Genomic DNA, 264,647 nt, shown 5'->3' with positions numbered 1-264,647 from the left:
ATGCCTTTACATTTACCTTTCCTTCCTCAGAAAAGCATGGACATACTTCTTGTATAAAACATTCCATCTGACTGGGCATAACCTTAACTCCTCTGCTAGCAAGCATATGTGTTAAAAGATCAATACGGAGTCTTTTTTCTTTAGACTCAGTATGGCACATCTTCTTAATCTAAAGATCAATACAGAGTCTTCTTTCTTTGGACTCAGTATGGCACATCTTCTCAATCTAAGAATCAATACAGAGTCTTCTTTCTTTGGACTCAGTATGGCACATCTTCTCAATCTATGTTCTGTACTATCTACCTTCTTACCCTACTTATCCTCTATAGGGGGGGTCTGCAGCACCCTGGTGGAGTCCTATCCGTCCCGAGTGTGGCGTTCTCAGTGGTGGTGGTGGGGGGGGCCTTACCTAGGGGAATCCTGTTCCAGGGGTTCCCAAAGGTGTGGACGGAGTCGGCGAAGACTATCCACCCTCTTCCTACGGTGGAGTCCGATCCGTCCCGATTGTGGGGCAAAGACTATCCACCCTCTTCCTACGGTGGAGTCCTATCCATCCCAAGTGCGGGCCGCTTACCTAGGTGTCCTTGTTCGGGCGCCAGATGCCGGGGTTCAGCCCCAGCAGGTCCAGGGGTTCCCAAAGGCTTAGTCGGAGTCGGCGAAGAAGGAAGGACACGGAGACAGTGTTAAGTTGATCAGCAGCCTAGCCAGGATCTCCAGCCAAGTTCTGGTCTGGATCTCCAGAGAGGTTCTGCTTAGGATCTCCTGCCAGGGTCTGTGTCCATGTTCTCTTGCTAGGTTCTCCAGGTTCTCCAGCCAGGTTCTGTAGCCATGTTCCCTCGCTAGGTTCTCCAGCCAGGTTCTGTCCAGGTTCTCCAGCCAGGTTCAGTCACCAGGTTCTAGTCAGGTTCTCTTGCCAATTTCTGTAGTCAGGTTCAGTCCAGGATCTTTTGCCATGTTCTCTCCAGCGAAGTTCTTCTGTCTCTAGGTTCTGTGTAGGTTCTGTCTTCTTAGTTCTGTGTTCTAAGCTCTGTATTCTAAGTTCTGACTCTTGCTGTCTTGTTACATCTGTATTTATACCAGTTGATTCAATCCTATCAATCTCTATTACAAAGGTTAGGGCGTTTCTTATCTCCATTCCAGGGAGTAAAGATTATGTAGCTTAAGCATGATTGTTCGTAGTTAAAGTGATTAATTACCTGCCTGGCACTTAGTTGAGGGGTTTTATTCCCTCCCTAACTTCAGGGGAAAATCCCTACCTGGGGATACAACCTTTCTCAGAGACCTTGGTTAAAACACATAGTGCCAAGAAGGTGAGCAAACGTATTAAGAACAGTATGCCATATATGCCAGGTCCTTTGAAACAGCAAGGATGGACCGGCTCCCGGCAGGGTCCCATCCAAGGGAACCAAATCTAAGACTTAATGTTGTTTGGCTTTTCTAGCTCAGAAACATTAAGTACTGTCTCTCTGTTTCATTAAACACAAATTGTAGCAGCCACTGTTGATAGGATTGTGGAAGTTACCACTTCCTTTTGTCCCCTCAGCTAAGGTCAAATGACACAGCCTGCATCTGGGAAGATAGCAAAGAAAGTGTGGCTGGCTGTGGGTGAGTAGCCGCAGTGACCTCACAGGTCCTTCCTTCTAACCACAGTGATTAGTAGATTGCATATGAGGTCACTAGCAGGAATACTTATCCTGGAACATCAGAATCTGAGGGCAGAAGGCCATATAATCAAGGGGAAAATAGTCCAAGGGAAACCTATTAGTCTATCCATTTGTCACATATCTCCATTGTGTTCAGCCATCTGAAGTACAGGGTGCTGTATAAAAATTTCAGCACAGAATTCTAGACTCAAAGAGCTGGAAGGGACCTTTGAGTTTTTCTAGTCTACCACTTCACTTTATAGTTGAGAAAAATGAGGCTCACGAGGAGAAGCGATCAGCCAAGGACATAGCAAATGGTGTCCAAGCTAAGACTAGAGCTTAGTCTTGAATTCCCTTCCAGAGTTCCTTCCATTTCACCCCGTGGCCTCTCTTGGTGGATTCCAGCAAGACTACTACTGAATCTCACCCAGAACAATTTGGAATCAAGAGGCTCCATTTGTTTCAGGAATAAGGGGCTCCTTTTTGTAGGTATGTGGTAAAACAACTGTAATCGATAACAGCTACCAGAAATGCCAACGAGGAAGTAAGACCAACACCCCACCCACCAGATTTATGGCTTAAAAAAACAGCAGAGATCAGCTTGATCCCACATGGTGACTAATTTCACCGAATGGTAACCCCCTCCCTCATTATATGCTCATTGTAATACATGAGCATGCTAAATGACACTCCCCAAAGGCAATGATTGGAAACGAAAAGCCAATATAAAGACACACAATGGCTGACAGAGCTCCTCTGAGGAGTCTCCACCCCTTTCCCGGGATCCTGAATATTCCTTCCCCTTAATCAAGGAAGCAAATTCTGCTAAATGAGGGGCTGCTCTGCCTGTGGAGTAGCCCACTCTCTGTCTCAGGGTTTCACTAATAAACTCACTTTCACTTTATGCCGGTTCACGTTTGAATTCTTCGCTGCACAAAGCCAAGAACCCACAGTGGGTCAGGACCCTCTGGTTCCCAGACTCCCCTCCCTACCCCACCCCTATCCCCCGCAGGCCTGTTTCACTTCAGTGGCACTTAAGACATATAGATCTTGAAAAGGGTCTCCATCCCAGAGCACCAAGAGTAGAAGAAATAGAAAAAGCCCCAGGGCTCTGGTCCCTGCAGCAGACGTGGGCTGTGCACTGGGAATTTGGGATATTCCATAAATACACTAGGCTGTCTATGATATACTTAGCAGTATGTGCTAAATGTTGTACCTGTAAGGCTTTTTTTCCTGTGGATCGGGATGAGCGTATCTCCTCAGCATCTCAAAGGGGCTGATAACCCTCAAAAGGTTAAATGATCATTCAAAAGTGTGTTGTCAACAGAGATAGTAGAAAAGCTTTAAAGGCACTGGTAGCTGGGCGCCTCCCTCTGAGAGGTGCTTCAGCGGATCTGTGCTGGGCCAAAGAATCTGCATTTTTTTAGAAGCTCACCAGGCTTAGAAGCTACAGCTCTAGAAGAAAATACTAATGAAGATGCTTTTCTGTAAGGGAAAGGGAAAATTGCCTCAGGATTTGGCATGTTAAAGCCATTTTGATGTAAATAATCCAGGTATTTATGACAAAGAAAAATTAGAATTCCTGGAAAGGAGAGGGAGTTGAAACCCCAGAGGTCTTAGCGAAAACAGTGGAATTCAGAAGAAGGCCAAGGTTCTGTTACATTGCATTTTGACCATAGCTTACACCCCAGCAAACTAGTTCTTTAGTACATACTCTGTTTCCCTGACTGTATCCTTCAGGACTCATCAGATTCTGTGAATCCCCAATCCTCAGGGTAATAGAACATCAATGCAAACCCATCACACTTGGCATTTTTATAATTTCTGAATAAAAAACTACTCACACATTGACTTCGTTTATTTATGCATGAAGCAAATATTTAAGTGTCTACCAGTTGCTAAGTACTGCTCTAGCAGTCCTCATGACCCTTACAATCTGGCAAGGGGCTGGGTTCATTTCACAGTCTTACTGAGAATTGGGGTTATAAAGAGATCTTCCCCTTTATTTTAGTGGCTTCATCACACTAGTTTCTCTTCTATTCCTAGAACACACCAAGTCTTTTCTTTCCTCCAGACTTCACACATGCTGGCTCGAACATTCTTACCGGCACTCTGCCGATTCACCTGCAACTAAACCTGTGGTGTCAGCTGCAATGGCCTTTTCTTGAAGAGGCCTTTAACTGTCTCCTCAATTTAAAGTAGTCCCCTCCCCCTCCCGCCCCCGTTATCCTCTCCCAGAGCATCTTACACTTTTCCTTGATAGCATTTATCACAATTTTAATAGTACATTTATTTGTGTGATTATTTTTAAACTTCACTAAAAAAAGTAATTCACACAATAACCACATATTAAATGAGAACAGTATACCATATAACAGGAAAAGAAAATTAGCTCCCTGCTCTTGACCCCTGATTTTCAGTTCTTCCCATAGGCAAATGCTATTATCATTTATATTCTATAGGTATCCTGCTGGGGTCCAACCCCAGCAGGTCCAGGGGTCCCCAAAGGTGTGGACGGAGTCGGCGAAGAAGGAATGACACGGAGACAGCGTTCAGTTGATCAGCAGCCTAGCCAGGATCTCTAGCCAGGATCTCCAGCCAAATTCTGTTCAGGATCTCCAGCGAAGTTCTGGTTAGGATCTCCAGCCAAGTTCTGTGTCCATGTTCCCTTGCTAGGTTCTCCAGCCAGGTTCTCCAGGTTCTCCAGCCAGGTTCTGTAGCCATGTTCCCTCGCTACATTCTCCAGCCAGGTTCGGTTGCCAGGTTCTGTAGCTGGGTTCTTCAGCCAGGTTCTGTCTAGGTTCTCCAACCAAGTTCTGTAGCCAGGTTCTGTCTCTAGGTTCTTCAGCCAGGTTCTCTCGCTAGGTTCTGTCTCTAGGTTCTGTGTCCAGTTTCTGTCTAGGATCTTTTGCCATGTTCTCTCACTAGGTTCTGTCTCTAGGTTCTGTGGCCAGTTTCTGTCCAGGATCTTTTGCCATGTTCTCTCTAGGTTCTGCCTCTAGGTTCTGTCTCTAGGTTCTGACTCCAGTTTCTGTCCAGGATCTTTTGCCATGTTCTCTCCAGCGAAGTTCTTCTGTCTCTAGGTTCTGTGTAGGTTCTGTGTCTAGGTTCTATGTCCTGTTGTCTTGTTACATCTGTATTTATACCAGTTGATTCCAATCCTATCAATCTCTATTCCAAAGGTTAGGGCGTTTCTTATCTCCATTCCAGGGAGTAAAGATTATGTAGCTTAAGCATGATTGTTCATAGTTAAAGTGATTAATTACCTGCCTGGCACTTAGTTGAGGGGTTTTATTCCCTCCCTAACTTCAGGGGAAAATCCCTACCTGGGGAAACAACCTTTCTCAGAGAGGTGACCTTGGTTAAAACACATAGTGCCAAGAAGGTGAGCAAACATATTAAGAACAGTATGCCATATATGCCAGGTACCTTGAAACAGCAAGGATGGACCAGCTCCCGGCAGTATCCTATGTAGTTTTGTGGGCCCATGTAATTATTTATTAAGTGGCTATCTCCTCTGCGAGACTGAGGATGGGTACTGTGTCTATTTGTTTCTTGCATTATTCCTGGTACTTGTCACATAATCGGCACTTTGTAGGTGTTAGTGGGATGAGTGAATAGATGTTAAAAGAACAGAGAGATTGGGTCAATATCTACACTGCCAGCTCTTGTGCACCTTCCCTGGCCCCGCTCAGCACTGAGCACACAGTAAACTTTACTGATGCTCCTGTGCTCCCTTAACTCTCAATTTATACCTGTGAGAGCAACTTCTCAGACGGAGCTGAAATTATTGTTCACTTGTTTGTCTGTCTCTCCCAGAAACGGTGAGCTCCTTGAGGGCAAAGACCACGTTTTACTCTTCTGAAATGCTGTGCTAAGCATCCTGGAAGTCAGTGAATACTCTATGAGTGGCTGCTTATCTAATCTGACTCATCCGACTGTTGGCTCCTTTGCAACGCTCTTAAACCCTGCCAGTTTGCAGCCTGTGAGAGCAGTTCAGAGTTGTTATTTTTCCAATAAAGACTAGTATTTTCTTCGAAAGCTCGAAACTTAGAGAGATGCACTTCACTTGAACCTAACTGCAGATTCTCATTTCTTTTAAGGACTAGTTTCCTTACCTATAAAATGGGGATACTTGTGCCGACCTTCCAGGGCTGTGATGATTGCATGAGGTCGTATGTAAAAGCATCAAGCTTTCCCATGCCCTTCAGCAAAAAGAAGAGTCTCAGTGCCTGTTTTGCTAAAATGAAGAAGTCTCTGCATGGAAAGTAGGGTCAGGCAGACAGAAACTTTAATTCCGACCCAGTTCAAACATCATTGAGGCAGTGATATGAGAATCATTAATAAGGAAAACAATTAAACAAGGACTTGAAGTATAATGTTTGCATGTCAAAGAAACTGCTGAGTGATGCATCCTCAGAACACAATACAGAGACCTAGAAGGTCCCCTCAAGGTCACGTACAGTCTGGTCCATGCCTGCCCCTTCTGTCTCATCTTGCTGCACTCCTCCCTCTCCTCTAGGTCTCAGCCATTTGAACTTCCTTTGTTCTTCCTGTACCCTTTTGATGCCAGGATTTTGCATATGCTCTTTTATCTGTCTGTCACTCACTTATCCTATAATTCTAAACTTGAAAATTTCTTCCCCCAGGAACACTTCTCTTGACCTCCTGAACCAGATTTCATGACTGTGCTATAGGCTACCCCCATAGAACCATGTTCTTCCGCTTTCATAGAACTCATTACAGATATGAGTTCCCAAAGGGCCTTCATTCAACCATTTCTTTATTTCCAATATTCTTACTATGTACCAGGCATTGTTCTGGAGGCTAGGGATACAGTTATAGGCAAGCTAAGCCACAGACCCTACTTATGACACATTCTAGTGAGAGAGACAGACAATAAACAAATAAGCAATTAATACAGAGACCGCTGTCTTGTTCACTGCTACATTTATAGAACTAGACATAGTATTTAACACATAGCAGATATTCAATAAATGCCCGTTGAGGTGAAGGAAGTGAAGTGAGGGTGAATGGCAACCAGCCTCAGTGAAGGCCTGTGTCAGAGTGAATACAACAATCTAGTGTAGGATCATTGTACCCAGAAGACCTGCCCAACTTATAAGAGGGACCAAAATGGGATAGAGCCTTCTTTCTCCTGTTGGTTCGAAAGAACATGAGTCTGGGGAGGGGGGAAAGTGGCTTATCTTCACTCCTGTCAGTCCTGTCCTGGTGTTGGCATGTAAAAATGGGGACACGTGAAAGAGTGCAAGCCCCAGATTTGCCAAGTGATCTTATCTACTCCTGCCTTCCTGTGCCATGGCTGGCTTGCTGGTTGCTAAACTCATTTCCTCTTTTTCAGGGGAACCCACCTAGACTACATTTTCCCACTTTTCTTGCAGTTGGTGTGACCATGGTACAAGTTTTTGTCAGTGGAATGTGGATGCCAATGATAGGATCTCCCATGCATGATCCATCATGTACTTTCACAATCACAGTGACCTTGGAAGCCATGTATTAAAGATGGCAGAGTCACAAGATAGAAGGACATTGGTCCCTGAACTACTTGGGAAAGAGTCTCCCATTTATTAGGAGCACCCATTTTGGATTCAACCTGTGCAAGAAATCAAGTACTGTATACTCCACCAAGGCTGGGAGCTTAGCTGTTAGAGCAGCTAGCATTGTCTTAACTATCCAGCTCCTTGCTCTCTCCAGGACAATGACACCTCTCCAACCCAGAACTCTACCCTGGGCTTCAGACTTAGCTCTACAACTGTGCACTGGACACCCCTACTGACATGGTGGTCACCTCTTCAGATGTAATGTGACCAAACTGGGTTTGCTATCTTCACCCCCAACCAGCCTCTCCATCTCCAGTGTGGCCCATCTCAGTGGATGGCACTGCTTTCCACCCAGGCATACAAGCCTAAAATCCAAGTATCAATCATCCTTAACTCCTTTTCTCTTTCTCTTATCCTCCACATATATCCTACATTTCTCTTGAATTCATATACTTCTCTTTTTTTAAAAATGTATTTTTATTGATTTCAGAGAAGAAGGGAGAGGGAAAGAGAGAGATAGAAGCTTCAATGATGAGAATCATTGATCGGCTGCCTCCTGCACACCCCCTACTGGGGATCAAGACCACAACCTGGACATGTGCCCTTGACTGGAATCGAACCTGGAACCCTTCAGTCCACAGGCCAATGCTCTATCCACTGAGCCAAACCAGCAAGGGCAGAATTCATATACTTTTCTTCTCCACTGCTACTACCATCAGACTCCTTAGATACTGTAACAGCTACCAACTAACTGGTCTCCCCACTCTACTATAGCTACCCCTCTAGCCCATTCTCCACATTATAGCCTGAGTCATCAACCCAAAGTAGATCCCATCATGCCACCCCCTACCCACACTTACTTTAAAACCTTCAACTAGCTCCCCATTGCCCTGAGGATTCAGTCCAAACTCCTTGACACAATCTTAAAGGCCCTGCATGATCTGGCCTGGCCTCCCTCTGCAGCCTCTTCACCTCCGCGGACTCCAACCCAGTTATCTCTGCTATCTTACCAAACTCATTTCACTTCCTCATTCGCATCATCCTCCCTCTCGGCCCTGACTAGTCCCTCTGCCCAAGTACTCTAGACCCCACCCCTTCCCTTAGACTACATCTGCTCATCCTTTTGGCCTTAACTTGAATTTAACTTCCTCAAGAAGTAGCCTCCCTGACCCCTAGAACAGGATGTCCCTGGCACTCCCTACTGCCCATGATAACTCTCTTGACTTTTGATTGTTATGACTTGTTTAATGTCTATCTTTCCTGTTAGAGTGTAAGCTCCTAGAGGGCAGAGCCTGGATCCTGTTTACTCCTGTGTTCTTAGTGTCTAGAACAGAGTAGGAATCAGTCTACATCTGTTAAATGAGGACATGTGAGCAGTGAACTAGTTGCAACTTAAAGTTGCAATATGGCATTTCTCAGCAGCCTCTTAGGAATATCATTGTTCTTTCATGATAGCAAAGGGTTAATTCTTAGAGTTTCTCTGCCACCTGAGTCAGGATGATTTGCCCCCCACTTATTAATGAGAAAACAGCCCCAAGGCAACAGGTGATCTACCCCAGGGAGGCAGTGAGATGGAAATGAGACAGTCACTGGGCTCCATAGCACGCTACCTCCACCTCCCCCTCCTGTTTTTCTTGTTTCTGAGCGCCAGGCGGAAATGTAATGTCATGACACATTGGGGGATTTCTTTCTTCCCCTGCATTTTTCTGATGTGACTCCAGCCTTGGGGGTTGGGGGAACACAGGCCACAGGAGGAGGGAGGCGGGTGTCGGGGAGGTTAGCCTGGCATTCCTCAGAGGCCTCCGTTTGCATAGCTCTGAGAAAGAAGAAAGAAGTCAGCAAGCTTTGGCAGGCACACTGGGCATTCAGCTCCTGTTCTGGCAGCTGCAGAGGCAGGCCCTGCACACACATTCTGCCAAGGCCAGGGAAGCAGGCTCTCTCTCCCAGCCTAGGCTGCCAAGATGAGGTAGAGGAGGTCAGGGCCTGTGCCTAAGATGCAGGAATCATAGAAAGGGCCCCCTTCTTTCTGTCCGGCCTGGCAGCCAGTTGGCCATGAGCCATTAAGTGTGTGAGTGTATATTGGGTGGGGGTAGGAGCATAGTATCAGGGCCTCAGTACAAATCCTTCCAGGTTGGAGGGCTGGTGTGGGCATCAGATATCCCAGGGGGGCTATCTCAGTTTCTCCCCCACCCTGGAGATCTTGGAAGGGCAGACCCTGGGCAGATGTCCCCACCCAGCTGCTGGGGCCACTGCCATCACATTCTAGAGCAGGCTGTGAGCCACAGAGCGTGGTTTGAGAAAGAGCATGAGGCCTGCTCACCATGGAAACAGGCTTCCTAGAAAAAGGTCACATATTTGATGTGGCTGTCATCCGGACACCTTAAATGTAGCACTGTTCTTGTTTTCCTGAGGATACCCGCCAGCAGAGAAGGCCTGAGACAATGGAGTGACAGTTGAACTGTTTGCGCAGCTGTAGGCCCCGTCACAGTTTCCCTTTCTCAGGAAAGTCCAGTGCAGTACCCACTTACACAACCTGACCCTGACTTATACCCACTGGGACAGGCCTGCGAGCTAAGTCCTGAGTCCGGAAAGGACCTGGCTATGCCAAGGATCTAGAAAAGGAGGTGCCAATAAGACCCACAAGGGTAAACTAGAAGTCAGAGCTTGTTAATAGCTATCATGTATTGAGCCCTTATTCCATGCCAGGCATTGTTATAAAGGCTTTACATACACTTTTATCCTCACAAAAGTCCTAATAAGAAAACTGAGGCTCTGAGAGATTAAATAACTTATCCATGATTTAATACAACCAGAAAACAGCACGGGCAAGATTTGAACCCACGTTGTCTGATAAAGAGCCAAAACTCTTAACCTCCACTTTGTTTTCACTCATTCATTTAGTCATGCATTCATTCACGTATGTCTCAAACACTGAGTGAGAGCCTTTGATGTGGTGAGAACTGTATGGGGGCACAGGTGTACAGCGCTGCAAGGATTCACTCCATGAATTCCAAGAGCTCACAGTGTGAGAAATAGATGAGCAAACAGTGACAATAGACAATGTGATGGAAGCCATGGGAAAGGAGCACCAAAGCTGCTATGGGAAGAGGACCGACTTTCCTTGCATTGTCTAATGCACAGAGGAGGAGTGACTAACCCAACCGGGACTGGGGGTGGGTGACAGACTTTCTCCAGAAGGTGTCCAAACACACACCTGGAATAGGATGTCTGTACTTGCAGGTTTGAACTTGAGTCAGATTTCTCCGGCCTGGGTCTGGAGTTGCATTCACTGGGCAGGACAAACCATTTACTCCCAAAAGGACCTGATGGCCCTCCTTACCAAGCACAGGGCCACCCAACCCACTCAGTACCACGAACGAAATAGAAAGAAGGAAGGCCTTCCTAGAGAGCCTTGGGTGCGGCGTGGTGTACATAGCCAGTGTTATGTAAACACTTGTGGCGTGAAGGAAGAATAAGCTGGTAGCTTCTTCCTTGTTTCACATTCCCATTGAAAGCCTGACCGCTGTCAAAAGCTGGGAGACAGCAGAAATAAAACCACTCCCTCATTCTAGTGAAACCAACCCAGTGACTTCTAGGTTAGGCAAGGGAATAAGGGTTGGGGGAAAGGGTGACTTAATTCCTCCCGTCTGTCTGGTTCCTACACCCACATCATAAGTCTTTGGAGCAGCCTCCCACACAGGCTATGATCCACTAAGTACAGCGCTCCAGCCCTGAAAGGAGCCCTTTTCCTTGGATGCCCTGTTGGTTAGTAATGGCCAAGATGCTGGGAGGAAAGCAGGGAGGGAGGGAGGGATGTCCTCTGAAGAGCAAGAGGGCAGCTGGCTTCTTTCACAGCTGTGTGGGTGGCAGGGAGCTAAGAGGCCCCTGTTCTCCTCTCCATCAATCAAGGGGGCAATCAAGAAAAAATGTGCAATTTTAAAAGTTCAAAAAGAAAATCCAAACCACAACAACCTCCAAATTATATTGATTTGGTGGTGGCCTGACACTGCGGAAATCAATCACAGAAAGGGGCAATTCTAACTTCCTGCTCCTGCTCTTGGACAGGGTGAGACTGGGTGTTTTTTTTCCTCTTTTGGGGGGTTGGTCTCCATGGAGTGACAGACATTGCCTGGTGCCCTGCTCCCTGGCTTGGGCATCTCACCACAGCAAGAAGGAAAACATAGAGAATTCTCCTCTTTGGAGAATGATGGCCAAGATAGGAGCTCACGCTCAGCGAGGAGCCTGGGCCCTCCTAGAAAAGGTCAGCATCAAGCCAAAGGGCATTACTTAGTAACAAACAGCCTTGCCCAAGGTGCTTCACTCCTCAGAGTTTCAGGGCCCTCATCCATTAAACTGGGTGTAATGATACCACCCACCTCCCTGGGGCAGTGTGAGGATTAAGTATGATTCCTATTTAGAAGCCTTTTGCCTCTTTTTTTTTCTTCTCCTCCTTGCATCCCCCTTCCTCCCATTGCTTTCTCTGCACGGCCCTCCTTCACCCCATATAGGCTTAATATGTACACAAAAGAGTATTTTCATGGCTTTTCTGAACTTCCTTTCTTTCCTAATTTGGTTAACAGGACCATCATTTACACAGTTTCTTGGGCTAAAATTCAATAAATCATCCTTGATTTTTCTATTTCTCATGGTACCAACATTCAATCCATCAGCATGTCTTGTAGGTGATGCCTCTAAAACATATCCTGAATCTGGCCATTTCTCACCCCCTCCTCTGCTACCACTCTAATCCTGGCCACTAGCATGTCTTGCCTGGATGGCTGCAAAAGTCTCCTAACTGGTCGTGCTTCTTCCTCTTTCACCCCGTAGACCCGCTTCTCTGTAGAGCAGTCATATTTTTTAAATAAATATAGTTTTATTTATTTCAGAGAAGAAGGTGGAGGGAGAGAGAGATAGAAACATCAGTGATGCATGCCCCATATTGGGGATCAAGCCTACAACCCAGGCATGTGCCCTGACTGAGAATCAAACTGTGAACTCCTGATGCATAGGTCAACCCTCAACCATTGAGCCACAGCAGCCAGGCCATATATTTATTTTTAAGACATAAATCAAATCATATCACTCCCTTCCTCTCAAAACACTCCATTGGCTTCCAAATTGTGATCTATAAGGCCTCACAGGATCCAGTCTTCCTTCCCTCTTCAACCTCCAAAGGCTACGCTGCAGCTCAGGGGTCCCTTTCTGTCCCTCATGCATATTAAGCTTATTTTTATCTCAGGCCTTCACATGCCTGATCCCCTCTTATCCCAGTCCAGGTGTTACCTCCTCAGAGTGGCCTTCCTTGAGCTGCCTATATAAATTAATTCCCCACTGACTCCTCAGCACATCACTCTTTTGTGTGTGTTACTTATTTCTGAAATTATCCTATTTCTTTATTTACACATGTATTGTTGGTCCATGTGTCAGTTGTGTCCCTATTCTCCAACAAGAATAGTACATGGCACATTATAATTGCCCAGTCCATTTCTTTGAATGAATAAATGAATGCCCTGGCTCCAAAATTACTTCTTTTCTTACCCTACCCTCACTTAATCAAAATGACCCCTCCTTCTGAGCATGAATCTCATTTGGAAGGTGACAGGGAGGCCTCCACAAATATTTGCTGAATGAATGAAGCTAAAATGAATGACACCAACAAAGAATGCCAGCCCCTGAACGCTTGGCTATTCCCAGGAGCATTAGCATTCTCAAACAGGAAGCTTGAATTTCAGGCATTGTTGATGAAAAGAAGAATGTCAGGCCAGCCAGAGTTGAAGTGATATATTTGGACATAGTTGCTGTTCCATGGCTTCTTAAACCCAAAAATATTTATTTAAGACCCGTTTGGGCTTCTTTGAAATTAAAGAAGTTGAGATTAAAATGTAAAATAATGATTGAAAAGCAGTGTTTGTTTCTAAGGAAAGAATTGTGGATGGGGAATCGGAGGGCCGGGTTTTAATCCTGGCTGTTCACTAATTAGCTCCTTGGATGGGTTGCTGAAGATAGCCAACGTTTACTGAGCATCTAGCATGGGCCTGGCCTGAGCGAGGCGCTTGACTCACACATATCGTTTTTGCAACTTTTCCAGGTGGATATTCTTATCATCCGTATTTTATAGATAGGGAGACAGGTTCAGAGAGGCCAGGTGTCATGCAGGAGGGCACTCCCTAGGAAACAATGGAGCCTAGACTCAGACCCAAGTTTTTGTCAGCCTGCACCCCTGTTCCTTCCCCTGCTCCCTGATGCAGCACCTCGGGCCTTCTGTGAGTCTATTAACTGGGGGCAGGAGAAGAAACTCTTGGGCTCTAAGGAGCTGTTCCCTAAGATCCCTTTCATAAGATTTCTTTACTATACCATTTCTGGATACGGAAAGAAGAGAAAATAGTCTGGCACTGAGAACTAACTCATTTGGGAATGTAGCGTCGTGGTTAGCATGAAGGCTTGGGAGGCAGGCTTCCTGAGTGCACATCTTGCCTTTACCACTCACTTTTGGCATCTACAACATGAGTAGAATCAGAGCACCTACCTCCTCGATTGTGACGAGACGTAGCTGAGAAGATGCCTGCAAAGTGTGCGGTCCAGTGGGCCGTGCTTACTGAGCTGGCCAATTTTGAGAAGTGGCTGCAGGTTCAGAGGCTCCCAGAGTCAGTACATCAGCCAAGTAGATGCCCAGGGGAGCTCTGACAACGCCAAGGAGCGCTCCATCAACAGCAGGGCCAGGAGGAGAGAGGAGCTGAAAGGCAGGAAGCCCAGAGCCCACAGGAAACATTAGCGGGAGAAACAAAGTAGGCTCAGAAAAGCCCAGCCCTGCGTGAAGGCTGGAAGCTTGAAGTTTGGAAGCAAGCAGGAAAGGGAGCCCCCTGAAGAATTCAAAGTAACCCACTGTTATTTTTGATATCTGTACTATTTTCTCTGATTACCAAAGTAATACATTGGTACTTTACAGCGATTTATATAATGCAAATAGCACAAGAATCCCCTATCCAAATTTTTAAAACTATGTTTGCTCGTGTTTAAAACAGATACAGAAATGCACAAATATCCTCAATGAATTTTCTCAAAGAGAGCAAATTCACCCGGTTGGCCTGCACCCAGACTGCGGGACATAATGTTGTCAGAACACCAGAAGTTGCCCTAGCTGCCCCCTCCAGTCATTACCAACCCCAATAGGAATTCCTTTCCTAATTTCTTTCCCTTTACTAGATTCGTTTTGCCTGTTGTTAAATTTTAAATAAATGAAGTGGCACAGATGTACCCTTTTGTGTCTGGCTTCTTTCACTCAGCATTATGCTTGTGAGATTTGTCCATATTGTTCTTTAGTATTTCATTATATAGATCTATCACAATTTATTTATTCATTTCATCATCAAATACTGACGAGTATTTGGAAAGTTTCCAGTTATTGTAAATAACACTAAGTCACTTTTACGTATCTTTTAGTGAACATATGCAGTCATTTCTCTTATGTATATGGCTAGGAGTGAGAGCGCTGGATTATAGCATGTGTATATGTTCAGCCTTGGTAGTTACAACGGCCGAAAGTCTTACAAGAATATTCAAAGTACATGCAAGATCTCTGTGTAGGCTCCTAGGAAAACTTCAGAGTGTCACAGATTTCCAAGAGAAGAGGATGAGGAGGGGGCAGTCCAGTGGCACTTGTCCAATGGCTCCCAATAGGTCTCTTTGTGTTCAATCCACCCAGGACACCATGGCCACATGACCTGCCATTCCCATCCACACTCTCAAACAAAGGCCCTTCTTTTAACCCCACCACACTTCCAGGGAGGCATTGGATCACATACCTGTTCACTGGCTGGCCTTGGAGTGGATTTCAGTCATTTCTTATATTCATCCATTGTAACAAATATTGAGTGCCTACAACTCAATTGCATTGTTTTAGAATCTGGGATTGAAGAAATGTACACCTACCCTCATGGAACTAGCATCCTAGTAGGAAGAGAAAGACAATAAACAAATAATATGTTAGTGGTGATAAGGTCTAGAGAGAAAAATAAAACAATATAAGGATAATAAGAAGAGTGGGGTGGGGGAAGAATGTGTTAATGTATAAGTAAGTGGTCAGGGAAGGCCTGTAAGGCAGACAAGATCTGGATTACGTTTTAAATGATCACTCTGTCTATTATATTGGAAATGGGCTATATGGGACCAAAGTGAAATAAAGGAGAGAGGAAGCCATTGCAAGAGTCCAGACAAGAGATAATGGTGAATTGGACGCAGTGGTCGGCAAACTCATTAGTCAACAGAGCCAAATATCAACAGTACAACGATTGAAATTTCTTTTGAGAGCCAAATTTTTTAAACGTAAACTATATAGGTAGGTACATTGTTATTAACTTAATTAGGGTACTCCTAAGGCTTAGGAAGAGCCACACTCGAGGGGACAAAGAGCCCCATGTGGCTCGCGAGCCACAGTTTGCCGACCATGGGACTAGGGTGATGGCAGTGGCAGTGATGAGAAGTGGCTTCATTTGGCATATATTCTAAAGGTAGGGATTGTAAGACTTGCTGATGGATTGGTTGTAGAGCAGGAGAGGGGAATCAAAGGTGCCTACCTTCCACCAAGAGCAATGCCTGCTTGTATATACAGCCAAGGATCAGGCCCTGGGTCCAGGGTCTATTGATTGAATGGGCAGATGTCTTTCCTGGTCACAGCCTATGTGAAAGATCTATTCTCTTTCATGTCAAAGGTAGTGTAATATAAGTTATTTAGATAAATAATTGGATTCAGACTATCCATCCCGGCTGTCATTTAAAAATTGTGTATCATTAGGCAAGTTACATAACCTCTCTGAACCCCCTTTTGCAAAAATGGGACAATAGTAGTACCTCCATCACAGGGTTGTCGGGGATACTAAGATAGTATACATAAACAGGCCTAGTGTAGATCTAATATTGAATCAGGACTTAGAAAATACCTATGTCAAACTAATTCCCAGTTAAAACAAGCAGACAGAAGACTATGGAATAAGGGTTATCTTTATTTGAATTGCAAAGTACAAATATGAACCAGTTTTGGAAATATAGTTGTAACAGTTCAGAAATGGCACCAGAAACTTCCAGAAGGGACCATGAAAGCATACGTTTATAGTTTTGGTGAGGTGGGTGGGTTCACACAAAAGCCATCCTCACCTCCAATCTTCTCTGTAGCAATTGGTAGGTTATCAATTACCAAGAACAGTCAGCTCCAATGTTTCCTGTTCCTCCTCAGCCTTTTTTCCCACTAATACCTCTTTCGATTATCACCTGCTGCACTGACCCCTTCTTGGAGTAGCACCAGAAGAATGGCAGGAGTAAGAGAAATGTCTTGACACAAGGGAGAGTGAGATCCCACTCTGTGGGCCTGAGGCTATAGAGGGTAGGGGGTTAGGAAAGCTGCAAGCGTGGAAGCCCAACCTCTTCTGAGATTTGGCAGGGAGAGAACACGGGGAAACACCGATATCTGTTACACTTTGACATCAGCACCTTGGGCTTTCAAAACACAAACGGTAGACAAAATCGCCTAGGCAAGACTGCAGTCCAACTCATAGAGTGGATCTGACAAAGTTAACTCCTACATCCTGACCATACAGACCGCCCCCTGTGGCACTCTGATCGTGGAAGATCTGTGGAAATGTGGACAATGGATGACAGATGGGTCATAGAGCCACCTCAGATTTGTGGCAGAAGATAGTGATGCTGAGCCAAGTGGTAGGGGGATGCGGGGTAGAAGGCCAGGAAATTGCCAACGTTAACAGTCTAGGCACTTGAAATATTATTGTTAGATTGTTAAAAACTAAATAAATTAACATACATAGAATAAAATAAATATATAATTTAAGAGGCATTTTACAAACAAACAAACAAAAAATAGTTGTTATTTTTCCATTTGGGTAGAAGTCCCAAAATTCAGAGTTCTCAGGCTTGTGGTATTTCACAGTTAGCTCATCAAATCCAGCGCTGTAGGGTCCAAATGGCAGATCCCTTGGTGACTACTTGAGTCCGTGGCTTTTCAATCTTTGTTACTTTCTTCCAGTCCACAAATCTTTCCTTCTTCCCCCCTTTTTTTTTTCTTTCAGTCAAAGATCCTGGAGCATATGGAATTAACTGGCATCTTAATCCAGAAGACAAGTGTTTAAACAAACTTTATAGGGTTAAGTGGGGTTTGGTGAAGGGGAATCAGAAGAGCATGAAGGTCCCTCACTTTTGCTTCCTTCTGACCCAGATCCCATTGGACATATTCTGTTTGGCACTTGAAGGCTCTGATAAAGCAATACTGGGAGGCCCAATCTGGACGGCAACTGGGGATGAGGGAGTCTTCATGGCTGGCGGTGAAGTCCTTCCCCTCTGCAGAGTCTGTGATCAGCTTGTGTCTTCTCAGAGGTAGCAGTCCCCAGCTGGTTCCTAAAGAACAAGAGGAAGAACTTTAAAGCTGGATCCAGTCTTAAGGGGTCTTAAGAGTCTCCTAGATCCAGTCTTAATAAGTGGAAAGATCCTCTGGGAGAGGGTGGGGAGGGTGGTGAGGAGAGGGGATGAGGGCTGGAAATGCTGCCCTCTCAGGCATCTCTCTTGGGTCTCTCTCTAGCAACTTTCACCCTTAGTGGAGATGAACTACTGACAGCCTTTTGGACAACAATTCTGCAATGGGACACTAACTCTACAGTAGCCTGCCCTCCCAGGTCAAGAGAAGAATTCAGTATGCCTTGAAACAGATCCTGGGAAGGTGGTGATGGTGCCATGGGGCAAAGAATGGACCATTACCTTGAGCACAGGTCTCTCTCAGTGGGAAGTAGTCATGCCCAACTTCACTTTCTCTTCATTTTCCACATCATAACCTCCTCTCCTATGGTACCTGAGGAAGGTTAAGTTTTGTGAGCAACCTCTGCCGCTACAACAGGACGCAGGTCCCAGAAAGAGTCCTTCTGAAGGGTTCTGTCATTGGTGGTTCCACCCACTACTTGGAAAAGCCCAGAGGGATGGCAACCCTACAGGCGTCTGATCAAAGGTCCAACTATGACAAGGAACCCAAACTGACACTAACAGCAGCAGGCTACAACTTGCTAAGAAATTTACTCCTCACTTATATAATCCTCACAGCACCCTGTGAGGTAGGTGGACAGAGATTACAATCACTCAAAGACTACAACCCTCTACATTGGTCCAGGTCTCACAACAAATGAGTTATGCTGCTTGAAAATGAGCACAGAGTGCTTGGTAGGTCTCCCCCAACCGAGAACATAACCTGGATTGGAAGCATGGCCTGAGGGCCAAATGCCTCAGACTTGCAGGATATACCAATAGCACTACCCATGCCAAACCACACACTAGAACAAAGCCAGGAGAAAGAACTGTGTGGAGAGGTGGTTCCATGGGTGGGTTACCAGGTCTGCTGTGAGCAGCAGGACCTGCTATGGCCTGGTGAGTTTTGCCCTTGGCTGTAGACACTGGACTCGTGTCAAACCAGAGAAGTCAGGTCCTTGGAGAACCTGTCCTTGGAATGCAATCAGAATCCTAGCCCAGAATTTGGGGAGGTTGGAGGGCTTATGTGGTCACCAGGCAGAAGACCCGGGAGGAAGACAAGGAATGGAAGTGATTTGCAGAAACAGCCTGCAGAGGCCCCCAATACTCACCTAAACATGAGAAGCCCCACAATGACGAGCAGACAGACAGACGACAGCACCACAGCCACCACAGCCAGGATGGTTGTGTGGTCATAAGTAGACAAGCGATTTTCCACCGGGAGACTCAGCCCATGGCACCTCTCTCCGTGGTAACCCAGGTGGCAACTGGTTCAAGACAGAACAAAACAAAGATGAGGTTATTAGTTTGGCCTTTCACTTTTGTCAACGTTCCACCTACATGAGCCAAATCCCACTCCTCACACCCTCATGGTCCCTAACCATTATCCCTGCCCTCTATCCTTCTCCAGTACGGACTCTTTACAGGCCCCTCTGAGGGCTCCATCGCCTTCCTCCCCCGAATCGCACCCCCCTTCACCAATCCCTCTGATTCCCTGGCCTGAGATTCCTGCTCCAGGCAGGGAAAAAGGAGGGAGGACTTCAAGCTCTCAGCTAGATGTGTTCCACGTGTGGATGATTTATTGCACGTGTGGAAGATGGCCTGTTTAAGCCGGTCAAGAGGACTTAATCATCAGAGCTGGTGGGTTGAACCGAGGAGATTCAGTATCGCTCCCTCTAGTGAGGCCTCTCAACACTCTGACCCAGAAATAAACCCGGCCTTCCCCATCAATGCTTCCCGAGTTCAGTCCCTCTCAGCCACTGCCCAGCCTATTAATAGGTCCCATGCCTTTGCCAGGAGTCACTTTTCTCAAGTTCCCTTCAATTAACTCCCAGCTCTCCCTGGGTGCAGAGTCCAACTTGAGAGGCCTTTGGCCTCTGAACACTGGGCTATGGGGCCTCCTTCGTCCCAGGACAAAGCAAACAAACCAAGGTAATATTGTGCCCAGCTGTCCTGCCAGAGAGTGGAAGAATGTCAAAAACAAACCCCTGGCTATTCTCACTTTAGAAATAAATCAGATGGCAACTGCTTCTTCTAACACAAAGCATTTCCTGGAAGCTCTTAGGAAGACTCGGAAGCGCTTACAATTGAACAAGCACGTTTCCGTCCCTTCCTTATTCTGAGCACCGGGAGATCCTTTGATGTAGGTAGGAATGCCATGGCACGCAGCAGGGCAGAGCTGCTTTCCCCATGGGTTGCAGAGGGCAGAGGTGTGGACTAGATGGTCTGACTCTGAGCTCAGTGTGCTGCCAAAAGTTAAACAACTAGCATGCAGGAGAGCTAAGACGAGAAACCAGTCTTGGCAGATTCCAAATTCATAAACAGTGCAAGTTACCCCAGGAAAATACACATGTGATGGGTTGATGGGTTCCTAGGGCTGTTGGGCCCTGCTCTCTGACTGTTACTGTTATTATTACTGTTGCTGTTATTGTTATTATTAACTTAAATAATAAATAAGCCAGGTGCTCTGCTAATTTCTTTACAAGGATCATTTCGTTTAACCTTAAAAACATCTCTATGAAGTAGGAATTACTCTCTCCATTTTAAAGATGACGAGACTGAGGCTTAACTTCTTAGCTAAGGTTACACAGCTAGAGAGTGGTAAAGGCAGGATTCAATCCAGCAGTTTGGATGACTTCAGATACTTGCTCTCCCAGAGGGAGGAAAGCTGAAGTTGAGCCTGTTTTTCACTTGCAGCCTATCATTCAAACCCCACAGGTAGTTACTCAGATGATAGAAATAAAGCTTGGCCTCAGGGTCCTGCAATCCAGTTACATAATCCTTCCACCCCCACCCTGAGTCAAAAGGATAATAATGTAAACATCCTATTACCCACCTCCCCCTCCCTTTGCAGCAGACTCCTGGCTTCCCCAGGGAAGGAGGGAGGATGAGTGCATTCCAAACACCCCAGGGTGGGGGCAAGATTGTGTGTCTTCTCCAGAGCCAGAGAGTGGGTGCTCCATCAAACTGGGACATGACCCTCCTACCCATGTCTGTGACCCATTTCAGAGCTTGTATTACACAGAAGCAAGAACCCCCTAGGGTCCAGAGACATCTTCCAAACTGGGTTTCTCCACCTCTACTCCAGGAGGTGGAGGGGGCACCATTGGTGCAGGGGGCTCAGAATACCTGAGTTCCAGACTGGCTCTGCTGCTACTTCTACCCAGGCAATCTTGGGCAGTTACGTTTACCTTTCAGAGCATTGGTTTTCTCATGTAAAATACAGGAATAATGCCCAGCTGGCATGGCTCAGTGGTTGAGCGTCGACCTATGAACCAGGAGGTCATGGTTCGATTCCTAGTCAGGGCACAAGCCTGGGTTGTGGGCTCAATCCCCAGTGTGGGACATGCAAGAGGCAGCAGATCAATAATTCTCTCTCATCATTGATGTTTCTATCTCTCTCTCCCTCTCCCTCTCCCTTCCTCTCTGAAATCAATAAAAATATTTTTTTAATATATTTATTGATTTTTTACAGAGAGGAAGGGAGAGAGATAGAGAGTTAGAAACATCGATGAGAGAGAAGCATCGATCAGCTGCCTCCTGCACACACCCTACTGGGGATGAGCCTGCAACCAAGGTATATGTCCTTGACCGGAATCGAACCTGGGACCCTTCAGTCCCCAGGCCAACGCTCTATCCAGTGAGTCAAACCAGCTAGGGCAATAAAAATATTTTTTAAAAAAATACAAGAATAATAAATGCCTACTTCACTAGAGTATTGTGAAGATCAAATAATATAGATAAAAGCACTTAATAAGAGGCTAAGTCCCATGTATGTATGCATTATTATATAATCAGACTCCAGAGGGTACTGCCCATACCTGAGGAAGGGGGCACCAAAGTCAGAGGATCCAAAGAGAAGGGGTTTGCCATTCCTTCTCAGCACTTGGCAGTGAGGCAAGTAGAGCCCTCAAGCCTGTCCCCATGCCAGCTCTGAGTCCTCAACCCAGCTGCTCCCAGGTTTCCTCCAGCCACAGGAAACTTTGCAGCCAATATCTGGGTCAGCAGCCAGTCAGGAGCCCCAGGAAACTGCTCTTTGAGGGTAACATTTGGCTGGTGACACAAAAGAGTTTTCCTGTGGATGAAGGCCGGGGAGGGCTGGCTTAGGAAGCCAACTAGCCTCAAGCTCACCACAGCAGCCTGGACACATCCTGTGGTGGTTCCTGGTCTGGAGGCAAGGAGGAGCCACAAAGGGCCCCAGATGTAGGTGCCCAGATGTCACATTCCCCCAAACCAAGAGCTCTGCGTCTTCTTGGTGCCTTCTGCCCTGTATACCAAGGGCTGGAGGCAGGAGACAGTCAACCAGACACAGAATCCAGCCCCTTGAAAATATGCCTAGGAAGTCTTCAAATCAGATTGCCATTCTCTTCGCCTAGTAAAAGTCTTAAAGACCTCTAGGCTAACAGCTGCCCTCTTTAAAATCCGGCTCAAACTCTGTAAGGATAGGCAGGGAAGAAGGATGCCAGCCAACACCCAGGGCAGCCCGGGGACATAAAAACCATGTTGGACTGGAAGTCAGGCACCTGAGTCCCTGTCCTGTTTCCATCCACTTATTTAGCTGTTGATCTCAGGCAAATCACTTCCTACTTCCTGGCTCCAGTTTCTTCATCTTTCAAGTAGAGATAGTAAGCAATGCCTACCCAGCAGAGAGCTTTTGAGAATCCCATGACCGGACTATATCTTCCCACCCCCTAGAACAGCTGGCATCACATACATGCTCAACTGGCATCATGTAGGCGTGCAACATACACCTGTTGGGCTCAATTCAAGTTAAATATAAACTTCAGGGCAAAGGAGAGAAGCATCATCATGGTTATCATCACCATCCCTAGGGCCACCGTGGCCCTGCGCACCCTTTAGGTTCTCTGGCTTTAGGTGGCCGGCTGAGGCCAGCTGTCCAGGAGAGCAATCTTACAAGGGTTCTCAGCTGAGCAGTGGAAGTCCATCCACCAACGCCCTGGTCCCATTTGGCCCAGACAGATTCCTGGCCTCAATCCCTCTTGACTACCCTCAGAGTCACTGCCTCCACCCTGTGTTAATGATGCCATTTTAAAAATTTAAGACAAACATTTCCTGCCCTGTCCCAAGGCCTTGGGAAGTATAATGTGGAGACTGTCTATGTCATTCTTAAGCAACCCCCTCCAATACCAAGCTCCTGACAAGGATGTTATAGGAGATGACACAAGTGACTGTGGACAAGGTGGGGAGTAAGTCTGTCTGCCACTTGCCAAGTACAGGGCAGCATGGCTATGTGAGATCAGACGGGACGAGGAAGTTTTAAAAAGCCAAGGGATCTTCACCATCACAGAAAAGATGCCAGGCAGCCAGGCTTCTTGACAGGTTAGGAGGTGGTGTGCACCCAGCATTCTCCTGGCCCTGTCCAGAGTCTCCCCGGTCACAGAGCCTGCCTCCCCATAGGGCCTCATGCCCAGCAGGAGAGAGTGGATGTTTACTGCCTGACGCGGGTGTTGGCCTCAGGCACACTGGCGACATTATGCCTGCCAGAGAGCATGGCAGTGCCGTCATCCCTGAGGGGTTGCCAAGACAGCCGTTTTCTGGGCATGGCCTGACAGATCAGCTGGGGAACCCATGGCCCCTCCACCCACAACCCTGCCTAGGGAAGGGTGGTGCTGCCTGACTGGGGGCTGATGTCTACTGGATTGGGCTCCACTTCCTGTTAATCTTGCACAAAGGAAGTGTTCTCCCACCCCATGACCAAAGGCCAATACCCACCATGTGCCCTACCTCCTGGCCCTTGCTGGGGGAAGGGGGAGAAAAAGGGGAGGAGAGGTTTCTCCCCACTCCCATGAGGATCACTCTCTGTGCAGTCCTACCATGCCTTAGACTCAACCCACATTAGCTCATTCATGTGCACACATGTTCAAGGGCACACATGCCTGCACAGCATGTGTCCAAATGTACCACATACCTGCCTGCAGGGCCTAGGAAAGGAGGCTACAGGAGCACTGCTCCACCCAGAAATACTCCATCTGGAGTAGGCATGAGGCAGGGAATGAAGGACCTGTCTTCAGGTGTCGGCTCTCCTAGCCACATGCTTATTTCTGAGCAAGCAGGAAATGACCCCAAGGATGAAAGAACGTCACAGACCCACACCACAGGAAATTGCATCCTATGCGGGGGATGCCCCTTCCTCTAACTAAAAATATTTCCCTTCCTCCCAACTTCCGCCCCAAGGTTGAGAAGAAACTGGGTGGAATTATGAATTCAAGGAACAGTGACAACTAGGAACAGCCACGTGGCTGACAAGAGCGGGCTGAGCGTCAGCCTGGGGGCAGGAACTCACATGCAGGATGGAGCCCGGAGCTCCTTCACATATTTGCATTCTCCATGGATGCAGAAGTCCTTGTATTTCCTAAGACACGGGTCTCTCTTCTTTCCCAACCCCTTTTTGCCTTTCTTCTTTCTTTTCCCACGCTCGTCCTTGCCGGGGGTGGCCAGAGCTTGTGGCTTGGAGGAGAAAGGAGCTGCAGGAGAAAAGGACTCTGTTAAGTCTTTGGCCTCCCCCCACCAACCCCTGCAGAGAAAGAACCAGAACAGCACAGCATCTGGAAGGAGAATGTACTCTCTGATCCCACCTGAGGTCAGAAGCCTGGGGAGGCCCATTGGCTCAGAACCTCCCAAAGGCTGAAGAAAAGAGTGGGCAGAAAAACCAGAAAGTGGTGGAAGAAGTAGAGTCTCATGGGTTCCCAAGGAAGGCATTTCACAACTTCCGTTTAAGAACTTCATTCCAAGAAGGATGCTAGCTTCTGTTGAGTAACTGCAACTGATGGGGCAATTCTACCAACCTCGCCCCCATCCCACTGTCCATCCCCATCTCCTGTTGTCCCATGCCAACCTGGTTCTCTGTTGGCCTTAAATCAACCTCATTTCCTGATGCTGCACTCAGTGCTCACTTGCAGGAAGACCATGTCAGAGATAAAACTGCTTCTGGAGAAGGTTCTTGGAGGGTTGTTTTGGGGGGGGGGGGGGGGGCGTTCCTAAAATAAGAACAGTGCCCATGTCCAGGTGGACTCCTCTGGGGTACCTGTTAGCACCGGAGTACCATGAGCTTAGCAAGTAAGCCATCCCTGTTCAGGGCCTTGCTGTTTTTACTTCAAGCAAAATATCTGTCCTGCTCTGTGCCCTTTGCAGCTCACCACTTCTCTCATAGGTCCATTTACATTTATCTCCAAATGCCCTGGCTCTCTAGGATAGGGAGGACAGTGTGTAGAAGGGATAGAAAGACAAAAAGTAAGGGACTATCCAGAAGGAACTGAAACAACGATGATTCCCCCCATTCTTTCACACTTCAAAAGGGAAAAACCACCTCCCACAGACATCCAGCTGGGACTGACACCAGTCCCCCGTCTTCCCTGCCCCCAGCTGGAAAAAAGGTGCCCACTGTCCATGGCTGTAGCTAAGTATCTGGCAGACAGGTGAGCATCAAACGTGAGACTGGAGATCCAGGATACTCAAGCTGGAAATGACTTCAAAGAATATTATGGCTTTCCACACTGGCTGGTGTGACTCAGTTGGTTGAGCGTCATCCTATGCACTGAAGGGCAGGCAGTTCAATTCCCCACCAGAGCACGTGCCCAGGTTGCAGGTTTGATCCCAGTCAGATGGTGTACAGGGGGCAATTGATCAATGTTTTTCTCTCACATCAATTCATTCTCTTCTCTCTCTCTCTCTCTCTCTCTCTCTCTCTCTCTCTCTCTCCCCCCCCCCTTCCTATCTCTCTAAAATCAATAAAAACACTTTAAAGGGGGAAAAAAAGAATATCATGGCTTTCCATTTCAAGTGAAAAACTTGAGGTTCCCAAAGGCAGTGACTTGCCCAAGATCATACAAAGTCATATAGGGTTTGAATTAGAAGCATAATCTGTGGACTCCGTACCCAGGGCTCCTTCCCAATACACCAAGCTGCCTCACACACTCCTGTCCCCTCCCCCAGACAAGTCTAGAGCACCTGGGATGCTGAGCCAGGAATGAGACAATGAATGGGCTCTGACGTCAGCAGGCCTGTGCTCTAATTTCAGCCATGTGAACTCAGGTAAATCACTTAATCTCTCTGATTCTTGGGATTCTTGATAAAAAGTGAACAGTAAGAGTTCCCATCTCAGAGGATTGCTATAAGGATTAATTAACCCACAATGACATGTTGAGTGCCTAGAACACAGTATGCACTTAATAAAAGATGCCCAGACAACCCAGTGACCAGAGCTGTGGTGAAATTGAGGCAGATAACCCAAGCCAATCAGAGAGGCGAAGGAAAGAGTGACAGGGTGACAACCTGTCTCCTGCCAGGCAGAGGGAGCCATGAGTCAGGTCTGCAGAGGTATGAGGAGCAGGCATGTGGGTGGAGGGTGAGTCACAACCCAGCTCACCCAGCCTAGGAGGTGAGGGCCAGGAGCATTCAGGGGTGACCAGAAAGGTCCACTGTGAGAGGATGAAGAGTGGGAGTCCAGGTTCAGCTTTGCAGCAGACCCTTGATTTAGACAAAGCAGATACAGCACCTAAGGGAAGCGCTGGATAAGGAGGGAGAAGGGTGGCTCAGGGCGGGGCTAGAACAGGTGGGTATCTTTCCAACCAAATATAGTCATTCCGGTCCTCCAGGGCTCAGTCCCTGCTCCACCCTCAAGAATTGCTGCAGGTGGCTGGGTCCAGGATGTGGGCAATGTCAGAGGCTCTGGATTCTGCCCCATCTGCACCAATACTCAGCCATAGCCACATCTGCTATTTTGGAGGATCCCACTGGGCCCTTCCTCCCTCGGAGTTTCTCTCAGGGACTCAAGGTGGCCAGGAAGTCTCCAGGTTTTGGGGGAGGATTTGTAGGCACTAAGCATTTCAATACAGCTCCCTAGGGACCCAGTGCTCCTCACTCATAGCCTCCCCAGGAGGTGCTGGCTTCACCCTGGGAGACCAACAGTTTCTCATTCCCCGCTGTTTCCCCAACCTGGAGACAGGTGGATGGAGGAGCGTCACACTGCACACCTACTATGTGCCTACCATCTCCACACCTGTTATTTTCTACAGTAATAGTCATTTGATGTGGGAATTAGGGCTTATGCCCATTTTTACATAGAAACTCTAGGGAAAGCATCTCAATCATTTCTTGTGCCTACCACCCGGCATACCTCAGAGGAATGGACAGACCCCAGACACCTTGCCTGTTTCAATGTGCTCCAAGGTACCCAGAAGACCAGCAACTTGGAATATGGGAACCAAGAGCAAGAAAGAGAGGGGTCCATATTCCAGGATCCATCAGTAAGCTTTCCAGGCCGAGCAGCTTTTCCTTGAAGTCTTCCATAAATACCCCAAACCCACAGGTGCCCAAACAACAAGAATCCTGGGTCTGCTTATTCTTCACCTGCCCACCAGGGTTTGAGGATGGGCAGCTCCCACACCCACCTCTGAAAAGATCCAGGTCGGCCCCTTCTAAGTCCAGGACTTCCCGGCCTCTGACGCCTCCGGGGGGCAGCAGCTGGTCCGTAGAGTCAGTGGGAGATCCCAGGTTGCTGGTTCCACCCGCCAGCCCTCTCCGAAGCCGCTCCAGGCTCTCTCCGGTCACCAACGCCGAGAGCACTGCGAGGGAAGGGGCGAGGCCGCATCAGACCCTCCGCCCAGACCCCGGGTCGCCACACGATGCCAGCGTCCGCCTGCCAGGGTGCACGGGCCCCACCAAGTGGCCCACGCCGGGGGCGCTGCAGCGACCTTCCCCCGGTACCCCCAGCAGAGCGTCCCCATCCCCCCGCCCCCAGACCTCCGGGGGCGTCGGCAGCCCTCTTACCTGCAGCTAGAAAGAGCTTCAGCACCACCGACGGCAGCAGCTTCATGTTCCCGGACCCAGCGGAGGCTACGAGGCAACAATCACTTTGGAGGCAGCGGCCCCTGGGCGCTGGCACAGGAACTGGGGCGGGAGGAGCTCAGGAGATTCCGTGGGGCACGGTCGCCGCCGGCCTTTGGGTGCAAGCCTTGCGGGAACCTGCGCGGAGCTAGTGGCCGCTGGGCTTCGGTCTGCTCCCTCCGTCAGTCCGTGCGTGCGTCCGTCCGCCCGTGCCCCTGCGCTTCGGTCAGGGTGGCCTGCAACGTGATGCGTGCGGCTCCTTCGGTCGACTGAGCGCTGCCAGCGCGCGGCCGGGAATAAGGCTCCGGGAGGCGCCGACGCTCCGCCCCGCCCCGCCCGCGCCATCCCCCCCGCCCCCCCCTCCCGCGCTGGGACATCGCCCGGCTCCCGGCGCCTGCAGAGTAGCCCCCGACCCGGCGGGCGCGACGGGGAAGGGGGCGGGAGTAGGGGCGGCGCTCACATTTTTTGAGACCAGGCCAGGGCAGCCAGGGCCTGACTGTGGGTAAGACTGGTGACCGGCAGGTGGCGGGAACCAGTTCCTACCTTTCCCCAAACCCTTGCCGCGCTGCAGCCTTGTCACCGCTGAGCTGAGTTCTGTTCCTGGACACCCCTCATTCCTTCCCTTCTCCCAGGCCCAGTCCCTAAGGCCTCCCTGCTCCAAACCAGGGCTCTCCGCCATGTCAGCTTCTGAGTTTTGGAAACTCGCTTCTTTGCCTACTAACACTGTAAGTAGTAAGTAATAATACATTGATTTATCATTTAAAAAGTAGACACATGAATGCCAGCAGATCTCATGAGCCCCAGAGTAACCAGAGTTGCAATTGCAGGCGCTTGGTATCAATTCAACCAAAGCAAAGGAGGTTAGGACTCTTCCAGCCAGGGAGCGGCTCCCCGCATCTCCCCCCTAGAGGATAGTATCCATTAGGATTTTTGAACTATGGGTTATAATTCCCAGGCTTCTGGGATTGGACAACACAGGCTATGAAACAAGCCTCATACTTTTCCTTGCCTTTGAATATCACCTTCTTCCCCAACATAAAAATTGAGCCCACTGCTGCAGGACCAAGCTAGCTAGCCTAGGTTGCTTTGTTCAATAGGTGCCAGGAGATTGATGTGTTTCTCTTCCAACCTTTTTACTGTGACTAGGGTCTTCTGAAGTCAATGTCCTGACCCAAAGAAATGACTCTCAGTAGGTATTTCAGCTCGTAGGGACGTGCTGGGAAGGGATTTGTATGACACAGGGCTGGGTTGGCATTCAGAGCCCTCAAATTGTGCCAGAATGCGCTGCTTCCGCCCATGTGTAGGGATAAAAACAGGCCTGCTATTTATACATCGTCTATCCGACTGTCCCTCTCCATCCCCACTTTTGCAGGGGTCAATCAGGCTCTGCCCTCTTAACCTGCCCCAGGCAGCCCTCCCAGCCTAGGTTCTAAGGGGCACTGGAATTACTACAGCCCTAAATTGGAATCCTGCCTTCTCTACTTTCTGACTTTGGACAAGTTATTTAATCTCACTGAGCCTGTTTCCACACCTCTGAAAAGGGGATAACAGTAATAATATTAGCACCTACTTTGGAGAGAGGTTTTTGAAGATTGAACAAGGGAACACATATAAAGCAGTTAGTATAGTGCCAGGCATATTATAAACTCTCAATAACTGTGACCTTATCATCATCATCATCATCATCATCATCATCACTAAGCGTTCCACCTGGATCACTCCATTCCCTTGGAGGCCTCCTTTCTCCCTTTGCTTCGCTGTATGTGGTGCCATGCTGTGGTTGGGCTGGTTTCAGGTGGAAGCTTAACCTGTCACCTATTTGGCCAAGTGCCACTGTAGAATTACTCCTTTGGGTGATAGGTATTGGGCCTAGGACCTCCGTGGATGGTCACCATGAAGGCCGCACCTTTTTTTTTTTCTCCCTCAGCAGCTGTCTGATCACCTGCTTCCCCCAAACAAAGCCACCTTGGGGTCAGGGCTCTCCCCGGGGGAGGGGGGAGGGAAATACTTCCAGACACACAGCCAAGGCACCCACCCTTTCCCTGACCCAAGGCCAGGTTCACACCCTGCTGTCCTGTTCCAGCCTGCCTCTCCCTTTGCGTGCTCTTCCGCCTTCTCACCCCTACATCAGCCTTAGTCCCATTCACAGGGCAACTCCAAGCTTTCATCACACCTGGAAGCCTCACCCCCGCTAGGTTTGTGTGTCAGCCAGGTTTTACCGGAAGGGCCTGGGAAAGAAGACAAAAGGCCTGGAATGTATTGGGGACAGTCACTTCCCCTCTCAGAGCATTGAGCGTCCAATGACCAAAAAAGAAATTGCAGTTAATGCAGGGGCAATCTCATTAACTTGTTTATTCCCAATATTTGCTGAATGCTTTTCAGGCACCAGGGACACAGCAATAAACCAGACAGCCACGGGTGTGCTTTCAAGGAGCTTACATTCTATAATAGGGGAGACAGGCAGGACAAAGTCAATAAAGAAGGAAAAATAGATGCTATGATGACAAGTGCCAAGATGAACGCTAAAATACAATAATGGCCCTGGCTGGTGTGTATAAGTGGTTAGAGCATCAGCTCGAGGACCAAAGAGTCTCAGGTTTGATTCCCGGTCAAGGGCACATACCTGGGTTGCAGATTCTAGCCCCCGCCCCTATGTGGGCGCATGTGGAAGGCAGTCAATCAATGTGCCTCTCTCACATAGATGGTTTTCTCTCTCTCTCTCTCTCTCTCTCTCTCTCTCTCTCTCTCTCTTTTTCTTTCTTTCCCCGCCCACCCCCTCGCTCTCACTCTCTCCCTTCCTCCCTCCCTCCCTTCCACTCTTTCTAAAAATCAATGGAAAAAATATCCTCTGGTGAGGATTAACAACAACAGAAAAATACAATTATATATGTACTACAAAACGATGTGTCCCAATGCTTGGGATGACAATTTAGATTCGGTGACTGATTAGGCAAAAGCTTCTCTGAGCAGGTAACATGTCAGCTGAAGCATGAATAAGAAGAAGGAACCAGATTTGTTGTCATCCCTGGCAAAAGCAGTCCAAGCCATGCAAATAGTGCAAAAGCTAGGTGGGAACAAGTGTGGAGCATTCAAGGAACAGCAAGCAGGCCAGAAAGGGAGGAGGAATAGAAGATAATATTGGAGCAAAGGCTAGGGAAAGATAACAGTGGCTGTCACAGAGCAAGGTAGACATTGGATTTCATGCCCTATCATTGTGACCATCAAGTGAGATGTCAATGGGGAAGTACAGTTAGGCAGAATTCTTTCATGTCTTCCCCTACCTGCTCTCTGGCTGTCAGGTGCCAGGGATACACTTCTAAGGAAGCTGAGTCCAAATGGGCCACTCTGCTTTCCTTATCTATTGACCAGGAGAAAACTGAGACTTGGAGACTTACTGGTCATGGGGCACTGGTGAGGTGAAGGCGTTAGAAACCCTGGCATCCTGCCTCCCAGCCCTGCACTGGGTTCCCAGGCCTCTGGAGAGCCAGGTCCATGATACTCTGAGAGCCACTAACTGACTCCCTGCTAAGCCATGTAGACCTTGATTTGGGGAGAGCACTCAGAAGCCAGTGGGAGGAACTAGACAAAAGAGGTGCTGGTGACAAGAACCCTTTCAGAGGGAACTCAGAGAGGAACCAGTCTGAGTCTCTTCCCCACTGTGGCTGAGATGTCTACTCTAGTAGGTTGGTTCTCCCAAACGTGGCTATGCATCATAATCACCTGGGAATTTATTAAAGATAAGAAAGCCTAAGCCCCAGTTCAGTCCTCCTAATTCAAGACCTCGTGGGGCAGGGCCCAAGCATTTATACTTTGGGCAAGTAACTCTTACATTGGCCAGGCTCAGAAGCTAATCGGGCTGCATAGTTAACCAGCATAATGTGTCAGGCATCTGAACAAAATCTGAATCTCTACGGCAGGGGTAGGGGAGCTTTAAGTAAAGACACTTCCCACGTGCTCAGCACTTCACATGCATTATCTTGTGTGGTCCTCCCAACTGTCCTACAACTAGACAATCCTCCCCATTTTAAAGGGTCAAAACTCAAAGGGGTGAATACCAAGGTCACCCTACTAGTAAGAATCTCAGCCTCGATTTCTCTTGGGCTTGTGCTCTTAAGCTCCACATTACCCTGAATAAATGGATGAAGCGACAGCCACCCTCCCCCTGCTTCTAGCAGCAGTAACATCATCAGCTTTACTGAGGCTCAGTGCTCCATCTATCCTGGAGATGAGGGTAAGAATCTGTCTCACAGGCTGGAATGAGGATTAGGTCAGGGCAGCAGGGCAGCCAGTGAAATGGGTACACTCTCAGAAGCCAGACAGCCATGGGCTCAAATTTTGTTTCTGCTATTCTTTTAGCTTTCTAACTTTGGATATGTTATTCAGCTTCTCTGACCTACAGTTTGCTCATCTGCAAAATGGAGATAATAGTAACTATTATTATAGGACTCTTGTATGATTAAATCAGATCATGTGCATAAAGCAGAATATGATGTCTGGCCCATAGTAGTTGCTTACTCAGTGACAGCTGTTATTAAAAACAAATGCTTCTTTTCTTTCTTCTTTCTTTCTTTCTTTCTTTCTTTCTTTCTTTCTTTCTTTCTTTCTTTCTTTCTTTCTTTTTCTTTCCTCTTTTCTCCTTTCCTCCCCTCCCCTGCGCTCCCCTCCCTTCCTTCTTCCTCCTCTCCTCTCCTTTCCCTCCCTCCCTTCCTTCCTTCCTTCCTTCCTTCCTTCCTTCCTTCCTTCCTTCCTTCCTTCCTTCCTTCCTTCCTTCCAGTGGGAACTTAAATAAGGTTCTGTATTACCCTGGGCGTCAGAACTGAAGTGGTCCTCTCTGCGGATAGATGGCCATGCTGACCAGTGAGATGGGGATCTGCAAGGCAACTCAGAGTTTTGGAAACCTCCACCCAAGAAAGCAACCCTGCCCCGCGGCATGGCTCAGTGGTTGAGCATGATCTATGGACCAGGAGGCCACGGTTCGATTCCCGGTCAGGGCACATGCCCAGGCTGCAGGCTCCAACCCCAGTAGAGGGTGTGCAGGAAGCAGCTGATCAATGATTCCTCTCATTATTGATGTTTCTATCTCTCTTTCTCTCTGAAATCAATAAAAATATTTTTTTTTTTTTTTAAAAAAAGAAAGCTACCCTGGCTCAGAGCTCAGAGAGAAGCATGTGCTCCCTGAGGGAGTTGAGTCAGCTGCCTTCTTCCACTAACCAGGAGGAGTGAATCCTAGGCAGACCAGAGCTCTGCTGACTGGGGAGAGGGGTAAAGCTTCCATTAAGGATACCTCTATTACCAGGTGGCCATAAGCCAGAGTCACCCAAACTTGGAAGTTCAAGGTAAGCGGTCATTGCTCCTTGCCCCAAGTGGACTTCTCTGACCCCTGCTCTCTCAGGCAATTTTGGAGATGAGCTCAGGCTTGCCCTTTGGAGTCCCTATGAACCTCCTACGCTGCCTGGCGGTAGAACCAGGTAACACTTCATGCATACTTGGGGGCGGACAGGCTCTCATGTCTGATGGCCTAGGGTCAGGATCTATTTGAATAGAATGAAGAGTAGGAGTGGATGAGGTGGGGAGAGTTGAGAGGTTCAGGAACTCTGTCATCCCCAGAGGATGTTGAAGAAGGGCCATGTATAATAATGTACTTGGCTTAGGCCTGGAGTCTAAGCCATCCTCTTCCATTTTGGGGCCCATTCTGTAACTGTGAGGAATCAACAACTCCAGTGCCAGGACTTGGCCACTTGCCCTAGCACTGATGGCTCTCTGTCAGCAGGGAGGGAGCAAGTGATCCCCCACTCACCCATCACACAACCCATCTCCCTCTTCAAGCTTCAGGTTCCTCATATGTAAAATGAGGGGTTGAAACAATTGTTCTGTTTGGGGCACTGGCCGGTGGGTGCCATCCATCACGAATAGTTTGCAGTCATGCTCGGTCAGAAAGCTTGCTGAAGCAATCTTATGTCCGTCAGCAGTGGCTGATCTACTACAGGGCATTGATAGCCCTTTTTCTCTGCACCTCCGCTTCTTCCTCTGTAAGTGGGGAGACTAACCACCACCTAAAAGGTTCTTGTGACAATTGAAGGAGAAAATGCTTGGCAAAATGGAAAGCTCTACGTAAATAGGTCCGTACTGTTATTAACGTCTCTGGGGCTCAACCTTGGAATGAGGTCACAACACATCCTGAACCCAGAATGTGTACGTTCAGTTTCTCTTAAGAATGTGGTCACAGAGCTGCAGTTTAATAGTTTAGCATTACCCATCTGCTCTTTTTAATAACTGAGGATTCCCTAGTCGGTTTGACCCAGTGAACAGAGCATTGGCTTGCGGACCAAAGGGTCCCAGGTTGGATTCAGGTCAAGGGCAACATACCGTGGTTGCAGGCTCCTCCCCGGCCTGGGCCCTGGTCAGCTCGTGCAGAAGGCAACCAATCAATGTGTTTCTCTCACATCAGCGTTTCTCTTTGTCTTTCCCTCTCTCTAAAAAGATCAGTGGAAAAATATCCTCTGGTGAGAATTAATAAGAATAATAATTGAGGGTTGATCTAAGACAGCGGTTCACAAAGGAAGTGATACTGACCCCTAGAGGACATTTAGGAATCTCGGGGAGTTTTTGGTTGTCACTGATTGGGCAGTCCTCAGAGGCATTTGGGGGTGGAAAAGCTGTCAGGCCCACAGAATTAAGAATTGTCCCGCATTCCACACTGCTTTTAAGTGTCCCCTCAGTCATTTAAATGGATGAAAAATGTGATTATAATTACTTGCACTGAGAATTATCTCTAATGTAAAAAAAAAAAAAAAAAAAAAGCTTTTGCACTGAGTTTTCCAGGAATTAAATTGATGTGAATTGTTCATTTTGGTGTTATATGAATGGCCAAACAGCACAGCTGTAGCAGTCAGTATTTGTAGCTGTCACATTCACAATAAGTCTGTGTAGATGCAAGCAGTGGGCTACTTCATTGAGATTTCTAGAGTAGTCGTGACCAAGCCTTTGCATATTCAAACATTTTAAATCATTTTCTCTTTTATATTAACTAGGGCATTGACTTTCTTTAAAGAGTAAATGTGCAGATAGGATATTATCTGTGAACTTTATTTCAGGATAGTAAGCAAGTATTAACAACATGTCTAAAAAGAAAATATTGATTGCGAAAGGATTGAGAACCACTCACACAAGAGATATTCACATGAAAAGCCTTCCTGTATCCTTTGTAAAAATGCTGTGCTAGATGCTATTACACATAAGGTCCCTGATCAGTGCCTGAATAAAGTGTAATAAATTCTTCATGTAGGTCAGGGTTAAGAAGTTTGACTCATGATTATCTGATATAGACACTTCCTTTTACTAACGAATGACAGGCGTGGAATTCTTGTGTTCCCTTGATGAACTCACTGCCAGGAAGATCACAGTTACGTTTCAGTGCTCATTTGCAGTGATTATTCCTAGCCCAGCATTTTGAAGACCATCATTTCTTTCTTCTCCAATTTGATTTCATTATGGGTGTATTTAATCGTTCTTTAACGTTTACTTGTATCTATGCCTCTTGTTATCTTTAAATCTTTTCTGGAAGTAAGGAGAGTGTAATTAGTGTAAAACTCAAAAGCCACATACGTATGTGGTCACACTGTATGTACCTGCCGTCGCCTTCCCAACACCTCCTCAGTCTGAAAGTCTAGGTCAGAGGTGCCTATTATAATGTTCTAAAATTAGATTGCAATTATGGTTGCACACTCTGTTAATATATCTTAAAACATTGAATTGTATATACTAAATGGGTGAATTATATGAAATGTGAATTATATCTTAATAAAGTTGTTTAAAATGGGTGGGAAAAAATAAATCTCAGTTCCTCACTCATAAGCTCAGTGACTGTAGCAAATTACTTAACCTTTCTGAGCCTCAGTGTTCTTACAATAAAATGGGAATAGCAAAATCTACCTCAAATTTGTGGTAAAATTCTTAACAGTGGTTATTTTGGGGGTAAGGACATTATGAAAATTTTATTTCATGTTCTTTTTACTCTAATGGACATTTTCTATGTTTTCTATAACAACTCTGAATTATTTATGTATTTTAAATCACTTTTCAAAACACTTTTTCTAAATAAGCATTTAAATTTATCGTGTGCTCTCACTACATTTTAGGCATTACTCTGAGCACTTTACATATATTATCTCATTTAATTCTCACAACAGTCCTCTGAGGAAGACAGTATTTTCACCCCATTTTATAGATGAGAACACCAAGGCCCAGCTTCTTGTAAGTGATCGATACATGTGATAAAATTTCAAAAAACTATAGATACACACAAGTGAGTGCATGTAGAAACTCATGAAATCTGAATAAGACCTATAGTCTAGTTAACAGAATTGTACCAATGTCATTTTCCTGGGTTTGATATTGTGCTATCCTTATATATGATAGGGGAGGCTGGATGAAAAGTACCAGCTGGAGACTTCTCTGTACTTTTTTTTTTTTTTTTGCAACTTCTATATTTCTTCTTCTATAATTAGACTCACAGAAATAATTTTAAAATAAGTTAAATAAGTTTTAAAAATTAAAAGCCTTTTTAAGGCCGTTCTAAGGATTACATAAGATATGTGCCTAGTACCATGGTTGGGTACAATGGCATTTCAGTGTGTAATATTTTCTTTCTTCGTCACTCTATGTACAAGGTCTGTTTTATGTGCATTATTTCATTCAATAAAGCCTATGAAGTAAGTACTTTTATTATTCCTCTTTTGCTGATAAGAAAACTCAGGAAGGGCTCTGCTCAAGGATACCCAATAAGTCTGTGACTGAGCCAGGATGAGGCCCCAGTCTTAAAACTCCTGGGTCAGGCTATTTTCCGGTGCCCAAACCCAGGTCTGCTTGCCCACACAGCACACCTTCCCTGCCTGGGAGACTGCTGGTGCCCACAGGCAGACCTCTGGGTTCCTCCTTGTATCCTCACCAACCTCCCCATCTCAGGGCACTCAGGGCCCTCGAAGTGGAAGTGGGATCTGGGGAGAGTGGAGGCATGGTGGCCCTCTACCCACGGGCATTCTTGGGAGCCAGGGTAGTTGGGGCCGTAGAGAGGGCAAAGACAGACCATCTGAACTCTGGCAAGAGTAGGGGAGTGGGAAGGGAGGGGGTGTGTGTGAGGGGGTATTCACACCAAGCCCATGCTCCTGTCCCCCTCAGACTTCCTTGAGTTGCCCCTGAGCTTGGGGCACATTCCCGAAGCGGGTGGTCACAGGATTCCAGGCCCTCTCAGGCCCTAAACCAGTTTCTATTCCTCCTGAGACTGAAACCAACTCCCCTCTCAGACTCAGCACCCTGTCCCCAACTGGCAATAATCATAGTGACTCACGCCTCTCATTCTTGCCCTGTGAGCTCCTTGGACTTGGGGCAAATCTCTCCAAGTCCAGACTGGGGTTGGTGGGAGGGCTAACGTGAGTCCCATTTCTCAGGGAGGAGATGGGTCCCAGGTATCTAGTGGGGATTTTGCCCACATTCAGTTGAGCCTGCTCAGCTCTCTCTCCCCATCCCTGTTGCGCTCCCCCAACACCCCATTCCATCCCATCAGGTCAGTCAGCTGTGGGCCAGGATCCCTGGAGGTCCAGGACCCCTCCCTTGTCCTCTGGCCTTCTCCGCCCCTGCTCCCCCGCCCCCCCACTTCCGACCCTACAGATCCGGTCAGCGGGGGAATAGCGCCCTCGTGTGGCCTCCACGAGAAACGCATCTCATTCCCCAGCCCCACCCTTTCTATGCGCTCATTGAACAAGTATTTATTGAGGGCCAGCCACTAGGTGCTCTAGGGGTAGCGGTAGAGATTATAGATAAAATACCTGCTCTGTGGATGGTACAGTCCAGTGTGTGTGCGTTGAGGGGCAGGCAATAAACGATAAACAAATAAATAACCGGGGCAGTTATTACAGTGGTAACTGCTAGGAAGAAAATAAAACAAGAGAAATGTGAAGAGTGACTCAAGAGGGAAACTCAGGACAGGATGGAAAAGTAAAGTTTCCTTGAATAGATACCATCTGAGATGAGACTCAGATGACAGGGATCCAGTCATGTGAGGGTTTGGGGGAAAGCTTTCCTTGCAGAGAAAAGAGCTACGCAAAGGCCCTCAGGCAGGCACAGGCTTTGCAAAACAAACAAAGGCCAGTGTGGTTGGAAAGCAGAGAGCAAAGGGAGAGTGGTATGAGATATGGCCAGGAAGGTGGGCTGGGACCAGACTATAGAACTTGTAGGCCATGGCAGATTTTAATTCTTCTAGGAGTAATGGGAAGGCATTGGGTGAGTTTTGAGTACAAGACTAATGTGGCTAGATTGGCTTTTGAAAGGCCCTATGGCTGCTGTGTAGAAAATGGACTTTAGGCCCTAGCTGGTTTGGCTCAGTGGACAGAGTGTCGGCCTGCGGACTGAAGGGTCCCAGGTTCGATTCTGATCAAGGGCACATGCCCGGGTTGCAGGCTCAATCCCCAGTGCGGGGAGTTCAGGAAGCAGCCGCTCAATGATTCGTTCTCATCATTGATGTTTCTATCTCTCTCTTCCTCTCTGAAATCAATAAAAATACATTAAAAAAAGAAAAGAAAATGGACTTTGGGCAAGGAAGAAAGAATGGGAGCAGGGAGATTATTGCAAGAGCTTAGAAAGCTATTAAAAAAATTCAGGGGAGAAATGTTAGCAGCTTGGATCAGGGGAGTCGTGTTGGAGATGGGCGATGTGGTTGGATGCTGGGCCTGAAGGTAGAGCCAACAAAACTTGACAATATCCCACATTCTCCTTTGCTCATTCAGCTCCAGGAACACCTTCAAACACACACACACCCTAGCTGGCTCCTCCAGCTTCACCAGGGGGTTCAGTTATCAGGGCAGACCCCAAGGACATAGTTAAATTGTGAAGTATCCAGGTGTTGTTTGACAAAGAATGTAAGACTCAGCCGCTATGTTCTTCATGAACTGCTTCCACTTTCCACCATTAGCCCACTTAATGGGCAGGGCCTCTACCTGCTCTTTCCTTTACCCTGCCTGGCTTCTATAGACCCAGTTATTAGTTAGGTCTCTGTTTGTCCTATTGAGTGCCCTCAGGGTGTGTTGGTGACAACCAAAACAGTTCTGAGTATTTGGTGTTTTTATTTGATACAAAATAGGGGGCAGCATAATCTGGCCCTGTCAATTCTCAGACCCAGGCCAACAATTTACTCCTATTTATTTACACAAAATACTGTGAGGTCAGGCGTGATCCCACAAAAAATGCACACAGTACTTTTGGCCCCAGCTAGGACGTTTCTGGAGAGCCTGGGAGAGTTCAGGCTACCCTAACAAGCACTCTCAGGCCATTCAGGGATGGGGAAAGCAAGCAGGGGAGGAGGCAACCCGGTTGGCTCTGGAGTCAGCAGGCCTTGCTGTGTTTGTATTGTGTTGCTTGGGGGGTACATTATAAATGCAGCCAGTCCAGGGGCTCCTGGACTCAGAACCCCAGACTGTACCAGTTCCAAAAGGCTGCGCAAGCCTCGCCGAGATGAAGCTGCCGGGCCAGGAGGAGTTTGATGTCTACAGTGCTCAGGAAAATGTGCCCACAGGAGAGCTGGACAGCGGCCCAGGCTCTGGCCCCAGCCCGGATGGCTCCTCAGACACTGGGGTACCCAAGGACCCTCTGCTCTTCATTCAGCTGAATGAGCTGCTCGGCTGGCCCCAGGCGCTAGAGTGGAGAGAGACAGGCAGGTGAGTGAAACCCAGGCCAGTTTTACGGGGTCCTCCCCCTCCTCAGCTGGGGCCTCCTCCATGACCCCAGCTCTCCCTGTAGGGGGTGCTCTTACCCCCGATCAGAAGCTCCTCTCTGCCCACATGTCAGGTCCCCACCCTCTCTGATGCTCAGCTTCTCCTTGGTCTAGTTTTGAGTTTCCCAAGACCCCAGATGAGAGGTGACTGCGAAAGGAGGGCATACTCTGCACCACTGGGGTCACGTCTCCCTCGTCAACTTACCTTCCTTGACTCTCCTGTGTCCCCACCTGGACCTGGGGAGGTGCCCCCAGTAACACTGTCCACCCTTCTCCACTGCAGGTGGGTGCTGTTTGAAGAGAAGCTGGAGATGGGTGGGGGCCGGTGGAGTGCCCCCCATGTGCCCACCCTGGCGCTGCCCAGCCTGCAGAAGCTCCGCAGCCTTCTCATGGAGGGCCTTGTCCTGCTGGACTGCCCGGCTCAGAGCCTCCTGGAGCTCGTGGGTACGCTGGGGCCCTCTGTAGGGAGGACCCGGGTAGCCATGCCATCATTTCCCTCAGATTTCCCCCAAAAGTATTGGAATTTTCCAGGGCCCACCACACCCACCTTAGGGATTACCCATCCCTGTCACAAGGAAGAGATGGAAAAGCAGAGCAAAGGAGAAGTTCCCTGGCTCCTCCACTCCCTGAGACTCCCAGGAGGGAAAGTGACCTGGGCAGAGGGGACAGGGGAAGAATTGGGGGGCAGGGAGCTCTCAGGAAAGGGTTGGAGCCCCACCTCTGCTTCCCAGAGCAGGTGACCAGAGTGGAGTCGCTGAGCCCGGAGCTGAGAGGGCAGCTGCAGTCCTTGTTGCTGCAGAGACCCCAGCACCTCATCCAGACCACAAGCACCAGGCCCTGCTGGGGTAAGAGGCCCATCCCTGGGCCCAGAACCACAAATCCTAGAATGGGAGGTTCCCAGATCCCCCCTGCACCTTCCTGGACCAGGAGTGGCCTAGCCTTGGCTTAGACCTCCACCCTCCACCCAGGACTCATGGGTGAGAGGGAGTGGGAATAATGATGAGGGGAGAACGGAGGGGCTTGAATCATAACAGCCAGAGCTTTGTGAAAGTGTGTTCTTGGTAGGCACTGCACTAGGAGCTTCTCATTTAATATTTACAAGCACCCTTTCGGTAGTACCATAATAATGTCCATTTTCGTGATGAGAAAACTGAGGTTCAGAGGGGGGATGTGTTCTTTTTCAGAGCTTGTCAGTGGAGCTGGTCAGGGAGTCCTGGCGGGTCCATTCCCAAAGCCGATGCTCTTAATCACTGCAAAATCTTGTCTTAAAGGGTCTGCCCATCCAAGACAGTCTTCCCGCGATGAGGAAGCCCCCCTGAAGGAGCAGGTTTGCGGCGCTTCCTAGGGCAGGGCTGGGACAGGGGCCAGGGTTAACGGGGCCCACCCTCCACTGGATTCCTCATCAGCCAACATCCCCTCCCCAAATAAGCTCTCACCCTCTGTGTCTCCCTGAACCCCCATCAGCGTCTGAACTCCCTGAGACAGAAGCTGCCTCCAGGGGCTGAGGCCGGGGCTGTGCTGGCAGGAGAGCTGGGCTTCCTGGCACAGCCACTGGGGGCCTTTGTGCGACTGCGGGATCCAGTGGTGCTGGGGCCCATTACTGAGGTGCCCCTCCCCAGTAGGTGAGGCTGCGGAGTGGGGGTGAGGGATCCTGGAGCCCAGAGAAGGGCCGTTACTGGGGAGGGGATGGCGAGATCTCTGGTCCAGTTCTCTTGGGGTGTGTGGGGGATGGTGCCCAGGGCCTGGGGAGGGGTTAGTGGTCAGGGCAGGAAAGTGGGTGTATGGGGGCTGGTAGGGAGGTCAGAAGTCAGGACTGCCTTATGGCATATTAGCCTCTGACCCTCCCTGGGGCGCGGTTCCTTCCTCAGGTTTTTCTGCCTCCTCCTCGGTCCCCCCACACTGGGAAGGAGCTACCATGAAATGGGCCGGGCGATGGCGGTCCTCCTCAGTGACCCGGTGAGCGGGGCAGGCCTGTGTGTGTACGTGTGTACGTGTGTGTGTGGACTCTATGTGTATTAAGTACAGCATTGAGGCAGAGAGTGGCTGTGTGTGTGTGAGCACGAGGACTGGAGTTTCCTTGGCTACCACTGTCGCCCCCTTACCTAGCACAATAGGCACCCCGCAGATACTGAAAGCCTGCATTAGTGGACGAATGCTTGAATGACTGGTCTGCCTAGGTGACGCATGTGTCTAGTTTTGAGACTGTGAAAATGGATGTGGGAACTCAGATATGCATTTGCTGCCTCTCTGTGCCTGTCCCCAGCAATTCCAGTGGTCAGTTCGACGGGCCTGCAACCTTTATGACCTTCTGGCAGCCCTGGATGCCTTCCTAGAGGAGGTGACAGTGCTCCCGCCAGGCCGGTGGGACCCCACAGCCCGGATTCCCCCGCCTAAATGTCTGCCCTCCCAACACAAAAGGTATCCGGGGTAGCCATCCCATATAGATCCTTCTCTCCCCACAGTCTTGGGTCCAGTTCCGCTGTTGAGGAGGGGATGGGATTCCAGGAAAGGATCCGGGACTTACTTACCTTGGAATTTGGAGGCTGCCCGCAGGGATACGAGCAGCCACCAGGGGGCAGGGCGCCATGAACTTGGCTCCCAGTCGGCGGCTAGTTGGAGACCCTCAGTCACCTGGGGCTCCCTTCCCTTCAGGGTCCCCTCGCAAATGCAGGAGGTCAAGGGCCCCTCTGCCCGGCGTGGATCTCCAGCCGAGGACAGGCACGGCCACCCGCCGCAGGCACCCAGCCCGGAGTTGCAGCGGATGGGCAGGTGAGGCGAGCTGGGGTAGGAGTAAGGATCGGTGTCCAGGGCGGGGGAAGGGGTCCCGGGAGCACAGAGGTGTGTGCTCACTGACAGGGGCTCAGGGGCAGTAGTGGGGAGAGGAGCATGGGGGGTGGAAACCGGTATCATTGACGACCAATGGGCGGGAGGCTGTTTGGGGGCCTTGTCCAGGACGTCCGGAGGAAGGCCTTGTGGTACCCCAGTGACTTCTTGGACGCCCTGCACCCTCAGTGCTTCTCCGCTGTGCTCTACATTTACCTGGCCACCATCACTAACGCCATCACTTTTGGGGGGCTGCTGGGAGAAGCCACCGATGGTGCTCAGGTGGGTAGGGATGTGGAAGGGACACGCACAAGCTTTGGTGTTCCCGCAGCCATGCACTTCGCCCTTCCCTGGGACTATGGGTGGGTGTGGATGCCCCTGGGAGCTTGGGTTCCTGTGTTGAGGACTCCAGGGTCCTGTGCTGACAAGGCCCCATGTTGGCCCCTAGGGGGTGCTGGAAAGTTTCCTGGGCACAGCGGTGGCAGGAGCTGCCTTCTGCCTGATGGCCGGCCAGCCCCTCACCATCCTCAGCAGCACTGGGCCAGTGCTGGTCTTTGAACGCCTGCTCTTCTCCTTCAGCAGGTGGGACTCCCTCACCTCACTGGCCTGATCCTGGCTGAGTCAGAAGGGGAGGGTGGAACTGTCTGGCTCTAGGGGCACCTGACCTGGGTTAAGTGGGGAGCAGAATGGCCCTGCCAAGCCCTGCCTGTCTCTCACCCCCCAGAGATTACAGCCTGGACTACCTGCCCTTCCGCCTATGGGTGGGCATTTGGGTGGCCACCTTTTGCCTGGTGTTGGTGGCCACAGAGGCCAGTGTGCTGGTGCGCTACTTTACTCGATTCACCGAGGAAGGCTTCTGTGCCCTCATCAGCCTCATCTTCATCTATGACGCCGTGGGCAAAATGCTGAGCTTGACCCGTGCCTATCCCATCCAGAGGCCTGGCTCTCCCGCCTACGGCTGCTTCTGCCAGTACCCAGACCCTGGAGGTGGGTGAGGGAAATAGGGAGCTTGGCAAGATAAGGGAGGATAAGGAGGGAGAGGGTGTCTCCTTGCTGTCCCCCCTCCCCGGTTACATTCAGCAAAAATCTGAGTACTTACCCGACAACCGCAGCACCTCCCCCACCACGATTCTAAATCAGGTGAAAATAGTCACAGAGCAGGCCCAATACCGTCTTTATTTCTGACGATGCTGATCGAAGAACATGGCGATATCTATGGGTGAATGAGCTTCCTAACAATAAAACCCACATTAGGCAGACTCACCCGCTTGGTCATGGCCACACTGGAAAAGGGACTGTCCTGCTCCAGAGGAGCAGTTAGGTGCAAGTGCCGGCAGCTTACTCCCAAGAGCAGGGGAGGAAAGGGCGGGCCAGGCACACCCAGTTTCTAATCCCAAACTCACCAATCAAATAAATGGCTGCTCTTCCCCTTGGACCGAGGGGCTGACCTGGTGGAGAGAAGCTCAGAGGATTACACTTGCCTATATCCCTCCACATGACGGAAACAGCAGGACTGGCAAAGAGGTGTCCCCTCAAGAGTGCCAGTCTCTGCGCCAGGCGTGAACAAGGCCAGTTCCGCCCCTGGTGGATTTGTATGCTCACCCCTTGAGCAAATGTTTGCTGGGCGTCTGCTCTGGCCAGTCCTGTGCTGGGCACCAGGGATACAGATAAGTAGAGAATTTGAAGGAGCCAGGGCATGAGGCAGTGTCCTGAGGAGCAGACATGGTAGCTCTTGGAGTCAGCAGACAAATGAGCCAGAACTTTCTGGTTCCGCTGGACCCATGAGATTAGGCTCCGGAGGGGCTGGAGAAGATTCCCGGGGGCGGAGCACACACCCAAATTCTTCTCTGCTTCCCAGGAAATGAGTCTCAGTGGACAAGGACAAAGACAAAAGACAGAGAGGACCTCTTAAGCACGGTGAGACCTGTTCCTGGGAAGAATAAGTCAGTGGTTCCGGGCTCTTTTTATCCCACAGGCTAGAGCAGTGATGGTGAACCTATGACACGCGTGTCAGAGGTGACACGCAAACTCATTTTTTTGGTTGATTTTTCTTTTTGAAATGGCATTTAAATATATAAAATAAATATCAAAAATATAAATCTTTGTTTTACTATGGTTGCAAATATCAAAAAAATTTCTATATGTGACACGGCACCAGAGTTAAGTTAGGGTTTTTCAAAATGCTGACACGCCGAGCTCAAAAGGTTCGCCATCACTGGGCTAGAGAAACCCTCAGAGATCACTTGAGCCCCAGCCATTTGCTATGGCTGGGGAACCCCCTGTCCTTGGCCCTCGGTGTCTCACGGGGCATCAGTGGATGCTTGTGCTGCCTGCGCCCATAACCTCACCCCTGACCACCACTCCATATAGGACCTAGGCCTGGTCAATGCGTCCTTGCTGCCTCCACCTGAGTGCGTCCGGCAGGGAGGCCACCCTCGTGGCCCTGGCTGTCATACAGTCCCAGACATCGCCTTCTTCTCCCTCCTCCTCTTCCTTGCCTCCTTCCTCTTTGCCATGGCCTTCAAGCATGTCAAGACAAGCCGCTTCTTCCCATCTGTGGTGAGTGTAACTCTCTTTCTGTGGGAGAGGACTAGCTCTTGGCCTTGGGCCCTGCCTGTGAATGGGACGGGTGATGGCAGGCCTGAACCTGACTGAGTGTCCACTGTGTGGCCAGGTGCGCAAGGTACTCAGCGACTTCTCCTCGGTCCTGGCCATCCTGCTGGGCTGTGGCCTTGATGCCTTCCTGGGCCTAGCCACGCCAAAGCTCACGGTGCCCAGAGAGTTCAAGGTGAGAGCTGGGAGAGGGGGAAGCAGGGCCAGCAGACAGGACCTTGGAGGGGGAAGATGAATAAATTCCACATTTCACCTCCTCTAAGTTTCTGTTTGCCCTTGTAAAATAGAAATAGTAATAATAATGGCCTCACAGAGTTGTGAGGATGAATGAGTTGCTGCTCTAGACACATAATAAGCAGAGAATACTCAGTAGCTATTATTATAGTATGGAGTTAAGAGGACGGGTTCCTTCCAGTCAGCTGGCCTGGGTTTGAGTTCTGGTTCTGCCACTTCTTGGCTGTGTGACCTTAGGCAAGTTAACCCACATTTCTGATCTTCAATTTATTCATCTATAAAATGGAAATAAATAACAATAGTTCCCACTCTTGGTGTTTTGAGGTTTACAGATAATAGTGTAAAGCACTTATCACAATGCTGGGACTGACACATACCCAGACCTCACTATTGTCATGGTTTTCCCTACCCTTGGCACGGTCCTACCCATTCCACTACTCCCCACTCTCTATTTTGACCCCAGGTTGCCTGCCCTGATCCAGTGAAGTTGGGGCTCCCTCTCTAGGCATAACAGTGCAGAGATCAGGGCTTAGCACCTTGGCACCTACACTCTGTGCATTTGGAACCTTCCCTTCCAGCTTCCCCTAAGACAGGACAGCAGGGGGACTCCAACTCAGGCAGCCTCAGGGACTCAGAACCCAAGACAACATCTGGGGCTCTGTCCCCCACACAGACGCTTATAATCAGAGCAGACGCAGACACACCCAGCCCTGCCCCTGCCCCAGATCAAGGCAGGTCTGAGCCTGAGTTGCCCCACCCTGGATGCTGAGAGGGGGTGCCCAGGGAGGAGAGCTCGGTACACTAAGAAGGACGGGCAGGCCTTCGCTACGCCCTCCTCCTCCTGCAGGGAGGGAGGGCCCAAGAGAACCAAAGTCCAGAGCCCCTGGCTCCAGCCCAACCCCCTAGCTGGTTCCCCTCCTTCTGCCCTCTCTTAAGGTACTGGGATGCTTTGAACCAGCTATGCACACACACACTGCTCCCACATAGCATCCAGGGCCTTGGTGGGGAGGGGCTGTGGTAAGGGAGGCTGTGGAAGAATGCCAAGGCTGGAGTGTACAGGCGAGGTGCTCTTGGGAGACCCTCTCCAATATGTCCATGGACCGTCCTCCCCCCAGCCCACACTACCTGGGCGTGACTGGCTGGTGTCACCTTTTGGAACCAACCCCTGGTGGCTGAGTGTGGCAGCCGCTCTGCCTGCCCTGCTGCTGTCTATTCTCATCTTCATGGACCAGCAGATCACAGCGGTCATTCTCAATCGTGCCGAATATAGACTGCGGGTGAGGCCTGCCGGGAACACCCTAGACCCCTGGACCAAGGGACAGAAGCCCCAGGGTGGGTTCCAGGTTTCCCCTCTCCCACCCCAGAGGGCTAGTTTCATCCCAATTGCCCCACCACCACCTGCAGAAGGGAGCTGGCTTCCACCTGGACCTCTTCTGTGTGGCTTTGCTGATGCTGCTCACATCAGCGCTTGGGCTTCCCTGGTATGTCTCAGCCACTGTCATTTCCCTGGCCCACATGGACAGCCTTCGGAGAGAGAGCAGAGCCTGTGCTCTGGGGGAGCCCCCCCGCTTCCTGGGCATCAGGTGAGGCCGGTATTCAGGGGGCTGGAATGAGAGGTGGGCAGTACGGTGGGGGAGCAAGGGACAAGGCAGAGTTATTCGGGCAGCGTAAGTTCGCTGGTAGCTCCAGAGGGCTCTCTCACTGCCCAGGATCATCGCAGTGGGGTGAATGGGGAGGGTGAATGGGCTCGGAGATGGGTGTGTCAGGTCTTCCCTCTCCTCCTTCAGCCATGGGACTGGGAGGGCCTCAAGAGGAGCATCATTGAAGTAAGGGTGGAGGCAGCCAGGGCTGAGCAAGGGTGAGGTGCCACCTAATGAACCCACTCAATATGGAAGCACCTCATTGATGTTATAAGGTAAAACACCACAAAAACAATTTTGTAACTGCTGGAGACACAATCTGTCCAAAGTCTGTGAAATCAACTTTGTACACTGAAATGAACGTCTTTATGGCAGTGTAGAAATTGCTAATTTTTCAACAACAACAACAAAGAAAAAGAAAAGGAAGAAAAAGAAAAGAAAGAGCAACTATGAGCGTGAACTGATGGAGAGGCCTGGGGCCCCCATACTGAAGTTCCCTGCCCCTTCCTCTCCAGTTTTTCACCCCAAGCTAAGGCGACAGTTGTGGGACCCCTCCATTTCCCCCCTGCCAGGGTCTATAGTGGTGTCTGGCTTGGGTCTCCAGCCTGGGCACCCCAGGGGCTCCCCCAGACCCTGGCTAACTCTTCCCTCCCCCCACAGGGAGCAGAGGCTGACAGGCCTGGTGGTGTTCATCCTTACAGGAATCTCCATCTTCCTGGCACCTATACTCAAGGTACATTCGTTAGGCAGGCTGGCGTCAGGGGCAGGGTAGTAATCATAAATACAAGAACTGACATGGGCTGAACACTTAGTGCATGTTTCTCCATACCTGGCCTCATTCAATCCTCACATTAACCCTGAGATGCATGTGGCTTTTACAAATGAGGAGCCTGAAGTTTAGTAGCTCACGTAGGTCACTGAGAGAGCTAGTTTCTCAGATCTGAGAACCCAAACTCTTACCAAGTAGGCTTTCTACCCAGTGTACAGGGTGTAGGAAGGCCCCCCGCACACACACAAAGGCCAAGCGCTGCCCTCGCTCCAGCCTCCCAACAAGCCTTAGATTCAGAGTATGATCATCACACCCCACAAAAACCTTGCGGCAAAAGCACTTCACTTCTTCCTCACCAGAACCATATGTTTAAAGAACACCTTCTGTGTGCAAGGCTGTGCTAGGCACCTGGGAGAAGGGGGGGAGAGGAGAGTCTTGAAAAGGAATGTAGAACCAAGCACCTGCCAGCAACACCCACACACAAACAAAAGTTAACGAGTAATAGCAGAAAGGTTCAACAAGCCAAGACAGCGAAGCAGTCAGGAGGGTGTGGAGACTGGCCCACAGGAGTCACTGGCAGGACCACAAGAGGTTAGGGAAGGGAAAGGTCACCAAGGCTGGGTGAGAGTGGAGTAGTTGAAAGAACCAGAAGGACCAGATCAGCAGCTTACGAACGAGGTGACTCTCATTCAGCAGCTATTTACCGAGCATAAGCCCTATGCCAAGCACAGTCTCAGGACTGGAGATAGAGTGGTGATCGAAAGAGATCCTCCAACCCTTGCAGTCTGGTGAGAGGAGACGTGAAAAACAACAACAATAAAACAGGATAATTTCAGATAGTGATCACTTCTTTGAGAAGTAAAAGAGAATAAGGTGATTGCGTGCCAGGGCTCTACTTTAAATGATCAGGGAGGACCTTTCTGGTGGGTCATGAGTAGTGAGAAGGAAGTCAGGGCATTTTTAGGTGGAGGAAAATAGCAAAGCAAAAGGCCTTGCAAGGGGTAGAAATAAACTTGGGCGTGTTGAGGGAAGGAAAGGAGGTCAGCATAGCAGGAACAGAGAAAGCAGAGAGGAAAGTGATGGATAAGATTGGAGAGGTCAGCTAGGTAATGGGTAAGTTACCAAATCTCTCTGAAACCCAATTTTCCCATCTGTAAAATGGAGACAATTACAGAATTTACCGCATCTGATTTATGTGAAGATTCTCATTAATCAGGCACATAAAGTGGGAAAGAAAGAGATAAACCTGGGTAGGCTTAGATGCTGGGTGCTAGAGGCCGGGGTTGGAGCCCAAGGGGGACACCTGGGCTGCTGGCAGAGCTCAACTCCCTTGCTGGCTCTCCACTTCTTTCTACCAGTTCATCCCAATGCCTGTGCTCTATGGCATCTTCCTGTACATGGGGGTGGCAGCAATTAGCAGCATTCAGGTGAGCCCCCTAAAATCACCATGAAACCCCACTCCTCCTTTCCTTTCCTGCTGGTACTTCTTGCTTGCACTTGCCAATCCCCCCCGCCCCCCCCCCCCCCAGTCCTCTTCCTGTTTCTTCTGGGCAGAGGGATTCTGCTGCCATGCTCTGGGTGAGGAGGGGGCCAAGGGAGTCTCTGACTGCCCCAGTGCTGAGCTTTCATGGCTAACAGTGACACTCTCCAGGCTACCTAAACACCCTGCTCTCTTCCTCCTCTTGTTCCCCTAGTTCACCAAGAGGGTGCAGCTTTTATTGATGCCAGCAAAACACCAGCCAGACCTCCTGCTTTTGAGGCATGTGCCTCTGAGCAGGGTCCACCTCTTCACAGCCATCCAGCTTGCCTGCCTGGGTCTGCTTTGGATAATCAAGTCTACACCTGCAGCCATCATCTTTCCCATCATGGTGACTCAGGGTTGGGTGGCATCCTGGGGGGTTCCTGAGAGACTCTGAGCCTGGGAGGGTGGCCAAGGCTTCCATAAGAGGAAGACTCTTCCCTCTTTCCTTTTCCCCTGGCTGTGCCTGGTTGGGAATCCTCGGACAAATAAAGATGGCCGAGGGATGCCAACAGATGGGCCCTGGGATACCTGATTCAACTCCTTTCCCAGCCTCTTTGGGCTTAGCAACCACAGGGAGAGACAGAGAGCCCAGAAAAAAACTGAGGCCCTGGGAAAGGAGATGCTATCACTTTTGGTCCTTTGTATAGGACCAATCTGGTTACCAGTCTCTAAACTTTCAGGGCCTCAGTTTCCTTCTCCGCACAATGGCAGAGTAATTATTATATCTACTCAGAGGAGTGTCTTAGCATTCAGTTAAACAACACACAATGCCTAGCACATTGGAAATGCTGAATAAATGTTACTGTTGTTCATGTTCCTCCTGTTGTTGCTGACAGCCCTGGGTTTTGTTTCTATCCCTGCAGTTGCTGGGCCTGGTGGGGGTCCGAAAGGCACTGGAGTGGGTCTTCTCACCACAAGAACTTCTCTGGCTTGATGAGCTGATGCCAGAGAAGGAAAGGAGCACCCCTGAGAAGGGGCTGGAGCCAGAGTACTCGTTCAGTGGAAGTGACAGTGAAGATGTGAGCTCCAGGATGGGCCCTCTCAGGAGCAGGGGGCAGGGGTGGGGGATGCACTGTCGTCCAGGAGGTGTCCCTAAAGTCCAATATCCCTATTAAGCCTGAAGATCTGGTCAATACAGTCACTCCCCTTAGCTCTGTATTGACATAGGCACACTGAAAAGGCGAGGGAAATCTTCCTTCTTAAGGCAGGGCCCTGGTTTATAATCCCATGAGGGTGGAAAGGGCTGGGGATACAACCCTGATCTTTGTGTTGTCTCAATGTGGGTTTATATCCTTTCACTCTCAGGGTCCCTTTCTTTCTGTTGTCTCTGCCTTTTTTTGTCTATTCCCAACTCATCTTGAGATCTCTGTTCCACAGTCAGAGCTGATGTATCAACCAAAAGCTCCGGAAATCAATATCTCTGTGAATTAGCTGGAGTAGGAATCTGGGAGTGGAGACTCCAGGAAACTGAGCATGAGGTGAGGGTGTGAGGGAAGTCCCCTTGGTGTCAAGAATGAGAATGGGGGTGGGAATGAGAGCTCAGACCAAAGAAACCTTCAGTGTGTTGACTAGCCCTGTTTCCTCTTCATGCTTCAATCGCTCATGAACCCCAGAGTCCAGAAGTGGGTAGAGGGAAGGAAAAACAAATGAGGTTACCTGGGCTTGGCTCCCTGCGGCCACTAACGTATGGCCAGTAGAGGGAGCTCAAGCTCACACCAAACTGGATGTGGCGTTGGGAGGTGGGGAAGGGAGGGCTGCAATGTCAGAAGAATGGAAAGGAGAGGAGAGGAGAAAAGGGAGGATAAATTTCCCTGAAACTTTCCTTTGCCTTTGGGGGCTCTTTCCTAGGCTGCTGAGAACCACACTTCAGACAAGTGGAAGGATTCTATCACTTGCCCTCTCTGCCATTCCTTCATTATATTCATCCATTATCAAAATAGTTTCTGCCCTGGCCAGGTAGCTCAATTGGTTACAACAGCATCCCAACCCTATGCAAAGGTTGCAGGTTTGCTCTCTGTTCAAGGCACACACGGGAAGCAACCAATGGATGAATAAATAAGTAGAACAACAAATCTCTCTCTCAAGTCAAATTGAATAAAACACACCCCACAACATTTTCTGAGTACCTATGGAGTATCTAGGTGCTAGAGATACAGTAGTTAAGACAATCATGGTCCATGACCTCAGGAAGTTAAAATCCCAGCGAGAAAAACAAACAGGTAACTGTTAGAGTGGGATAGTGCTGGGTGAGGGAAAGCAAGGGCGGTGTGAGCAGAGGCCTCTACGTCCTTCTTGGAGGGTGGTAAAGGGGGGGTGGTGGGAGTTGGGGAAGACTTCTAAGAGGAAGTGGTCTATAATTTGAAATCTGAAAAATGAACAGAAGCTAGCCAGGACAAGCTGAGGCACAACATGTACAAAGCCTGGAATACCCCCCACTTCTCCCCATAAGCTGAACTCTCTTTTGGGCCAAAGAACACCCTCCTTTCCATGCCTCTCAGAGCTCCAAAGCCTACCACTTGCAACAGAAAATTCTGGGGTTCCAGGGAGATTCAATGACTGGCCCAGAATAAGATCTCATGGGCTTTCCTTATGCCCTATCAAGGCTTTGCTTTGTTCTTTGCCCTACTATGTCCCTGAACACTTGCTCTGACCCTACCACGTCCTCTCTCAGTTCACAGGTGTTTACTCAGGAAGTCAGGACATTGTTGGCCTTTGGCTTAACTGCCAGATGCTCAGTCAGCTGGGAACCTGGAACAATGGGTCACGACTAAAAGGCAGCTGGCCAAGACCTCAGTCACCCTCCTGAGCTGGGCTGGAGAGTGTCAGGGAACAAGCAGGTTTGCTTTGTGGTTAGGAGAGGCTTGTAAGCCGGAGGAACTGACCAGGCCCCATTCACACTCTACCCATTACAGGGACCTGAGTCCAGAAGTCTTTCCCATTTTGAACTTTCTGTCCTCACAGATTCTCTTTTATAGAATTGGTAGATTGTCAGGGAATTCTTCTCTGCTTGAAAAAAGAGAGACAAAGTCCCTCTTTCTAAAATAAGTATTCCTCCTATTTTAAACAGGTTTTTTTAAACATCCTATATAATAAAAGCCCAGCAACCAAATGGCAGAATGACTGGAACGACCAGGACAACTGCAGCCCCTCACTCCGGCCGGCCCCACCCCCAATCGGCTCTCATCGGCACCAGGCCTGTAGTATAAAAATACTGTTCTTACCCAGCCTGTGTGGCTCAGTGGTTGAGCATCAACCTATGAATTAAGAAGTCACAGTTTGATGCCCAGTTAGGGCATATGCCCAGGTTGCTGGCTCAATCCCCAATGTGGGGTGTATAGGAGGCAGCCGATCAATATTTCTCTTTCATCATTGATGTTTCTATCTTTCCCTCTCTCTTCCTCTCTGAAATCAATAAAAATATATTAAAAAAAAATAATGCTCTTGCCCAACCAGTATGACTCAGCAGTTGAGTGTCTACTCATGAACTAAGAGGTCACTGGTTTGATTCCCAGTCAGGGCATATGCCAGGGTTGCAGCTTGATTCCCAGTAGGGGGCGTGCAGGAGGCAGCCAATTCATGTTTCTCTCTTCGATGTTTCTATCTCTATCCCTATACCTTCCTCTCTCTCTAAAATCAATATAAACACAATGCTATTTTTTTAACCACAAAAGTAAATGAGATTACTAAAAAATATAGAAATACCACAGAACTGTACAATTTTGAAATGGAAACCATTCTAGAGATAACAGTATTCACACTTTAGTGTATATTTTTCAGATTTATTTCAATGGACACATAACTATTTTTATTAAAATGGGATTACACTGCTGAGTTCCTTAACATGCTTGTTACTGAATATGCATTGTATATTTTCCCCATGTCATATACATATATACTTCATTCTTTTTTTGTTATCTGCATAAAATAATAACCTTTAAATTAAAAAGGTATCATATATAGTATATATATATACACATATATATCTAGACATTTTATATATATTTATAAACAGCCAATATAATACATACATATATAAATATAATATAAATATATATAAAACATTTATCTAGATATTTTATTTTATATCCTATCTAATAAAGAGGGAATATGCAAATTGACCGTCACACCATCACAAAGATGGCAGTGCCCATAGCCACAAGACAGCGGCACCCAGTCCCCTCTGCCCTGCCAGAATCCCACAGTCCTTTCAGCCCAGCTGGGGGGGCGGCAGGAGCACAGTGCAGCTGGACCCACCCTCATTTCCCCAGCCATCCAGAGCCGGCTTGAGGCACAGGCAAGCCTCGGATGGCGGCTGCCCAGCTGCCCAGGGCTGCCAGAGACTCAGGTATCCAGGGCCAGCCAAGGCTTGCGCTACTGGCAGTGGCAGCAGCAGAGGTGTGATAGGGGCATTGCCTTCCCCTGATCACCGGGTCACCTCCTGCCCCTGAGGGCTCCCAGACTGTGAGAGGGGGCAGGCCAGGCTGAGGGACCCCCTCTCCAGCGCATGAATTTTCATGCACCGGGCCTCTAGTATATATATATATATATATATATATATATAGTATCTAGATAAATATTTTTGGCAAATCCAAGAATTTCTCCAGAGTATATACCTAGTTATGAATCTAAAGAGTAATGATAAAAGCACACCTCTGTATCCAACACCCATGTTATAAAACAGGATTATTTCTAGCCCTTCAGAAGCCCCTCTGTTCCTCCCAGATTCCATCCCCAATTCCAGGTAAACACTATCTAAATTTTATGGTAATTATTTTCTTGCTTTTCTTTATAGTTACAAACCCATTAATGTATTTTTCTTAAAATATGCTTTTATTGATTTTAGAGAGAGCGCAAGGGAGAGAGAGAGACAAACATCGATGTGAGAAACATCAATCGGGACAACAATCAACCAACCGAGAGCCACACTGGCCAGGGCTACATTTATATATTTCTATGTATTTATTTTTTTAGCCTATTTTTGAATGTTATATAAATGGAATCATAGTATATGAATTCTTTTGTGACTGCTTCTTTCACTCAACATTGTTTTGTGAACCAAACATGTGGATGTAGGCAGCTATAGTTTGTTTATTTCCATTGCTGTGTTGTATGATTCTACCACAGTTCAATTACCCATTTTTTCTATTGACTCATTGGTGAAACCATCTGAACCTGATACTTGCTTTGTAGAAGTTTAAGCTGATTCAAATTCTTTGACAGTTATAGAATTTTTTTTTATTTTTTTATTTTTTTGGTGTTAATCTTCATTCGAGAATTTTTTCCCATTGCTTTTTAGGGAAAGTGGAAGAGAGAGGGAAAGACAGAGAGAAACATCAATGTGAGAGAAACACATTGATTGGTTGCCTCCTGCACGAACCCTGACCAAGGCCCGGGCCAGGGAGGAGCCTGCAACCCAACCAAGGTATGTGCTCTTGACGGAATCGAACCTGGGACCCTCTGGTCCACAGGCCAATGCTCTCTATCCACTGAGCCAAACCAGCTAGGGTGGATTTTTTTTTTTTTAATTAAAGACATTATTTTTCTTAGAGCAGTTTTAGGTTCAAGTTATAGGATTCTCAGGCTCTTTATTTCTTTTTTAGCCAGTTTTGGTAAATTGCATTTTTCTAGAAATCTATTAATTTCATTTTTCATATTTATTGGCATAAAGTTATTATATTATTTATCTAGTTAATCTATGTAGCCCATTTAGCTATTTAGATATGGTTCCCTTATCATTCTTAATATTATTGTACATTCTCTTTTTTGTTCTTGGTTACTCTTGCTAGAAGTCAGTCTATTTCACTAGTAGTTTCAAATAGCTAACTTCTAGCTTTGTTGATCTCCTCTAATGAATATTCTTCTACTTTACTAATTTCTGCTTTTTAGTAATCCCTATAATTTTTCTTTAGGTTTATTCTGTTTTTCCAAAATCTAGCTCACTATTTTGAGCCTTAGTTATTTCCTAAATCTATAGCAGTAATTACTACTGCTATAGATTTCCTTCAAAATACTCCTTTATCGGCATCCCACAATTTTGGTACATTATTCTCATTGCCATTTCTAAGTATTTTTTAATTTTTACATGATTTTCTCTTTGACCCAAAAGTTAAGTGCATTCCTAAAAATTCCAAAGATATGTTTCCCCCCTTAATTATCTTTTTTGTAACTGATTTCTAACTTAATTGCATTTAAAGATTTGTGGGGCTAACTTTATGGTCTCACATGTGGTCATTTTTTAAATAAATGTTCCATGTATGCTTAAAAATGTTTATAATCCAATTTTTTGAATAATTTTCTACTCTTCTATTAGGCTAACCTACTAATTGTGTTGTTTAAAATATTCTATATATTTCATGACTTTTTAAAAAATATATATATTTTTATTGATTTCAGACAGGAAGGGATAGGGAGAGAGAGATAGAAACATCAATGATGAGGATCCTGCACACTCCACACTGGCGATGGAGCCCACAACCCAGGCATATGCCCCAACCGGGAATCGAACAGTGTTCTCCTGGTTTGTAGGTTGGTGCTCAACCACTGAGCCATGCAGGCCGGGCTTTCATGACTTTTCTTTTAAAAAAAAATATTTTTATTGATTTCAGAGAGGAAGGGAGAGAGAGAGAGAGAGAGATAGAAACATAAATAACGAGAGAATCATTGATTGGCTGCTTCCTGCAAGCCCTCCTCCCACCCTAGATTTTTTTTTAATCCAATTTAACAATCCAGCTTTTAATTAGAGAAATAAGTACATTTAGAACAATTACTAATATGTTTTGTTTGTTTGTTTTTTAAATATATTTTATTGATTTTTTACAGAGAAGAAGGGAGAGGAATAGAGAGTTAGAAACATCGATGAGAGAGAAACATCATTGATCAGCTGCCTCCTGCACACCTCCTACTGGGGATGTGCCCGCAACCCAGGTACATGTGCTTGACTAGAATCAAACCTGGAACCTTTCAGTCCGCAGGCCGACGCTCCATCCACTGAGCCAAACCGGCTAGGGCTAATATGTTTTGTTTTGTTTGGCTTTCTATTGTTCTGTTTTTTGGTTTCTTTTCCCTTTTATATTTTTCTGACCTTATTTTGGATTGATTGAGCTATTTTTGTCTATTTTTTCTTTTCCATTTCCTTCCCTCTACGCATTTGGGATCTGAGAAAAAGAGAAGTCAAGAATGACTCCAATGTTTTTGGCCTACACAACAGGAAAAATGGAATTGCCATTCACTAAGTTCACATTTGGGCATTTTAAGTATGATGACTTTTAATTTTTTCATTTTCAATTTTTAAATATATCTTTATTGATTTAGAGAGAGATAGAAATATAATGATGAGAATCATTGATCGGCTGCCTCCTGCATGCCCCCTACTGGGGATTGAGCCCACGACCTGGGCATGTGCCCTTGACAGGGATTGAACCTGGGACCCTTCAGTCCGAAAGCCTACTCTCTGTCCACTGAGCCAAACCAGCTACGGCAGTCTGATGACTTTTAGACAATCAAGTAGAGATGTCAAATAGGCAGCTGAACATGCAAATCTGAAGTTCATGGGAGAGATCTGAATCAGATATAAAAATTTGTAAGTTTATTAGTATCTAAATTATACTTAAAACAGACTAGATAAGATTTTGAAGGTTGTGGATTAAGTTAGAGACCCAGGGATCAAATCTTGGAACATTCCAGTATTAAGAGGTAAGAGGTTGAGAAGCAATCAGGAAAGGAGGAGCCTGAGGACAGGGTAGTGACATGGAAGCCAAAACCAGGAGAACATGGTGTCATTCTTGAAATAAAGAAATGTTTCAAGGAGAAGTGTTTCTGGTTACAGTTTATATTGGGGTCATTCTAACTCCTTACTTTTTTGCTAGTTCATTTGGGAATTTTTAAAAATATATATATTTTATTGATTTTTTTACAGAGAGGAAGGGAGAGGGATAGAGGGTTAGAAACATCGATCAGCTGCCTCCTGCATGTCCCCTACTGGGGATGTGCCCACAACCAAGGTACATGCCCTTGGCCGGAATCGAACCTGGGACCCTTGAGTCCGCAGGCCGACGCTTTATCCACTGAGCCAAACTGGTTAGGGCTCATTTGGGAATTTTAAAATTAAAAATTACATTTAACCTACCACTTTAATTGTTTTAGTTAGGAGATTGTTCAGAAATTTGAATACATACAATGACAAAAATGGAAATTCTGATGGCCCTTTTTAATGTTATAAAGAAGGATCCTAACACGATAGTCTAAGTATCTACTTACTAAAAGAAATACATCTCCAAAGTATCATTTAAATTTAGATTTGCATATTTACTTATTTCAATAGCATCTACATATTGTTGGAAAATCTTCATTTAGATTTACTTATTTAAATAGTCAACAAATACTCAACATGGACGATGTTGTATCAGATAAGGTTTCTGACTTCATGGAATTTATATTATAGTGAAGGAGAAAAGTAATAAGCAAAAAATAAGATACTGGCAAGTACTCTAAAGAAAATAAAATAGCCCTGGCCGGTTTGGCTTAGTGGAGAGTGTCGGTCTGTGGACCAAAGGGTCCTGGGTTCAATTCTGATCAAGGGCACATACCTAGGTTGCAGGCTCCTCTCTGGCTCAGACCCTGGTCAAGGCTCGTGCAGGAGGCAACCAATCAATGTATTTCTCCCACAAGGATGTTTCTCTCTGTTTTTCCCTCTCTCTTCTACTCTAAAAATCAATGGAAAATATCCTTGGGTGAGGATTAACAAAAGAAGAAAACAAAACAGGGTGATATGATAGGAAATGGGGGAAGACATTACTTAAGATGGATGTTCAGGGAAGGTCTCTCTGGGGAGGTGACCTTTAAGTTGAGACCTGAGTGACAAGAAACCAGACAAATCTGCCTGCAGTAAAAGCATGGTACACATGGACTGGGAACCCCTTCCATAAGGAAAAGTTTTTTGAGGTCAGTACTGGCTTCAAACTTAGCCCTTAGCTTGCTCTGTCCAGGCCATGTGAGCCTGAGCTATTTCTTTCCTGGCACTAACCCATAGGCTTCAGTTTTCTGTCAGCAAAACAGGACCAAAAGCCTAGATTCTAGGGTACTGCTAGAGTTAATTGATGCTTGTAACATTCTTTAAGATCTTTAATTAAAAGACTCAGGGCTGTACAGAGGGTTATTAGAGCCTTCCAAACCCATTGAAAATCTCTCCATCAGTAACCTAGGCCCTCTCCTGTCTAGTCTGTAACTGTTGGACAATGGTTCTCAAACTTTTGTGGGCATTAGAATCAGAAGTTGTTATAATATGAATTCTTAGGCTCTTTGAGATTCTGGGTTCTTAGCTTCTTAGTTCTGTGTTCTTCAGCCCCCTTATCCACTGCCTCATGTTTTCCAGCATGTAGATTTTTGTATTTGCAAATGGGCCTTGTGCATATATACTATGGTCAGAGACATCTTTGGTCATTTTTCCCAAGAGCAATCCAGAGCACAGATTGAAGGAGGCAGGAATGTGCCTGTATCTACTTCTCAAATGTTGACAGATGCTAGGAGGGTTTGGGGAAAACTTTTGAATAAAAGGATGGAGGAATTGCTGACTGGTGCAAAATAGGAGAAGGTGAGTACAAGGAAAGTAATCCTGGTTTGAGGGCCAGTTCACTGCTCCTTACCTCTCTTCTTGGTGCTGAATCCCTCCTATAGGGACTGTCTAGGGTTTGAACAAATATTTGATTGATTGACTGATTCATTCATTCATTCATTCATTCATTAAATACATATTTAATATCTATTATATGCAAGGCGGTGTTTTATGTGGAGGAATTCAGTTTCAAGTGAGACAAAATCTCTGATTTCCTGGAGTTTCCATTCTAATAGGGGGATGCAGAAAATAAATAAATATAACAATATATACACAAAATAACTTCAGACAGTGATATAATAATAATAATATCTGAAATAATAAAAGGGTAATATGCTAATTAGACCAGATGTCCTTCCGGACAAAGCTGGGGCTGGAGGGAAGCCCAGGTCCCAGGTGCCGAGGGAAGCTGGTGCCAGCAGCCGGGGGAAGGAAGGCCTACTCTTGCACGAATTTTCATGCATCGGTCCTCTAGTCATGTAATAATATCGGCTAATGTGATAAAGGGGGAGGATTTGGTGAGTAACTACTTTAGATTGGGGGTTAGTGAGGGCTTTTCTGAAAAGATAATACGTAAGCGAAGTCCTGAATGACAAAAAGAAGTCAGTCATAGGAATAGGGAAGAGGGAATGGAGTGGAAGCAGTTTTGGCAAAGGGAACATCAGTTCAAAGGCTCTCAGGCAGGAAGGATTTTACAATGTTTGAGAAACAGAGAGGAGGCCCATGCAGCTAGAGTGGAGGAGAGAAGGAGAGAATATTGCAAGATGAGGTTGGAGAGGATGCGGATTAGGGTTGTAGGCTACCATAATGAATACCTTGGAAGAGACAGTGTGGGTGAGGCCTTGTCCCCTGGGGTTAGAACAGTAGAGGCCAACCCAGAATAGTCAAAACAATTTTGAAAGTAAAGAACTAGCTTGGAGTACTCAGTTTCTTATTTACTAAACTATAGTAATCAAGACAGTGTGGTAATGTCATAAGGAAAGGCCTATAGAATTGACAGTCCAGAAACAAACCTTCATACTTTTGGTATATATATTGAGAGAGAGAGAGAGAGAGAGAGAGAGAGAGAGAGAGAGAGAGAGAGAGAGATTTCAGAATTTCAGAGAGGAAGGGAGAGGGAGAGAGAGATAGAAACATCAGTGATGAAAGGGAATCATTGATCAGCTGCCTCCTACATGCCCCCAACTGGAGATCGAGCCAGCAAGCCGGGCATGTGCCCTTGACTGGAATCGAACCCAGGACCCTTCAGCCTGCAGGCCGACGCTCTATCCACTGAGCCAAACCAGCTTCGGAGGTCAATGAAATTTTGATTAGAGTGTCAAGACAATTCAAGAATAGTCTTTTCAATAAATGGTGTTGGGAAAACTGGATATTTATATGCAAAAGAATGAAGCTGGACCCCTACCTCATATCATATGCAAAAATTAACTCAAATTGGATAAAAAACATAAATGTAAGGGCTAAACCACTTATTGGAAGAAAACATAGGTATAGGTCTTCATGACCTTGGATTTGACAATGGTTTCTTATATGATACCAAAAGCACAAGCAACAAAAATAAAAAAATAAATTGGACATTGTCAAAACTTCTGTGCTCTAAATGATACTATCTAGAAAGTGAAAAGACAACCTACAAAATGGGAGAAAATATTTGCAGTCATATATCTGATAAGGATCTTATATCTAGAATATATAAGGAACACTTACCACTCAATAAAAAGACAACCCAATTTAAAAATGGATATTAAATAAATATTGATCTGAATATATATAGACAATGAACACATGAAGAGATGCTCAACATCATTAGCCATCAGGGATTGCAAATCAAACCACAATGAGATACCATTCACACCCACTAGGATGGCTATAAATAATAAGTATTGGTGAGGATGTAGAGAATTTGGAACCACCATACATCATTGATGGGAATGTAAAATGGTGCAGCAGTGCTGGAAAACAGTTTGTGTTCCTCCAAAAGTTAAACAAAGAACTACCATATGGTTCAGTAATTCCACTTCTAGGTACATGCCCCCAAGAAATTGAAAGCAGGGACTCAAACAGATACTTGTATACCAATGTTCATAGAGGCATTGTTCACAATAGTCAAAAGGTGGAAGCAATCCAAATGACCCAATAACTCAAACTGATGAATAAAAAAATGTATTATATCCATACAGTGAAATATTTCTCAGCCACAAAATGGAATGAAACACTGATTCATGCTACCACATGTATGAACCTTGAATATATCATTCCAAGCAAAAGAAGCTAGTCACAAAGGACCACATGTTATATAATTCCACTTATATGAAATACTCAGAATAGGCAAATCTATAAAGACAGAAAGTAGACTAGTGGTTGCCTAGGTTTGGGGACCTGGGGGATTGAGAGAAAATAGCTAAGGGGTAGAGGATCTTTTTAGGAGTGATAAAAATGTTCTAAAATAGATGTGATAGTTATATAACTCTGTAAACCAACACAAACATAACAAAAGCCACTGAACTGTACTTTGAATTGTGCAGTATGTGAATTATATTTCATTAAAGCTGTTAATTTTTTTTTTTAAAGGTATGGGGCAGAGCCTGTTATCTACTTAGCAGGGCACAGCAAAGAGGTTGAAAATCTCTAGGGCCTTCAAGACCAAAGGAATTACCACTGCTGGGCAAGAACTGGGTAATTTTCTAATACCAACTCCAGGAACCAACCAGCTAAGTGAGCCCAAGGGAAGAACCATGGCCTTGGGAGATTTATCCGGGTTGTTTTCAGAACCTGTGTTTGTTCACCTCCCATGAATATATCCATGTCCAAAGGGGATACTGTATAGTGATACAGTTGTTCCCTCTCTTGGTCCTCTGTTCTTTCCAATGATAATGCATTAATTTCAGAGCTTAGCTCCAATATGGACATATTTCCTGTTTATTAATAACCATAGGCTCACAGAGCTGGAAGATCACCTCATCTCTAAGATGCAGAAAGTAGGGTCCAAAGGAGAGTTACCTGCTCAATCACACAGCCAGTAAATGTCATAGAGGAGACTGAAATCATTCCTGAAAATTCCCCATGCTAGTGACCATATCCCCAGTGAATCAGTAATAGCCTAAGAAGGCCAGGGCTCAAGTCAGGGGGAGGGGATGGATGGTAGGAGGCAAAGGAAGAGCGTAGGTGGAGATGGAGGTAGAAGGGGAGGTATGTGGGAAAGTACATACATTTTTTCTCTTTTTAAAAAAATATATTTTATTGATTTTTTACAGAGAGGAAGGGAGAGAGATAGAGAGTTAGAAACATCAATGAGAGAGAAACATCGACCAGCTGCCTCCTGCACACCCCCTACTGGGGATGTGCCCGAAACCAAGGTACATACCCTTGACCGGAATCGAACCTGGGACCCTTCAGTCCACAGGCCGATGCTCTATCCACTGAGCCAAACCGGTTAGGGCCATTTTTTCTCTTTAAGCTTGATTTCTTTCCATGTTGGCCTTTTCTAGTTAACCATGTGGTTTGTGGCCTAGAAGAATTGTTGGTTCTTAAAGGTTATTAAAGCGTTTAGGTCATTTTAAGAAATGGGCCAGAGCAGGAGGAAGGGAATATGAGTATTGCTGTTTTGGGGGATGGCCCTGGCTCCTCTGCTGGAGTGTGGAGTGGACCTGCTGTGGCCTCTGACAGCTTGTCCTTACCATATAACTTCATGTTTTCCTCCTCCTCCTCCTCCTTCTTCTAACACAAAACCACATCTTGATTTTACTTAGTAATACTGAGCAAGTTTTCACTCAAACAAGTGTGGAACCTGATAAATTATCTTACAATAGCTACCTTAAATGTACTAAAAATAAATAACTTAAAAACAACCATTTGAATGTGTGCCACTTGAGCGCCCCCATCTGCCTGACACCGAAGCCCACAGAAATGGAGGTGAAGATGGGAGTGACCTACCCTACATCAGCAAGTCTTCCTCCTGGAAATCACTGCTCTTGCTTAGGGCCCCACATTAACTGGTCTCCTGGGAGAAGGAGCAAGCAGCACCATAATCCATTTTAAGGGTCCTTATTCTGGGATGGTTCCATGGTCCTTAAACAGCAGTTGGCAAATTCCACAAACAAGGGCTCCTGCATGCAGGCTCTCATGAGCTTGCCCTTGTCATCTCCCTGATCAAGGCTGACCATCAGCTGTCTAAGGTGTGGGTTGAGCAGCAAGCTTAATGCTGCAGACTCCCCTAAATTCTTTAAATTGTGCAAAGAAACTGTCCTCTTCCTCGTCACTATTGAGACAATCAGCTACAGAATCATCATCATAATCTTTCTTTTCCTTGGGCTTTATAGTTTTTTGCAGTAAAAGCTGGTATTTTTTCCTCAGCAAGACGAGTTTCGGCATGCACTGCTCTCTGTGCTACTGGAAACAGGTCACGGAGCAGTAGAGCACTCGGCAGGCCAGGCGGTGCAGCGGTATTTGGGCTTCTCCAAGCAGTTCACACAGAGGAGGATGCTACCACTGAGCAGGCCATGGTCTCCCACTCCTGCTGCGCACTCTAACTTCACGGTTTCTAAATGAACTTCTTCACGGTTGGGAAGTTCCCTTACTCTCACCTGCCCTTTCCAAGTCTTTCTCTTAAAAATATAAATTTTAAAAAATATAATTTTTAAAAAATTTGATTGCAGAGAAGGGAGAGGGAGAGTGAGCTAGAAACATCAATGATGAAAGAGAACCATTGATGGGCTGCCTCCTGCACACCCCCCACTGGGGATCGAGCCCTCAACCTGGTGCCTGGACTGGGAATCAAACCATGACCTTCTGGTTCATAGGTTGATGCTCAACCACTGAATCACACCGGCCGGGCAGTTCTGAAACTTTTTTGGTCTCAGAACCTCTATACACTCTTAAAAATTATTAAAGACCCAAAGAGCTTTTATTTAAGAATCAAAGAGCTCTTGTTTATGTATCTGGGCTTTATCGATATTTACTGTATCATGAATTTAAAAAAAATCTGCAAGTTCATTTCATAAATGTCAGCATAAGTAACATTTTTATGAAAAAATATTTTCCAAAGCAAAAACATTAATAAGAAGAGTGGAATTTTTAATGCCTGGCTTAATAAAAGACAGACGGATTCCCATATCTGCTTCAGTATTTAGTCAACTGTAATATAGTGTTTTAGTTTAAGAATACAAAGAAATCTGAACTCATACAGATTCATAGTTGGAAAAGGGAGGAAAATTTTAATGGCTTTTTCAGATAATTTTGGTTATTCCCCTTTAATATCACACCAAAATTAAACAACTATTAGTATCTAGAATATATAAAGAACACTTTATTCTGTTATATTAAAATCTGTTGGTCTATCTTTGGATGATTCTTTTACTCATGCATGCTTTTTTAAAATCATGCATTAGTCATTTGGGAAATCTTGGTTCAATGAGTTATGCAGATCTTGCAAATATTGACATATTATCTATAATAATAAAAGCATAATATGCTAATTAGACTGGACATCCTTCCAGACGACCTTCCAGAGGAAGCCGAGGCTGTGAGGGAAGCCCAGGGTCCTGGGTGCCAGAGGGAAGCTAGTACCAGCAGCCAGGCGAAGGAAGGCCTACTCTTGCATGAATTTCATGCATCCAGCCTCTAGTATAATATAAAGAACCACATTTGTCAATAACATCACCTATCTTATCAAGAAAATCTTTACATTTTGGGAAACTGTCAACCAGTGGCAATGAATACAATTTTACAAATCCTCATTTTTGCCCCAACACTTGAATTTTATAATTGGAAACAAATACTATTTTCCTTCAAGTGGCAGGCTCCAGAAAATGTCTGCCAATACACATATGTGACTTACCAAAATTCATGTTAGTCATGCTTTCAAGTAAAAATGGTGTTTCATGAAAAAGTGGTTAGTTCAGCTTGAAACTAGAATAGTTTCACAAGTGGTTTTCTGAGACAATCACTCAATGTATTCGAGACAATCAATGTACCTGAAAACAGCCAAGGTACAGCAGAAGTGTTCTATGTACACTTCCCATTTCTTCACACTGAATCTTTTTTAGAAGGGTGCAGAGCTTTAATCCTATCTAATAAAGAGGGAATATGCTAATTGACCTTCACACCATCACAAAGATGGCGGCACCCACAGCTAATAAAGAGGGAATATGCTAATCAACTGCCACACCCTCAAAGATGGCGGCACCCACAGCCACAAGATGGCTGGCAGGGGAGGGCAGCTGTGAGTGATCAGGCCAGCAGGGGAGGGTAGTTAGGGGTGACCAGGCCAGCAGGGGAGGGCAGTTGGGGGTCACTGGGCTGGCAGGGGAGGGCAGTGGGGGCGACTGGGCTGGCAGGGAGCAGTTAGGCGTCAATCGGGTTGTCAGGGAGTGGTTAGGATGGGGTGGGCAAACTTTTTGACTCGAGGGCCACAATGGGTTCTTAAACTGGACCAGAGGGCTGGAACAAAAGCATGGATGGAGTGTTTGTGTGAACTAATATAAATTCAAAGTAAACATCATTACATTAAAGCGTACGGTCTTTTTTTTTTTAGTTTTATTCATTTCAAGCGGGCCGTAGTTTGCCCACGGCTGGGTTAGGGGGTGATCGGGCTGGCAGGCAGAAGTGGTTAGGGGTAATCAGGCAGGCAGGCAAGCAGTTGGGAGCCAGCAGTCCCGTATTGTGAGAGGGATGTCTGACTGCCGGTTTAGGTGGGAAAAGTAATACCTTAGAATGATAATAAAAACAATTTTGATTTCATGGACTCCCTAAAAAAGCCTTGTAGCTTCCAGAAGCCTACAGACCATACTTTGAGAACTCTGGCAATATACATGTGTGTGTATGTATGTATATGTTGAAATATATGTAAAATATTTTCCCCTTAAGTTCACATTTCTGTACATTAAATATAATCCCTAGATTTGATCTGCCAGAGTTTAAGAGGGCCCCTCTGGGCAATAAGTTTCACCTAGAGACCTGATCACAATTTTCTTATAGTTTTTATGATCTTGTCCAGACTCATGTCTCAACTAGACTCTCTATGTGTTCTTTTGGGGCCATAGCAGACACCATGCCACTTCCTTGGGGAAGAACATCTGGGAAATGGCACTGTTACCTGCCCTGCAGGTGAACGCCATGCTGCGTCTCCTGATTTATGGGTCTGCCTTGATGAGCAAGAGGTGTGGTAAACTAAATTGAGTCCAAACACTCCACATGAGTCTCCAAGATCAGCCTTCAGAGTGACTCAGTTCTCACTTATAAGCCAAAATTGCTTCCTGAGTTGGAATCCTGGGCTTGCTCTCTCCTCACATTGGTAAGCAATGATGCATTTTAATTCTAATAGGAAACATCAGAGGGTAATAGATGGAATCATGTAGGTCACCTCAGAGATTTTCCTGATCCTAATGACCAGCCCTCTAGTTATTCCTTTATTAAAAATGGGAGTGTGAAGACTATGTGACTCTTTAGGGGTCCTGATTCACTACATGCCAGATCACCAGGACCTGGAAAAAAAGCTGATTTTTGTTGTGGGGGTTATTGTTTAACTGTTCTCTCGTCAAACCATGAGATTCCAAACTTTTGCCAGTCCTGAAACCTTCTAAAGTCTGTGATAGAATGCCATGGTACCAGTCAAGGAGTACTATGACATTCTGTCACAGACCTTAGAAGGTGGGTGTGTTCTAAGTGGCAGGGTACAAGAGGACATATGAAGCAGGGTGTTTGGAGTGGTTAGTCTTAGGTTTCCCAAGTGTGGGACAGGAGGTGGGAACTTCATTGTGATGTACGTGGTAAGCTTCTGGGTTTCTCCAAAGGGTCTACTGATCTCAGATTCTTAAAACTTTATTCTTATCAAAGAGCATATATAGCTATGGACTAGGTCTTCTGGGCTAAACTCTTATACACCTCCTGGTACTTATTCTTCAATGTGATTCTTGGCTTTCCCTTTTAATTAGTACTGAGAGGTGGAGGGAAGCTTACAGAATTGCTGCTAATACTCATATTTTCATTATGCATCTTTCTGTGGAGGCAATACCATATATTTATATATTCGCCAAGGATTCACCTGAGCGAACAGTGACTTAACATGACCTTTCTTCAGAGAGATGCTTCCTTCTGTTACAACTTGACATGTTAAAAAAATGTTTCCCCCAATTACAGTAGAGATGTACCTATGTTCCTGTTTAGTATGTTTCTCTTGAGGGTTTCTGGCTGACTTACTATGTAATGTTCTATATCAGCTAAGTTCTTCTCATTGCCATCTGAAACCAACACATAGGGCGAACCCATCATCTTCAACTGAAAAATAGTTGTTCCTGCTTAATTTCCCTAGCACTCTCAATAAATATCCCATTTGATCAATCTCCTGATTTTACACCTGTAGTGATTTTTTCTTACAAACTTTATTTTTTTCCCCTGATTACCAGAGTAATATACACATTGCTTATAGAAAAACTGAAAACAAATATGTAAAATAAATAAAAATCACCCATTGTACTACCATCCATAGAGAATCTCTGTCCGGTGTATGTCATTTTGATGTATTAGAATATTCTATTCATTTTAGTGTGTACTGGGAATATCATATGCCTCTTATTTTATAATTTTATTTCATTTAAAATTTTTAAACTCTTAATATGTGAACATTTTTAATGACTATAGACTCAAATTGCAAACCATAATTAAGTTAAGCATTTTCCTGTTAGGTATTTAGGTTGTAATATTTTTTTCCTATGTAATATTTTGTGCCCATGTCTGATTAACTTTTTCTAAAAAATTCAGTAAGTTTATAGACATGTTCACTAAAAGACGATGCATCTATGAATATTACTTTGAAATTAGTTGAAAATCCATGAATGAAAGTTATAGAAATATTATTGATTAGAAAAATATACTTTTCCTATTTCAAGGAAAGAAACTAATTGTTTCTCTATTGATGATTAACTCTTTTTTTTTGTTAATCCTCACCTGAGGATATTTGGGTATTTTTCCCACTGCTTTTCAGAGAGAGTGCAAGTGTGGGGGGAGAGAGAATGAGAGAGAGAGAGAGACATCAACATGAAAGAGATACATCAACTGGTTGCATCCCTCACACAACTGGGGTTGGGGAGTGAACCTGCAAAGCAGGTACAGGCTCTTGACTGGGAATCCGATCCATGACCTTTTGGTCCTTGGGCCGACACCACTGAGAAACACTGGCCAGGGCTCAATGAATAACTTAAAAAAAATCTTTATTGTTGAAAGTATTACAGATGTTCCCTTCTCCCTCCATTTCTTCTAGCCCACTTCACCCCCTGCCCCCACCATTTGATGATTAACTCGTAAAGATAAATTTCTAGAAGTCCAGAGGAATAGAAATTTTAAAAAATAAACGTTTATAAGAAAGATTTGTCTGTCCGGCATGACTCAATGGTTGAGCATCGACTTGTGAAGCAGGAGGTCATGGTTTGATTCCCAGTCAGGGCACATACCTGGGTTGTGGCTCGATCCCCTGTGTGGGATGTGCAGGAGGCAGTTCATCAATGATTCTCTCTCATCATTGACATTTCTCTCTCTCTCCCTCTCCCTTCCTCCCTGAAATAAAACATATATATTAATGACTATAGACTCAAATTGCAAACCATAATTAAGTTAAGCATTTTCCTGTTAGGTATTTAGGTTGTAATATTTTTTTCCTATGCAATATTTTGTGCCCATGTCTGATTAACTTTTTCTAAAAAATTCAGCAATTTTATAGACACGTTCACTAAAAGATGATGCATCTATGAATATTACTTTGAAATTAGTTGAAAATTGTTCAATTCTAGTACACATACAAAGTGATTTCTGATGTGTTAATACATATCCCTATGGGAAACAATGTTGTCAACTACGGCACAGTTCTTACGTGCTGCTCCTTTTGCCTTTGGTCTTAGAGCCACCACTCATTTTCAAAGTTACATAGGTCAGTACCTTTTTCCTTTACGCCCTTCAGTGAAGTTGTTTCACGCATTTATATAATACAATTAGATTCTTTTCTCATAGTCTGCATTCCATTCTGGAATTCCCTGATCTACTAAATTATTTAATTTTTTTTCATACATTAAAGTAAACTCTGTATATAAAGTTCTATGGATTTTTGACTAATACATAGTATCATGTACTTACCATTACTGTATCATACAAAATACAATACCATATAGAATTTTATCACCCCTCCCCCCCAAAAATCTTCTGTGTTTCACCTATTCAACCCTTCCCCCACCCAGACTCCTGCAGTCACTGATGTGTTTATCAACTCCATGGCTTTGCCTTTTCCAGAACATCATATAAATAGAACCATACAATATGTAGCCTTTTCAGACTGACGTCTTCCATTTTAGCAATATATGTTTCAAATTCATCTCTGTCACAACAGCATGAAACGTATCAAAAGGGAACGGATGAAGAGGGCAAAGGGGGTTAATATATGGTAACTAAGGGAGACTAGAGTACGATGTATCATAGAATTGTACACTTGAAACATACAGTTTTATTAATCAATGTCACACCAATAAATTGAATTAAAAAATAAAATTTAATCTCAGAGGGAAGGTGGGGTTGGGTGAGTGGGAAGAGATCAAACAAAGAACTTGTAAGCATATAACCCATGGACACAGACAATAAAGCCTGGGGTGGGGGGCAGGGGTGGGCTAGAAGTGGTCAATGGGGGACAAAGGGGACATATGTAATACTATCAATAATAAAGATTTAAAAATAAAATAAAATTTATCTATACCTTTGCATAGCTTGATAATTCATTCCTTTTAATTACTGAATAATATTCCATTGTGTGGCTGCCATACAATTTGTTTATTCACTTATTGAAGAATATCTTAGTTGCTTCCAGGTTTTGGTGATTAAGAATAGAGCTGCTATAAACATTCACATGCACGATATTATATAGATATAAGTTTTCAAATCAGTGGGTAAATACCTAGGAGTGCAATTGTGAATTGTATAGTAAGACTATGTTTAGCTTTATAAAAAATTTCCAGGTTGGCCACTGTGGCTCAGTGGTTGCGCATTGACCTATGGACCCGGAGGTCATGGTTCAATTCCTGGTCAGGCCATATGCCCAGGTTTTGGGCTCTATGCCCAGTGTGGGGTGTGCAGGAGGCAGCCAAGCAATGATTCTCTCTCATCATTGTTGTTTCTATTTCTCTCCCTTTCCCTTACTCTCTGAAATAAAAATAAACAAATAAAATAAAATAAAAAGAAATTTCCAACCTCTCTTCTATAGTGGCTGCACCATTTTGTATTCTCACTAGCAATGAGAGAGTTTCTATTGCTTTGCATCCTTGCCAGCAATTGATATTGTCATTTATTTGGATTTTAGCCATTCTAATAGGTGGAAATAAAAATTTAAAGAAAGGATCTTGATATACAAAGCTACATTTCTCTTCAGAAAGTTTGTATTGATTTCTCTGGAGTAACTTTTGTTCTTATGCTCCTTTGTTCCCCACATTTAATCAGGCACCAAGTCATGCTGATTCTTTATACTTGCTGACAGTTCCTTTTTCTGCATTGTGATAGCCACTGTTCTGATCCAGGCCTTCATTACCTCACACCTGGACTAAGTGCAATAGCAAGATTGCTTGTTTCCTAGACTCCAGTATCTCCTATTCCAACCCGACTCACACAACATAGTGAAAACAACAAAAAATTATAATCTTCTTTTAACAATTTTTATCTTGGTAACTTTGCTTTCCAAGACCTACAGTGGGTGGCCTACTGAACCAAACTGAAAGCCTTCAGTCCATTATTCAACATTTATGTAACTAAATTTCTCTTTAATCCCATTTCCAATTTCTCCACACTAACCAACTTAGTCTTTTTACCTGACACAGAATTTGAAGACTTTCCATTCTTTGTCATCATTCCTAACATTCCTTTCCATTTGGAATGCTTTGTCTCTTCTATTTCCCTCAGTCAGTGTCCTAGCTCAAAATGATCATAATCAAAGCTTTTTCCTAAACAAACTCACTCCATTTTGATTTCTCTTTTAGGTCCCATTTATTCAATACTGTAAAAAGTTATACTGTCTTGAATTAGATTTTCTGTTACTTAAGACTGTTCTCTATTATTCATGTGCATTCTTTCAATCTAACCATCAGTCAATAAGTACATTCATCAATGTAACGGAAAAGAAATACGTGAAATATTCTGATTCTTTTACATTTTCTCTAAACTCTTGACACAGTGCAGGAATTGAATAAATGCTAGTTGGATTAACAGATTTAAAAATTGCACAACTGGACTTCCAATCAAGATAGTGGCACAGGTAAATGTGGTACTGGAACCCTCCCACGACCACATCAAAATTATAACTAAACTACAGAATAGTCGTCACTCAGAACCACCTGAAATCTAGATGAATGGAAATCCTACAACTAGGGATTTAAAGAAGCCACACTGAGATTGGTAGGAGGGGCAGAGACTCAGAACAAGCTGGTTCCACATCCACACCAGGCCCCCAGCCCAGGGTTCCAGTGCCAAGGGAAAGAAGTCCCCATAATTTCTGGCTGTTAAAACTAGTGGGGATTGTGGCTAAGATGGAGGGCTGCTCGGGTCCCAGGCAGTTCCTCTCAAAGGGCCCGTGCACGGACTTACTTGGACTCACTCCCTCTGAGCTCCAGTGCTGGGGCAGTAGCTCATAAGGAACTAGGGACACATGGTGTTAGAACTAAATTGTCTGGCATTATGGAGAGAGCTAGACAATAGTGCTGGCAGAGGCCATTGTCCTTTTCTGAGCTCTCCCAACAGAGCTGACAGGTGGGTACCATATCTGAATCTCCATCAACCTGGCTCACATTGTTCCCCCTGCCCTGGTGATTCTAAGACCCCACCATACTCAACTTGCAGGCCTACCCAAGCCATTTCTAGGGGCTTTCCCATAAAACTGGCCTCTCTTGTCTCATGCTTCAGACTTCCTAAAATCTCTCAGACAAAGAGCATCCAGCCTCTACATACCCTATACCTCTTGCTAAAGTTGCCCCAGGCCCGGCAATAGTGGCAGCCAGCCTTGGTTTGCAGCTTGGCCTCTCCTGGGCACTTCTGAGCCCAGCACAAATAGCAATGATCTGCAGATTGCTCTTTAGCTTGTGCCAGGTGGCCCGAGGCAGGGCATAGGCCAGTGATGGTGAACCTTTTGAGCTCGGCGTGTCAGCATTTTGAAAAACCCTAACTTAACTCTGCTGCCGTGTCACATATAGAAATTTTTTGATATTTGCAACCATAGTAAAACAAAGACTTATATTTTTGATATTTTATATATTTAAATGCCATTTAACAAAGAAAAATCAACCAAAAAAATGAGTTCACGTGTCACCTCTGACACGCGTGTCATAGGTTCGCCATCACTGGCATAGGCAGTGGCTGACCTTGTACTTCCCAGGAGGCTCAAAGCCAGTGTACCCAGTAGGTAGCTTCAGACCAGGCCAGATTACCACCATACCACCTCCACAAGCAACACATTCAATGGGTGGACTCGGTGAGCACCAAAGCCCCACTGAAGCAAGTCTTCCTCTGTAGAGTCGACTCTTGCACAGCAGCTCCCTCATTGTAGTTGCAGATGGTCCACACAGCTATTCCCCTACGGGGTCAATCCCTCCCATTGATGCCAACAGCAATCAAGGACAGTGCACACAGCCCACAAAGGGGGCATCTGTAACACCCAGTGTGGGTGACTGGGGAGGCTGTGCCACTGGGCCCTACAGGATACCTACTCTACCAAATATGGGAGACATAGCAGTTCTATCTAATACAGAGAAACAAACATAGAGAAGCAGCCAAAATACAGAGACAAAGAAACAGGTCCCAAATGAAAGGACAGGAGAAATCTCCAGAAAAAGAATTAAATGAAATGGAGGCAAGGAAACTACCTGATATAGAGTTCAAAACAATTGCTATGCCCCACTGGTGTGGCTCATTGGTTGAGCGTTGGCTCAGGAACCAGGAGGCCACTGGTTTGATTCCCAGTCAGGGCACATGCATGGGTTTTGGGCTTGGTCCCCTGTGGGGGGCGTGCAGGAGGCAGCCAGTTGATGACGTTTCTCTCTCATCAATGTTTCTGTCTCTCTATCCCTCTCTCTCTCTCTAAAAAAATCAATAAAAAACATATCAAAACAAAGCAAAAAGCAATGGTTATAAGGATGCTCAAGGAACTTAGTGAGAATTTCAACAGCATGAAAAAGGACATAGAAACCATAAAAAAGAATTAGTCAGAAATTACAGATATACTAACTAAAATGAAGAATAATTTACAGGGAATCAACAATGGAGTAGAGAATGCTGAGAATCAAATCAGCGATTTGGAATATGAGGAAGCAAAAAAATACCCAATCCGAAGAGCAAAAAGAAAAAATTATCCCCCCAAAATGAAGATAGTGTAAGAAGCCTCTGGGATAACTTCAATTGTACCAACATTCGTATCATAAGGATGCCATAAGGAGAAGAGAGAGAGCAAGAAATTGAAGACCTATTTGAAAAAACAATGATAGAAAACTTCCCTAACCTAATGAAGGAAATAGACATACAAGTCCAGGAAGTACAGAGTCCCAAACAAGATGAACCCAAAAGGCCCACACCAAACACATCATAATTAAAATGCAAAAAGTTAAAGACAGAGACAGAATCTTAAAAGCAGTAAGAGAAAAGCAATTAATTACCACAAGTGCTTCCTGGAGGATAGAAAGTAGGTTAGAAAGTTAGACATCTGTAGCATTGTTTGTTATACCACCCCCCCAAAAAAGGAGAAACAATCTAACTGTCCATCATTACAGAACTGGACAAATAAATGGCATAATCAGTCAACAGAATATTATGAAGCAGAAAACAAGAATGACAGAGTTCTCTAAATACTAACATGGAATACCACTAGAATAAATTAGGTGACAAAAAGCAAGATACAAAAGTGTGTATGGTATGCTGTTGCTTGTGTTAAAAAGGCAAAAAATAAATTGACATGTATAGAATTGCTTATATATGTATAAAATCTCTAGAATGATATTTAATAGCCTAATAATATAGTTTTCTTGTGAAAGGGAATCTGGGTGTTTAGTGGGCAATGTAAAAGACTCCTTTTATCATATTCTTAAAATAATTCTTAAAATTTGAACCATGTAAAAATATTAACTACTTATATTTTTTATTTTTTTATATATATTTTTATTGACTTTAGAGAGGTCGGGGGAGGGAGAGAGCGATAGAAACATCAACGATGAGAGAGAATCATTGATTGGCTGCCTCCTACACACCCCACACTGGGGATCCAGCCCGCAACCTGGGTATGTGCCCTTGGCCGGAATCGAATCTGGGACCCTTCAGTCCACAGACTGACAGCCTATCCACTGAGCCAAACCGGCTAGGGCAACTATTTAGATTTTTAAACATGAAATTACATGGTCTAAGAAACAATATAGTTGGAGAAATGAGAAGATAAGTTAAATGTTTCCAACTGTTAAAAAGGGAGAAAGATAGCAAATGTGGTGGGTGATAGTTAGGGATAACTCCAACTACACAGTTAATTAGCGGGTTCATAAGAAGGCTATAATGCTTGGAGTATTATACCAGATTAATGACTGACAAAGTTCCTCTGCCATGGATGGTAACATGAAATCAACGTGATAAGTGGGAAGAGCATGTGTTTTGAGGTGAGGCAGAACTAAATTCAAATCCTAGCTATTCCATATAATGGCCTCGACTGACATGCAGAAATCAAATATCTTGAGGAAATGCAGATTGGAATGAGAGACCTATCTGTAGCTAAAGTCCCTGTATGTACAATCTAGTGTGTCAACCTCATATATATATATTTTTAATTTTAAAAGACTGATGATTTAATAGAAAAATGAGCAAACATTTTTTAAAAATTATTTTTATTGATTTCAGACAGGAAGGGAGTGAGATAGAGAGAAACATCAATGATGAGGGAGAATCATGGATTGGCTGCCTCCTGCATGCTCCCTACTGGGGATTGAGCCCGCAACCCGGGCATGTGCCCTGACCGGAATCAAACCCGGGACCCTTCAGTCCGCAGGCCGAGGCTCTCCCCACTGAGCCACACCGGCCAGGGCAACCTCATATTTCTTATGAGGAATTTAGTCTTTTATTACCTCAAAAGTTTTAAAAATTCTTGGTCTATACAATGTTTCCCCTTTCCTTTTCCTTCCCTGTGTGAAAGATGGTTAGAAAAGGGTATTGTTGTTTTTTTAATGTTTTCAGGAATTCATCTCCCTTTAAAATATATTTTAATTGATTTTAAGGGGAGGAAGAGAGAGGGAGAGACACAGAGAGAAACACTGATGGAGAGAGAGAAACACTGATGGGTTGCCTCCTGACTGGGGACCTAACCCACAACTTGGGCTGGGAATTGAACTTCCGACCTTTCTGTGAACGGGACCACGCCCAACCAATAGAGCCATACCCACCAGGGTGGAAGAGAGTGTTTTGAAACCAAGTATAATTCTACCCCAATACATATTCCTACTCATTTTCTAAGGGAAAACATTTATTCTAATGCTCTTTTCTAACAAAAATACTTTTAAGAAAGATTTTTCTTTCTACAGCTTATTAAACATTTGAAAAATCAGTGTATTACCTTTTTTTATTAGGAAATATCATCTTAAGAGATAACATATTGGAACTAAGATTACCCACCAAATCACACTAATACTTATTGATATTTTACATTGAATACATTGAGTGAGAATTTATATATTCACCAGTTAGTTTTCACATTTGTAAAACCACATGAATGTGGTTTATATGGAAATATTAAATGATTTTAAATACAGACCTTATATAGCAGTCACTAAGTCTAGGAGATTGAGAGTTCCTAACTCCCATACTTACTGTCAAACTACTGACAGTGACTTAGGTAAAGGTCCAGGAGAAAAAAAAAGATTATTGCTCAATCGTATTTTCCTGGCTAACAGCAGGGTTGGTTGCTAGGTATTGAGGAATATTTTTTTTTATATACTGAGAGAATATTTTTGTCTCATACTGGAAAAAGATGTATATACCTAAATTTCCTCTGTCCTTGAGTTCCATTACATTTGTTTAAAGAATTTAATGAATTTGTTCAGGGAGTTGCATCAGAAATTATTTTTGTATTGGTGGTAGGAATGACAAATAGTTCCTTTGTGATGTTGCACCAGTCAATACCTGTTTTTGCCTAAGGATATATCCATGCCAATTCTGGATTATCCAGCTTTGAAGTGGGATGGGCAGTGCTGGGTTTCTTTTGTTGGTGTTATTAGTTTGGGCTGTGACCTAGTCACACATGGCCTTAAAAACTTAAACAGCACTGAGGATATGGGCTGATTAAGTGCTACAAATTCTAACTACAGCCAGTGTGTACTTGGCATTTACATCAAAATAGTTTTCTAGAAAAGGTACAAGACTCTTTTCCCATTTTTTTTTCACAACTTATTAACTAAGAAGAACATTTACCTAACATGCTCTGCTCATAGGAAACACTGTCCTTTTTTTTTGCATGTGAAATGCCAAATGAGCAATGACTAAACCAAAGCGATTTTTACAATCTTCAAAACGTTCTTTAAATAAATGTTAGGCAGAATCTTTTTAAAAGTCATTTTTAAAAAATCATTATATTCTTTACAGAATTTTCAGATTCCAGTTCAGGGGGGAGTGAAATATTAAATATTGCACAATCAATACAAAGTACTTTGTTAAAGTTGCAAAAGAGGCGACAACGCCAAATCGTTTGCTTTTAGCCAGTCTCCGCTGGCTAAGTATCATGCAGACATTCTCTGGGTCAAAGGACATTTGCCATACAAATACGAATTTCACCAAGGGTCTTTCTGGTGATCTTTTTTCACAGGATTGGCTGGAGCAGGAGCATTTTTAAACCCCTCTTTACTGGCAAAGGAGATAAAAAACAATAGAGGCAGAGCTCCCTAGAGGGGACGAGACCCCCGTCGCCAGCCTTCCATTGCATCGCAGAGCTCGGACAAGAATCAGCACGGTTGGCAGGACTGGGGGGTAGGTGGAGAACTGGAGCGTAGCTAACAAGAATGAGTTTTTACTGTGTGTTTGGCACTTTGCTAAGCGCCTCATGTCATTATCTAATTTATTCACAGCACCCAATGAGGGAGGTATTAAAATGACCCGCATTTTACTGATGGACGCACTGTAAGTCACTGAGATTAAACAACAAACGCCCGGAGGTCACACAGCAGACTAGTGGCGGCACCAGAGCTCGAAACGGTTCCAGCGCTCGCAGCCTTTTAACCACGGCGTTCGGCCCCGCGGTCTGATTCCGCGCTCAACGCGGTGCCTTTCCCCTCATTTCGTGGGACAGTTCCCAGTACTGAGGCATGGCGCTGTCCAGCCCTCGGGCCCGCTGCCTTCCACCAGCCAGAGAACGCGGCCCCGCGGGGCGATCCGCCCGCAGGTTGTAGAACTGCCACGTCCCGGCACGCGCGTGGGCCGAATCGTCCGCAGGCGGCCACCCCGAGCAGCCTTCAGAGTCTCCTGAGATCCTCGCTCTGCGCTCCGTTCCGAAAGGCCGGGGGCGCGCGGCAGGACCGGCCCTGACCCTCACCTCTCGCAACCCCCTACCCTACTCCGGCCCAAAGAGCCTGAGGCAGATAGTTTAGAGGCTGCAGCCTCACCTGTCCCAGAAGAGCGACAGCTCTAGTGACTGACGCTCTGCTCCTCCAACCAGGGCCTGGCGGGAAGGTGGGGCCTAGCTGAGACTGACTACTTTTCCCGCCAATCGCGGTGCAGCAAACCTCCGGGTCGCAGTCTCCGCGCCTGGCGCAGAGCGACAGGTGGGAGTTGCGTTATCTCCGCGTCTCTTGCTTACTTGATGTAGAAGCTTCCCGCGCGCATGGCGAATTCTACTCCAAATCTCACCAATTCTTGCAAGTCGTCACCTCAGCCTTCATTTTTATCAAAAGTGGAAATTCCCCAACCCTTTCCCGTCACCTCAGATGGGGGCAGGATGAATATTACTCTTCCTGACCAATTGTACCACGCGACGTCCTGTGACACAGTGACCGACACTTTACGGCGCCAATAAAGTCTCCCACTGTCAGGCGTCACTATGACTGACCACAAGGCCAACCAATCCACTTTAAGGTCGTGACGCGATAGTCAGAGAATTTGACCAATAGACGTAGAAAAAGACCGGAAGTCAGGGCGCGCGGAATAGAAGGCGGGTGTTCGCAACCGCCTAGGCCTGCGCGGGTCAACGCAGCTTGGGGGCCCCGAGCCAGCGAGCGGCGCGTGACGAAGAGCCTGAGCGACGGGTAACTTTGGCCAATGATCTGCAGCCTCTTTGGAGCTGTAGCCAGTGGCGAGTGTGGGGGGCGGGAGGCAGCAGGTTAGGCAGTGAGAAGTTAGTGGCGCTACTGGGACGGGGGGAAGGAGACGCTTCTTCCTTCTGCTGCTTCTCTCGCTCCCGGGATTGGCGGCGGCGGTGGCCGCGAGTGACTCTGCAGTGTCTCCGGCTCCGCGTGCGAAGCATGCTGACCGACGGCGGAGGCGGCGGCACCTCCTTTGAGGAGGACTTGGACTCTGTGGCTCCGCGATCCGCCCCAGCCGGGGCCTCGGAGCCGCCTCCGCCGGGAGGGGTCGGGCTGGGGATCCGCACCGTGAGACTCTTTGGGGAGGCTGGGCCTGCCCCGGGAGTCGGTGGCGGCGGCAGTGGTGCGGGCGTAGGGGACGCGGCGCTGGATTTCAAGTTGGCGGCTGCTGTGCTGAGGACCGGGGGTGGAGGTGGTGCCTCTGGCAGCGACGAGGACGAAGTGTCAGAGGTACGGTTCCAGGACCCCCCCCCCCCACTTCCCACACAACGTGGGGCATGAAAGCTCGTGGGCTGGTGCAGGGCTGGGGCCACCCTCCCGCTGCCCGGGCGGAGTCCGCTGACAGCGATGGGCTCCAAGGCGGCAGTGGCAGCGGTGCGGGCCTAGTGCTCCCTCAGCTTGACTCTTCAGCCCGTGGTTCGAGCCGGACCGGTTCCCGTCACCATCGTAGACCCACAATGGGGAGTCCTGTGGTCTCTGAGCTTCGCGCGGGAACGAGGACTCGCCAGGCCAGGCTTTCCCTCCCGCCTACCCCGCTTTGGAGTTGGGGGGGTGGGGGGGGCGGGGTCTTGCCAGAGTCTCTGCCCTTGGTACTGAGAGCGAGACAGAGAGACTGAGACAGGACAGGGAGGCAGGGCTCGCTGAAGTTGAGGGATTGGACAATTATTTACCTTCTGCTTTACCTGTGTATGGAAGTCGGGTTCTTGATTCCCTTCTTTAGTTGGAGACAGGTGAGTGTGAAGGAGCTTCCTGGCTTTACCCCGAGCAATCACGTGAGCCTTGCACCTGGGACCTTCTATGAAATTAGGAGAAGGAAGTTCCTGTGCAACTACAGAGGAGCAGGAGAGCTGAACCCGAGATTTTTAGGCTTGGAGAAAGTGAGGCATCCTATGGACATCTTTTGAAGTGAGGGAAATTAGTAATCAGGTCCTTCTTTTGACTCTTACGTGTCAGGTCTGACACGTTTTAGGTCTGAGCAACCTAGGATGATAAGGCATCAATTTTTGGGCTCTAGGGGAAAAGGAGATATTTTATATATGTACTTTCCCCCTTGATTATGGCCTGGCTATCGCATAGCACTGTGATGACTATTGTTCTAAGTGCTCAGAGTATTCTATTTGGGTTCTAAGATGCCTAGTTCATCCCTTATGACCAGTTATTTTAACCTCTGTTCTTGGTGCTAAAGTACAGGGATTTCTCTGTGGACAAGTATCGTGGCTGTTGTATTTGAGAGGAATAGGAGAAACTGTATTTGTGGGTTGCCGAATACAGTTAGTTCACTATTTTACATTCTGGATCTAAGCAGGGATTCCTTTAGATTCAAAACCTTCATACATTCTGACCCCAACATTTTGCTTTGGAAGAAACACTGTGTGCGTTGTAAGGGAGCTAGTCCCTTGAATGTCTGTATCTTTGATGAAACTTGACAAGAGGTGAGCCTGGAACATGTATACTTTTTATCTATAAAATAAAGTGGGAACATGTTTAGACTCTATTTTTCTTTGAAACTTTAAAAGAAGTTTCTTTGGTCTAAAAGTGATAGAAAGGTTTGCTTTGGTCTAAGAGTGATAGAAAGATGATGTTCTTGATTTTCTGGACTATTTTTAAATTATCACAGGTGAGATAAAAGATCACTCATTAGCTTTTACATAATAAGTGGTATTCTTAAATTTCAGAGGTAGAGCGCTAGTGAGCCTCCAAAGTCGTAAATCTCTAACTCTTTGGGCTCATGTGTTATATCTGGGAAATGAGCTTTTGAAGTAACCATTTCTACCATTTCTGTGAGGCTTGTACACACACACACTCAGACACAGAATTTCATGTGGAGTCTGCATACCATGTGGTTAAAGCTATGAGCAAAATCCACACCTTTTGTCTGTGTGTGTGTGTGTGTGCACTGAATTTCAATGTTTAGCACAAACAGAGATCACCAATTGTTTCAGAAAGAATTCCATTATTCATTCCTTTTGAACAAGCTATATTTATGGGTATTGCTTTATGCAACCTTATCCCCCAGATTTCCTGAGGTGAAATTGTTATTTTTTTAATATGTATTTTTTTTTTTTTTTTTTTTTTTTTTTCCAGAAAGAGGAAGGGAGAGGGGGAGAGAGAGATAGAAACATCAGTGATGAGAGAGAATCATTGATCGGCTGCACTCCCGTCACTGGGGATTGAGCCTACAACCCGGGTATGTGCCATGACCGGGAATCAAACTGTGACCTCCTGGTTCATAGGTCACTGCTCAACCACTGAGTCACACTTGCTGGATGCCTTTTGTCTTGTTTTTATGTTTATTATAGAAATTATTTATTTATGATTCTTATACCCATTTAGGCTAATGGTAGAAGAACCCCTTAGTCTCCTGTTTACTTCAGTTTTCTGTGCTTAAAAAGGATTTAGGTATTAAGTATATATATAGACCTCATTTTTGGAGTGGAGCTTTCTGGATACCCAGAGACTGGTCTAAAATGATGCCCAGTGTATCTATAGATTCTTTCTTAACCTGTGGAGAAAGGAAATTTTGCTACGTCCTGTTTCTCCCATATCACATAAAGAAGAAATTCCTGGAGTATCTAGTAGCCACTGTATCGTCTGTGCCTTTGGGAGTGAAATTTGCCCAAGCGAATTTCTTACCTTTTTTCTGCCTGACAAGATGAGCTGTCTTCTCCCTTATTACTGCCTTTGAAATTCCAGTGTGAAGACTATAAATAATGATCTCCAAGAAGCACTCACTGAACTGGCATTTGATGAATAATACGAAAATCTTTATTTTCATCTTTCATAGATGTTTTATTTATTTATATTTTTATTGATTTCAGAGAGGAAGGGAGAGGGAGAAAGAGATAAAACATCAATGTGCCCTAATCAGGAATCAAACTGGTGACCCTTCCATGCACAGGACGATGCTCAACCAATTGAGTCACTCCAAACGGCAATACTATATTATTTTTGAAAATTTTATTTATTGTCCAGGAAAGTGAATTTCTAAAAAATCTTTATGGGGGACTTTGTTCAAGGCAGAAGGGCTTTATTCCATAAATTATCATCAGAAGTGAGAAATAGGAAATAGAATTTTATATTCTAGTGAGCAAATATTTGAGAGATTGGAGATGTTTATTGAAGGAAAAGTTGCATGTTATTAACTATAATGATTTGTTATAGCATGAGTATCAACCTTGCACAAATTTCATTCTGTAAAGCCTAAAGACTTTACATATCAAATGATATGTTGATGAGTATGGTTGCATGAATGGTGGGTCAAAACACTTGATTGGTATGGGTGGAGGAAAACCTTATTGTGAAACTTGAAGTATACAGGTGTGTTTTGAGGTGGTTGTTTTTTTGGTGGTTATTTAGTACATTTTGATAAATGATTACATTCATATAGTTCATAAGTCAAAGTAAAATTAAGACAAATACAGTTAAAAGTCTTTTTTTTTTTTTTTTTAAATATATTTTTTATTGATTTTTTACAGAGAGGAAGGGAGAGAGATAGAGAGTTAGAAACATCGATGAGAGAGAAACATCGATCAGCTGCCTCCTGCACATCTCCCACTGGGGATGTGCGCGCAACCCAGGTACATGCCCTTGACCGGAATCGAACCTGGGACCCCTCAATCCGCAGGCCGACGCTCTATCCACTGAGCCAAACCGGTTTCGGCTACAGTTAAACGTCTTGATCTTATCCCTGCTCCCAAGTATCCTGCCTGCTACACCTTTAATGTCTTATATATTCTTTCAGAAATTCTTTATGGAAATACAAGTATGTATTTTTATTTTTCTCATTGTTACACAAAAGATAACATACTATTCATATGAGATTTTTAAATGGTAAATTTGAGAAGGATTTAGATTTTTTATGTAAACAAAGTGATAAAACGTATTAAGAATGAAGTATTTGGGATGAGTTTAAAGACATTTCTTTCTGAGTCTATCTGGTAGTAGAGTTATGATGTACTAGATGCCCTCTAAAAATCAATTCTAGACTTCTGATTCAGTGATGAAGATAAGATAAAATATGTTGCTTTAAAGAAAGCAAAACAGTTTTTAAAAGTATAAGTCTTGAGTTGGCAAGTATAAAGAAATGAGTCTACCAATTTTTTGTGTGTGTCCAATTTTACCTTCCTTCAGAATCCAAAGTCGTAAGAAATAAAAAAATTATTTTTTAACCCACTATAAGTGAACTATTTCAGTATATCTGTTTTCTTGGACCTTATTTATTTATAATTTTCCTCTCCTGTTGCTTGTCTATAAAGTCATAGAATCTTGGTGATAATTCTATCTCATCTCATTTTTAGGTAACTGCTACCATTTATTGAGTGCTTATTAAATGCCTGTATCGTACTAGATACTTTCGTTATTTTATTTAATCGTTTCAACATCCCTTTGAGGTAGGTATATTATCTACATTTTTATAGACAAATAAATGTAGGCTCAGAGAAGTGATGAATAAAAAAAGAGACAAAAAAAATGTTAAACTGTTACACAGCTAGTAGTGGTAAAACTAGGATTTGAATTCAATACTGAATCCAGAAGCCATGCTATTTTGCTTCCTCAGATTAAGAAATAGGCAAAGGTTTTGGTTACAGAATGCTATTTCTCCAATACATGTTTGCTTAGTCCCTGTTGAAGTTTTCATAGATATAAAGTGAAATGAGAAAAGCAAGGAGGCCCTGGCTAGGTAGTTCATTTGGTTAGAGTGTCATCCTGATAGGCCACGTTTGCAGGTTTGATCCCCGGTCAGGGCACATACAAGACTCAGCAAATGAATGCATAAATAAGTGGAACAACAAATTAGATCTCTCTCTCTCTCTCTCTCTCTCAAAAAAAAAAAAAAAAAAAAAAAAAAAAAATTAAGGACAGTGTAGTGAATATCTTATAAAGCTGTTTTTTCCCTACTCGTTTTCTATTTTAATTTCCTTCCTAGTATTGCAAAATGAATTTTTACCATATCTGTATTTGACAAAATATCAAATTTGGAAACTTCATGTCAGGACCCTAGGTAAAGCCTCAGAAGTTTGAGAACCAGTGAGCTAAATGACTTACCCAGGATCACACAGCTAATTTGTAATAGAAAATAGGTCTCATGACTCCCATTCTAGTTAATCCTACCTGCTAGCTTGTTCTGTTTACTGTTTCTCTTCTGATGCATTGTACCAATGAATTAATTAGTTGCTTAAGAAATGCCTTTCTCTAGGCATTTAATCTGTATATAATCCATATAATCCATTCCTGACCTTGTTGGAAAAGTTTTATATTAATTAATAAAATTGGTGATGTCATGAAGATCAATATATTAAGGAAACCAAAGGTGTACCAATGAGCATAGAACGTAATTTTGTAATTGAACTTACTTGAAAAGTTCAGGCCTTGTCATTATTCATTTTTAAAGAATTAGAAATATTAAAACCACTAACAAAGAAAGGCATATACCCAACTTTGCACCAACATTTGCAACTTCGCCAATATGGAAACACTTGTTTTGCAATATTGTTACACTTTAATTATTTTGTAAAAATTAATGTATGCTTTTCTATTAGTAGTTACTGACTGTATGGTTCCTGTGAATGAAGTTGATTTCCTTATGTTGACTGACTGGTTTACTTTTCTTCTGGCCAACTTTACCTAAACTAGGAAGAACAGAAAGTTGTATATAAGGCTCTTTTTTGTTTGCTAGGCTGAAATATAGCAACTATTTTGTCAAAGAGCACGTTTTGTTCTTTCTCCACTACACATACTCCAATTCTCTCTCTTTTTCCCCCCAACTTAATGGATTCTGTTTTCAGTATTAGAAAGGGTGGTTTTGTTTTGTTTTTAAAGTAGATATCCCACCCTGGTCGGTGTAGCTCAGTTGGTTGGAGCATCATTCTGTGCACCAAAAGGTTGTGGATTTGATTCCCTGTCAGGGCACATATCTACGATGTGAGTTAGATCCCCAGTTGGGACTCCTTAAGGAGGCAACGATCAATGTATCTATCTCACATCCTTGTTTTCCTCTTTCCCTCTCTGAAATCAATTTTTTAAAAAGTAGATATCCCATTGTATCCTAGTGGTTTGATTCACCGGCATTAGTGTGCAATTTTGAAAAGAGAAAGGCCAAGTGTGTCCTCAGGGATTAGCCCTAAGAACTAAAGAATTGCACAGGAGAAACAGTTTATTAAGTTGCCAAGGTAAGTTTGATATGTTTAACAGTTTGTAGTGAGGACAGTTAGATTGACAGCAAGTTTCCTTTTTTTTTTTTAATTGTGGTAAAATACACATCACATAAAAATGACCATTTTAACCATTTTTTTTAAAGTTGTGTTAAGATATATATAAGATAATATTTACCATTTGAAAGTGTACATTGAATGGCATTAAGTACATTGACATTGTTGTGTAACCATCATCACCAACCATCTCTAGAACTCTGGTCTGCCCAAATGGAAACTCTATATCCATTAAACAGTAATATCCCAGCTTCCCTTCCCCAACACGTAGTAACCACATTTCTACTTTTTTTGTGGTGAATTTGACTAATCTAGGTATATCAAATAAGTGGAATCATACAGTATTTCTATTTTTGTGACTAGCTTATTTCACTTAGCATAATGTCTTCAAGGTTCATACTTGTAGCATGTGTTAGAATTTCTTTCCTTTTAAAGGCTGAATACCATTCTGTATATTTATACATTTTGTCTATCCATTATTGAGGAATTGGATTGCTTCTACCTTTTTACTGTTGTGAATATGCTACTGTGAACATGGGTGTACAGATATCTGTTCGAGTCCCTGCTCTCAGTTCTTTGGGTATATATCCAGAAGTGGAATTGCTGGATCATATGATTTAATTTAATTTAATTTCTTGAGGAACCACCATACTGTTCTTTACAGCAGCTTTACCTTCCCACGAGCATTGCACAAGGGTTCCAATTTCTCCACATTCTAGCTAGTGCTTGTTATTTTCTGTATGTATGTATTTTGAGAGAGAAGGAAACATCAATTTGTTGTACCACTTATTTATGCATTAATTGGTTGATTCTTGTATGTACCCTGACTGGGGATGGAACTCGCAACCTTGGCCTATTGAGATGACACTAACCAACTGAGTTACTTGGCGAGGGCTGCTTTGTTTTGTTTTAAATAATAGTCATCCTAATAGGTATGAAATTTTATCTCATTGGGGTTTGGATTGGAATTTCCCTGATGATTAGTGATGTTGAGCATCTTTTAAAAATAAAAATCCTTACTCAATGATATGTTTATTGATTTGAGAGAGAAACAAGAGAAATATCGATGGTTGTCTCCCATTTGTGTCTGACCTGGGATGGAACCCACAACCCAGGTTGTGCCTCAGTGGGAAACAACTCGAAACTTTTTGGTGTATGGGACAAGGCTCCAACAACTGACCCGCCCGGCTAGAGTATGTTGAGCATCTTTTCATGTGCTTATTGGCCATTGTATATCTTCTTTGGAGAAATGTCTATTCAAGTCCTTTGCCCATTTTTTAATTGTGGTTTTTTAAATTGTTTAATTATAGGAGTCCTTTATGTATTCTGGGTATTAACCCCTTATCAGATATGTGAATTTTTGCAGATTTTCTCCCATTCATGGATTGCCTTTTCAAGTCTTGAAATTGTCCTTCCATGCTTAAGTTTTTAATTTTAATGAAGCCCAGTTTATCTACTTTTTCTTTTATTGTCTATACTTTTGGTGGTCTATCCATGAAGTCACTGCCAATTCCAATATTATGAAGATTTTTTTTCAAGTTTTCTTTTAAGAATTTTATAGTTTTAGCTCCTATTTAGGTCTTTGATCCATTTTGAGTTAAATTTTGTATATTGTGTAAGATAAGGGTCCAACTTTATTCTTTTGCATGTGGATGTCTAGTTTTTCCTGCACTAGTTGTTGAAAAGACTCTTTTCTGACATCAAATTGTTTTGGCATCTTTGTTGAAAATTGATTGACCATATATGAGAGGGTTCATTTCTGGCCTCTGGGGTCTATTTCATTGGTCTATATATCAGCCTTTATGCCAGTATCACACTGTTTTGATTACTGTAGCTTTTGTAGTAAATTTTTAAAAATATGTATTTATTTTTATTGACTTCAGAGAGGGAGAGAGGAAGAGGGAGATAGAAACTTCATTGATGAGAGAGAATCATTGACTGGCTGCCTCCTGCACGCCCCCCACTGGGGATCAAGCCTGCAACCCAGGCATCTGCCCTTAACTGGAATCGAACCAGGGACCCTTCAGTCCAAGACCGACGCTCTATCCACTGAGCAAAACCAGCTAGTGCTGTAGTAAGTTTAGATATCAGGAAGTGTTAGTCTTCCAACTTTGTCCCCCCACCTCCTAGATTGTTTTGGCTGTTCAGGGTCCCATGAGATTCCACATACATTTTAGGATGGGTCTTTCTATTTCTGCAAAAATATGCTATTGGGCTTTTGATAGGAATTGCTTTGAATCTGTAAATTCGTATGGGTGAGAACAAGTTTTGGTACAAATCTTGTGTAATTATTTCATCACAATAGATATTAGCAAATCAACATATTGACAAAATACTAAAAAGGAGAGATTGAGCACTTACTGATGTCCTCCATGAATGAGTAGATATTTCTGAAATATAACCCATATTTTTTCCGGATTTGTCCTCTTATTGAGTATTCGTGATTGATTATGATGCTTCATATATTGGTTAAATGCTAGGAAGAATACTTGGTTTTCTTTTTTCTCTTTTTTAAATCTTTATTGTCAAAAGTATTACATATATCTTTATGTAATACCTTTTTCTCCCATGGACCACTTATAACCTGTCCCCACCTCAGGCCTTCACCCCCCTATTATCTGTGTCCATGGGTTGTGTGTATATGTATACAAGTTCTTTGGTTGATCTCAGAGGAATAGTTTTTAATCCTTTATATGATTAGAGATGAGGTGAGTTTTGGAAAAATTATCTCAATATGATATTAAACCTAGATGAATGAACCTATAGTATTTCTTTAATGATACAGAATTTTAAAAGTTTTCACATAGGCATTTTATAACATCTTATTCAGAAGGTAAAGTTTTGGCCATATCAATTGATAACTTTGACTGATATACTTTAAAAGGACTTTCAGCTCTTATCAGCTTTTAATTATTTTTTCTTCTATGCTTTTATTTATTTTCTGCTAAGTCTCTACATTTTATTTTTGTCTTTTAAAAGTTTACAATGGCTAAATTTAGTAATGTGAAACATTATCATTAAAGAGCATATCCCAAAAGAGGCAGTAGTCCAATTATATTGGATACATTCTTTTTTTGTTGTTACTTTTTATTTTGATATAATTTCAAATTTACTGGAAAGCTGCAGGAATAGTACAAGGCATTCCTCCCATGTACTCTTTACCTAGATTCACCAATTATGTTCATTTTGTTCCATTCCCTCTCTCTCTCTCCATAAATAAAAAAGTAATACTTTATTTTTGAGACCATTTGAAAGTAGGTTGCATATATCATGCTGCTTTACCCTTAAATTCTTCAGTGTACATTCACCAAAGACATTTTCTTACATAACTATAGTATATTTATCAAAATAGGAAATTCAACAAATTTCTGAAGTATTCTTCAAGTTCAAATTTCCAAAGTTTTAAAAATTGAAATATAATTCACACATAGAATTTAAATTTACTCTTTAAGGTATACAATTCAGTGGTTTAAACATTTTTATCACCCCCAAATAAAACCTTGTACCCATTAGCAGTCATTTACCATTCCCCACTCCCTGCAGCCACTGGTAATCATCTACCTACTTTCTCCCTGGATTTGTTTTGTCTGGGCATTTTATATAAATAGAATCATACAATATATAGTCTTGTGCCTTCTTTCACGTAGCATATTATTTTCAAGGTTTCTACATGTATCATTGGAATAATATTCTATTTTGTGGATATACTACTTTTAGTTGATTGATAGTTTTTGATGACATTTAGGTTATTTACGTGTATTGGCTATTATAAATGATGCTGTGGATATTTGTGTACAAGTTTTTCATGAACATATCTTTTCAGTTCTTTTGTGTATATACCTAGGAGTGGAATTGCTTGGTTATATGATAACTCTGTTTAACTTTCTGAGAAACTACCAAGGTGTTTTCTACAGTAGATGCAACATTTTACATTACACCAACAATGTATGAATGTCCCAGTTTCTCCACATCCTTGCTAACATTTGTTATTTATTTATTTAAGTCATCCCGGGGGGTATAGAGTGGTATTTTTAAAAAAATATATTTTTTATTGACTTCAGAGAGGGAGATAGAAACATCAGTGATGAGAGAGAATCATTGATTGGCTGCCCCCTGCATGCTTCCTACTGGGGATCGAGCCTGCAACTAGGCATGGTGCCCTTAACTGGAATTAAACCCAGGACCCTTCAGTCTGCAGGCAGATTCTCTGTCCACTGAGCCAAACCAGCTAGGGCTTAGAGTGGTATTTCATTGTGGTTTTGATTTGCATTTCCTCTGTGACTAATTAAGTTGGTCATATTTTCATGTACTTGTTGGCCATTAGTATATCTTTGGAGAAATGTCTATTCAAATATTTCCCCCATATCTTGATTGGGTTACTTGTCTTTTTATTGTTGAATCGGGTTTTGGGGGTTTTTTTGGTTTTTTTTAGAAAAAAGACTGTTTATTTGGGGTACTAGTCCCTTATATGTATAATTTGCAAATATATTCTCCCATTCTGTGGGTTGTCTTCTTTCTTCCTTCCTTCCTTCCTTCCTTCCTTCCTTCCTTCCTTCCTTCCTTTCTTCCTTCTTTCCTCTCTCTCTCTCTCTCCTCACCCGAGGATATTTTTCCATTGATTTTTCAGAGAGAGTGGAAGAGAGAGGGAAAGATAGAGATAAATATTGATGTGAGAGAAACACATCGATTGGTTGCCTCCTACACACGCCCCAAAGAGTGCCCAGGCTGGGAGTAGCCTGCAACTGAGGTGCGCGCCCTTGACTGGAATCAAACTCGGGATTTGGTCTGCAGTCTGACGCTCTAACCACTGAGCAAAACTGGCTAGGGCTCTTCACTTTCTTGATTATGTCATTAATATTTTTGAATTTTGGTGAAGCCCAATTTTTATATGTACCAGTATTTATTTTTTCTTTTGTTGCTTGTGCTTTGGTGTCATGTCTAAGAAATAATGCGTAATCCAAAGTGGAAGATTTATGTCTGTTTTCTTCTAAGAGTTACAGTTTTAGCTTTTACACCTAGGTCTTTGGTCCATTTCAAGTTAATTTTTATATAAGGTGTGAGGTAGAGGCTCAGCATTATTCTTTTGAATGTGGGTATCCAGTTTTCCTCAACATCATTTTTTGAAAAGACTCTTTCTTCATTGCATTTTCTTGTCATCCTTGTCAAAAACCAATTGACTATAAATGTGAGGGTTTTTTTCTGTTCTATTGATTTACATGTCTTCTTATTCCAGTTTCATACTGTCTTGATACTATAGTTTTTTTTTCCCCAGTAAGTTTTGAAATTGGGAAGTGTAAGTCCTCCAATTTTGTTCTTTTTTGAGATTGTTTTGGCTACTACAGGTTATTGGCTTGTTCTTGTTCTCTTGATTTGGTCTTCAAAAGAAATTAAATGGGGGGTATTTAATATGCTGCAGAATTTGTGGTCACATACAAAAGACCTTCTCCCCACCCCTAGTAATAATATTCCAGCTCTTGAAGTTTCTGCTCCTTTTGTATATACTACAGGTATATATGTGTGAGGGGGAAACTCATGTGATTTAAATCTGTGTTTGTCATGCTACCAGAAGAGCAAGTTGTCATAGTATTAGTGTTTATTTTCTTGCATCTTCTCCCTGACAAAGCCTGGAAAAATGCTTGAGAGGAGATAAAGATGAAATGGGAGGAGATGGTTGGTTTGGATAGTTGTAGTCTGAGTCCATCTATTGTGGACTATAGTCTGCAAGAAGAATATGGACAGAATTTCTTTTTCCACGATAATAAACAAATAACATCAAACAGCAGTTATCGAGTTTTTGCATCTGGTATCTTCTAACAACTGCATAAGAGGTGTGAATTCAATATTTAAGTAGCATACAATTTGCTTGACACCCAAGCCAGTGTTATCACCTTTGTGATTAAACTGCAAAAATAAATCTTGGGTGTCATTGCTCAAATGGTTCCAGTTATGTTAAATTACTAGTTATTTTAATTCCATGAACAGTAAGAGTCTGTACTATATTTTAGTATCCATTTTACTTAGGACTTGACTGACAAGTTAATAAAGAAAAGTTTATTTTCTTTTAATTTGAAGAGACCGTTATTTAAGACTAGAGACCTGTTGCACAAAATTCATGCACTGGAGGCGGGGGTCCTTTAGCCCGGCCTGCACCCTCTCACAGTTCAGGGCCCCTTGGGGGATGTTTACCTGCTGGCTTAGACCAGATCTCCCTGAAGATCGGGCCTAAGCCAGCAGTCAGACATCCCTCTCACAGTCTGGGGCTCTCACAGTTTGGGACCCCTTGCTCCTTACCGCCCACCTGCAGCGGAGGTGGGAGAGGCTTTCGTCACTGCCACTGCGCTCGCCAACCATGAGCCCGGCTTCTGGCTGAATGGCGCTGCCCCTGTGGGAGCACACTGACCTCTAGGGGGCAGCTCCTGTGTTGACTGTCTGTCCCCTGGTGATCAGTGCACATCATAGCGACCGGTTGTTTCACTGTTTGGTTGATTTGCATATTAGGGTTTTATTATATAGGATTACTTAAATCAGGTACATGGATTTGACCTATAACCTACCACTCTAACAAAATTTAGAATAATACAATAATACAGTATCAAAGGTACTTACTGTTGTGTATGATCTTCTTGTTGCTAATTTGTTACAATTATTATTCACTTATTCTCTACAGAAGAAAATTAGAGTCTAGTTTTGGGTAGGCCTTCTTAATGAACTCACGTCTTGCATAATAAAATTATATCTTTCAGAGATTAGAATCCTTGGCAGTCTGTTTGAAAATTCTGATTAGTATTGTAGAGTGGATTTATTTATTCCACAATAATTTATCTGAAGCCTACTGTTTGTTAAGCTTTGTGCTAGGCTTTGGAATTATAAAGATGGAAAAATGTGGTCCCTGATTATTAAAGACATCAGTCTTTTCAGGAACTAAACATTTCAGGGAATGTGAAAACAAGGTCATTTTTAAAATTCAAATTATATTTGCCTTTGTAAACTCCTTTCAGATATTAACAAATTATATTTGAGTGTTTGTTCTAGGCATTGTGCACTTTAATTGCATCACCTCATTTAATTTTCTCATGGTCTTGTGACAGTCCAAGATTCTAAACTAATGAATGAATCATTGCTCTATGTTGGTTGGATGATCACTGTAAAGTTTGATGTTTGGGTGTCTTCAGTAGTTTGATGGGGTTCAAGCAGAAGATTTAAAGGGGCAGTGATTTTTTACATGAAAGGCTACAAAGCCCATCGGCATAAGATTGTCTTATGCTCATGTTTGAGCAAAACCACAACTGCTTCATTATGCTCCGTAAACTCTCCAAGCATGTTCTAGTTCAGGACCTTTGGCATTTGCAATTTATTCTTAGCAGTTTTCTCTTAGATATCAATATTTCTTCCCTGTCTCATTTGTTTTAGTGATCAGCTAAGAGGCCTTTCAACTGCCTACTGTATATATGTTCCATAAACATCTCAGGTTCACCAGTTCTGAAACTGAACTCATCCTTTCCCCCTCCACCCATATCCTTTTCACCCCTTTGTAAATTGTATTGCCCTAAAACTAGTCACTGTCCTCAGAAACCTCAGAGCTCATATCTGTTTTGTCTCATCACCAAACACATCTAAGCAGGCACTAAGTCCTGTAGGTTTGTTCTTAACATCTTGTTTGGCCCAGATGGCATGGCTCAATGGTTGAGCGTCGACCTGTGAACCAGGGGAGGTCACAGTTTGATTCCTGGTCAGGGTACATGCTTGGGTTGTGGGCTCGAACCCCAGTAGGGGGTGTGCAGGAGGCAGCTGATCGATAATTCTCTCTCACCTTTGAGGTTTCTATCTCTCTCCCTCTCCCTTCCTCTCTGAAATCAATCAATATATATATATATAAAATCTTGTTTGTAAATCTTGTTTGTATGTCCCTTTTGCTGTATCCTAACTGCTTCTGCTGTAAATCAAACCATCATCTTTCACCTGCACTTATTGCAGTAATCCTGGGCTCTATCTACTTCCAAGATTATACTTCTCTACTTTTTCCTCTATTGTGTTATCAGAGTAACTTCTCTAATGCCAGTTCAATCATGTCACTCCTTTGGCAAAAAGCCTTCTCATTCCTTAGATCAGCAGTTCTCAACCTGTGGGTCGCGACCCCTTTGGGGGTCGAACAACCCTTTCACAGGGGTCGCCTAAGACCATCGGAAAACACATATATAATTACATATTGTTTTGTGATTAATCACTATGCTTTCATCATGTTCAATTTGTAACAATGAAATTGGGGGTCACCACAACATGAGGGTCGCGGCATTAGGAAGGTTGAGAACCACTGCCTTAGATAAAGAGTAAATTCAAATTCCTTGCTATGCCATAAGAGGTTATTTAGGATTTTTGCTTCTGTCTGTTTTCCCAACCCTATCCTTGCTGCACCCTACTTTATTTGCTTTTTATATTCTATCTATACCAAATTGCTGTAGTTTTCTGAACCTATCAAGCTATTATATGCCCTGGTACATTCGCTTTCACTGCTTTGGCTTTTAGAATCATAATAACTACTATAATGCTGAGTGCTTATTGTCTGTGGGGCCAAATGCTTACTTATATATTCTCAAATTTTACAACTGCCATATGAAGAAAGTGATATTATTCCCAATTTACCGGTAAGGAAGCTGAAGCTTAGAGATATTATGTAGCATATACAAAGTTATTCATCTAGTAATGATGGAGCCAGGATTTGAGTCCAGGTATCTTCTTTCTGTAAAGCCGATGTTCGTAACTACTACTACTATAGACTGCTGCTGTCACTGTTGTCACTCTTTCCCATCCTATTGGATACCTTTTTATTTATTTATTTATTTATTTATTTATTTATTTTTTAAAATTAAATCTTTATTGTCCAGATTATTACATTTGTTCCTCTTTTTTTACCCCCCATAACTCCCCTCCTCCCAGCTCCCGCCCCACCCTCCGCCCTCACTCCCCACCCCCTGTCCTCTTCCATAGGTGCACGATTTTTGTCCAGTCTCTTCCTGCATCTCCCACACCCCTTTCCCCCCCAAGAATAGTCAGTCCATTCCCTTTCTATGTCCCTGATTCTATTATGATCACCAGATTATTTATTCACTTGATTCTTAGATTCACTTGTTGATAGATGCATATTTGTTGTTCATAATTTGTATCTTTACCTTTTTTTTTCTTCTTCCTCTTCTTAAAGGATACCTTTCAGCATTTCATATAATACTGGTTTGGTGGTGATGAACTCCTTTAGCTTTTCCTTATCTGTGAAGCTCTTTATCTGACCTTCCGTTCTGAATGATAGCTTTGCTGGATAAAGTAATCTTGGTTGTAGGTTCTTGGTATTCATCACTTTGAATATTTCTTGCCATTCCCTTCTGGCCTGCAAAGTTTCTGTTGAGAAATCAGCTGATAGTCGTATGGGTATTCCCTTGTAGGTAACTAGGTTTCTTTCTCTTGCTGCTTTTAAGATTCTCTCTTTGTCTTTTGCTCTTGGCATTTTAATTATGATGTGTCTTGGTGTGGTCCTCTTTGGATTCCTTTTGTTTGGGGTTCTCTGCGCTTCCTGGACCTGTAGGTCTATTTCTTTCACCAGGTGGGGGAAGTTTTCTGTCATTATTTCTTTAAATAGGTTTTCAATATCTTGCTCTCTCTCATCCTCTGGCACCCCTATAATTCTGATGTTGGTGCGCTTGAAGCTGTCCCAGAGGCTCCTTACACTATCTTCATATTTTCGGATTCTTTTTTCATTTTGCTTTTCCAGTTGGGTGTTTTTTGCTTCTTCGCATTTCGAATCTTTGACTTGATTCTTGCGCTCCTCTGGTCTGCTGTTGGGTGTCTGTATAATATTCTTTATTTCAGTCAGTGTATGCTTAATTTCTAGTTGGTTCTTTATCACAACATCGAGGGTCTCATTAGATTTCTTGAGGATCTCACTACATTTATCAGCGGTCTCACCAGTCTTTTCGAGGGCCTTACTAAGTTTATCGGCAGCTTCTAGACAGTTCTTAAGAGACCTTAAAAGTGTGGTTCTGAACTCAATATCCTCCATTGACAGTTTTGTCCTGTTTCTTTGTCTCCGCATTTTTTATGCTTTCTTGGTGCACCCCCTAGTGGTCTTTGTCCGCAGTCTTGCCGCCTTTAAGCCTTGATTGATGTCGGCAATACCGGGGTGATTTGACCTCCAGGCTAACTGGCTATGAGAGTCTGCTGTGTCTGTAGTGGGAGGGCTTCTGTGCTGGATCTCTAGGGCGGTGCTAATCTAGCCTTTGCCTGAGGCTATCCGGCAAATGGTTCTGTGCAGGGCTTGGGCGGGGCGGGTCCCCGGGGATCTACAGGGCGGGCGGAACAAGCAGTTATGGCGACTCTCAGTTCCTTCCCCAGGGGCTCTGCCTCTCAGAGCCCCAGCAATGGCTGCAAACCTCGGAGAGAAAGCTGCCTTCGAGTTCCGACCGAAGCCAGACAGTCCCGTTTCTCCCGTTTGAGTCTCGGTCCCCAGAGACTCGCCCGGATCTGGAGCTCAGAGTCTGAAACTCCCTCCCGATTGAAAACAACAACCGCGCCCTCCGCCGCCAGCCCGCTCCGCGCGCACACTCCGCACCTGAGTATTTCACTTCAGCACTGCGCCTCCTCTGAGTCTGGGTATGATATTCTCTTTCCTCTTAGTTGTAGAATTTCCACTCAGCCAGCCTTCCCGTGGTTCTGGGTGATGTCCGTTCTGTCCTTTAGTTATATCTCTGAAGTGGTTGTTTGAGGCATCAATCTCCGGCGTTAACCTATGCCGCCATCTTGGTTTCTCAGCAGAAATCCTGGATACCTTTTTGTTTCAGAGTTGTCATTTCTGATTTTCTTCATTACTATCTAATTTGGAATTGACCATTCATTCCTTCCTCTGTGCTCTGATGTTATGTATATGATATAGTGTCTGTTATTGCGTTTATTTGATTATCTGTCTTAATGAGCAGGAATCATTTATTTAAAAATATGTTTTTATTTCTTGTTTAGAGAGAGAGGAAGGGAGAGGGAGACATCGATGGGCTGCCTCCTGCATGCCCCTTTTCCATTGGGGTTGGAAGCCCACAACCTGGGCATGTACCTTGACTGGGAATCGAACTGGTGACCTTTCAGTGCACGGAACAACAATCAACTGAGCCACACCAGCCAGGGCATGTCTTATGTTCCCAGTATATAATAGAATGTCTGGCACATAGTAGATGCTTAATAAATGTTGAATGAATGTATATGTAGTGCTTAATATGCTCAGATTATTTGTTAGTCTAAAACAAGTATAATGAATTCTATATTATTTTTGTGGAGTAGAAAATAAGAATATAGAAACTGACCTTAATAATAGTAGTAGTAGTAATATTAATAGTAATAATAACAATATTTGTTGAGCAATTACCATGTGTTCAGCACTGTTGTGCAAGTTTAGAGATACTGTTTTAATCATCATCAACTCTGTGATATAGTTGTTGTCTTTATTTTATAGCTGAGAGGTAAAACAAGTTATCTAAGATCATACTGTGAGTTGTGTGGGCTGGTATTCTACAAGTTCTTGCTCTTAGTAATTATGCTGTCCTCCCCTTATAGGTATTAATTGGAAGTTTATGGGTGTTTGAGTTCTTTTAACTTATTAAAATTGAGTATTCCTTTTGAGTGTTCAATGCCTGTTGTCTATACTAATAAAAGGGTAATATGCTAATTAGACCAGACGTCTTCCGGACATCCTTCTGGACAAAGCCATTGTGGTGGGGCAGAGGCAGAGGCAGAGGCTGTTGGGGTGATCAGGCTGGCAGGGGAGAGCAGTTAGGGGTATCAGACCAGCAGGGGAGAGCAGTTAGGGGGACCAGGCCGGCAGGGGAGAGCAGTTAGGGGGACCAGGCCAGCAGGGGAGAGCAGTTAGGGGGATCAGGCCGGCAGGCAGATGAGTGGTTAGGAGCCCACGGTTCTGGATTGTGAGAGGGATCTCCAACTGCTGGTTTGGGGCCTAAAGGGGTCCCGGATTGGAGAGAGTGCAGGCGGGGCTGAGGAACCCTCCCTTCCCCCATGCACAAATTTCATGCACCGGGCCTCAGTTTAGAATAATGAGCAGAAGCCAGGACTTCTTTCTAACTTCAGTCTTACCCATTTATTATAATAGGGAAAATATAGAGTAATATTTTTTCCCTTCAACAATAAGATTTTCTTGTTCTTAATTGCCAGATACTTGATTCCTGTGGCTTTTCTAATGAATATGTAAGCAATCTTCTTTTTAAAAACTTATTGTGACACAAATGTTATCATACATGTGCTGATTAGAAATAATGTAGATGTAGCTGCCAGAAATTACTAAGTGAAAACAGAATTTGTCTGTTTAAGAACTCTGGCATAGAGGAGTTAGTTGGCTTGATAATTTATTACATTTAATGTAATTTAAATCATTTTTTTCCTGACATTACTATTACTGTTAAACTGAAACATTGCAGTCCTTTTAGATTCTCTGCTTTCTTCATTGCTTAGTATTTGTTTTACTTATACTTCATTGTTTAGGAGATTCTCTTAATACAGTTTGATCTGGTGAAAGGTTATGAGCTTTGGAATCTGAAATACATGGCTTCAGATACCTGCATAGTTATGTGATCTTGGGCAAGCCACTTACCTTTTCTGAGTTTGTTATATTAAATGAAGATTAGGCCCTAGCCGATTTGGCTCAGTGGATAGAGCGTCGGCCCACAGACTGAAGGATCCTGGGGTTAATTCCGGTCAAGGTATATGTCTGGGTTGCAGGCTCCATCCTAAGTGTGGGGTGTGTAGGAGACAGCTGACCAATGCTTCTCTCATCGTTGATGTTTCCATCTCTTCTCCCTCTCCCTTCCTCTCTGAAATCAATAAATATATATTATAAATAAATAACTAAAATAAAGATTAGTTCTCTATTTCATTGAATAGGTAAGATGATTGTATGGAATAATAAATGGAATATGCTGATAAATATGAGGCCTTTTATTAATGTTGACCTAGTTTTTAAATTCTTAATGGTAATTATTTTGTAAAAGATTTTCCTTTCTCCCATTTTTAATTACAGACTTCAGAAAATAATAGATTTTATATAAACTATAGTTTAGAAATGAAATTTTTATAGTTGAGCAGAGTTAACTTTCTCCAGTTTTAACTTAGGAAAAACATGATGTTCTCTTCTGTGCTGTGTAAAGCTAAAGAAATCCCAAAATACCATTTATGTTTTGTGAAAAGAGAATTGTAGGTCTGAAATTGGGAATACAGTTTTCCTTGTAGAAAGAAATTTGAGAAGTATTTATGTTAGGGAATATAGCCTTTTCATTCTAGTATTTCAGGATGTTATTGCTTATTATATTGGGCCTTATGTATCAGCAAAATTCACTCCTAAATTTATCATTATTTGGGCCTGAATTGTAACTATGTTACTTTCTCCCTTTGAGTGATTCTTGGAGCATGTTTGTGATGGATGCTACTGTTGAACTTTTAGAGTACTGTGTGTTTTGCAAAAAGGAATTTCTGTGTCCTTCAGTAATTATTTCTTGGAATACTAACCCAGCCTTTTTGCTGCTCCAACTAGGAATCAATAGTAAACCAATGCATTCTAAAATTGGTGTAAGTGGCGATTCTGACTTAAAGAAGAGGGAGGGCTTAATTTAGGTGGGGAAAGGCAAGACATGTTGGTCTATCCTATAGATAGACTAAATAAGAGAGGAGAAATAGCAAGTACATTTTTTAAAAATGTGTATTTTAGAAGTTTAAAATGTTTTATTTAGCTTATTTTTAATTTTCAAATCTGAATTTCTTAAGAGAGCTTCAGTTGGGCAGGATCTTCATTTTTGAAGGTTTGTGAAGAGCGGTGGTGTAAAATAAAGATTTATCCTTCCCTTTAGCTTTCTCATAGCTCCACGTGGAATTCATGGGAGTGATGATTATTCTAAAAGTTAGTAGAGCCCGGCCAGTGCTGCTCAATGGTTGAGCGTCATCCTATGAACCAAGAGGTCACAGTTCTATTCCCAGTCAGTACACATGCCCAGGTTGGGGACTCAGTCCCCAGTAGGGTTCATGTAGGAGGCAGCTAATCAATGATTCTCTCTCATCATTGATCTCTCTCTCTCTCTCTCTCTCTCTCTCTCTCTCTCTCTCTCTCACACCCCCTCTCTCCCCCTCCTCTCTCTCCCCTCCCCCTCTCCCTTCCTCTCTGAAATCATTAAAAATAAATTCTTTTATAGAGGTTAGTGGAAACAAAATTTGTGGCTACTAATATTTTAGTCCCTAACATAAAATACAAATTAACTTGTTAAAAATAAAAATTATATACTCTGCTTGTCTGTTAAAAGTTATTCTATGTAAAACAGTGTATTTTCTACTTATATTTGAGAGTTTGGTGGTGGTATCATGCTAATTGCATGATATGACCACCTATCTAGAGAAAAAAATGTATAATGTACATGTTTTATGATAGATAATTCATTTTTAATGAGTTCTTTTCTCTTTTAACTAGCAATTGCTATTCCAGAAATATAGTGTTAGAGAAGGTAATAATTGATTATTGACAAATGTAGAGTGAGATTTTTACTATTATATGACTTAAAATATATTAATCTTATTGAAAATTTAATTATACTGTTTCCTTACACTTGATATAAGTTGTTTGGTTTTTAAAAAATACATTTTTATTAATTTCAGGGAGGGAAGGAGGGAGGGAGAGAGAGAAAGAAACATCAGTGATGAGAGAGAATCATTGAATAGCTGCCTCCTACATGCCCCCTACTGGGATCAAGCCCACAACCTGGTCATGTGCCCTGACCAGGAATTGAACCATCACCTCCTGGTTCATAGGTCAATGCTCAACCTCTGAGCCATGCCTGCTGGGCGATATAAATTGTTTTTTTTAGTGGAAGCATGTTTTGGCCAAATCATAATTAGATTGATAAGTGATTTTTCTAACTAGATTTTGGCCAGGGTGACTGTTTTTTTGTTTGTTTGTTTTTAAGACGATAAAAGCAGATTCTGTGGTTAATCTCCCTAGTAACTGTTGCCATCCAGTGGTTCATTTCTGAAATGTCAAGTGGGATAAAAAATGCTTTTCCTGTTTTCTTCCACCCCTTTGTTTAAATTCTAGTTGAAGCTACAAACCACGCTCATTTTTTTAAACACAGATTTAAAACAAGACTTTTGAGAAGAAAGACAAAATTTTTGCCTTTAGCATTTAAGAAAAGATTACCTACAAGACAAAAACAGGTAGTTGTTTTTTTGTGTGTGTGTGTGTGGCAGCGCCAGATTCCCTCTTGTCCTATTTTTTCCACCTTTTATTTTTGTACCTTATCAGAGGTAGAAGAAAAATCTGCAACATTTAAGACTTGAAATAAACAGTTTTGCCATTGGCAAATACCACTATTAGGTGGGTATTTCATGTTTGCTGCTGAATGAAGCTGATGTATAGAGATGAGCTGTGTACATGTATCATCAGCCAATAAGGGGAATTTCTGTAATCCTTCAGCAATATATAAGAAACTATGAGACTTTATATTCCTTTGCATAATGAAGAGTAATTTCATTAGATATGTCATAAATTTGGACTTACCCATTTTATAGACTTTTTTTGGTACTATGCCACCAAGCCTTTATTAAATGTACAGAATTGGTCTTATTTACTATTTTCATGTAGTTGTAAATGGTTTCCACTTTTGCTGGCCAGATATATATTGAGGTGATGCTATGTCACTCTGAATTTCAAGAGTATGTGTTTCAGTGGGTTTATCAGTAAGATATTTATGAACTGCTAAAAGTAATCCCCAAATATTCCCAAAGTAATAGGCATAACTGGGTTTTAAAAAAATTGATTCCACATTATAAAATTTTAGAGGAGATAGGATAAAATAATAATAGAATTAAGTGCTTTTGACACATCTGGTTGACACAAATATCTTTAAATCACTTATGTGTTTAGTTATATGTGACTATAAAATCCTGGGAACTTAAGATTTTCCCAAGTGTTCTAGATATTTCAAGTTTTTTGATCACGTGGGTCAAAACTTAAATATAAAATGGCTAAAACTACATTTGACAATTTACGTGGTCATCACAAGAAAAAGAAAAAAATTGTAACTGAATTGATGGTGTTAACTAAACTTACTTTGGTAATCATTTTGCAATATGAAATCATTATGTTGTACACCTTAAATTTATACAATATTGATATCAATGATATCTCAAGAAAACTGGAAAAAAATGAATGGGGGGAAAAAAGAAAATTCAAGTGAATGCTGATTCTCAGTGAGTGTCATTCTTCCAGTTTCAAAAGGCATAAAAGATAGCATTAGTGGATAGCCCTAGTGATTTGGCTCAGTGGATAGAGCGTCGACCTGCAGACTGATGGGTCCTGAGTTCTATTCCGGTCAAGGGCACATGCCCGGGTTGTGGGCTCAATCCCAACCAGTGGGGGTGTGCAGGAAGCAGCTGATTAATGATTCTCTCTCATCTTTGATGTTTCTATCTACCTCTCCCTTCCTCTCTGAAATCAATCTATATAATAAAAGCCTAAGCAACCATATGGTGGAACAGCCAGTTCCTATGATGCACACTAACCACCAGGGGGCAGACACTCAACACAAGAGCTGCCTCCTGGTGGTCAGTGTGCTCCCACAGGGGGAGCACTGCTCAGCTAGAAGCCGGGCTCATGGCTGGTGAGCGCAGCAGCAGTGGCGGGAGCCATCTGAGTGCCAAGGAGCAGTGTGCAGGCGGCAGTAAGAAGCAAGGGGTCCAGGACTGCCAGAGAAATTTCCAACTGACAGCTTAGGCCTGATCCCCATGGGTAGTGGGCCTAAGCCAGCAGGTGGACATTCCCCATGGGGTCCCGGACTGTGAGATGGTGCAGGCCAGGCTGAGGGATACGCCCCACCCCCATGCATGAATTTTGTGCACCAAGCCTCTAGTTCAGCCGTGGGCAAACTGCAGCCTGCGGGCCGGATCTGGCCCATTTGAAATGAATAAAACTAAAAAAAAAGACCGTACCCCTTTATGTAATGATGTTTACTTTGAATTTATATTAGTTCACACAAACACTCCATCCATGCTTTTGTTCCGGCCCTCCGGTCCATTTTAAGAACCCATTGTGGCCCTCGAGTCAAAAAGTTTGCCCACCCCTGCTCTAGTTAATAAATAAAAATATATATTTTTAAAAAAAAATTTAAAGGCATAAATAAAGGATAAACACTGGTGAGAGACAGAACAAAAGAGTTAGAATTAAATAGAATTATATCCTAAAAATTACATTTATATAGTGTTTACTATCCTCAGAGTGTTTTTACCTTATTTCATCATTTCAATAGCACTGTAAGGTAGGTGAGGCAGGTATTGTCTTTGTTTATTGAGAAAGAAACAGAATATCAGAAAAGCTGAGTGATATGCCTGATGGAACTAGCACTTGAACCTATTTCTCCTGATCTCTACTGCAGTATTTATTCCATTATATTTTATTGCTGATTGAAATGAATTTATATGCACTCTAAGACATTGGATGGAGAATTAAACTCAGTGTTTATAAGCTCTCAGAATGCAAGGGGCACATACCTGTTTTATGTTTTTCTTCTGAACTTGATCCTTCCCAAGTACTTAAGAATATGCTGTCATGTGTATGTGATACTAACATTTTTGACACCCAGAATGATATTGCTACTGGTTCTCTGTCTTCTTACTGGTGGTGACCGGTAGGCAATGAGCAGTCTATCACCTTTTTCATGATCTTACTCAAATCTATCCCCAGTTATTCTTTCTAAAGCCACAATTCTACTCTTAAATTGAGATATAATCACATATAATAAAATTTAACATTTTAAAGTGTACAATTCAGTGGTTTATGGTACATTTACAAGATTATGCAGTATTCATCACTATCTAATTTCAGACATTTTCATCATTCCAGAAAGAAATCTCAGACTTGTTAGCAATCACATCTATTCCTCCCTCCCTGACTCTTCAGTCAACCATTAATCTCTTTGCTGTCTATATGGATTTGCTTATGCTGGACCTTTCATATAACTTTTTATTCTGGCATGTGTCAGTACTTATTCCTTTTTATGGCTAAATAATATTCCATTGTATGGATATACCACATTTTGTTTATCCATTTATCAATTGATGGACATTTCCATTTCCATTTTTATGTCTGTATTATATCATAATGCAGCTATGAACTTCTGTGTACAAGTTTTTGTGTGAACATGTATATATGTTTTCAATCCTCATATATACATATGCATAGAAGTAGAATTGCTGGGTCATATGATAATTGTATGTTTGATATTTGAAGAACTGTCAAACTGTTTCTCACAGTGGCTGCATCATTAGCAATGTATGAAGAGGACCTTATGTTTTTTGTGTGGACCAGTCATCATTTTTCAAATGCATCTTCAAGCCTGTTTTTTATTTCATTCCCTTCCACCTCTATCCCCGCTTCCCCCATCTGACCACCTGTTGAAATTCTATGCTTCCTTAAAAACCAAACTCAAATACTACTTGTGCGATGTCTTCTTAGATTACTGAGTCTAGAAGTAACTTCTTTCTATTGTGTATAGTTGTAGCATTTATTTCTCTTTTAAGCCTTTTTGTAATCATTGTTTGAGTCTTTGACTTATTTCTTCTACCATATTTTTGTGCTTTCATGGTGCTTTGTATAAAACAGGACTTCAGTAAATATTGGAGAAACAAATGGGAGAGGATTGAAAATCCTTAACCTGGATTTTTAAAATGTTATATGATACATATACTCTGTATTTGGCTCTATAGTAATATATAATACCACATCAGACCAGTACTTTTTATAAAATTGAAATGTTAACATCTAAATACCATCTTCAGTAAAAACATTCCAGAATTTGGAATCATGATTTTATCTATCCTTACAAACTGGCAAGTATATGTATCTGCAAATACCTAATGTTGTGGGCTTATAACAAGTTCTTAGTTGTACAGTTACCTTTTGATATAATTTGACAACTAATATTCTACATTTATCTATTGGCATGTATCTATAATGCCATCTTTGTAATTACATATTAATGAAGCTGTGTTGTATTATACAGTACTAAGTACATACTAGTACATAGTTCATTGCTCAATGTTATTAGGTCTGAAGTTAAAAATTTATTTTGTAAAATTATAGTATACTAGGTAATAAATTACATCCAAATCATTCTTTCTTTACTGTCTTTATTAGGATATCTTTATTTGGTGTCCATTGTGGAAACTATAATCAACTAGCTAAATATGCCAAATAATGTAGTCCAAATATGGAGGTGCTTTGTTTATAAATTTGTGATATAGTATGGCCTAGTGATTAAGCGCACAGATTCTGTAGCTTAGTGGCCTGAGTTTGAAACCTAGCTTTGCCATTTATTAGCTGTGTGACTCGGAAGAACTACGTAACCTTTCTATTCCAGTTTTTCTATTTGTCTACAAAAACTGTTAACTTCCCCAGGTATACATATTTATATATTACTAGAGGCCCGATGCATGAAATTCGTGCAAGAGTAGGTCTTCGCAGCCCCAGCTGTCTTGGCTGCCTTGGCCCTTGCAGCCCGGCTTTGTCCAGAAGGTTGTCCGGATGGTCATTCCGCTGTTTGGCTATTCGGTTGATTTGCATATTATGCTTTTTTAAATTTTAGATAGACATATATAGGTATGTAAATATGTACTCATGATTATATACTATGAGTACTCATGTTCATGTTTACTTACATGTACTTATATACTTTTAGCAAAATAACGACCATACTGTTTTGAATCTTGTGGCTTTCACTTAGCTTGATGGTTTCTCATGCCATTCAGTATGCTTCAGAAACACTGTGTATAGTGACTGCATAGTAGTCCATCCTGTGACTGTTCAAAATGTATTTACCAAATTCCCCATTGTAGTTTTTTCTTTTTCTTTTTGGAATTTTAATTAATGCTGCAGTGAACATCCTTGCATATTTTTGTCTGGCTTTCAGATAAGGTATATCAACATATGTGTAGCTCCATCTATTGAAAAAAGTCTGCATTATTAACTGGTACACCTGGTAAATTTTTAATAGATTCCTTAAAATAGAATTACGAGGACAAAGAGCATGAGCTTTTAAAAAATATATTTTTATTGATTTCAGAGAGGAAGGGAGATAGAAACATCAGTGATGAGAATCATTGATTGGCTGCCTCGTGCCTGCCACCTGTTGGGGATCAAGCCCACAACCCAGGCATGTGCTCTGACCGGAAATCGAACCTTGACCTCCTGATTCATAGGTTGGCGCTCAACCACTGAGCCACACAGTGGAGAAGGGCATGAGCTTTTTAAGGCATTTTGACGCATTTCCAAATTGCTTTCCAGAAAAGTTGTGCATATTTTATTTAAGAGAATTTATTTAAAATGAACTTTATTTGAAATTAGTGGGTTGTTTTTATTTTCATAAGTTGATTTTGCTATATCATTTATTTCAATGAATGTGTATTGAATATCTACTATTTGCAAGGTATTTTAGACCCAGAGGATCAATGAACAAATAGGTATGGTTCCTAATCTCATGGAGCTTGCTTGTCTCTAGGACTGCAGATATTTGGCAGTGGATTACATTATTTTAAATAGTTAGAATTGAATAAATTAATTAGAAGCAAGGAAAAGTTGTGCCTGAATGACTTATCTATGCTATCTAGTCTTTTTACTATGTAGTCCTGTATACATCATATTGGGGGGCTATGTTCATAGACTTGCTTCATTGAAAAAATGCTGCTTTTCAGCTCTGTGTTAGGCACAGAAGATACAATGCTCTCTAGAAAACTTGAATTTGGTATGTCTATGTTATATTTGTAATCAGAGCTAAAGATAGGAGATAGTTGAGAGGCTCCCTCAAAGTCTCTTCCCATAGTCCCATATTTCTGCAGTAATTTATCTGGTTATACTTAAATCCCAAATCAGAAGTCATATTACCTTAAATTGCAGTTATTCTAACAATATTGAGATCAGTTTAATGGATATTGCATCTTTAATTCATAAACAGGTTGAATCATTTATTTTGGACCAAGAAGACCTGGATAACCCAGTGCTTAAAACAACATCAGAGATATTCTTATCAAGCACTGCAGAAGGAGCAGACTTACGCACTGTGGATCCAGAGACACAGGCACGACTAGAAGCATTGCTAGAAGCAGCAGGTGTGTAATTTTTGTTTTCTCTTCTTCAACTCTTTAAAAGTCTAGATTGTTACACAAAGTTATACAAGATTACCCCTAAATTATATAACACTAGAGGCCCGGAGCACAACATTCGTGCACTCGGGCGGGGGGCTCAGCCTGGCCTGTGCCCTTTCGCAGTCTGGGAGCCCTCAGGGGATGTCCAGCTGACAGCTTAGCGCAGCCGTGGAGGTGAGAGAGGCTCCCGCCACCGCTGCTGCGCTCCCCAGCCAGTCAGCCTGGCTTCTGGCTGAGCGGTGCTCCCCCTGTGGGAGCGCACTGACCACCAGCGGGCAGCTCCTGTATTGAGTGTCTTCCCCCTGGTGATCAGTGTGCATCATAGTGACTGGTCATTCAGCCATTTGGTCGATTTGCATATTACCCTTTTATTATATAGGACTAGAGAGGCCTGGTGCATGAAATTCGTGCACTGATGGGGGGGGTTGTCCCTCAGCCAGGACTGCACCCTCTCACAGTCTGGGAGCGGGCCTAAGCCATCAGTCGGACATTCTTAGCGCTGCCGCAGAGGCGGAAGAGGCTCCCACCACTGCTGCTGCGCTAGCCACCCATGAGCCCGGCTTCTGACTGAGCAATGCTCCCCTTGTGGGAGCACACTGACCACCAAGGGACAGCTCTTGCATTGAGCATCTGCGCCCTGGTGGTCAGTGCGTGTCATAGCAACCGGTCATTCTGCTGTTCGGTTGATTTGCATATTAGCCTTTTATTATATAGGATTATGTGAAATTTGAAATCTCTATACAATATATTATTTTTTTTTCCCTAAAGAAAACATTCACATTTTATATTTTAAAAATTCTTGGTTGAAAGTTTTCTGTGAGTGATTTCTGGGCTCTGCACTAACATATTTAAGGTATTAGATAATAACCTAGTTATCAAGGAAAATTTATTACTAATTATATTATAAAATAAAACTGTGAAAGGTAAACTTAAATTTAGTTCATCAAATTATGAATCTTTTAACTGATTTAGGGAATTCTATGATTATTTTAGTCTATGTATCTTAATAATAGATTGCTTTTTTTTTTTTTTTTACTTAGAAGATCTTAAATAAAAATTGAACACAAAATTGGATCAGCTCTAGTCAAATATACCAAGCTATATCAACTTATTCTGAACTAGCAGAAAAGAAAATCTGTGATAAGCATGCTTTCTCAAAATAATATGTACTTATCACTGTTTTATTTTTCAACCTGCTTCATTATTTGCTACACAAAATTTCCATTATACTTTAATGAAAACCTTTTATCTCCTAAAATTATATTTTGAGAAGGAAGTTAACTTTTTTCTGATATTTGTATATTGCTTTTGAATGTTCACTTTGTATGACACTTCCTTTATTTACTTAACACATTGCGGACCAGTAGTTTTATTGCTAGCTTTACCCAGCGGCCAGGTAAGTTTCTATTGAACAAGTACAAAAACATTTTACATAAATGTTAAAGGCACACTTTAAAATTAAATACCCATTGCATCTTGAAGTTATTTATTACATGTTCTTACAAGCTAATATCTTTTTAAAGTATGATACTTTGTAAAACACTCTAATATGAAGTGAGAATTCTCGTGATCCGTCCGCAATGTGTTAAAATAAATATATGCGCACATTACACATATGTAAGAATTTAATCTGGAAGAATTTACAGCTTATTTTTTAAAATAGCACCTAGACACTTCTTATGGAGATATATGTGTTTTTACAGCGATATATATGTTAGGCCATGTTACAGCTATTAAAATACGGAAAATAAAAAATAAAAGTTTAAAAAAGTATGGGGAATGTCATTAAGCTTCTGAGTACAATTGATTCTAGAACAACACAGGAGGTTAGGGTTGTCAACATCCATGCAATAAAAAATTCACATATAACTTTTAACTCCCCCAAAACTCAGTTATTTCTCAGCATTTAAGGGGTTTGGTTCCAGGACCCTCTGAGGATATCAAGTCCATGGATGTTCAAATTCCTTATATAAAATGGCGTAGAACAATGCATGCAATTGGCCCTCCACATTTGTGGATATGAAACCCCAGGGAAATGTAGGGCCAACTGTATATTGAAAAAAATTCGTGTGTAAGTGATCTCGTGCAGTTTAAACCCGTTTTCTTTAAGGGTCAATTGTCCTTTAGTAAACATAATATTAAAGTTAGGTATTCAGAAAAATTACAGCAACCTTTTAACACATTTGATATTGAAGGAAATAAGCAATGATACATTTGACCAAATCATGACTAGGGGAAAAGTAGGAGCTAAAAGAAATTGAGTTTTTCTATATTATTCTTAGAAAGACATAAATAGTATGTTAGGAATGTATTTACTTGATATCCTCTTGTTATTCCTTTAATTTTATCCTGTTATGAAAGCATAGGTACAATTTTTAGTGATTGACTTTTAGTCCATTTAATGTCTCTTTTTGGAATTGATACACACTTAAAAATATATTGAACAAAACATGTAAGTATCCAGCAGAAGACTGTTTAATTTAGGGCAGGACTAGTAATTACAGCAACAACAACAAGAAAAAAAGGAATGAAGATCACATTAGTAATTATACTAGGCATCCCTCCCTTTTAGTCTGATTTTTTATGAGTTTCCTGGTTGTGATTTAGGGGTATAGTGTATAATATTTCTAAAATGGGAATGCCCCTAGCCACCTTCTTTTTTTTTCCTGTGCTTTGGAACCTTACATTTTACTTAGAACAGAAAGAAATGTGGAGAAAAGGCATTCCTATTTTCCAAATATTTTCTGGACTAATTTCCTTTCCTTTTCCAGACCAAGTTTTTTTAGTGGTAGTACATCTTTACCCCTTGGTTTAGGCTGACACTTCACTCATGTTGTGAGTACTACTTCAGATCTCTAATTAAGGGTTTTAAATTCATTTCTCTTTTTTTCTGATTCTCATGATTCTCACTCAGGACTGCCTCTTTTCTGGTACATTAAGTAATTTTTGTTTTTGTATTCTTGATGTTCTTTTTTGTTGTTAATCCTCACCCAAGGCTATTTTTCCATTGATTTTTAGAGAGTGTGGAAGGGAGGGGGAGACACAGAGAGAGAGAAACATCAATGTGAGAGAGAGACGGCGATTGGTTGCCTCCTGCATGTGCCCTGACCAGGGCCTGTGATCAAGCTTGCAACCTAGGTATGTGCCCTTGACTGGAATCGAACTTGAGACCCTTCAGTCTGTGGGCTGACACTCTATCCACTGAGCAAAACCAGCTAGGGTCATTTTCTATCTTATTGGGCAAGTTTTCCCATTTTTTGTTGTTGTTCTCCAAAATTTTTTTTACTATTTTTCTCTCATTTTTAGTAGTAACAGGCAGTGATACTGTCAACAAAATTTTTGCTTACAGTAGTCACTGATTCTAGATAAAACAATTTATTGCCAACTTAGACATCTGATAGTTCTACTTGACTGTGAGTGCTGTGAGGACAGGAACTATGTCTTACTCCTTTTTGTCTCCCTTGTGTCTGGCACATCATAAGCAAATAATAAATTTAAAAATAAAAATGAATTTTTTAATTAACATTTTTTTTTATTTTAGAGAAGAAGGGAGAGGGAGTGAGAGAAACATCAATGATGAGAGAGAATCATTGATTGGCTGCCTCCTGCATATCCTCTACTGGGGATCGAGCCTGCAACCCAGGCATGCACTATGACTACAAATCAAACTGTGTCCTCCTGGTTCATAGGTTGACACTCAGCCACTGAGCTGCACTGGTCGGGCAAGAATGAATTTATTTTAATTTAAAATGTGGCCCTAGAAAATGGTTCTAAGTGGCTATTTGGCCAGAGGAAGAAACTATTAGATTGTTTGTTGAACATTACAGAATATCCCCTTTGTTGCTACTGAAAACAGTCTATAAACAAATACAATTCTGTCTTAGAGATCTTATGGTATGACTATATACTTTGAAGGAAATCTCATTTATTTGCTAAAATAAGAATCCTATTAAGTTACATTTGGAGTTAAGTAGGGAACAAATTAATATTATATGCACTGATTGTAAAGATGGAAAGACTAAAACATAGGTGATTATGATGGTCTTTTGACATTAGTGGCAAAATTGAAATTATCAGCCTAATCTTTCTTGTTTAGAAATGTAATTACAATTTGCACTTTTATGGTTTTCTTTCCCTGCACTTCTGATTACTTGACGCACACTGAAGGAATTGGCAAATTGTCAACTGCTGATGGTAAAGCTTTTGCAGATCCTGAGGTACTCCGGAGATTAACATCCTCAGTAAGTTGTGCGCTGGATGAAGCTGCTGCTGCACTGACACGAATGAAAGCAGAAAACGGCCACAATGCAGGACAAATAGACACGTATGTATTTAATGACTTCTGCTGGATGTTAGATGTTTTCTTGAGTGGTAAATTTTGGTTAAATATATCTTTTGAAGGGGCTTATAAATTTTAGTCAAGTGGATATTATACAGGGTGGACATAAGTAGGTTTACTGTGCCATTGTGATATTCTTTTGAATTTATAAAGCCATTGTAATAATCATAACCTGCATGTCTTTGTGTATGAACAACTGTAACCTACTTTTGCCCACTTTTGTATTTTAAGTTGATATATAAATGTGTATATAAATATGGATGTAAAAATGGATATTATATTTTTATCCTTACATTCTACTCATATTCATTGAGCGTCCTTGTGGAATGTATTATACTAGAGTGTGAGAAAACAAACTGAATAAGATCTGGTTTCCATTTCTAAGGAAGTTACTTTTCCTAATAGTTACAGGAGTAAACTTTAAATTAGCTGCTTTGAATAGTAATAAATAAATTGGTTGAAAATTGCTAAGAGAGTAAATCTTGAGAGTTCTCAGCACAACAAAAGAAAAAACCTACTTTTTTGGTATCTAAATGAGATGATGGATGTTAACTAAACTTATTGTAGTCATTTCATAAATGTAAGTCAAGTCACCTTAAACATGTACTGTGCTGTATGCCAATTATAGCTCAATAAAATTGGGGGAAAATAATAAATGAAATGGATTGTTAATGCAATAATCTAGGTGCTTGCTACTCAAACATGGTCCATGTACTAGCAGTATCAGCATCACCTCACAGCTTATTAGAAAAACAGAATTTGGATCTACTGACTCAGAATCTGCATTTTAATAAGAAATACTGGTGATTTGTATGCACATTAAGTTTGAAATTCACGGATTTTGTTAGTAATCATTCTGCAATAAAATTTTTACTTAGATTTTTACCTTCTATTACCGAATAAAATTTTAAACCATAGGATTATATCCCAGATATCTTTGAGAATCATTACACTAATACAGTATTATTTAAAAACTTGTGCATCGAGTCCAAACGGATAGCTCAGTTTGTTAGAGCATAATCCTGGTACACTAAGGTTGTGGGTTCAATCCTAGATAAATGGAACAACAAATTGATGTTTCTCTCTCTCTCTCTCTCTCTCTCTCTCCCCCTCTGTCTCTAAATCAACAAATAAAAATTAAAAAGAAAAACTTGTGCATCCTAATAGCTTTAAAAAGCTTTATTTAAAATTTAATATGACAATATGTTAGGATATTTTAAAATACAAAAATGACAACTATTTCATATTCACTTACTCTGGCTTAGTTGATATCCATGAATAAGTATTGCAAACAAGATGCTCAGTAAACAAGGTATTCATACAGTTTTGTTTTTTACTATATCAATATTTTTCTATGTGTGACTATTTATACTTAATGTAATTTATGATCATGGAACCCTGAGTCTTTCTGGGTTGCTTAATTGTTGATGATTTTATTTTCAGTCGCAGTCTGGCAGAAGCTTGTTCGGATGGTGATGTAAACGCTGTTCGTAAATTACTAGACGAAGGCAGAAGTGTAAATGAACATACAGAAGAAGGAGAGAGCCTGCTGTGTTTGGCTTGTTCAGCAGGGTATTATGAATTAGCACAAGTAAGCAGAAGTAATGTTTGGTGATTAAAATTATTGAAGGGTTTTGATGTTTTATTTTATCATTAATAAAAAAAATTATAATTATAAGCCAAAGTCTTTCCTTCTTGGCGTAGGTAAAATAGAAACTGATACATAATTAATTTGTTGCCTGTACATGCAACTAGGCATGGTCCATTTTTCTACCACTTACTCAAAACTAGACCTAATGAATAAACATTTAGAAATAATAATATTTTAAACTTTGGAAATAATATGCAGCTATAATAGAAAGTGATGATTTATTTTCATTTTGCCAGATTACCCCAATTCTTTTAAATTTTTCCTCCTGTTGGAGCAATATTGGGAAATAGCCATGTGTTTATCAGTTTCTATCTTGTGAGTGTAGTTTTGCTGTTCTCTTACTAGATAATCCCAAGCATAATACCAGTTCTTTGACAAGAGCAGTTCCATTATATAATAGGATGGGTAATGTGATTACATACTTAAAGATTAATATGTAATGGTATTGTAAAAATATAGCATCTAACTTGGTGTTTTGAGCACCGAATGCTGGCATATTTTCCCAAAGGTGATTATTTTTTATTTTTTATTATCCCCCTACACACACTCTAAAAGAGTATTTTCCCAGATGTAGTATATTCTCTGGAAATAATGTTAATAGTAAGAATTGATAATTTCTCTGTGTGTATGTGTTTTAAAGGTATTGCTTGCTATGCATGCTGATGTTGAAGATCGAGGGACTAAAGGAGACATAACTCCCCTAATGGCAGCATCCAGTGGAGGTTATTTAGATATTGTGAAATTATTACTTCTTCATGATGCAAATGTCAACTCCCAGTCTGCAACAGGTATATAGAAAATTATGTGTGAATTTGAAAAAGTTGATAAAATTAATTATAACCTGAGAGATAAAAATTTGACTCTTAGGGAAAACCAGTTGTAAACCTACAAAAAAACCTTAGCCCTTGTTTAGAATCTGACTAAAATACAGATTAATTTGATATCTTCAAAAGTCTTTAAACCATACTTAGATTCTATTTGGTAAGTTTTTCTGTAGGGGACAATTTGTTTCTACCACAATTATATGCATTGTTTAAAGAGGCAAAATTATGGACTGTATGTCTTATAATTTCTTTATCTCATTTAGTACAGCTCCCTTGACTTTAGATTATAGATTAACCTGAGACTATTTTTTTTTATAAGATATTTTTATTGCTTTTAGAGAGGAAGGGAGAGGGAGAGAGATAGAAACATTGATGATGAGAGAGGACCATTGATTGGCTGCCTCCTGCACGCCCCCCCACTGGGGATCGAGCCCGCAACCTGGGCATATGCCCTTGACCGGAATCGAACCCAGGACCCTTCAGTCTGCAGGCCGACACTCCATCCACTGAGCCAAACTGGCCGGGGCACCTGAGAGTATTTTTTTATCCATAAGATTTTTTCATGACACATGTACTGAATGCATTTACTAATAAGATATTCTAATGGCAGCATGAAAACTCCTCTAGTAAGGACTACTCTTTTATTTATTAACTACTAGCCTGTTGCACGAAGCCTGGTGCACGACATTCATGCACAATAAAAGGAAATTAATTGCCCTAACCGGTTTGGCTCAGTGGATAGAGCATCGGCCTATGGACTCAAGGGTCCTGGGTTCGATTCCGGTCAAGGGCGTGTACCTTGGTTGCAGGCACATCCCCAGTAGGAAGTGTGCAGGATGCAGCTGATCGATGTTTCTCTCTCCTTGATGTTTCTAATTCTCTATCCCTCTCCCTTCCTCTCTGTAAAAAATCAATAAAATATATATTTTTTAAAAAGGGAATTAATTAGCAGAGATGTTTTAATATTGCTATTTGCCCTTTCTCTGTAATAGAAGTGTGAGAGATGAAAGGAAATTAGTAAAATGTGTATGAAAATAATATATACATTTATCCTATCTAATAAAGAGGGGATATGCTAATTGACCCTCACACCATCGCAAAGTCGGCGGCACCCACAGCCAATAAAGAGGGAATATGCTAATTGACTGCCCCGCCCTCAGAGATGGCAGCACCCACAGCCGCAAGATGGCGGTGCCTAGTCCCCTCAGCCCTGCTGGGGCAGCAAGGCCGGGCCCGCTCCGTGCACCTGCCTATGGAGTCCCCCAGTCCCCTCAGCCTCCCAGAGCCGCCCAAGGCTCAGGTAACCAGGGCCGGCCGAGGCTTACACTGCCTGCAGTGGCAGCAGCACAGGTGTGATGGGGCGTCGCCTTCCCCTGATCTCCAAGTCGCCTCCTGTCCCTGAGGGCTTCCAGACTGTGAGAGGGGGCAGGTCGGGCTGAGGGACGCCCCCCCTCCAGTGCATGAATTTTCATGCATTGGGCCTCTAGTTAATAAATAAACAGTAACAAAAGGATATAACAACAACAGAGGCATGATATAAAAACATGATATGAAAACAACAAAAACATGATATAAAAACAACAGTGATGCAAACAATGACTGATAAAGTGATTAAACTTATTCTAATATCTCCCTGTACACCACATTAAGAGTGAAAACATTTTCAGAGTACTTGACTAATTTCCCTTGTGATGAAGTATTTAGAACTTTAACTATAACGTCACATGGTCTTCAAACTGGAGAGAAGCAACATATACTGACCATGTGCAAAAACGGGTTCAGGTAGGAATATGCCTACTCTGTCTAGAGTTTGTCCTTGTGACTTATTTTTTATTTTATTTTTTTATATTTTACTGATTTTTTACAGAGAGGAAGGGGGAGAGATAGAGAGTTAGAAACATCGATGAGAGAGAAACATCGATCAGCTGCCTCCTGCACATCTCCTACTGGGGATATGCCCGCAACCCAGGTACATGCCCTTGACCGGAATCGAACCTGGGACCTTTCAGTCCGCAGGCCGACGCTCTATCCAGTGAGCCAAACCGGTTTCGGCATTGTGACTTATTAATAGTCATCACAAATGCTGGCATCACGGGAAACCATCATCGAATCAATTTAAATGGGAGGCCGGTGTCAAATGGGGACAAATTAATTCTTGGAATCAGAACAACCTCTCCCTCTGAAGATCCTGTTAATACTTCAGCTTAGTAATGTTAGGTCGTAATCTTTTGATAATAAATCTGGTACCATTACAAAGACCCCATTTACTATTGAGATTTCTCAATAGCATGATGATTGCACCCACTTTCAATTTTAATTTATGACACGGCATTCCCGAAGGAGTAATACTATTAAGAAATTTGATGGGAAAATTTTCCTTTTCAGCATCATCTGTGGAATCATCACTAAAATATGTGTGAAAATCTCCACCGAGTATATCCAAAATTTCTTCATTTAATTTTTGAACATGCTCATTTTTTGGACAAAGAATTGCATGTATAGATATATTTTTAATATTATCCATAGATATAGTATTTCCAAAGGTAGCTTCAATAATAGATCCATTACAAATCATTTCACAGGGGATTTCAGTAATACCCATTCCTAAATGAAAACTGCTATTAAGTTTGCCATCTCCAAGTTTTACTAACCATCTACTATAAGCAGAATCCTCTGATCTCATATTTGTTGTAAGAGACAACTTTCTGAAACATCCCCAAACATTGCAGTACTTTAAACTCGTTTGTACTATGGCCGATCCTATAGCATGCGGTACAATACTGAGACATTGTCAAAAATCCCCTCCAAGAAGGAGAACTTTCCCACCAAATACAACATTCAGACTCATAATTTCTCTTAGTAATCTGTCTATGGCGTTTATAGCATGACTGGATGCCATGGTGCATTCATCAATAATGAGAAGTTGGGCCTTTATAATAGTTTTAGCAACTTCACTGTTTATATCGAGTCTAGAAATTGAAGTTTCATTTAATGGAATCGGTAATTTATATTGGGAATGAAAGGTGCTTGCACCGAGAAGTAAATTTGCAACAATTCCTGTAGACGCTGTGGGTAAAACAGTACCACCACGACCTCATATAATGTATTAAAACTTTATACACATATGCAGGTGAATAGGATTCCTAGCTGGCAGGCCCCTGACAGCAAGCTGGCCACCTGTTGATTCCGTGAGGAATGGGGCTCCCTCCTCCCTCCTGTCAGGGTCCGGGGTGCAGGTGAATGGGGTTCTTGGCTGGCAAGCCACTGACAGGAAGCTATCCAACAGCAGATTCTGTGAGGAATGGGGCTGCCTCCTCCCTACTGTCTGGGTCTGGTTCGAAGGCTGGCCACGCCCCCTGTTGGGCCAGACCGAGAGTTCTACCACGCTGTGGCCTCCACCTCAGCAACCCAGGGCTGACTGTTGCTGGGCGCTCCTGGTGCTGCAAGAGTGGGTTCTTCCCTCAGGCCTCACAGGAAACAGCTCGGGGAGGGCACAGCCCTTGGCAAGGCAACCCAGGACTCAGTGCTTCCACTCTCTGCTCCGAGGGCAGGTTCCTGCCTGAAACCTCGCCCACCAGGAAACAGCTGGGGGAGGGCGCAGCCATTTCCAAGACAACCCCTGCAGAACTGATTTCCTTCCAGTTGGTTGTGCCTGAGGTCATGATGTTACATCCAGGGTTTTTATATAAGTAGATGCTTTCCAGACTCATAGACAGGAAGAGCCTTGGTCGTATCTCTTGAGTTATAGGGTAGTTTTAGTAGTGAGATTCCTTGGATTTAGAGTTCCATGCAATTAAGTAAATATTAAATGTAACCTAGTTTATTTTTAAAATGAACAAGACTTCATAGAAGGGATTCTAGGTAATTTTGCCCCCCAAGTTGTAGTAATATTAATGCATATAATGTCTGAGATGGTGAAATGGTTGAATTCTGAACAAATTGAGTTTTGAAATGATAGTTTTCTTGCTGAACCTTTAAAATAATCTTCTCTAGTCTCATTCTGATGGATAGTTAAACCCTCTCCCCACCCCCTTTAATAAATAAAAATCCTCAAGCCCAGCCAGCGTATCTCAGTGGCTGGGCATCAACCTATGAACCAGAAGGTCACAGTTCAATTCCCAGTCAAGGCACATGCCCAGGTTGCGGGCTCGATCCCCAGTGTGGGATTTGCAGGAGGCAGCTGGGCAATGATTATCTCTTATTGATATTTCTTTCTCTCTCTCTCTCTTCCTCTCTGAAATCAATTTAAAAAATATATTTTAAGGAATAAATAAATAAATCCTCAAAACAAAATCAGGAAAAAAATAAGTGGTAAACCAAGGGATAATGACCTTTTAAATATATTTTTCTTTTGAAGGAGTTATGCTGAGGGCTATTTATATCTGTCTCACTAGGTTACTAAATATAGATTGAAGATATGTTTCAGAAGAAAATGTACCTAAAACAATGAATTGTCTTATGAACAAATCTGTAAAGATAAAGAAGAGCTATAAGAAATGAATATACATAGAAATAAAATTGTTTCTAAGTTGTACAGTTTTGAGAGAAAAAGGAATAATTATAAATGATATAATAGAATATTTTAGATAAAAATATTTTGAAAGTGATTTTTCAAGATGGTTCTTAATCTTGAGCTAAGGAAATGTGAAGAGTGGTAAATTGATCTGTTTATAAGATGATGTTTCTAACTAGTACAACAGAAAAACTTGAGATGATAGTTTATTCCTTATGCAAAAAAAATGGAAGAGGTAGAACTAAAGCAGTAGCATAATTTTATCTATTCTATCATAATTTTGTATATCTTTGGTTCTTTGTTAGGAAACACTGCATTGACTTATGCCTGTGCTGGAGGATTTGTTGACATTGTGAAAGTGCTACTTAATGAAGGTGCAAATATAGAAGATCATAATGAAAATGGACATACCCCCTTAATGGAAGCAGCCAGTGCAGGTCATGTGGAAGTTGCAAGAGTTCTTCTAGATCATGGGGCAGGCATCAACACTCATTCTAATGAATTCAAAGAAAGTGCTCTTACACTTGCCTGCTACAAAGGTACTCTATATATGTATGACTAGGGCTTTTTAAAATAACAACTTTGAATATTTGAGTATTGAGTATTTGATTTAATTTTATATTGCTTATGTTTTCCCTGTACTATAAAATTATCTAGCTTACACCAGATTATATAGGAAGTACATTTTAGCCTTTATTTCCTGAAGTTTAGCTTTACAATGTATGTTTCTTTTGTATTTTAATTCAAATTTATTCAATTAGCTATAAAGTCAACCAACTCTTAGCACAGATTTAGAGGGTTTCCATTCTTTAATGACTTTTGTTTTATATGATTTTCTCAGCCTTTATTTAACAGATAATTCACACTCAAATAATATAATAATCACACTTGATTCAAAAACCTGAAACACACAGAATAGCATAAAGAAAAGAAATTTTATAATGGCAAGTATATTTGTAAGCAAATGTATATATACAGGCATACCTCGGTGATATTCCATTTCAGACAACCGTAATGAAGCAGTCTCTCAATAAAGTAAGCTGTAATCTTTTTGCAGGTGGAGGGTCTTGCCTTTAATTTATAAAAAAAAAAAAAAATGTAACATCTGTGAAGCGCAATAAGACATGGTATGCCCGTATTTTTAAATTAAACAATCATACTCTAACACTATTTTGTAGTCCGCTTATTTTATTTAGCAGTAAGTACATCATGAACGTTTTGCCATATCAATATTTTTGTAATACAACTTTTGATGGTTACATTGTATTTCACGATTGCATTTAGTAGTGGATTTGGCTGCAAAACCTAAATTAATAGTAATCTGAACAAAAGAGAAGCCTTTTCCTCTTTTATTTAAAACAAATCTAGGGGTGGGCTGTCTAGGACTAGTATGGCAGTTTTATTATTATCTAGATCTCAGCATTCTAATTTTCTGTTTCACCATCCTAGTATCTGGTTTTTATCCTCAATCTTGCCAAGATGGTAGCTATGGCCCCAGCAATACATAGTCTAGGAAGGAGGAAGAGGATAAGGGCAAATTGGGGATGCCTTCCAATTTATTAAGCTACCTTTAAGAAATTTTCCTAGCAGTTCTTCCATATAGCTAGCTCCCACTTACATTTCACTGGCCACACATAGCAACAAGGGAGGCTGGGAAATGTAGTCTTTTAGTCAGGCAAATTGCCACTCAGATAAAAATCAGAGTTCTGTTATTAAGAAATATTTGAGAGAATGGATATTGAGTAGGGAACTAGCAGTCTCTGTCAAATACATCCAATGGATGCACCATAATTGCCTATTTTTGGACATATGAATTGTTCCCAGTTTTTCACTACTATTAAAAACGCTGAGATAACATCCTTGTGCAGACATCTTTGCCTAACCTCTGATTATTTCCTTAAGCTAAATTCCTGGAAGTGGAATTACTGGGTCAAAGGGTATGGGCATTTTTAACCCTTTGCGGTCCAATTTTATTTTTGGAATGCAAACAATCTGGTCCAAATTAATTGACGGGATTGAATGTTGAACCGGTTTGTGGTGTTGACCTCAGCCTCGATGTTGGACCTGCTACTAGCGCCTGGTCTGTCGAGTCAGCCTCGACGTTGGACCGAAAAGGGTTAAGGCTTTTGATACATACTGCCAAATTGCTTTCTAGAAAGGTTGAACCAGTTTTATACTCCCACCAGCAGTGTTTGAGAATTCCCTTTACCTTATCCTATACCCTCACCAACACTGGGTATTATCATTCTTCTTAGTATTTGCCATTTTGGTAGTAAAAAATGGTGTGTCGTCTTAATTTGCATTTGTTTAATAGGAAGGTTTAATATTTTTTCATCAAGTTTAATATTCATGAAGTTTGATATTAATTTACATTATTTTACATTACCATTTTATGTCCATTTTCCTACTGGAATGTTTGTCTTTTTCTTATTGACTATTAAGGTTTTTTTAATATTAAATGTATCAAGAAGGTTGAAATTATTTTGATGGAGTTTTCATTCCCAAAGTGAGTTTATGGTTATTATTTTAAAACCGTTTTTCTGAAAAATGATCCAAACATACTTGCGCTGGCATTTTATTCGATTTCAGTGTTTTGATTTGATAGTTTATATAGATTAAATAAAAGAATAAGTATTATTACTTCATTTGAATTATGTGCTTTGGACTAATTTGCTTTTAAAAACCGAAATACCTTGCTGAAAGGCTGCTTATTATTTTGGATTGGTTTTGTAAAACTGTCATTGATTTATTCAATGCAAAATTTTTGTATAGACATCTGAAAGAAAAAGAGTTTCCATTTTAATACTTTATATTAAATTGATACTCAATTCTTTAGAAATATAGTTTTAAAATTTGTGTTCTTTTTTGAAGGCCATTTGGATATGGTTCGCTTTCTACTTGATGCTGGTGCAGATCAAGAGCACAAAACAGATGAGATGCACACTGCCTTAATGGAGGCTTGCATGGTAATTTTAAAGTGCACTCACTTAAGATTTGGGGGGAAGAAAAGGTCATGTTTGTTTAAGTCTTTAAGGATTAATTTTATATTTTTAGAAAAATATTTATTATGCCATCAGTAGATTTTTTAAATTTTGACAATACTAAAGAGGGAAAGGGAAATATCTATTTTATTTACCTTTTGATAGTAAATCTCTCAATTTAGGAAACAGTACAAAAGTCAGTCTTGACTCTGTTATTTCCAACTCACTGATACACTTTTTTTATTTTTCCCCCTATTTTTTTTAATGTAGTAAAATACACAACATAAAATTTACCATCTTAACTATGTCTTCTTCATGGATTAATCCTTTTATTATTTATAAATTCTGTATCTCTGGTAATTTTCTTTGTTCTGAGGTCTGCTTTATCTGATTATTAATAGTAGCTATGCCTGCTTCCCTTTGATTAATGTTTGCCCACTAAATTTTTTTTCCTAACTTTGATATGTTTGACCTGCCTCTATTATTATACTGAAATGAATTTCTTAATTGGTTTGTTTAGACCATTTATATTTAAATATAAATATTGTTATGGTGTTTTTATATTCTGGCTCTATGTTGAAATTGTTTGTGTGTTTTTTTTTTGAAATTTATTTTTTTTTTGTTTTCTCCATTTTTTAAATCTATTTTCTGTAATTTATCATTAATAGTTATTTTGAAGTCTTTTTCTGTTAACTCCTATCTTTGATTCAGTTCTGGATCTACTTTTACTGGTTATTTTATATCTTGATGATTAGTCACTTTTTCCTGCCTCTTAATATGTCTAGTATTTCAATTGTAAACCATATGCTGTGAATGATACCTTTTATGTTCTGGATTATCCTGTCTTTTTAAGACTGTTAAGTTTTGTTCTAGCAGGCAGTTAAATTACCAGTGAATCACTCTGATCCTATTGAGGCTTAATTCCAGCTTTACTCTTACTCCTTAGTCCTTACTCTTTGATCCTAGAGTAAGGGATTCTAGGTCCTACTTCTATTGTATGGCCTTCTATGATCTCAACTGATAGCCTAGGATATTCACCAAGGTCTTTTTTTTTTTTTTAATCCTCACTGAGGACATGTTTATTTTCTTGATTTTAGAGAGGACGGAGGGAGAGACATTGATATGAGAGAGAAACATCAATCTGTTGTCTTGTATATACACACCCCAATCGGGGATCGAACCCCCAACCTCTTGATGTATGGACACCGCTCTAATCAACTGAGCTATCTGGCCAGGGCTCACCAAGGTCTTTTCATTGTAGCTGAGTCTGAACTCTCAAAGTCTCCCACCTTTCAGGAGCCTTCTCTGCTATGTATCCTGGAGGCTCATCTTTGATGTGTTTCTAACGCAGGAGTTGCCCAAGTATCTGAGGATGAATTTATATAGTTTTTTGGGACTCCTTCTCCATATCTTCTTTTTCTCAGTTATCCTGCTCACACTCCCTAAGTCCTAAGTATTTGGCTGACTTGTGTTCTGGTTTTGTTCCCTTTACCCACAGAAATGTTCACTCTTTGTTTAGGCTCTATTTACTTTGGCCATGGTTGGAAAGAAACCAAAAAAACTGAAGTGAATGTACAGTTCATCTCATTGCTCCTTTCTTTCAATGATCGTTACCCTAGCCCCTAGCTTGGTTGCTGCCCAATGCCTCCCATTGCTTTATCTATTTTTTTTCTAATTTTTATAGTTAAGTCCAATATCAGCTATTGTTCTATGGCTAGGACATTTAAAGGCTTAGAATTAAAAAAACTTTTTAAAATAATGATATTAGACCTTTAAGAGTAGATTATTTATTTTATTATTCTTTTGGCAAAATTAATATTGTTTATTAATATCAAAAAGTGCTTAGTATAGTTTCTCTTTTAATATATGTACTCAAGATATGTTAACAGAATCCATAAAGGATCTTTAAAAATTCACATAAGTTCAAGCAAAACAATTTATTAGGAGCCTCCAGGAGCTTGGCACAGTCAGTAGTTCCCTGATCTGGGAACACTTATAAATCCTTATTTTCTTTTCTATTAGAAATGTATTTCAAACACCAAAGAACTCAATACAGTGATTTGGTTAAAATATATTTTATTTTACATATATTTGAAGAATTAGTTAAACCAAAAAAAATAAAAGTAAATTAGTAAAACTAAAATTTTAATGTGAAGTCATTTGTCTTTGACATTGTATCAAAAATTATTAAAGCTAGGCTAGTCATTTAGTTAAGTATAATGAAACTCTTGATGGTTGCCGAAATCTGACATTTAAGTAATGTATTACTTAATTATTTCTTTAATAAAAGAATTGCCCAACCTTATAAAACCTTAGTTTTGTACTCAGTCTTTACTTTTTATTAGCAATATTTTGGTCATTTAAAAAATATTAAACAACATGGCATCTGACTTTATATGCCACAACAAGAATTAAGGCCTACATAAATTTTTTAATTAAAGAATTTTAAACTGACAGAGGGTATTTATGATAGAGAGGTATAGAATGAATACCCTCTATGAGACTATTTAATGGCCTTCCTAAGATACTTAGTTTTACGTCTTTATAAAATTCATTGCTTCATTGCAGCAAGCTAGTGATGAGGAAAAATATAGGGTAATATCAGTCCTTAGGGGTTTACCTTGATGACATAATCCCAAGTGGTAATGACCTCACAGAATTTGTTGTTATTTTTTTGTCAAGTCTTTGTTTCTTAAATAGATCTAACTTAATTTCTACACTTAAACATGACACCTAAGTTTGAGGGTATAACTGTATTTGACCTGGCAGTAGTAGAAACATTATTTTGAGGTACTATCTACTATAGATGTAACAGTTTTTTTGCACTTCAAAAAAGATAGAAATTCAGAATTATTTGAAATTGTCACTGTATGTCACAAGTATGATTATTTTAGAAAATTTTGGGTTTGTTCAAAAGTAAAGTAAAATAATTTTAATGGGCTTTTGATAGATAGATCTTAAATTGCTCAGATGGGCATGATAATGTATATGCATCTAAACTGCATCTTTCTGTGTTTTCTCAATCTCTTTTGGCACTTTAAAAATCTCCAAATAATTTTCTTCCTCTTGTTTTACTTTTTAAAATCTGCAGGATGGACATGTAGAAGTAGCACGTTTGCTTTTGGATAGTGGTGCTCAAGTGAACATGCCTGCAGATTCATTCGAGTCTCCGTTAACACTAGCTGCCTGTGGAGGACATGTTGAATTGGCAGCTCTACTTATTGAAAGGGGAGCAAATCTTGAAGAAGTTAATGATGAAGGATATACTCCCTTGATGGAAGCTGCTCGGGAAGGACATGAAGAGATGGTGGCACTACTTTTAGCACAAGGTAAAGTAGATTTACTTCTTTAATAAAAAAATTAATTTCTTTTTGATGTTTTGTGTCAGTATCAATGAAGTTTACTATAACTAAAATTTTTTTTTGCACTGATGGACTGAACCCCAAAAGCAGAGATGATAGAGATGATTATTATAATTCAAAACAATTACTTTAATTATTTTGTAACTAGTTTTGTCTATTTTTATGCTCTCCCCAGGAGCAAATATAAATGCCCAGACAGAAGAAACCCAAGAAACAGCTTTGACTTTGGCTTGCTGTGGAGGATTTTCTGAAGTTGCAGACTTCCTGATTAAGGCAGGAGCTGATATAGAACTTGGCTGCTCCACACCTCTCATGGAGGCTTCTCAGGAAGGACACCTGGAGTTGGTTAAATATTTACTGGCTGCCGGTACGTGGCTTTAAAAATGCCTTTTAGAAAAAGATTTTTATGTTGCTTTCATAAGTTTAACAATTAGACTTAACTTTTTCATAACTTCCAAAGTTGAAGGACAGCTGTGCCACAATTTAACTGCTATTCTTAGGTTCCTAACTCTCTAAAAATGTCATTTTTGTAAAACTTTTTTTTTTAAATATATTTTTATAGATTTCAGAGAGGAAGAGAGAGGGAGAGAGAGAAACTTCAATAATGTGAGAGAATCGCTGATCGGCTGCCTCCTACATGCCCCCTACTGGGACTGAGCCCAAAACCTGGGCATGTGCCCTTGACTGGAACTGAACCCGGGACCTTTCAGTCCCCAGGCCGACGCTCTATCCACTGAGCCAAACCTGGTAGGGCTCTAAAAATGTCATTCAATAAATTTTTTCTTATTGTTACTAATGGCTGCTTAGTGACCATAGGCTTCTTCTGTTTGTTTTTTTAAGACTGAACTTTTTCTTGTTGTTAATTCTCACCTGAAGATATTTTTTTTCCCCTTGCTTTTCAGAGAAAGTGGAAGGGAGGTGGAAAGAGAGACAGAAACATTGATGTGAGAGGCGCTTTCCTTTCCCTGGAGCACGCCTTTCTATTTCCCTCCCCTCCCGTGCCCACCCCCCATCCCCCCAGGCACATTACTATTAGCTTCCTCATTCAAGCTCCAAGAGCCCTTCCTTTACCTCTATAACTTATTTCCTTAGCCCGTTTTTTCTAGAAATTACTTTTTCTGCCTCTGTAGTTTACCCAATAAATGTTCTCTTACAAAAAAAAAATACATCAATATGAGAGAACCACATTGACCAGTTGCCTCTTGTAGGTACCCCGACCAGGGCAGGAGAGCAAACCCACAACCCAGATATGTGCCCTTGCCCAAAATTGAACCCGAGACCCATTGGTGTGTGGGCGAACACTCTAACCATTGAGCACACCAGCCGGGACTTAACTTTAAAAAAGTAAATTTTTATTGATTTTAGAGAGGAAGAGGGGGAGGGAGGAGAGAGAGAAAGAAAGTGAGAGAAATATCGATGTGAGAGAGAAACATCAATTGGTTGCTGTGACCAGCAATTGAACCCCTTACCTTTTGGTGCACAGGACACTGCTCAACCAACTGAGCCACACCAGCCAGGGCCATTGGCTTCTTATTGGCCTTTTCTCTCCAGTGAATGGTTTGTGGCTTCTGGAAAAGAGAGACTAACATCTAATCTTTCTGCTACTAAGAGGAGGTGGGGATGACATTATAGAGATAATTTGGTATCTTTAAGCCTGCTCATTTCTTGACATTTCTGGGTTTTCACACACACACACACACACACACACACACGTGGGAGTTTTATTTTTTGCAAAAGTACTTACTATTAAAATAATTTGCCTTTATACATTGTTAAGCAATAATACAGCAAAGTAAGAATATACCAAATGGTCCCTAACCGGTTTGGCTCAGGGGATAGAGCATCAGCCTGCGTACTGAAGGGTCCCAGGTTCGATTCCGGTCAAGGGCATGTACCTTGGTTGCGGGCACATCCCCAGTAGGGGTGTGCAGGGGGCGGCTGATTGATGTTTCTCTCTCATCGATGTTTCTAACTCTCTATCCCTCTCCCTTCCTCTCTGTGAAAAATCAATAAAATATATTAAAAAAAATAAAGTTCTTAACTCTTAGAGATACAAACTATAACGTATTCATGGAAGGAATGACCTCTGAGACTTACTTCCTTAAAAAAAAAAAAAAAAGAATATACCAAATGAATTGATTCAGGTAGATGTAAACCTTTATATAATATAATTATCCATATATGTTATATTTGTTTAAAACTATGTAAAGGAAAATATTTAGCAAAATTTGATTCATCCTTTTTGGACTTTCACTGTTAAACATTAATTTGAATATAGCCCAGCCTCAATTTTTCTTTTGAATTACTATTGAAATAATTTCTTAATCCAGATGGTTAATAGTTCAGATGATTATTTAGATTTTGAATTAATGCACAAACTGACCATACAAGCAGATCTCTTCCCTGACTCAAATACTATTAATCACTATAATTAGTATATGCATTATTCAGTCACTGTTCCTTCATCATTTTCAGTAACTATGTCCCATTCAAGTGTCTTTCTCATGTTAGTTACACCTCAATTAAAAAATAGTCTTTCTGCCTGGCTGGTGTGGCTCAGTGGTTGAGCTTTGACCTCTGAACCAGGAGGTCATGGTTCGATTCCTGGTTAGGGCACATGCTCAGATTACAGGCTTGATCCCTGGTGTGGGGCATGTAGGAGGCAGCTGATCAATGATTCTCTCTCATCATTGATGTTTCTGTCTGTCTCTTTCTCTCCCTTCCTCTCTGAAATCAATAAAAATATATTTTTTTAAAAAATTATTGAATGTCCAACATTCTGCTAATTATTAATTACCCCTGGTCCCTGTATCGTAAATTATTAAACACATTATTATAGATATAGAAACTGATGCACAATCATGTTCCATAATTTCCCTAATGTATCCCAGCTAATCAGTGACAGAGTCAATACTTAGAACTCCTAACATTTTTTATTACATCACCATTGATTCTCGTATTGAGCTACTTTTGCTAATTTGAAGCATAGTTTCCAGAATTATCTTAGATATTTGAGAATCACTTTTTTATATGATCACTACCTAAAAAAATTTTTTTCTAGATTAAAGTATGATTTATTTACATAAAGTTCTTTTAGCACTAAAGAAAAATCCAATAGGTCTTTTAAAAAAATCTTTATTGGCCGAAACCGGTTTGGCTCAGTAGATAGAGCGTTGGCCTGCGGACTGAAAGGTTCCAGGTTCGATTCCGGTCAAGGGCATGTACCTGGGTTGCGGGCATATCCCCAGTAGGAGGTGTGCAGGAGGCAGCTGATCGATGTTTCTCTCTCATCGATGTTTCTAACTCTCTATCTCTCTCCCTTCCTCTCTGTAAAAAATCAATAAAATATATTTAAAAAAAAAAATCTTTATTGTTGAAAGTATTACAGATGTCTCCCATTTTTCCCCCATTGACTCCTTCTGGCCCGCCTCTGCCCCCAATATGTCTTTTAATACATTGCCTACACAATTTTCTAAAAATGAAAAACTTTTTTTTTATGGCATTTTTCCACACTATATAGGAAATGTAATTTAATGAATCCTAAGAACCCATTATCAGCATTAGCAATTTTTAATTTATGGCTAATCTCATTTCATCTATATGTCCTTCAATCCCCCATTATTTTTATAAAATTATTTTGATTTAAAATAAACATTTAAAAAATTTTTGCTGAGATAAAATTGTATTGTGAAATGCTTACCATAGTAAGTGTAGCTCACATCTGTCACCATACATAGTTACAAAAATATTTTTAAATTAAAATTTTAATTTTTAAATGTGAAAGTAAATTATTTTTAAAATAAGCTTATTTTTATAAATTAATTATAAAAAATATTTCAATATGTATCTCTAAAATATAATATTTCAAAAAATAACAGTGTACCCTGGCTGGTGTGGCTCAGTTGGTTGGGCATCATTCCGTGCACCAAAAGGTTGCCGGTTGGATTCCTAGTCGGGGCATATGCCCAGGTTGCGAGCTCCATTCCCCAGCTGAAGGTGTGCAGGAGGCAGCCAATTGATGTTTCACTCTCAGATTGATATTTCTCTCTCTCTCTCTCTCTCTCTCTCTCTCGCTCTCGCTCTCGCTCTCGCTCTCTCTGCCTCTCTTCCTTTCCCTTCTTCTCTTTCTAAAAATCAATAAAAATATATTTTTAAAAAGTAAAAATACTATTTCCTACCTAAATTTTTTAGTATAATTAAATATCCAAGGAGTTTTCATAATTTCCTGATAGTCCTATAAATGTGTATGTTTGTGTAATGCCTTTTGTGAATCAGTATTCAAATAAGATTCATATAATAACTATTGGTAAATATGTCTCTTAAATCTCTCTTAATCTGTAGGCTCCCCTTCCATCTTTCTTTTCTTATTCCTTCTAAGTTTCGGTTAAAGAAATGGAATGTTGTCCTAGCCGGTTTGGTTCAGTGGATAGAGCGTGGGCCTGCAGACTGAAGGGTCCTGGGTTCGATCCCTGGTTTGATTCTGGTCAGGGGCACATGCCCGGGTTGTGGGCTCGATCCCCAGTGGGGGGCATGCAGGAGGCAGCCAATCAATGATTATCTCTTTCATCATTGAAGTTTCTGTCTCTCTCCCTCTTCCTTCCTCTCTGAAATCAATAAAAGTAGATATTTTTTTTAAAGGAATGCTTATGTTTTAGGCTCTCTATAGTACAGATTTTGTTAATTACATTTCCATTTCATTTAATTTGTTTTTCTGTCCCTTGGATTTCCTATAAAGTAATAGTTAGATCTAAAAACTTGACTGAATTAGATGTGTGTGTGTGTGTTTACTAGACTATTTTATAGGTAGTATTTGTTATTTATAGTATTTATTATCTTGAGGAGATAATAAATGTTTGATGTCTCTTTTTGTAATATTATCAGCCATTGATGATCATTGCTTAGATCCATTAATTCAGTAGGGTTGCAATGTGGTGATGTTGTAAAGTCGACTGTTTCTTCTTTTCTTGTTTATTAGCTAGACTATGTCTATAAAGAGAAACTTCCCCTCATGAACTATTTGATTACTCTTAGGTGTAAATAATATATGAATAGCAGTATAAATGTTTGATTTTTTTTTTTTTTTAAGTTCCCACAAGGGTCTTTCTCTTTTTTAATCCTCACCTGAGGACATGTTACACCAATTCTAGAGAGAGAAAGGGAGAGAGAGAAACATCATCGGTTGTCTACCACATGCACCCAACTGGGGATCGAACCTGCAACCCAGGCATATCCCCTGACCAGAATTGAACCCTCGACCCATTGTTGCACTGGGACATGATCCAACCAGATGCTCCAACCAACCCAGCCATCTGGCCAGGGTTTTTTTCACCCTTTACTAGAGGCTCGGTGCATAGGATTCGTGCACTGATGGGGGCATGGCCTGCAGGGATCGGCCCGCTGTGGGAGTGCCGCTCGTCCTGGTCAGCCGAGCAGCTGTGGACTTGCCCTCTGAGAGGCTGCTCCCTGGTCCGGCATCTTCCATGGAGCCAGAGCACTCGCCTCTCAAGGGGACCCAGTTGGGGCCGGGCCCAGAGACAATAGCACTGAGAGGCAATGGGGTAGGCCTCAGTCCCATGGTGGCCACAAACCTGCCTCCCAGCCTCTGGGGTCAGCTCTGCGAGCCTAGCGGCTGCAGCAGTGCTACACAGCCTGCGGGCATCCAGAGAAGGCGGCAGGGAGTGAGGAGGAGGAGCCTGGGACGAGGAGGTGATGATCGCAGCCTGGGTTCCTGCCCATCAGCCCGGGGTTTGCAGCGGGAGCAGCCACTTATCCCGGTCAGCCAAGCGTTGCTCCCACTGTGGTACCACACTGACCACCAGGGGGCAGCTCCTGCGTTGAGCGTCTGCCCCCGGTGGTCAGTGCGCGTCATAGCGACTGGTTGACCGGTCATTCTACTTGTTCAGCCATTCGGGTCGCTGGCTTTTATTATATAGGATTAACATTTCCAAAATAATGAGGTGGTCCTCTAGCATCCTTCAGTAATGACCAATAAAGTATTTTATTTATTTGTTTGTTTGTTTACTTATTTAGTCCTCACCCCAGGACATGCATAGAGAGAGGAAAAAAAAAAAGAGGGAGGAAGAGAGAGAAAGAGAAACATCAGTGTGAGACAGAAACATTGATCGGTTGCTTTCCATATGTGTCCAACTGGGGATCAAACCCACACCCCAGGTATGTGCCCTGGCCAGGAATCGAATCGCCAACCTTTTGGTGTATAGGATGACGCTAAACCAATTGAGCCACTCCTGCTGGGCAAGTGTTTTTATGTTTTGATATGGACATTATTTTGAACTTTTGGATTTAAACATCTATGATGGCTTTTACCTCACCACAGTCCTCATTTTTGTTTTTAATGTAAAAATTGTCACAAGGTACTGGCAATTTGACTATCTTTGGTCAATAAGATTATCTCCTAAATTCTTTTTTTTTTTTTTTTTTTAAATATATTTTATTGATTTTTTACAGAGAGGAAGGGAGAGAGATAGAGAGCTAGAAACATCGATGAGAGAGAAACATCGATCAGCTGCCTCCTGCACATCTCCCACTGGGGATATGCCCGCAACCCAGGTACATGCCCTTGACCGGAATCGAACCTGGGACCCTTCAGTCCGCAGGCCGATGCTCTATCCACTGAGCCAAACCGGCTTCGGCCTAAATTCTTTTGATATGATCTCATTATAGTCTTTGAGGTTTCTTTGCGTTTTTGTTGTTCATCCTCAACTGAGGACGTTTTTTCACTGATTTTTTGAGAGTGGAAAGGAGAGGGAGAGACAGAGAGAAAGATCGCTGTGAGAGAGACATATCAGTGTGGTTGCCTCAGCACACACGGGATCAAACCTGCAACCCAGGTACATGCCCTCGACTGGAATTGAACCTGTGCCCTTAGTCTGCCGGCCGACACTCTATCCCAGCGGTTCTCAATCTGTGGGTTGCGACCCCTTTGGGGGTCAAACGACCCTTTCACAGGGGTAGCCTAAGACCATCAGAAAACACATATATAATTACATATTGTTTTTGTGATTAATCACTATGCTTTAATTATGTTCAATTTGTAACCATGAAAATACATCCTGCATATCAGATATTTACGTTACAATTCATAACAGTAGCAAAATTACAGTTATGAAGTAGCAATGAAAATAATTTTATGGTTGGGGGTCACCACAACATGAGGAACTATTAAAGGGTCACGGCATTAGGAAGGTTGAGAACCACTGTTCTATCCACTGAGCCAAACCAGCTAGTGCGAGGTTTCTTTGCTTTCTGATATGCTCATCTTTGCAGCTTTTGCCCCAATCTTGGAACCAATCATTTTTTCTAAGAAGCACTCATTCCACTTAGTAGGAAATGATACTTAGAGACCACAATCTAAGTTAAAAGTGCTGTTTCTGCTTGGTCTATCATTGTCTCTGGTCTTTATAGTTGGTCAGATTTAGGAAATATTTATTTTTCTTATAGATAAAATACATCATGAGTTCATGTCAATACTTCTAATACTAACCTCAGCAATGTCATATCTGTGTTTTCTCTTAATGCCAAAAAATTTCACTTCTTGCCAAAGGATTACTCATTTTATTTTTATCACAATATCTATAGAACTGTCTCAGAATACAATCCAACACTACCACCAATATGATTTCTGAAAACTGGTATTTTTTTGTTTTTGTAGCTCTTTCATTTCTTAGGGTATTTCTTATGAGGATGTGAAGGCAGATTTTACTGTGCTTTAAAATCATTTGGTATAGTTTCTGTGTGACTAAAAGCATTTTTACAAAGTATATTTAAAGGAAAATTAGGATATTTAAAATACATACCAATAGTTTCATCAGGTTTTTTGTTGGTTTTTTTGTTCTGTTTTGTTTTTAACATTTAGGACTATTGTGAAGTAAAAGCCATCATAGTAAAAGCTCTCATAATAGTATCCATATCAAATTTAATTTTTAAAAATATGTGTTTATTGGTTTCAGAGAGGAAAAGAGAGGGGAAAAAGAGATAGAACTATCAATGATGAGAGAGAATCATTGATCGGCTGCCTCCTACATGCCTCCTCCTAGGAATTGAGCCCAAAATCTGGGCATGTGCCCCACCAGGAATTGAACTGTGACCTCCTGGTTCATGTGTCAATGCTCAACCCCTGTGCCATACTGGCGAGGCTTCATACCTATCAGTTTCACCAAATTGCAAAATTAAACTATTTAATATAATGTATAATTCACAAAGTAAATTTATGATTGTTTTTTGTTTGCTAGGTGCTAATGTTCATGCTACAACAGCAACAGGAGACACAGCCTTAACCTATGCTTGTGAAAATGGACATACAGATGTTGCAGATGTTTTACTTCAAGCAGGGGCTGATTTAGTAAGATATTTTTAATTTCAAATATTTTTGTTTTAATTCTCATTTATTTCTTTTTAACATTTAGAAAAAGCTAATAAAGTTCAATAGTTTGCATGCTTTATATAAAATAACTTTAAAAAACACTTGGCTATTTGTTCTACAGTGGGGCCTTGACTTACGAGTGTCCCGACTAACGAGTTTTTTGAGATACCAGCTGTCTCTCTGCCAATTTTTTGCATTGAGTTGACAGAGTAATTTGAGTTAACGAGCTCCTTAACGAGCTCCATCTCCGAACAAATTAAACTCGTAAGTCAAGGCCCTACTGTAGTTTTATTGCATTTAATAACAATATTTTAAAATAACTTAGTTTTTTCTTCTCACCCAGTCCCAATTGATATCCTTACACTTTTTAAACTGCCCTTTATTAGACATATTATATATTCAATGATATGTTTACAGAATAGAATAACCTGTCAAATCACTTTAAGTGATTTCTTTTGTTTTTCTAATTTGACTTTAAAAATAAAGCTATCATCTTTCTAACATTATTAAAGTATTCTATTATTTTTCTGTTCTTTTAGTATTTTTCAGTTTGGCTTTTCAAAGTTTTAAATTAGATGGCAGATTTATGTGTGTAATATTCCTTACAACTGTGGGAATTGTAAATCATATCCCACTTAAAGGTTTATGCTTCTTGCTGAAATGTGTGCTTTGATTCATTTTTATTTTGTAAGGGTTCTTTATTTTTTTTTTTCTTTTCTTTTTCTTTTTTTTTTTTTATTGCTTAAAATATTACAAAGGGTATTACATATGTGTCCATTTTATCCCCCCGCCCTAGACAGTCCCCTAGCCTCCCCTATCCCCCAGTGTCTTATGTCCATTGGTTATGCTTATATGCATGCATACAAGTCCTTTAGTTGATCTCTTACCCCCCTACCTCCTGCCCCCCAACCCTCCCCGGCCTTCCCGCTGCAGTTTGACAATCTGTTTGAGGCAGCTCTGCCTCTGTATCTATTATGTAAGGGTTCTTTAAACTGCTTTCTAGTTTCTCACAAAATTCCCTTATATATTTCATAAAAATGTATGAGACATGTTATAATGAATCAAATTTATTAGTTTTAGTTATTTGGAAAAAACTGTGCAACTATTGTCTTTTAAACCATTTCTAATAACAGACATTCCCAAATAGATACCTGAGATTATTGGAAAATAATTATTGACTAAAGTAAATGTATAATTATGCCATTTACTACTATTTCTACTAATACTAAATATTATAATAACACTAGCATTCATTATTATTAATTAGGATCTTCCCCATCAGTTAGAATTTCTGAGGTGTACTTACTAATATTTATTTGAGAATTAGAGGCCTGGTGCATGAAATTTGTGCACTCCCTCAACCCGGCCTGCACCCTCTCACAGTCTGGGAGACCTCGGGGGATGTCCAGCTGACGGCTTAGGCCTGCTCCCCACAGTTGAACATCCTTAGCGCTGCCGCAGAGGCAGGAAAGGCTCCTGCCAGCACTGCTGTGCTCGCCACCCGTGAGCCTGGCTTCTGGCTGAGTGGTGCTCCCCCTGTGGGAGTGCACTGACCACCAGGGGACAGCTCCTGCATTGAGTGTCTGACCTCTGGTGGTCAGTGCACGTCTTAGCTACCGGTCATTCCATCGTTCAGTCAATTTGCATATTATCCTTTTATTATATAGGATTATGACAGAGAGACATGTTAAATAGACCTCAATCTTCTGCCTTCTTTCTATATCTTTTTCCTTTTTTAAAGTTGCTTTGGGACATCTGTAAAAATTAAGAATTGTCATATTTCACCACTTGAAATAAAGAAATAGAGTAGGAAAAAAAAGAAATAGGGTCGAACATAAAAGCTTAGATACTATAAAGATATGTAATATTCGTATCCTCCAAATTCTTACCTGAATTCTCTCTTCCATTTTTCTGCAACAAAGTCACTTTCTCAGCCTGTTTGTTGAGAGTTTTTCTGAAAATATTAAATAGGAAAAAGATAAACTGTTAAATGTATTCTAGTGTATAGCGTAATCTTACTCATTTTGATTGATTTGAGTTAGAAATCTATTATGAAATACTAGAGGCCTGGTGCATGTGCACTGTTGGGGTCCCTCAACCTGGCCTGTGCAATCCGGAACTTCTCAGGGGATGTTGGATTGACCCCCGCAGGTGCATGAATCCATGTGTTGAGCATCTGCCCCCTGGTGGTCAGTGCATGTCATAGCTACCGGTCGCATGGTCAGGCAGTTGTTCAGTCACTTAGGTTTTTATATACATAGATTTTCAAATGTTTTATTTGTATAGTCTTCTGGAATTATGTAGTGTTTGTGATTAGAGTTCTTGAGAAGATTTGCATTAAATGAACAAATAGATTTGAATTTAATGTTTTACATTTAAAATATTAGATTTAAAAATGGCTCAGATAAATACATATCTTAATTAAATACAAAGGTAATACTATTATTTTAACAATTATTTTTCTATTTTGCAGCCTATCTTTGCATTTCTTATTTACATGTAATTATAATACCGTTTTTTTATTTTTTCCACTATTTTTGCATAATCTTCATATTATTACATACTCTATAATTCTTTCATAATATTTCATCAAGTTAATGAACCATAACCACTTACTATTGAAGTTTGACTTGCTTTTCATTTCTCACTGTTATAAATACTGTTAGGTTTAATAATTTTATATGCATAACTTTTTCTTTTCCTCCTTTTCAGTTATTTTATATATTGATTTTAACTTTTAAAAATATATTGCTTATCACATGCTTTGCAGTCTGTGGACAGACATTTCAATTTTAATATTAGTTCTTTTACTAGTTATATTCTTTATAGAAGATGTGGAAAGTGTAGGAAAGCATAGTAAGTTGGTATTTAAAACCTATAAATAAACTTTGTAATTTCAGACTTTACTATAAGCCAGAGAGGGGTGAAAAAAACCTAGTCAAATATAAGAAGTGAGTAAAGCAGGCAATATCAGTTCCTGAGTCCTGAGAAAAATGATTGCTAATTCTTACTAGCTGGACCTTGCAAGGCAGTAACATCTTTCTTGTCCTTTATTCTTTGATGCTGTCTCCTAGTATCTGTTTTGTGCTATAGTAATTTCCTCCAGTGGTTTGCAGATGGAAGACTTTCCACTCCCATTGCTTGGAATGGAGATATAGTCCATTTGAACATTCCATAGGTGTGTTCTTGATATCTAGGTTTGCTAGTTCTTTAAGTTAAATAGATGTTATTGTGGGTTGGCTGGGCACCTTCGTTTTGGAGAACTATTTTCATGCTTAGTTTCAAATAAGGATGTACAAGTAAGTAAACCTTTGGAACATAATTTGGACCAACCCTCAAGCCTTAATTAGATTTTAGAGTTCAACTTTTGCCATAATTCAAGGTTTTGATATTATAATTTTTTAAAAGGAGCTTAAAAACTGTTGTTTTCCATTATTTAAAATATTCTGCACCAGAATCAGTTAAGATATTGATGTGAATTTTTAAAAACAATGACTAATGGTCTAGAACCGTGGTCGGCAAACTGCGGCTCGAGAGCCAAATGCGGCTCTTTGACCCCTTCAGTGTGGCTCTTCCTAAGCCTTAGGAGTACCCTAATTAAGTTAATAACAATGTACCTACCTATATAGTTTAAGTTTAAAAAATTTGGCTCTCAAAAGAAATTTCAGTCGTTGTACTGTTGATATTTGGCTCTGTTGACAAATGAGTTTGCCGACCAGAACAGTGGTCGGCAAACTGTGGCTCGCAAGCCGTATGCAGCTCTTTGGCCCCTTGAGTGTGGCCATGAAGTTTCAATCGCACTGTATGTGCGTGCCCGCACGTGGTATTTTGTGGAAGAGCCACACTCAAGGGGCCACAGTTTGCTAACCACTGGTCTAGAATGATACTAACTCTAGACCATTCTCAATAGTAACTGTTCATTAGACCAGAAGAGAAAGTTTTAATATTTCATACTTGTTCTCATCTCTATAGCTTACTTCATTCAGTTCAAGCACTTACGGCTTGATTTCTTTTACACAGTCTTCTAGCCCCCCTTTAGTTTTACTTCTCAATTTCAAGGTGGAGAATTTGCATAGTTAACTATTGAACAGTATAATTTGGATTATAAACCACTACTTTATTTTTTCTCTTGCTTGCTTTTAATTTTGATCTACTTTGTTGTCTGTTTTCCTGGTTTCCATGCCCAACCATTTTATTGTTATAGACATGATCCTTGTCTATGAAACATGACTGCACTGGGTCAGAGTTTCTAAAGACCCTAATGCAGCGGTTCTCAACCTGTGGGTCGCGACCATCGGAAAACACATATAGCATATCAGATATTTACATTACGATTCACAACAGTAGCAAAATTACAGTTACGAAGTAGCAATGAAAATAATTTTATGGTTGGGGTCACCACAACATGAGGAACTGTATAAAAGGGTCACGGCATTAGGAAGGTTGAGAACCGCTGTGAAATATAGATATGTAGTATGTTTAGATGACAACATTGTGTTGGCCAACATGTCAAAGGTTTTTTGATTTGGTGAGTTTTTGTGTTTTTCAAACCATTTGTGAAGATGGTAGAATCTCTCTTTTCATCATGGCATATTAATTTCAGCATTAAAACTTTGATACATTTGTGCTCAACCAGTGTGGCTCTGTGGTTGAGTGTTGACCCATGCACTAAGAGGTCACCTGTTCAATTCCCGATCAGGGCACATGCCCAGGGTGCGGGCTCAATCCCCAGTAGGGGATGTGCAGGAGGCAGCTGATTGATGTTTCTCTCTCTTTTCCCTCTCCCTTCCTCTCTCTCTAAAATCAATAAAAATATTTCTTTTAAATTAAGGAAAACTTTGATACATTTGTTAAGATAGAAATATTTGTCATCTTTAGAATTTCCTTCACATGTATTTGCCAACAAAGCTGAAGTTGAAATGGGAAAGAGGGTGGTATATAAATTAGGTAAATAAGTATACTTCCTTGTGTCTAGCTCCTTGGTCTTTTATTACTAGAAGATGTATACCATAGTATAATTGATCAGTAGGTTCTGAACACAAGGAGAATTTCCTATAAAAAAAAAAAACAGCATAGATATTAGAGAAGGTAAATACATGCTAATTATGTCTTACCAAGAGATTTTGTGACTCAGCTCAGCATTATGTAGGCCTGAATTGCTATTCAAAAGTAAATCTACTTAAAGGAAGAAATGCCTATGAAAGGCATCTTATTATCCTAGATCTGAGTGGAGATCCAAAAAGAACTGATGCCACAGAACATTAGATGAGGCACCTAAATTTTCATCATAGCCATCAAATCGCTGATCTATAAGCAAATGTTTGCCTCAATACTCTCATCTGTGAAATGAAATCTATTATTTTCTGGACTATTTTACCATGGTTGTGTAATATATTCTTACTTTGGCTCTGTTGGGTGTCCTTAGGCAAATCTCTTAAATTCTTATAGGCTTCTTTTGTTGTTGTTTTCCTACCCCTTTTTATGAGGGGTTTGGACTAAATGATCTTTAATGACTTAGCTTAAGAAATCTAATTTCATTATTTCTAAAGAACAAGTTAACCAACTCCCTGTTTAGATAGACTAGATGATATTGAATGCTATGATAGCCCAAAAAATGTGTAAAAGGCTGAGATCCTCTAAGAAAATGAATTCTTAAGATATACATCATCATTATGATAATGGTGTAACCGTTATATAAATTATTATAGCACTTAAAATCTATGTATATACTTGATGTACTTATGTGACCCCAACCACTATTTTGAGTTACTTATAATTAATAATTAGCCAACTTTGCTTATTTTAACATTTTATAGATTATGTTAATAGATAAAAGTTATTAGTCCTTAAAATGCACAATTAATTTAGTAAGGTTACCCCAGTAAAGAATAATCTGGCATTATAATGCTAAATCATTATCTCTTCCACTATGTCTTTTTTTAAAATATATTTTTATTGATTTCAGAGAGGAAAGGAGAGGGAGAGGGAGATAGAACATCAATGATGAGAGAAAATCATTGATCGGCTGCCTCTTACATGCCCCCTACTGGGGATCGAGCCCGCAACCATATGCCCTGATCGAGAACCAGGGAACTTTTGGTCCAAGGGACGATGCTCAATCCACTGAGCCACCACAGCTGGGCCCCTATCAGTCTTTTTACTATCAATATTTTATCCTATTTAAATATTGTCAAAGAAGTAGGAAGATTTTTCTCAACATGGATTTTTGTTTTAAGCAAACTATTTCTTACTCCCTTGTGGAATCCTAAAGTTAGTCAAGAATATAGTCTCTCTGGTTATCTTTGGTATTATTCAGTTATAAATTTATTCTTCTTTTTTTTTTTTTTTTTGCAAGTAAAGTTTATTTCAAGTAGCAGAATAAACTTATGTTACATCATCTTCCTTTCATGTTTAATGTCTTAAAACTTCTTAAAATTTCCTTTGTTTAGGATTGTTGTTGTTTTTATCAGCTTTGGCTTTCAAGTATACATGAGATCTGAAAAATAAGAAAGATACCATTTTACTTTAGGATGTTTGTCACCTTAAAAATAGGGGTGGAAGAGGGAGAGGGTACCCATGAACATGAGATAGAACATAGTTCTTTTTTTATGCTCATAATGAATCTGCTTTAAATGAAATGGATCAGAGATAAATGGAACCAACTTAAAGAAGTATGGTAGGCATACAGTGTTACTAACTATGGAGTCTTTGCTATATTGAATAATAGTTGGTCCTATGTCACTTAGTTATTGTCCTCATTGTTGTGGCTAAATTTTTGCTCAACAAAACCTTAAAATTATTTGGAAAAATATATGTTTTTAAAATTTTTAAGTAGGTAAACTTTAAATCATTCAGAATTCACAAAGTATACTAGTAAAAATGTTTCATGGCTACTCAGTTTCCATCCCTATTGACAATCAGTGTTGTTCATTTCTTGGATCCTTCCAGAGATATTTTATGTATGTATGATGAAAAGTCACATATTTTGAAAGAAACATTCTTATTAAGGTTTAATTCATATAATTTCTTACTGAAATAGAATTTTGGTGTTGTTATTATTGATTTTCTCTTGCGTTGACCATAGCGTTGAAGGATTTACTAAAAATTCAAACACTTTTACACTGAGGAAATTGGGCCCTTTGAATATGTCACAGTGGTCTATCACTGATTTTCTTTCCTAAGCATAAAGTAAGCTCTCTGACCCTTATTGCTTTCCTTGGACTGTATTCTGCCAGCCAGATGAACTTTTGGGGGTCATTTTCCTAGAATAATTGAGCTAATGGGAACCTTAGCACCCTCTGGTTCTTACTCCTGGAATTTATTTTCTTAAAATGAGATTTGATACGGACTTCCCTTAAAAGTAAGAAAAAATTTTGAAGGATCACTTTGTTATCTATATTAAATCTTATGAAATATAAATGTGGACCAAGTCCTCTTTCATAAGATTTTTTTTTATTTAAGCAGTTATGTTGTGTGTCCTTCTGGCATTTCTATATACCCAAGTATATGTATATTCTGTGTACGTGGGATCTATGTCTTTTTTTATAGAATGGATTTTTTATCACATAATGCTTTACTGCAACTTTTTCCTTTTAATATTTTTTTGTCAGTACCTATGGATTTCTCATTTCTTTTCACAGTTACTTATTTCTTAGTTATTTATTCATAAACATCTGGGTTATTAGGTTTAAGTATTACAAATGGTGTTACACTAAAATATTGTTAAGCACATTTACATATCTTTTCTACTTTTGTGAATATATCTATAGACATAAATTTCTAGAAGTGATATTCTAGTTATCAAAGGGCCCACATCTAAAATTTTGATCGCTGCTGCCAAATTGGTCAAAAGTGCTAAATCAGTCTATACTTCCATTAACAATTGAGACTTCCTGATTTCCCTCATTCTCATTAACATGAATTAGATCTTTTGTTCTTTTTTCCTTGATGGTTTAATTTTCTAAGCTTTGATCTTAGTTACCATGTTGGGTTTTTTTTCTTTTTTTTTCTTTTTCTTTTTTTCCATGTTTGTTTTAACTAAAAAGTCTCCCTGTGTTCCAAGTAGCCCTAGGAATTGCTTATTATTTGCTCCCAAAGCTTTGTTGAACTATATAAAACACAGGTATAAAGTTACTTTCTGGAAGAATACTTAGACTTCATTTCCAAATGCAAATTTTGAAATATTTTGTTAAATTTTTAAAAATCTTTATTGTTCAGATTATACAGATGTGTCTCTTTTTCCCCCCCATAGCTCCACTCCACCCGGTTCCCACCCCACCCCAGGCCCTCGCCACCCCACTGTCCACGTCCATAGGTACTGCATACATGCATATAAGATCTTTGTCCAATCTCTTCCCGCACCTCCCCTCACCTTCCCCTGAGAATTGTGTCTGCTCCATTTCCATGCCCCTGATTCTATTACACTCACCAGTTTATTCTGTTCATCAGATTTTTTATTCATTTGATTTTTAGATTCACTTGTTAATAGATCTGTATTTGTTGTCACTTTGTTGTTCATAATTTTTTATCTTTACCTTTTTCTTCTTCCTCTTCTTAAACAATACCCTTCAGCATTTCATATAATACTGGTTTGGTGGTGATGAACTCCTTTAGCTTTTTCTTGTCTGTGAAGCTCTTTCTCTAAATGATAGAGCTTCAATTCTAAATGATAGCTTTGCTGGGTAAAGTAATCTTGGTTGTAGGTTCTTGCTATTCATCATTTTGAATATTTCCTACCACTCCCTTCTGGCCTGCATAGTTTCTGTTGAGAAATCAGCTGACAGTCATATGGATACTCCCTTGTAGGTAACTAACTGTTTTTCTCTTGCTGCTTTTAAGATTCTCTTTGTCTTTTGCCCTTGGCATTTTAATTATGATGTGTCTTGGTGTGGTCCTCTTTGGATTCCTCTTGTTTGGGGTTCTCTTTGCTTCCTGGACTTGTAGGTCTGTTTCTTTCACCAGGTAGGGGAAGTTTTCTGTCACTATTTCTTCAAATAGGTTTTTAATATCTTGCTGTCTCTCTTCTTCTGGCACCCCATAATTCAGATATTGGTACGCTTGAAGTTGTCTCAGAGGCTTCTTACACTATCTTCATATTTTTGGATTATTTTTTCTTTTTGCTCTTCCGGTTGTTTCCTTGTATTTCAAGTATTTGACTTGATTCTTGGGATGCTCTAGTCTAATGTTGAATCTCTGTATATTATTCTTTATTTCAGTCAGTGTATGCTTAATTTCTGACTGGTCCTTTTCCATTTTTTTGGCATTCTCACTAAGATCCTTGAAGTTCTCACTAAGTTCCTGAGAGGTTTCTAGAAGATTCTTGAGTAACCTTATAACTGTGGTTTTGAACTCTATATCCAGTATTTTGCTTTCTTCCTTTTCTTTCATTTGTGACATGTTTCTTTGTCTCTACATTTTGGCTGCTTCCCTGTGTTTGTTTCTATGTATTGGGTAGCTCCTAAGTCTCCTTGAGTTGATAGAGTGGCCTTGTATAGTAGGTGTGCTATCGGGCCCAGTGGCTCAGCTTCCCCAATTACCTGAGCTGGACACTCTTGGTGCACCCCTTTGTGGGCTGTGTGCACAGACTTGTTATAGTTGAGCCTTGATTGCTGTTGATATCGCTGGGAGGAATTGACCTCCAGGCCAATTGGTTCTGTCCATAATGGAAGAGCTGCTGTGCAGGAGACACCCTTATGGGGCAGGACTTGCTTCAGTGGGGCTTTGGTGCTTACTAGTCTGCTCCTTGAGTGTGTCACTTATGGATGTGAAGAGTTGTAATCTTGTATGGTCTTGCACTGACCATTGGATACACTGGCTCTTGGATCTCCAAGGAGGTGCAAAATCAGCCACTGCCTGGGGCCACCCAGCAGGAGCTAAGGAGAAATCTGCAGATTCCTCCTCTTTATTGGGTTTGGAAGTGCCCAGACGAGGCCCAGCTGAGAAGCAAGGCAGGCTGGTGCTGGTTTGGTCTTGGGCCTTCTTTTGATAGCTTTGGGGCTCCCTGACCCAGCTGCAGCTTGTTTGACAGGTTTTAGGCTGAGAAAGGACAGGCCATTCATATGCAAAAGCTGCTTCCACACAGCTTGGGTGGGGTTGTAAATTGGGTAGGGTGGGGTCTTAGAATCTGTAGGGCAGAGCAAACAGCAATGCTGCCAGTCGGCCCTACACCTGGGAGGTCCCAACACAGGAACAATGACTGTTGCGAGCACCTCCATCTGGAAGAAAACTGCCCCCGCATTCCTGCCCCAATGCCAGACCAGTTTCTCCCCGTATGTGTCTGGGTCCTCCCACCTCCTCCCCCCCACCCCTGAGTCTTGCCCGGCCCTGGAGCTCAGAGCAAGCAGGAGCTTGTATCTCCCTCCCAATTAAAAAAGCGGCACAACCGGGTGCCAGCCCGTGCCACGCTTCCGCACCTCCTACCAGTCTCAATGCGCTTTCTTCTTTACCTCTCTAGTTGTAGTACTTCCACTCAGCCAGCTTTCCTGTGGTTCTGGATGATAGTTGTTATGTATTTTAGTTGTAATTTTGATGTGGTTGTGGGAGGCAGCAAGTACAGGTGTTTACCTATGCTGTCATCTTGGTTCTCACCTGTTAATTTTTTTAAAGAACATATTTATTTTTAAAAAGTCAAATATTTAGACAGTATCTATTGACTTCATTCTGAAAGAGGAATGAAATGTATCTTGCACCATAAGGTTTTCAGGAGTTATATTTTATTATTACTTTAGTTGTATAACATTTACATTCTGTTTTATGACCCTGTTTCTCCCAGTTGTTTAGGTTGATTCAGTGTTAATTTTACTAGTCTTTCATATGATATAGTTTCTTAATCCCTGAGTGCCTGAACTTGATTTCAGAGAGGAAGGGAGAGGGAGAGAGAGATAAAAACATCAATGATGAAAGAGAATCATTGATCAGCTGCCTCCTGCATGCCTCCCACTGGGGATCAAATCCTGGGGCATGTGCCCTGACCAGGAATCGAACTGTGACCTCCTGGTTCATAGGTCCATGCTCAACGGTTGAACCACACTGGCCGTGCCCAACTCACTTTTAAATCTCCTCTTGCTGTTATATCACTTTGTTCAGCTATTTAAAGAATTTATGTGCTTTAATTTTTTTTGAAAGTGTAGGGAAATATTTCACTTTTATTGTTTCTATTTTTGTAGGAACTTCTTAAGTTCTAGGTTGGATACTTTGTGATTATTCATATTTGAATGGGGCTTGCCATTTGTTGAAAATCATATAGGGGTGGGGCAGGGAGAGGAAGCGAGCCTTAACAAATGTAGTTGTTTCACAATTCTCTCACCAAATCTCTACTATAGGAGCATGCATCCCCTTAAGGTAAGCACATCTCCCAGGTAGGAGGTAGGAGTGACTTAGAAAAAAAGCCTTCTCTAGGCTCCATTTCTTTTATTTGGAGACTAGTTAACTCTGGTTAGTGACTGCAAAGCTTATTACTGTTTCCTCAATTATATTCTTGTCTCACCTTCAAGTACTTTCTCTCTGTTAGGAGTCTATATCAGAGAAAATACAGATATTCTCCCTCTCAAGTTTTAGTTGAAAAGTATGAGCACTACGTGCATTTAAAAATAACTATGTAGTTATCTTATAATGTTTTCCTTACTTTTTCCCTCAACTTGTGATATCCCCAAATCATTTAATTATTTTCTTTAGTTAGATGTTAAAAGATACTGTTCTTGATTCTGTGGCTTTAGTTGTTGGGAGACAAAGGCATGAAAAATCTCTGCTCCTGGATTATGTTCTCTACTGATGAGAATCTTTCTCGTTAAAGAGCCTGAGTTTAATAAAGCCCAGCATCTGAAGTACCAGTCAGTCACAAGGTCTTCATGGCCAAATGTGATTTTCATTTTGGAATAAGATCCGTGAGTTGTTCTTTTTCCTTTCACAGGACAAGCAGGAGGACACGAAGACTATTTTGGAGGGCATAGATCCGGCCAAGCATCAGGTGAGGGTGGCCTTTGATGCTTGTAAGCTACTACATAAAGAATAGATGTTGTAGGTAACCAGAACTCTGGATATCTGAATTCCAACCAAGAAGTTCCAGGACCCTGGTGGGTGACAAAGGAAATCCTCTTCAATTGAAACAGATTATAAAGTTTAAATAAAAAAAAAGATTTACATTACTAGTAATTTGCTTCCTTAGTGTTCTTTTTATATGGTATTCCTAACAAATCTCATAGGTGGAAATAGATTTTCTTATTCAGAGAGTTAGTTCTTTTGTATTCTCCCTATTGGGAGAGTTAAGATACCCCAGAGGAAAAGTCTCAATTATAAAGTCCTGCATTCAATTTTGTTCATCAGAAATCTGAAACTTAGATTTAGAGTACTATATTTGATTTTAAAAATATAACCCTCAGCCTGTCCAGTGTGGCTTGGTGGTTGAGCGTCAACCTATGAATCGAGGTCACAGTTCAATTCGCAGTCCGGCACATGCTTGGGTTGTGGGCTCGATCCCCCCTGGGGGTGTACAGAAGGCAGCCAGTCAATGATTCTCTCTCATCACTGATGTTTCTATCTCTCGCTCCCTTTTCCTTCCTCTCTGAAATCAATAAAAATATATTTAAATATATGTATAATCCTCAGATAAACAAAAAATTAGTTATAACATTTACTATATTATTCATTCCCTAATTTATATACATTAAAATTTTTCTTCTTAAAATTGTCTCCTGTTACCTCATTCTGAAATTAATTTTTAAAAAGGTGAACACTTATTTATAAGCAAACGTTCCTTTTCTTTTGAAAAAAAAAAATGTGGAATTTGTGCCTAATAGTTTTAAAAATCAAGCAAAGTTAACATCCGTTGTAATCCAGAGGGATTTGTGTAAACTCAGGAGCAGTGCTTAATTTATAAATTATGAATAAATTATGATTGAGCACAATTAACTTAGGCTATCTAAAATAAAATTTTCAGTATCAAGCCACTCTTAATTATAATGCTTATTAATATCTTCATTAATGGCTTGTTGAATAAGAAGTTGTTATATTCTAATTTGAACAAAGTAAATTAATGTATTTCACAAAATATTATATGAAAATGTGAACTTTTACTCAGTTTGTGTAGTATCTCAGGCTCCTATCTAGAATGTAAAGCTGAGTATTATTTTAGAAAAAGTATTTCTTTTTCCCTGGATTTGTTAAAGGAAATGTAGTTATAAATCTCTCTCTCTAGCTATAAGTCTCAAAACTTGGGATACTTTTTAAAAATGAGGTTTGCAACCCCACATTTAGAGGCTCAGATTCAGCATATTTGAAATGGGAGTTTGCATTTTAATTAATATTCCAGGAGATTCTGATGACAAGTCCTCCATACTCCACACTTTGAGACATTGCTGGAGTCTGTACAGATTATTCTGCATCATTGTAGAGTTCTGTTCTCTTTCCATCTTTGCTTTATAATCAGTCATTCTTCCTTCATTCAAACTGAAGAAGCTTGGTTTTTCTTTGTTACTTGTGATTTTTAGAAACGATGCTAAACAGAAAACCCTAAAACAGTGCCTCTTAATCTCTTCCTTCTCAATTCTCCCGAGGGTTATAAATCTCATCCTTAACAGTAGATCACTAAGGTAATGATGAATATACAGTGGTGGGTGGGAAGAACATATCCTGCAGGGGAGAGTAGCAGAATCCTCTAGTATATATGTAGTATAAAACAGTCTACCTGCCTTTCCTGCGATTCTGATTCTTCCTCCCTAGACAAAGTTCTCCTCCACCTCCAAGAAAACTCTACCTCTGTGATATAGTTAAAATATATATATGCATGCCTTGGGTGCCCATGACTATGATTTTAAAGGAAATCAACTTATTTTGAAGAAAATAAACTTAATGTATAATTGAATTTTATAATCTAAAACCAAATGTCACCCCAATAAACTTAATAAAAACAAATAAAACCAAATAGATAAAAAAAAACTGTACCTTTTTTCTCATAGTGTTTATCAGAACTAGAACTTTGTAGTGTATTTTACATGGATAAGCTTTTAGGGGGCATATGAGCTCTAATTATCCACTTATCACTATATTTACATTGTTAGTGATTAGCTAACCTTAATAAACTTTAAATATGACCTCCCACTTTTTTTTATTACAATGAAGCATATTTATTTCCAGCTAAGAGCTTCCGAAATATGTAACAGTGAAGCACTAGAACACCACCCAGGGCTGGGACTCAGCATGACCTACCACGTTTTAAATGTTAATTAAGGAATAACATATATACATCTTGTTTAATTTTGCTACTCAAAACTGGAAAACTTACCAGTTTTTTCTTAATCTAAAACTATCTGTAAAATACACAAAATTTCTAATGTTTTCTTTTTAAGGCCAAGTTGTTTTTTTCTAAGTTATTGTATGTTGAATGCATCTTTTCAGCTATCTCAAAGTTGCTTAAACATAAGTATAAATGACTTCCAGTCATGAAGTCAAATTCACTTAGCTTTTTGAAACCTCTCTGTTCTCTATCATTTCAAGCACAGACATATTAAATAAAATATGGGAGAAAAACAAACTAAATTAAAAAAATATGTTGCTAGCCGAAACCGGTTTGGCTCAGTGGATAGAGCATCGGCTTGCGGACTGAAGGGTCCCAGGTTCGATTCCGGTCAAGGGCATGTACCTGGGTTGCGGGCACATCCCCAGTAGGGAGTGTGCAGGAGGCAGCTGATCGATGTTTCTCTCTCATCAATGTTTCTAACTCTCTATCTCTCTCCCTTCCTCTCTGTAAAAAATCAATAAAATATATTTAAAAAAAAATAAAAAATATGTTGCTATACCCAGCAACAAAAATTAAAGAACTCTCTGGACTAGAAATGGATTATGGATCTACAGTTGAAGCCATAGGCCCAAGAAGAATGTAGGCTTAAAAACATGGGCAATGGGACTGGAGTTTTAACTTCTATTGTGACATAGGGACCCAACGCATCTCACATGGAGCAGGCCAATAGATCTAGTCTATGTGAATGAAGCAATGAACTGGGTGGGACCTTATTGTCTTACCTACCTGTGAACCAAGATGGGAAAAAAAGCTCCAAGCAGCTTCCCACAGTTGTAGTTGGAAATTAGTTCTTGTTAGAGGGGAGAAGCAAAGAGAGCAGTAACTAAAACCTGGAGAGCACCATTCTTTGATTTAGTGAGCAGAACTAAATAATTCTGTGGGGCCAGAAACTTAAGTTCCAATAAAAGATCTGAAATGGACTTAAAGGGCCAGACTGAAGCAACTGCCAAAACTATCTGATTAGAAGGGATAAGTTTGTGGATGGAAATAAAAGAAAAAAAACAACTCTCATGCAAAACAAGCTTCTTCAAATAAAAAAATTATAAAGCTCAAGTGCAAAATTATGTCCAGAGGTAGTCAAAATGTAAGTACATAAACAAAAAGCAGCAAAATAGGAGACTTTATGCCCAAGGAAACTGAAATAAAAGACTTTAATCTTGAAAATTTTTTAACATGTTTCTTTTAAACGATGTCCAATAATTGTAAAACAGTGTGAGGCAATAAAATGATAATTAATAATTAAAAACAGGTGGGTATCAAATAAACAATTTAGCCGAAACCGGTTTGGCTCAGTGGATAGAGCGTTGGCCTGCGGACTGAAGGGTCCCAGGTTCGATTCCGGTCGGGGGCGTGTGCCTTGGTTGCGGGCACATCCCCAGTGGGGAGTGTGCAGGAGGCAGCTGATCGATGTTTCTCTCTCATCGATGTTTCTAGCTCTCTATCTCTCTCCTTTCCTCTCTGTAAAAACTCAATAAAATATATTTAAAAAATAAAAAATAAAAAAAAATAAACAATTTAGACTTTGAGGGGGAAATTGGGAAATAAAAACGATATGTAGAATAAACAGTATATTGAATACAGTTGAATAAAGAATTAGTGAATCAGATGATAAAACAAATAATACAATATAGCACAAATATGAAGAGAAATTGAGAGTAAAAAGATAGATTGGGGAGTTCCAACATACATCTATTTGAAGTTCCTGGAGGAGAGGTTAGAAATAGAAAGCGGAAACAATGTTTGAAGAAATAATGATGTAGAATTTTCTAGAATTTAAGCCAAATATTAATCCTTTATTAAAAAATTAATCACTGAACAGAACAAATGAAACTAGAATTTTAAGGATAAAGAAAAAAATCTTAAGCCCTACCTGGTTTGGCTCAGTGGATAGAGCATCTGCCTGTGAACTGAAAGGTCCCAGGTTCGATTCTGGTCAAGGGCACATGCCCAAGTTGTGGGCTCGATCCCCAGTGGGGGACTTGCAGGAGGCAGCTGATCCATGATTCTCTCTCATCATGGATGTTTCTGTCTCTCCCTCTTCCTTCCTCTCTGAAATCAATAAAAATATATTTTCAAAAAATCTTAAAAGCTACTGGAGGAAAAATGCATTACTTATAAAAGAACAATAATCAACATTTTGACAGCAGATTCTCATCAATAATATTACACCCTGCCACCCACCCTGAGCCCAGGGCTTGCTAGAACCAGCCCCATCCTGCTGAGGTTCCCAAGTTAGCTGCAGGGTGGATATGCTGCAGCTCAGTAGATTGTGGCTCAGAATCTCAAACAGCCTCCACCTTCAGTGTCGCCCAGAAGTGAAGTGTGGCAGACTATGCCAACGCTGAGCCTTAATAAAGCCATTTTTGCTGTCTAATAACCACAGAAGATAATCTGGTTAATATTCTCAAAATATCAAGAGAAAATAGCAAAATATAGAATTTTGTACTTAACTACCATTCCAGAGGAGGAAAAATAAGCATATTTTCAGGTCTACAAAGAATAAAAGAGCTTAACACCTAAGACCGTTGCTAAAAGAACTACTAAAAGATGTGTACATCAATAAGGAGGAAAATGAACTCTGGAGGAAGGCCTGGGATACAAGAAGCTACGGTAAGCAAATAAATTGGTAAAACTATTATAAAAATTTTAGTATAAACGCTACATTTTTTTATCCTAACTTAAGGATATGTTTATTGATTTGAGAGAGAGAGAGAGAAATATCGATGTGAGAGAGAAGCATCAATCCCATACACACCCCAACTGGGGATCCAATCCACAACCCAGGTGTATGCCCTGACCAGGAATTGAACCTACAGCCTTTGGGTGTATGGGATAATGCTACAACCAATGGAGCCACCTGGCCAGGACCTAAACCCTAAAATTTTATGCTTAGGAACAAAGTAATACCAAAATTCTGGACAGCAATAACATGAAATTTAGAAGGATGTGTTAGAAGATTAAAAGCCATTCTAGGGCCTTGTGTTGATCAAACACTAAATAACTTTAGAATTTTTTAAAGAAAACATACAGCAGGTAATCAGGACAAATATAAATCTATTGGACTCAATGTCAAAGAGCAGAGACTTTTGAATTAGATTCAAAATAAAAGTCTCTTGCCGAAACCGGTTTGGCTCAGTAGGTAGAGCATCAGCCTGCAGACTGAAAGGTTCTGGGTTCGATTCCGGTCAGGGGCATGTACCTGGGTTGCGGGCACATCCCCAGTAGGGGGTGTGCGGGAGGCAGCTGATCGATGATGTTTCTAACTCTCTCTCTTCCTCTCTGTAAAAAATCAATAAAATATATTTTTAAAAAGTCTTTTCAAGAAACAAACCTAAAGTAAAATGATAGGGGGAAATTGAAAAAGTGATAGAAAAAGTATGTAAGGCATTATTAATGCCAGACAAAATATAATTTTAGGCCAAAAGCATTTTTAGAGATAGATAAATGTTCCTCCAACTGATACAACAATCATTAATTAGTACTAACAATCTACTCTCCAGATAAAATAGAAAATTTGTAGTGATAAAATTTTTTCAGACTTCTATGAAAATGATCAAACATAAAACTATTGTTAAGAATAGAAAAATCAAGTTTGCGCTTATAAATAAATAGGCTATGTGCTCTTTTCCAACATGGAACGTGTAAAAATTGCCCATGTTTTAGGCCACAAAAAGTCTTTAAAACAAACTCCTTTGCCCTAGCCATTTTGGCCCATTGGATAGAGCGTCAGCCAGTACCATACATGCTGGCTAGATTCCGGTCAGGGGCTCGGGGCTCGTGCCTTGGTTTTGACCTCTGGGTGTGTGTGGGGGGGGGCGGGGGGGGCGGGGGGGGTGTAGCAGGGCGCCCGGAGTTGGAGGCAACCAATCGATGTGACTGTCTCACATTGTTGTTTCTCTCTGTCTCTTCCCCTCCCAGTATCTCTAAAAATCAATGGAAAAAATATCCTCTCATGAGGATTAATTTTTTAAAAATCACACAAAACTACTTAATCAGATGGACTGCATTCTCTGATCTCTATTGCTTTAAAAGTACAAATCAACAATAAAACATTTTTTTTAAAATTCCATACACCTAGGAAATTAAAAATACTTTTACACAATTTGTGGGTTAAAGAGGCAATCATAGTAAAAATTACGAAGTGGAAATTATCACAAAAACTACACATCAAAACTTGGGTGAGAGGAGGATACAACTAAAGTGGTCCACAGAAGGAAAATTTTATGTGTATATACATGAGAGTAAATTAAGCTAATAATAGAACAACAACAAAAAAGGAAATAAAGATAAAAGCAAAACTTAATAGAGTAAAAAGCAGTATCATAAAAATAAGGATAAAAAGGAAAAAATAGTTGTGAAAAGCAAAATTAAAAGCTAAGTTTTAAAAACGACTGAAATAGATTAAATAAGCCAGACTTCAAAATGAGGAAAGGCATAGGTAAATCATAGACACTTAAAGGGAGTTAGGACTATTTGGTAAGATAGAGAGCTTTAAAATTTGCAAGCCAATCATATGAACAAGCAATAAATTTGAGTACTTAGATGAAATTAATACTGTTAAATAAGTTAAAAATTATCAAAATTGACTCAGAATAGGAACCCTTGCATTGGCCATTGTGTCCAAGTGGTTAAAGCGTCAGCTCATGCACCAAAGGGTTGTGGGTTTGATTTTCGTCAAGGACATGTACCTGGGTTGCATGCCCCGGGAGCGTGGGGGAGGTAACCAATTGATGTATCTCACATCTCTCTCTTCCTCTCCTTCTCTCTCACTCCCCCGCTCCCCTCCACTCTCTAAAAATCAATGGAAAAAATATCCTTGGGTGAGGATTAAAAAGAAAAAAAAAGAATAGGAACCCTCAATAGAACAATAACCATATTACAAATTAAATCAGTAGTTTTAAATCAGCCATCCAGTGGAGGTAAGAGGCCAAATGTTCAAGGACTACATAATCCCTATATTATTGTAGCTGTTCCCAAGAACAGAGAAACATGTTAAACTGCACAATATGTAAGTTTATAGCCTTAGAAAATAATTTTCTGTGTTTATAAAGGAAAATCATAATGTATATCCTGAAATTTTATTGATCTTGAACAAAAATTGGCTGTACTAATAAACCCCACATTCATAAGTAATATATACAAATTTGATTCCTATTTTAAAAGGATTTATTGGTCAGATATTTTGGTACAAATGATATATGTGGGACATGCATTATTAATTTTAGGACATGAAATATTAATACATTTTAAAGTTTCAGTATTGTTTTACCAGCCAGTTTCTCAAACATAATTATATTGTTCAAAACCAAAGAAATGGCCCTAGCGGTTTGGCTCAGTGGATAGATTGTCGGCCTGCAGACTGAAGGGGTTTGATTCCCGTCAAGGGCATGTACCATGGTTGCAGGTTCCTACCTGGCCCCAGCCAGGTCAGGCCCCATGCAGGAAGCAACCAATTGATGTGAGACACATCGATGTTTCTTTCTGTCTTTCCCTCTCTCTTCCACTCTCTCTAAAAATCAATAGAAAAATATCCTCAGGTGAGGATTAAAAAAACAAAGGAAATTATATTTATAGGGAGTAAAATAAAATAGGCAGTTTTCATACTGTTCATTTCAGAAATTTTTGTTAGTATGTTGAATTTTGAAATTTGATTTGATCTTGGGACAAGTACTTTCTGATTTCTTTTATCAGCTATGGTAATTTATAAGTATATAGAATTAGTTAATTAAAAATTTAAAGCAGGGCAAAATCTTTGGCTTTGTGATCCAGTAATGTTGTTGGATGTCACTGTCAGGTATAAGAGATAAGAAAGAAAGAAAAAGGAAAAGTGACTTTATTGCCCACCCATGTTTTAGTAATAATGTAGATAATATAGATAATGACCATCTTACTCTAAGTTTAACTACTACTCTAAATTTCCTGTTAAATTAACTTTTCTTTCTCTTATTTACTTAGAAAATTAAAACTTCAAACCTCAGTACTATGAAAGGGAAGATTTAAGAGGTCAGTTATGCTAAGGTTCCTTCTTGGTAAACAGTATTCAGGCCCTTCATTGTTTTAGATGTTAGGTTTATAATGGTAAACAAAAATGGATGCAATTGCTGTTCTCATGGAGCCTACATTTTAGCAGCAGAGACATGTTAGCCAAATGGTTGCACAAACTAATATATGATTGGAACTTTTGAAGGAGCGGTTCATAGAGCTATAAGTCAAGAAGTTCAGGGAGGTCTTCCTTGAGGAAATGATTATTGACTTGATGTAAAGGATGAAAAAGAACTCATAGACAAATACTATAGGGAAAAGAGAACAGCTTGAGCAAAAAGCCCCTGAGGCAAGAGGGGAAATAAGTTGCTAAAGGAGTAATTTATTTCCAGTGTATTATTAGTTATGATATTTCAGAAATAAGTCAGATGAAAAATTGGACAAACAACTTTCTAGTTCATTCTGAGTAAGATTTTCACAGTGTATATTCTGTTTTGTTTGAAGTTGCCAGAATCTTATATTTACCTATATTTGACTTTAGGTTTAAAATACATTCTAAAGCCAAATGTGTTGGCATTATCTGTACCTTAGAGTTAAAGGTTGTTGTGTAATCAATATACAGGGTGGGGTAAAGTAGGTTTACAATCGTCCATACGGAAAATAATACAATAATTAATAAATAATAATACAAGAATAAACTCTGTTTCGCATACTCACAATTGTAAGCCTACTTTTGCCTCACCATATACATAATAATTAAAAGTTAAAGCATAAACTGATTTTTATAGTAGGTTGAAAGATTCTACACCAAGATTTTTTAAAATCTGCCCTGTCTGGTTTGGCTCAGTGGGTGGAGCGTTGGCCTGCGGACTGGAGGGTCCCAGGTTTGATTCCGGTCAAGGGCATGTACCTTGGTTGCGGGCACAACCCCAGTACGGGGTGTGCAGGAGGCAGCTGATCGATGTCTCTCTCTCATCGATGTTTCTGGCTCTCTATCCCTCTCCCTTCCTCTCTGTAAAAAATCAATAAAATATATTTTTTTTAAAAAGATTTTTTAAAATCTATTTTAGAGTGCAGTTCCTGTCACCACAGGCCAATGTAATGTTTCCGTTGGGTTGACAATCTACTCTTATTTTTCTTTTTTAAAATATATTTGTATTGATTTCAGAGGGGAAGGGAGCGGAAGAGAGATAGATAGAAACATCAATGATGAGAGAGAATCATTGATCGGCTGCCTCTTGCGTGCCCCACACTGGGGATCAATCCCGCAATCTGGGCATGTGCCCTGACCAGAAATTGAACCATGATCTGGTTCATGGGTCAACACTCAACCACTGAGCCGCGTGGCTGGGCTCCACTCTTATTTTTCATTATTAGTTTGCCTGAGTTGTAGATCAGATAGTTATGTAAGTAGATTAAATTCTATCTTTTTGGCAAAGCAAACAATTTTTTAAATTTACTATGTATTAGGTAGCTAAAGGATTCTCAATTAGAACAGAGCTGACATAAAGCTTGATTAATCACTGTTCTTTATCAAGTATTTCTTAGTTACAAAAGAAGACCAGAATAACAGAAATTACTGTTTGCACACAGTGAAAAAGTAGATAGGTAAGAGAACTTTTCATAGAAGTGATGTTATCAGCTACATTTTAATATTTAGATGAGTGAATAAGAGTTCACAGATCTACCAGCAGATAGTGCTACTTACCATACAGGTATAATCCTTGTAGTGTCATTTGATATTAGGATGGTTGGAAGCTGTTTAGTCATGCATTCCTCTTGCTGGCAAACTTCCTAGAATAACAGTCCTTATTATATGATAAAAGTGTTTCTTTTGCCTTTGATACTCAAATATTTAATTTCTACTCTTAAGAAATATCTGCTCATGGTATATTTTTTGTTTTCTTTTTCCCTTTATTCCTGAAATAACAGTATTTTTCTTCAGGGATTGGTTTCTATCCTATGATAGAGTTCTTACTGAATTCTGATATAAGATCAAGATCCTCCTAATCACCTCACAATACTAAGGCTCCTTTATCACAGTTCAGATGAATAGTTTGGAAAATATCTTTTTAATCTTAGGATTAGGAAAATGCAGAGATTTCTCTTTGGGGCTCAAACTAAACATAAATATTATCTTTAATGGTTATAGTTTGGTATACAAAACTGAACTTGACCTTAAAAGGTTACACCACCTAGTGTGGACTGAAATTAATCCTATATTTTGGAGGAATTGAGGTAGGTTGTATAAGTGACTACATGGAGTAAGTATTAAATCTTCATTATGTCTAATGTCATTGATATTAAGTATTTAAAATAGATGCTTAATGAGTTATTATTGATGGATTATTTTTGTTTCTTTAATAGGAACATGAATCTGAAGGTGGAAGAACACCTTTGATGAAAGCTGCAAGAGCTGGCCATTTGTGCACTGTGCAGTTTCTTATTAGCAAAGGTAAAGAAAGTACAAGTGATCATTTCCAAGAGGCTACAATTTCTGGGGGTAAAAAATCCTAAACTTGCAATTTATATTAAAGCTACTTTGCCTATAGCATAAGTACTATATTCTAGTCCTGTGTTGCTATATTTTTTTGGTAATCATAGAGTTCGTGGGATACTTACTGAAATCTTTATTAGTTTTGAGTTTGAAGTTTTTGTCAACCAAATAGGTGGTTACTCCCAAAAGTTGGAAAAGCCAAATGTAAATGTCGGTATATTTAGTAGATATTGTTCACCACTTAATGATTATAAGGCCAGTTCTGCTGGGAATACGGGGAGGTAGAAGGGGGGAAGTGTGCTACTGTTGTTTATGGGACAGTTAAATTAATCAAGTATACAAAGGTATTATTTATTATTATTGTATTTATTTGATTATATTTAAGCAAAGAAGTTCAAATGATGCATGACGAGGTAGTTCAATACTGTTTACTGTAGAAAAGTGAAACACTTCTGAACTCATGTTAGGTTGAACCATATAAAATTGTCATTTTATACATCAAAAAATGGTGTATAATATCAGCAGTTTCATTTGGTTCAGTCTAACTTTGTGTATTATAGTGTTAGAGGTACTTGGGCATCTGATGAAAAACTCTAGGATAGGACGGCAAAATGCAAGGAAGGTCCACTCAGGTGATGCCATATTATTAAAATAAAAATTTTCTATCTCTATTCCAATAAAACTCATATTTTGTGCCATTAAGAATGCAGTATAATATTTTATTATTTTAAAGATAAAATATTTCTTTAATTAGATAAAACAAGGTTTATTTTCTTTATATCACATTTTTGCTACCAAGTAAGGCCTATCTTTTTCTTTTTCTATTTTTATTTATTGATTCTAGAAGGAGAGAAAGAAACATCAATTTTTTGTTTCACTTATTTGTACAGTCATTGGTTGATTCTTATGTGTCCTGACCAGAGATTAAACCCACAACCTTGGCATAGTAGGACAATGCTCTAACCAACTGAGCTACTTGGCCAGGGCTAAGACCTATCTATAATAATAAAAGCATAATATGCTAATTAGACCGGACATCCTTCCAGACAACCTTCCAGACGAAGTCGGGGCTGTGAGGGACGCCCAGGTCCCTGGTGCCTGCCAGCGGCCAGAGGGAAGCCCGGGGCCCAGGTGCCAGAGGGAAGCCCGGGTCACAGGTGCCAGAAGGAAGCCGGTGCCGGCAGCTGGAGGAAGGAAGGCCTACTCTTTCATGAATTTCATGCATCGGGCCTCTAGTCTATATACACTGAGTGGCCAGATTATTATGACCATCTGACGTTTGTAGGCAAATTAGCTATAATTTTGTGCTGAAGTTGCTAGAGGGCCAGACCATTATAAATAGGGAAGCAAGTTGTTTACCATGACAGTAGAAGTGATTTTTTTCTGAAGATATGGGTAAACAACGCGATTTAACAGCATTTGAACGTGGGATATATATATATATATTTGCCTACAAATGTCAGGTCATAATAATCTGGCCACTCAGTGTATACAAAAAGCCAGCGACAAGAATACAGTAATGACTGGAATGACCGGTTGCTATGACACCAACTGCGGCCAGCGAACCGGTCGATCAGGGGTGGGGCCAGCTGGCCCGCCCCTGATGGTCCCCCACCACCCAATTGGCCCACAGCCCCTCCCCCCAGCCAGCCCCGCCCCCAATGTGCCCCTATTGGCCCACAGCCCCTCCCCCCAGCCGGCCCTGCCCCTGATTGCCCCCCTACCCCAATAGCGGGTGGGGCCGGCATGCCAACCTACTGCAGCACCTCCCCCCTGCTGGCCCCACCCCCAGTGGACCCCCACCACACTAATCGGGGGCAGGGCTGGCTGGCCAACCTCCCATGGCTCCTCCCCCCACCACTGATCCCCATTCAGTCCCCCCACCCCAAGTGGGGGCAGGGCCTGCCAGCCAATCACCCGTGGCCCTCCCCCCAGCCAGCCGGTCCCTGATCGGGCCAATCAGGGTGGGCTGGCTGGCCAACATCCTGCTGTCTCCTCCTCCCGACAGGCCCAGCCCCGATCTGCCCCGATTGGGGCCTGGCCAGCCGGACCCCACCCTTGCACAAATTCATGCACTGGGCCTCTAGTCTTTATATAATGCTATAACATACTCTGTAAAAATTATTTACCTCAACCACACATAAGTATAAACAGATGGATAACCTTGGAAGTTCTCACATGCTCCTTTCATACCCAACTACCCTGCTAAGCATATAATTAGGCTTGTCAGGAGTAGGAACGCATTGATTATAGTTTTTCTAGGCTGTAGTAACTACTAAATAGTCTACAATCTAAATGTATTATTAACCTCCTGGCAGGCGTGGCATCAACCTATGAACCATGAGGTCATTGTTGGATTCCTCATCAGGGCACATGCCCATGTTGCAGCTCAGTCCCCAGTTTGGGGTGTGCAGGAGACAGCTGATCAAATGATTCTTTCTCATCATTGATGTTTCTGTCTCTCTCCCTCTCCTTTCCTTTCTAAAATCAATAAAAATATATTTTTTAAAGTAAATAAAATAAATTTATTATTAACAACTTTAAAAATAATCTCATGTTGCTAATGGAGGATGTTTATTGATGTGTCTTGCCTTTCCCAAGGATTAGGTTCAGCTAGATATTTCTGAAAATTAAATAAATTAATAATAGTTTCACCCATAGATTTATTTTTCTCCTCATTAAGTAAGTTTGGAATTAAGGAAGAGGGAAGAATGAATATTGCTATAGTCTTAACTATCTAGGTTAGCCCTCTGGGGTCTGTAAAAGATGATTGAACTTAAATACAGTTCTTTTTTTCCAGAGGCCAAAAACAATTTTTTTTTAATCAAATCTTTATTGTTCAGATTATTACAGTTGTTCCTCTTTTTTCCCCCCATAGTTCCCCTCCACCTGGTTCCCATACCACCCTCTGCCCTTACCCCCCCCCCCCACACTGTCCTCATCCATAGGTGTGCGATTTTTGTCCAGTCTCTTCCTGCACCCCCCACACTCCTTTCCCCTCCAAGAATAGTCCACTCCTTTTCTATGCCTCTGATTCTATTATATTCACCAGTTTATTCTGTTCTTCAGATTATTTATTCACTTGATTTTCAGGTTCACTTGTTGATAGATGAGTATTTGTTGTTCATAATTTGTATCTTTACCTTTTTCTTCTTCCTCTTCTTAAAGGATACCTTTCAGCATTTCATATAATACTGGTTTAGTGGTGATGAACTCCTTTAGCTTTTTCTTATCTGTGAAGCTCTTTATCTGACCTTCAATTCTGAATGATAGCTTTACTGGGTAAAGTAATCTTGGTTGTAGGTTCTTGGTATTCATCACTTTGAATATTTCTTGCCACTCCCTCTGGCCTGCATAGTTTCTGTTGAGAAATCAGCTGACAGTCGTATGGGTACACCCTTGTAGGTAACTAACTGTTTTTCTCTTGCTGCTTTTAAGATTCTCTATTTGTCTTTTGCCCTTGGCATTTTAATTATGATGTGTCTTGGTGTGGTCCTCTTTGAATTCCTTTTGTTTGGGGTTCTTTGTACTTCCTGGACTTGTAAGTCTGTTTCTTTGACCAGGTAGGGGAAGTTTTCTGTCATTATTTCTTCAAATAGGTTTTCAGTATCTTGCTGTCTCTCTTCTTCTGGCACCCCTATAATTCGGATGTTGGTATGCTTGAAGTTTTCCCAAAGGCTCCTTACACTATCTTCATATTTTTGGATTCTTTTTTCTTTTTGTTTTTCCGGTTGGGTGTTTTTTGCTTCTTCGTATTTCAAATCTTTGACTTGATTCTTGTGATCCTCTAGTCTGCTGTTGGAACTCTGTATATTATCTTTATTTCAGTCAGTGTGTGCTTAATTTCTAGTTGGTCCTTTTTCATAACCTCACTAAATTTCTTGATGGTCTCACAAAATTTATCAGCGGTTTCTAGAAAATTTTTGAAAAACCTTATAAGTGTGGTTTTGAACTCTATATCCAGTAGTTTGCTTTCCTCCATTTCTGTCATTTGTGACCTGTTTCTTTGTCTCCGCATTTTTTATGCTTCCCTATGTTGATAGGGCCCAGTGGCTCAGCCTCCCCAATTACCTGAGGTGGACACTCTTGGTGCACCCCTTTGTGGGCTGTGTGCACAGTCTTGTTGTAGTTAAGCCTTAATTGTTGTAGGTATCAGTGAGAGGAATTGACCTCCAGGCCAATTGGCTGTGAGAATCAGCTGTGTCTATGGTGGGAGAACTTCTGTGCTGGAGACACCCTTCTGGGGCAAGACTTGCTTCAGTGGGGCTTTGGTGCTCACTGGGTCTGCCCCCTGAGTGTGTCCCTTATGGATCTGAGGAGTTGTAATCTGGATGGTCCCACTCTGACCACTGTGTACACTGGCTCTTGGATCTCTAAGGAGGTGCTAAGTTAGCCCCTTCCTGAGGCTACCCAGCAGGAGATATGGAGAGATCTGCAGATTCCTCTTCTTTGTTTGGGGTTTGGAGGTGCCCAGATGAGGCCCAGCTGTGAAGCAATGCAAGCTGCTGTGGCGCCTTGGGCCTTCTTTTGGAAGTTCTGGGTCTCTCTGACTCTGCTGCAGTTTGTTAGGTAATTTTCAGATTGCAAAGGGCCAGGCCTTTCATATGCAAAAGCCTCTGCCACAGCTTGGGTGGGGCGGGGTCTCAGGGGATCAACAGGGTGGAGCAAGCAGCTATGGCTGCTCCTCAGTCCTACCCTAAGAGACCCCGCGTCTCAGTGTCCCGGTAATCGCTGCAAGCACCTCTGAGAGAAAGCTGCCCTCGAGTTCCGCCTGCTGCCAGACAGTCCAGTTTCTCCCCATATGAGTCTGGGTCCCCAGAGACTCACCCGGAACTGGAGGTCAGAGCAGTCAGGAGCTTGAGACTCCCTCCTGATTGAAAAAGACAACCATGTCCTCAGTTGCCAGCCCTTTCCACGTGCGCCTCCATACCTCTGCACTTTACTTCCGCACCTCCTCTAAGTCTCAGTGTGCTTTTCTCTTTCCTTCTCGTTGTAGAATTTCCACTCAGCCAGCCTTCCTGTGGTTCTGGATGATGTCCGTTTTGTCTTTTAGTTGTATTTTTGAAGTGGTTGTGTGAGGTAGCAATTTTCAGTGTTTACCTATGCCGCCATCTTGGTTTCTCTCCAAAAACAAAATTTTAAAAACAGGCTGAGAAAAGATTGTGCCTTTAGGTTTGCTTCAGGTCATATTGTACAAAGTTATTGAGCATCTTACTAAATAATCTTTCTGATAATATATTTGGATAATCTTCTCTTCATACCCACATTCCTCTGACTCTTAAAATACACAATATGAAGAATTATATTTTCCTTAAATAGGGTTTTTAAAAATATGTTATTTCTACTTTGAGACCTGGCTATATTGCCATGTTCTAGAAATAGATAAAAAATGTCTTTGAAACATTTTGAAAGTTACATAAAATGGTATTATTTGATGCTATGTTAACCCGTATATATTTATTACTTAGTCTTCTAGATTTTCCATTTTAAAAGTGATATTGAATGAAAGAACTACAACTACGTGCAACAATGTGGATGAATCTCACAAATATTATGTTGAGCGAAAGAAGCCAGACACAAACAAAAGAGTACACTGTATGACTTCATTCATGTAAAGATCAAAAACTAAAACCAGTTTGGAAGTCAGAATAGTAATACCATTGAGGGGTGGGTACTGACTGAAAGGGGGCACAAGGTGGAACTTCTGGTATGTGGGTAATGTCCTATTTCTTGATCTGGGTGCTGGTGACACAGGTGTGTTCGCTTTGAAAATTTTTCAAACTATACAATAATGATTGATGCATTTTTTTGTGTCTGTATTATAGTTCAAAAGATCTTTAAAATGATATTGTCTATGAAATGGCTTGATTCCAACTTTTGCTAAGATTGCTATTTATTTCTACTTTAAGGTGCCAATGTGAATAGGGCTACAGCCAATAATGATCATACAGTGGTGTCACTGGCATGCGCAGGAGGTCACCTGGCGGTTGTTGAACTACTCTTGGCTCATGGGGCTGACCCTACTCATCGACTCAAGGTATTCTACTAAAAAATAAGTGAATAAATAAATAATATATATATTAAAATGTTTGATCTCTCAGTGTTTAATATTCATTACTCTTTAATGAGTTTTGATTTTATATGAGTTGCTAAGAAACTAAATGTGTATAGTAATCATATAAGAAGAAATTTACAAATAATAATTATGGTGTCAATTTTTCTCAGGATGGCTCAACAATGCTCATCGAAGCTGCAAAAGGTGGCCATACTAATGTTGTTTCTTATCTATTGGATTATCCAAACAACGTTCTATCAGTTCCTACTACAGATGTATCTATACTCACTCCACCTTCTCAAGATCAATCTCAGGTAAAGTAAAACAGAGCTTATTTGAAATGATAACTATTCTTACCAGTTGGGAATTTTTTTTTTTAAAACATATTTTATTGATTTTTTACAGAGAGGAAGGGGGTTAGGGATAGAGAGTTAGAAACATCCATGAGAGAGAAGCATCGATCAGCTGCCTCCTGCACACCCCCTACTGGGGATGTGCCCGAAACCAAGATACATGCCCCTGACCGGAATTGAACCAGGAACTCTTCAGTCCCCGGGCCAACGCTCTATCTATCCAGTGAGCCAAACCGGCTAGGGCTCAGTTGGGAATTTTTGTTTAAAATTTGTTTTAAGCAAAATTGGCTGGTTTCTTTTTTCTGTTACATATTGAGATAAACATGATCCTAAGTTCTTAAAGTTTCTTTTATTCAAAAGTTCATGGAAATTTTTTAATCTTATTTACTAAAAATAGTGTTTTTTAAAAATATTTAATACCAAATATAAATATTTAATATTTATATATTAAATATTTAATACCAAATATAAATATTCCAAATTCTCATCTTACTGCAACTAGGTTTTGGGGTTGTTTGTTTTTTAATGAATGTATTAAGCATAATTTTGAACCAAAAAAAAGCTTTTCCCTAATACCTCCCAAGACACTATTATTTATTCTAGAGTTAACTATTTTGTCAACCAGCGAAGTATAGTTAACCAGGAGATATACACCAAAAGTTCATTAAAGTAATTTTTAAACCTACCTAAAAATATGGAGAGAATATAGAGGATATACTAAGCATACAGAGTTTAGTGAAATCTTAAGTTCTTGTCTACAAAATTATCCTGAGAACTGCTAAAATACTCCAACTCAGGAGACATTTGGAATTTTTCTTTCTTTTGACCCATGTGGAATTTGAACAAGGGTAAATTGGCCAGTAATTATGTGAATTGTACTCCTAGCTATGTAATTGGAACCAAAAAGGCTTTGTTCTTAGCAAGAGAGTAATATTCCATTTAGCTTAAATCATTTACTTGTAGATTGCCTGAGTTTGTCCAATCAATATTCTTAGAAATTATTCCTTAGTGAAATTTTTTTTAATCTTTATTGTTGAAAGTATTACATAGGTCCTCCTTTTCCCCCCCATTAACTCCTCCAGCCCTCTTCCGTCTCCTCCCCACCCCCAGGCTGTCACCACCCCCATTGTCTGTGTCCACCCATTATGCATATATGCATACAAATTCATTGGTTGATCTCTTCTCACCCACCCTCCCTTGCCTTCCCTCTGAGGTTCAACAGTCTGCTCATGCTTCTATGACTCTGGGTCTATTTTTGATCATCAGTTTATTTGGTTCATTGGATTGCACATAAGAGAGATCATGTGATACTTATCTTTCTCTGACTGGCTTATTTCTCTAGCATAATACCCTATAGGTGAATTTTTTGGTGTTCTGTTCTTGTTTTTTTTTCTTAATTTTTAAGAAACAAAAAAGTGAATCTATTTATGAAAAAAATCTAAAACAGGATCTCTGCTTAATTTGTGGGTCTTTGTTTTACTCTTTGGTCTGAGATTATTTTTTTCTGAGTTGACTTTTTAGGTTCCACGTGTACCAATGCATACACTTGCCATGGTTGTACCTCCCCAAGAGCCTGACAGAAGTTCACAGGAGAACTCCCCTGCCCTTTTAGGAGTACAAAAAGGTTAGTTTTTAAATTATTTCTTTAAAATGGGTATTTTATTATCTAATTAATGAATTCATTAGTATGTATCCCATATTAATTCATACATTAATTGAGGTAGGTAATTCTGAAAATGCTAATAGCCTTACAGACTATAACATAGAAAATACATAAATACTAAGAAAAATGACTTCTTATTTTCCTGTTAACATACTGCTAGGTGTAATTTTTATCTGACATAGATGAAGATACTTGAGAAGAAGCAACCAAGTTTTTGATTAAAGTAGCACGAATTTATCAGGCATTCATTTCCCATTTGATAATTCTTTAGCTAAGCAGTAGTATAATATGAGGAATGAAAATGTATATTTTTTGTCTAGTTAAGTCTTAGTAACAATGATTCAATTCAGTGAGTGAGAAGTTTTAAGAATTACTAAATTTAGTTTCTTTCACATAATGCAAAATACAGTGTGTTAACATCTGTCAATATGTGAACCTGGACAAATAACTATCAAAAAGTATATAAGTAATACCCAAGTGAATAGTAAGAAGGAATATATACTATTTAAAGGACTCAAGTTTATGAGCTCTGATATTTTTCTGCTATCTTTTCACTTATAGATATAAAAAGTACCTTGATTTGATAATCATGTATAGTTGTCATATCCGAGTTCTTTGAAATAAGAAAATAGGTACTTTATAAGGTATTAAAAACCACATAAAAACAAATGTATGAGTATATTTCATTCCGTATATGATAATCAAGTCCTAGGTTTTTTAAATCTCAATGAGGTGTGTTAGTATGTATTAGCCTCTTTAATACTGGGATTTAAGAAAAGGTGGGGGGGGGGGTCAATCAGGGAAAAAGGAGACATGTAATACTTTAAACAATAAAAAAGAAAAAAAAGAAATGTTGGTTAGGGGTAATTGTTACAGCAGCAAACAGAAACTTCTTTCAAATTATGCCAGTTTTAGTAATTTAGAGTCTTGAGGGCCTTCGCCAAGGATTATTTCATTTCTAAACTATTAATTTTAGAGAAAAAATGTCTCTAGTGTCTCTGACTTATGCTAATTCTAGCAGCTTTCCATTGGACACATAGCTATTTAAACTTTTAAGAAAATGAAAGCTGTCATTTTTAATCTTAATGAATAAAAAGCCAAGTAAGCAGGTACTTATTAAGGAATCTGAGCATCATAACTAGCCTTTAATAAAATACTGAAACCTAAATGCCTCTATTTTTGTTGTTTCTTGTTTGGCTAAAACCCTATATAGGACTGTACTGACTTTGGCCAGGGAAATTCAGTACTACATAAGAAATCTTCTAAAAATATATATTATTAACACATACCACAAAATAACCAAGAAATAAACTAGGAAGGACATGAAGTATGTATAGAGAGCAAGTAAAACATTTTAAATTTAGATTTAATATGTAAGTAAATGAAATGTTTGGATAATGATTTTTTAAGTTGATACTCAAGTGAGTAATCATATTTTTTGCTTACTGAGATACCTCCTTGTATGGAGTATTTATTTATCTTCACTTTGATGTTTTACTACCTAATTGAATAATATAAAAATAAATTAACCTTTTAAGAAACTTTCATTTTTCTAAATTATTAGGGAAGAAAAAAGTTAACACTTATATCTAGACACTTGGGCACTTGCTGTTGCCAGCTGCCAAGTGACATTGCCAACCTAATATATATTTATGCAGGATCAAACTGTGATCATGTATTTGTTAAGATGTAATGTTAGGATAAATCATGTGCATCATAGAATGTTATATCACTATGAATTAGGAAAAATCAGTTGATATCAGAGTGCACACTGAATCAATGGAATAAAAACTCTATCTTAAATTATTAAATATATGTTGTTATATTTTTCTTCTTAAGGTGGCTTTTTCTCCTTAATACTTCTCATTTATGTCTCTAGAGAAGTTCCTTTGAATGATGAAATTGATGTTTGATGCTTTTGTTTCTCCTAACATCTGTGTTGCATATGTGATTAGGGATAAAGGAAGGGTTCTTATTCTCTAAGACTCTTATTTTCCTCTTCTAGCAATCATCTTTTCAAGTTCTTATGACATTTTATTCCTGTCTTTTTTAAATCTTTTTTATTATTCATACCTGCATCCTTTAAAATATATTCATGCCCTAAATCTTACCCAGGTATTATATACTACTTATATATTCTTTTCTTTCATGACCCATTTTGCACCATTTGTCTAGGCTCCATTCATCTTGACCCATATCTCCTGATATAGGCAACTTATCTCATTTGTTGTTTACAATTCTAGGCGGCATCTGAGAGACCTCAGAATCACTCTATGAACAAAATGTGAAACTAGGAGAGAGTGATATGCTGTTTTCTAGCATTGTTTAGCTAAATTATGTATAGTTGTGAATACTCAGATGGGAAAGGATATAAAAGTGGTATCAACCCCATGCCTTACAAAATTAATTTTTAAATTTGTCATTTGAAGCCATTTGTTGCATCTGATTTATTTGTTGTAACTGGTTCTCCAGAGATTCTAAAAGAGAGGACTGGATTATCCTATGCAGGTTAACAGTTTAGAATTTAATCTGTTACAAAGCATTTAAATGATGTCAGGATAAAACAAAACCTTTATCTTTTGTGTGCACCTCAAGCCCTCTAGAGGAGTAATTTCTTTGCTCTGAACTCCTACAGCACTTTATTGGATCTTCCTTCTGGCTCAGGTCACTGCTACTCCTGCCCCCTCCTCCCCTTTTGGAACTCATGTGTAGAAGGTTGGGTTAATCACACTCAATTCCTGGTGCTTTGACATTGTGGCTCCTCTCTTACTCCCTTTATCCCTCTTTCATTCCCCTACTTGCCCTGTGGGCAATCATTCTGGGTTGGTTTTGTTTTGTTTTTGCGGGGGGGGGGGGGGGGGGGGGGGGGGGTTGATGTGTAGATTCTTTTGTTCTTACACATTCTCATAATACGTTTACTACTTAATGGGTATTTTAAATTTAACAAGTGGTATTGTGCTGAATTCCATTTTGTTTTTTACTTTTTTCATTCAATACTGTTTTTAAGAACTATTTATGTGTCTGCCTCTATATTGTTTCTGCCAAAAGCACAGTGCTTCACCCTGTATATCCTCCATTTTTCACCAGTCCTTTCTCCCAGTGATGGGTACCCAGTTGCTTCTCACTTCTCACAGATAATGCTGTGATGAAAATCCTTATATACTCCCCTTGTAGGTCTTTGTGAGAATTTATTTGGGATAAATTTAGGAGCAGAATTGCCTGTCATAGGAATGCATACTGTTTATCTGAGAGTATTACAAATTTGCTCTCTATAATGGCTAGAACAGTTTACACTCCCACCAGCAATGCATGAGGGTTCCTATATTATACCCCCATTCCAGGCCTGCCAATCCTTGGATTTATCCCTATATTTGGACTTGTATACTTTTATCTCCTCTTTTAGACTGTAAGCTCCTTAAGGGCAGGGTTTATGTTGTTTATCTTTGTATAGTCCACTATGCCTTGCTTGTTCTATTTGTTCCAATATTTGTTGAATACACTAATGAATACCAGGCTAAGAATATATATCATTCTGAATGCAAAAGAAAATTATTAAACATTTTTAAGAAGGGAGATGTGATTAAAGAATGATGTTTTTAAAAAAATTAATCAAGAAGTAGTATTCTAAAATGGTGGGAAAAGATTGAAAACAGCAATATAAATGTAAAGTAAGAACTCAATTAACATACTGCTTTTATATCCCAGAGTTGTTTATTGGAATAGGCACCTGAAAAGTTCTCATATTTTTATATCAAATCATTAAAAGTGCAGAGAGCCCTGGCTGGTGTGGCTCAGTGGATAGAGCGTCGGCTTTTGTACCAAAGTGTTGCGGGTTTGATTCCCAGTCAAGGGCATGCACCTGAGTTGCAGGTTCATTCCAGCCCAGTCAGGGTGCTCAGGAGGTAACCAGTCAATGTGTCTCTCTCACATTGATATTTCTCTCTCTTTCTCTTTCTCCCTCCCTCCCTCCCCTCCTTCCACTCTCTCTGAAAGTCAATGGAAAAAATATCCTCAGGTGAGGATTTAAAAAAAAGTGTATAGAAAAATATATGTATAGTGAATGAAGTTGAGTGTTCTTATGGAATTTTTACTACTGATATTCTCTAGTTTAATAGATTTCTATTATGTATTCATGTTTACATGGATTACATATGCCCAAATTTAATAATGCCTTTTAACATATAATTGCTTAGAAGGCAGAAGGTTGAATTAATCTTTTAGCATGTAACACAGATGCTCTGTCTTTGAACACTCTTGGTTAACCTTACTATCCTATATAATAAAGATGTAATATGCAAATGGTCATTACACCATGAAGCGTAATGACCGACTGACCACATAACGACTGGATCACAGATCAGCAGGAGGGTGGGGCAGTGAGCTAAAATCGGTCGGCAGAGAGCTACAGGAGGGCAGGGCAGCAAGCAGAGAGCTACTGGAGGGCGGCGAGCTACTGGTGCACGGATTCGTTTGCAGGGCTACTAGTGTTAAAGGCATGTCCTGCCACTTTGGGAAATTTTGTGACAGGTATTTAGACATAAAGAAAAAATGATGAATTCCAGGCCAATGGCTTTCATTTTTCACTATGACCACAATAAGAACATTGAAACCCAGGACACATTGTACATCTATTTATCCAAACACAAATTCCATTAGATAATATATATACTCTATTACATTTGATGTACTGTGTTATTTTCTAGACTACTTCATTAACCTTTTTTTCTATTTCAATTTAAGACCCAGCTGTTTAAAAATCATTCTAGCCCTAGCCGGCTTGGCTCAGTGAATAGAGTGTCGGCCTGCGGACTGAAGAGTTGCGGGTTCGATTCCAGTCAAGGGCACATGCCCGGGTTGCAGGCGATATCCGTAGGGGGTGTGCAGGAGGTGGCCAATCAATGATTCTCTCTCATCATTAATGTTTCTATCTCTCTCACCCTCTCCCTTCCTCTCTGAAATCAATAAAAATATATTTTTTAAAAATCATTCTAGCCCTAGCCTATTTTGCTCCATGGATAGAGTGTCAGCCTGCAGACTGAAGGGTCCCGGGTTCGATTCCGGTCAAGGGCACATGCCCAGGTTGCAGGCTTGATCCCCAGTAAGAGGGTGTGCAGAAAGCAGCCACTCGATGATCCGCTCTCATCATTGATGTTTATATATCTTTCTCCCTCTACCTCTCCCTTCCTTTCTGAAATCAATAAAGATTTTTTTTAATGATTCTAAAAAAAATAATTCTAGTAAGGTGCTATGTAGATATATAAGAAAGCAAAGGGGTCACAACAAAGTTTATATCTGATTAGACAAAACCAAGTAAGAAATACGAAACCAAATCTACTGGTATGTCATGTGTTTTGTCCTTTAGCCATTATTTTTCTGTTGCACAGTATACTAATTATTTTAGACACAAAAATGATTGGTAGAATTAACTCATTTCAATAATAAACTAAATATTTGGCATGTACATGTCCACCTCATTCCCTCACTGCCCATAAAAAAAATAAAATTAAAAAAAAAAAAGGTCTCGTTCAAAGCTGTCTCTATATTATGGTTTCCTGTTTACAAAGTTTTTCTACTGGAAACCAAACCAAAAAGATGAGATGGTGACTTTTCCTAAATTCCTAGAAAGTACTTTATAATGTCATCCAATGTTACCAGTGAATAGATTTATTTATTTACATGTGACAGTGGAAGATGTTGGAAGGAGATGGAACTCTTATTTTCTAGCATCTTATATACTACTTACTACCTTCCTGCTAACTGAAAATTTGTTGCTAAAAGAACACTTGTCACATTCTCTACTTTTCCCCAAAATTGAAGGTGTTGCTTCAGCTTCTGGGAATGATTAGGTTGTATTATTTATTTTTCACCAACCTGGTTTACTTTTGATATTACAGCTTGTGTTACTGCTTTGATGTGTATCTAGCCTCTTTGGAGAAGAACTGCTTTTTGTTCATTACTTTCACCATCCTTTGTTTTTACTGCTATATCTACTAGTATTCTGGGCTTATAGTTTCTATATTTAGTTAAGTTACTTTTAGTAATCTTGTATTTTAAACTTCTTGCATCTTATTTATTAACAAGAAAGGGCCATTTCTACTGTTACTGTCCTCAAAATTCTAGCCTTATTTTGGATTATCTTATTATTTGTTAGATTTTTAATTTTTGAATCTTTAAGTTCATATAATTACCAGTCTGGTTAGTGTTGAACTCTTACATGGGTTTCCTTAATCTTATATACAAAATATGTATCAACTATATAAGGGTGTTTTGAAATTAATAAGTGTTTAAAGGAGTTTTCAGTCTGCAGAATTTTTAAATTTAGTATGCTAAAGTCATTGAATTTATCACACAACTGAGTTTTTGTTGTTGTTCTTTGTGCTGGTTATCCTTCCTTTTCTTATCTGTTGATTGTCATTAGGTACTTTGAACAAATATATCAAACCATGAATTCCTATATAAACTTATGGAAATATTTATAAAATTATCTCACAAATCTAAAGGCTATTGCTTTGAAAGAATAAAGTATTTCTTCACCACTTTGTTAAGGTAGAAATGTAAAATTGAATGTAGACAATACATTTTGCTAAGCTTGCATTTAAAGAATAAGTCTCTTAAAGTGATGGCAGTAATTTTGGAACTGTGGCCTTCTGACCTTGTTAAAGACAGTTTCTTGTGGAAAAACTGTTAGTCTTTTTCAGTAATAAAACATGTTGCAGATAGTAGAGCTACCTGCAGTTCTAACATCTCCCATTCTAGCAAAGAAGCAGCTGAATCTCTGATTTTATTTTTCAGTGGTTTTGTCACCTCTTGTAATTCAGTATGTTTTAACATCTAATAGATGACTTTTTTCCTTTGGATTTGAGAATCATTTTTAATGCATTGGATGATCTGTTTTTTAAATTCTTAAGTTAACTATGTTTATGTTATTCATATATATTGACTACAGTCCAAAAGAGTGGACAACTAATTTTTTTTCTGAGTTCTTTTTTAATCCTTACCGAAGGACATTTTTCCCACTGATATCTAGAGAGAGAGTAAAGGGAGGGAGGAGGGGGAGAGAGAGAGAGAAACATTGATATGTGAGAGAGACACATTGACTGGTTGCCTCTGGAACACACCTGGACCGAGGCCAGAGATAGAACCCACAACTGAGGTATGTGCCCTTGACAGGGAATGGAACCCAAGTCCAACACTCTAACCACTTAGCAACACTGGCCAGGGCAACTTTATGGTATTTAAAATTAAACAGCAATGAAGCTGTTTTAAAAGAACTGGGTAGGCTTGGCCATTTTGTTCAGTGGTTAGAGCATCAGCCTGCAGACCAAAGGGTCTCGGGTTTAATTCCCGGTCAAGGGCACATACCTTGGTTATGGGTTCTATCCCTGGCCCTGATTGGGGTCCAATACATAAATGTTTCTCTCTCTCTCTTTTTCTCTCTTTCTCTCCCTCCTCCTCCACCTCCCCTCCCTTCACCTTCTCTAAAAATCAACGGAAAAAATATCCTAGGGGGAGGATTAACACACACACACACACACACACACACACACACAAAATGCTATAAAGTTCACTCATTTTAAATGTAAAATGCAGTGAGTTTTAATAAACTTACAGAGTTGTGCAACCATCACTACCATCTATTTTAGCATATTTCCATTACTCCAAAAAGATCTCTCATAACTGTCTGTGATCAATCTCCATTCTCACCACCATAACCTCAGACAACAGCCACTAATTTCCTTTCTGTCTCTATAGAATTGATATAAATGGAATTACACAATATATGGTCTTTTGTGTCTGTCTTCTTTCACTTACCACAGTGATTTTCAACCTTTTTCATCTTGTGACACACATAAACTAATTGCTAAAACTCTGCAGTACATCAAAAAATATTTTTGCTGATCTGACAAAAAAACAGGTATACTTTTGATTTATTCACACCGGATGGCTATTATTGTGTTGCTGTTATTTTATTTGACAATTTAAGGGAAAAGAGGTCAGTGCGCCTGACTAAAGAGTCAGGTATTGCATGTTTTTAAAATTCTTGTGGTGGCACACTAGTTGAAAATCACTGACTTAGCATATTTCAAAGTTCATCCATGTTGTAGAATATATCAGTAGTTTGTTCTTTTTTATTACTGAACTAGAGGCCCAGTGCACAGATTCATGCACCAGTGGGGTCCTTTGGCCTGGCCTGTGGGCATTGGGCAAAACCAGCTCTTCAACATCCCTTGAGGGGTCCCAGATTACGAGAGGGCACAGGCCAGGCTGAGGGACCCCACTGGTGCACAATCGGGGCTGGGGAGGGACCACAAGAGGGCTCTAGGGTGTGTCTGGCCCGTCTTGCCAAGTCCCGATCAGCTGGACCCCAGCAGCAAGCTAACCTGCCCGTCGGAGCGTCTGCCCCCTGGTGGTCAGTGCACATAATAGTGACTGGTTGAACGGTTGGTGGGACAATTAGCATATTAGGTTTGTATATATATAGATAGTCCCAGTTCTTCCTAAATAAGAGGATTAAGCCTTGAATTAAAGCAGTAATTACATGTATCCTCCACTCTATGTCCAGGTGTTAGGATTATTAATATTTATAATTATTTTGTCATGAGAGGAGAAACTTAATTTAGGTGTGATTCAAAAACCTTAAGATAATGTACATTTACTTTATTTTTAAACACATTGTCAATATGAGTACTCTTATATGGGAAATCTGATTTTCCTCCTAGGTAACATCATTTTTCTCTGATAGATGCTTACATTAAGAGTTTATGTAAACTCAGAAAAAATTGCTCTTTTTAATATTAGTGTTCATGTACAAAAGTATTAAAGATGATGGAAAATTTTAGAACCATGTATCTTGAAAACACTGATTTCACATTATATTTTGATATATTAAGAGAAGCGTTTTGGCAATTTGAAAAAAAACTACTTTCATCTACAAGTTATAGTTTCTTATAGTAATCTTTGCTTGCACAGTTAATATTGTGCAAAGAACAATTGAGCAGTTAAGCTAATATTAATGGTATCTTAACTCTATTTTGATAATGCTTTAGATTTGACATTCTTTAAGAAGTCTAGTCAAATAAGCAGAATTTTGAGATTCTTTTCCTCTTTGATTTGATTTTCATCCTGTCCTGTCTTAATTTCCAAAATCCTCCTGTTCTAAAGATTAAACTTTTTATTAAAAATTTCATTTTTTTAATTGGCAACATCCTAGTTTGTGCTGTTAAATAGATGAGTATGGTCTTTACCTACCACTGTGTGAATCTTTAAACATTCATTCTACAGCATTAATTATAAGGGTTTGGGGAGGGAGGTCCATGTGTGTGGGAGGGGGAGCTGATTTTTTTTTTTTTAGCATGGCACTTTTTCAAACATTTTTCATGTGCTTAGGTACATCCAAGCAGAAGTCCAGTTCCCTGCAGGTAGCAGATCAGGACGTACTGCCACCTTTTCACCCATACCAGCCTTTGGAGTGCATAGTAGAGGAGACTGAAGGCAAGCTGAATGAACTGGGACAAAGAATTAGCGCTATTGAAAAAGCACAGCTTAAGTCATTGGAGTTAATTCAAGGTGAACCTCTGAACAAAGATAAGATAGAAGAACTAAAAAAGAACAGAGAAGAGCAAGTCCAGAAGAAGAAGAAAATACTGAAAGAGCTGCAGAAAGTGGAAAGGCAGTTGCAGATGAAAACACAGCAACAATTTACCAAAGAATACTTGGAAACCAAAGGTCAGAAAGACACAGTATCTCTACACCAGCAGTGCTCTCATAGAGGAGTCTTCCCAGAAGGGGAAGGAGATGGTAGTCTTCTAGAGGATCACTTTTCAGAGTTACCTCAGGTTGACACAATCTTATTTAAAGATAATGATGTTGATGATGAGCAACAGTCTCCACCATCGGCAGAACAAATTGATTTTGTCCCAGTCCAGCCTTTATCATCTCCACAGTGTAACTTTTCCAGTGACTTAGGTTCTAATGGGACAAATTCTCTTGAACTTCACAAAATATCAGGTAATCATCAGATTATAGGACAGCCACAGATTGCTATTACTGGACATGATCAGGGGCTGTTAGTTCAAGAACCAGATGGACTAATGGTTGCAACTCCAGCCCAGACGCTTACCGACACTCTTGATGACCTGATAGCAGGTGGGTTAAGAAATATATCTGTAATAATTTTTCTTTAATCTGTGTGCTCAACTTCTTTACACAACCCTCCAAAAACACCAACTTTGTACTTTTATGTTTTAGAATGATCTTTGTAAAATTATTTCCTGAGGTGTTTTGGAAGTGATTTTAATTAAGCTCTAACACACAAAAGTGTGTTTGCCCTTCTTCTTTTTGTTACTTACAAAGGCAAAGAAATAAAGCTGCCATGATCCTTTACTTTAGACCTTTGGTGTCAAAATCACCCTGTGTTGTGTCTTGGTTAGGAGATCTCAAAATAGAATTCCTTTGTAAGCTTTAGAGATATTCACAAAAGATTATACATTAAATTTTCCTGCTAGTGATTTTTATGTTTGGAAATCAGAATTCTAAATCACATTGTTTTTTCTTTATTTATAATTTTATTAGATCAATTTAAATATTTATAATTGAAAGGGATGTTCAGAGAAAACTATAAACATTCCATGTTGATACAGTATTTGTGGTTAGAATATTTAAAGTTAGAAATTATTGTCAACTTGATGATGATTTGGAGATTGGGATTTTTATATTAACTGTCTTGATGAAAGCACACAGACAGACATAATACACACACACACAAATAAAAAATAAAAAAGGACCTGGTAACCTTAAAGTATGTTTCTTTTCTTTTTTTTTTTTTGTGGAAAATTACAACTAGATATGAAATGAGGTACACAAGTTTACTTTCCCTTTCATTGTCCTTGCAGCAGTGGGAAAACAGTGCAATTAATCATTTACCTTCCTAAAGATGGCTGGTGAATGTATCACCTCCATGAGAGCCCAGTTCAGAAATGCAGCCAGAATGGCTGTTGACAGTGGATGAAGACCAAGAACTAAGATGTAGCTGGAGTGATATTCAAAGGCAGGCCAGTCCTCTGTCTCGATTGCAAAATTTTTTTCCTTAACTGTTGTCTGTTTCCTCTTGTCATATTCTCCTTCCCTCCTCCCATCCCAATTATGCTATCCCAGTTTTCTTCTTTTGTGAGTCTTTAGTCTTCCTAATCTTTACTGAATCTTTAAAAATGTGGAATAAGATTACTTAAATCAGGAATTTTGGGGGGCATGTGTATGACTTTCAGTGGTTATAGAATTGTAATACAGCCTGTGAGGCTCCTCTAATATGAAATATAGGTACCACTGTGCAGAGGAGGAATATCTTAGTTTTTGTAAAGAAAATAAAAATGCTGGGAAATGTTTTAAGGAGTTAGATTATTTAATTTAGGTTTTTATATCTTAAGCCCACAGCCATTTAACTCAAATTAACTTTGTGTCATTAGCATTGAGAGTTGTTATAAATTATAAATAAACTCAGAGTTTATTTATAGCTCTTATTTCTAATCTGGGAAAAAGTATATATTGGAATGTGCAGTATGATTATGAATAATAATAATAAAACTAGTGATCCTGGAATAACATTTTTAAGGTTCTATAAATAGCATTGTAATGTTCCTAATTAAATACTCAATTTACATCATGAAACCCACATTACTGATCGATCTAGTATTGTTGTAACTTAGGACTTGTTTGGTTGTTGTTTTTAAAGACTGTAGAAACAGCTCTAAAAGTAAACTTCTGGATTTGAACTTTATGGTGGTAAATGGATGGTCGGATAGTTTTGTAGGGGAGGTTAAATTTTATTTCACCAAAGTATTTGTTAAATTGAAGTGGTCTTTTACAAAGTTAACATAAAACTTCAAAAAGCTGATTTAGAAAACATCTTTTAATGATATGTAATGTTAATAGAAACTAATAAAATTTAATTTCTGTTAGACATTAATATCTAGTGATAGTTGGTCCACCATATTATGTAATATTATTTTATTAATAAACTTTAACATGTAAATCAGCCAATAAATATAAAAATTATGTTCATATAAAAAAACTTCCATTAAGCCCAGGTTTCTCTTAATTTTTTTACTTGAAGGTTAAAGAAATTAGACAAGGATGAATGGTGAATACCTAATTCTACAAGTGTATGATACATTGAAATTGGTAGGATTATATGTGAGACCAAAGATGTGATTAATTTTACCTAAATTAAATCTAGTTCTCAAGCCTTGTATTTAATAAAGGAGAGAATACTGTACATCTTGCAATTATACTCCAGAAAATATTCATTTATAACAGCAATAAATTTACTCTTTAAATATAGGAGTATTTTTTCTTTAATGCAGTTTTATTCTCAAAATTTATCATGATGAGTTGGTAGATACATAATTTATTAATGTCACAACTTGATTAGCTGACTAACTTAGTCTTTTAGTATATAGTCTTATTTGTGTCATATTTTATTTAGTCCCAGACAAAATGTATGTAAAATCTTGATTGGGAGCATGGTTCTTCAAGTCCTTTTCTTCTGAAAGTATTGGACTTTTACAGTTTATCATAATAACAAGTGATTTTCATGTCCAGACCTCAGTTTTACATGATTCACATATCTAGAACTGAGGTCTGGGAATTCAAAGCAATTTAAAGAATTCAAAATAGCTTTGACCATTGAGCAGTTTTAGAAACATTAGTAAAAATTTCATTATGAATATATAAAAAACATTGGCTAAAAATTAACTAATATCTGTTCAATTTATTGAGTACTTACCATGCGCTAAGCTCTGTGCTAAATGCTTATGTACATTGTCTTATGAACTATTTATAATCATCCTATAAAATACTTTTCCCACCTGTTTTTCTTTTAAAAAACTGAGGCTTATGGAAATTAAGTTGCTAGTAAGTAACAAGAGTCAAAAGTCAGTTCAGCCAGGTTTAAGAACCACAGATGTAATATGCTTGCATCTGATTCAACTTGAAGTTCTCAATTTATCTTAAAGATATTTTCTCAAAACTTCTAAATTCTATTAAATAACATTTTCTTATTTTATATTAAGATTTGATGTGCATATAAGGGCTAATGTATTTTTGTGACTTTAGCACATTGTTATTGCTATTGGCATGTTAATAGGCTCTTTACAACAAATTCCAATTCAAAAGTATTTTACTTTAAATAATACTGTGGTAGTCAATGTGGCTTAAGAATAAAAGAGTAATTAGGAAACTCTCTTATTTTTTAGGGCACTTACAATAAAATGCCTTTAAATAATAATTTCCTCTAATAGATGTTAATATTTTATTTATAGATTTTTATTTATTTATATGAAACTAATAGTTACTATTAAATAAAACAATTTATAGTGATTTAATTTATTAAAACCTTACAACATAGCTTATGTAAACCTAGTATCTGAGGTTTTTATATAGCAAGGTTTATTATCATCTTCCATATTGCCTACAAAACTGTCTTAAATTTTATAAAGAATTAGGTAGAATATTATCCTTAGTTCTTTTATCACCTTTTTAGGGTAGTGCATAAATTTAATTTGAATTATGTGACTTTTGTGATAGTAATTATAGTCATTTTCAGAGACATTTTATTCAGAGGTAGGAAACAATTTAGGATTTATGAAAATGTTATAGTCTTGGTGTAAATTTATCTTAATAAAACCTTTATTCCACATGTACCTTTAAATCTTTGCTACTTTCTAGTTTTATCTTTATAACTTTTGTATGTAATTAAGCCTATTAAAGTCACTTCTATGAAATGTTGCTGATTGTCATTATTGCAAGGTAGAAAAAATGTTTCTAAAATAATGATGTAGAAAATGTACAATAGTTGGTGTGACAACACATTTTTTGTCATAGTTTTTAAATGCACAAAAGTATTTTTTTAAAGTCAACTCTGTAAAGAAGTCTTTTTATAACATCACATTCTGGCACAGCACTCTAGTCAAATGTTTAAAATTTTTTAAATATCTGTTTTTCATATAACAAGAGGTAACATGAATAAATAAAATTAATAATGATTAAAAAGTAGTTCTTCAATAAGGTGTATGTTAATAATTATGAGACCAGTGTAAAAATTTTATTATAAAGGTGCTATGTATCATCTTTAGAATCTTGCTTACTAGAGCTATTTTCCAAATATATCAACTGTTTTGAGGAGGAATAACAAATATCTGCTTTTATTTCATTAAATGATAAAAATTTTTAAACTTTTTTTCATTTGCATGTTCTTGTAGGTGAAACAAATATATATAATAATCGTTCCTATTTGTAAATGGATAGTTTAAATTATGTATACTTATGTGGTGACAATCTGCAGAAATTCATATTGCCAAGATAATTTTATATATATTGATGGGGAGGACAGCTCATATGGAAACATATCTGAACATTTTTAAAATTTGTTATTTTTAAAAGTAATATACTAAACTGAGTCATTCACACTTGTGAACACCTTAGCAAGTGATTGGGGTCCTATCAAAATTCTAGAGAGAAAATATTCTCTAACATTTGAAATGCTTATAGTTCCCTTTAAGACTTATATGTTTTCTTGACTTTCAGTCTGGGTGATAGAAGTTTGTTTATTGACATTACTGAAGCCTTGTTGTCTTTTTCCATATTATTAATGATTGTGTGTTTTTCTGAGCTTTTTTCCTTCTTAAGTAGTAATGTTTTTCAAATTAGTGAATAATAGTACTGAAAGTTCTATAAAATATCTGATAATTACATTTATTGAGTACTTACTATATGCCAAACACTGTGTTAAATGTTTTTATAAATTATCTCACAGACAATTCACAGCATCCCTCTCAGATAGGTCCTATTTCCCTCTCTATGAGGCAAACTTCATCTCTAATGAAATGTAAGAAATATATAGACATAAAGGTATCATTTCAATTAACAAAGTTTCCAAACACCAGATTTTGAGATCTAAAATAAAAGTTTCAATGTTCAGTTGAAAAATAGTTTGATTTTCAGACACTGATTCATTGTGGCAAATTTTCAAAGCAAATATTGAATTTTAAAAAATGCTCTCTGCTATTAATGGGATAAATATTCTAACTTGTTCTCCCCTTTTTTGCATTGTTCTCAGGATATTTTATCTAATTACCTTTTATAAATTAAGAAAGTCTTTACTTTTTTAAAGGAAACTATTTTTTCTCTATTAACAATGTAAAAGGCTACCATTTGTTACATTTGCACTCAATAACAGACACTATACTAAGTATTTTACCTGCATTATTCTGAGTATTTCCAACAGCCTTACAAGGCAGGTATTGTTATTATTCTCCCCATTTTACACCTAAGAAAAATTGAAACTCCAATAGGTTCATCTGACTCCAAAGCTTAGGATTTAGTTACTACATTATATTACTAATACAGAATTTTATATTTTCTGTATTTTTTTGTATATTATAAATGACTTTACTCTTTTAGTAGAATTCAGCAATATGGATATTGTTTTTCAGCTGTGAGTAGCAGAGTGCCCACTGGTTCAAACAGTTCCTCTCAGACCACAGAATGTCTTACACCTGAACCCTGTTCACAGTCTCCAAGCAATGTGGCTTCCCAGTCATTGCCCCCTGTCTATCCCTCAGTTGACATTGATGCACATGTGAGTATATTGCTTTATTTAAACTTATTTTGCACATTTTTATTTTCTTTGTTTGGAAAGGAAAATTATCATTTTATATTCATTGTGAAAATATTTGCTCATCAATTGATAACCCCATTGTAAAAAAACAAAATCTAATTTATTTTTTCCCCTTCTAGACTGAGAGCAATCATGACACAGCATTAACATTAGCTTGTGCAGGTGGCCATGAAGAACTCGTATCTGTACTCATTGCACGAGATGCTAAAATCGAACACAGAGACAAAAAAGGTAAGGAATGTCAGTCAAAAATAAAGTCTGGCCCTGGCCAGTGTGGCTCAGTTGGTTAGAGCATCATCCTATGTACGGTCATGGGTTGGATTCCCAGTTGGGACGTATGTGGGAGACAACTGATCAATGTGTCTCTCTCACATCAATATTCCTATCTCCCTTCCTCCCTCTCTAAGGTCAATTATAAATAAATAAATAAATAAATAAATAAATAAATAAATAAATAAATAAATAAATAAATAGTCTGAGTGTAGTTACATCAAGTTTTTTCACTGTCATTATGTAGTTTCTAGACTGTCTCAGTGAAAAGATGGATAAGCATATTTCAATTTGAAATTCCAGATTTGTTCATCTACAGAGCCTAATTATTCTCCAGAAATTTGAGTATAAATTATCAGTGAAGTACAGGTTTCCTTTCTCCTTAATCCAAAAGTTGAGCATGCAGCGGTTTCAAAGTTCACTATGAGTATAAACTGCAATAGTTATCTTTGACTTAGCATTTCCTTTTTATAGATGTTTATGGATTTTTGTCACAAATTAGAGGTTAGAGCAGTTTTATGTTAAATACTTATAAGTATCTGCCCTAAAGACTTTCTCTACTAAAATAATCAAGAAATAAAAGCAGTGGCTTAATAAGTAAAAACCACAAATTTGTTTGAGAGTTTTATTTTCTGATTTAGGCTTCACACCACTGATCCTGGCGGCAACAGCAGGGCATGTTGGAGTTGTTGAAATCCTTTTGGATAAAGGTGGAGATATAGAAGCACAGTCTGAACGAACTAAGGATACTCCACTTTCATTGGCATGTTCTGGTGGACGTCAGGAGGTGTGTTAATGTTAATTTTCATTTTGTAAATATGTTTCCATATATTTTAAATATGCCTATGATGAGTGAACCACAATCCTAACACATATGAAATGCAAATGGTTACTCAACAATTGACGAATAGAAAGAGTAACTTTTGATTTCAGTACAATTGGGATTTCAAACCTCTGAATTCCTTGATGTGAAATTGAATCCATTTCCCTAATGCTGATATTTGAATATACAAAGTCTAATTAATGATAAATTGAGCCCTTGATGTAAACTGGAATTCTCTGTTCACATTTTACTTTGTAGGTGGTAGATTTGTTGCTGGCTCGAGGTGCAAATAAAGAACATAGGAATGTGTCTGATTATACACCACTGAGTCTAGCTGCATCTGGAGGATATGTCAATATCATTAAGATTCTGCTTAATGCTGGGGCAGAAATTAATTCAAGGTATCTATCACCTATCTCGTTTTTTACTCATGATTAATAAGTTACTACTTAGAATAAGTGTCTTCCCCTAAATATTTGGATAGACACCATTTTTAATTAAGATAGTATTAAAGTTACAAGAGCCAACAGTTCTTCCTGTAATGTGCTTATAAATAATCACAGATTATTTCAACTAAGGTGACTATTTTTAAAGAGGTCTCCTTCAGAAAGTACGTGGTTATGTATAGTTGAAAATTTATAACTCTAAATAAGGATTATGTTGTAAATTGTAAGATTTTCCTATTTCTAATTATTAGTCTAAACAAATAAAATCATTCATTGGTTTCTTTTTACTGAAACATTTTCATCCTTTACGTTCTCTATGCTTTTTTAAAAAAACAACAGGTAACATATTTTAATTTTCTAATTTCCCCCCTGAGGACTGGGAGTAAACTAGGTATTTCTCCCCTGATGTTGGCTGCAATGAATGGACATGTTCCTGCAGTGAAATTGTTGCTTGATATGGGTTCAGACATTAACGCCCAAATAGAGACCAATCGGAACACAGCTCTCACCTTGGCCTGTTTTCAAGGTCGAGCAGAAGTAGTGAGTTTGCTTCTGGACCGAAAAGCCAATGTTGAGCATAGAGCAAAGGTAAGCACTTTATAATTTGTCAACTACATCAGATATATTTCTAGTAGAAGAAGAATAGCATTTCAACTCAAATTGATGTACTGTTTTAAATTGTCATAACTTAAAACTGATGCCCTAATGCAAGATTGGAGAATTGTGCTATACAGTGGTCAGTAACACATTATCACTATTCATGACTTTTATTAAGGACAGTGACAGTGAAGAAAATAGAATCAGTATTTTTTTCAATCTCAGGTTTGAGTGGTTCCCTTAATCTTCTAATTTGCAGCTTTTGAATGTAGTAATATTATTTTATAGTAAGATATTTTTGAGTAGTAAGATTATTTTATAGAGCCCATTAATGTAGATTTTTAAAGAGGCGTGTGCCTTAATAAGGCATGTGCTTACCAATGGTAAAAACCCCAATCCAAAAAATTACTGCACAGCCCTAGCCAGTGTGGCTCAGTTGGTTGGAGCATCATCCTGTACACCAAAAGGTGGCGGGTTCAATTCCCTGTTGGGGCACATACCCAGGTTGTGAGTTCAATCCCAGATCAGGGTGTGTGTGGGAGGCAACTAATCATAATCAGTGTTTCTCTCTCACATGGATGTTTCTCTCTCTCTCTCCCTTCCTCTCTCTGAAATCAATTTTTTTAAATTACTGCATAGATTATAAATTTAAGATAGCCAAATTCTGACAATTTTATGACTATTTAGCATTCAGAAAGTAAGAGTATGTCAGTGTTTCGAATTCTTTTTTGGCTTAGAACTATTAAGTACTTAGAACTCTAGAAAAATGTAACTTGTGTAAAATTCTTAATAATCAGACAATTGCCAAGCTGGTAGTCATTTCAAGTTGGAAGGGATTGAATGAAAATCTCATTTTTTCTCCCTGAATTTCATTAAAACTTTTCATTGCACAAAGAGAGATGAGCCTTTCCTGCTATCCAGTTTATCTTTTATATTACAGATACTCAGTGTGACCCACTTGATTATTAGAAGTCCTAGATGAATCATCTTACTTTAGAAATATTACCAGTAGGAAATATCTTTTGGCAAAAATGTCATGAACAAAAGACATGAATAAAATATATGATATTTCAATCTATTTTACCTAAATTTGAATAGGATTGAAAGAATTTACCCTGAGGTATTTAGCAAACTGCGTTCTCAGATAAAGTATTATCTAAAAAAAGTTTTCCCATTAAACATTGTGCTTTACTTGCTTTTTATTCATTTTTAATATCTTTATTTGTTGTGCAGAGAAGTTAAGGTCTCATGCATAAATTTATAACAGTATAGAAGTTATAAAATTGTTTTGTTTGTTTTAATTTAGCATGTGGTCGTATAAGTTAATTCATTCTAGCTTGTCTAATTGCATCTAACAATTTTTACTTGCTGTTTAGTGAAATTTAAGATTGTGAATATTGCTTAGCTGTTTTATGAGATAAAATAACAAATAGAAAACACAAATCAATTGTTTTAGCCTTTTGAAAAGTTATATTAATTTACTTGAATAATTTTTGGTTTAAACAGACTGGTCTTACCCCCTTGATGGAAGCTGCTTCTGGAGGGTATGCCGAGGTTGGGAGAGTTCTCCTTGATAAAGGAGCCGACGTCAATGCCCCCCCTGTGCCTTCCTCAAGAGATACTGCTTTAACAATAGCAGCGGACAAAGGTCACTATAAATTTTGTGAGCTCCTCATTAGTAGGTGGGTAAATTTTTTATTTATATATAGAACTTTCTGCTTTCACTTTCCAGAGCCATTAAAGCTAATAAAATTGTTCTACTTTACTGACATTTTAAAGAACAGATTGTTTACATGATATTTTGTAACAGATAAAAGACAAATAGAGAAAAATAGAAAAAGTTTGCCTCTTCTCATAGGAAACAAACTACATTAACATCTTTTGATTTTATAGAGGAGCCCATATTGATGTTCATAATAAGAAGGGAAACACACCACTTTGGTTGGCATCCAATGGTGGACATTTTGATGTGGTGCAGTTGCTGGTGCAAGCAGGTGCTGATGTGGATGCTGCAGATAACCGGAAAATCACACCTCTTATGTCAGCATTTCGGAAGGTAATTTGATATGGGTGAGGGGGGATAAAATTTAATAATTTTAAATCAATTCTAAGTTAAAACCATATAAGAAAGATAAATTGGATAAATGACTATAAATCTATATACAAATAACTGCTATATTTTCACTTTTTGTAGCCAGATCTAATAGCTATATGGTAGCTCACTACAAGCAACTTTATTAGATTAACTCGTGTCTAGACTAGTTTTGTTATGTCATTGTACATAAAGCATTAGATTTAAGGGCAGTTATTATATGCAGATGGATATCTTCTCTACCTCAGGAGGAAAAAAAATGAGTGGACTCTTTAATAAAAACTTATTATACCATATATATATATATATATATATATATATATAAAGGCTCACTTATCTGTTATATTTTTAAAAGCCCTCCCATTACATTTATGATAAACTATAAATGACTTAACATGGCTTACAAAGCCCTGTAGGATATGGCTCATGCCAGCCTCCCCAGACCAGTCATTTATACTACCCTTCCCCTTGGCTCACTACACTTCAGCAATAAATTTTTAACTGCCTCAGGTCTTTTTCTCACTGGTTTTCTTTTCCCAAAATGTCTTTCCCTTGCATCACCTGACTCACTTCTACTTACCCTTTAGCTCCCATTTTAAATGTTAAGAGTTCTTCTGTAACACCCAATCTGAAAAGGTCCCTCTTCTCTTTTATAGTACACTATTATTTTCCTCATCCAAATGTGTAGTTTATATGTTCAAATACATGTTTACTTTTTTTTTAAATGTATTTTATTGATTTTTTACAGAGAGGAAGGGAGAGAGACGGGTAGAAACATCGATGAGAGAGAAACATTGATCAGCTGCCTCTCGCACACTCCCTACTGGGTGCCTGCAACCAAGGTACATGCCCTTGACTGGAATCAAACCCAGGACCCTTGAGTCCGCAGGACGACGCTCTATCCACTGAGTCAAACCAGTCAGGGCTACATGTTTACTTTTTTAATGCCTATCTCCTCAACTAGGCTGGAAGATCCATGAACAATAAGATTCATGACTTTTTCACCACTGTTCATACCCAGTTGTTTAGCACAGTGCCTAACTCATAATAGCTGGTAACTAAATAGCTATTGAATGAGAGTAGTATAAGTTATATGTCTTAGAAAAATATCTTAAGATATTTTCTAGACTTAATTCTTTTTACAAAATTTTCTTTCCTTTTAATTGAGGTATAATTTATATCCAGTGTAATGCACAAGTCTGAGGTTCATAGTTTAATGCGTTTTGATAAATGCATATGCCCATGTAACTCAAACCCCATAAAGATATAAAATATTTCCATCATTCTAGAAAGTTTTATCGTGCCTGTGTTCAATTAATTCCCTGCTTTGAAGGCAACCACTTTTCTGTTTTGTGTCACTACCAGACCAATTTTTGAGGATGTCTTAGAACCTTAATAGGAGGGGAAACTATGCAAGTTTGGTTATTTTATAATAGAATTGATTACAAATTATTCATTCTCTGATAATGACAATTAGGAAGTGTTCTTTCTAGAGTCAAGTTATAGGACTCAGATAAATGTAGGCAATCTACCTTGTTTAGTAAGGTGAGAGCCAAAATAATGCTTTGGAATCTAGAACATCCTCTTTGTTTTTAGGACTAATTTACAAAAACTTTTCTACTTTCCATGGAAAATAGGCATATTAAACTCAGGAGAAATGTCTTTTGGTCCACCATATATTCCCGAGCATGTTGTACTTATCTTTCTGTTTATAAACTCAACACTGATTTTATTTTTATAATTTCAATTTGTAATTTAATAAACTATCTTAAAGTATTAATATACCTTTTACTCTTAAGTTTTTAAGCATATGGAGAAATTTTAAGAGATTTTTTGGTGTGCTTTCTGTTGTACTCTTTACAGGGTCATGTAAAAGTTGTTCAATATTTGGTGAAAGAAGTCAATCAGTTCCCTTCTGATATAGAATGCATGAGATACATAGCAACAATTACAGATAAGGTAGGTTTAATATGCTATTGGAGCACATTTTTGTTTTTTGTGGAATTATGTGCTAAAATGTGCAGTTACGGACCTGTTCTTTTGTCCTCTATGAGACTAACCACCTCGTCTTTCTATACTTTAGTTTCTCCATTTATAAATAGAGAATGGGTATAATACTTCTTTTTTTTTTTTAATATATTTTATTGATTTTTTACAGAGAGGAAGGGAGAGGGATAGAGAGTTAGAAACATCGATGAAAGAGAAACATCGATTCAGCTGCCTCCTGCACACCCCCCACTGGGGATGTGCCCGCAACCCAGGTACATGCCCTTGACCGGAATCGAACCCGGGACCCCTCAGTCCGCAGGCCGACTCTCTATCCGCTGAGCCAAACCAGTTAGGGCTGGGTATAATACTTCTGATAAATGATTCCCTTACTTTTCTGAACCATAATTACAGTGACTGCAGCCAAAATTTATTACTAGACCATTAGCCCAATTTAGAAAGTTTTCTGAGAACATATAAAGTTTTTAGGGAGTAGTTCCTTATTTTAATTGAAGATTGATTCATGACTAGACTCAAAGGATAATTTAATTTATTTATTTGAATTAAGCCCTGGATTTTGGTATGCTAATCAGCTCGTCTTATTTGGCCTAGTATGTTACATGTTCCTTCATTGAAATAATTCCATTTTTCACTATAGGAACTGTTGAAAAAGTGTCATCAATGTGTTGAGACAATTGTGAAGGCTAAAGACCAACAGGCTGCGGAAGCAAACAAGAATGCAAGTATTCTTTTAAAGGAACTTGATCTGGAAAAGGTGAGTGGGAAAAATAATTTTCCTTATAAAAATATTGAAAATCTAAGGTAAATTTGCCACCTATAGACCAATATTTTGAACAAAATATTTTTCAAAGGAAATGATTAGTAGATTAATTTTTAATTTGAACCTGTCATTCATAAAAAATATTTTGAACCATATAAGTGAGGTCTAGTTTTCAAGCATATCACAATTTACCAAATGATACTTACTGCCTAAGTGGTTTTAATATTAGTCTAAGAAAAATTTAGTAAAACATTGGAAGTCATTTGTTTATTATAAGATCTGGGCTATAAGTGGTTTATTATATCCTCAAAGACTAAGTGTCAGATAGCCTAGAATGTGTGGTAAAATGGAAAAAGTTAAATAAACAAGATCACTTTTCTGAGGCTCAGTCTGTTTACCAGGGAAATGAGGATGTTGTTATTAAATCCAGAATTTATATTAAAAGAACAAACTCCATGATCAAATAGTCATTCTAGGAATGCAAGAGATAGCTTAACCTGAAAATATTTTGTTGATTAAACGAAGAAAAAAGATACAATCATTTTGGAAAATGCCAGTTCTTAGTTTAAAAATTACAAAATAAAACTTGTAAGCTAAAAACAGAAGGAAAGATTGCTTACCAATCAATGAGAAAAAGAGAACTTGCTCAGAATAAGGAATGATTCAGAGAAAAATAAATATAGATGGTCAATAGATGGAGAATGCCTAACTTTATAAATAAAGAAATGCACTATAAAAGAGTGATTTAAGTTTTTTTTTACCAGACTGTCAAAATTTAAAGGTCTGGTAATAGCTGTTGAGGCAAAGGTATGGAGAAATTAGCACTCTAGTATGATTTCTTTATGTATGGTATAAATTAGTATAACTATTAACAGAGGTATTTGACAAATTAATTAATTAAAAAAGTGAATACCCTTATTCTAGCCATTCCACTTATAGAAATTTTATCTAAGATAGATAGACAAATGCTCAAAGATGTGAATGTATATAAGGTCATTCATTGTTGTATTGCTTATAATAGGGGAAAAACTGTAAACGTTAAAGTCTTAATAATTAGGGAATTAAATTTTAGTACTTTCATGATAAACTTGATTACAGTTAAAATAAGAAGGAAAAAAGCTGTCTTCATTTTTAAATAAAAAGAAGTTTGAAGTTAGATGACAGCTAAGGTCCCATCCTAATTTTTATTTTTTTGTAACTACCCAGGGACATACATGGTCAGCAATTCCCTAAATAGCCCACTGGATTTATGGCAACAGAGTGATGAAATGATTTTTAATTGAAAATACAGTCTTTTCTTTCAGTCCTCAGCCCTTCTTATTAACATAGGAGATCGGCAAATTTTTTCTATAAAATGCCACATAGTAAATATTTTAGGCTTTGCAGGCCATATGCAAAAATCTGAAACTGCAAAAAATGAAACTATGGATAAGGGGAGACTACTGTATACTTGATATAGTCCTTTGCCAGATGTATGATTTGAAATTTTTTTTCCTTTTTAAGGGTTGTCTTTTTACTTTCTTGATGGTTCCTTTGAAGCACAAAAACTTTTATTTCTCATGAAGTCCGGTTTATTTATTTTTTCTTTTGCACTTGATCTTAGCCAAAAGGCCGAGAAGCGATATATTTTTTCTTTTGTTGCTTTTATAAATGTGTTTTGAAACTGATATTCATGGGAAACTCCTCATATCATAAACAGAAATATCATTTCATTCTTGATTTTAAATTATTGCTTTGTTGATAATATGATACATCTTTATTTCAGTCAAGAGAGGAGAGCAGAAAGCAGGCTCTTGCAGCTAAAAGAGAGAAAAGAAAAGAAAAGAGAAAAAAGAAAAAAGAGGAGCAGAAAAGGAAGCAGGAAGAAGATGAAGAAAACAAACCTAAGGAGAATTCAGAACTACCAGAGGATGAAGATGAAGAGGAAAATGATGAAGATGGTGAGAAATGACCCATCAAATTAGTGATAAAATTCTCCTGTTTAGCAACTTCATTTTGAATACCTTTGATGTAATTAATTCTAGTTAAATATTCAATTACTTTAATCTGAAATTGACAATTGACTCATAGTAAATATTTCTAAACATTTTACATTGTAAAGTGATATAGAGAAATAGGAGGGGGGGGAGACAAACATATTAATTGAGGAAGTTCAATTGTAATTTAAGTCTCCCTGTAAAACGTGTATGTCCTGAAAACAATACAGTGAAAGAGGTATGCCAGGTTCCTCTCTGCTCTCTCCTCCCCCCTCACCCCCTGTTGGAAAATTGGAGAGGTCTGTTTCCTCAATAAATTTTTAGCTAAGGTTCAGACGCAAAGCTCTACAGCACTAGGGTTTTATTATTCGCAAAGAGTTGTTTATTATACAGTGCTTGTAGTAAGCAAATAATCTTGCTATATTTGAATTCTAATTCTAAAATCCTATTTGAAATTTTTTCTAAATTTAAACTATATTGTGATTTTTGGTTAGTTCATGAGACTAACATTTCAGATCTTAAAAGTGTTAACTGTATGAATGTTTTATACCAGTTTAGACATCAAAATAAGATATAGTATATTTGTTCTAATAACAGTAAAGATTTCTTTTTTGTTTGTTTTGTTAATCCTCACCTGAGGAAATTTTTGCATTGATTTTTAGAGAGAGTGGAAGGGAGAGGGAGAGACAGAGAGAGACACATCAATTGGTTGCCTCCTGCACACACCCTGACCCAGGCCGGGGATCGAGCCTGCAACTGATGTATGTGTCCTTGACTGGAATCAAACCAAAGACCCTTAAGTCCTTGGGCTAACACTCTAACCACTGAGCAAGGGCAAGATTTCTTTATTTACTAGTAAATATAGGTATAAGGAAAATATGAGTAAAGGACTAACTTATTATGAAATGTTACAGGTATATATGTAATAATTTATTTTGAGATCTGTGACTCTCAATGTGATCTTTATCCTTTTTGATAATTTCAGTGGAGCAAGAAGTTCCCATAGAACCTCCTAGTGCAACCACCACCACCACAATTGGAATCTCTGCAACATCTGCAACATTCACAAACGCGTTTGGGAAAAAAAGGGCTAATGTGGTGACAACCCCCAGCACCAATAGGAAAAATAAGAAGAACAAAACAAAAGAAACCCCTCCCACTGCACCTTTAATATTACCAGAACAACATATATCCTTAACACAGCAAAAGGCAGACAAAAATAAAATAAATGGAGAACCCAGAGGTGGTGGTGCAGGAGGGAACAGTGATTCAGATAACTTGGACAGCACAGATTGCAACAGTGAGAGTAGCAGTGGTGGTAAAAGCCAAGAATTAAACTTCAGTATGGATGTGAATTCCTCTGGTGATAGGAGATACCCCTCACTGCTACTCCATTCCCAAGAAGAAAAAATAAGTACTGCCACTTCTAAAACTCAAACACGGTAAATTTTTCTAATATGTTAACTCGACATCCACCTGTTGTTGTTTTTCCATGCTTGGCACAATAAGTTGAGGTTTATTCTTCAAGCACAAGTTGTGTTAACAGTTTAAATCCATCTCATTATCTGTCTTCAGTATTCAAAAGTGAAATTTATCAATGTCCTAATGTGCTAATTATAAAATGAGATTATTAAAAATTTTTATGATTTCATTTTGAAGTTGAAAATATTAGCAATATCTTGATTTTCACTATATCACTTTTATTGATTACTAGAGGCCCAGTGCATGAAATTTGTGTGTGTGGGGGGGAGAGCGGGCTCAGTCTGGCCTGCACCCTCTCTCACAGTCTGGGACTTCTTAGGGGATGTCCGCCTGCTGGCTTAGGCCCAATCCCCTTATGGCAGTCAGACATCCCTCTCACAGTCCTGGGCTCTCGCAGTCCGAGACCCCTTGCTCCTTACCACCCACCTGCAGTGGAGGCAGGAGAGGCTCCCACCACCGCCACTGTGCTTGCCAGCCGTGAGCCTGTCTTCTGGCTGAGCGGCTCTCCCCCTGTGGGAGCGTACTGACCACCAGAGGGCAGCTCCTGCGTTGAGCATCTGCCCCTTGGTGGTCAGTGCACACCATAGCGACCAGTCATTCCTCTCATCATTCCTCCATTCGGTCGATTTGCATATTAGGGTTTTATTATATAGGATAGTACAACTTTTGACTTCCAAGTCCATTTTTATACTAAAATAGATGTTGGACTCTTTGTCCTATTTCTATTTTTCTGAATTGTTGATAATTTGATGTGCCAAATTTTAATTCAAGTATTTTAGCATAATGTCCATAATAATCTCTTGATTTTCTAACTTAAAATTTTTCTTTTATTGGATTTGCCATTTCTCTCTTCTCAGACCTGAAGGTGAAGTGAATTCTAGTTCCTTAACAACAAGCTATAAGTCAGTGTCATTGCCATTAAACTCTCCAAACATAAAGCTGAATCTGACTAGCCCTAAAAGGGGGCAAAAAAGAGAAGAAGGGTGGAAAGAAGTTGTACGAAGGTAAGAAAAATTAGTCTTATCTTTTTAACTTACATAGACCAATTAATTAATGAATAATTTGAATGTAGTTATTATTTTAAACTACAGGCCAGGGGTCCTCAAACTTTTTAAACAGGGGGCCAGTTCACTGTCCATTCCTCCTCAGACCATTGGAGGGCCGGACTATAGTTTTAAAAAAAACTATGAACAAATTCCTATGCACACTGCACATATCTTATTTTGAAGTAAAAAATCAAAATGGGAACAAATACAATATTTGTATTTGCATGTGGCCCGCAGGCCATAGTTTGAGGACCCCTGCTGTAGGCTAAAGCAAAATTAGAAGTAATGTATAAATTTTGCATGCATATTTTATAGGAAACAACAAACATTAGATTTAGAATAACAAAAAGTATTTATTAAAACAGAAATTTTTTAAAAACATAAGATGTAGTTTACAAAATGGCCACAAGTTTCTTCTTAAAGGGAAGATTCTATACTTGACAGCAAATCACAATGTTATTAGGGTTATGATGTTTGTTTAATGGTCCCATTTTGATTCAGACATCTAGCTTATCTATTTATAACGTTTAAATAAAGTTAGACTTGGCTAGAGAGCATATTCTGAAAAACTGATTATCTGCTTTTAATGCAATTAGATCATCATAAAAAGGGGGGAAAGGAGCCTATAAATTTAAAACTAACTTCCTCCTCAAAAAAAGAAAAACACCCACACTCCTGCAGCTAACCCTGAAAACTACCTTCACACTGCCTTATACTTAAGCCATGATGGCGGAATGAATAAAAGCAGCGAAAGGTCGCTGCTTTTAAATGTCATACACAATCCAGATGATACTTCTAGCCTCTGTTCACACTTTACAACAGGGAATCAGGACAGACATAGATTTGCAGATGTGCATTTAATCACCAAAGGACTGAAGTTTCTGGGCTTTTATTCTGTAATATTTCCAAGATTTTGTGTCCATAAATGCAAAGAAGTCTTTCAAAACAGGAGACAGGATGCACACTTGATCAGATAGATTTAAGTATTATTCATGGCATATAGCCTACTCCATGCTCTAGCTTTCAGAATATCTAAATATATTCTTCCCAACTTGTCTACATTAAAATAATAATTTTTTATTATTTTGGAGCTGCCATTGGGTATTCTTCTGGAAGGAAGGTTCAAGTTTAAAGGTCTCTCCCTTAAAGGAGGAATTCTAGGGTCTACAATGACCACCTGAAAATAATGGGTGTTATCCTCATCTGGTTGTGCCAGCAAACACTGGGTTTCTTTGATAACCCTGCAGGGCCATCGGGCCATCTTGTCAGATCCCATTATCAGCCTCTAGTCTTCTCTCTGGCAACCACTCACCTCACACACAAGCAGAAGTCCCAGGCTCCGCTTGTGAATTGCTTTTTATGTAGTTCAGATCTGAGACTTTCTTCTTTACTGCTAAGTATAACTTGTTGATATTGATAAGCTAGCCACTGTTTTTCAGTATGAAGTTTAACAATATGGTATGCATTATTTTAATTTAGAAAGAGTCAATACATATGGTCACTGCAGTTTGGCTGACGTGTGATATTTCAGGCAAATTTGAACGCTTAAGCTCATGTGTTGTCTTTGTTTTTTAGGTCAAAGAAATTATCTGTTCCAGCTTCAGTGGTTTCCAGGATAATGGGAAGAGGAGGGTGCAACATCACTGCAATACAAGATGTTACTGGTGCCCATATTGATGTGGATAAGCAAAAAGATAAGAATGGCGAGAGAATGATCACAATAAGGTAACTGTAGAAAATGTATATTGCTAGTTCTATATAGAAATTAAATTTTATTAGAAGCATACTTTTGTTAGTTATAGTAGAATAAAGAATTTTCCTTCATGGCAAAGATTACCTGTGGTTGTTTTTTTATGTTATTTATCTTGTTTTTGTTTTTTCCCCAGGGGTGGTACAGAATCAACAAGATATGCAGTTCAACTTATCAATGCACTTATTCAAGATCCTGCTAAGGAACTGGAAGACTTGATTCCTAAAAATCATATCAGAACACCTACCAGCACCAAGTCCATCCATGCAAACTTCTCGTCTGGAGTAGGCACCACAGCAGCTTCCAGTAAAAATGCATTTCCCTTAGGTGCTCCAACTCTTGTAACTTCACAGGCAACAACATTATCTACGTTCCAGGCCACTAATAAACTTAACAAGAACGTTCCAACAAATGTACGTTCTTCTTTCCCAGTTTCTCTACCCTTAGCCTATCCCCATCCTCATTTTGCTCTCCTGGCTGCTCAGACTATGCAACAGATTCGGCATCCTCGCTTACCCATGGCCCAGTTTGGAGGAACCTTTTCACCCTCTCCTAATACTTGGGGACCATTCCCAGTGAGACCTGTGAATCCTGGCAACGCAAATAGCTCTCCCAAGCATAATTCTACAAGCCGTCTACCTAACCAGAATGGTACTGTTTTACCCTCTGAGTCTGCTGGACTAGCCACTGCCAGTTGTCCTATCACTGTCCCTTCTGTAGTTGCTGCCAGTCAGCAACTGTGCGTGACTAACACCCGGACTCCTTCCTCAGTCAGAAAGCAGTTGTTTGCCTGTGTGCCTAAGACAAGTCCTCCAGCAACAGTGATTTCTTCTGTGACAAGCACTTGTAGTTCCCTGCCTTCAGTCTCTTCTGCGCCGATCACTAGTGGACAAGTTCCCACCACATTTCTACCTACAAGTGCTCCTCAAGCACAACTTTCTTCACAAAAGATGGAGTCTTTCTCTGCCATGCCACCCCCAAAAGAAAAAGTGTCCACACAGGACCAACCCACGGCAAACCTGTGTACGCCATCTTCAACTGCAAATAGCTGTAATAGCTCTGCCAGTAACACGCCAGGAGCTCCAGAAACTCATCCATCCAACAGTCCCACTCCTTCTAACAACACACAGGAGGAGGCGCAGTCATCCAGTGTGTCTGAATTAAGTCCTATGTCAATGCCATTTGCATCTAATTCAGAACCTACTCCATTGACTTTGGCATCACCAAGATTGGTTGCTGCTGATAATCAGGATAACAATAATTTACCTCAATTAGCTGTACCAGCACCTCGAGTTTCTCATCGAATGCAGCCCAGAGGTTCTTTTTACTCCGTGGTTCCAAATGCTACTATACACCAGGATCCCCAGTCTATTTTTGTTACAAATCCAGTTCCTTTAACACCACCTCAAGGCCCACCAGCTGCAGTGCAGCTTTCTTCAGCCATGAACATTATGAATGGTTCTCAGATGCACATTAACCCAGCAAATAAATCGTTGCCGCCGACATTTGGCCCAGCCACACTTTTCAATCACTTCAGTAGTCTTTTTGATAGTAGTCAGGTGCCAGCTAACCAGGGATGGGGAGATGCTCCACTATCCTCACGAGTTGCTGCAGATGCCTCTTTCACTGTTCAGTCAGCGTTCCTAAATAACTCTGTACTTGGACACTTGGAAAATGTGCACCCTGACAACTCTAAGGCACCTGGCTTCAGACCACCTTCCCAGCGAGTTTCTACTAGCCCAGCTGGTAAGTTATTATAACTATCACTGCAGCTCAGGTTGGGGCTCTAACAGCATAATCTAATATTCTAAAATAATAATAAAGAGTTTATTTTGTACATAATATTGCATAATCTTAAAGAAATGAGAATGTGTCATAAATAGTAAAGACCCTTTAATGATTGCTGATTAGGCAAAAAAGTAGCTGTAAGTCAGTCACTCACATATGATGAGCTGCCTTATGCTCTTTATCTGATCTCTCTGTCCCTCATATCAGTGACCTTGTGTCAATCCATTTTCTTAGAATTGGTATAAGATAATATTAATAAAACAAGATTTATAGGATGCTTCAGGGACTCCCAAGTTTTACAGACTTTTTAATTCACAGCGATTGCTTACTTTTCTCAGATTTAAAACGTTTGAGTTACAAAGGTGTTTAGGTACCAGTCCATAATCTTCATTCTTTGTTTCCAGTCTTGGGTATTCAGACCAAATATTAAATGATGTTGTTTAATAATACTCTGTTATTTACATTAGATGGAGCTGGTTGAAGGAATCCATTCATTTTTCTTTATTTTAAAAAGACCAGCTTAGATTTAGCTATTCATTCCTCAAAATCAGAAATTAGTTGCTGAGGAGTTATAAGAAATATATAAGCCCAGTGTTGGCTTGGAGATATTTGGAAAACCAGAATCTATTTTCTGGATTCTAAAAGCCAAATTTCACTCCAATCTGCACTATTCTGAAAAACCAATTAGTAACTGTGGCAGACATATAATAGGGGTAAGTATTACTGCCACTAAACATTTTTACTCCAGTTGGAAAACTGTCCCATACACTATCCTTCCTTTTTGCTAATTATGAATTGATCTATGTTGTTTAAAATTTGTGAGTTTATGGATATGGTAGAGCCTTAGCTTTCATATCTGATATGTTTCATTTACTTGTTTTTTTAGGAAAATGTAGCTGTTGTATCTTCTTTCAAATAGAAATACAACCTTACATGAGACCATCTATGGTCCAAAATATTATCTTAGGATTTTTTTTTCTTTTTTATAAATAGATATCTATTTTAACATTTCATTTTGGGGAAACTGAGGTTCTCAAAGGCCCCAGAATAAAAGAATTCATTGCCAATGCTCAGGCTGTGATAGAAGGCATTATTAATTCTTGACTTGACTGCCACTAATACGTGAATTTATATAGTACCTTAGCCAGAGTTGGACTTCAGAGTTCTAATTTTCCAGTGTTTGAGTCCTTTAGACTTCACATATTACATCCCAGAAAATGTACAGATTATGAATGTCTCGGGGCGGGGGGGGGGGGGGGAGTAAAGGAAATCATCTATTTAGTTTGGTTTTGGGACCTGAATTATTCAGATCCATAATATCAAAATAACTTATTGCTAATTAAAATAATAATAAAAAACAAGCATTAATCCTGGGGTCAACATTTCTTAATTGCCTGTACTATTTCTTTTACTGGTGCTCTTCTCTATGGATAATTTACTCTCCTAGTTTACAAATAAAAATATTTAGGAAGATGAGAAAGGATATGAAAAATTTGAAACCTCAAACACTGCTGGTGGAAATTTAAAATGGTACAGCCACTGGAAAAAGTTTGACATTTCCTCAAAAATTAAACAGTTACCATATGTTCTAGTAATTCTACTCCTAGGTATACCTAAGAGAAGACAAATGTCTGCGCAAAAACTGGTACATAAATGTTCGTAACAGCATTATTGATAATAGCCAAAAAGTGGAAACAACCCACTGCCCCTCTAATGATAAGTGGAGAAACGAAATGTGGTATAGTATCTATAGTAATAAAAGCATAATATGCTAATTAGACTGGACAACCTTCCACACAAAGCCAGGGTTACGAGGAAAGCCCAGTTCCCAGTGCCTGACAGTGGCCGGAGGGAAGCCCAGGTCCTGGGTGCCAGAAGGAAGCCAATGCCGGCAGCTGGGAGAATGTTGTGCATCGGGCCTCTAGTGTCTATATAATGAGATACTATTTTTATTATCATATATATATATATATATATATATATATATATATGATATATATATGATATAATATGATATATATATGATATATGATATAATCATAATCCTATATGATAAAAGGCTAATATGCAAGTCAACCAAATGACGGAACGACCAGTCACTATGATGCACACTGACCACCAGGGGACAGACACTCAGTGCAGGAGCTGCCCCCTGATGGTCAGTGCACTCCCCCTGTGGGGAGCCAGGCTCATGGCTGGCTAGCATAGCGACGGTGGCGGGAGCCTCTCCCGCCTCCATGGCAGTGCTAAGGATGTCTGACTGCTGGAACAGGCCTAAGCCAGCAGTCAGACATCCCCCGAGAGCTCCCGAACTGTGAGAGGGCGCAGCCTAAGTGACCACCCAACCATCCAGTAGTTATGATGCGCAATGACCATCAGGAGGCAAATGCACAGTGGACAGGCATGGAAACATGGAACAGACTGATGAATCTCAGAGGGAAGGGCGGAGGGCAAGAAGAGATTAGCCAAAAATCTTATATGCATACTAGCGGCCCGGTGCATGGATTTATGTACTGGTGGGGTCCCTCAGCCTGGCCTGCGGGAATCAAGCCAAAACTGGCCTAGTGCACAAATTCACGCACCGGTGGGGTCCTCAGCCTGGCCTGCGGGGATCCAGCCGAAACTGGCTCTCCAACATCCCCCGAGGGGTCCCAGATTGCGAGAAGGCACAGGCCAGGCCAAGGGACCCCACCAGTGCACAAATCCATGCACCGGGCCTCTAGTTTCTATATAATCAGATAGATATAATAGAGAGAAAGGAAGTACTGCCCTGGCTGATGTTTCTCAGTAGTTAGAGCATCAGTTGGGGCACCTGTGGGAGGTAACCAGTCAGTGTGTCCTCTCTCACATCATTGTTTCTTCCTCTCTTTCTCTCCCCCTTCCTCCCTTGCCCTCTCTTCCTTCCACTCTCTGAAAAGCAATGGAAAAAATATCCTCAGATGAGGATTAAAAAAAGAAAAGAAAAGAAAGGAAGTACTGATTTATGCTACAACATGGATGAACGTTAAAAACAGTATGCTAAGTGAAAGAAGCCAGTCACAAAAAACACATGTTGTATGATTCCAATTATATGAAATTTCTAGACTAGGCAGGCAATCTATAGAGACAGAAAGTTTATTAGTGGCTACTTAGAGGTGGGGATATGTGGTAAAGGACAATGGAGATTGACAGGTAATGTATGCAGAGTTTCTTTTAGGGTAGGCAAAATTGTTTTAAAATTGATTGTGGTGGTTGCACAATCCTGTGAATTATAGAATTTAAAGACAAACCTCTCGCCCTAACCAGTTTGGCTCAGTGGGTAGAGCGTCAGCCTGCAGACTGAAGGGTCCTAGGTTCTATTCCGGTCAAGGGCATGTACCTTGGTTGCGGGCACATCCCCAGTAGGGGGTGTGCAGGAGGCAGCTGATCGATGTTTCTCTCTCATCGATGTTTCTAACTCTCTGTCCCTCTCCCTTTCTCTCTGTAAAAAATCAATAAAATATATATTTTTTAAAAAAAATTTAAAGACAAACCTCTGAATTATATACTTTAAATATAAATAATACCAGCTTGAAAGAAATTTTGACAGTTTTTTGTTGATATTAACTACTTTTTCCTGAAATGAGCACCTATAATCCTTTTCCATACCCTTGTCCCCTTTCCCAAATACCTTCTCCAGAGAAAGAAATGGAATTTGAGAAGACTGTTAATTTAAACTTATACAACCTAGATAAAAACTTTCATATAATTTGTAACTGGTTTTTATTTATCAGATGGCATACTGGAATTATCTTTAATAGTATGCTTTTCCTCCCTGTTAGGAATGAAACATTAGTAGGTTTTGTTATTCATCTTCCATAAAAAATGACTACAGTATAGATGCACAGCTGCGCTTTGAGATTTTCCCCAAAAGCAGAAGTTATTGATGGGTACCACTTAGTCACAACATACACTCATTTCATGTCCCCTCCAGTGAAAACTGATCTAGCTGGTAACGGCCATTCTTAAACATTGGCATCACTTTTCTATGTCTAGTGCTGTTTAGTGATATCCTTCTGGAATGCAAGAAAAAAATTGGTTTGGGCCATACAGCACATAGTAAATGGGTTATTTTTGCTATGATCTATGAAATTAACTACATGCTTTCTCCTTTTTAAAAAGGAATTAATTGAACCTTGAATTTTCCATTTTAAAGCCTTGGCTAATTTGGATGTCTTGGGCCTGTTTTATTTCAGGGTTACCATCCATTGACCCATCAGGCAGCTCCCCATCTTCCTCTTCTGCTCCTCTGACAAGTTTTTCCGGCATACCAGGAACACGCGTTTTCCTGCAAGGGCCAGCTCCTGTTGGGACTCCTAGTTTCAACAGACAACATTTTTCTCCCCATCCTTGGACAAGCGCCTCAAACTCATGTAGGGATCCTGGAGGAACTCTTCCCAAAAAGTCTTGAATAAGTTATTAAACCATTTGTTTCAGGGAGCCCTATATTTTAACTTTAGTATTCTAAATAGTATGCAAATACCTAAGGTTTGTACTGTAGTCATGTCAAAAATCGTCAGTCATTTGTAGGATAGGAAACTTGAGAAGAGTCAAGCTCTTCTTCCAAGCCAGAAATGTTTACACTGGGACTTGGATCAAGAAAAGAGGTAGTTAAAGTAATTTTATAAAAGGACCGTTTGGGGACAGTATTGTGAAATAATTTCTTAAGTCTGAAAAGAAGTTGAATTTATGTATTTGGTCAGTGTGGTATGATTCCTCATTTATTTATTTATATATTACACTTTAGGCATTATTGCAATTTATAAGTAAAAGTATACCTCTATTCTGACTTATTTATTTCAATATTTTGAATAGATGAAATTCTAACAGTGCTTGAACGGGATTTTTTAATTTTTTATTTTTTTAATGAGCATCATGAGGTAGACAGTGAGTATTGGCCCTTTTGATGAGGAATACTTCCCGTATTACCTGACAGCCCCATTAAGAAACAAAGCCATGAGTTGAATCCTTTGATGCTTTGCTAATATTTAACTTTTCTTCCTTATTGAAAAGAAAAGGACTGTAGAAAGGGAAAAATAAATAAAAACAACTAATAAGTATAGAGGGCCACCAGCTGTTTTCCAGACAGTATGCTAGGTACTGTGCAAACATTGCCACATTTAAGTTAATTTAAAATATGACAATATATATTTTGATAAGATAATTTAGAACTAGAATAAGAATAAATACAGCCTTCTTTCCTAACCTTGCTCAGTTAAATCTGGGAATTTTTTTTAGACTATTTGTTTATACTTCCTATAGGCAGAAGGTAGTGTAGGGTATTGTTTATAGAACTTATATATTCTCATTTGAATGATCTTATAAAATTATGAATTTTTCTTTACAGAACCTTTGTTTTGGAATAGATCTTTCCAACAAGGTTTCTCATATTCTTATCATTAGTTTTTATATGTAATAAAACAATAGAGAAATATTTTGCCACCAGGTGACTCTCCTATTCCATCTGTTTCTTCGGGATCATCTTCACCTCTTTCAGCCACTTCTGCCCCACCAGCATTGGGCCAACCAAAAGGAGGCAATGCCAGTCAGGATCGAAAGATACCTCCCCCCATTGGAACAGAGAGACTAGCCCGGATTCGGCAAGGAGGGTCTGTCGCACAAGCCCCTGTGGGGACCAGTTTTGTCGCTCCTGTTGGACACAGTGGAATCTGGTCATTTGGTGTCAATGCCATGTCAGGTACAGTTACCTTGCCCTCTGTCTGGAGGGATATCTCAAGAAAATTGTGGGATTTTGCCATTAAAACTTAGTTCCTTAAAAGTAAAATTAAAAATATATATATTTTCAACACTTAACAATCAGTAGTGGTGTTTATACTTTTGAAGAATTCAACCCAGTCTCAGGGTCTGGAATGTTATGTTATATTTTATATAATACTAGAGGCCCAATGCACAACATTGGTGCACTGGAGGTGGGGGGGTCCCTCAGCCTGGCCTGTGCCCTCTTGGGAGGCAGTCGGACATGCCCCGAGGGGTTCTTAGCACTGCAGTGAGCCAGCTTCTGGCTGAGCAGCACTCCTGCGGTCAGCGTTTGCCCCCTAGTGGTCAGTGTGCATCATAGCAACTGGTCGTTCCACTGTTCAGTCGATTTGCATATGAGGGTTTTATTATATAGGATATGTAATATATAATAATAATATGTGATCTGTATAAAATAACAAATAGAGAATTGATTAGAAGTAAAAGATTCAAAGTGTATTTCCTTTCTTTCTCAAGTTTTTCCATGTAAAATGGGACAATCATTTGAGTTCTTTCTCAAAGCACCTAATCTTTTGGACAAGGTAGACTGTTTGGGTACTCAAAGGACTTCACCCAGTTTTCCAGGAACTGGGTTTTTTTTTTTTTTATTTGAAGAGGTTATTATGAACATACCCTGAGATCTTCAGGAGAATCATTTTGGTAAAATTAGTATGAAAAAATATCAAGTGGTAATGTTCATTATTTTACCCAAATAAATATCAAACCCTGTTTTCAATTCTTCTTTCCAGAAGGCTTATCAGGTTGGTCACAGTCTGTGATAGGGAACCATCCAATGCATCAACAATTATCAGACCCAAGCACATTCTCCCAGCATCAGCCAATGGAAAGAGATGATTCTGGAATGGTAGCCCCCTCTAACATTTTTCATCAGCCTATGGCAAGCAGTTTTGTGGATTTTTCTAAAGTGAGTTGACAAATATCATTGTAACTTGTTTAATTCTTTGCCAGCCAATGTAGTCACATGTTAAGGAATATTTGTATTGAAATAATTATCCCTTTTGGTGGAACTAGTTTGTTTCCATGACTTTGCCAGATCCTTTATCCAATTTCAAGAGTGGATTGTGTTGTCTCCAGTAGTTTGTCCTCAAACTATCCTGAAGATGCCCCCATCTTCCCAGAAAGTCTGAGAAATTGGATTTTGCTGCCACAGCTTTAGGGCAGCCTCTCCCCCTCAAAAAGCTGGCTGCCAGCTTCCTAGTGCCCTTTTGTCTGCTCTGAGAGCTTTCTGGCTGCCATAAAGCCAGGTTATGGCTGCAAGCAGTCATAGAGAGTTCCACCTTACTTCTTAGTACAAGCTTATTAGTGAAACTAAAATATGGTAAAATTGAGGTATTATATGTGTTCATCAAATATAGGAAATTTCCTAATGATTTGATAGTGGATTTAGTTGTTTTTTTCTCTTCTTGTTGAAAAGTGTTGATGATGCAGATAACCACTTTTGGTTTCTCAACACTGTATCGTGCTGAACTTACAGTATCCTCTGGAGTTCTTTGAATGAAGGAAAACTAAAGAGATTGGTATTATGGAATCATTTTTATAATTACTTGATGGTTAAACCTTTCATTCTGCTGTTTTAGGGTCTGCCAATTTCCATGTATGGAGGCACCATAATACCCTCACATCCTCAGCTTGCTGATGTTCCAGGAGGTCCTCTATTTAATGGACTTCATAACCCAGATCCTGCTTGGAATCCCATGATAAAAGTTATTCAAAATTCAACTGAATGCACTGATGCCCAGCAGGTAAAATTGACTTAATAGTCTTTTATTTTTTCAGATTTTTCATGTCATTCTTTGGGTAGTACAAGTTCTAAATGTCAAAAGTCATGACATCTGATTACCTTGCTCTGAATTAAGTTTTTCAATATCAAGATGATGCTACTCAGCATTTTTTTTCATGTGTATGTATTCTTCCTAGGCAGAAACAGAATTGCCATTGCATTTATATATTCATTTTGTAAATGTCTAAAGATTCCTAATTAGAAATTCCAATTTTTCCTCCCCCTTTTCAGATTTGGCCTGGCACGTGGGCACCTCATATTGGAAACATGCATCTCAAATATGTCAACTAAGTTAGAAGGTCTTATTCTTTAGCCTTGTTTGAGAAACCTATGATCTTGGAAGAACCCCGGGGATTTTTTTTTTTTTAATGTGCCTAACTAAGAAATTTTCTCTGAGGCTTTAGCAATGGAAATTTGATTGTCCATTGTATAAGAACAAAGTGATTTCCTATCCACCTGATTATGTTCTGTGGTTAGTTTAGCCATTTTTGAACTTAGTGCTTTGGCTAAACATACTGAATGCTACTTTTATGAAGAAGAGAATTAGATGATTACCTTTTAGGGTGGTAAATACATGTACAGTTGTTTACATACTTAAAAGGAAAAAGTTGAGTAAATTTCTTGTCATATAGTGGCTCTACTTAATGTAGCCTGTATTAATGTGAAATATTTACCAGAATATTCAATAAAAAGATGAACAGTGTTTAGAAGTGGGGTGTGATCCTTTCAGTAGTCATGCAGGTACCACCCAATCCACAGTCATATTAAACCAGGTTGTTAGTACTATATTTGTAAGAGGCCTCTCACATTTTACACTTTAGAGTCCATTCTCAAACTGCCTTGAAAAACGCTCTTTTAAGACTAGTTATCTACTTATTCTATATTAAACATTCCTTGTTCTTTCTCTTCCATATCATTTTATAAGTGAAAAAGTTTCAAGCCCCTGCAATGTTTCTTATCAGACATTAGCAGATTGATAGGTCATTGACAGGTTTTAGCTCTTTATGGATCATGACTATGTCATGAAGAACAATAGGATTTCAATCAGATGATACTGAACAAACTACACCCAACTATCAACTTCAGGCTCCTTTTGTGCATCCTGACTTTTTAATCTAAATATTTTGGTTTTATGTCTTTTAAGTTTTGTTTGGGTTGGGACATAGAAGGGGTCAGAGATGGCTCCTATAATTCTGTTGTATTGTTGAATCAGCTGAGTAATGCTTATAAATATGTGACTAATTCTGGGCTTAGTTTCAGAATTAGTCCCAAGTATGAAGAGCCAATATGTTTAACAAGCTAATCGTAGGAATACTGGGATTTACTGCTTTGGCCAAACCATAGGCTAAGCCGAGAATCTGATGCAGTAGGATCTGAGTTGCATAGCTCGGTTAGAGCATCATCCCAATATGCCAAGGTTGTGGGTTCTATCCCCAGTCAGGGCACATACAAGAAGCAACCAATGAATGCACACATAAGTGAAAGAACAAATCAGTGTTTCTCTCTCACTCTCTCTCCTATCCTCTCTCTCTCTCAAAAAAAAGAACCATTGCCCTAGCTGTTTTGGCTCAGTTATTGGAGCATTGGCCTGAGGCCTGAAGGGTCCTTGGTTCAATTCTGGTCAAGGACATGTATCTTGATTGTAGAGTTGATCCCGGGCTCTGGTCAGGGCTTGTGTGGGAAGCAACCAATCAATGTGTGATATGTCTCTCTCACATCGATATTTCTCTCTGTCTCTCCCATCCCTTCCACCCTCTCTAAAAATGAAAAACAATATCAATGGGGAAAATATCCTCGGGTGAGAATTATAACTAAATCAAGCAAGCAAGCAAGAAAATGTTTGAGGCTGATAGAGAAGCCAAAGCTCATATCAAGGCAAAGAAGGATGCACAGACAAAAAATAACAACAACAAAAATCAACCAAAAAAAGAAAAAAAAGGATGCACAGAAAAATAGTCATTAGGGGTAGAACCATGCAAGCAGCACTTTTCTACTGTTATACCAACAGTTATTCTTAATCTTCTCTGCCTGGCTCCTAGAGCCACCACTAGATGAGACACAGCATGTTTATTCTGTGTGGGACATACCTGCTTCTTTGTCTTCCATATCATCTTACATATGAGAACTTCCTTAAGCTCATGCCTTATTTTCTAATTTGAGTGGATTTGGAGCATATATATCACTGGTATTGGAAGATTTTGCCTTTTGTCATGCTTGAAAACTACATCGTGTTCTCAAGAGACCCCCTTACCTTAAAGAGGGTAAAAGACCCCTTTGATCACCTACATATTCTGCTGTTTCCATTTATCAATAACAAAAAAATCACCTATTATTAGTGAAATGAATGAAATGACTCTTGATGAAACATATACCAGTGAGAGATGATATTAAGTAAATTATTATTTGGGACAAAAAGGTGAGTTTTGTTCTATCTTAACTATCTATAATGCATTTGAATTATCTGGAAGAGCCCTTTACCCTATCTTCTGCACCTTGAGAACAACAGAAATGAAAAATTATATCTCAGCTCAGGAACTGGAACCCATGAGAAAGAGAGGCAATTATGAGAAACCCCCTAGAAGAATGAGGAAGAAATAGAAGCTGTATAGTTAGTAGTAGTTATTTATCCTCCTCCCTGCCTCTTACCAGCACTGCCTTCTTTCTGACCATTTGGATCCCAGTAGCCTACTCCCCATCCCATTTTGCCTGCTATAACCTCTTCTTCCTCTGTCTTGCCTCTTCCTGGTATTACTTCACTGCTATTTTACCAACCTGAACCTTGGATTAAACCTAGCTCAGGTAAGGACTTAATTACTTTCAAAATATACAAGGGGGATACTTACCTGGTAGGGGAGATACCATGATACAAAATATACAAGGGATTTTGGGGGAGGCAGCCTGGGTACAGTGGAACCAGAGTCAGAAGCCTAAATTATTTCCATTTCTGCCACTTGAAGCTATATGACCTTAGGCAAATCATTTCTTATTTCTGGGTTTCACTTTCCTCATCTGAAAATGAAATTGAATATATTGAACCCAATAGTCTCCTAGTTCTAATACAGATTCTCTCCCTTTTCCTGTGAATGAGAATATATGGTATATTCCAGAATATTGGAAGCCAGTAAAGTGTTTACATTGCTAAAGTTTGAGAGCTCCTACCATTGATTCTCACATGGAATAAAAGCCTGCTGTTGTGGAGTCCATTATTGATTTTGAGATTTTAGTGGAGGAAGAAGAAAACCTTGCACATCAATAGTGAGCCCTCAAGTCATTAAGAAACATCCTGCTGAGACATAGATCAAACCCTATGAGAATAACACCTCTTTCAAGGAATAAAATGATATGATCAAGGTTTCTGGACCCACTTATTTGAGTAGTGTTCAATGTAAAAAAAAAAAAAAATCCAATGTAAAAATAAAATAAAATTGCTGATGTTTTAAGACCCTATAAACCTGTTGTGGCTACAGTGTGCTGACTTGCCCTTTTATAGGCCAGTCTGCTTCCTTCAGTCCCTGCTCTCAAAGGGGAAATCCCACCACCTCAGCTAACCAGAGTGAAGAAGAGAGTTGGACAGCCAATCGTGCCCTCTCCTAACCAGAGGTAAGAAATCTCAGGACTTGGAACTACAGCTTCTATCTGTTCTTATAGATTCTGGTCAAATCCTCCTTCAGACCTCAAAATTAGTATATGAGGGGGTCATCGTATGCTTGAGGTAGCTTGTAGAGGAGAAAGGCTGGTCATATAGTTTCAAGCCAAACAGAGAGGCGCGTTTTGTTTACATGGTTCTGTCCCACTGTTTAAGTAAGACCTTTGGACCACATTGTGATCCCAGGAAGAGGCAAACAAGTCTGTAGGAAAACAGCTTCTGAACACCTTGTTCTCTAACTAGCCCTAGATGTCTTCTACCAAGAAGTGTGGCTGGTTGTGACGTCTTCCAGTGGACCCTGCCCTGGGGTGAGGGGCTCTGATAATGCTGCATTTTCTATTCATTCTCAAAGATTTGTCACCATTTGTCAACAAGCAGGTTCCTTTACCTTCAAACTCCTGTTAGGAAATGGGTGAGAAAAAGATGGTTTTAATTATCCACAACTTAAGTGTGTTAAGACCACTACCAAAAAAGGGCAGGAGCCTGGGATTCAAGACCTAATTTTGAAAACAAATCAAGAATCTAATGATCCAATTGCAAACCTGTTTTCTGATTACTTTTCAACTCCCGTTTTATCTTGATGGTATTGTCCCTTGGTGTATGAACAGAAGATTGGTTCCAGGACTCCCTTTGGATACCAAAATTTGAGATGCTTAAGTCCTTTATGTAAAATGGCATCGAATAATGCATACTGTTTAGCCCTGTGGATTCAAAACCTGGGGATATGGAGGGCAGACTGTATATTGAAAAAAATCTGCACAGTTCAAGGGTCAACTGTAATTTGTCTGGTGGCAGAGACCTGATATTTCCTTGTAGGTTTAGGCCAATCTCTGGGTTTGGGGCATGGGTATAGGTGTTTGTTTTTTTAAAGTTCCCATACTCTAATAGGTAATCAGTATTGATCCATATTGCATAGATGATGATCTGGCTTTCTCTAAAGCCACTACCTATTCTCTAGTTCCCTAGCCCTTACAGCACACAGTGTCTGAAGAAAAGTAAGCTACCAGCAGTCTTATAATAGTAGTACCTGCTGCTGCTATTTTGTAGTATGGATTAACAGAAGGGAGACCTCATTTCCACACTAATCCTTCTTGGAAGCCACTTACACTTCTCTCCTAGTTCTCCTCCTCTGGCTGATCTTTCTCAGCTTCTTTTGGTGAATCCTCTTCCTTCACATGTTGATGTGCCCAGGCCTCTTTCGTTTATCTTCTCACCAAATGATATCTTACCCCTTGCTCTAGGATTTCACTCCACTCAAATCTGCATCATTGGCTCAAAGTTCTCTGAACTTCAGACCAGTGTATCTAGTTCCTTGCTCTGCTTCTCCATTCCATGCACATCAGACATCCCCAATATAAGATAAGACCTTTCCCTTGTGTTCTCTGTTATATTAAGTGGTATTACTAGCTACAAAGATCTCAAGTCAGGAGATTGGGAGATTTATCCTCATTTATCTCCCTCCCCCTTACCCTACCCTTAATCAATCACCTTATCATTCCTCCTCTGTTTATCTGGATCCCTTCCACTTCTCTCAATCCTCACAGTTACTGCCCTTTTGCCTACCCCATTTCACTAGACTGGAGTCTTCACCTTCAGTCCCACTGTTCTCCATCCCATCCCCCTTCCCCCCACCAGACTACTTACTTGCTTAAAAGCTTAGTTGTCAGAAATGGCTCCTCGTAATCTGCTCCCACGCTTTACCCTCCAGCACTGCTAAGACACTTTATTTAAGTATACACTACTTTGTAAGAGGTTTAAAAACATCTTTAGAACATAAAATATATAGATCCTTGATCCCTGAAGTGTGATTCTAAGGACCTGCTGAACCAAGGGTCTGCATCACCCAGGATCTTATTAAAAACCCAGAATTTCAAGTCCCACCCCAGACCTTTTTCAGAATTCTCTTTTTTTAAAAAAATATATTGATTTTAGAGAGAGAGAGGGAGAGAGAGAGATAGAAACATCAATGATGAGAGAGAATCATTGATTGGCTGTCTCCTGCACGCCCCCTCCTGGCGATCAAGCGCCCACCCAGGCATGTGCCCTTGGCCGGAATCAAACCAGGGACCCTTCGGTCCACAGGCCTACGCTCTACCTATTGAGCCACACCAGATAGGGCCAGAATTCTCATTTTAACAAGCTCTCCAGTTATTTATGTGCACTAAAGTTTGAGAAGCTCTGACTTGTAAAATAGTCTTTCTTTTTTTAATTAATGAGTGAAGGAATCAGAGCCAAGGGGAAATCTTACGAAGCCAGAGCTGAAGTAATATTGATAAATGCATGAAGTCAGTTGGTCTGTACTTTATTTGGAGGGTAGGGGGTGTGGAGGTACACTGATTTTAAAGAAGCCAGAAAACAACTGGATGAAGTGATTTTTAGTGTATATAGGTACTAGACTTATTCTCCCACCACCTCTCCTTCCTCCTTTTATATCACTGTGCATCAAAAAACCTTCTAAGGCCTGACTCTCTGGCCTTCCTTTCCAGAGAGTGAAGGAACAAGCACTCGTCACTCGCCCCCTGCCCTTCCTTAGTTTCCTCAGGTTAGGTTAGCTGTGGCTGACAGATCAAAGAGCAGGCCTCTCCTATCCCCCAACCTTTATTCATCCTTCCAGGTATCACTCCTTCCAGAAAACCCACCCTCCATGCCTGCCCTCCCCACTTCAAGCTGTGTACCAGGCCTTCAAGGCACTTTTCACCCTGTACTGTAATTGATTAATGGCAGGCAGTACTCAGCTGCGCTGAAAGGCACAGGCACTGGAATCAGATACAGTCAGGTCTGCATCCCAGCTTCCTGGGGCTCCTAGAAGATATGTGACTTTGAACCAGTGACTTAATCTCAGGATTTTAGTTTCCTCTCCTGTAAAATGTGATTTACTGTCTTAAACTGTTTAAAAGGAATGGGTGAATTAATATATGGCAGTAAGGTGTGCCTCACTTGTCCCCAGCGCCCAGCTGTAAACAGTGACTAGTAAATAACTGAGCGATTGCAGGACTCAGAGGGTGGCTTGCCAATCAATGCTGGGCCAAAAAAGAACTCCTTCCAACTTTTACTGAGCCACGGGCTTGCTCCCTCGAGGGCGGAACCTCACGTTGAGTGACGGCCGGTGGCCCGCCCCGGGCGTGACGTCGACCGAATGTTGTGGCTGCGGCCGCACGTGGTCGGCAGAGTCCGCCTCAGACTGCTGCGTTCCGCGTCTTCAGCCGCTTGCCTTCCTGCTCATCTCGCTCGCTATGTCCACGTTCACGAGCTGCCCGATTCCCGGGGGCAGAGACCGGCTGCCCGACTGCTACAGCACCACGCCGGGGGGCACGCTATACGCCACTACCCCGGGAGGTCAGCAGGCCGGGCTGGGGTCCTCAGGGAGCGGGCTGGACAGCGCGTGTGTGCTGTGGAGGGCAGGGGTGGGGGCAAGGGTGGGGGCGGTGCGGACTTGCACTCGTGCGCAGGCCCCTCTCATGGTTGTGGCTTGGGGAAGGTGGAGGAGGGCGGGTGGAGCCCAAGCCTAGTTTCCGGGTGACTCGGGCTGAAATCCTCACTGGCCTGGGTTCTGGGCGCTTTGCTTACCCGCCTCTCCCGACTTTGCCACCTGGGAGGCCGAAGCCCCAACTGAGGGTGGCTTCAGCAGGAATCACCAGGTTTTGCAAAGTTGCTAGATCGGGCCGTCAGTTAGGGGCATGGGCTTCGGTTTATCTGTGGCTGGCTGGCTGGCGGCTGTTTGATTGGACAAGCAGCCTGGGATTATGAGCTGCTGGGCTTCCCACCCAGGGCTTCCTGCCACGTGGAGGCTGAGGGGAGGGCTGAGAACAAGGGCAGGGCCCTTTGAGGACAAGATTAGGTGCCAATTTCCTCTAGGCTGGGCTGAGCCTGATAGGACTTGGGAGGGGTCAGGATAAGAACAGTATGTCCCCGTTTCACTCGGAACACAGCTCCTCCCCGCAGGATATCAGTCCAGGTGACACTGGGTGAGCCGCCTTCACATCTGTTATTTGGTTTCCTGATCCAACTAAGGCTGAAAGTCTAGGCCCCACCGTGTGAAACAGCAATGAAGTTGCAGAGCCAGAGAAGAGCAGCCCGAAGTACCTGAGCTCCAAATTTGGTTCTCCACCTAGAGCCAAGACCTGAAGCTCCCCTAAACCCGTGGTCGGCAAACTGCGGCTCTTTGGCCCCTTGAGTGTGGCTCTTCCTAAGCCTTAGGAGTAGCCTAATTAAGTTAATAACAATGTACCTACCTATATAGTTTAAGTTTAAAAAATTTGGCTCTCAAAAGAGATTTCAATCGTTGTACTGTTGATATTTGGCTCTGCTGACTAATGAGCTTGCCGACCACTGCCCTAAACCAAAAGCTCCTGCCTGGGCCAGCTGGGATGGCCCACTTGCTTAGCCATATCCTGGTTAGGACTGGAAATCTTTAAGTGCTGTGAATGCTAATCACCTGAGATCCTGGCTGGACTGCAGAGCTGTAGCCCTTTAAAACACAAGGAAATGTGACCCCCAAGGTCCCCAAAAGGCCTTTCCGGGGCCCCAGACAGCTCTGTACCCAAGCTCCTGCCTCTTACGTAGCCCCTACCCCTTGACAGGCACCAGGATCATCTACGACAGAAAGTTCCTGCTGGAGTGCAAGAACTCACCCATTGCCCGGACACCCCCCTGCTGCCTCCCTCAGATTCCCGGGGTCACAACTCCTCCAACAGCCCCATCCTCCAAGCTGGAGGAGCTGAAGGAACAGAAGGAGACAGAGGAAGAGATACCCGGTAAGGAAAGCAGGAACTGACTTAAAATTAAGAAATGCCTGAGTCCAAATACCCTGGTTTAGAGTGGGGGTTCAAGTCTGAGTGGTTTCTGCACTAAAGCTGAGTGTGTAGACCAGGGGTCCTCAAACTGCGGCCCGCGGGCCACATGCAAATACAAATATTGTATTTGTTCCCGTTTTGTTTTTTTACTTCAAAACAAGATATGTGCAGTGTGCATAGGAATTTGTTCATAGTTTTTTAAACTATAGTCCGGCCCTCCAACGGTCTGAGGGACAGTGAACTGGCCCCCCGTTTAAAAAGTTTGAGGACCCCTGGTGTAGACCCTCAGCCCAGCAACCAGTCCTCCTGCCTTTTCTCTCTCCAGATGACGCACAATTTGAAATGGACATCTAATCCAGTGCAGATGACCTGTGTGTGGAGTTACAGGAATCCCTCATGCTGCCGCTGCCACCACCTCTTCCTGGGGTATCCAAAGACCAGCTGGCCTCATCTAATCTGGGAGCGCTTGGCTCTGGGCCTCCCTTAGTTCTGAGGCAGCTAGACCAAGGATAAGGAGTGGGCGCCTTGCCAAGCCCTTAACTCTACTTTCTGTTCGGTTTATAGGCACTCCTCTCAACCCCCAGCCTCCCACTCTCAGGCTGAGGCGAGGATTGGGAGAATGGAGTATGTCACTGTCTCACTGCTTAGTAAAATATTCAAAGAAATGCCTTGGCTCCAGTGTTCTCAATGCTAATCCTCCCATCCCAGCCACACAGCTGAGGGCCCCAGCAGACCTGGTTAGGAATAGAGGTCCAGTTACTTCCCAATTCAGATTGAGCCCACTTCCAGAAGCAATTAGAGCCTGTGGCAGGCTATGGGGGCAAGCTACAGAAGCTATCAAATCATAAACAGCGCTAGCCTGACCCCTGCCAAGGGCTGTTGCAGCCTTCCTAAAATCAGGCCTCTCCCATTACTCCTCCCTCCGTCCATACCAAACCAGGAAAAAAGAGGCACTGCTCTAACCTTTTAGCCACCTCTGATCTCTCCCCATGCCTCTTCTGCCTCCCAGTTATAAATACCAATTCCAATCTCCTTATTCCAGCACTGAAAGCCTGCTCTAGACCTTCTCACAGGCCCCCTCAACCTGACTCGTCTTCGAAAAATAGACCTTAGAACCCACATTGAGGCCCAAACTGAGGCAGCAGCTAATTTCTAAGTCATATAGAGTCATAATTATATCCCCTCTCCCAAGAAAAGTCATGATCCCATATTTCAGGAATGTGGTCTTTTTCTCCTCCAATGTATTTAGCTATGTTCTAATATCTGATTCTAATCTCTTGCATACTCAAGAGTGATACAGTGCAAACAAGGCAATCTTTTCTTGAGGGAAAATTCCCCCCATGCTATTTGAACCTCTCTTCTCATGCTGAAATGAAATCATACAAAGATAGGGTTACTCAGCCCAGCAAGGGATATGCATTTAGTTCTGATTTGGGAAAAAGTGTCAAGACAGTAATCTGGTCATGCCTAGTAAGGCCATTCATGATGAATGGAGGAAGAACAGAAGTTTGCAGGGTGCAGAGCGAGCCAGAAGTGACCAGTTTGGCATAAGAAGGGTTTATCTCCTAACCAGGGGCCACATTGAGATGTTTTTATTGAAACATATGTTAGAGAAGACAAGTGACCACCCTGTGGTCTAGATGGGACCTCTTCCCCCAGAGGTGGGTCAGGCCAAGGAACCCAACAGGGCAGACAGTCTCCCAAGTGCTAAGAGGGAGCCAAGGGAGACAAGGCCTCCCATGCCAAGGCATAGGAGATGGTGTGAGGTGAGTCTGGGGACCCATAGGATTATGGATCCTGTTCTGGTACGGTCTGGTTCTCAGATGTGGCTGCAGCTCTCTCTTCATTAGCTGCCTCCTCTGAAGACAGACTCCTCTTTTCTGCAATTAATCTTTTAACTCCCACCATCCACTGACTGACTTCAGTCACATGGTCAACCATGAGCGAGCGGTGGATGTCATCTGCTGCATCCCACTGATGGCTTGAAAGCTCTGAGGAGAGAGAGAAAGAGGCTGAGCAAGCAGTCTGGGGCAACAGACAGCTCCCACTCCTCCCCTCAAAATCTCACTACCTATTCCAGCTTAGCCAACTACGGCAGGATAAGGAACCGATACCTTGCACCAGCAGAGCCATCCTCTTCTTTACAGGCGTTGACAGCTTCCCTCCAGCCCACTGTTCTTGCAGCAGAGCCAGGCGTCGGCTGATGTCATCACATACCTGCTTCTGAGAGACAGAAAGCCCTGCAAGTCAGTGCTGCCACAACAGGGGCAAAGGAAACCTAGCACCACATAGGAAGCACCTGCTTTCTCTGGCCCAGGAACTTTACACTTAATCTTAGCGTTCTGGTTCTTTACCCAAAGATTAGAGGCCCACTAAGAATTTGATGAAACTTATAGATCTATTTTCAAGATAAATGCATGTAAGGTGAGAATTTTAAGCTTTCTTAGACGCTCAAAAACTCATTTTATAGTGCTACTTTACAAATAAGGAAACTAAGAACCAAACAGGTGAAAATTATTATGCTACTTTCCTTTAAGATTCCTCAAATCCCTTGTCTCCAGAGAACTTAAACACTATAGACAGAAAAAGAGGGTTTCCCTCCCTCCCTGAACACAAAATTAGCAAGGCCTGCTCTGAATGGCCTAGAGGTATCATAATCGGGCTGTTGATCACTAATGGGAGTTAAATTCAACTTTCATACCCACAAGCCTCTTCTGACTGGTCTCGAGAAGTGCCTTGAACCCTCCTGAAACCCTGTGTTTATTTTTCTGGGAAGGCCTTAGATTCCAAAGGAGTCCATAACTTGAACGGGTTAAGAGCCACTGCCCATAGGACCACAGGGTCTACCTTTGGGAGCCATACCTGCATCTGGCTGTCAATAGGAACCCTCCCCATCATCCCACCAGAGTGCCAGGGTTTACCTTTGTGTGGCCACGACAATCATCCAATGCCTGTTCCAAAGGTCTCAGCACATCTTCCAACAGAGTCTCACACTCAATGACTGGAAAATCTATGGGATCCACAGTGGAGGCGGGACAACTCCCCACAGCTGGGGGCCTAGAAGCTGTACTTGAAGAAGGTGGAGGCCCCATTGGGGAGGGCCCAGGAGAAGTCTCTGAGGTAGGGACTGAAAAGGTAAAGCAGGATCAAACAAACACAGGCATAGCTGCTGAAATAGTTTGTAAGAAGCTCAGCTCTCTTGAGACAACTCATTCACTGAAAAATACATATTTATGAAGTCCCTACTATGTGCCAGACAATGTGTGAGGCACCAGCGAGAGTAGTAAACCAGGCATATTAGGTTCCTGATATCAGAGAGTTTAAATTCTAGAGGAAGTGGGGGGAAGGGGGGACAAGAAAAATCACCAAATTATGTTGCATGCTACAAAAAAAATGGATCAAGTGAATAAGAGGAATACAGGGACCTACCTAGAAGGGCACCTAATTTTATTCCAGCCCACCCACAATGTGACATTTGGCAAGTTACTTTTAACCTCTGAGCTTGGGTTCCTCGTCTATAAAATGGGGATATTACCATAATAGCACTGACTTTACAAAGTTTCAGTGATGATTAAGACTATAGATACAGGCCCTAGCCGGTTAGTGGATAGAGCATCAGCCTGTGACTGAACAGTCTCCAGGTTTGAGGGCTCAATCCCCAGTAGGGCGTATGCAAGAGGCAGCTGATCAATTATTCTCTATCATCACTGATGTTTCTATCTCTCCCTCTCCCTTTCTGAAATAAATAAAAATATATTTTACAAAAAGAATATAGATACAACTGCTAGATTAGTGTGTAGCAAAAAGCACTCACAAAGTTAAGAACTAATGGATGAGATAGATGCAGCCATGAAAAGTTAAAGGAAACAAGTACTAGATAGAGGTAAGGGCAGTGCCCAAGAGGCAGGAAAAGTCAAGATGTTAATTCTGTATGCTCTGAAAAATTGATGAGAATAGGTTAAGAATGGAGGCGGGGACACCAATTGGGAGGTTAATGGAGTAGTGGTCCTGGAAAGAGAAGAAGCTGGCATGGACTCGTGTGAAAGACTAGAGATGAGGATAAATGGAGTGGTCCGATTTACTTAGGAGGGAAACACAACAGGACTTGGTGGATTGGGGGTGAGGGAGAGGAGTCAAAGATGACCTGGTTTCTGACTTGAGTAATGGGATGGTGGAACCACTACAGAAAAAGACTAGAGGAGAAAGACCAAGAATTTAGTCTTAGGCATCAACATCCACATGAAGGGGGTGGAGGTCCCATGGGGAGGAGGGGGTGGTCAGGAGAAATCTCTGAGGTGGGGACTGAATAATTTGGCCTCGGTTTCTTGACCTCCTCACCTTCAGTGATCATTTTTTCCACCCTACCTTGGCCTCATTCCCCTCTGCTGTGTTCCCAACAGCACTGAACCATCTCTAAAATCTGATCACCCCTTCTACCCTTCCAGCTCAGCTACTCAGATTTAACCAGACATTAAAATCACTGCCTTATAAACACTCTTACCTCACTTAACTGTCCCATTTTCCTGGTAAACACAACTTGCCTACACTTGTTGGGAGGAAAAATAAAACCATGCTGAGGAGTTACCACTTTAAATCCATGACTACAGCCCTGGCTGGTTGTCTCAATGGATAAAGCGTTGGCCTATGGACTGAAGGGTCCTGAGTTCTTATCCAGTCAAGGGCATATGCCTGGGTTGCTGGCTCAATCCCAAGTGGGGGGCGTTCAGAAGGAAGCCAATCAATGATTCTCTCTCATCGATGTTTCTATCTCTCCCTCTCACTTTCTGAAACAAAAATATATTTTAAAAAAAATTTTAAATAAATAAATCCACAGCTACAGATTTCAAAAGGTATCCAATGCTGCTTGGAAATCCTATACTTTGCTCATTTTCCCACTCTTTGGAACAACTATTTTCACATCTTACCTCCTCTAAACTTTCTACCCTGCCCCCTTCTTTTTGTTTTTTTTTTTATATATATTTTATTGATTTTTTTACAGAGAGGAAGGGAGAGGGATAGAGAGTTAGAAACATCGATGAGAGAGAAACATCGATCAGCTGCCTCCTGCACATCTCCTACTGGGGATGTGCCCGCAACCAAGGTACATGCCCTTGACCGGAATCGAACCCGGGACCCTTCAATCAGCAGGCCGATGCTCTATCCACTGAGCCAAACCGGTTTCGGCCTGCCCCCTTCTTTACCTTTCCCTGCTGTCTCTCTACTTATGATGCTGCCTCATATTTCACTGAGAAAGTAGTCATTCAACAGGAACTCTCATATTCTCACTACCAGTTCTAACTCAACCACATTAGTGGCCACTTTCTTCCTCTTTCAAAAGATGAAAGGTGTCTGCTCCTATCAGAGGCCATCTCTCTAGCTGAACTCTGCACCCAGCCTCTCTCGCCTTCTGCAATTATCCCCTTTCTCCTGCACCATTAGTTCTCCCTCTCAACTGAACCATCCCATCTGCACACAAAACACACCAAAGTATACTACCTTAAAAACCCTCCCTTACCTCAAATTCCATCTTCAGGTACCCACGCCCTTTCTCATCTCTGCTTCAAGCAGAATTTAAAAAAAAAAAAATGTTTTTATTGATTTCAGAGAGGAAGGGAAAGTGATAGATAGAAACATCAATGATGAGAGAGAATCACCGACTGGCCACCTCCTGCATGCTCCCCGCTGTGGGGATCGAGCCCACAACCCAGGCATGTGCCCTTGGCTGGAATCAAACCTGGGACCCTTTAGTCCACAGGCTGGCGCACTATCCACTGAGCCAAACCGGCTAGGGCCAAGCAGAATTTCTTGAATGAGTGGGCTATAGTTACTTCTCGCTCTTCTCACATTCTCACCTCATCCCATCCCAGCAGGGTCTCTGCTCTCATCACTCCACATACTGCTCTTAGGGTCATCAGTCATCACTATGTACATCAAAACTAGCAGTCCCTTTTCTCTTACTTGATCTCTCAGCAGCATTCATCACAGTTAAGATTTTACTCTCTGGCCTGGCTCAGTGGTTGAGCATCCAGCAATGAACCAAGAGGGCACTTGCCCAGGTTGTGGGCTTGATCCCTGTAGGGGGTATGCAGGAGACAACAAATTGATGTTTTTCTGTGTATATCCCTCTCCCTTCCTCTCTAAAATAATTAAAATCACACAAAAAAGATTTTACTCTCTCCCAGAATAAATTTTACTTTTCTTCTTAGGCTGTTTCTCAATCTCCTTTGCTAATTCCTTCTCTACTCAATCTTGAAATGCTACAGAGCCTTAGGGCTCTTAGATCCTCTTTAGGCCTCTATCCACACACTTTCCCTAGGTAACTTAGTCAAATCCATGACATCAAATCTGATCCATATCATGGTGACTCATTTCTGTAATTCTGGCCTATACCTCTCCCGGAAAACAGCAGCCCAAACTGAACATGGCCAAGACAGAAAACTTGCTTTCCCTTCCCACGCCCCCCAAACCACTATTCTCTAGTCAGTGAACAATACCAGCCAACTCCTCAAGCAAAAATTCAGTTACATTGATTCTTCTTTCCCTCACCTACTCACTCCTACTGACTTTCTCCAACACATCCCATATCCATCTAGTTCCGACCACCTCTAGTACTCCCATCCTTGCCCATTATTAAATCTTGCCTATGTTACCATAATAGTCTCTAAATTTTCCACTTCTTCCCTAAAATCTTCCACACAACAGATAGAGTGATATTTTTTAAAATATAAATTAGTCAGTGCTTCTCAGTCTGGGAAGATTTTGCCTCCAGGGTAAATGTCTGAAGATGCCATTAGCTGTCCCAACTAGATGGGTGCTGCTGGCATTTAGGGGGTAGAGGCCAGGGATGCTGCAAAAGGACAGTCCCTCACCACAAAGAATTATATGGCCCCAAATGTCAATAGTGCCAAGGTTAAGAAATCCTAGCTTACCTCATTCCTCTCCAGTGTTACAGTGTGGAAACAGAGGGGTGCTGAAACAGCTGAATCTGAGCCTCTTCCTCAGGGCCACACCCCCACCTATTGGCATGGGAACTGCTCAGGGGAAAAGGCAGCCCTCTTCTATTTTACACTTTTCAGTGGCTTCCAACTTTACACAGATTAAAATACAAACTCCTTATCCTGGCTTACAAAGCCAACTATGACCTGGCCCCTGCCTGCTTTTCTCTATCCCTACCCACTGTGCTCTAGCCAGTCTCCGAGTTTGCCAAATGTGTTCTCCAGCTCAGCCGTGGACAAACTATGGCCCGCGGGCAGGATGCGGCCTGTTTGAAATGAATAAAACTAAAAAAAAAAAAAAAAAGACCGTACCCTTTTATGTAACGATGTTTACTTTGAATTTATATTAGTTCACACAAACACTCCATCCATGCTTTTGTTCCGGCCCTCCGGTCCAGTTTAAGAACCCATTGTGGCCCTCGGGTCAAAAAGTTTGCCCACCCCTGCGTGACTAGCTGTTTCCAATGCCTGGAATGCTCTGGCACCTGATCGTTGGGTAGATAGCTCTTAGTCATCATTCAGATTTCAGCTGAAGTGTCAGCCCCTCAGACACCTTAGTTACCTGGTCACTCTCACATCACTTTTATTTCTCTTCAGAGCCCTTGCCACTATTCATTTGTGTATTTCCAAAGCTATAGTGTGGACTCCATGAAAGCAGAAACCTTTTTGTCTTCTTCAATGCCTGACTCACAGTTGGTGCTCAGTAGATGATAATGAATAACAAGTCAAGTCTGAGATGCTTATTATATAGCCAGGTGAAGATGTAGAACAGACAAATGGATATATCACTATGGAGTTCTGGGAAGAGATCAGGGTAGGAAATAAAATTTGAAAATAATGTGAGAGTAAAAACTACATCAAAACCATAGGTCTGATGAGATCACCTTGGATGAAAGCATAAAGAGAGTATTTGAAACCAACGTACCATTTATTGACCTGGGCAGTAGAGAAGGGGCTCAGAAAAGGGCCTGCCCCGAGGCCCTTCCTGGGGCTCCAACCTCTCCTCACCGCGGGACAAGCTTATCCCCGGCACCGCCCATTCTCGGCCGGCCTCTGCGCCCTGGGCCCCCACGCACCTCTGGGGGCTCCATCCTGGGGAGCGGCGACCCTCTTGGTTAGCGGGGTGCGCTTGGGTCCGCCGGCCTGGGTCTGCAGCCCATAGGAGAACTGCGGCGGGTCGTTCCAGCCGCGCTCCTTGTTGCCTGCAGGGGGGAGGGCGAGTGTAAAGCGAGCCCAGGGGAGCCGGAGGGCCCGCACCCCACGCCGTCACCGCCCCCGGCCCGGGCAATGGGAGACTCAGCGCCCCCAGCCCGCTGCCCCGCTCACCCGGCTTAACGTAAAGCTCCGCCATCTCCACTTCCGCACCGCCAGCGTGGCAGGGTGTCACTTCCGGGGCGGGCGCACGTCCGAGCCACGCCCCTCCCGACTGGCTGCGGGAGACCGCCCGGTAGGACGGCCGTTCTGGGCGGCACCGGCGGCGGCGGCACCGGTACCCGCTCTTTAAGGGTCGGGCCTTGAACTCAGGGCACCTAATGCGGTTGTCTCCCAGGAGGCGGCGCTATCGGAGCCCGCCTACCCTCAGTCTCTGGACCCACGGGCGCTCTCTGGAGCAAGTTTAAACGGCCAGAAGCCCGCCCGCCCACATGCTCCCCTGGGACCCAGCCAGGTAGACTCAAGCATGTCAAACTCGCCGCGGCCCAGCTACTATAATGGTATGTAAGAAATGTTTTAATAAAAATTTCATAACTTAATTTTTACAATATCCTGTTATACATAATCTATATATACAAAAGCCTAAGCGACTGTCCTCCGACTGGCCAGAACCAGAGAGGGAGCCCGATTCCAGGATGCCTCACCTGAGAACTGCCCTCTCGCAATCCAAGACCCCCTTGGGGGATGTCAGAGAGCCGGTTTTGTCCAATTCCCACAGGCCAGGCCAAGGGACCCCACCGGTGCACATGCACCAGGCCTCTAGTTATTAATAATGAACTATAACGTCCGCTAATGACTGATTACTATAATTGTGTTGCATTCATTTCCCTTACACACCTTACGCGCCGGCGCACCATCTCTCCACTAACACTAGCAGCAAATATTTTAGCAGCAGATTGCCGAGTCATTAGTCTTGTACTGACTGACTTGTTTGGTGTGCGCAACAGGAAATATTTTGCTTTCAGAGAACAAGAAAAATAGGTTTATTTGCATTACGCTTATTAATTTGTGCAGCTATTCAGTGTCTGGTAAGTTAATGTTCAAGAAAAATATTAAATTTTTAAAAAATATTCTTATTTTATGTTAATAATTACTCATTTATTTCAGCCCTTTGTAGTCAGCATGTCTATCGAAATAAACCTATGTTTCTATGAAAATTGAAGCTTTTGTTTTTTTGCAGCCCACATAATCTTAAAACTTATTTGGCCCATGTTAGCCTTTGAGTTTGACATGCTTGCTCTAGAACCTCACCTCTGACCACTGCCTCTACACATATATTCTAGGTTTGATTACTAGTACAAAATTCCTTCAGTACTCAGATATCAATTCATCAGGAAGCCTAGTATATCCTGCTTCAGGCCAGGTTGTGTCTCGTCTGAGCTCCCACAACCCTCTGAGATTTCCTAGTTGTACTATATACTATCTCCTATTTTGTTCTTCTTCCTCCTTGTTAGTCTCAGAAAGTGGAAACCCTATTTTATCCCCAATGCTTAGTTTAGTGCCTGGGATAGAGAAGACATTAGCAAATATATTTATTGAATGAAGTCAGATCTCCATCACACCCATGCCCTCATGTGACTATAGGCAGCCACCAACACCAAGCACAGACACAAACACCCACTTCATACAGGTTAACCCCCAATCCTGTCCCAGGCCCAGTATACTCACACTCAGTGAGGTCACTGAGGGATTTTTATTTGTACTTATTTTGCTATAAAGTGTTGCTGAGGTAGAGCCAACTGTCCAAAGCTGGCAAGGAACACAGGGACCCAGGGAAAGGAGAGCCAGAGTCCTAGGATGTGGTGCAGGGCCTCTCAGTTATCCATATAAACAATTAATAAATTGGGCAATAAATATACAGGGTGCACAAGGTTGGAGGGACAGGCAGAGAAGGTTCCAAAGGTGAGAGGCTACATGTCCCTGGGGAATGAAGGAGTACAGAGTTGGGCATGGACCCAGAGCCTCGTTACCCTGGTCCTCCCAGATCCATTTAGGACATATGGAGCAGAGAGGGTTTCAGTCGAAAGGCATCCAGAAAAGAGAAGATGCCCCGCTTTCGAGGGGCAGCCCCTGCACCTCCAACCCCACCTTTGAGTAGGGGGAGAGGCAGGGGACCTCCTGGGGAGTCCACAGAGCTGGTCCGCTTGAGTCGCAGGCGGGCACGGGCCTGGGCACCCCAGGCCTTGCCTCGAGATGCAGAAGCCACAAGACACTTCTGGTACTGAACCTAGGGAGAATGGGTATGTGAGGATCCAGCTCCTTTCTGCCTCGGACTCCCTGAGCGCTTCTGCAGGGCAGGGGACTGGCCAAGGTTTCAGTTTGATATGAGGCTCGTAGTCCACCACATCTACAGCATTCCCAGGTAGCTCAAGAACAAAAACAACACTTGACATTTACTGAGCATTTAAGGGGGGCTGGACACTGTGCTAAATGCTTTGTATAATGTAACAATCCAATTATTTATCAGGTGTTATCCTCATTTTACAAATGAGGAAATTGAGATTTAGAAAGAATGCATGACTTCCAGAGGTCACCTAGCCAAAAAATGGTAGAATTAAGATTCAAACCTAGTCTGTCTGACTACAGACCTGTGCTCTTAACCACACCTTACCACTATGTTGTCACCTTACCACTATGCTCGCTCTCGCTCTCTCTCTCTCTCTCTCTCTCTCTCTCTCTCTCTCTCTCTCTGTCTCTCTCGGACTAGCCCCTAGCAGAGTGGATTCCCTAGTCAAGGAGGTCTTCCACTCAAACTCCATTCCCCATGCAACTGCCCCAATCTTCTCTCATTTGAATTCAGCAGGGTCCTCAATGGTCTTCCTACTTCTTGTGTCTTCCAAATCTTTTACCAGTCTTCCTAATCTACAAACCTGATTTCACTGTCCAAAACTGTTCAAAACTTTTTAATGGCTCAGAATGCCTCCGGGCAAAATGAACTCATCCCCCTGACCTATAAGTTCTTTCATGACCTGGTTTCTGCCATTTTTTCTGCCCCCATCTGTCACTCCATCCCACTAGCACTCCAGAGACATTAGTCTCTCAGATACACTAACTAACATCTCTCACCTTCACAGCTGGAGTTCCCTGTACCTGGCATACCTTCTGTCCTACTCCTCCTCATGTAGCTAACTTCTTCCTTGGACCTTCAGCTCTCCACTTCCTAACACCTCTTACAGGGAGACTTCTTGAACCCCTGAACGGACCTTCTCCTCCATTATCCTGTAGTGTACAACTTCTTTCTGGTCTGTCTCTGCTTTAACCTAAGGCCATGCCCTCTATAATACTGAATTCCCAGGGTCAGGTATGGTCCCTGCAGGCATTCATATATTTGTTGAGTGAGTAAAATGAAGAGTGAGAACATTCCACATTTAAAAGCCCACAGATACCAGGAAATAACCTAAATGAAAAAAAAAGGAAAGACAATGCCAACTGATAGGGCAGCCCCTACACAATTCCAGCCCAATGTTGAAATGCATGCACAATTCTGACAGTTTAAGAAAAACAGGAATAGCAATTATTGTGTGAAATGTCCTGGCAACTCATTAAAACTTATTCAGAAGAGCATGAAGGCCAAATAAAATACTAAGAATCATGGTCAACCCTGGTATCAACGGTTTGTGATTCTGGAAAGGCTGCCAATCTTGAGCCCCAGTCACCAGTACAAAGCAGCTGCAGGGCCACCCCACCCACCATCCCACCCCTAACTCACCATGCAAGCAGCCTGCACAGCTTCGGAGAGTCCCCCTGCATGGGGCTGGCACCAGAAGGCTGCGCACTGGAAGCTCTGACGGCCCAGGTCAGCAATGAGGCCAAAGGTGTGCGGGTCACGGCCGACACCAATAAAGGTCACCAGGCGCACAGGGCACTGCCATAGCGGCTCCTCCTCCGCATCAGCCTCTGCCTGCCCACACCAGGCCTAGTCACTAGAGGGCTCGGCACAGGTGGACCCACTGAGCTCTTTCCTAGAGCAAGCCATGATACCCAGCATCCCTGCCCCCCCACCACACACACACACAGCCCAACGTCACCTTCTGGTACCTGAATGGGATGTGCAGTCATGAAAGAGTCAGACACACTGAGCATGGAGGGGACCCAGGCATCCCGGTCCCCTCGGGTGGTGAGGATACCAATGGCCTCGTTCAGCACATCCATTCCTGGGGGGACATACCCACTATGGTGTCTCCCAGACATAAGAAGGAAGGAATCTGCAGGGCGTGTCTAGGCCCCTCTCCCTGTCTTGGAATTCAGAGAGATGAGAAGAGAACACCTGGGGCTGGGCTTAGAATCCTGAGTTGGGAAAGGTGGTACATCCAGGCCATACAGGGCCATGGAAGCACGCTGGGAAACGTAGATCCCGCCTCACCCACCTTCCCCTTGCCTTAGCAGCCCACCACTCCCTCCAGCCCACTCAGTCCTCACCCATGGCTTTGGTGACTGGCAGGGTCCCCATATACAGTGCCTGGTACTTCTGAGCAGCTTGGCTCACTGCATCCAGCAGCTCCGCTGAAATACACACAGCCTGTTGGCCTGCATGCTCTCTCAACAACCCCTCTCCCCAGCCTTCTGAGAGAGCTGGAGCAAGCAGAAGATAGAAGAAAAGACCATGGATGTGCCTCCAATCCAGGGCTTGGATTCCTGGAACCAGAAGTCCCATATCTCCAAGGAAGTACTAAGTAACCAGGACCCCCTCCCATCTTTCACTAAAATAGTCTGTGGCTGCAACACAGGACCTCCCTCCCCATACCTTGCCTCGGCAGATCTTCAGGGGAGATGGTGTCTAGGGAACAACAAGGGGAATCACCACTGACCCCAACTCGCTCTGACAAGATCTGAAACAAAATGCAGCTGGCTTGAGGCACAGGGAGAAGGGACTTGAGGTAAGGGAGTCCCAACCCCCCTGGCAGCTTCACACCCAGCTCCATCCCACATTCCCTACCCCACTCCTGGCCCTTACCTGAGCACAGAGCCCATGTAGGGCACTGGCAATGGCCTTGGCAGGGACATCACAGCGAAACACATGGCACTTGAGCATACAGCTGTCTTTGTCGCCCGCCACAAAAGCGAAGTCCCTGGCAGGTCAGAGATGGGGCTGGGGTAGAGACTGGGTAGGGGCAGTCTGCAGAGGCTAGAAAGTCAGGCAAGGGATATGGAAAGGATGGACAGGGAAGTCAGGGCTGGGGCTCAAGGCACCTGGCTGTCACTCACCTATCACTGTTCCGGAAGCATGTGGGAGCACAGGAGAGAATCAGCTCAGCCTCTCAGGCTCTCCCCCATCTGTCCCCGCTGAGCTGGGCCCACCCTCCCCAACCAGGGCTGCACCAGGCAGGGAAGGCAGAGCTTGGATCCATGTCAGAGGATCTGTGTCCAAGGGTTTAAGTACAAGGGATCAGCATCAGTGGGGAGCACAGCCTGCAGTCGGCGCAAGGAGCAACTTTCACTTGAGGGGATGTTGGGGTCCTCACCGGCCCTTGGAGCTGCCCACACCCCATACACGGATGTGCACCAGAGGCTGGCAGTGGATCAGACTGTGGTCCAGGGGATTCACCAGGCTCATGGCATCCTTCTTCAGGATCATTAGCATGTTCTGGCCCTGCCAAGGACAGAGGGCAGCACAGAGCTCAGATGAAGGTGGTTGCCATGGGGAACAGACAATTCAGAGACAACCACCTCTACTGGACCCTGAGCTGAATCCTTGAAGGGCTGGCTAGCTCACCTCGCCCCAGGCACCAGCTGGGGGCTGGCTCCGGCTGCGGGTCTGGGCCAGCTGCTGGATGCAGTTACTGACCGCAATACTGCTCTTCCCTGGTACCAGGTCCTCTTCGGGTACCTCTACCCAGCCCAGAGAGCGGACTGCAAAGCACTGACAGGTGAGGAGAAAGGACAGAAGGGCCCCAAGTGAGTAGAGGTGGAGCAGGGTAGATGCCACAGGCTACACCCATACAAACCCTCTGATACCCCCTCCCTTGATCATCTCTGCTCAGCCCAATCCCACCCCTGACCTTTCCCTTGGGGCCTTCCACAATGCCATGGGCTGGCCCCCAGGCCCAAGTCACTACCTTAGCCCCTGGTTCCATGCTCTGGATGTAGGATTCCTCACCATACCAGGACAGAGAGTTACTGGAACAGAGCAGAGCTGGTAAGGGACCACACTTCCTACAGAAGGGACACTGGTGAGGCACAGACTACTTAATAGGCAAAACGTGTGGGATAAGACCCAGAATATAAAGTCCCAAATATAAAACCAGAGCAGGGAGGCCCCAGGACATATTAAACAAGTGTAACATAAAGAGTATGACTTAGAATCTGAGGAAAAAATCAGGGCACAGGCCATAGAATAAAAGTTGTAAACATAGAGCAGGGTTCAAAATGTGAGCCAGAGCTCCAAATGGGGATAAGAGACCCTAGAACACAGGACAGTGCCCAAGGTCCAGAACACGGTAAGTCAGGACGCAGCATACGGAAAAAAACATGTGGCAAAAGACAGAGCTTGGAACTAGACCAAAACTCAAAATACTGAGTCAAAGCATGAGTCAGAGTTCAGAACCTGGGCTGGAAAGCAGACTGTGGATCCAGCTGCATCTCTGAGGGCCATGGAACCCCCTGGCCGGCCTGGCCTATCCCTGTTACCTCCGGTCCAGTGAGCTCTCCAGGCTGGAGAAGGATCTCCCCTTGGGGGGCCGAAGTCCCCAAATCCCTTCCGGCCTCTGCAGAGAGGGGGCCAAGTCAGTGTAGCAGCAGGCTAGGTCCACACATGGGCTCAGGCCCCCTCCTCACACTCCACCTACCGTGCCTGGCTCCTCTGCATCTCCTGGCTCCCAGGTTGGGCGCTGCCACTGGGTACTACCGCTTGGTACGTGCCAATAGTAAGTACCTGCAGCATCGTGGATCTTTCTCCAGCCAGGGGGCAGGCCCGGCTCTCCCTCCAGACTCTGGTCCCCCCACAAGTCATCTACAGGAACACGGAACGAGGAGGGGGAACACAGGATTGGAGAAGGAGGGCATATTTGTGGATGCAGAATAACACCTTGTCAACCCTTATCCTGGAGGTCCAGGTAGACGGTCCAGGCTCCCAATCTTGGATATTATTACAGTGCAAAGATCAGGGTTCATTTGTACCCTGGTTCTCACCCCAGGACCTACCCTCCTCCCTGAGTTTGAGCCTTGGGGTAGCCCTTCACCTTCCCTCTTCCCCTCTCAATTCCCGGTCCTCCCTCCCATCGGACCCCTCCGTGCACACCATCGCAGTTGACCAGAATTATGGCCAGCATATAGTCCTTGCCCAGCATAGCCCCGACCGCGGCCCCGCCGGCCTCTGCCGGCCTGCACTCTCAGCCCAGCTCGACCTCTGGAGCTGCTGCGCCGACAAGCCCAGCCTCTCTGCGCCGGAGTCACCGGGCCAGCGGACGCCACACAAATACGGGGCGGAGCAGGGGCCGTCCCGGGGTTGAAATATGACGGGAGGAGCGGCGCTGCTCGCCGAGAGGTGGCGCACGTAAACAGGCGTCTGGATCCCCAAGTGGGTGCGCGGTTCGGTGTGGGCGCCGGGGGAGGGGCGCCGAGGCCAGCGCACCAGCCGACACCACCACGCAACTGTGAGCTCAGCAAGCGGCGGGTGACCCACCAGGCGAAAGTGCGCGGGGCGCTCACGCGCACCAGTGACAGCAGCACGCCCAGGTCGTGCGCGCGCACGCGCAGCTGAGACCCGAGAGGAGGAGTCACGTGGGAGTACCTGTGGGCAGAAGACCGCCTGAGCTCCGCTGCCAAGAAAGCGCCTCCGGCCCAGCTGGCCCGGCTCAGGGCTGAGCGTGGACCTATGAACCAGGAGGTTACCCTCGGATTCCTGGTCGGAGCACATGCCCGGTTGCAGGCTCCATCCCTAGTGTGGGGCCTGTAGGAGGCAGCCAATCAATGATTCTCTCTCATCACTGATGTTTCTATCTCTCTCTTCCTCGCTGAAATAAAAATATATTTCTATATACATTTTTTAAAAAAATTTTTTAAGAAAGCGCCTCCAACCTTTCAAAAAAATCTCCCGGAAGTGCCTCCGCCCTCAGTAATGATGGGCACTTGGTATGAGGGAGGGGAGGCGGGGCTGCGCCTGCGCAACAAGCTCCACGGGGGAAGATGGCGGATGACAAGGTGAGTGACCATGGGGTGGTCTGCAGTCGGCGTGGTATCCACACCTTTTCAGTCCCGGGGAAAGACAACGCGTGGGTGAGATGCCGCTTGCTTTCCCTGGGGGTGGACTTGTGCTCACGCCCGCGGCAGAAGCGTGGAGTAGATGGGCGGAGCACTCCAGGGGGCAAGCAGCTGAGGAGCCAGGGTGCCCCTCTGGGTCCATCGCAGTACCTAGTTTCTCACATTCAAACCCGTCCGCTCTGACACTCTCCTGACTCTGCTCCATTCCCTAGCCCTGGGAATGTGCCCTCCCAGAGACACCTTGTTTCCGATTCATACTGACACACCCTCATTCAAACACTCGCTGGCACACACTGAAGTTCATACTTTATGCGTCAGAATCTCTCAGTGCATTGACCCATACTCCTCCAGACAGCCGTGCCCCGCCCCTGCCACCTCCCGCGAGCATGCAGAGGCACACATTCAGTTTGGGGTGGCCTTGGGGGAGAAAGCGGGGGAAGCCCGGGCAGAACCCAGATTTACCTCCAAACTGTCCAGGGAGCTGCCTTGGGCCATTGTTTACCTTTGACCTGAAACTCAGCACCACTCGCACATTTACTGAGTACTTGCTAGTCCCTGCATTAGGACTTGGGACTTAGTAGACAAGACAGACTGGTCTCCACTTCCACATAGCTTATAGTCAAGTCATTAGTATTTTCCTGATTGATCTAATTAGCTGCCCTTCCCGCTTTCCCTACACACTGCTTACTCTATGAAGTTCCTGTAAGTTACTGATGCACATCCCATCTGTCACCCCCTCCCTGGCCCCAGTGTGAATTCCATCCTTTTCAATGCCCTTTTTTCCTTTACCAGTGTCATCTCAGGAAGGTATTTATGTAAAGAGATTTCTCAGGCTCAACCCATCCCACCTCCTCCCCAGCCTCTGATAGACTGGAGCAGGGGATGGGGCTAGGTCAGTCTGCTGGAGCCAGTCTCTCCCTTTCCGTAGGACTCTTTGCCCAAGCTTAAGGACCTGGCCTTTCTCAAGAACCAGCTAGAGCGCCTTCAGCAGCGTGTGGAAGACGAAGTCAGAAGTGGTGTGGGCCAGGTAACGCTGCATCTGACGCCACCCCCTGTAGGCTTCATTGCCCGATATGCTTTTGAATGGGTGGTAGAGATTTATTCAGCAAATGCTTATTGAGGGCCTGTTCTCTGTGACTTCAAGGAAATTTTCCCTGAGAAAATGGCACTTGATCCGGGATCTTAAATAGGGGTTAACTAGGTAAAGGGGGAGGAGGGAACATTCCAGGCAGATGGAACAACATATGCAGTGTTGTTGTGGTGGGAAGTAGCATGATGAGCGTGGAGGTGAAAGCCGTTCAGTTTGGCCGCAGTAGTGGGTGAGCATGCTAGGAAATGAGAAGCAAGCGGGGTCAGGTTCCTCTGTGGCCTTGTGGCAGTAGGGTTCTGTGTGTGGAGCCTCCTAGCCCCAGGGTTCTGAGATTATGTGATCAGAACTCCTAGGTTATTTTTCTGCCTCCAGAACCTTGAGAAAATCTTTGTAGAGCGTACTACAACTTTCCAGAGTAAGAAGGAGCAGGTGATGGGATGCTCTCAGCCAGATCAAGTAGCTCCTGGCTAGAGAAGGGGAGAACCTACTGAGTTTCCTCCTGAATCTTTTTCCACAGGATGGCTCGCTCTTGTCCTCCCCATTCCTCAAAGGCTTCCTGGCTGGCTATGTGGTGGCCAAACTGAGGGCATCAGCGGTATTGGGCTTTGCTGTGGGCACCTGCACTGGCATTTATGCAGCTCAGGCATATGCTGTGCCCAATGTGGAGAAGACAATAAGGGACTATCTGCGGTCGCTGCGGAAAGGGCCCGACTAGCTCTGGGTCCTGTGGGGGAGGCAGGATGAGAAGCTGGGGCCTGCAGGTGGAGGCCTTTCGACCACAGACACCATATCTGGCTTCCCTGGCTGTCACCCAATTACTGTCTCCAAGTTTCCTGCCTCCTTCATCCTTGTTTCCCTTCCTGCAGAGGGTGGGTAGTGGCTCATCAGCCAGTATCCTCCATACCTCCTTCCCTCCCTGACCCAATGGGACTGATCCCAAGACTGTGGCTTCTAAGGCCACCAGACCTTTCCCACCCTAAGTGTGGAGTTTGCAGCTGACGTACCACAGCTCCTGCCTCCTGGGAGCCAACTCCATATCTTGATTCTCCTCAAATGTGTCACATCCTCACTGCCCCTTGTTCGTTACACAGGCCACCCAGGGTCTGATGTGGGCATGAGTGTAGAGGACGGGGGAGTGCCAGGCCTGGGCCGTCCCAGGCAGGCCCGCTGGACTTTGATGCTACTCCTGTCCACTGCTATGTACGGTGCCCATGCACCATTGCTGGCACTGTGCCATGTGGATGGCCGCGTGCCCTTCCGACCCTCCTCAGCTGTGCTGCTGACCGAGCTGACCAAGCTACTGTTGTGCGCCTTCTCCCTCCTGGTAGGCCGGCAAGCATGGCCCCGGGGGGCCCCGCCATGGCGCCAGGCTGCCCCCTTTGCACTACCAGCCTTGCTCTACGGCGCTAACAATAACCTGGTGATCTATCTTCAACGATACATGGACCCCAGCACCTACCAGGTGCTGAGCAATCTCAAGATTGGAAGCACGGCCCTGTTCTACTGCCTCTGTCTCCGGCGCCGCCTCTCTGCACGCCAGGGCTTAGCACTGCTGCTGCTGATGGCAGCGGGGGCCTGCTATGCAGCTGGTGGCCTCCAGGACCCTGGGAGCACCCTCCCTGGGCCCCCTCCAGCAGCTAAGGCTGGCCCCATGCCCCTGCATATCACTCCACTAGGACTGCTGCTCCTCATCCTGTACTGCCTCATCTCAGGCTTGTCCTCCGTGTACACAGAGCTGCTCATGAAGCGACAGCGGCTGCCCCTGGCACTGCAGAACCTCTTCCTTTACACGTTCGGTGTGCTCCTGAATCTAGGTCTGCATGCAGGTGGCGGCCCCGGCCCAGGCCTCCTGGAGGGCTTCTCAGGATGGGCAGCGCTCGTGGTGCTCAGCCAGGCACTGAATGGACTGCTCATGTCGGCTGTCATGAAGCACGGCAGCAGCATCACACGCCTCTTTGTGGTGTCCTGCTCGCTGGTGGTCAACGCCGTGCTCTCAGCGGCTCTGCTGCGGCTGCAGCTCCCAGCCGCCTTCTTCCTGGCCACTCTGCTCATTGGCCTGGCAGTGCACCTGTACTATGGCAGCCACTAGCCCCTGACCACCTTGACTCCTGACCCTGGAGGTTGGGCGTTATCATCAGAGCCACCTCCTAGCTCCCTTTCCCTCAGCAGCCCTGTTACAAGTGCCTTGTGAGAAAAGCTGGGGAAGTGAGAGCAACCAGATGGGTGGATGAAGGTGTACCCCTGAGAGACTTGTAGAGTGGGTTTTCTTAGGAAACTGGAAATTCTTAAACATCACCCTCCCATCCCCCCCGCCCCCAAGTTCTTCCAGACTAGGGAACTAAGGGAGCATCATACCTACACCTGAGAAATGACCCCGTCTCTGATGGAACAGGTTCCCTGTCTTATCCTGCATGAATGCAGTTGCCCCCTTCCCCGCCCCCATCCTACAGGAAAGCCCAGTTGCCACAGATTCCACACCCATCACCTTGGCCATTCTGAGCTCCTGCAGCTCCAGCGTTGCCTGGAGACAGTACATCCCTGCTCCCTCCACAGAGCTGCTCTCCACACCCAGCCTTTGTTCTGGAAACCCCAGAGGGGCTGGGGCTTGGCTCATCTCAGGAACTGTTTCCCCTGGGCTCTGGCTTATACTCCTGATCTCTCTACTCACCCAAAGACCCTCTTGAAGCCCAATGCCCCCTCTACAGCTAGGAGTTACTGTTCTAGGTCATGCCCCTGCCTAGCAGTGTCCCACCTCCCAACAGCCACAGAAGCTCTGCACAGAGTGACCTGGGACCAGCACAGGGAAACGTGTATAGCTCAATGTCAGACTGCATAAGCAATAACATAAGGTCTTAATAAAGCATTCTGGAGTGTAGGCGATTCCTACAATCAATCATGATTGTCTTGTGTCTTCTGTGTTGCATAGCTCCTCTCCAACAATTTCATTCCCCTGGTGCCCTTAGTATCTTAATCCTGGGGTAACATACTGGTAGACTAAGAGAAAAGGCTGTTTTCTCCCTCGCTGTTGCCAGAAGCATTATTTCCTCTGAGGGTTCCATGGAGCCAAGACTGTTCTTGGTCACAGAACTTTTGAAATTTTCCTGAAGCATAAATCTTGGGTGCTGGGGAATTTGGAAGCATCTTGGGACTAGAAGACACTAAGCCCAACAGGACAAACTAGACTCTAGGCCAGAGAACTCTTCAGGACTCACTGTGGTTATGATTCTTGTTTCCTCTGGACCCCTCACTGATACTCCTGCCTGCCATCTGATCTCTTGGCTGGAGGAATGCCAGGCCCTGCTCCCATGGAAGAATACCTGGTAAACTTGTTTTTAGAAAGTCTCAGACATAGTGAAGCAGAATCTTAGTGAGTGGGGTTAGGGAATCTTTTTATTTTTTCCTCCTTTTAAAAAAAATTTATTTGTACTTGATTTCAGAGAAGAAGGGAGAGGGAAAGAGAGAAATATCAATGATGAGAGAGAATCATTGATTGGCCGCCTGCACACCCCACACTGGGGCTCAAACCTGCAACTCGGGCATATGCCCTGACCGGGAATCGAACCTTGACCTCCTGGTTCATAGGTTGGTGCTCAACCACTGAGCCACACCAGCCGGGCTTTTTTTTTTTTTTTTAAAGCAGCTTCCTAGGTGACGGATGCACTGCCGTTTGTGAACCACTGCTATCTGCTGTGTAGAGCTATAGCAAACTAGACCTGAATTTGGACTCCGTGTCACTAGCTGACTGCCCTTGGGCATATATTTAACCTCTCCTAGCTTTAGTTGCCTTAGCTCAGAAATGGGGGTCAGTGGTGCCTTACTATTATTTTGGGTAGTAGAAAAGGCTAAATGAAACAGTGGATATTAGGTGCTTAGCAGGGACTGGTACAATGAGACGTAGTTAGTGATGGTACTAATTATAATGAAGATTAGCTTGGTTATTGTGTCCCAACTTCCTCTTCTAGGATCCTTAAGAATAAGGAGAGCCCTAGCCAGTTTGGCTTCGTGGATAGAGCATCAACCTGCGGACTAAAGGGTCCCAGGTTCGATTCCAGTCAAGGGTAGTCAGGGTTGCAGGCTCAATCCCTGGCCCTGGTCAGGGCACGTGCAGAAGGCCACCAACCAATGGATGTGTCTCTCTCACGTTGATGTTTCTGTCTCTCACCCTCCCTTCCACTCTCTAAAAATCAATGGAAAAATATCCTTGGGTGAGGATTAACAACAACAAAGAGTAAGGAGAGAGGGTCCTACCTGGGTAGCTCCTTTGATTAGAGCGTTGTCCTGATACGCCAAGATTGCAGGTTCAATCCCCAGTCAGGACACATACAAGAATCAACCAATGAATGCATAAATAAGTGGAACAACAAATCACTGTTTCTCTCTCCCCACCCCCACCTCCCACCCCCGTCCCCTTGCTTCATCTCTCTCTAATATCAGTAAATAATTTTAAAAGAAAGAAAAGGTGAGAGAAATCTGCTCCTGAAGGATTCCTGATCACCATATTTCTCCCCAGGGCAAGGGTCCAGCATGACTGCCCCAGCCTAGTCTGCAACCTGCCGGAGCTCCTGGTTCTGTGTAGCCAGGTTTATGGTGTCTTGCAGGATGCCAGTCAGCAGGCTGCGGTGGTGATACTCTGGCCATGGTCTGTTCCTCCCACGGCTCCTGCCAGGCTTGCAACACCTGTGCCCAGATTCAGAGGTGTCTGTCAGTTAGCCAGCATGGTAACCAGCTCAAGGCCCGTCCTCTGTCCCTACTAACCTGTAACACGTGGCATGTCTGTGCTCGGGTGGCCTGCACATGCAGGTCACAGAGGGCTATCGGGTCCTGCTCCGCAGTGTCCCTCTGTGCCCGAAGGCCTCCCACTGGAGCCTCAGCACTGTGTGCTCCCGGTGCCACCGCTGTCTCTTCTCGGAGGCCTCAAGTGATAACACAGTCAGCCTTTCGGATCCACATCCCGTTCACGGATCCAACCAACCGCAGATTGAAAAAATTTATTTTTTTAATGTTCCATTATTGCTGATGTTGTACTGTGTAGTTAGGCCCACAGTGGCTGCGTGTCTGAACTGAACATGTACCAAGTGTTTCTTCTTGTCACTATTCCTTAAACAATACAGTATAACAACTACTTACATAACATTTACATTGTGTTAGGTATTATAAGTAATCTAAAGGTGATTTAAAGTCTACAGGAGGATATGTGTAGGTTACATGCAAACACTGTGCCATTTTATATAAGGGATTTGAGCATCCATGAATTTTGGTACCCATGGAAGTCCTAGAACCTATCTGCCATGGATACCAAGGGACAACTTACTTTTTCTTGAGCGCCGCCTGTGTGCCCACTCTGGCCTTCGCACTTCATGTGTATGATCTCATTTTATCCAAGGACCACCCTATGAGGTAGTTGTCATTTTACAGATTTGAAAAGTGGATCAGAGGAATGATTTAACGCCCAGATTCACATGGCTAGCGAGGGGCAGAGCTGAGATGACACGCCTTTCAACGGTTCACCACCATCCTGGGATAAAGTCGAAATTCAGAGGCATGGCACTCGCCTCTGACCATGCACCTGCCAGGCTCCAGCCAGTTTGCAATACCCAGAACCCATTTTCCATTGTTTGGCTCTGGACCTTTCCTCATACAGTATTGTCGTCTCTTAGAACATATGTTTCTCCACTCCGCCCCCATGCCCCATGCACATAAATTTTGTTTCTTAATTTGTTCCAACAAGTTATATTTACCGAGTGCCTCTATGTGATGAGCACAGACTGCCCCTGTGGGGCTCAGAGCCTAGTGGATCCCCCTGGTTGCTTTACTTGTCCTTTAATTCTCAGCTTGGATGCCATCATCTCTGATTCACTCCAGCCTGGGTCGGGTACACCTCTTTGTTCCCACAAGCCCCTACTCCCCTCCTCATAGCACTTAGCACCAAGAATTGCCTCATCTATCCCCGCAAAGCTGTGAGGGCCAGGAGAGAGGGTATGGCCCAGCCTGTTGTGATTGACACCGGATCTCAGCGCACCGGCATAGTGCCTGGCCCAATTAGAAGACTCAAATCCCCTACATGACCCTCCTTACCCCTTCCCCAGCCACCAGGACTTTGACCTGGTCTCCTGCCTCCTCCTGTCCCAAATGCTTCAGTTCCTCTTGGATCTAAAGTTGGTGCTGTGCCCGCAGCCTCTGACTCGGGGCCTGGGCCAGGAAGAACTGCAGGGCCACATCTGGGGCCTGTCAGGCCTACGTGGCGTCAATCCAGGCTCAGCCAGAAGTCATGTATGCACACGGCATTGGGACATAGGGCCCAACATTTCCAACAGAATCCCATTCCCAGGGATTCTCCCAGAACTACATCCCAGACCTAATGGCCCTGGAAGAGCCTGTAGTCTGGACAGAGATTTGAAGGCCATGGGGGGAGAGGAAAAATATTGGCTCTTCCAATAGATGCCACGGAAGCCCTAAAGATTGCATGCTCCTAGTCCAGTAGGAAAACAGTCCCTTCCCGTGCCCCTCCCTTCGGGATCCAGTAGACCTTCAGTTCCTTTATTTGCCTAATGTTGGGGGCAGGGTAAGCCGGAGACATATTAACTGGGCTCTGCAACTGCAGCTCTTCACTCCCCGCACACCTTCGTGGGGTATGTGAGGGAACCTGTTCCTCAGAGTCCCCGAAAGGATGCTTTTGGTGGAGCCCAGGTCCTAGAGATGCTGTCCTTCCTGCCACTGGAGGAAAATGCAATGAAGTAAATCAAAGGTGAAGACCCCCAATTCCACCCCTAAGCCCCAGGCCCACCTTGGGGTTCCCCCAGGAGGCCTGTGCTGTGGCTTGAATTTCTCACCTGCTGAGAAGATATTAGGAGTGGGAAGGACAGCTGAGTTAAGCTCAGGGCTTTGAAATCAGACTGGTCAGGGTCCCAGCCCCTCCCTTTCTTAGCTGCATGACCTCAGGCAGGTGATACTCTTTTGAGTCTCCATTTTTCCTCATCCATAACATGGAGCTGATTAAAGTTATAGAGAGTATGAAATGGGATAAGGCACCCAAAGCACTGAGCAGTAATGGGAGCTTACATGCTTAATTCCAAGGCCCAGGGCTGTAAAAACAAGTTGTAAGTAATCATAAAAAGGAAAAAAGAAAAACAGGAAAAACTGGACGGAGCAGCCTTCCAGCCACCCTGTGGCAAATCTTGGGAGAGAGCGCCCCCTTCTGCACAAGAGCGAGCATGCATCCTGGGAGGATGAAAGCACCACACATTGAGTCTATCTAAGTCCTTGGCATTTGCACCTGCGCTGCCTTTGATTCTCCCGTCACTTCCCTTCTCTGAGCCTCAGTTTGCTCACCTGAAAATGGGGGGCAATGTCCTCTGCTTGAAATACTTCTGTGGTTTCCTTCTGACTTTCAAGATAAAGTCCAAACATCTCAATAGATTTACAAAGCCCTGTATGACCTAGCCCCTATTTCCCTCTCCAGCCCTCTCTCCTGACTCTATTCATCACACTCTATTCTCAAAAGGTTGAGCTGCTTGCAGTCCCCAAACAGATCAAGCAGTCATTTACCTCTGAGACTTTTCTTGTCATTTTCTCTGCCTGGAATGTTCTTCACTCATTGCTGACCACCTCCGCCAGCAATCAGCTTCCCCTGAAGTCTTCCTTCCCTTTCTTGCCAAGACTAATTTAGATGCCCCATAGAACCCTATGCTGACAAGCCCTTTAGAGAACTGATATGATGTTGTAATCTTTCTCTCCGACAGATTGTACACTCCATGAGGACCCGGATTTCCTAGGGCCTATATGACCAGCACATGGTGAGTGGTTATTAATGTTTGGGAATCAACAAATTAATGAGGCCCAGCTGGCATGACTCAGTGGGTAAGTGTAAACCTGTGAACCAGGTTCGCTTCCTGGCCGGGGCGTATGCCTGGGTTGCGGGCTTGATCCCCAGTGTGGAGCATGCAGGAGGCAGCCGACCAATGATTCTTTCTCATCATTGATGTTTCTATCTCTCCCCCTTCCTTCCTTTCTGAAATCAATAAAAATATGTGAAAAAAATTAATTAATGAGTAAAGGAAGAGCTCCCTGATAGAGCTATGTAAACAGAGGGAAGGAAGGCAGACAGACATCAGTGGGGCTCCTGAGATGTTGGATAAAAAGATACACCTGTGGTTCTGGGAGCATCACAGCCTCAGCTTTAACCCCTCTGAGCATACGGCTTCCTGGATGCCGGCTCCAGACTTTTACAATCCTATGAAGATATGGTTCAAGGTGGGCTCTGGCCACTGCTGGCCCAGGCACCTTCAGAGCTCACCTTGCTCACCTGCAACTCCCGCAGGGCCCTGCCCAGCTGGCTGAGCCCACCATCTGTCAGGGGGTCCCCAAGGAGACCTGAACACAGGCTCTTCAGGCCGGCCTGTGGGCTTGGGCCTCTTCTGCCGCATCCCACAGGGTGGGCTCCGCCTGTTTCACCTGCATCCTCCTTCTGGCAGCCCCCAAGAGCGCAGCCCGGAACAAGCTTAGGGAGCTACCTAGTAAGAGGAGACTCAGGGTGAATCACTCCTTCCTCTGGACTCCAAAGCATACTGCCTGTAATACTTTGAATTTTCAATAATTGCACTACTCATAAAAACAGCTAACACCTCAAAACAGCTAATACCATTAGGCTTTTTACATGTGCCTGATGTCACTGTGCTAAGCTTTCTATGGGTGCCTCTTTTTATCCACACAACACTCAAGTGAGGCAACAACTCTAAAATTTTATCCCACCTCCCCCCACAGTTTCCAGACAAAGCAACTAAGGCTCAGAGAGATCAGCTACTTCCTGGTGGCTGGCAGAGCTGAAAGTCAAGCCCAGGTCTGTTTGACACTAAAGTCTGTGCCCTTAATCATGATACCAGACTGGCCTATAAACATATGTCTGTCTCTCACTGCTTTATCCTTGAGGGTGTGAACTGCCCAACTGATCTTCCACGGTCCACAGGGCCTCACACCGGGGGAGGTCTGGGAATGTGCTGGCCAAATGAATGTATGTTTGTTGATTTAGAGACAGGCAAGGGGCCTGAGTTTTGTAGGTTTTTAATGGGTACCTTTCCTTTTCTGATCCTCCCTTTCCTCGTCTGTAAATTAGATCTGCCTCAGGGGGTTTTAGTAAGAACCAACATACTAGTCAGTGCTGGGTAAACTGTTAAAGGCCTCTGAAGGATGAGGGGTTGCTTTTACTATTGGCCCTGCCTCTCCAGATTTCTGCAGGCTGGCCACCCCGGGACCTATCTGAATCCTGTCCCTTCCAGAGAGTCAGACGCCCTCTGGGCTAGTGTTGGGGCTTTAGCTGGTTGGTGAGAGGGTGGAGCAGGCCTAAGGCCAGATCTCAGAGCTTCCCAAAGAACCCCACACTCTCCCTCCCCTAACCCCAGGCCACGTTGAGGGTCCAAGCAAAGAAAAATACCTTGTAGTTACTTCCTTCCAGGAGCCATGAGATAAGCCAGAGCAGAGAGACCTCCAGCTCCTCTTGAACAACCATACCAGCCAACACCTGCAGCAGGGGGCAGTCTCTGCCAGAGGGCAGAAGGAAGAAAGCCATCCACCAGTGGCTGGAGGAAGAAAGTATCCCAAATCACACTCTGATGGAAAGTTTGACTATTCCCGTAACTTTTGTGCACCAACAGACAGATTTAAATAATACATTCTCTTAGTAAAAAAAAAAAAAAATGTTCAATTGACTATCTGACTATGCACTTGTATCCAGAATATATAAAGAGCTCTTACACCTCAATAAGAAAGAAACAAATAACCCAATTTTTAAATGGCAAAGCAAGATAATATCAACAAAAATGGCAGAATAGGGAGCTCTGGGGGTCGGTCTCTCCCCAGAAACCTGGCAAAAATGGCCAAAAGCAACCTTGCTAGCACTCTGGGAAACAGTCAAAGATTTATAGCAACCAAGTGACTGCTTATCCAGGAGAAAGGCAACTTAAATATGGTAAGAGATTTTTGTGGCATCTTAACTTACCTAGCCCCAACCTCCTCCCCAGCACAGGGGTGGTCTTGTATTTCTGGTGGGGCTGCCTGTTTCTGGAGGGAGCAGAGCCGGTTTTGTTCCCAAGGAATTGTGTTTGTCTGTTTTGACTGGTTGCGCTTTCCCCCAAAAGTCTGACAAAAGGGGCTTCCCTTTGCTTCTCTCATCCTGGAACTCTTTCAGGGCAGAGCAGTTACACCAAACATAAAACATTGAAAACGGCCAAAACCGGTTTGGCTCAGTGGATAGAGCGTCGGCCTGCGGACTGAAGGGTCCCAGGTTCGGTTCCGGTCAGGGGCATGTGCCTGGGTTGTGGGCATATCCCCGGTGGGAGATGTGCAGGAGGCAGCTGATCGATGTTTCTCTCTCATCGATGTTTCTGGCTCTCTATCTCTCTCCCTTCCTCTCTGTAAAAAATCAATAAAATATATTTAAAAAAAAAAAAAAAAACGTTGAAAACGTTGTTTTTAAAATATAACCCCTCCCCCAAAACATTGAAAGATGAAAGAACAAGCAAAAATAATCATTGGGGTAAACAATAGATACGTGAAAGATTCAAAGGAAAAGTTGGGGAGTTAGATTTGGGGGGGGGGCGGGGGTCTTTAAAAAGTTCCCATGTGTACTGGGGAACCTAGAAAGCCATGCAGGCGCCCAGGGCAGGATGCATGCTCAGAAAAGCCCTGAAAAGACCCTACGCTTTCACCTCTGGCTGACTTTTAGGCTCAGTAAAAGCAGGAAGTGAGGCTAAGGAGGAACTATAAATGGCCTGACTAAGCAAGCATAGGAGTGACCCAACACAGAGACAATCTGCAGAAACCTAGGGAATTTTTTTTTCTTTTCCTTGTCCTCCTTCCAACTCTACCCCTCCTCCTCCTTCTTCTTCCCTTTTCTTTCTCTCTTTATTCCTTTTTTTTCCCTTTAGTTTTTGTTGTTGCTGCTGCTGTTTTTGTCCCAGGAGTTTAAGGAATTGTGTCAGGTCACTGGCTCACCACTAAGATTAGAATGGAGACTTCAGGAACCACAAAGAATACAGTCTTTACAAAAGTTGTTTGGAAAAGTAACTAAGCAAACAGATGGCTCCATCCCAAAACAAGCAACAATGCATATCCTGGAGAGAAGTGTGAATCTGGTTTTTAGAGTCACCACATCACCATAATCAAAATATCAGAGCACCAAGGGGAAGGATGGAGACTTAAGAGACCAACACAATGAAGAATACCATCTTTAAAAACAATACTCAGATTGGCCAGTCTCCAACAGAACAAGTATGAGATATGCAAATAAGCAAGAAAATATGGCTCATTCATAGGGAAAACATTGGAATTAACAGGAACTATCCCTGAGGAAGCATGGACATTAAATTCACTAGGCGAAGTCTTTAATTCAACTATCATATATGTATATGCTCAGGAAACTAAAGAAAATGATGTCTCAGTGAATAGAAAATATCAATAGAAGGAGAGCAATTATTATTTTTTAAAATAGAAATTCTAGAGCTGAAAAGTACCGTAACAAATTAAAAATCCACTAGAGGGCAGGCAGATTTGAGCAGGCGCAAGAAAGAATCCCATCCAACTTAAAGAGAGGTCAAATCATCCAGTCTGAGGAGCAGGAAGAAAAAAACAATGGAGGAAAATGAGCCTAATAAACTTGTGGAATGCCATCAAGTATACAAATATATGCATAATGGGAGCCCAGAGCAAGAAGAGAGGAAGGGGCAGAAAGAATATTTGGAGAAATACTGCTCAAAAGTCCCCCCAGTTTTATGAAAGACATGATGAATCTATACATCCAAGAAGCTCAAAAAATTCCAAGGAGGAAAAACTCCAAGAGATCCACATCAAGACATGTTACAATCAAACTGTCAAAAGCCAGACTCAGAGTCCTGAAAACAGCAAGAGAGAAGCAATTTGTTATGTGCAATAGATCCTCAATAAAATTAAAACAAATTCCTCATCAAAAACTATAGAGGCCAGAAGGCAATAAGGTGACATGTTTAAAATGCTGAAAGAAAAAAAAAAGTGTCAACTAAGAATTCTATATCTGGCAACAACTATCCTTCAAAAATGTAAGAAAAATTAAGATATTCCCAGATCAGCCCTGACTGGTTTGACTCAGTGGATAGAGTGCCGGCCTATGGGCTGCAGGGTCCCGGGTTCAATTCCAGTCAAGGGCATGTACCTTGGTTGCGGCCGCATCCCCATTGGGGGGTGTGCAGGAGGCAGCTGGTCAATGTTTCTCTCTCATCGATGTTTTTCTTTATTCCTCTCCCTTCCTCTCTGTAAAAAAATCAATAAAACATATTAAAAAAAAAAAGATATTCCCAGATCAGCAAAAGCTAAGGGGGTCCATTGCTAAAGAGAGTCGTTCAGCTTGTTGGAGGTGAGGAAAGGAGAAGACTCAGATGCTGCCCTGGATCTCGACATTCATATTTCAGTCACCCCAACTGTCTAGCCCCACAGCTGTCAGACTTACAGGGTTCCTGGGAGCTGCAAGATCCTCAAAGCCCCTCGCCATACACTCTGAGTCCCAGAACCCTTAGGAGGGTCAGGCCCTGGGTGGGACAAAGTGACATTAAACAGAGAGCAGGCCCTGTGGAGGAGAGGCTAGGATCAGGCCAAATGTCTAAGAGGTGGGAGGTGACAGGTACCCTCTTGTCCTCACCTGCCTCCACCCACTGTGGCCCGCAAATACAGTTCTGAGCCAGCTCTTGAGTCAGACACCTCCACCTCATGGGCACCTTCCACCACCCTGGAGGAAGGGGAGGCTGAGCTCACTCTTAGGCACCAGAGCTCCCCAGAACCTCTGCCTGAGGAGCCCATGGGGATCCCAAGAGCCTGTAAGAATCATCCCCAAGGCTCCAAGCTCAGTATAGCCCCTAAAAGCCTCTCATCTTCTTGACCTTATTTTTTGTCCTGTCATCTGCCGAGTGAGGCAAACAGGGTAGTTGGGATTGCTCCCATTGTACAGATGGAGAAACTGAAGTTCTGCTCAGAGAGATGCTTGAATCGCCCAGAATAATAATGGTTGAGCTGAAGAGTATACTTACTGAGTGGATGGGTGAGACGAGTGAGAGGAATGGGGATATGGGATGAAGGGAAGAGGGTGAGATGGAGCCCTGGGAGCAAACTTGAGCCCTGTATGCAAGACCCCAAGCTCAGAGATTCTCTCCTCTGGGGTGGCAGTGGGGGGAAACCTCCAAGGGTCTGGTTTGTAGGTGTCAGTCCTGCCTTAAGACAAACATTCTCGACCCTGTTGGGCCCTGGTCACTCTCAAGAGGGGCCACATCCTGCACCAGCAGGTTCTCTGTCCCTGGAGCGGGCAGGCCCCGAGTCCTCCCGTTAAGGCTGAGCTGGGATCACACAAACACAACAGATGTTACAGACCGAGCCTTTTCCCAGCCTTCAGCTCACCTGCTCCTCATGCTGGAGCTCTGTGGGCCAAGCAAGGCACAAAGTGCAGCCATTTCAGGCAGGAAAAGGGAGACCCCAGAAAGGTAAGCCCACACTGGTGAACAGCAGAATGGAGCTAGACCCAGGCTCTTCCGACTGCCCTCCAGCCTTGGCTCCCCAGGTCTCGCTTTCCTCCAGGGTCTCAACTGCACCAGGTTACGAGTACTAAGCACAGGATCAGAGCTCCCAAGAGGCAGAGCTTCCTCAAACAGCATCTGCAGCAGCTAAAGGGGGAAAAAAGGGGGTTCAATGGCAATTGAGAAAGGGATTGACCAAGAAACATCTTTCAAGATTTCCTGAGGATGAAATCTGTGTTGCGCCCTGTGCTTGGTGTTGAGGAAACGGTGTCCAGGACAGAAATAGGCCCAGGCCTCCCAGTTCACAGCAAGCTGGACGACTGAGCAGACATCTTCAATGGGCTAAGGCAGGGCCCGTGAGGTTCTGAGGCAGCCATTTTGATTTGGGGCATTTTGATGAAGTCCCAAAAGAACCCCAAAACTTTCAAGTTTATTATCATTGTTAGTATTATCAAGAACGGTGAAAATTAGACCTCCCTGGATATTTGATCTTTGCACACCACTCCTTCCTGTCCCTCACTCCATCAGCCCCAGCCTCCTACCTTCTCTGACCTGTCAACAGCTGCATAACTGGACCCTGGCCAAGCATCCTGTGAGGGCTCTACAGGGGCCTCAAGGAGGGACATCTAGTTCAGCTAGATGGTGGGGAAAGGAAGGTCCTTAAAGGTGCCCTAGAGGAGGCAACACCCCAGCCTCCTGTATCTGTGGCTCCTCTGGGACTCACCTGAGGCACAAGCAGGGGTGCCTCTGTTTCCCGACCCTGAAGCAGCAGGGCCACATTGTACCCTCGACCAACAGAGCCCAGTGTGCGCTGGACTCATGCTAGCAGCTCCTCCTCTGCCTCCTGCAGGGGGACACAGGCACAGCCTGGCCTGAGCAAAGGGCTCTGGAAGCACTCAGCACCCTGGGCTCCAGGGGCCTGAGGGCTCCCACCCTGCTCCCATCGCCCTACCAGACCCCCTACCTGGGCTGCATCAGAGCCCAGGACTCTGTCAAAGGTGATGCATTGTTCCTGTGGGCAGAGCTGGGGTCAGCAATGTTCCTCCCTTCTTCCCCTGCCCCACCCATAGTTTATCCCCTCTCCACCGGTGTCTTCAGAGTCCCAGGCGGATGCTGTTGGGGTAACAGGTCTCTTCAGGGCCTAAGAAAGGTGGACTTCATACCAACTCTCATGAGGGAAACTGAGCTCCCAGGACTCCTGAGTCCTGCCCTCAACCTTTGCCTCAGTTTCCTATCCTGAGATGGTCTAGCCCTCTCCCTCTCCCAGGAGGCTCTCCCAAGCTGCACTACCTCTGATAATGAGTGTGTGGTTTCTTACCACACTCTCTCCCCCTCTCCACTTCCACCACGGTGAGCATGGCCTGTGGGCTGTCGGTGACGGCTGCAGGGGCTGAACTGCCTTGGCCCCAACCAGCCCCTGAGCTCTCCATACTCCATGGCTTCCACGCCTCTCAGATTCCCCTCAATAATGCATCTCTGATCTGCGGATCTCTGGGCGAGGCCTCTAAGTAATAACCTATCAAAGGATGTGACAGTCCCCTCTTTTCTGAGTTAGAACATTGCATGGGATTCTTCTTTTTTCCTCTTACAAAAAAATGTTCAACATATCTGTGTAGAGAATAATATAATGACCCTCCAAGCCCCCAGCTTTGGCAGTTATCAACTAATGACCAGTTTTATTCCTTCCCTCTCTTTCCCTCGCCACCCCCAAAATTCTCTATTAAACCATTACACCCCCAAAGGATTCTTTATTTATATATATATATATATATATATATATATATATATATATATATAATTGATTTTTTTACAGAGAGGAAGGGAGAGGGATAGAGAGTCAGAAACATCGATGAGAGAGAAACATCGATCAGCCGCCTCCTACACACTCCCTACTAGGGATGTGCCCGAAACCAAGTTACATGCCCTCGACCGGAATCGAACCCGGGACCCTTGAATCGGCAGGCTGACGCTCTATCCACTGAGCCAAACCGGCCAAGGCTCCCAAACGATTCTTTTGAAGCAAATCCCAGACATCTTATTATTTTATCCATAGCTATTTCAGTATATATTTATAAAAGGTCATCACCCCTTTAAAAACTAACAGCTTTGCCCTGTCTGGTTTGGCTCAATGGATAGAGCGTTGGCCTGCAGACTCAAGGGTCCCGGGTTCGATTCCGGTCAAGGGCATGTGCCTTGGTTGCGGGCACATACCCAGTAGGGAGATGTGCAGGAGGCAGCTGATCGATGTTTCTCTCTCATCGATGTTTCTAACTCTCTATCCTTCTCCCTTCCTCTCTGTAAGAAATCAATAAAATATATATTTAAAAAAAAAACAACAGCTTTATTGAGATATAATTCATATACCATACAATTCACCCATTTCAAGTATTCATTTCAACAGTTTTCAGTATGTTTGCAGGTATATGTAATTATCACCACTGTTAATTTTAGAACATTTCCATCCCTTTATAAAGAAATTTGGTTCCCTTTCCTATCACCTGCTTAATCGCCCCTCCACCCCACCCTAATCATTAATCTTCTGTCTCTATAGATTTGCCTGTTCTGAACATTTCATATAAATGGAATCATACAATATGTGATCTTTCTGTGACTGACTTCTTTCACTCGGCATAAGGTTTTCAGGGTTCCTCCACATTATAGCATGTGTCTGCTTCTTCCCTTTCTGTGGCTGATTAATGTTCCATGCAGGGACTGAATGACTTCTGTCACCAATTACCCAGAGTTTGACTCCACTTCACAGCTAAGAGCTGTGTAGATGTAATGTAAAAAATAAGAGTATTATCAGTCTATCATTATATTTTATGATCAAAATGTCTCTCACAGCAAGGCCAGCCGTGTTTGCAGCCTTCATTCAGTCTTGTCAGGCTCCAAAATCAAGAGTGGTTTCAGCAATAAAAGACTTCAGCCTTTCAGGCATCTGGCATAACTGAGCTAAGGAACAATATCATCTTTTGTTCTGAGCCTCTTTCAAAGGGTTAGCACAATATTGGATTTCCCTCATTGCATAACCCACTTATTTAGTCATTTACCCTCAGCTACTACTATTTCTCATTTTTTCCATTTTTACCCAAACGTTTCCACCTTTGGAAGAAATGTAAGGTTTGGCTATAGTGCTGGTCCAGATTGCTGGCAACAATACCTGTCTAGTAAGTGCCTCTTCCTCAGTACGCTCCCTCTCATAAAGAGTAGGGTTACAGCCCTAGCCAGTTTGGCTCAGTGGATAGAGCCTGGGCCTGCGAACCAAAGGGTCCCCGATTCGATTCAATTCTGGTCAAGGGCAGATACCTTGGTTGCAGTCTCCTCCCCAGTCAGGCCCTGGTCGGAGCTTGTGCAGGAGGCAACCAATCGATGTGTTCCTCTCACATACCATGAGATGTTTCTCTCTGTCTTTCCCTCTCTCTTCCACTCTCCCTAAAAATCAATGGAAAAATATCCTCGGGTGAGGATTAACAACAACAACAACAAAAAAGTAGGGTTACAGAGATACAGAACTAGCGGGCTGTCTAGACCACTATCTAGGCAACACAGCAACATACACTGTCAACTCCAATTGTGTCAGATGGGTTGAAAGCACAGTCTATCTTATCATGCTCTTAGGAATTCTGGCATACAGGCTTAAAGGTATGGCCACAGTTTCTTGCTTAGGGATCATCCTGCTTCTGATACCTGCAGATGCATTCCTGGTCCTGGGACTCAAGTGGGAAAAAAGAAAGTTGAGATGATAAGGGGAAGAATATTATAGTCATGTCAGCATCCTCCCTCACCCTCTATTCCCCAGATCCCCCCCAAAGTGGATAAATCTATCCAGTGGGGACTCTCATGTTGAGTGTGAGCATATACCCTCAGGAAAGCATGTATGTAAGCCCTTTCTGACTTTATCGCCTCTCCTCCTCCACATCTTAAACAACAAATGTTTCAACTGCTCATTCCAATTCTCTATTAAACCATTACTCTGAGGATGATATACAACATAATATGTCCATTTGATGTGCTATCTCCTGGCTCACTGCTAGACACTATGAGCTATAAAGTGAGGTTCTTGGTCTGAAGAAGGGTAACTTGATGTTCCCAACTGATATAGTAATTTTTGCTCCAATCATCTAATAGTATTCTAAACATTTGCAACTACAACTAGGTATGAAAATCCCAGTTCCTGTCAGGATCCACTTATAGCCCCCAGGGCTACTGGCTTTGGGTCAATGTAATCCATTTGCCAATTATGTGTATGGCCTTCCCCCTAGGGAATCTACCCCAAAGCCACTTTACTTTTTTTAAAATATATTTTTTATTGATTTCAAAGGGGAAGGGAGAGGTAGAGAGATAGAAACATAAATGATGAGAGTCATTGATCAGCTGCCTCCTACACACCCACTACTGGGGACTGAGCCCACAACCTGGGCATGTGCCCTGACTGAGAATCAAATCTTGACCTCCTGGTTCATAGGTCGATGTCGATGCTCAACCACTGCGCCACTTTAGTCTCTCTCTCTCTCTCTCTCTCTCTCTCTCTCTCTCTCTCTCTCTCTCTCTCTCGTTGGCAGACAGAACAGTTCTTGTTGGCATTTTGTGCTTTGTTCAGCCCATCTCTGCATTACTGCAGCAGCCCCATGTCAACCCATTTCATGGACCCAGGTGACCACCTCAAGGGAGATACTAGGAAATCCACTCACTGGTTCCAACCACCTTCCAATCCTGGAAGACTGTTCTTCTGTTAGACATTGACATGTTTTACTTTAATGCATCCTTCAAATTTCCATAGGGGTTTCCATAGAGTTATGCTCCGTATGGGCATCCCCTGAGTAGGCCAGTTTTCCATTGCCTTCTACCTAACCATATGAGCAGGCCATTTCTTACTGACTTATGACACTATTTTTCATGAGTCAGAAACAAACAAACAAACAAAGGGGAAAACAGCCTGCATTTCAGCCTATTGAGCTGATTTTTTACCTTCTTCAACCAGAGTGCTGGCCTTACAAACATACGTTCGCTTTGAAACTGCTATTATAAACCAAGCAGCTCTTGGCTGGTCAATAGAGAGCAGCTCATAGGAGACTGTCCAGGTGGTGATAGAATCTGGTAGCTCCTCAGGTGGTTCCAAAGTCAGTCCTCGGAGAAAAGGTATACCTGCTGAGGAACCTGATATTTCTTTGCATTTTCCCAATAGCATGTTCCTACACAAACAATTTGCATCTTATGGAACTCTTCTGGGCACTGTCCTAATGGCCACTGTTCTACCCATTAGAAAAGGTCATGGGTGTGAGGATATCATGGGTATTTCATGTTTAAGATTATTTTCTGTTTTAGGTATAGGAGCAGTTTCAGTTAATGTGATTGCAAGCTAGTAATATTCCCTCAAATGGAAATTCTTTGGTCCAATGTCCCAGCAATCATCATTGAGAGGCATTCACGGGCTTTTGCTTTAAGTTCCAGTGTGTACTCCACACGGGGCTATTGTATAGAGAATTTGTCCCTACTGGCACTCTAGCTTCCATTTCATACTGTTGGAAATTAACAACCTGTGTGGGCTCAGGCTGCTGTTCTGTACCATGGATTACCTGTGGACACCCAGGAATCAAGGTTCCTTATTCCCCACCCTTTATCCCTTCTCTTCCCAAACCAAGTATATCAGTGAGTCAGAGTTGTTCTAGCAAATTCCACTTCTCCTCACAACAACTATGTAGAGTTGCACTAAACTTCACAGGTTAAGGGCACAGCTCTCCGCAAGACTGCTCTTATGTCAAGCACCAGCTGCATGCTTGAGGGGCCCCAGGCCCCTCTGAGTAGGGAAGTTTTCACTACTCCCTCCGGGTCAATAATTCACTAGAACAACTCACAGAACTCAGGATTGTCCCTATACCTACAATTTTTTTAGTAAAGTAAAACATTTATTTGTAGATATAAATCTGAAGAAGCCAAAGGCAGAGACTCATAGGCTATCAGGAACCACCATGAATAACTGGCTAAATTCTTTATTATATAGAAATGGACATACAACATTTTATTTATTCATCTATTGGTGAACATTTGGGTTGACTCCAGCTAGAGGCCCAGGGCATGAAATTCATGCATGGGTAGGATCCCTAGGCCTGATTGGCTATCAGGGCCAATAGGAGCCTTCCGGCTGCCAGGCGGGACCTCCCTTCATTCCGCCTCACCCCCTGGTAGTCAGCGCATGTCATAGCAAGTGATTGAACTTCTGGTCTCCTGGTTGAACTCCTGAGGGGAGAATTTGCATATTAGGCTTTTATATATAGAGATTTTGCTATGAGCTTTGCATACAATTTTTTGTGTGGACATATGTTTTCATACCTAGGAGTGAAACTGCTAAATCATTTGGTAATTCTATATTTAACTTTTTCTTTTCTTTTTTTAAAATTGATTTTAGAGAGAGAAGAAGGGAGAGGGGGAGAGAGAGAGAAGCATCAATGTGAGAGAGACACATTGATTGGTTGCCTCCAGCAGGTGCCCCTACAGGAACCAGAAAGAATCTGCAACCCAGGTAACGTGCCCTTGACAGAGAATTGAACCCGCAACCCCTCGGTGTGTGGACTGAGGCTCTAACCACTGAACACACTGGCCAGGGCTAGATTTTTTTTTATTGAGATGAAATTCACAATACATACAAGTAACCATTTTAAAGTGTATAGTTCAGTGACATTTAGTGTATTCGCAATGTTGTGCAACCATCACTTCTCTCTAGTTTCAAAACTTTTCCATCACCCTCCAAAAATGAGTCATATTCATGAAGTAATCACTTCCCATTTCCCTGTCTCCCTTTTCCAGGTATCAGCTTTCTGTCGCTATAGATCTGCCTATTCTGGGTATACTATCTGAAAGAAATTGTACAATATGTGACGTTTAGCATCCGGCTTCTTTCACTTAGCACTAATTTTTGAGGTCTGTGAAAGTTATGGCATAAATCAGCATACGCCCCTTTTGGCTGACTAATATCCCGTTGTGTGTATATACCACAATTTGTTTATCCGTCATCCATTGATGGACATTGGGTTTCTTCCACCTTGTAGTTATTATGAATAATGCTGTTACAAATGTAAGTTTCTGTGTGAACTTACGTTTCGCTCTCTTTTTTTATTGTTAAGAGAGAGAAAGAAAGGAAGAGAGAGAGAGAGATAACTGTGAATGAGAAACATCAATGGTTGCCTCCCAGATGTACCCCAACCAGGGATCGGACCCCAGCCTAGGTATGTGCTCTGACCTGGAATCAAACCCGCAACCTTTTGGTGTAGGGGATGAGGCTTCAACCAACTGAGCCACCTGGCCAGGGCTATTTTTGTTTTTCTTATTTTCATTTTTCTATGTCAGGGGTGGGGAATGTCTGGCTCTTTGGGCCATACAAGGCCAGAGAAATCATCTGGCCTTGGTAAGGCATTAGGAGTGAGTTAATTAAATGTTTGACCAAATATAATATAGCAGGCTAATGTTTAAGTTGATAATTTTGTATGGTCTGTGAATAACGTTATAAATATCCAAATGGCTCTTGGCAGCAAAAAGATTCCCCACCCCTGCTCTATGTGAACATATGTCTTTCATTTCATATTAAGGAATGGAATTGATGGGTCACATAGTAGTTATATATTTAACTTTCGATGAACCACCAAACTGTTTCCCCAGTGGCTGCACCATTTTGCATTCCCACAAGCCATGTATAAGGGTTCTTATTTTTCCACATCCTTGCCAACAGTTATTGTTATTTTTATTAGAGTCAGACTATAGGTGTGAAGTGGTACCTCCTTGAGTTTTTTTTATTTGTGTTTCCTTAATGGACAATGATTTTGAGCCTCTTTCACATGCTTGTTGTCCATTTGTATAGCTTCTTCATAGAAATATCTACTCAAGTTTTTAATTGTTGTTTGTCTTTTAGCATTTCACAAATGAATAATGATGTTGAGCATGTTTTCATGTGCTTGTCAGGCTTTTGTATATCTTCTTTGAAAAATGCTCATTCAAGTCTTTTCCCCATTTTTTATTTGGAGTATTGGCTTTTTTGTTGCTGAGTTGTAGGAGCTCTACATATATTATGGATACTAGACCTGATCAGGTATGTAATTTTCAAATACTTTCTCCCAGTTTTGTAGGTTGTCTTTTCTTTTTTCTTTTTTTTTTTTAAATATATTTTATTGATTTTTTACAGAGAAGAAGGGAGAGGGATAGAGAGTTAGAAACATCGATGAGAGAGATCGATCAGCTGCCTCCTGCACGCCCCCTACTGGGGATGTGCCCGCAACCAAGGTACATGCCCTTGACCGGAATCGAACCCGGGACCCCTCAGTCCGCAGGCCGACGCTCTATCCACTGAGCCAAACCGGTTCGGCTTTGTAGGTTGTCTTTTCATCATTTTGATAATGTATTTTGATAAACAAGTTTTTAATTTTGATGAAATTCAGTCTATAATTTTTTTTCTTCAGAGGTCATGAAGATTAATTTCTGTGTTTTCTTCTAAGAGCTTTACAGTTTTAGGGCTTATATTTAGTTATTTGGTCCATTTTGAGTTGATTTTTATTATTGTCTGAGGTAAGGGTCCAACTTCATTCATCTGTGTCTGGATATCCAGGTGTCCCAGTGCCATTTGTTAAAAAGATTAGCCTCTCCACACTGAATGTTCTTGACATCCTGGCCTAAATCAGCTGTCCAGCCCTAGCTGGTTTGGGTCAGTGAATAGAACATCAGCCTGCGGACCGGGTTCGATTCCGGTCAAGGGCACATACTGTGGTTGCAGGCTCCTCTCCAGCCAAGGCCCTGGTCAGGCACGTGCAAGAGGCAACCTATTGATGTGTTTCTCGCACATCAATATTTCTCTGTCTTTCCCTCTCTCTTCCACTCTAAAAATCAATGGAAAAATATCCTCGGGTGAGTTTAAGAAACAAACAGCTGCCCATAGAAACATGGGTTTATTTCTGGACTCCACTTCTCTTCTGCTGGTTTCTGTTCTTATTCCAGGACAACACTGTGTGTGTGTGTGTGTGTGTGTGTGTGTGTGTGTGTGTGTGTGTGTGTGTGTGGGAGAGAGTACGTTTATTAAATCTGGGGACCATGAAACAAGGAAGGACCTAGGATAGAAAAGCAACAAGAGAGAGACTAGAAAGGTCTGCTTTGGCTCTCTAGAAACATTATGGGGAAGAAGTGAGCCAAAGTGAGGCTGCTGTCAGCTCACTGAAAAGTCAGAGAAAAGGGGGCTTTGGCAACAGGTTCAGGGGGTTAGCATGGGATGAGCTGCCACTACCCATGGTTCCCCTAGTTGCAAGTCTTGTGGGGACTTTAAAGTTTAGGAGAAAGAAAATTCACTCGAAAAGGAGATTCAAGTGGGTGTGCCCCAAGGATGGTATGCCAACACTGTCTTGATTACTGTTGCCTCACAGTAAGTTTTGAAATCCAACTTTGTTCTTCTTTTATAAAATTGTTTTATCTATTCAGCATCTTTAGAAATCCATATGAACTTTAGAATCATCATTTCAATTTATACAAAAAGTCAGCTTAGATTCTTTAAAAAAAATTTTTTTTATTGATTTCAGAGAGGAAGAAAGAAGGAGAGAAAGATAGAAACATCAATGATGAGAGAGAATCATCAATCGGCTGCCTCCTGCATGCCCCACACTGGGGATCAAACCTGCAACCCAGGCATGTGCCCTGACAGGGAATCGAACTATAACCTCCTGGTTCATAGGTTGACACTCAACCACTGAGCCATGCCAGCTGGGCTCAGCTTAGATTCTTATAAAAATTTTATTGAATCTGTGTAGATCAATTAAGAGAGAATTGACATCTTAACAATATTAAAATCCAAAAACATGGAATGTTATTCCATTTATTTAGATCTTTCTTAATTTCTTTCCACAATATTTTGCAGTTTTAGAAGTGTAAGTTTGCTCTTCTTTTGTTATATTTAATCCTAAATAAATTCTTTTTTTATGTTATTGTGAATAGAATTTTAAATGCTCATTTTCAGGATGTTCACTGCAAGTATATACACATATAAACCAACTTTTCATTCCTGGAATAAATCTCAGTTGGCCATGGTATATAATTCTTCTTACGCATTGCAGGAGTCGATTTCTAGTATTTTGTTGAGGGTTCCTGCATCCACATTCATGAGAGATATGGGACTGAAATTTTCTTTTCTTGGATGTCTTTATCAAGCAGTCTTTCTTATTACTAGTATACATAACCACAGTATACATAACCACAATTTCATACCTATCATACACTATACCACACTATAAAAGGAAACTAGGAAAAATTTTAAATATTAAAATATCAAAGTCATTGTTCAACTTTCAACTCAGGTCATTCTAAGTGGCTCATAAAGGGCCTCTCGTGAACTAGAGAATGAGGGGGGTCTGAGCATTAGAAGAAGTGGCAGAGGAGGTTGTGTTGCAGAAAAGAAGGCTCTATGGGAGGGAACAAAAACTCTTGACTCTGGGTACAAGGATTTCTGAGGAAATGAACTGATGTCTAGGCGGTTCCAGATGACAGGATAGGAACAAAAGAGGAAGCTATAGGAAGACTGATTTTGGCTCGGAAAACAAAGTCCTATGATCTCCAATTCTACTCTTGAAGTATAAAATTTGTTACACCATACCGGATATCCCATCTCATTGTGCCATGTGGAAGTGGATGCCTTGCTCCTCTTAGTTCATCACCACTCCTTGTCTCACTTCCTTCCCATCTAGGGCACAATTTTCAGCCTTGCCCTTAGCAGTACAACTTACTCAATCTTTGGGCCTCACTAGGGTTGCCCTGTGCACCCACCCCCAATTTTTAATGAATCCTGCCTTTAGGCTGCTGTACATTATCAGATAAAAAAACAACACTACATGCCTTGCAATGGGCACTACGACATGTACATTATGGCCTCCAACCTCAGCTTAGGCAAATCTTTTTATTTGATTTTAGTGAAGTACATCATTGTTTTCTCAACTCTTGGCAGCAATAAAGCCCTCAGGCTACTCCTCTCATTCATTCAACCAATACTATATAATAAAGAGGTGATATGCAAATTGACCCTCATGCCCTCACATCACAAGATGGCCACCCCCTTGTTGTCACAAGATGGCCACCTGCACACCATCACAAGATGGCCACCCCCACACCATCACAAGATGGCTACCCCATGTCATCACAAGATGGCCATCCCCATGTTGTCACAAGATGGCCGCCCCACATTGTCAGAAGATGGCCTGCAGGGGAGGGCAGTTGGGGGCAATCAGGCCTGCAAGAGAGCAGTTAAGTGTCAATCATGCCAGCAGGGGAGCGGTTAGGTGGCAGTCAGGCAGGCAGTCAGGCGAGTTGTTAGGAGCCAGCAGTCCCGGATTGTGAGAGGGATGCCCAACTGCTGGTTTAGGCAGTTGAATATCCCCCGAGGGGTCCCAGATTGGAGAGGGTGCAGGCTGGGCTGAGGGACACCCCCCTCCCCCATGCACAGGTTTCGTGCACCAGGCTTCTAGTCTTATCTAATAAAAGAGAGATATGTAAATTGACCATCACTTTGCAACACCCACAGCCAATCAGGAGTGAGTATGCAAATTAACCCAACAAAGATGGCAGCAGCTCACCGGGCCTCTGGGCAGCGCACCTCTTCAGGGGCTCTCTGCCATGCTCCACACCTGTCAACCATCCTTGCAGCCTCCTTGTGGCCCAGCCCCTGGCCTCAGAGGCAACCCTCTGGTGCCTGAGGTCATAGCTCCTGGTGCCTGCCATCTCCCTCTACCCCACCCCTACCCCACTGCTCTGGTAAACAAAACCCTAGTGTTGGAGCAGCCCCACAGGCGCTGACGTGTGCGGGAGCTTGCTCGGTGCACAGTTAGTGCACCCCAAGAGCCCCGGGCCAGCCAAGGGGCGATGGTGGCAGCCATGGTGGCAGCGGCAGGCAGCTCAGCTTTGTTTTGAATAGATGAAAGGGACCACCTACACAGTAACCCAAATTATCAGATCTCCCTCCCCCCTATCTCATCAAATAAAGAGGGGAGGGGCGATGGGCATGGAGGTGGGCCAGCCGGCAGGAGGCGGAGAGTGGAGGAGGAAGAGGATGAGGAAGGGGGCCAGTTGCATCCCACTTTCACAATGGGAAAGTGAAACACACTAGCCACTAGTGCACCCAACCTCTCCAGTCCTTCCCGCCTGCCTCGCTCCCCTGGCCTCTTCCCCTCCGCGCCTCCCCGGGAGCACCAGCGCGGAAGGAAAGCCTATTCTTGCACGGATCTTAGTGCATTGGGCTTCTATTTATTTTATAAAGGTCTATGGAGCACCTACCATGTGCCAGGCATAGAAGTGAACAACGTTGGCACAACTGCAGCTCTTGTGGAGGTTTCAGCACAGTACTGAACAACAACAAAAAGATTTAAATACAGAAGATTATTTCCATGTGAGATCAAAACTATGAAGAAAATGATGAGGTATGAGGGGCTCCTTCATATAAGGAGACATTTGAGTTGACTCCTGAATAATGAGAAGGTGCCTGCTATTTGAAGATCTGTATTTAGAGCTTCAGTTTCATAGAAGTTCCACACACTCCTGCTACCACAATTACCCACCAATATCTCTGCCCAGATATCCTGCCTTCTAGCCTGGACTATAAGTTGATTGCTTCTAGGCTTGCACTAAGGCTAACCTCTCCACTGGTGAATTAGGCACCAGGCCCTTTTATCTGCTCAAAAGGACAGTCCTCCAGCATGACTCTCATCCTTCTCCTGAATCATCAAGTTTTTCTTCTCTACTAGATTATTCCCATCTGCATAGAGCCATGCTATTTCTCTTATCTTAAAAACCAATGAGCCCTAGCCCATTCGGCTCAATGGATAGAGCATCGGCCTGTGGACTGAAGGGTCATGAGTTCGATTCCAGTCAAGGGTATGTACCTCTTTTGTAATCTTGACTCCTGGCCCTGGTCGGGGTGTGCAGGAGGCAACCAATCAATGTGTCTCTCTCACATCAGTGTTTCTCTCTCTCTGTCTCTCCCCCTCCCTTTCACTCTCTCTAAAAACCAATGGAAAAATATCCTCAAGTGAGGATTAACAAAAACAATAACAACAAAAGCCAATGAACATACCCCGCCTGATGTGGCTCAGTTGGTTGGGTGTTGTCCCATGTACTGAAAGCTTGCCCTGTTTTGATTTTCAGTCAGGGCACTTGCCCAGGTTGTGGGCTTGATCCCTGGTAGGGGTTGTGCAGGAGTCAGCCAATTGATGTTTCACTCTCACATCAACATCTTTTTTTTTCTCTCTCTCTCTCCCCCTTCCTCTCTCTCTCCCTTCCTCTCTCTAAAAATCAATTAAAAACCAACCAACCAGTGAACATAACATACTCAATAGTGAAAGACTGAAAACTTGCCCTCTAAAGTCAGAGGACAGAGATGGCTCCATATTTAAGTGTTTCTCAAACTCTCTTTGTTTTAAAGTTCCAAGGAGACCAAGTTTTTGTTTTAAAGTTCCAACCCATTGCAGATGATACTTTCATAAAATATGATAGAAATATTTTTATCATATTTCTATGATAAAATATGCAGTGTGAAATTTTATAAAGTTTTATAATACTTATTCTTGACTTTTTTACTTGTCTCGCATAGTGCAGTAATAAACAATTTGCAGGCTGGCCTTGCTTTGGACCATATTTTGAGTAGCATTGCTTTACAAGGCCCTACATGATCTGGCCCTGCTACTCTCCAATCTCTTACCATTCTCCCCACCACCTCTGCTTACTCGCCTTCAGCCACACTGACCTCCTTATAGTGTTCTTGAACATTTCAAAGACCTCAGAATGTTTGTACTTGCTTCGCCTCCCCCTCCCCCAATATTCTCAAGCTCTCTCTCCCAATTCACTCGCATATCTGTAAAAAATCCTCTATCAGAGAGAAGCCTTCCCTAACAATCCTATATAACATATCAATCCTCAACATTCTGTCTCCTTTCTCTTCATAGCACTTATCAAAGTCTGATATGTTAATTATCTTCCTCTCACCCTCACCAGCCAACTAGAATCTGAACTCCGTACAAACAAGAACTTCTGCTTTATTCCTACAATATTCACAGGGTTTAACCTAGTGCCTGACACATATAAGCACTTGAATGAGTGCTTCAGCTTCCATCACCATGATCTTCAGCCCTACCTAATCAGTTATAATTCCCAGATTTGGCCATATAATTTCAGGTTTCTGAGCCTTTTAACATGCTGCCCATTTTTGCTTGGGCTGTCCTTCCTGAGAAAATGGCATGCACCTCTCAAGACCCATATTAAATGTTTTGCCTTCTGTACAGCCTTCCAGAGGACCACACCTTCCCTCATAGAGTTGATCCCTCCCACTCATTGAATCACAACTGCCTTTTATGTCTCCCTTACTGGATTGAGAGTTCTCCAAGGGCATGGATGTTTCTGATGTATGTTTGTATACCAGTTTCCCAGCACAGGGCCTGAGGTGAAACAGGGGCTCGATAACTGTTTGGTAAAGAGCTATTCAATGTAAGATACTGCTTAGCGCAGTTAAGTCTCTGATACTAGAAATGTCCCAGCAGGCTGGATGAAGTCCCCTTTAGGATACTCCAGTGGGTTTTCCTGACTGAGGTTGGCAGTTTATTTAGCTGTTCCGAGGATTCTTTGAGTCTGTGGTCAAGTGACCCATGAAACGCTCCCATCAAAGTTAATTTTCATTCTCCATTCCTATCAGTGTGGTTCTGGACACTGGGGCAAGCTGGAGAGCTGTGCTTGCAAGCCTCTTCCCACCCTATGAGGCAGGTATCTAGCCTCCTAGACTTAATGAAGAAGGAACTCTTAGAAAGAGCAACAGCACCTCTTGGTTGATGTCCTGGGTCTCAGATAATGGGGATCAGGGGCACATCTTGTTAATTGCCTTGTGATGGATCTAAGAAGCTGTGAAGGTCTAAGATGTTATTCTATTTGCAAATCAAAGACCCAGCCTGAAACAGTTACCCAACACACACACATGCTAACACAATCACAAAACCTGTGTTTCTGAGATGGACTGTTTAATGACAGCATCTTGCATCACTTTCCCTTGCCCAAATTCCGCATCAGATGTCACAGTGGAAGCCACAGCAGGAGAGAAATCTTTTTAAAAAATATATATATATATATATATATATTTTATTGATTTTTTACAGAGAGGAAGGGAGAGGGATAGAGAGTTAGAAACATCAATGAGAGAGAAACATCGACCAGCTGCGTCCTGCACACCTCCTACTGGGGATGTGCCCACAACCAAGGTACATGCCCTTGACCGGAATCCAACCTGGGACCTTTCAGTCCGCAGGCCGATGCTCTATCCACTGAGCCAAACCGGTTTGGCAGGAGAGAAATCTTAAAATATGAAACTCAGAGTTTATGTAGAAAAGCTGGCATAGCTGCCCTCCTCTCTCAGAGACACAGAGAGAGAGTGAGTGAGAAAGAGAAAGCAAATGGCCCTGGGTTTTTGTAAGGGACTAGCTGGCTCATGGAAATGCACAGGGAGGAATGTATTTTCCTAATTTATTTACTATTCCAACACCCTTTAACACAGGCACCAGTATTCTGCGCAGAAAGCCTAGATTGCACAGAAACTCATTATGTCTTCTACACAGTCCTAGATAGACAACGTTTCCCTGCCTCTCTGCCCCTGAAGTCCTTTACTTAGCTAGGTGTGGTTTCTGGGGAGTTGGGATAAAAAAAAAAAGTCTCAGTATAATGGATTCCCTATCCAGCACTGTGCCCAACACATAGCCGACACCCAGCAAACACCTGTTCAGTGAATGACAAGGACCGTTGTTTAAGATTTTAATGAATTGGGGGCAGAGAAGTGGTTGGTTGAGAGGTCCCGAGGAGGCTCCTCGGGAACCAGGGCAATCTGAGCCAATCCATTCTTCTCTCCTGAGCCTTAGGCCAAGGACCTGGCCCCTTGAAGCAGCAAGATACTTCCTGACACCCCCAGGGCCTGAGTCAAACGCTCACAGGCTGTGACCACACCAGAGTTCTTCGGGTCCAGATAGGGATTCCCGGCCAGTATCAGGTCCCTCACCTTGGGCAGCTCATCTGGCTGCGGCTCTCTGTTCAGCCTGTTGCATCTGAGATCAAGCACGCTGAGCTCGGCCGGCAGTCCTGCAGGCACCTGCTCCAGGCCAGCGAACGACAGGTTGAGAGAGCTCAGGGCGCTCGGCCAGATGCACCTGGGAGCGTCCGGTGCGGTGGCGCGCAGCGGGTTGTGGCTGAGGTCCAAGTGGTGCGGTTGCACACCTGCCGCCGCCAGCGCCGCGCACACGCCGCCGAGAGTCTGCATCCCAGTGTTGCGGAGCGCTAGCTCCTGGAGGGCCGGGAACTTGTTCGGACAGAGAGCCGCAGTCAGCCCGCGCTCGTCCAGGCCAGGATTGTCAGACAGGTCTAGGGCGGTGAGGGAGGGGAAGGTGCCGAGGTCTGCGCAGGAAAAGGCGAGCGAGGGTGCTTGCGCAATGTTCAGTACTTTGAGGCCGGGCTTGAGCCACAGCTGCAGTTCCGCCAGCCAGGCGCCCCCTGTCGCCCACGACACGTTACGGATACTGAGGCTGGAAAGCGCAGGTCCAGTGACTTCCAGAGGCGGCGGCGGCGTCGGGCCGATTACTTCCAAGTCCTCGAGGGTTAGTTGGTTGAGGCGGGAGGACCCAAGCCCACGGAGGAGGGAGAACAGAAGCAGAGCAGGAACCTGTGCATCACCCACCGTGAGTCGCCGCACGCGCAGAGCCCTGATCATGTCAGCATACTGCTTCGGGTTGATGCCGGCGAACTTTACAAACTCTTTCAGGCTGCGGCCACCGCCACGGATCTCCACCTCCATGGCACCCACACACTGGAAGGCGCTGGACCAGTCGGGCTCCGGATCCGTGAAGTTGCAGACGCAACGGACATCGTCGTCGTCCACCTCGCAGGGCTCTGGCGTGGTCGCCCAGACGTGAAGCAGCGGCGGCAGCAGCAGCAGCAGCAGCCGACAGGGTGCCCGCACCTGGGAAGAGAGCGGAGGTCAGGGCGACCCCAGCGGTCCCTGGGATTCCTCGAGTAGCCCCTGTTCGGCCCCAAGACCGTACACTCACCATGGTCGATAGGTCCTCAGGGCTCTGGGAAGGGCTCTGGCTTCTTTCCTGTATGGCGGCACTCGCTGGCTTCCAGGCTCCACACACCCTTTGGCAGCCTCTGAGGGTTTTTGTAACCCCAGGAACGTCACTGTGTTCCCTCCTCTGTGAACCTTGGTCACTCCCCACCTCCCTTCGCCACTCCATTCTTTATAACCTTCTCGGAAATTTTGCAACGAAGGATGTTGCTGGGAGGAGGGGCCTAACAGGAAGGATCCCCGCAGGACTTCTAGTGTGCTCTGCCCCAGGCAGTCTTGATGACTCAGGAGCCCCAGGCTTGTCTGGTGGCTTTGAAGAAAGGAAGATCCCCCGTGCTTCCCACCAGGACCCTTTAAAAAAATTATTTATTTATTTATTTATTTATTTATTTACTTACTTACTTACTTACTTACTTATTTCAGAGAGGAAGAGAAAGATTGAAACATCAATGATGAGCCTGACCGGTTTGGCTCAGTGGATAGAGCATCGGCCTGCAGACTGAAGGGTCCTGGGTTCGATTCCGGTCAAGGGCATGTACCTTGGTTGCGGGCACATCCACGGTGGGGAGTGTGCAGGAGGCAGCTGATCGATGTTTCTCTCTCATTGATGTTTCTAACTCTATCCCTCTCTCTTCCTCTCTGTAAAAAATCAATAAAATATATTTTTTTAAAAAATCAATGATGAGACAGGATCATTGATCAACTGCCTCCTGCATGTCTGTGGATCAAGACTGAAACCCGGGGGTGTGCACTGAGGGGGAATCCAGCCCTGACGTCCTGGTTCATAGGTGGATGCTCAACCACTGAGCCTGGCTGGCCCAGCCCACCAGGACTCTTGCCTCCCCTGCCTATGTTCCACGACTCAATCTGGGTAGTTTCCTTGACTTTTCCCTAGTCTTGGTGGTTACTATTAACCTCCTGTCGTCCAAGTCCAATCCCCTGATTATCGTTAGAAGAGATTGCAAACTTCAACTATTGACTCGAAGGGCTGGAAATAAATTCAAGTGAAGGAAATTTATCTGAAGAACAACTCTCCTTCCCCCTTTTTATTTCCTGACTTGTTCTTTGTTTAACTTTGTTGATTAAGAAAGTTATAGCTTTTGCCCTGGCTGGTGTGGCCCAGTTGGTTGAGTGTCGTCCCCAGTTTGATTCCCGGTCAGGGCACATACCCAGGTTGCCCTGGTGAGGGAGACAACTGGTTGTTTCTTTCTGGTCACTCCCCACCTCTCTCTCTCTCTCTCTCTCTCTCTCTCTCTCCCCCTTCCTTTCCCTCTTAAATCAATAAATAATCCTACATAATAAAAGACTAATATGCAAATTGTACCCTCTGTTGGGAGTTCAACAGGGAGTTTGACCAGGGAGCAGGGCCCACTGGCCAACAGCCTGCAGCCCCTCCCCCTGACAGGCCCCGCCCCGATCAGCCCCCACCCACCCTGATGGGGGTGGCTGGACCCCACCCATGCATAAATTCATGCACTGGGCCTCTAGTAATAAATAATACAGTTCTAGGTTTCAAGCTCTGGCTGAGTAGTTCCGTTAAAACATCATCTGGATAAGCCAAGGTTCCTGGAGATAGGGCAATACAAGAATCAACAAATGAAGGCATAAATAAGTGGAACAACAAATCAATGCTTCTCTCTCTCTCTCTAATAAATGTGTTTTTTAATTGAAACTAATAGCTTTCCTAAGTAGAGGTGTTTAATAGAAACACATTAGCCAAGCCACTTGTACTCTTATAGTTTTCATTTCCCAATTCTGAAATTGAGAAACTAGATATTTATAACACAACTAGAGGCCTGGTGCACAAAATTCGTGCACACGGGTGGGGGTCCCTTGGCCCGGCCTGCACCCTCTCACAATCTGGCATCCCTTGGGGGATGTCTGCCTGCCTGCCTGGTCGCCCATAACCACCCGCCTGCCTGCCTGATCACCCCTAACTGCTTGCCTGCCTGCCTGATTGCCCCTAACCACTCGCCTGCTTGCCTGACCTCCCCTAACCACCTCTGCCCAGGCCCCCACTGCTGCGGCTTCATCCAGAAGCACCTCCAGAATGATGTCCAGAAGGTCGGTTGGCTGTCTGGTCTAATTAGCATATTATGTTTTTATTATAATAGATTTTCCCACTTTCACCTAGTTCTCCCTTGCCTTCCCCCAACACAATTCCTGTGTCCTAGGAAAGAAGGGCTGGATGAATGTTAAGTGAGGATTAATTAGTAATTCACTTGTTTTGACAAGAAAAAGAAAAAGTATCCCAGAGGGTGGGATAGGGTTTATCCTTTGACAAGAGAAAAATTCTGAAATGTTCTAACTAAAAACTACAGTGACCAGAGAGTGAGAGAAAGAGACAGGAATAGTTAGCCAATTAATAGCTATGGACCAAATAACAAAAGACTGCTCACATTCCTGAATGTGTGCTGGAGTTTTGAATAAACCTCCAGATGCCTATCCAACAAGCAGACCATTGCACCCTGCCTACACATGAACACTTAGGACTGTGGTTTGTAACCAAGCAAAAGTAGTAAATATTTTGCCCTGGCAGGGTGTCTCAGTTAGTTGGGGCATCTTCCCATACACCAAAAGGTTATGGGCTTTATTCCCAGTCAGGCCATATGCCTAGGTTGTGGGTTTGATTCCTGGTTGAGACGTGTGGGAGAGGCAACCTGATTGATGTTTCTCTCTCTTTCTTTCATTCTCAAAATCAATCAAAACATATCCTCAGGTGAGGATTTATTTATTTACTAGAGGTCCAGTGCATGAATTTGTGCATGGGTGGGGTCCGGCTGGCCCACCCCAATGGGGGCCCATTGAGCTGGGCTGGCCAGGGGGAGGGACCGCAGGTGGTTGGCCGGCCAGCCCCACCCTGATTGGGGTGTTGGGGGCCGGGCCGGCCAGGTGGGGGTGGGGGCCCGGATCAGGGTGGTTGGCTGCCGCAGTGTGCATCATAGCCACTGGTCATTCCGGTCATTCTGGTCATTCCACCATTCCAGTCACTGGGCTTTTATAGATTTAGAAGATTTTTAAAGTATATTTTTATTGATTTCAGAGAGGAAGGGAGAGAAAGATAGAAACATCAGTGATGAGAGAGAATCACTAATTGTATGCCTCCTGCATGCCCCCTACTGGGAATCAAGCCTGCAACCCAGGCATGTGCCCTTGACCGGAATCAAACCTGGGACCTTTTAGTGCGCAGGCTGATGCTCTATCCACTAGCCAAACCAACTAGGGCTGAGGATTTTTTTTTTTTAAAAAAGCAGTAAATATTTCTTTTTTACAGACTGTGCACCTTATCATAGAATTATTTCCACTTCACCTTTCCTCACCTCCCCTTATCTATAACCAATGTAAATTCTTTTATTAAAAAAATATATTTTCGCCCTGACTGGTTTGGCTCAGTGGATAGAGCGTCGGCCTGCGGACTGAAGGGTCCCAGGTTCAATTCCAGTCAAGGGCATGTACCTTGGTTGCGGGCACATCCACGGTGGGGAGTGTGCAGGAGGCAGCTGATCGATGTTTCTCTCTCATTGATGTTTCTAACTCTCTATCCCTCTCCCTTCCTCTCTGTAAAAAATCAATAAAATATATATTTTTAAAAATATATATATATAACTATTTTTATTGATTGAGGGTGGGGGTGGGGGGTGGGGAGAGGGACAGAGAGATATAAACATCAACCAGAGAGAAACATCCTGATCGGCTACTTCCTTCATGCCCCCTACTGGGGATCGAGCCCAACCCAGGCACGTGCCCTTACCAGGAATCCTAGTTCAACTCTCAACCACTGAGCTACACTAGTTGGGCCCAATGTAAATTCTTTTAAACAACTTACATCTTTCTTCCCCAAAACATAATGTACAAAAGAGCCTGTCAACTCCAGGATAATGGACATGTTGCCTTCTCCACCCAGCCATGCTGCTGGTGGTTTAGACTTCATGCCTCAGGGCCTGGTCCTTTTCTGGCTAGCATAAACACCTTTATTTTGAAAAAGCTTTCAGCCCTAGCTGGTTTGGCTCAGTGGATAGAGCGTCAGCCGGCGGACTGAAGGGTCCCAGGTTCCATTCCAGTCAAGGGCACATGCCTGGGTTGCAGGCACAAGGAGGCAGTCAATCTTTCTCATCACTGATGTTTCTATCTCTGTCTCCCTCCCCCTTCCTCTTTGAAATCAATAAAAAATATTTTTTTAAAAACCCTTTACTGCCCTGACCGGTTTGGCTCAGTGGATAGAGTATCGGCCTGCGGACTCAAGGGTCCCAGGTTCGATTCCGGTCAAGGGCATGTACCTTGGTTGCAGGCACATACCCAGTGGGGAGTGTGCAGGAGGCAACTGATCGATGTTTCTCTCTCATCGATGTTTCCAACTCTCTATCCCTCTCCCTTCCTCTCTGTAAAAAATCAATAAAATATATTAAAAACCCTTTACAAAATAAATAAAATAAAAAATCTTTCAGCCATGGAAGTTATTTTGTTAACACTTTTACAATGTCCCTTTCAGTTCTCCACCTCTAAATTTCTGGGGAAAGAGCTTATGTGAAAAATGTTTGAATTCTTTTATTTTCCAGAAATAGCTTCATATCCATCCCCAATCAAAAAAAGAAGGCCTCATTTCCCCCTGTGTGTCCTGTTGGAAATGCCCTGATACCTGAGCCATGCCCAAGGCCAGGCCAGGTTGTAGTAGGCAGTTAGACAGATGTGAGCAGAGCAAGGATTATGGTCCAGGCACAGAAAGCTCCATAGGGTGGGAAGCCCCAGTGCCTAGCAATGGGCAATGGTAGGGTGAGGCCTCATCTGCAGGATGATCTTTCCCCCCCTTATCGTATCACTGGCCATGTGGTTTGGACCTCCTGACCTTTCCTCCCTAGAGGTAACATCTAGGCCTCAGTTTTATTTCAGCTCCAGACGGCAAAACCAGACAAGTAATGCCATGGCTAACCTTAGGACCAGCTGCATTGAATAATGACCCTCCTGCCCTGGCACTGACCAATCAATCAGTAGAGATCTAGACCTGGAAAACTACTGAATATGCTATTGAGATCTTCCCCTGGGACCTCCCCTAAAATCTTCATCCTTAAAACCCTTAGGATGGAGGACCCAGTGCGCTCTCCCTTCTGGGAACATGCCAGGGCCTTTCCCTTCCTACTCTCCTACCTATTCCGCAGGCATGTCACCTTAACCTTCCTCACTTCTAAGTTCTAAGGGCGCTTTCTTTTACCTCTATAACTTGTTTTCTAAGCCCACTTCTACAAATTACTTCTACCTCTGTGATTTTCTAAATGAATGTTCTCTTATAGTTTGAGTCTTGGCCCTGAATTCTTTCTTAGCCAGAACTCAAGTACCAAGGTTGCTGAAGCCAGGACCAATCTGACCCCACAGGTCTAACACCTGGTGTTGTTCTCGCTGCCCCCAAGATGTTAATGTAGCTCAGTGTTAAATACACTAACCCTGCAGTACACGCACCCTGCTCAGACAGCCAGGAATGGAATCCCAGATCCACTGAGGTTGTCAGACTCGGGCGAGTTTCTGGGCCTCAAATTTATGAACTTCTGCTATTTTTTGTTTTCATTGCTTTTTCGAGAGAGTGGAAGGGAGGGAAGAAAGTGAGAGAGAGAGAGAAAGAAATATCAATGTGAGAGAGTCACATTGACTGGTTGTCTCCCACACGTGCCCCAACCGGGCAGTATAGAACCCAGGTACATGCCCTTAACCGGGAATTGAACCCTCAAACCTCTGCTCTAACTGCTGACCCACACCAGCCAGATCAAGGAACACCTTTTAAAACTCACCAATGTTGGGCCCCGCCAGTGTGCTCAGTGGTTGAGTGTGGACCCATACACCAAGAGGTCACTGGTTTGATTCCTGGCCAGGGCACATGCCCGGGTTGCCAGCTCGATCGCCGGTAGGGGGCGTGCATGAGGCTTCAGATGGATGTTGATTGATGCTGTATCTCATGATGTTTCTATTTCTCCCTCTCCTTTGCTCTCTCTCTCTCTCTCTCTAAATTCAATTAAAAAATTTTTTAAAAACTCACCAGTGTTTCCTCAGAACCTAGTAAATCAGTGGCGGTCAAAATTTGGTGAATTACTTTATTCTAAAAATAATGCAACTCACTTTTATACAGAACAGTGAAAGAACAATATTTGTCTCATTTTCCTCAGCGTAAATGGGGAAAATTGTTATCGCGAACATTCAACATGGCAACACCTACGTGAAGGGTGCTGGTTGGGGTAGGGTGAATGAGGTACAGATAGTATCTCACCAATAGCACGATGAATTATTGGTGAAATGGTATCCCATATCTTCCTAGAGCTCGGGCTAGTTTTGAATGTTCCTGGGTGTGTTAGGAATGGGGAAGTTTGCTGAGTGGAAGGTGATGCTACTGGCCTGGGGCGGCAGAGGTCGGGATTGAGTTACTTTCTCTATTTTTTTTTTAAACAAATTTATCATTCTTATGTTATTTTTTAAAGTATATTTTTATTGATTTCAGAGAGGAAGGGAGAGGGAGAGATAGAAACCTCAATGATGAGAGAGAATCAAATTGATTGGCTCCTGCACGCCCCCTACTGGGGATCAGCCGGCAAACTGTACATGTGCCCTTGGCGGGAATTGAACCTGGGACTCTTAAGTCCGCGGGCAATGCTCTGTCCACTGAGTCAAACCAGCTAGCAGTGGTTCTCAACCTTCTGGCCCTTTAAATACAGTTCCTCATGTTGTGACCCAACCATGAAATGATTTTCGTTGCTACTTCATAACTGTAATGTTGTTACTATTATGAATCATAATGTAAATATCTGATATGCAGGATGGTCTTAGGCGACCCCTGTGAAAGGGTCGTTCGACCGCCAAAGGGGTCGCGACCCACAGATTGAGAACCGCTGGTAGGGCCTTTCTTTCTTTCATGGGTACAGAACTTACCGTACTTTCTTTCCTAGAATTGGGGAGAAAACAAGGCTGTGGCGCTTTCCCTTGGCTCTCAGCCCAGATCCCACCCTCTGCCTTCGCCCGACCCGCTCCCCCTCCGCCCCGCCCCACCCCGCCCCCGCCCCCGCCCCGCTCCCCACCTCCCCTGACCCCGCCCACCCCTCCGCCCCACCCCGCCCCCGCCCCGCTCCCCACCTCCCCTGACCCCGCCCACCCCTCCGCCCCACCCCGCCCCCGCCCCGCTCCCCACCTCCCCTGACCCCGCCCCCGCCCCCGCCCCCGCTCCCCACCTCCCCTGACCCCGCCCACCCCTCCGCCCCACCCCGCCCCCGCCCCCGCCCCGCTCCCCACCTCCCCTGACCCCGCCCCCGCCCCCGCCCCCGCCCCGCTCCCCACCTCCCCTGACCCCGCCCCCGCCCCTGCCCCGCTCCCCACCTCCCCTGACCCCGCCCACCCCTCCGCCCCACCCCGCCCCCGCCCCCACC

At 42.1% G+C, this 264,647-nt stretch overlaps 9 protein-coding genes and 1 pseudogene across 24 annotated transcripts; 5 read left to right on the top strand and 5 right to left on the bottom strand.

The window, feature by feature from the left end:
• Positions 1 to 16,183: 16,183 nt before the first annotated feature.
• Positions 16,184 to 27,849, bottom strand: HBEGF (heparin binding EGF like growth factor). Of its 4 annotated transcripts, XM_036313146.1 has the most exons (7): positions 27,509 to 27,849; positions 27,130 to 27,303; positions 26,106 to 26,246; positions 24,024 to 24,204; positions 18,832 to 18,987; positions 17,963 to 18,053; positions 16,184 to 17,605 (listed from the first exon to the last, which is right to left on the bottom strand). In XM_036313146.1, exons 1-6 carry the CDS (start codon positions 27,552 to 27,554, stop codon positions 17,981 to 17,983), a joined length of 771 nt encoding a protein of 256 aa, XP_036169039.1. In that variant the 5' UTR covers positions 27,555 to 27,849; the 3' UTR covers positions 16,184 to 17,605; positions 17,963 to 17,980. The 4 variants fall into 4 exon arrangements, with proteins under 4 accessions (XP_036169039.1, XP_036169038.1, XP_036169041.1 ...); XM_036313145.1 differs by lacking the exon at positions 17,963 to 18,053; XM_036313148.1 differs by lacking the exon at positions 26,106 to 26,246 and having other exon boundaries at positions 27,509 to 27,847.
• An 11,209-nt stretch (positions 27,850 to 39,058) lies between these two features.
• SLC4A9 (solute carrier family 4 member 9) lies at positions 39,059 to 52,178 on the top strand. 3 transcript variants are annotated; one of them, XM_036312636.1, is made up of 22 exons: positions 39,059 to 39,273; positions 39,613 to 39,773; positions 40,061 to 40,174; positions 40,601 to 40,656; positions 40,794 to 40,951; positions 41,198 to 41,285; positions 41,593 to 41,747; positions 41,982 to 42,098; positions 42,260 to 42,434; positions 42,601 to 42,734; positions 42,877 to 43,139; positions 44,011 to 44,069; positions 44,523 to 44,711; positions 44,827 to 44,940; positions 46,115 to 46,276; positions 46,404 to 46,582; positions 47,300 to 47,372; positions 48,767 to 48,835; positions 49,103 to 49,276; positions 49,794 to 49,949; positions 50,308 to 50,408; positions 50,779 to 51,388. In XM_036312636.1, exons 1-21 carry the CDS (start codon positions 39,071 to 39,073, stop codon positions 50,359 to 50,361), a joined length of 2,853 nt encoding a protein of 950 aa, XP_036168529.1. In that variant the 5' UTR covers positions 39,059 to 39,070; the 3' UTR covers positions 50,362 to 50,408; positions 50,779 to 51,388. The 3 variants fall into 3 exon arrangements, with proteins under 3 accessions (XP_036168529.1, XP_036168526.1, XP_036168528.1); XM_036312633.1 differs by lacking the exon at positions 50,779 to 51,388 and adding an exon at positions 51,998 to 52,178 and having other exon boundaries at positions 39,071 to 39,273; XM_036312635.1 differs by having other exon boundaries at positions 39,071 to 39,273; positions 43,024 to 43,139.
• Positions 52,179 to 61,964: 9,786 nt separating this feature from the next.
• On the bottom strand, positions 61,965 to 66,805 carry LOC118657888 (annotated as a pseudogene).
• Positions 66,806 to 77,866: 11,061 nt separating this feature from the next.
• LOC118657918 (ankyrin repeat and KH domain-containing protein 1) lies at positions 77,867 to 207,400 on the top strand. 8 transcript variants are annotated; one of them, XM_036312626.1, is made up of 36 exons: positions 77,867 to 78,318; positions 105,323 to 105,476; positions 109,680 to 109,836; positions 111,295 to 111,442; positions 112,143 to 112,290; positions 117,145 to 117,378; positions 119,711 to 119,805; positions 122,912 to 123,149; positions 123,358 to 123,549; positions 131,432 to 131,541; positions 143,471 to 143,527; positions 154,205 to 154,292; positions 160,244 to 160,371; positions 160,560 to 160,703; positions 162,264 to 162,366; positions 171,793 to 172,551; positions 177,894 to 178,039; positions 178,198 to 178,309; positions 178,990 to 179,135; positions 179,430 to 179,572; positions 179,992 to 180,205; positions 181,721 to 181,896; positions 182,108 to 182,270; positions 184,170 to 184,265; positions 184,951 to 185,067; positions 186,839 to 187,013; positions 188,035 to 188,491; positions 189,389 to 189,535; positions 191,153 to 191,302; positions 191,464 to 193,073; positions 197,330 to 197,506; positions 198,580 to 198,831; positions 199,640 to 199,815; positions 200,489 to 200,653; positions 204,182 to 204,291; positions 207,285 to 207,400. In XM_036312626.1, the coding sequence occupies exons 1-36, from the start codon at positions 78,028 to 78,030 to the stop codon at positions 207,295 to 207,297; spliced, it is 7,791 nt and encodes a 2,596-aa protein (XP_036168519.1). In that variant the 5' UTR covers positions 77,867 to 78,027; the 3' UTR covers positions 207,298 to 207,400. The 8 variants fall into 8 exon arrangements, 6 of the variants coding, with proteins under 6 accessions (XP_036168519.1, XP_036168523.1, XP_036168521.1 ...); XM_036312630.1 differs by lacking the exon at positions 207,285 to 207,400 and adding an exon at positions 204,581 to 206,338; XM_036312627.1 differs by lacking the exons at positions 204,182 to 204,291; positions 207,285 to 207,400 and adding an exon at positions 200,923 to 201,398 and having other exon boundaries at positions 77,868 to 78,318.
• A 137-nt stretch (positions 207,401 to 207,537) lies between these two features.
• Positions 207,538 to 209,795, top strand: EIF4EBP3 (eukaryotic translation initiation factor 4E binding protein 3). The gene is made up of 3 exons (XM_036312638.1): positions 207,538 to 207,673; positions 208,918 to 209,091; positions 209,456 to 209,795. Exons 1-3 carry the CDS (start codon positions 207,571 to 207,573, stop codon positions 209,482 to 209,484), a joined length of 306 nt encoding a protein of 101 aa, XP_036168531.1. The 5' UTR covers positions 207,538 to 207,570; the 3' UTR covers positions 209,485 to 209,795.
• Positions 209,796 to 210,682: 887 nt separating this feature from the next.
• On the bottom strand, positions 210,683 to 217,612 carry SRA1 (steroid receptor RNA activator 1). Its single transcript, XM_036312637.1, has 5 exons — positions 217,452 to 217,612; positions 217,202 to 217,327; positions 212,052 to 212,257; positions 211,245 to 211,353; positions 210,683 to 211,121 (listed from the first exon to the last, which is right to left on the bottom strand). Exons 1-5 carry the CDS (start codon positions 217,474 to 217,476, stop codon positions 210,919 to 210,921), a joined length of 669 nt encoding a protein of 222 aa, XP_036168530.1. The 5' UTR covers positions 217,477 to 217,612; the 3' UTR covers positions 210,683 to 210,918.
• Positions 217,613 to 218,856: 1,244 nt separating this feature from the next.
• APBB3 (amyloid beta precursor protein binding family B member 3) lies at positions 218,857 to 224,784 on the bottom strand. Of its 4 annotated transcripts, none has more exons than XM_036315532.1 (13): positions 224,575 to 224,784; positions 224,123 to 224,286; positions 223,965 to 224,041; positions 223,394 to 223,454; positions 223,051 to 223,197; positions 222,800 to 222,927; positions 222,543 to 222,548; positions 222,292 to 222,406; positions 222,082 to 222,166; positions 221,757 to 221,909; positions 221,376 to 221,491; positions 221,047 to 221,238; positions 218,857 to 219,564 (listed from the first exon to the last, which is right to left on the bottom strand). In XM_036315532.1, exons 1-13 carry the CDS (start codon positions 224,621 to 224,623, stop codon positions 219,328 to 219,330), a joined length of 1,530 nt encoding a protein of 509 aa, XP_036171425.1. In that variant the 5' UTR covers positions 224,624 to 224,784; the 3' UTR covers positions 218,857 to 219,327. The 4 variants fall into 4 exon arrangements, with proteins under 4 accessions (XP_036171425.1, XP_036171427.1, XP_036171426.1 ...); XM_036315534.1 differs by having other exon boundaries at positions 221,757 to 221,840; positions 224,575 to 224,638; XM_036315533.1 differs by lacking the exon at positions 222,543 to 222,548.
• Positions 224,785 to 225,411: 627 nt separating this feature from the next.
• Positions 225,412 to 227,373, top strand: LOC118659275 (SLC35A4 upstream open reading frame protein). The gene is made up of 3 exons (XM_036315539.1): positions 225,412 to 225,476; positions 226,465 to 226,563; positions 227,144 to 227,373. The coding sequence occupies exons 1-3, from the start codon at positions 225,462 to 225,464 to the stop codon at positions 227,339 to 227,341; spliced, it is 312 nt and encodes a 103-aa protein (XP_036171432.1). The 5' UTR covers positions 225,412 to 225,461; the 3' UTR covers positions 227,342 to 227,373.
• Positions 227,374 to 227,708: 335 nt separating this feature from the next.
• SLC35A4 (solute carrier family 35 member A4) lies at positions 227,709 to 229,522 on the top strand. Its single transcript, XM_036315538.1, has one exon. The coding sequence runs from the start codon at positions 227,741 to 227,743 to the stop codon at positions 228,713 to 228,715; it is 975 nt and encodes a 324-aa protein (XP_036171431.1). The 5' UTR covers positions 227,709 to 227,740; the 3' UTR covers positions 228,716 to 229,522.
• A 26,412-nt stretch (positions 229,523 to 255,934) lies between these two features.
• CD14 (CD14 molecule) lies at positions 255,935 to 257,434 on the bottom strand. The gene is made up of 2 exons (XM_036315536.1): positions 257,234 to 257,434; positions 255,935 to 257,145 (listed from the first exon to the last, which is right to left on the bottom strand). Exons 1-2 carry the CDS (start codon positions 257,417 to 257,419, stop codon positions 256,051 to 256,053), a joined length of 1,281 nt encoding a protein of 426 aa, XP_036171429.1. The 5' UTR covers positions 257,420 to 257,434; the 3' UTR covers positions 255,935 to 256,050.
• Positions 257,435 to 264,647: the final 7,213 nt, after the last annotated feature.

The sequence above is a fragment of the Myotis myotis genome, unplaced genomic scaffold, assembly GCF_014108235.1.
Source record: "Myotis myotis isolate mMyoMyo1 unplaced genomic scaffold, mMyoMyo1.p scaffold_m19_p_6, whole genome shotgun sequence".
Taxonomy (NCBI): Eukaryota; Metazoa; Chordata; class Mammalia; order Chiroptera; family Vespertilionidae; genus Myotis; species Myotis myotis.
The sequence above is the reverse complement of the archived record's forward strand: the minus strand, read 5'-3'. Positions and strand labels throughout refer to the sequence as shown.

What these genes read in the sequence shown, in the direction of transcription:
- SRA1 (XM_036312637.1), bottom strand. Translation starts at nt 217,476, where the DNA reads ATGGCGGAGCTTTACGTTAAGCCGG. An exon ending in CCAGGATGGAGCCCCCAGAG is followed by an intron (nt 212,258 to 217,201) that starts GTGCGTGGGGGC and finishes TTACCTTTTCAG; the next exon opens with TCCCTACCTCAGAGACTTCT. An exon ending in GATGGCTCTGCTGGTGCAAG is followed by an intron (nt 211,122 to 211,244) that starts GTATCGGTTCCT and finishes CTCTCTCCTCAG; the next exon opens with AGCTTTCAAGCCATCAGTGG.
- LOC118659275 (XM_036315539.1), top strand. An exon ending in TCAGAAGTGGTGTGGGCCAG is followed by an intron (nt 226,564 to 227,143) that starts GTAACGCTGCAT and finishes CTTTTTCCACAG; the next exon opens with GATGGCTCGCTCTTGTCCTC.
- HBEGF (XM_036313145.1), bottom strand. Translation starts at nt 27,554, where the DNA reads ATGAAGCTGCTGCCGTCGGTGGTGCTGAAGCTCTTTCTAGCTGCAG. An exon ending in GAAGCTCTTTCTAGCTGCAG is followed by an intron (nt 27,304 to 27,508) that starts GTAAGAGGGCTG and finishes CTTCCCTCGCAG; the next exon opens with TGCTCTCGGCGTTGGTGACC. An exon ending in GCCCTCACCTCCTAGGCTGG is followed by an intron (nt 24,205 to 26,105) that starts GTGAGCTGGGTT and finishes TTTCTCCTGCAG; the next exon opens with CTCCTTTCTCCTCCAAGCCA.
- LOC118657918 (XM_036312630.1), top strand. Translation starts at nt 78,028, where the DNA reads ATGCTGACCGACGGCGGAGGCGGCGGCACCTCCTTTGAGGAGGACTTG. An exon ending in CAACTCCCAGTCTGCAACAG is followed by an intron (nt 112,291 to 117,144) that starts GTATATAGAAAA and finishes GTTCTTTGTTAG; the next exon opens with GAAACACTGCATTGACTTAT. An exon ending in CGAACACAGAGACAAAAAAG is followed by an intron (nt 178,310 to 178,989) that starts GTAAGGAATGTC and finishes TTTCTGATTTAG; the next exon opens with GCTTCACACCACTGATCCTG.
- SLC4A9 (XM_036312633.1), top strand. Translation starts at nt 39,071, where the DNA reads ATGAAGCTGCCGGGCCAGGAGGAGTTTGATGTCTACAGTGCTCAGGAA. An exon ending in AAGCACCAGGCCCTGCTGGG is followed by an intron (nt 40,175 to 40,600) that starts GTAAGAGGCCCA and finishes CTTGTCTTAAAG; the next exon opens with GGTCTGCCCATCCAAGACAG. An exon ending in AAGCCACCGATGGTGCTCAG is followed by an intron (nt 42,435 to 42,600) that starts GTGGGTAGGGAT and finishes GTTGGCCCCTAG; the next exon opens with GGGGTGCTGGAAAGTTTCCT.
- CD14 (XM_036315536.1), bottom strand. Translation starts at nt 257,419, where the DNA reads ATGGAGTGGCGAAGGGAGGTGGGGAGTGACCAAGGTTCACAGAGGAGG. An exon ending in CTGAGGACCTATCGACCATG is followed by an intron (nt 257,146 to 257,233) that starts GTGAGTGTACGG and finishes CTCTCTTCCCAG; the next exon opens with GTGCGGGCACCCTGTCGGCT.
- APBB3 (XM_036315532.1), bottom strand. Translation starts at nt 224,623, where the DNA reads ATGCTGGGCAAGGACTATATGCTGGCCATAATTCTGGTCAACTGCGAT. An exon ending in TGAAGATCTGCCGAGGCAAG is followed by an intron (nt 221,910 to 222,081) that starts GTATGGGGAGGG and finishes TGCTTGCTCCAG; the next exon opens with CTCTCTCAGAAGGCTGGGGA. An exon ending in GCCAGTCACCAAAGCCATGG is followed by an intron (nt 221,492 to 221,756) that starts GTGAGGACTGAG and finishes ATGTCCCCCCAG; the next exon opens with GAATGGATGTGCTGAACGAG.
- EIF4EBP3 (XM_036312638.1), top strand. Translation starts at nt 207,571, where the DNA reads ATGTCCACGTTCACGAGCTGCCCGATTCCCGGGGGCAGAGACCGGCTG. An exon ending in ATACGCCACTACCCCGGGAG is followed by an intron (nt 207,674 to 208,917) that starts GTCAGCAGGCCG and finishes ACCCCTTGACAG; the next exon opens with GCACCAGGATCATCTACGAC. An exon ending in GACAGAGGAAGAGATACCCG is followed by an intron (nt 209,092 to 209,455) that starts GTAAGGAAAGCA and finishes TTCTCTCTCCAG; the next exon opens with ATGACGCACAATTTGAAATG.
- SLC35A4 (XM_036315538.1), top strand. Translation starts at nt 227,741, where the DNA reads ATGAGTGTAGAGGACGGGGGAGTGCCAGGCCTGGGCCGTCCCAGGCAG.